The following is a 285,885-nucleotide window of genomic DNA, read 5'->3' as shown; positions in this document are numbered from 1 at the left end:
TTTGTCTTCTTCCACTCATTTGTTCCACAAATATTTACTAGATGTGTGTTCTTATCAGGCACTGTCTGGGGCATCCGGGTACAGAGGGAGACAAAAGAAAGGCAGGCCCTGCCTCCCAGTGCCCACAGTCCAGCTCTGCCTGGCACTGCGTTTCGAATCCTACCCCCAGCCCGTGTTGTTGGTTGGGGCCCTTGACATCGTTTCTGCCTCGGTTACACTTCTGCCTCTGGCTGGGATTCTGCCTCAAAGGAAATGAATGTCCTGAACAGCCTGGCCTGAGCTCTGGCTCCCTCATCTGGGAATCAAGCGGCCTTCTCTTTTCTTCTCACCCCTCCACATGGCTCTCTCCATCTCCATGTGGCCAGCTGACCTCTCCCTGCTCTGGGTCCTGCCTGGTCCTGCCTTCCTCCACCAACTCATCACTTGTTCATCAAGTGCTACTTGTGGCCATTTCTACCTGTCTTGACAGAACAGGAGAATTGAGTCACCCTGGCTGCCTTGGTTATGATCAAGAAGACCTTTATTCAATAAGTCCTTCCAGCCCCTTGTCAGAGATGGCTCACAGCTGAAAACAGGAGCCTTTTAAACAGATGGCTTTATGGCTGATACGGTAAAGGAGCATTAACGGCACTGAAGCGAGAGCTCAGAGCTCCCTACCAAACACTGGCACCTAGAGCTGTACTGTGCAAGGACGGAAGGATGGCAAGTGTCCTGCCAAGACTCATCTTCAGTTTGCTCTTTCTCTGCAGTCTTGCTGCTGCTAGTGCAAAAATAATGCTGGGGACAGGCAAAGCCGGCTTTGCTTGGAAACAGCAACCCAAAGGTTCCTGTTAGCTCTCTGCATTCCCCTCCCACGGCACTCATCCTAGTCGCAGAGCCATCTACAGCACTTAGGTGCCTCTCTGGCTGGAGCTAGGACTTTGCTCTGGAACCTGTAAGGCTTTGCCAACTTAAGAGCAAATCCTCCCTCTTCAGCCTCCTCTAAGCCCAGCATCCCCTATAGCAAGGAGCAGGAAGGCCATGCCCTCCCTTGGAGACCTTTATCCAGAGTCAGCCACCAGCCACATCCCTAACCTGCCAAACATAGTCAGCAAAAGGCCAGTCTCTGTGTTAAGAAAGAAGAGACTTTGAAGCTGCTATTGTTCCCCAGGCCAGGAATTCCAAAGGAAAGTTGCAATGGAAACTGCTATGACCAATGCAGTGGGCTATAAATAACCTCCTAAAGTCATTAATATGTCATCACCTGCTCTCATGTCTTGTCTTTCCATCCCCTCGGTCCCACACCAGAAGGGTCGAAGCTCTCCTCACCACTGAAGGCTACTGCAAAGATACAAGGAATGGGTAGAGAGGTCTTACATAATCACCTCCTTCCAGCTCTCAGAAGACACTGGAAATTGCTCGTCACCCCAGGGCATGCTGGAGAGTGAGGAACACGAGCTGTAACTGCAGCCAAACAGCTCACCAATTGTGCCTCTTTTCAATGTCCCTCCACCACCACTTTGGCAAAGTGAGGGCAGCACTTTACCTGCCTGTTCACGTAAATGACTAAAAGGTGCTTGGAGATCACAGAGATGAGAGCTAAGGCTCACTGAGCACGCCCTGCGCACTTGGTGCCGGCCTGCAGCCTCGCCCACACAGCTGACTCATCTTCACACTTACCCTGCAAATTAGGTGTTATCCCCAATCTTCAAATGAGGAAATTACATTTCAAAGGGGCAGAATTGGCCCTGGGTCACATAATCAGTAGACTGAGCTGGAATTCTAACAGAATCTTGTGACTCCAAAGGCTAATGGCTAAAATGATTCATTCCCCTAAAATATGGTTATGTACATTTATAGATTCCTTTATGCAATAGATAATTCTTGAGTGCCTACTATGTGCCAAATATTTGTGATAAATCCATGAACTAATTAAACCAAATTCCTTGGCCTTATGGTTACACTCCAGTGAGAGGGGTGGCCAGGGAGAAGATACTTTATAGTTCTTGCCTGGAATCCAAAAATGTGCACTGCTATTTGAAAACATGAATAGGGACTATGAAAAACACTGTGTGAAAAATACAATACGCCCAAATTAAGCTTATTGATTACAATGATCAAAGCTAGGAGATTCACGGTTAAGAAACCATATAAGCCAAAAAAACAAAAAAAGGATTTCATTCCTGAGGGCATTTGTTGAAATTCTGTACCATCGGTCAGCTATGGAATGCTGTTCACATCTACAAACTTATGGAAAAGATTAGGTATTTGTTAGCTAATGATTTGTTTTGGCTGTAACCTTCAAAAGTCTACATTTCTACATCCATTTGTAGGTAAGTTAACTCACTTTCCAGGGGATGAGTTGCTCATAGTCGTTCAAAGGTAATTCCTATGACAGCAAAATGCAGTGCTCAGCACAAAATAAAACAACTGATTTATTAGCAGAGGTGTGAGAGAAATTCAACGGATGGTCCAGGACGTGGCCTTGACCATCCATTCTTCAAGAAACGGGCGTCAGCGTCAGTGGCACCTATGGGGAAATTCTATAAAAGTCAGGCTTTCCCTCCTAAGGCCCTGACTTCCCCAACAGAAAAGACCCTCCTGATGGCAGAATTCCTAGAATGTGAGCCGTAGGGTTTCCGCACTGCTCAGCACAGAAAAGACAGACAACTCAGCACCTACCCGTGTGGGATAAAATGAAGCCCTGGCTCCATTACCAGGACCAGAGCTTGGTTTTACTCGAGCATGTGGGGACCTCCAACGCAGCAGGTGACCATTCTGATGACCAGTTCGTCCTGAGATGTTGAGATGAGCGTTTACAGACAAGGGGCACCACAAGTGGTCTATACTCTGACCCTGCCACTTACCAGCTGTGTGATTTGGGCTAAATTACTTAACTTCTGTGTGTGTTGGTCTCCCCGCCTGTAAAGTGGGGATTAAAATGGTGCCTACTTCATAGAGGCACTGTGAGAGTCCGCTGGGTTAATGCAGGACAAGTGTGGAGTCAGTACTCCAGACTGAGAGATGCTACTATTACTTAGGATTGTGTGTCTACATGGGCTAATGAGGTACTAGTCTAACACAACACATTTGTTTGAATTGCAGTTGAAATTCTTTTTTCTTCAGTGATGATTAAGGCCATGTAGAAACAACTTCCTGCCATGCCTGAGAAATCATGGCATCGGCGACAAAGATTCTCGGTCTATCTCCGCAACAAAATCGGAATCAACTGCCACACAGTCCATCAGGTGGCCAAGCACAGACTGAAGTCACTCGCTTCAATGACTGCCTACTGAATTTGCCCTGGCCATTTTGATCTCTTGTCTAGACCTGGTCTAAGAGTGTCTGACATCCCCTCAGGGGGGACCAACCCGCGGCCTGTGGGCCACGTGGGGCCCAGGATGGCTGTGAATGTGGCCCAACTCAAAATCGTAAATTTACTTAAAACCTTTTGCTCATCAGTTTTCATTAGTGTTTGTGTATTTAATGTGTGGCCCAAGACAACTCTTCTTCCAGTGTGGGGCCCAGAGATGCCGAAAGGTTGGATACCCTTTAGACCAATAAGTCCTGAGGCCTCGAAAGGGGCAAAAGAACTGAAAAGCAATGAAAGGAACTCTGTACCGACATGGAAATGACTGATAAAAACTGTTTTCATTCACGTGTGGGGGAAATTTCGTGCCCGAGGTTGAGCTAAGAAAGGGTGTCACACTGACTTGCAATGATCCAGAGCTTCGGTTGGGGAGGAAAGCTGTGATGCAAAACAGTCAGTCCCTTATGGGAGATTACGATCGCTGGCAGCCTTCCGAGGAATTTGTCAAGATGGAGCACGAACCAAAAGATGAACCCAATGAGACTTCACAGCTGTTACAAATGGGGCTTTGCACGTGCACTTGGGCAATAGTGGGGGTGTCCTTGGGGCAAAGAAGGAAACCGATCACTGTTGTGGAAGGTATGTCATTATTGTAAGTCAGCGCCTGGGTTTCAGATAATGACCTTGACCTTCTCCTGCCACAAAGAAGAAGAAAAACCTCTCAAGCACCTTCACTGTGAGCTATAGAATAACACCTTTACCTGGCTCTGAGAAAGAGCATCTCTGTTAGCTTGAGAGCCATGTGGGTAGCTAGTTGACCATGGCACTTTCCTGTAGCCTTAAAACAGGATTCGAACATGAAAGAATAGTTAGGTGGCCCCACCATCTCCACAGGGGGAAAAAAGCAAATTTTTCCTCCCTCAAGTCACCAATGAAGAAGTATCTGCAAGAGGTTATGACCGTCAGTGTCTTATTGGAAGGCTGGCGAAGCAGACTTGGGTCCAGTGGCGGAATTCAGTAGACGACAAAAAGTCCTGTACATGTTATTGTTGACTTAAACATTAAAACCACCTCTTAATTTTAGTGAAACAAATACTTTGTCTTAGTCACCAGAATCCTTCACATCAAAGTACTTTGGAGCCTGTGCGGTCCACAAAATATCCTCAACTAGCATCTCCAATTTGCTAAGAGAGCCTAAAGTGCATAGAAAAATTCCTAAATTTGTATCAACACTTTTTTTGCTGTATATTTGTATACAACTTGCTTGTATACTAAAGAAACATAAATGTCCCTTGTGGTTTTTGGATCAATTTAATAATCCAAAGCACCTATAGATTTTATTAAATGCTTGACTTGATACTATTTGATTATAGCTTTTAAATACAAGGAGTCTGAGTATAATAATTAAAGTTGTTATTGATTACTACTACTAGTAATAACATTACTGGTTGGAAAGCTTCTACATTTATTTAGCCAGGTAGAACTTCCACCCTAAAAACAATGGAACACTGTCCTGAGCGGTGCGGTCCTGTGGTGAGGCATGAGTGGAGTCCACTGCCATCAGCAGCAGGCAAAGCTGAGGGAGGAATGGCAAGACAGGCTGGGAGAACCACCGAGGTGAGCAGGGGTCTAAAAACTGACGTCGGAGCAAAAGGACCCAAACGGCAGGAGTGAGAAATCACGCGAACCTACTCGCAGGTGCTGGAGAGCTCCTCAGTCTGCGGTCACCCCCACACCAGGGGCTTTGTAGAAAGCAGAGTTGGGGTCATGTGCCAGCACAGGTGCATGTTCTGAACCTGACTCTCCGACCCAGGGGCTGAGCCTGGCTGAAGCGAGGCACACACTGGCTGACACTGTCTCAGGAAGTACCTGCTTGTCACCAGGATGACATGTCAAGCCAGTTGGTTTGGCCAAATAACCAGTTAATTAGGTATAAAAATGTCAATTGGTCATTTGAAATTCATAAATCAATCTGCCTGAAGTGAAGAAAACGATAGCCTGTACAAACTATTATAAAGTTTTTAGGTCTAGCAATCTGGGTTAAAAAAAAGCTGTAAAATTCATTGGAAAAGTAACAGAGCATGTACAAATGTCAGATATTACTATTGCATTATTTTCAACACATCCATTATTGGGCTCATGTATGTCAGTATCACACTTCCAGTTTGGGCATGAAAGCTAAATTACTATATTCTAGAAAATGCACATTTTGGTACCCGCGCTGAATTTTTTTTAGCATGCAAATAAAATCATATTAATTGCCCTTGTTGGCAGTCATGGATTTCTTAGGACCTTTTATCTGCAACCAAACTAATTGGCCTTGAATCCATTCTGACAGCATTTTAATTATTCACTAGTTAGTAATTCTTGAAAGCAACTTCAACATTAAAATGTCTCTAAGAGCTTGTACTGAGCTGTTCAGCCCCATATGATAATTTCATACAATATTCATATCACCCTGAGTTTTCTCTGAGATCTTTATACATGTACATATTTTTGTATTCCAAAAACAACTTTCAAATTCTAATGAATGTGTATGCGCATTCTCCAAACACCTTGTATTTCATATAGTTTGAAGCTACATGAAAGCTTATTTCAATTTTTCAGAATCAGTTGAGAAAGCAATAAAAAAAGTTTGGTCCTAATTACATGTAAACTATACTATGATGGGGAGGACAAAAGGGCTGGGACCGTATTCTCCTCGCTCTGTGCAGATCCCTGTGGAAGTGTGTACTAAAACAACTGAACTTAGGAAATTGACTGAAAATAAAAAAGTATGAACAGCCCCAACTACAATGGAACAGGTTTCTGCCTGAGGTCGGGCTCCCCAGATATAGATCCCTGCGGAAGTGAGAGTGACTTGGGGCGAGGAGAGGTGGGGCCAGGAAGGGAAGCCCCACACAAGGAGACTTGAGCTCAGTCTTTAAAAAAAAAAAAATTTATTGTTATTCAATTACAGTTGTCTGCATTTTCTCCCCATCCCTCCACCCCACCCCATCCCATCCAAACCCACCTCCCTCCCCCACCTCCACTCTCCCCCTTGATTTTGTCCATGTGTCCTTTATAGTAGTTCCTGTAAACCCCTTTCCCCACTGTCCCCTCCCCACTCCCTTCTGGCTATTGTTAGATTGTTCTTAACTTCAATGTCTGTGGTTATATTTTGTTTGCTTTTTTCTTTTGTTGATTATGTTCCAGTTAAAGGTGAGATCAAATGGTACTTGTCCCTCACCGCCTGGCTTATTTCACTTAGCATAATGCTCTCCAGTTCCACCCATGCTGTTGCAAAGGGTATAAGCTCCTTCTTTCTCTCTGCTCCGTAGAATTCCATTGTGTAAATGTACCATAGTTTTTGGATCCACTCGTTTGCTGATGGACACTTAGGCTGCTTCCAGTACTTGGCTATTGTAAATTGTGCTATGAACATTGGGGTGCATAGGTTCTTTTGGATTGGTGTTTCAGGGCTCTTAGGATATAATCCCAGCAGTGGAATTGCTGGGTCAAAGGGCAGTTCCATTTTTAGTTTTCTGAGGAAATTCCATACTGTTTTCCATAGTGGCCTCACCAGTCTGCATTCCCACCAACAATGCACTAGGGTTCCCTTTTCTCTGCATTTGGGCTCCGTCTTGCAGGGGAGCTTTGAAGACAGTGTCCGGTCAGGGTCAGGTGCACTCATCCCTCATGTCATAGGTTATGAGTCACTTGGTGGGGGCAGAGGAGGGAGGGAAGGGAGGACTTTTAAGTTTCCAGGTGCTTCTGGCTGTCTGTACTGGCAGGCAAAGTGGGTTACAGCCGCTTGGGAGCAGCCTCCCCACTGAGAGGGGTAGGTGCCAGCTCTGGGAAATGGAAGCCCACCGGTGCATCTTTAGTGGGCACAGTGTGACCCCAGGAACGGCCACGCGTGCTGATGGCATCCAGTGGGGCGCGGACAACATCTGACATCTGCTATGGCTGCGCTGGGCTGTGTGGGGTTAATTGACAAATTAATTATTTTTACAATTGCTGTAGTACATCAAAGAAAGAAGCGATCCCCTGATCACAGTAGCACATGACCAGCTCCCTTTACATAAAGTTTACAGGGACAGGTCTGTCCCTGTTCATTGCCACCTGTGGGTGGAGGTAAGTCCCTCTACTTCTGGAACTCTGCGCAAGGCAGTCACTCGGTCAGAGATGTAAACCACGCTCTACAATAACACAGTATCAGTAGTGGAGGTGATATTTTGATTGCCTGTTTTATCCCTGCATATTTGTTAGTTAGTTCAGTGCTCAGGTGAGGAAATGTGGTAATATTTGTTGGTCCCTCTCAAACTGCAAAAAATAATAAGAGTGCACATTTATCAAGTATGAAGGGCCAGGAACAATTCTAAGCACTTTGCAGAAATGATCTTACTGCACCTTTTCAACAGGCTGACGAAGCAGGCCCAGTTCACACTTGCCAAGTGTGGAAGCTGAGGTACCACGTGGTTAACTAGCTGGCCCAAGGTCGCACTGCCGCAAGTATCGGGGCCAGGATTTGAACCCCAAAATTTAGTCTAGGTACAAAGTCTATGCTTTGAACCCCTAGGTTAAAGACAACTGAAAATATCAAACATTTAAGCCGAAAGTGATGTATGATGGAAAATGTGGGGAGAAGTCCATCTGCAAGAACAGTTCTGATTCAGCAGTTTCCGCTCCCTGAAGAGACATTTAGAGAGGGTCACGGAGAGGAACACACACAGACGCTCACTACTGGTCCACAGGGAAGTGGGGATCCAGTATGTACTGTACGCACACATGACATGCCAGCGGCCATTTGAAGGGGCGGCGCTGCGTGCAGTGATGTGCAAAGCTCTGCAAGATCTACGAAGCGCGAAAGCAAGCTGAAGGCTGGGCAGTCTGCATATTATGGTCACATGTGGGCAAAATAATCAAATAACAAACAAAACTGTGGGGGATGTACGTATACACAGAACGATATTCATCAAAATGTTGACATTTTCCCCCACTAAGTGGACAAATCACGGGGGAAAGAATGAAGGTATTGGCATTTCTGTCCATTATTTTTTTGTATTTTATATTATTTAAATTATTTATAATGAGAATGTGTTTCAATGTCAGTAGTATCATTTTTAAGGCAGTGATTGTAAAAAACAAATACAGCTGATGGAATTCCCTGTACGTAAAAGCAGGCTGGTGTGGAGAGTCCGAATTAATGACACGTGACCCATTTTCGCTCATTTGGGAGGCACTTCAGTGAAATACTTCATAGTACAGAACAGGTTCTTCTGTAAGAAATAAACACGCTCAAATCCTTTCTGTCCCTATGTCAGACACATATTGACACAAAGACCAATTCATTCCCCAGCTGTTTGTTGACTACCGACCTAATTCTAACACTGTTGTAAGTGCGAAGTGCTGACACCTTCTCCACACCCTGTGCAGGTAAAAATATGCATTTTCTCAAACTTTCTGGGTCACCATGCCAGCCTGCAGGACAGCATTGCTCTGCTGCTGTTGCCGACGATGCGTGATTTCAGGCGATTTCAGGTGGGCTGTCCTTCCCCACCCCATGCCCACCTCAGGCTCCAGTTGTCCAGACAGAGTGGAAGGAAGCAGGGTCACAGCGGGCGGGGGCGGGGGGGGGGGGGGTTAGGGTTACCTATGCAAAGGTGCGTGCAGTCTAGCCATCCCATTGGAGCTATAGGAAAGAGCTCCGAACCCTCATCATATCATGAGAGCCACACACTGACTGAGCAGCCACAGCCCTTCTTTTGTGAGCAGAGAGAAACCAGGACAGCGGTTCCATCTCAGGTGTGCGCTATGGAGAGGCAGTGGGAACACAGGCAGCCCAAGCAAACACACACAAAAACAGGCCCCTGGAGGGCACGCATGATTTATGGAAGAACAAAGAATCAATAACAACATCTTCTCTTTAACATATTCAGAATTGTGAAAAGGTACATGGCATCTATAACATAATAAAATGATATAAAGGGGGAGAACATGAAAATTTTTGTCAATATAAGAACTGCAAATAAAATTAAGAAAATCTCTCAGAACAAATAGCAGAGGACAATCTAAATATCTGACTCGATGTCAGACTGTTATGAATCTTAGGGAAAAATGGACAGAGACAATAAAGGGAAGGAAATCTTTAAATGAGCAATCATTTCACGTTTCTGAAGATTAGATTCTTTAGAGGGGAAAAGGCACACCAAGTGCCAGCTCACGTAGTGGGGACAATAAAGCTCTTCATACCTCGCCCCACTGATTGGAAATTTCAGGACACCAAAGACAAAAGAGAGATGCTAAAACCTCCAGAGAAAATAAAACAAGTCGTCTAGAAAAGAAGGAGAATTAGTCAGCCAACGAATTTCTCCGGCCACATGACCTGTTCAAATATTTGTCTTCAAAATAGTTTTTAAACCGAGAGTTCTATACACACACATTATCAAGCATGTGTGACAGCAGAATAAAACATTTTCAAAGATACAAGACTTCATCCCTTCTTAGGGTAGTACGTGATGGTAGACACAGCAAATAGGAGGTAAACTGAGAAAGAGAAGATGGAATCCAGAGAGCCAACCCAGGAAAGCAAGAGGAGAGTTAGATGTCAGCCATGAAGCTGGCCAAAACTGGACCAGTTTAGGAGCCAGGGCTCTGGAAAAAGACACTGTCAAGTAGATCAAATGAGTTAAAGATTGGAAAAACTTGAAGACATGATAAATTATGAGAAAAGGAACAGAAAATTAGCAACTCCAGGAGAAACAGAAAGCTATCCAAGTAAGACATAGATCAAATATTAGACAAACAAAACCATCTTGAAATGATAAGCAACTGATGCAATGTAAGAAAGAATATCCATTTGACCTTGAAGCTAGGAATATTTTGTTTTAATTAGCCCCTGGATCTTACCACCGGACTCCCAGGAAGGTATGTAACCCTAGTCCTCAGCCGAGCACAGAACAGTAACATGAAGCACGTGATGATTTTTAACTTTTAGAATCTACTGCGGACTCAGCACAGAAGACTGGGCTGCAGGACTTTTGCTGTAGGAGCAAAAGTACTTGTTAAAATGTTGACACAATGTAAAAGTATTAGAAAGATCTGGCTAGACAGGAGATTGAATGGGGAGAGGATAAGATAACAGAAGAGATACGAGAAGAAAATACCTTCATTTTATGAAATGGAGAATAAAGTTATGTCAGCTTTATTATGTACAAATAAATAAAAATTTTAGTATATTAGAGAGTCAAGTTTGAAGGTAACCAATAGAAGGGCTAAAAACAATAAAACATTCAAACACTGGTAGGAAGACAAGGGGAGAAAATAGAGTAATGTTAGTGAGTTAAATATTGAACTTCCACATTGAGGAGTCAATAGGTATATGTGGACAACTGAAGAAAAAGGAGTATAAACACATCATTCAGATGTTTGGATGTATCCCAAAAAACTAAACATAGAAACAATTAAAAGAGCTTGCTTCCGGACAACAGCATTGTGGGCAGACAGAAGTAGAGAAGGAGACTCTTGCTTTTTGCCAGAAGTACTTTTGCCTGTTTTTAGGTACAGCAGAGTCTCCATCAATCCCTTTCCCCGTTATCTCCCTTGGCGGAGGGGTCATCTATCTACGAGGTTACCCTCCAACTTTCCTGGTGCCTGACTGCCTTTCCCACACTGCTCCTTCGGACGCTGAGTGAATTTTCCTTCTCCTGTCTCCTCCCTTCTTCATCTCACGAGGTAGCTGGAGTCCAGCTCTAACTCTACTTTCCCACAGGCAGGTACTCTGCCTGCTTAATTAGCCTTTTCCTGCTCCCCTTTGGGTCTGGATCCCCCTCCTCTCGCTCCCACTGGCTGTTCCCCTGCTGGCCTCAATTCCTGCCTGGTTCGTAAGCATCAACCCAACAGAAATATGTACATAGCATTCAGGCAAAGAGAAGAGATGTCAAAAAGCAGGACAAGATTAATGGCCAGAAGCATCGTGCAGCTGGTAATTGCCCTAGGAGTTCGGAGGAAACACCATGTGAGCACGCTAATGAGTCATTTCTTTTCTTCCCCAACAGATCTCTCACGTGACTGTTGTCTATTGAATCACTGAGGTGGTTCTCAAAACGTGGCCCCTGACCAGCAGCATCGGCACCCCCTTGTTCAGAATTGTGAGAAATACCAAAGCTCCGCATTCACCCCAGACCTGCTGAAGTAGAAGCTCTGGCAGTCAAGTCCAACAGCCCGTGGTTTAACAAGCTCTCTGGGTGATTTTATTAAATGCTGAAGTTTGAAAACCATGGGCCTCAAGTTGAAAACTCCAAACTCTGATGGCAAAGAGTGGTTTGAGTTAAAAGAAGGAGCAGTGATTTTTGTGAACTAAAACAGGCAGTAAATTATTTAATAGCTCCCTGCTTCATGATCTATATTTTATAGCTGCCAGAAGCTTATCTCATCCATCACTCAAAACCTACCACTTCCCAAAGGCCTAAAGATGTCCGTTGTTCTTTCTCTTGATACTTGCTACAGGGAATTCCTTTCCCCTAAGTCTAAAAGTTTGAAGACCACATCGAACCCCATGCCAGAGATGTTTGGGACAAAAAACATCAAGACAGAGAGTCTGCCTTGTTCACTCTCGTTTCCTCATTGTCCAGGAGGGCCCATAGCACATAACAAGTGAGAAATACACACTGGTTAAATGAATGAAGTAAATACTAGCCCCAGATGAATGGAAGCTTCCTGACATCTAACAGAGAGCGAGAGAGATGTGAGAAGCACCTGTCCTGATTCTCTTGTCCTTGAATCAGACCATGTTTAAAGAACAGTCATTCTCCGGACCTGAATTTTACTCACATCTCTGTAAGCTCTAGTGAGACCTGGAGAGATTAATGGGAAAGTCCCAAGGGGTTGGTTTTAGGTTGCTCTTTGCACGGGGGAGGCAAGAAACTTTCCTTTGTGACGGATCCGGTGCCATGATCCCCAACTGGCCTTCAGTGCAGAAAAGATACCGGTCACGCCACACCACGCACAGCCATGCGTTCTCCACTGGAGAACTTCGTCAGCCTCAGAGTCGTTGATGGAGTGTTGGACTGACTGGTTCCTCCCACTGGGTCCAATTATAACAATATTTGATAACCAATTAGCTCCAAACCGGGGGAAGCTGATTACTAGAGCCCTATGGCTTCAAGTAGTTCGACTCCAAAATGGTGCATTAAGAATCACTTGGGAACTATAGACTTTTGGGACCTACCACTAGAGATTCAGTAAACCTGCGGTGAATCGGCATTTTTAATAAGCAGCCCCAAGAAATACTGATACACGAGGTCTAAGGGACATGCATGCCAGTGCACACCCCGCCCTGACTTAACATAAAGGAAAACACTAGCTTCCTTCTTTTAAGGATCAAGTTAATTCACAAAGAAAATGTTCACCTATCTTGCGAAAAACTTGTTATTACCTGATACTATGCCTTATGCATCTTTGTTAATATTGTTAACGTTGATATCTTTCATCTCAATAATCATTACTGTTATGAAACACTACTATTTCCATCTTCTGTTTGATGCACCCAAGCACCCTTAATGAAGCAGCTTGATGAGAAACTGAGACTCAGGTGGTCCTAGACTGCTCAGCCAGTAAGGGGCAGAATGTCAACAAATTATTTGAGAACACTGAAATTATTTTCGTGCAGGCCCACTAGTGAACAGGAGTCCACCTCTGGAGTGAATATGACTCAAATGAGGGTCCTCTGTACGTGGTGGGTGCTGCATGCCCCTAGAGCCTTCCAAAGGGAAGCCTGGGGCACACAGTGCATCCTGGGAAAACCAGTCAAGACTGCTCCTCTGCCACACCAGTCGGAGCTCTGGCTCTGCCCACTGCCTCTTTCTTAGCTTCTGTTGATTATGGTCAGAATTGTTCCCACCATTTCCTACCACTTCTATTTACTCTTCAAGCCTTTGGTGGCTCCTGGGTCTGTGTGAGGAGCTGCGGGAACCCTGGTATCACTGTCCCAGCTCCATGAGACATTCGCGTTTTGTCATTCCAAGTGTCCGGGGCAGCCTTCCATCCAGATTTCAGCTTTGTCCCTAGTTCGAAGGGCACCTTTGTCCTACGCAGATGGGAGATATGACAGTCTAGAAAAGTTGAGGATTTTCTTTTCTAAAAAAATTTTTAATAGATTTTTAAAAATTAAAATCTTTAATTTTTTAAAGATTTTATTTATTTTAGATAGAGGAGGAAGGGAGGGAGAAAGAGAGGGAGAGAAACATCAATGTGTGGTTGCCTCTCGTGCACCCCTTGCTGGGGAACTAGCTCTCAACCCAGGCATGTGCCCTCACTGGGAATCGAACTGGCCACCCTTTGGTTTGCAGGCCAGCTCTCAATCCACTGAGCAATACCAGCCAGGGCAAACTGAAAATTTTCTTAATGGGAAACAGAATTTTTACTAGCAGAGAACACAGCTGCCCTGCCTTTCGCACTCACATGCACGGCCCTATGTGTCAGTGTCCCTGGGAAAGTCCTGTTTTATGCCTGCTTTCCCAGCGTAATTATTAATAGCTCCCCTTTCACTCTCGGAAGTGTCTCAGATTGGGCAGTAAATTAGGTGACCATCCTACTCATGTGACATCTCTCCACAGGAATTCAGTTCCTATGTTTTAAAATAACTGCTAGTATTTGGTGCTTCTCAGCATCGGCTAGGAAACATTTACCCAGGGAACTTGTAAAACATTGATTTACAGCCCCTCTACCTCCCCACCCCCACCCCAGACTAAAGAAATAGTGTTCTTGGAGCTGAGCTGGAGAATCTGTATTTTGAGAAAGTTCCCAAGTGATTCTGATCATATTCTTCTATAGACCCAAGTTTGGAGCTTACCCCTCAATTTTATTTCTGCTCTAGCCCTTGGTAGCTACACGACCTTGGACAGATGACTCACTCACCCTAATCTATTTCCAGCGGTGAGGGTGGGAAGATTGCTATGAGGTGCACCCTGAGGATCTCAGTGGCTTGACTCAATACAGGTTTATTTCTCATTCTCCTTGTCGCCCAGTGCGGGTTGGAAGGGGGTTCCGCTGCATGCTGATACTCAAGTCCAGACCCCTTCCATTGGACTCCATTGTCCCCTCAGCGTTCTCTGCTGGATCCTCCTGGCCAGGGTGGCAGATGAGGAAAGGAAGAAGAGAGAGTATGAAGGATCGTGCCAAAAGTTTTATGAGCCAGGCCTGGACAGCATAGATGGTATCCCTCCAAAACTCAGCGACATGGGTGCCCATAAAGGAGGACAGAAAGTGCCATCTAACTGTATGCCCAGGAGGAAAATGAGTGGTTGGATAAGTGATTATTCAGCCTCTGCCGCAGACTCCCATGCTGGTCATCACGTAGCCCTCCATGTAGGCAATCCGCCAGAGACAACCCGAGGGCCCCCGAAGCCCATCCCATCAATCTGCGCACCCAGCTAACATCCAGGATTTCCAAGGGATACATAGCCCTCTCCACTGAGTCCAGACACGGCCCCTTCTAGTGTAGAGATCTGTGGCTCTAGACTGAAAATACAATTTACACTCCCCTGCCCAATACACACTTAGTGCACAGCAAAAGTTTGGGGGTGGAAATTATACTTAGAGGTGACATTTGCCCACAGCTAGGCAAGCATTAAGAAGGCCCCTCCCTGAGGTTGCAGGAGGACTTCCATTTGACTCGAATTTTGTTCTCTGGGGAGACCTCCTTTGCCACTCACTCTCTGCGGCTGCTGACTCTGCCCGTTGCGGTGTTTCTTCCAGTCAATAATCTCTCAGTCCATCTCCCCAGGGGATGCTGGGGCGAATGTCGTCCTCAGAGGCTTCCTGCAAGTCCACTTCCTGCCAAAGCACGTCCAGAAGCACAGTGGTGGTTTGACATCTTGGAAAGTCCAGGCTCCTGATTTCTCTGGCAACACAGTTCTTTCCAATTCTTCATAGGCTAACTGAGTGCCTGCCGCCAGTCAGCAGCCAGTAGCCACACCCAAAGTTCTTTCGCAGATATAATTCCCAAACCCAACTGACTTCTTGCCTTCTTTGCCTCTACCATTCTCATTCCCTGCTCTTCACCCCCCTCCCCCTTTCTCTCTGTCTCACCGTCTCTCTCTCTGGCTCTTTCCTCAATGGTGACCACCTTGAAGTCATCTGAGAGAATATGAAGGAAGGACACTCACCTCACCTGATTTTTGTCAAAGGGCCAAGTTACTTTGTTCAGTTGAGGAATATTACTAGATCTTTGTCAATCAAGGCTTTTGAAAAGCCTTACCTCTGGGGGTTGAGAGAGCGCTCTCTCAAATCCGATGCCCCCGTTCCTGGACTCCTTCTATTCCCTCACACTGTTTGTAGCTTGTAAACTGGCCAGTGGATTCCTGAGTTTTGTCTGTGTGTTTGTCACACCTTGTTAAAGACAACCAGTAACAGTCACACTTTCACTAACCCTTTGATGTTTTCCAACTAGTCCCTGGAGCTACAGTTTCCTTACCCATGTAAATGGCCTCTCAAATTAAGGGAGGTGACAGTGTTACCAAGTGTTTCACCACTGTACAGCATGGGTGGCCACCTTTTTCAGCCTTAGGTGTCAGCTTCCTGGCTCCCCATTACCCAACTGCTAAGCCAATGTCACACATATATAAAAGTATGTGTATATTTTTGGCTGAACCCCACTTCAAGACACCAACTGAAGTACGCTATCTGATCTAAAACAGGATTTCTTTCTCACTTACGTCACTGGGTGTGCTCTGCTCCACACGCTCATTCAGGAGCCCAGGCTCCTCTCATCCAGTGGCTCCAAGATTCCCCCTGAGCCTTGCGGTTCTCTGCTGGATCCCCTGCTTCCATTCAGCAGCAAAGGGGAGAGAGACAGGCCAGAGGACGAGGTGAGAGGTGTTTATGGGCCAATGGTATTTACCCCTTATGCTCACATCCCCCTAGCTATCCCTACCTGCAGGAATGCCTGGGATGTATACTCTAGCTGTACATTCAGACAGAGAAGAGCAGTGGTTTGACCAATAACTAGCTCGTCTTTGGGCGCCTCATCTGTGAAACAGGGAGGATAATAGACTCTGTCTCATAGGGCTGCTGTGGGATCGCATGAAATAATTCATATGAGAAACTCAGACCAGCATCAGATCCACAGAAAATGAGCAACATATACTATTGCCAAAATTGCTATTATACACATTTTCAGTATTGGCTGAAATTAAACATCGTGTGTGAGGTGCTTCTATCTAACTAGAAATAACAAAGCTCTCAACTAGTCAACAGCTCTGTTATGAGAGAAAGGCCACCAGAGGGGAATGCCTGCCTCAGGGATCAGGCTGTGCTGGGGAGCTTACAAACAACAGAGGGGGTCTCACTGGGGAGGACCCTCCTCAGACAGTCATCGTGTGAGAGGAGCCGAAACAACAGGAAACGGACCTCACTGTGGCCCAGCTGCATTTCCTTGAGGAAAGAAGAGAGTCCAGCCATTGATGATACCAGGTAAGACTTCCCTGAATGACTGTGGGTCCTAACGGCGCACGGCAGACCTCAGACCTCCCAGTGCAGTAGTTTCCAGCTGTTCGATCTCTTTACCTGGTGCGTGCGTTCTGCGTGCACACTGTGGAGAAACATGTGCTTGTCCCATGGGGTGTGCTTTTGCGGATTTCTGACCCTAGCTGGTGCAAACGCCTGTGTGACACAACAGTTGGCCTCTCAAACACATAGGGTCTACATACTTAATGAAAACTTAAGGCAGTAATGAAAGACATAAAGCTAAGAGCATCCAACATCAAGATCGTGTGCACATTTTTCTCTCTCCACACTCCCTTCCCTCCCCCGCAACACCTGCAAAAGAATTCGAGCCACTCACTTTACATCTTCCTTCTTGCCTATAATCTCTGTAGATTTGCAGTGTTGCCAATTCTACCTAATTACGACAGGGTTATTGTACTGTAACAGTGTTTCTCTCAAACAACTGCTCAAACGCGTATTATGTAGTTCTCTATTGATGGGGTGGAGATTTTTTTCCCAGTCTGTTTCTGAGCATGCTTCAGTCTCTAGGAACAAATCTTGAGAAATAAATAAACAAGGATTGAAGCACACTGAGAAGTAATGAGGAAAATATGTTAACAGAAATGAGAATGCAACTTAGAACTTGCGGCTGAATTTAAATTTAGCCTGCTGATTAAGGTTTCGTGTCTTTGAGCAGTTTGGACAGACATTTGCTAGGAACACAGGCATGCCAAAAGGCCTTTCAAGTAAATATTGACCACAGTTGACAAAACCTGACATTTCCTCTGGCTTTCCTGACACCAGGAAGGCACTTGCTGCTTAGTAGGTGTGTGAAGGTGGAAGGGTAAACAAGCAAGCAGTGGCTCCAGGGAAAAGATTAACAATCATCCACAGAGGACAGAACTTTTCCCAATGTAATGGTTTCAAACCTAGGGCAGAATTTAGAAAATACACACAGATTCCTGGTCAAGTTCAGATTCAGAAAGTTTGGGGAACGCCCCAGAATCTGTCTATTTTGAGTCCTCTTACAAGCAGGGTTGGGAATTACAGCTCTAAAGGCTCCTAACACAATTCTAACTACTGGCCCAGCACCTAAGACAGCTGGGCTCATAAGAACCAAGACAGACTGAGATGTGAAGGACACGTTAACATTATGTTCTACGGGAAAGGCCCTTCAAGGTGAGAGTTGAAGCAGATGGTCCTGTTTCCATTTCTTGCATAAATAGCAGATTTTATCGTGCAGGCTGCCAATTTGGCCCCCGTTTGAAGCATGAAATTCACTTAGCAAATCAGAAAGGGAGGCTTTTTAAAACACCATTTCGGTTAGGGCAAACTGCACCTGAGAACGTGCCTGTTCTCTTTATTATAGATAGCTGTGATCATTCAAACATAACGTAACAACACCTTGTATGTTCAACATCAAGGATCTAAGGTTCTTTTGAAAACCAGTCAATTAACCATATGCAGGAAGTGCCAACTATAGTCAGAATAATAGAAGAACTGCTGGAGCTTATCAGACGTGGGTTTGAACACCGTTTCTACCCTTTTTGGCCATGACCATGGACCCAACTGCTTAGCCCTGGTTCTTCAGTGCCCTGCTCTGTGCAATGGAGGAACAATAGTACTTACAATATGGGGTTCTCATGAAATCATAGTAACAATACAGGGAAGGCCCCTGTATCCTTGTCTAGCAGTCAAAGGTGTCAGCTATTAGAGTTGTTATGATCATTACTATTATTTCTGACACAGAGCCAATATTCAATAGATGATGACCATGACTATGATGGAGTCAACTGAGATTTTTCCTCCAACCCACCATCTCTATCACCACCCCAGTTCTGGGGGTTTCAATAAAAGTAATTAGACCTGCTATTCTTCTGCGTCGTTTATATAAAATGGGCTGCGAAATAACTCAGGGCAGAGATGAAGCCATCCATTCTCCCCCTGTAAAATAAAGCTGATGAAAGTATTTCACAGAAGAGAGAGTCAAAGTTATTTCACTAAGAAGAATTCTTCCTGCAGACCAAAGAGAGGGAAATCAATCTTTGTGGTGGTGGTGGTTGATTTTAAATACATTCAAGGCAACTGGCCGCTATGGAGAAGGGGTTTTAGAGTTGCCACCTCCCCAAATGTGGGACTGGATCCTGAGAGACATACGAGTACAGGGATGGTTCCCCACGCCACCCCAGTCTCCACCATTGACATTCACTGATGAAGGCTAGAATTTGTTAAGAACTGGGAGGGAACTCAAACTTGCTATTTTCCATAGGGTGGGCACTCTAATGACAGGTGAGGGCACTGGAAGTGGTCAGGAGTGAAAAGGCAAGGGCTCTCAGAAGAGGGAGGTGAAGAGATAGTTTAGGACCAAGAGACATTAGCAAGGCACCGTCACGTTGCCTGTGAGACATCAAGGTCAGCCTTCTAGCAGGTGTAGGCAGCGATACCTTGACCCCTATATGACCAAGAAGGCCCATGAAAATAACCTGGGGAAAATGCCAATTCTTCCTCCATCCTTAAAGGTTCTGGTCACCAATTCCAACACGTGTGTGTGTGAGGTGAGAGTGTTCCCCGCACATTCAAACAATTCTCGGATACCAGCTGGTGTCCTACAATTCAACTCAGTTCTGACACTATCTACCTGGAGGCAGCATCAGATCCACAGGTTAAGGGTTTAGTTCCACATTTTCAGATTCCAAATGCAAGTCCAAGTTGTTACCTCATTTTCTGACCAGGGGTTCCCATAACCTCAAGTTCAATTAATTTGTTAGAGTGACTCACAGAACTCAGCAACACTCGGGTAAGAAAACCATAGACAAAGTATGGGGAAGGGACACCGAGCTTCCATGCCCTCCCCAGGCATTGCCACTCTCTCCAACTCCCACCCTTCCCGGTTTTTATGGAGGCTGCTTACATAGGCTTGGATGACTATATCATCACCCATTGATTCAACCTCCAGTCCTTCTCTGCTCCCCAAGGAGGTGGGACTGAAAATTCCAACTCTCTAATCGGTGGGTGGTTCTTCCTGCAACCAGCTTCAACCTTAGGTGTAGTCCAAAGCCACTCATTAGCATAACCAAAGACACGAGATTTCTTTATAGCTCTAATCACTTAGGAAACCCCAAGGGTTTTAGGAATCTGGGCCAGCAATAGGGACTAAGACCAAACATGTATTTCTTATTATAAGTCACAGTATCACAATTCTTTTCTCCACTCCATGTACCTTTGGAATGATCACCTAAAGCACTTCATTAAAAACGTATCGTGCCTCATTAAGTCCAATGCAGGGTTACTTCAGGGAAAGCCAAGAGGGACGATGTGTTTTGTCACTGGTCCATGGGTGTGACCCCATTGTGGATCACAGGACAGCAAGAAGTAATTAGTCACCGCCTATTGCCCCTCCCTGCCCTGACCCCCCCCCGAAAGGAAAGCTAGAGACACACCGCACCCTATGGACAGGAAGGAGAGGGGCTTATTTACACCAGGAGTTAATCGGTGGCTGTTTTAGATGGTACATATGTAGATGCTACAGAAGAGATGCTATAGGACCTGAGGCAGCATAAACAATGTTACATACAAAGCCTTATCGGGATTCCAGTAACTAAACTTTTTGTTAAAAACAAAATTCAAGGAGTGCATTTGAAGATCTAATGGGCTTTTATTTAGGGATCCATCTAGCCTCCAGAAGGGCGCTCCCAGGGGTGGTACTGAAAGGAAGGTTTTCATAGGCAGGAGGAGGGTGAGGCAAGAAGGCACAATACTAGCAAAAGAAAAGGAAGGAGTGGTTCAGGCCAGGTGTTTTTTGGGGGCACGGTCATGGAAGGAAGTCAGGGGTTCCATGATGCAGCTTACTTCACTACCCTAAATAAGGACACGTCACACTGACTGTGTAAAGTCACATTCCTGAGAAAAACTGAAACCATAATTACATCTTGGTTTACTGTCATGGGAACAAAGGACTCCATTTGGGGCTTGTAAGAGTTTCTTTCCCGACACTTTGAACACGTTACCAGAGCTCACTGAATATTTCACTTCCGGAAAACCTTTTAAATACATACGTTAGTGTGCAGCATAGATGTTAGGCTCGCCTTGACCCAAGAAGCTACACCAGTTGACCCCCCAGGTCTCACAGGTTAAGCTCTCTGGGCTTATATATTACCATCAGGGAAAAAGTGACAATGTCCAGAGTAAGTTCACATGACTATCTCATTTTATGCTCAAACCTCATTACCCTTGGCCAATGAAAAAACCAGGCTTGTCAGAATGGAAGTGATCACGGTCACAAAGCCCCAATAGAAAGTCTGACTCACATCCAAAGCCCCTGACCCTAATCTTATACCTGTCCACTTTGCCAGTCTGAACCCCCATCAGGGAGGGGGCCGCAGGGGTCAAAAGCTGCTTTGTCTCCCAGAGATTCTGGGGGAAAGAGGGCACCATGAACAGCAACTGATCTGTGTGGTCTTAACACACTGGAATTAGAACAAAAATTCTGCTTCTACTGTAAGGGTTCAGAACAAGTCACCCGAACGTGGGCCTCTGTGGAATGAGAATTATTTTGAGCTAAAGGCAACCAAGACCCCGAAGAGAAACTTCTCCCTTGCCTTAATTACCCAGAAGAATCTAAATTAAGGGCCTTACTGGTAACAGGTTACCAGAGATAAACGTTCTGACCTATCTATCTACAGGGCAGGGCAACCTTCTAATTATTGAACATCTGCCCTTCTCATCGTCCTGCAAGGAACCTCCCCCTCTCTGAAGCCCCAAGATGGCTTACCCCATCCTTAGGTCTGACTGCCTTACATTCCTCATTGTAACTCTATCCCCGAACCTCTCAGGCATGTGGGGTTCCCATATGTACGTTCGTGATTAAGTTTGGTTATTTTCTCCTGTTCCTCTGTCTTATGTAGATCTCACTATTAGAACAGCCCAAAGAAACTTGAAAGGTAGAGGAAAGTTTCTTTACCCCGCAATACAGATGACCTTTTACATTTTGTTTTGTTTTGTTCCACTCAAATAGCAACTGAATTCTTCTGTTTGCTCAGCCCTGACCCCCTCCTGTGCGGAGCACTGTGCTGGAAGCTGTGACACAGGGTACAGGCAGGCCAGCGCATGGAGCCGTGGGGGTTTGGCCTTCGAACAAGCACATAAGGCTTGTAGGCCAGAGTTCATTTCAATTGGACTCTCCTTGTGCCTGGACAGAGACAGAAAGTGAGGCTGGACAAGACAGGATTAGTTTGCCCTATGGTCAAAGAGAGAACTCACCTTCGATACTCAAGATAGCTGGGAAGGCCGAGATGTGCCGTACGGGTCCCAGCTGAAGACAGGCAGACCAGACGTGGTCAGCAACGCTGGCTGTAGCCACCAGGGAGGACTGAACCTGTGCTGCTCTGGGCCTGACATGAGACTCCAGCCAGTGACTCTGAGACCCACTTGGTTGAAACGTCTCGTCAAATGGGACCTGTTTTCTCAGCATCAGGCTAGGTTCTTCCCTTACTGGTGGTGGTTCTGCCACCACGTTCTTCTACAGAAGTGTGTTTGGGGTGTGGGGAGTAGGGGAGAAAGGATGACCTTTCCACCGGGGGCCCCAATATCTGCAGTACTTTCAACCCCCGGGCCTGAGAACCGAGTTCAGAGTCCTCAAGTTCAGCCCTGGACCCCGTGGTCTTCCTGAATGTCTCATGCACATTGCAATGTTTAGTCGCATTTAGTTTGGAAGAAACAAAAATAAAAGAATTGTGCGGGAGACTAATGAGAAAGAAGATTGGAAAGATAAGGTTTGGGGCAAATTATGAGGATCCAGAACAGACAGGCCAAGGGAAGATTTCGGGAAACATTGTTACTTTTGTTTTCTTTTAGAAACACATTTTGCCTCTTGTAAACCAAAGATATATGTAGCTGACTACTCTTCAGCCAAAGATTTTTATAGCATTTAAACCCTGACTTTGTACATTTGCCACAATTTATGCAAAGAATGCATCCCCAAAGGTTGTATTAAAGTCACATGTTGTAATTCAAATCATATTTTAAATGTACCAGGGATCTTGCTATTTAAAGAGCCCCTTATAAGCATTTCAACACACATACACACACACCTATGTGTGTGTGAGAGTGTGGATGTATTTATATAGTAAGTTTATTTTGACTTAAAAGTTGAATAAAACTGTGGTTAACTCATCCACCAAATTTACCTTTTATTGAACTCTTAATTTGCTGTCTTTTCCAAGGACTGAGTAGCCTGAGAGTAAAAACCACTGCCCTAAGTCATCTGCCTTATTTTCAGACAAAAAGACACCAATTCATTGCAATTCACTTCACGCCCCAAATAAGCTATCTGCGGTGTGCGAATGTCTAAAGAAAGTGGGTTTTATTTTTAAAGGTTTAAGAGAAGGAGGAAGAATGCTGCCTGGAATCTCCCCCAGATGTCTATGTGGAATATTATTTGTCTGTTTTGAAGGACATGGTGAGCTGGTGAAATGGGGGTGGCGGGGAAGGCAATGACCTTCTGGAGGGAGACAGACATTGCAAAATCCAGCTCGGAGAAACTCCCCAGATCAAAGAACTGTTTTGCTAAAGCTCTGTTCCCAGACCTTTCTGAATTACTCAGCTCAGCCAGGCAAAAATGAGCCTGTTGCTCAGATTCATACCTACAAAACAGACTGACAGCTGCCAGAGGGGAGGGGGGTTGGGGGCTGGGTGAAAAAGGTGACAGGATTAAGCAACAATAACAACAACAACAACAACAACAAACGACTCACAGACAGACAACAGTATGGTGATTACCGGAGGGAAAGGCGGGGGGGGGGGGGGGGGGGGGGGTAGAAGAGAGTAAATGGGGTGTAAATGGTGATGGAAAAGATGTGACTTGGGGTGGTGAACACACAATATAATATACAGATGATGCATTATAGCCTTCTACCCTTAAAACCTATATAATTGTATTAACCAATGTAACCCTAATAAATTCAATAAAATTTTAAAAAGCTTTTAATGAGCCTGTTGCTTGAATCACCCAGCTCGTGGGTCTGGTTTCCCCTTTGATGTGTCAGCGGAAACCTTCCCCACACCTGGCTAAGCAACGCCCCCCCCGCCCACCAGAAGGCAAAATCAACCATACGACTGATTTTGCGACTGGCACAGGCTGGCTGGGACCACCTCTGAATATTTCCTGGTCATCTTGAACTTAAAGAAGCTCCTTCAGTCCCCCATCTCAAGGCTCTTCTGCACAAGACTTTCTGTTCTGGGATGACTTGTCCCAGGGCAGGGATTGGCATTATGCCAGGGAGTTTAAAATGTCACCAAGAGCAGGGGTGGGGCCGGGACACAGCCCACCTGCCTGGCTCCATGTTCACAAGCTCCCCGCTCGGTCATGCCGCATCCCTCTCCACGCACATTCATTATCCCTCACTAACCACGACCAGCTACGGGGACGTGGGTCACTCAGCCCGTACCAGCTGTATAGCTGGAGACTGTTCATCAGCCCAGGAACAAATGAATGCCAAATCTGAGGTTATGTTGATATGATGCTCAAATATGCATTGAATTCATCCCACTGACTAGGAAAGTCCACTAATTATCTAAAATTCTGTCTATGGGGGTTTGACTGCTTTTGCTTTTTGACAAAACCGACTGACACTGACGGCTTAGTGCCGTGTTGACACCTCCTATAAGCAGCTTATCTTTGAAGGGAGGAATTCTGCCTCCCTCCCAAGCCTACCATGCCCTTGGGTAGTTAAGGGAAACCAAGGACAGAACCTCAAGGTCTATGAAAAGAGCAAGTGGGGAGAGGGCAACTTAAAGGATGATTTGTTTATGTTTATTTTTTGCAAATGTGCACTTAGAACTTCCTATGGCAAGAGCAGTGCCATTGTAATAGAAGTGGGGCTCCAAGCTGAAAGCAGGGATAAAGGTAACCAAATTCCTCTCTGTGCTATTCCCATTTCCTTCCAAACATTTACTTCATCCCTGGCATTCGATCAAATAGATCTCTCTATGAGATTTCCATACTTAAAGGCACTTCTATCAATATGGTACAAGAACGGGAGACTGATCTTTTAATAATTTCCACATGATCTCATGTAATTCATAATACCAATGACTACCGTTACTGAACACTCACCCAATGCCAGGCCTTGTGTTAAGAACTTTGCAAACACTGTCTTGTTCAATTAATTTTCAAAGCAACCTTATGTGACCTGTATTTTTATTCCTATTTTCCAGATGAGGTAATCGAAGCTTAATGTAGTAGACATGACTTGTTTTTTGCCTGCCCAACTCTCCTTTCTTTTGAAGGCCACCCTGACCTTCATTCTGTAAACTACTCAGGTTTAAAACCCCAGCTCTGTCCAATTACAGAACCACACAGATACACATGTGACGAAGACAGACCAATGAGAATCTAGCCTGAGAATCTGAACTCTGAGCAGAGAAACATCCAGCAATCAAAAGCAGTTGAAGTGGAGTTGCCAGAGTTGAGTAGCCTAAAGATCCAAGAGGTTTAACAACCCTGCCAAGACCCTGGGGCCTGCCCTGGGTCTTGTCCTTCTCCTTCCCAAAGCCTGGATTGTAGCTACTCCTTAGATTCTGGGAATAACCCCATTCCTTCCCACAAATTCCTTTTGAGAGCACTTATGTTAGCCAGGGCTAGTTTCTATTCCTTGAAACCCAAGAACAGCAACTGATGCACTTAAAAGGTTTTCAGTAATTGCTTCGATCTCAAAGCTACTAAGTGGCAGAGCTGGGATTTCAACTCCGGCCTGTATGACCACACAATTCCACACACAGCCATTGGTTAGGCTGATTCATCTCCCCTGTCTCATTCAGCTCAAAGCTCTTCTAGTTCTTGTAGGAACAGGTTTGGTGATCTTGCTTTTTCACTTAAGACTTTGGCCAGTTTCTCATTAGTACAATACCTCAGCCATTGGCAGGGAGGGTTTGTTTTGTTTCTTAATTTCTGCCAGAGAGCACATTAATAATACTAATCCTGTAAAGTTGGACCAGTTACTTCACTGATCTGGGTATCTACCTCCTCATTCATTTATGACACAAAAGAGGGAAAGTCATGTAAGTACAGGCAGCTATCAAAGGACGAGGGATGCAGTGACGGGAGGGTCCTCTCTTAGCTGAGCAGAGGCAAGGGAAGACAGTCATGTGAGCTTCAAGTGGCTAAGACAGAGCCAGACGGCCCCACAGCCTGAGGAAGACACCCAGGGCCTTGGAGAGAAAGGACAAGTGAGCCCAATATTTTCAGACCAGTTCACACACTCATGTCAGTATTTTCCAGCATATACCTTCTCCCTGATGGGAACGGTGTGTTTGTAAATGATAACCATTTACTACTAAACTGTTCTATCATATTTTAAAATATATGCAAGTGTATTTTAAAGGGTACATTGAAAAACATAAACATAAGTTACAGAATTTTATTTCTATATCTGCATGATTACTGTCTGCACCTCCTAGGGTTCCCACCTTTTGGACACCACCGACTTAGGGTTCTAGACAGAGAGATCCCTGGAACCCATGCAGATAAATTCTTTTGGACCATGATTTTTGGTGAAGGATTTTTAAAGGGCTTCCCCAACCCCTGAGGTCCACATACAAAAACAGTGTTCATATTAATAAATTAGCACTTATGATGTTATACTAGTTATTTTTACATGTATTTCCCCATCAGATTGGGACATTCTTCAGGGCAGCGGCTGTGTCATATTCATGACGTACAGCTCTAACACAGTGAGAGCACGGACAGGGGTCTAAAAAACGGCGGCTTCATTTAACAGAACCCTGACCTTCTGTAACCTCCCTTCCCGAGTTGCCAGCCAGGCGCCCACTCGCCTTCATGTTGGTTAGGACTGGGCCGCCGCCGTTGCTGAGGCCATCTGAGCAGTTGGCCAGGGTCCCGAAGCCCAGCAGCTCAGAGCAACAGCAAATCATCAGCACATTTTAAACACAAATACAGAACTATCAAGAACTTAGCCTTAGGCCTCAAAGCAGGACGTCTATTTAAAATAGCAATATTGTAAAAGCTATCTTTGCCTTGAGATACAAACTCTGTTGGAGGAGTGGACAGTGTCCACTGTGCCACGGAAAAGACAGACTCTCCCACATGTCTGCGGGTGCTCCCCACGGCTGTGATGCAAGAGCCCATGTGGCATCAGGAGCCCTCCGTGGTGAAGTACATTGCTGTAGCTCTTTGGTCTGGAGGGACTCAGGTTTTGCAACCAAGGTCTTTCACTGAGCTCAGCTCAGGAAACTGTGCATATGTTTCTTGCTTTCTCCAATCCCTTGACTCTAAATTCTGCGAGTTTATGGGGGTGTAGGTTACATCTCGCATTTTTGCAAGATGATGCAATTCAGTCTTCCTGGGTGTCCCACAAGAAGCCTGGGAAAACTCACAGCTTCAAGCTGTTCCTTTTCCCAGCAGAGAGAGTGGAATTCCACTCCTTTGTCCTGCTGTCCTGCCCCACAGAGGACAGAGCTGTGCTGGAGAACAGTGGTCCGAGCAAGGCACGGCACTCACACCTCGGGAGGGAGAAACTAATCAGATGTCCAGGGCTGTCCCCACTTCAAGGACTGTTCCCCCCAACATTTTCCAATGATGAAACAGAGGACTATCAGACCACATTCCCTGTCTAGAGAAGGAGCTGGAACAACCCACAGTAGGAAGGAAGACACAACGACAAAGTGAACAGAGAGATGATGAGGAACAAAAAATGTCCATACTGCCACCCCTCATGGAGCAGGCTGGGGATGCACTAAATCTAGAAGGCTCTCTCCTGGAGGTCAGAGCTGTATGAGGCTTGACAAGTCCTCGAACAGGACAGCCCACCCCACGAGAGGGTCTGTGCAAGCCCCCTCTCCTCCAGCCCAAATGCTGCCTTGGCTCTTTGCAGTGGGCGCCTTCAAAGGCACCTGCAATGCAGGTCACTCCATGCTGGTCTCAGTCCTATTCTCCTACTCCCCGGTGCAGGAGGACCGGCTGGAACAGCAATACTACCGCTCCACGGGCAGTGTGGCACGTCTGTGCGCCCACTGCCCTTTAAAAAATAAAAAAGAAAGGAAAAAGTCTTGATAGTGTTTCCCCCTCTGACAGAGCCAATTAGTTATGGGCTTTATTCTGGCTCATTGCTATTCAGTGAAAACCAACCAAATGGAACCCCTAACCCCTCCCCTCTCGGCAGTTCTCTAAGAAACTCACAATGGACCAACCGAGGGAGTGTCTTTCCTGGGCTGGGTTTTTCTCTCTGCATCTGTGCACAAAAATATTACTGTAGTGTTTGTCCTCCGGAGCCCGGAAGAGAAGGAAGTGTTCACCCTAGAACTTTTGGAAACTCTCTCCTTGAGTTTCCACCGTGGCCACGTCGGCAACACGGGATGGAGCGGGCCGCAGGCTGTCAGCACAGCCGCAGGCCCTTTGTGGAGGGTGACAGGCCCTACAAAGAGCGAGGCCTGTTTCAACTGCTCACGCTGGCTGCCGAGGTTGTAGGAAGCAGTGTAACCATTTTCCCACAGGACGTATGCTAATCAAGACAATGCATGTAACACAGCCAGCCAAGTAATCCACCACTTACAGGTAACCACCACTCGCACTCGGTATGTTCATCTTACTCGTCTTGTTTCCATTCCTAAATTTTCGTTTTGACCCCCCCAAAATCAACTGTATATATACTGTTTTAAGTACTGTTTTTTACTAAGTAAGATGTACTGTATATTTTTACGTTAGATATTATTCTGAAAATTCATTTATAAAGTGTTTTATGTAAGTACTTATATGTGCGTATACAGGTATTTTTTTCTTACCTTATGAGTATACCATAATTTACTTAAGCGATCTCCTACTTTGGGAGACATTAGAAATTTTTCCTATTGAAAAAACTCTTTGGATAAAATACGCACTTTGGACATATTTATGATAATTTCGTAAACATCAGTTACTAGCAGAAAAATTGCGATTCCAAAGGTAAACAAATGATAATTCTTTGGACACATCACCAAGTGGTTTTCCAAAAAGATTATACCAATTTACCAGCTACATATAAACTTACTTTTAATCTCTGATATTTTAACAGGTACCCACCAAAATGTGTTACTGTCCTATTACTGTTTTAGTTTGCCTTTAAATAGATATGACATCAAGTGTTTTTTTAAAAATGTGTTGCTCACTGGCAGCGCCTCCTCTGTGAATTCTCTATTCATGAATTTTCCCCAGTCCTCTTTTGGGAACTGAGTATTTTTCATATTGATGTGGAAGGAATCTTATATATCACGCTCTAGAAGGCAATCATCTGTACATTGCAATCTTCTTCCCTCAGTTTGATGTTTGACTTGCAATATTGTTTATTGTGTGGGGCATGTAAAATAACTTTTCCTTTTAATATGTTTACCAAAAAATTTAAAAATACAGAGAAGCAATAAGATAAAATATAATGTCACTACCCGGAGATAATCAAGGCACGCAGAAATTTCTACTTTTAGTATAATTCAAACCAATTGAACATTTTCTTTTATGGTTTCTATCTTTCTTGTTATTCTTAGGAATATCTTCCTTGGTCTATATAATCACCTGCAGGTTCTTCTATTCCTTGATTAACATGTACATCTTTAATTCATCTGGAATAGTTTTGGTGTAAGGTAAGGGTGTAACATTGCATCTTTTCCAATTCTCTTTCTTCTGCCCAGTATACTTCTGTCTATAAAGAATAGATATCCAGTTCTCTTTCTGTATAAGTTTGGAAGCATGAATATTGGAAACTGAGTAAGACACATAGTTCTGGAGAAAGCGAGGAACTCTACTGGTAACAATAAAACTGACCAATGCCAGTGGTCGCACGCAACCACCAGGTCAAAAGGAGGTCCTGTGACAGGCCGTGAAAAGACAATACCTGGAGATGACAAGAGGTGAGCTGGCTGGTTACACTCAATTTCTAGCCCTCTGGCTTTCCCTCAACTACCACCTACTGCCATCCTCTGGAGGGTAAAAAAGAAGCTACTCATGAAGATGCAGTGGTGTTAGGAGTCATGAAACATGGGAACCCAAGTGGCCAATCCAGTGACCAGGCCTTGGTGGCCATGAGGTTAGACAGTTGAGACACCGGGGAGGGTGTCAGACGTTCCTCGGCACCACCTCTGGATGCCGGAGTGAAGAGCTAGGGCTCTTGACATACGGTGTATGGAAGACTGTCAGTGTCTTCAACATTAAACCCCACGCCTGTCACATGGGCGGCCCGGTGTGTGAGTTAGCAGAGACCACGTTCCACCCTTACTCACCACTCACGTTATGTTACTGACAGTGAGGTTTCCGAGGCAGTTAAAATAAAACTTTGAGTTTATTTGCACTGCTGCAGAGGTTGGTAATAGTTTTTTCAAAATGCTTGGTGAAATAAAGTTTTTTCTCCAGTCTTTTGGCTAATTTTTTTTTTTTGGTTTGTTTCAGATGGGTTCATAATTGCTCACTGAAGCATCTTATAATGGCTGCTCTAAAATCTTTGTCAGAAAATTCTAACACCTCTGTCAGCTCACTGTTGGCATGTATCCATTGTCGTTTTTTATTCCATTTGACATCTTCCTAGCTCTGGGTGTGACAAGTGAGTTTCGACGGAGAATTGGACACATCTGGGGCAATGTGTTTGAAGACGCTGGATCTTATTTAAACCCTTTGTTTTAGCTGGCCTCCTCTGACACGGCTGCAACAGGGGAAAGGGGTTGGGGGTGGGAGTCAGGGTCCCCTCCTTGGCCACTGACACTGGAGGGGGGTCAATCCTATTACTGCTGGGCAAGACTGGGTGTTTCAACTCCCTACTAGGCTCCACTGATACCTTCTGGCTGGGAGGCACTGGGGTGCCCCCTAACTACTCACCATGTGGCCTCCAGTGGTGGAGGATGGGGGAACCTTATTATATGTGGGTGGTGGTAAAAGTCCACCCCACTAGGCCTGGTTTGACACCACTGCAGAGGGCGGGGGAGGGTTGTGCAGTACCACCAAGGAGGAACGGAAGTTCTGGCTGGCTTCCTACTGGGCCTTCTCATATAACACCCCCGTTAGACAGGGTGGGGCTCGGAGCACCTCATTACAACCTGGTGGAGGGATACATTTTGCCCTCCTCACTGGGCCTTTGCTGGTGAGGGTGGGGGTGGGGCCACCCTGTTTTCTGTGGTACTGGCAAGAGCGGAGCAATGATTGTCTAACAGGTTTCTGTTTTGCTAGGCCGCCCTTTTCCTGGCTCTTTGACTACAGAGAGCAGGCTTTTGTTGGGGCTTTTTAAATCCACGCCCATGGATGTTTGGGGATGCCAATTTCTTGAGATCTAAATCTGGAAAACATGAAGCAAAAACAAAACTCACCCCTCTGCCATTCCTCGGGTGCCACGGTCCTTAGCCAGTCAGCCCCTTCTCTCTTCTTGTCGGAATTATCTCATGTTCATTATCTTCATGTCCAGGGTTTGTAATCGTACCTAGTAGGAGAAATACCAAAAAGTATGTCTATTCCACCTTTCCTGCTCCTTTCTTTAAGCTTAAAAACAGAAACAAAAGCAGTAATGTAGATATATGAAAATATCTACATCTTTGTCTGTATACCCATATATAAGAAACATATGTTTAAAACACAAACACACACATACATTGGTTCCTACCACTGGAACACCAGACCCCATGCTTTTTTTACCTAGTTTAATCTGTCCCAGGATTTCAGTGAATAGGAATCGCTCATGTTCAGAAAGAGTCTCGTCAGGAAGAGTCGGAATCAGCAGGACGTGGATCATCTGTCTCTTTCAAGATCTAATTAGACTTGTCACTGTGAGTCCTTTCTTGGTTACAAATCATCAGTAGTTCTTATAATGATGTCTTTGTAAGGAAAGGCAGGGCCCTTCTCCCTGATGCCGGCAGTTCAGAGCAACAGAAAGGCAAGACTAAGTTCCCACATGGAACGTACGTTACCCAAGTGTGTGTGCGTGTGATATGCACACATATCTACACCTACAGAGACTTACTGATGGCAAATGCCTAAAGTCATGGGGATATCCTTGGAGTACCATTTAAGAAAGCAGCAAAATTGGTATCTTTATGGGAATAAAATTGAGAAGCAAAATGTGAAGGTGTCTCCCACCAATACACTTTTGGTCAGCAGAGAGCTCACCCAGAAAAGCAAGGTGAATAGAAACCCACTGGCGGCTGGGGGCCGAGATTTGCTATTACAACCATAGTTTAATCAATGTGATTAACCAGGTGTTGGACTGAGCTGCTCTGCTTTGTTCGGTATCCTCGGTCTGGCTTTTTATGTCTCCCAGGACCAGGGGGTGGCGGGGAGGATATGCCAACACGCAGTGACACAGCTAGCAAGTAGAAGATGATATGAGAAAGGAGAAGGAGTCTCAGAGACTGGACCTGGGTCTCCCCATGACAGAATCACCAGATTGGCTGTAGAAGGGTCATCTGCCTCTGAGTTGCAGAGAGCTTCCTCCCACCCACCCGCACTCATCCAGGGACCCAGCCGTAGGAAGGAGTGTGGAAGCAGAGAAGTCTCTCCGCAGCAGTCAACACACATTGTTGAGAATTCGTGGGCAGGCCCTACAGGCAGACCGGCCGGCCAGGCAGACTGAGGGCTACAGAAGATGCACCTGAGGGGCCTCCTAGACCATCGTGCCCAGCGCTGGTGCTCGGTGAGTGCAGGCTGGTGCAGACCCCGTGCTAAGTGCTTTACGTTTATCGGCTCGTGGAAGCCCCATAACACCCCAGATGTGAGGCCAGTGAGAAAAACAGCTGTCAAACATGGCACCAAGATTTTCAGCCTGAGCAAACGGAAGCCAAGAACTTCCAGCTGGACGAGCCCTTAGCGTTTATGCACTTGACCTACTTGTTCAGTTTAGTGAGAAAACTGAGAAGTAGAGTCTGAATGGCTGCCCTGGTCACTGCGGTTTCTTAATCCTAGTCACTGTCCTGATTCTCCTTTCCAATTCTCTTCTGCTCAGGTGACAATATAAAGCTACCTTCCTTGAGTTCATAAAAAGAGACACATGGGGGAGAGAGATGGGCAGGCAGGCCATTTCCTAAATGGAAAGTCAACTAGGGATAAAACGTATTTTAAATAATCCCCCAAAAGAGGTGTGGCATGTACTAACAGTCGAACACACACCACACCCTGCAACGGCTGACCCTAAATTCAGAGGCCTCTCTTTGCTGCCTCCGTCTTCTTCATTAGCTTGATTACTACCTCTGCTATGAATAAATGACTCCACACTGCTCAGGCTAAGGCTTAATGACAGGGGCTATTTAAACATTAAACAGTGCCAGAGAGACACAAGGAGAGATATACAGCTCTAAGCATACAAATTTGAACTTTCTGGTAGATTCTGACCCGCAAACTGAGAACACTGTGGCTGAGAAGAAATGAGCTCATCATTTGTCTGTGGAGCTGGCCCAGGGCAATCATTTGCCCAAGTTCCATCTGCAGCGCCACCATCCCTGAATGACAGACAGGGCTGGCTGCTCCCAGAAACAGGCTGTTGAAGGGGGCTCAAGGATCAGCCTCCAGTGTTCCTCAGAACCTGGTACTCTGTCCTTTTCTCAAAGTAGGACCCATGGAAAACCAACAAGTTTTCTGCCTCGGGGGTCATAGGAAGAGACAGACACAGCTCCAGTGCCTGAGCCAGCAAGTGGGCAACAGAAGTGTGCAAAGGAAATATGTTCCCTCTAATCAAATCATACACCACAGAGACGGGAGGAGAGAGGAGAAGCTGGGTCCAGTGTCCACGTGAGGGGCTGCTCTGTGTCAAAGAGGAAGAGGAGCAGGAAACCCTCCAGGACAAACAATCTTGGTCATCCCTGAAAAGATGGGCAGGTCTGGGGGGCTGGCGGTCCATTCCATGCTGGACTGTCCATTCCAGGCTCCGACAGGGGACAGTGTAGCAGGGGGAGAGATGAGGAGGAACTAGGGAATGAATAGTCCAGACCTGCCTCTCCCCGGGTCCCAGACTGGTATTTCTGAAGAGTGTCTGCTGAGTTAGCTCTCCACCCTCCTCTCTTCCCAATGCATCCCGCCATTCAGACTTTCTAGGTCAGTCCTAATTTCCGACGCTTTCCCCCATGGCCCCACAAATAATCAAAATCGCTGGAAATTCTAACTTTTTATCACACAAACAGCAGCTCTTAGACTATTTCCTGCACCTAGAAATGAATCACAAGCCCTCATTTGTGTTTGCGCCACATCCCTCTGCGACAGAAGGACCAGCAGCAGAGGGGAAGTGTGGAGGGAGTGTCCTTTGCCAGGTGTGTAGGGGTCTCTCACCTCGCTCAGCGGAGACCATTATAGCTGGGTCATTGCTGGGAGTGGACAGGTGGGATGAAGGAAAGCAAATGTTAAGATTCAAAAGGTTCTAGCTTCAGAGCATCCGCATCGCCTACATTGGCACAGTCAACAAAGCATATAAATCGTGAAAATTCTGGAATGGCCTTTCCTTGCCACTTGCCGTGCTCTGAGGTGTTTGGACACATGCTTAGAAAACGCTCAGGGGTAACTTCTGCTTACGCTCAGAGCTCCCATTCCCTTCCCTTCAACCCAATACTTGGCACCACTCACTTCATTAAAAGGCACTTTCTAGGAGCTTGGCAGATATTTCTGTTCTCTCACCCTAGGAAATCCATCTGCTAGGTGCTGTGGCCTTACCCCATGACATTTTCTTAGAGAACGTGTCACTCACATGGAAACCATCAGTCTAACAGACAAAACAAAACCCGCCCACGGCTACAGAGTACCCAGTTACCTTCGGGGTAATCGAAGGGTTAGCTCACCACTCCCTTTTCTCTGCTCTTTGTAGACAAGTTACCCCAATTCCCAGCAGGGATTCAATGCTCGCCTGAGGGTCCCCCGCTGACATGTGCAGCCTTTCCTTCCACTGCTCTCTCCCTGATGGCAAGGGTGGCGCTAAGCTGGCTGCCTCAGCACTTCCTGAGCACGCTCACTTCTTTATGACCACCCACCTTTGTGTACGCAGTTTGCTCCAGCCATCAGAAACGTCTTCCACTCAAGTTCCACCCATGGACATCCTACCTACCCCTGAAAATCCAACTCAAATGCCATTCTATCCACCAGGTCGTCCCTCTCCTGCAGCTCCCAACTCCCCTACTGCGATGCATCCCTTCTCCCACCGCCAGGTCTGTATGCGCAATTATCAGACTTGGCCAGAAGTCATCACCAGTTAACTACAACAAGTATTTCTCTCATTCAAAACATACATTTGAAAGGACTTGAACTTAAGTATTTTTATGATTACAATGGTACCCAGAAAGTCGCCTTGCCTAAAATACTTAGGAAATGTATGTAATGCACTGACAGTAGGTAGGACTGGAGCTCTGGAAATTCTGAGTCTTTGATGAGAAGAGACAGAATGATGTGTATAAAATTCCTGTTTTTCCTTCGGAGCAGCTGACATGGGCTCTGAGAAACAGTAGGGACACTGGACTTTCCTGTGGTTGTCCTGTTGGGGATCATAGATTTAGACCACGCTCTGGTGGGAGGGGGGTAGAACTGAAGAATCCTTAAAAAAATATATCTCAGTTACTTAATGTTGGGAAAGGAGAACAGTTCCGGGTCAGGGAATGAAGAATCAGATGGCAGGAGGGCAAAAGTTTCTCTTTCCGAACCACAGGTGAGTAGGGCTGGGACGTAGAGATGTGGAGATGCCCATAGCAACTCCAGAGGTGGGAGGTGAGCCCACCACGGCCACACGGATGTGAGCTGCATGTGAGGCAGACAGCAGGACCCCCAGACGTTCTGGCTCTGGGTAATGTGGTTATCTCCTCTCCATCATCCCTAAGCTTTAACAAATTCTGATTACCTGTAGCAACCTGCTGTACCACGTGAAATTAGGGGGACAGCCATTCTCACACTCGAGATGAAGAAAAAAGGAGAACAAGGCCTGTGTCCCTGCAGTCAGAGGTATTGTCACCATGGTGGGGACTCAGCATTGGGGTGGTCCTACAGGGCAGAGGGGGAGCTGGAGGAGTGTACATTGACAATCAGATGCTGAAAAGAATGTGATATCAAATATTTCATGTAATGAATCACTTCCTAATTAACAAGTGTGCTGAGACTTTTATATAAGGTGGTCCCAGAATGGTCGATGACTGTAATTTATTCAAGTGACTGGAAACACGTCAGAAGTGAGCACATGTCACGGAGGTGCCATTAAGTGTAACAGAGATTCCCAGAGGTATCCGGCACTTTGCATCAGGGTATATGCTACGTGAAAGGAAGGTATCGCAGAAGTCAATACCAAATCAGAGTTAAAGATCGTTCATTGCAGAATGTGTATAAAAGAACATTTCATATTAATTCCTGAAAATTATATGCCAAGAGATTACACTTTTGGAAATAAAGTCCAGCTTGTTCCATAGTTTAGGCACTATTTTTTTTATTGCTATTGATTTTTTTTAGAGAGAGGGGAAGGGAGGAAGAAAGAGAGAAACATTGATGTGAGAGAGAAATATCAATCGGGCTGCCTCTGGTACGTGCAGGGACCAAACCTGCAACCCAGGCATGTGCCCTGACTGGGAATGAAACTGGTGGCCTTTCCACTTTGCGGGGTGACACCCAACCAACTGAGCCACACTGGTCGGGGCCACAGTTTGGACACTTTTAGTGTTGCTCTCAGCCTTGGGCCATCTCTAAAAGTATCTGTGACATTCAACAAGTTTGAGCAAGAATTTACTGAGTATCTAGTGTGGGCTTGACCACACATTGTGAGACCCCTTAAAGTATTAAAATATAAACCCTTATCTCAAGGAGCTCCTAGTTTAGCGGAGAATCCAGACTCCTCAGCAGATGGTTAGAAAACGATGCAGTGACTGCACAGATTGAGATGTGCCAGGAATACGGGAATACTCCTTTTTTACTGGTTTTTACTGATTTTGCTCTCATCCCAACCAGTAACATACCTGGTTTGTGGCTGGAATATTTTGTATAATTAATTATAGTTTCAAGTATCAAACAGAGGTGCTGAGACAGCTGGGCACTTGCAGAATGGTGGAGTGAGGACCTTGGCAAATTTTCCCTTTAAAAGCACTGATAAAACTAAGAAAATTATCAGAAGCAATGACTTCAGAATTCCAATGATTAACCGAGAGAGGAAAGCTAAATCCCAGAGACCCCAGAAATAGGAGGTTGGGATCACCTAGCAGAGAGATGTCCAGGCAGGTAAGCCATCTGCACCAAGAGGTTTAGCAACAAGTAAGAAAAACCCAGTCATGGGAACTAGGAAAACCAGAGGGGTCCCGATTTCTAGAAGAAATGTGCTTTGGGAAGTGGAGGGCAGGGAAGGACCCTATCCCAGAGGAACTAGGTTACTGGGCAGGTTATAAGGAGCCAGAGCAGCATTCAGATGTTGGGACTGCATGAAGAATATGAACCACTTACTGGAAATGCAGTGAGAGTCGTGAGGTAGGCGCAGGTGAGAACTGGATGGGGATTAGCAGGGAGACTGGCACGGTGCTGACTGTCCAGCATAGTTTGGTTAACACGCAGAGCTCAGAGGACCTGATCAGCAATGCATCTGGCCTTTCCCAAAAGCAGTGTTTATTACCGTTCCCCTAACTTTCAACTCGGCAGAGACTTTCATCTGAGATTCTCCAAGCACCTTAATAACAGTAAGAGGCTGGACATTAACAGAGAAGTGGGGGTTCAAAACTTTTCACAGTTACTCATTCATCCTCCCTACACTTTGTGCTCCTCCTGCCAAGTCCCCCAATTCCTAGTGTCTCTAGCTATGTCCCCACCACAGGTCCTCTCTGCCAACCTCTTAAAACATGCACAAAGTCCCAAGGCCCCCAGGTGACTGACCTCCTGGCATAATGCTCACTGGCCAAGGGGACATCTGTATCTAACCTGACTGTAGGAGACCCTCCCGGTTTCGCTGGAACCTCCATCCTTGTTCCTGCAGAAGCAGGCACAACCTACAGGTGTCTGGAAATTGCTCACGGAAGGACCCAGGGCCACCTGTAGCCAGAAGGGAATGTGCAAGCAGAGTACCTAGTGCCTACCCTACGGTCAGGAAGAGTGTCTGTCCCTGCTCCTCAGACTCCTTTACCTGTGGAACCCGGCCCTTTGGGCTACTGTGACCTTGGAGACATAGCGAAGGCCACTGAGCCTCAGAGCTGCCACACTCTACCTACACTGCCCGTCTTATCTTTTCAGCTTTTCCAGACCTGGGTCCTCCGCATATCTTGTCTGGCATCTCAGGTATCTACTGGCTTTGTCAAAAGCACGGAATCTCCAGACTCCCTGTCTTTGCTGCCTACGTATCACAGCCACGCAACCCGAAGAGGGGAGGGGGATGGAGTGATGGGTGTCTGTTAACCGTCATTGAGAAATGTCCCTTGTCTCCCAGTCAGTTGGGCTGGGCCGAGGGGGACACAGCAGAATGAGTCAGTGTAGGTGAGCGTGCCACAGCTGTAGGTCTAGTCTGAGTCCTAGACTGGCTCCCGCCTGTCCCCGTAGCAGGCTACTTTAGATTCCTATCTGACAGGCTTGTCGCCATCTCTGGAGCCTGTCCTGGCCTGGGTGGGAGGGATTTACATCTTTTCAGCCCAAACAAGAATCAGAATCAATCTCACCCATGCTCACCGCCCCTCCAGCTTTGGGTCCTGAAACTCGGCCATGTTTCCAAGAACCAGGACCACTCATGGGCCAGGTTCTGATGCCTGAGAGCCTGTCTTCTCTGAACCTCAGTCCAGGTCATGTCAGTCTGGGAAAGCCCTGCCACTCTCTGGAGGAGACGTGGAGTGAGCAGGAAGCTTGGAAATCAGCTTGTGTTCTTTAACCCTGACCTTTTCTAAGACTTGGAGACAGGAGAGATAGCCTGAGGAAAGAATTGATAAGCTGGACTCTATTGAAATGAAAAGGTTCTGCTATGCAAAAGATAAAGTCAAAAGAATGAAAAGACAAGCCATAAACTGGGAGAAAATACTTGCAAAAGACACAACGGATAAAGGACTATTGTTCAAAACATACAAAGAACTTTTAAAACTAAAAGTAAATAAATAAATAAGCTACTCGATTAAAAAATCAGCCATAGACCACAGAAGCCGTACAGATGGCAAATAAGCAGATGAAAAGATTTTCCACATCACATGCAATCAGGGAAGAAAAACAAATTAAAACAACAACGGGACACCACTGCACGTCTATTAGAATGGCCCACATGCAACGCACTGACAAGGCCAAGTGCCAAGGAGGATGCGGAGCACCAGGAACTCTCCTTCATTGCTGGTGGGAACGCACAGTGGTGCAGCCACTCTGGTGGCCAGTGTGGCAGTTTCTTACGCAGCCAAACCTCCTCTGACCATATGATCCAGCAATGGCGGTTCCTGGTATTTACCCAAAGGGTTAAAAACTTACATCCATATAAAAACCTACACGTGGATATTTATGGCAGCTTGATTCATGATTGCCAAAACTAGGAAGCAACCGAGATGCCTTTCAGTAGGTAAGTGGATAAACGAACAGTGGCTACATTCAAACAATAGAATATTATTCAGAGCTAGAAAGAAATGAATTGTCAAGCCATGAAGAGATATGAAGGAGGCTTAAATGCACACTGGTTAGTGACAGAAGCCAACCTGAAAAGGCTACATTCTCAATGATTCCAACTCTGTGGCATTCTGGAAAAGGCAAAAATGTGGAGGCAATGAAGAGATCAGCGTTACCAGGGCTGAGTGAGGAGGGAGGGATGAAATGGCAGAGCACAAAGATTTTTAGGGCAGTGGAATTATTCCGTATGATGCTACAATGGTGAACGCATATTATACTCGTACATCTGTCTAAACCGACTGAATCTAAAACCCAGATTGACACCTAATGTAAACTCTGGGTTTACACTCTGGGTAACAATGATGTGGCGGCATAGGTTCACCAATTGTACCACCAAGCGAGGGTTGTTGATAGTGGAAGGAAAGAAGGAAGGAAGGAAGGGGAAAGAAGAGGAAGGGAAGGGACATAGGGGGAAGTGAGGGAGGGAGGAAGGAAATGAGAGAAAGAAAAATGGAAGAAAAAAAGAAGGCAAGCTGGCCAGTCAGGAGCCTGGCAGGGAGTGTGGGGGAGAGGACGGGTGGCATTATAAATCCTTGAGTAATGCGTGCTCCCAGCTGCGTGTGCTTGCTAGCCTCTTTCACAACTGCTGACTAATGCCCTCTTTCAGCCTCATCTTGGAAATGTGATCCCTTTCCTATGCACTCAGTGAGTGCACTAGATATGACCCCTTGATTGGAAGTGCCAATACCTCTGAAAACAACCTAGGGAGAGATGGATGTGGCCAGCCTTGGATAAAGCTGTTTTCTAGTGCTTGCCATTAGCTCTGTCTAAACTGACTCCATGTGGAAGACTTGGCTCCTGCGCTCTAGAGAACGCGCCTCCAGTCTTGCTCCTATTTGATATCTGGGCTCCAGAGTTGCTGGGCCTGGTCCTAACATTTGGTTTGAATTACACACACGTTGCACAGATCTGCCTGAGGGCATTCCAATCTCTCTTTTAGGGTGGCCTTCCTGAGAAGGCAGAGGGAGACAAGATAGGAATTGCTATTTGTACTCAAACATGACATGACCGATTGTAGCTTAGGACCCGGTGACCCGGTCATCTTGGAGTTCGTGAACCAAGGAAGGGAATGCTGGGAACCCTCTGGCAGAAAAGCAGGAGTCAGACCCTCAGAGCAAGATAGGTAGATACCATGGCCCACAATTCTAAAGGGGAGATGGTTAATTGAAGAAAAGTTTCCACACTAATTTTACATATAATTCTAATAATGTCATCCCAAACAATCCCGATGATGATTTCAGTGGGGCTGGCACAAGTACTTTGTGTGCGGGTGTTTTTTTAGCTGAAATTTATTAGATTCGTAATGTGTTCCAGGAACCATGCAAAACCCTTTACTAACACTGTCTCACTCAATCCTAAGACAACTGTGTCTGTTGGGTACTGCTGTTCTGCCCATTCACAGACGAGAACACCAAGGTTCACACGGTTACGTTAATCGGTCAAGGTCATACAATAGGTAAGTTTCCCAAATCTGGATGTGAACCTAGACAGCTTGACTCCAGAGCCAGTGCCCTTAACCCTAACCCCCAGGGAAGAGGGGCAAGGATCTGAAAGGACCCCCTCAGGCGCCTAAAGCCCAAATGCAGATCAAGGTTATGAAAGTACTAACTTTTTAACCAAGGCAGGAAGAGGACCATTGTTTGGAGGCAAACGATAGAGCCCAGGATGGCAGACAGGTTTCAGTTTGCATGACAATTTCAGGTGAGGGGACCTGGAACGTGGGGTTGAAGAGGTTCCTGAGATAATGTCCAGGCTTTATTGGAAAGAGCACTGGGAGTAATGACCCATGTCTGCCATGGGCACAGGGGCTGTGGAGGGGGACACACGTGCTGTTTGTCCTCCCTCACAGAAGCCCACAGATGGCAGAGAGAGAGAGCAGTATGCCTTCAAGGAGACAGGAAGAAGTCAAGCTGGTTGTGTGTCCAGCATCACAGGGCCAACCACGCAAAAGGTATCCACAGGAAGGCAGGCCGCAGGCATCAAGTAAGGTCCCTGCTTGCTCCTCTGAATTAGTGGCCAGGTATCCAATGGTAACTAGTAAAAGTGGGATTTCTTTTCCAAAAGAACAGGATCTTGGAAAGAAATCAGCCAGTGACTCGGTGACTTGATATATGGTCTCAAGGACAAGGCCAGAGCCAGAGGCCTGCTCCCTAGGGCAAGAGTCGGAATGAGGTCAGCAATGTGGCTCAGTGGTGCTGCTCAGCAGAGTTAGGGATCTCAGGTCTGCAAACGCCTCTCCAGGGAGGGTCTGCAGTTGTTCTAGAATACAGAGAGGGTCTGAGCCAGCAACTGGGACTCAAGAGACCCTGGTCATTTGTGAAGCTTAAGAGGACAAGGTAAGCCCTGGCCAGGTAGCTAGTTGGTCAGAGTGTTGTCCCTATATGCCAAGATTGTGGGTTCGATCCCTGGTCAGGGCACACACAAGAATCAACCAATGAATACAGAAATAAGTGGGACAACAAATCAATGTTTCTCTCTCTCTCTCTCCCCTACCTTCCTCTGTCTCTGAAATTAATCAATAATTTTTAAAAACTTTTTAAAAAGGCCAAGGCAAGAAAGCAGTATGTCCGCACACCAATCCCATCAAGAAAGAATGGGGAAGAACTGTTGTGGCGACCAGCCAAGGAAAAAAGGTCTGCAGGCTTCTCGTTGACCACGAAATTAAAGTGAAGCAATAGTTCACGTGGCCTCGACAAAAACGGCCCCAGTTTTAGAAGCATGGCGTCCAGAAGAACTGTGCCAGGCCCGGCTACTCCACCTTCAGAGGTCAGGGACAGACTTCAGAGGGTGGTGAGGGGTTCTGCAAGGCACAGCTGAAGTTGTTTTGTTTTTGTTTTCTGGTCAAGAGAGAACCTTTGAGGAATGTGGAAGCTTTTTTCTAGCCAAGGAGCTAGCATTTGGAGGAAGGATTTGCCTTATTCATTGTAAGTCCAGAAGAAAGAATTAAAAGCAATGAGTGACAGTTACAGGGAGGCTGACTCTAGTCAATAAGTGAAGATGATTCTAACGACTGAGACACCTGCCCAGATTATTTGTCCACGGGTTACTCTCCCATTGGAAGTTACTAGATGCACTTGGGGGAGATTTAGGAATTTCTTGGTTAGACAGAGTAAACAGGTTTCTTCATGGCCGATTCCTGGAACCTTTTAATAGGTTAGTAGCATGCTTAAACCTTCTCCAAGAAGAGCATTTCCCAAACTTAACTTGCCACAGAACCAAACTCTCTTTTATTAATTAGTTTTCATGACTCATCTGTTAACATCTCCTGAAGCAAGTACTCTGTAAGACACACTTGGGAACCTTGGACAAAACTCATCAACAAAGAGGCTGCTTGGGGAAGGAAGTTAGCAGCCTGTCAGTATTCACGCGACACCCCAAACCTCCCCCTGAGCCTAGGGTTGTAGAGGGAATAACTTCATAGAGAAGGAGTTTGCATTGGATGACCCTGGAGGGTGCGGTTCTGTGAGTCCACTGCCTGCTTTAATGCCATATGTCCCACAACAAATGTTTTCAAAGGAGGCTGTATTAATTCCAACCTCAACAGATCTCTCAAACGATATCGAGGTAATCACGTGAAAATATTCAGCTGGTGAGGGCTCCTGAGATGATACAGGTCCAACAAGAGTGTGCTGCTGGCAACTGCACATATAAAGGGGATACTGCCCACACATAGTGCCTTACTGAACTTGTGGAACTTTCCAGAAGTCATCTAGTATCATCTTAAGTTGCTCTCTGGGAGCTTTTATCTGTTTCTAGTTCCTCGGATCTTGCAGTTGCTTTGTCTAAGTTGTATCAGTGACTTCCCTTAAAAATTATTTCACTCATCAAACTTTCACACCAGCTTAAATCCTTTTAGAAAGAGAGGATGAGATATACCAGGTCTGTCCAGAGAGCCTAGCCATTGTAAATATGAAGAGAATGATTTGAGCCACATCAACGTAGCCTGGTAGCCAAGGAGAGTGGACTGGAAGGCGCATGTGTGAACAATGATGACTTCACTGCACTAGTCACTGGGGGGCGGTAGACACCATTGAGTGAGCATGTGTACTGTGTGGCTGTTGCATTAAAAATGACTGAGTAGAACAACGAATCTGCATCAAATTTTGCATTAAGCTTGAAGGCTCCTCCATGGAAACTATTCGGATGATTCAGCAGGCTGCAGCTGTGGGCAACTGGCAGCTTCATCACGACAACGTGCCCACTCATGTATCACGTATTATGCAGAGTTTTTTGGTGAAACATGAAATCACCCAGGTGACTTAGCCCCCTACAGCCTAGATTTGGCACCCTGCAACTTCTGGCTTTTCTCAAAACTAAAAGCACCTTTGAAAGGTAAGAGATTTCAGACCATTGATGAGATTCAGGAAAATACAATGCGGCAGCTGATGGTGACTGGGAGAACTGGATGAGGTCCAAGGTTCCTACTTTGAAGAGGACTGAGGTGTCATTGTCCTGTGTACAATGCTTCTTGTATCTTCTTCAGTAAACATCTCTATTTTTCATATTACATGGCTGGATACCTTCTGGACAGACTTCGTACATTTCATATATATAAGCTGAAGAGTTGTGCGCCTACAACAAGCATAATATACAGTGGTATATACCTAGTTGTAAAGAAGTGGGCCCCATATAAAATTTGACATGCCTGGGTGAGCCAAAAAGACCCCCTCCTTTTCCTTGTAAACAAAGGATGCAACATCTGGTTCTAGGGACTTCCATAAATATCCTGGGCAGCTCATGGTTCATGCTTTGTCCAGCCGGTCAGCAGGCTGGCTCAGCAATGGTCCACTGGGCTTCCCTGTCCAAGGAGGTACTGGCCCTTGGCCTGGCTGACCCCTGCATAAGACACAAAGGCAGCTTTCATGGCCTTCTCATTCCTGCGAGCGCCCGCCACTGAGGAACGAAGAAAGAACAATTCCTATCCCAATTCCTAACCTGGCCGAGGCCCACCCTTCGACCTCACCTCCTACTACTTCCATGACCCTCCACTCTGCCTTCTGGCTATCTTTGAAGCCACCACGCTAGTTCCTGCCTCCAGGCCTTTGCAGTTGCCATTTCTTCTGCAGGGAGTTCTCTTCCCCCAGTCCTTTGCTTCTTTCACACTCTCCCTTCTTTCAGGTCTGTGCTGAAATGTCACCTCCTCAGAGGATTCCTCTCTGATTTCTCCAAACAGGCAGCAATCGTTCACGCACGATCCCCTTCCCTGCTTGTTGGTTTAAGGGCATTTGTCACTACATGAGACTAAATCCCCCGCCCAGTCGTTGTCTTGTTGGCTCTGGGCAGGCCTGAAGCCTACCGCTGCCAGGCGGGCGGTGTGCTTGGGAAATGGACTCAGGGAGACGCAGCTGAAATCCACCCAGCCCTGAAGCAAGCTCTGCAAAAAGGCTGAGCTGTTTCCCAGACACCTGTTTGCGGATGACAGACAGGAAGGTATGAAACCCTCGGGAGGGTGGCGAAAGGTCCAGCTCCTACCACCTTCCATACAGGGGCATCACTGCTGGGGGTCCTCCCAGGGCTGGGAGCCCAGGAAAACGGCACCCCCAACTTGAGACCCATAATGCTCCAGCTCTGCCAAGCTGTCTGTGTGGGGTGAGTGAGTTACATCCCTCACATAAAGGAGAGAACCCAAACTCATTGCCTCTGGCTTTTTGGCATCTTTCCATCCATCCTGTTACCGCCCCACTGGGATAACTGCACAGAATGGAAGCTTCTGTCTGGTTCGCCATGGCATTCCCAGTGCATGAGCAGTGCAGAGCAGGCACTCGATGAATGTTTTTTTGAAACTAAGTAAAAGAGCAGGGAGAAATCCTCTAAGAGTGAGAGGGAGAAAATTGTAAGATCACTCGGGATGAACTGTAGGTCAGCCTGTCCCTCTGGAAGTGTCTCTCACTTTGCGACAGTGGATTATGACTCTGACTAACAGCCTCTTACCAGGATTGGTGGGGTCAATGGGCCCCGTAGGGCATGGACACCCCTGCCTCAACTGGGATTCTTCGGTGATAATAAAAGCCTCTGAAATATGCAAAATTAGAAGACATGCCCTTGTTGCTCAGGATGATGCTAACCCCTTTTCCAGATTTGTTCCCTACAGTCTTGACCACCGGGACTCAGTGTCAACCTATAACTTTGAACTTGTCTCACTGGCTGTAAGCTTTGACCTCAGTCCTCCACTGAGGCTCACACCTGTCCTAGTCCAGCTCTGCTCCTGGGGCTTAGCTCCAGTCAGTCCTCTGAGTTCTTCTTTGTCCCCCACTAACGGGACCCAAAAATGTGTCTCCAGAGATCATACACATCACCTGAGGAAAAGAGACAAAGAGAACTCTAAATGACCAAATCAGTCCTCTGTGTGGAGAATAAGGAGGGACTCCTGCAGAAGCAAGTAATGACCCTGGAGCAGGCTGATCACAGGGAGCTGATGGTTAAAAACAAACATTTGAGAACCGAAGGTGGAGGTGAGGAAGGTGAACTCCAAACACTATCACTTACAGCCCGTTGATCAATCGAGGAAGCAGCAAAGGCTTCTCTTTGCTACCAGTGAGCTTGTTTTCTCAAAGACACCATTTAAAACCACACACCATTAACGATGGTTTGTGTAGGTGGATTACTCTGAGGAAAACACTGCATCTCACGACACCTTCAAGGAAGGATAACGAAGCAAATGGATCAGCCAAGCTGGCTGTTTCGAAAGAAGTCAGCAGAAAGGAGTTTCTAAACCCAAGTGAATTTAAAAATAGAGCTGGAAGAGATGCAAAACGTCCGAGAGCAAAGAATTGCAGTTCCCAGTCTTCCCCACTGCCCTTGCACCTGGAGTTCCCCGGGATCTGAGAGAGCCAGGTACAGTCTGTCCTCCCCCATTTGGGGCCTGTGGTGTGTGTGCTAGGTCTGGAGGGACATCAGAGTCACTTGGTTCTGATCTGCCCCACGGTGGCCTGAAGTCACTGGGCCTATTTCAGAGTGGGATGGTGCCACCTGTCACCCAGCGTGCACGCACACGCACACACACACACACTCTGCAACAGCCAGCGATTCTTTCAAGGGAGGAGACTGCACTAAAATCTCAAGAGGGGAGGGCGTATATGGTTTATAAAAGCATGTTCAATGTGCCTCGGGTTTACTAATAGAATTTACAGGAAGCCAAGCTCCACAGGTATCTTTGTATTGCTGTGCATTAGCAGACAACAGAGTGAGTAGGGATGCTTTGCAGGGAACTACCAGGCTTTTAAACAAATCGCTGAGAACCACCACCTGAGTGTGCCCCTGTCCCTGGTGAGGACAGTGCTTCGGGGCCTCCGTCAGCAAACAGCACATAAGCCTCAGTGTTTGGAGAAAAAAAAAGAATAATCTGACCTCCAAGCAATTGAGGCCACAGGAAAATCTGCTTGCATTAACCAGCTGGTTGCTGGAAACGGTCTCATCTGCCTCGTAGAAATTATTTCACTAACAGATGTCTGATCTCCACCTGAAGGGATTAGTGAGCAAAGAGCAGCTTTGCCTCAAACAGCAGCTTAGTGAGTCATCACTGATGGCAGGCAAGGCACTAGCTGAAACATTCGGGGAAATGTAGTGGGGAGGGGGGGTGTTCTGTGAACGCTGGGAAGGCAGCACCTTGGTGGGCAGACAGAGCCCTGGAACCTGTACGGCGGGGATTCTAATACACTGAGATTTTCTACAAGGGCGACAGAAAGTCAAGGCTCAACTGCGCATCAGAGCACTGGTCCCAGAGCTGAAAAGGGCTCTTCCGCCTGAAAAATTAAGGCAGGGTAATACCCTGTCTTCACTTGGCAGCACCATAATTTTTTTTTTTTAAGTTAAGCTCTCAAGATTGACAGTGACCTTAGAAGGGAGTTTGTCTGAGCAATGAAGAGGTCAATGTCTAGAGTCCCCAAAGAAACGGAATTGGGATAAAAGAGGCTATTCTGTTTAAACATGGAGAAAAAGACCTACTGAACATATTCCAAACCCTCCTAAAAGGTGTAAGTGTGTCTATGTGTGTATGGGCATGCCTACCCCCATGTGCTCACCTGCCTCACATACATGCAACACACACACTTAGACTCTTCCAACCTCCCGTCCACAACAGCCTTGCTGCTCATCAGAATTATCCAGAAAGCTTTCAAACATCCTGACACTCAGTCCATACTGTGCACCAATTAAGATAAATGGCCCTGGGGGTGGAACATCAGCACATTTGAAAATGCCCTTAGCCGATGGCAGTGTGCGGCCAAAGTGAAGAACTGCTGCTTGGGCGAGAGTGGATTCGTTATTCATTCATTCAACAAATATTTGTTGAACATGTAGTTTGCACTGGGCCCTGTACAAGATGCTAGGGATGAAATGGTGACTAAAAAATGTATGGAATCTTTAATCACATGGGATGTTCAGCGTAATGAGGGGAGACTAGCTAATAATGAATGTGTCATTTAGAACTTACTAAGTGTTCTGATTGTAACAAGAGCGTAAGCCTCAGCGGAGTTAACTGGCAAGGACGAACAAAGCTCTTTAACTGTTTCTAAGAAGAGAAGCAACCCGTGCAAAGGTCCTCTGGTGGAGGGAGACTAACGCGTTCAAGGAACTGACGGGAAACATCAGTGTGGGAGACGTAGACAAAGCGATTAGCAAGAGTAACACTGGACCGGTCAGGGAGAGCCCTCTCACCGTGGCCTGCCTGCCACTCTCTTATTCAGGGTCTACACAGGACACTAGAAACCACTGCGAATACTCAGAGAAAAAAGTAATGCAAGGAACTGGTTTCATGGGTGAAGGAAGAGGAGGATGGGGCCACCTGGAAAGGAGCCGCTCGGAGCCCTGGCCTTGGGTGCGAAGGAGGTGGGAACGGGCTCACCTGGGGAAGCTCGAACACCTGTGGGCGCACTCCCATGCTAATGGAGGCCCCAGGCACTCCACAAATGAAGACACTTCCATCTGCCCCCAACAAGCGGACAACCAAGGCCCATCAGTCCGCATCTGCCTCAGGGCCCCAGGCACAGGGTGTCTCCTCCACCAGGTCCAGAGCGGCTCCTGCTGCGAGCAGAGTATGGGCGGTGAAAGGAGGAAATCGTCCAAGTATCTGGAAATTTAACATTTTTCCTTGTCCTGCTCAAAGCTATATTTTTTATCCTGCTCCTCCACAAAAAGCTATCCTAATATAATTTATGGTTAAAAGTTTTCTATGGTTAAATCTCCTTGATCATCATACCTGTAATAAAAACATGCATATTAAGATTTAAATATTTGTTTCATTTCTTGTGACCAAAGGTATTGTTTTTAAAATTTTCATATACCATTATCATTAGGAGGATTATTAACACAACTGATAAAAATACATATTTTTATAAATATTGATTATACTAATAACATGGTAAGACATAAAATTATTTTGGGACCACCTGTCTTAGTGAGGTCAGACTTTCCCTAAATATAGGGATTTGGCCTATAGCTTATAGTTTTCTTTTTTTGCTAGTGAGTTAAAAATAATTTAAACATTTTATAAGATGTCATAAGGAGTTATTGTAACTGAAATAAATATTGAATAATGTAATTTGATAATATAGGTCTTAATGACCAATTCTGAAAAAGAATTCACATAAAAGTTTTCTCTGTGTGTTTTAGCTAATGTACCCTGAAAAAAGCTTCTGGTTCATGTGGAAGAATTACTTTCACTCTCCTCTATTCTTCATAGATGCCTTGCTTTCCAGCTATACAGGAGTAAATAGTACTCTTCTGAAAATAACTTTCAAAAAAGTTTACATTTCATGTCTTAAGAAATCTATTTTACACATTCAACATTTCTTATTGACGGTCTCTGCTTTACTTTCAGAAGACTCTCTCACAATAGTAAAGGAATGAAAGAGGCCAGGTCACTGAGCAAAACTGTCACTTCGCCCACCTCCCCACTCGGTCATAGATCTGGGTCAGCACTTCCCATCACAGAGAAGGCCGCCGTCCACCGTTAACAGAAACACAAACACGACCAGAGAGGACAGGACGCCCAGGGGCTCACGGTGCCTTCGGTCCCCCTCCTTGTCTTGGCACCTGGAGGCTTTTACATCCCGGGCAATGTGCCGGTGGAGCATGTTCTCAGGCGAGCGTTTCTCAAACCATCTTCTGGGTGCACTGAACACTCCGAACGCAAACGTACCGCAAAGTCGTCCGCACGCGGAAACACCCTCCGCTCTCACCCAGCGTGCGTTCCGCTCTCTGCTGTTTCAGCCACCCGGGGTCAACCGGGGGCCAGAAATATTAAATGGAAGATTTCCGAACTAGAAACTGAAGTTTTAAATTGCTTGCAGCTTTGAGTTAGTGTGATGAAATCTCGCGAGCCCTGCGTCTCCACGCCGTACACGCTCCCCGCACGTAAGTCACGTGGCAGTCGTCGTAGTCGTCCGCTGTCCTGGGATCCCAGTGCTTATGTTCAAGTCTCGCTTATTTTAGTTACTGAAGGCGCCGCAGTGCGAGAGCGGTGATGCTGATGCTAGCAATTTGGATGGGACGCAGAGAAGCCATAGGGCACCTCCTTTGAGTGAAAAGATGGAAGTTCTCAATTTAATAGGACGTTTTGTCATCTCACGTCATCACAAGAAGGGTGAGTAGAGCATAAGATACTGAGAGAAAAAAGAGTGCATTTACATAACTTTTATTACAGTATGTGGTTGTGGTGGTTCCATCTTATTATTAGTTATTGTTGTTACTCTCTCACTGTGCCCCATTTGCAAGTTAAACTTTGCCATAGCTATGCATGTGTAGGAGAAAACATAGTGTGTATAGACTCTGGTACATCCACGGATTCAGACACCTACTGGGGGACTTGGCACCCCTGCCCAGTGGATAAGGGAGGCTACCGAACTATGGCCCCCTTTGCAAGTTATTATGTAGCAAACCACGGCTCCTAAGAAGTCCTGGAGTAAGGGAACCATTCCCCTTCATTTAATCCAGCATTTTCCAGACTCGTACAGCACCGCATGCTGTTTTCACGGCATGTATGTTAATAGCCTGCAGGTCAGTGTTTTCCGTAGGTTGGGAAATGTGTCTTAGGCAAAACCGAATAGTTAGGCATCTACATCATGATTCTGCGGGAAATTTGGGGAGAAGCAGGGAGTTGAGGGAGTAGATAGGGTTGCGAGAAAAAATAGTTTGTGGTGTGTAAACCAGAGTGGTCGCTAAGAGTCACAAAGATAAACTTCATTATAGAAAGTTAATTATTGAAGATCAAAGAATTGGATCAACCTGACATTTGGCAGTAGTGAATAACACTTCCTTCTTTAAGCACTAATCCCTTTAAATATTTAAATTATCCCCAAATTCTGTTAGATCTTTGAAGAGTCAGAGTTCCAGAGGACTCTCTGCTTATTTTGAAAGATGACTCGGTAGCCCGCCCAAAACTGGGTGTGACGCGGGTAAACAGTAAAATCCAGGATCTCCGTGGCCAGAGTTCTTTCTAAGACTGCTGCTCATGGCATCTGTGAATTCTTCCCAAGAGCTGAGGCCTCTTCACGTCAGTTGGGGGCCACGCACTTCTTCCCATTGAAAATCCAGAGGCTATTCAACAGGTCTCCTAAACTCCCACCACTCTGCCTTCCCTTCTTCCCACCTGGCAGCCTGTGGAACAAGCTTGCAGGCAGCAGTTAAAAAGCATTTTAGAGACAAAAAAAAAATGTTGGCAAATGACAAAAGTACAGTAAGAAACCTCTTTTGAGTAATAGGTAACTGGTAACAGGCACTTTGCAAATAGCATTGAAGGACAGCAGTTTTTTTAAGTCGCAACTGATAAGTTGTCAGTTCTTAAAATCCAAACTTTGAGGCGCTACAAATAACAGAGACTGAAAATCCTCTGTTGATAGTATAAGGTCCTTCACATAAAAACAGTATAAGCCATAAACAAGAGCATCTGGCCCAGAATGAGTGAACTTGATCAAAGCAAAGTCAAGGCACACAAGAATTTCAATAATTCCTACTATGGAGAAATTTGCGGTTAATTATTTGAACCACAGTAGATAGTATATATAGTTGGTTGTAGATATTACATTTGATTGAGTTTATGGTAAGGCAAACTGTACATATGTAAATTTAGTCATTCAGATTTAATGTTGTCTGTGTGTTTATAAAATCTATACTTGCATAGTCCCTTTGAATATGTGTGTTGACACATGTATCTATATAAACACACTTTTCTTGACAGCTGCAGACCAGGTCTTGGTTTTTAGAATGAAAGACCAGGTTAGCAACACGTCTTACAAGAGGCCACGTTAGCCAGTCTTACCCCTGTCTCATATGCCACGGTCATCCTGCCGTATATTGGTGGTTTGGTTTTCTTCAAATTCCCATGGCCATGTATCAGCTTCAGAAACTCCCAAACTGAGTGTTTGCTGTGTTTTCCTGAAAAGAAACCCTGAAGGCAGCACCATGGGTTTCCTCCGAGACACATTAATAATCTGATCCAGAGAGCGTCAAGGCCATTTTCTCTTCTATTGTCTGGGAGTTCATATTCTCAATATATCACAAGGCTGTTTTGAGTCTGGAAAATGGAGCTGCTTTCAGATGCCCACTCTGCCTCTGAAAAGTGGGGCAATTGATGCATAATAACTTTCCACCTACCCCCAGAGCTGACTGTCACCTTAATGAAATAATCAGTGTTTTTAATACATGAAGTGGTGAGAGGGTGGCCAAGGAGGAAACAGTACCACCAATCATTACGCAAGGGTCTCACCAGGCTGCTGGCCACGTGACCCAGATTTCTCTTAGAGGGGAAAGCTCAGACATAAGGAGGGAATTTCCCAGAGGCACATGACCATTCAGGGGCCTGAGTGTCAGGCAGAAAGTTCTCCCTTCCCGTTACCCACCCCTCTCCCACCTCACCGTTCCACCCTTACAGTCAGGCTTTCTCACACTGTGTTTCTGTCCAGATCGCTCGCATTGCTCAGTGAGTGCAGGGAAAGTACAGTCACCACAATCAAAGCCGCGTTTGTGAGGAGTGATTGCCCCCTCCTGCTCCCAAAGCCTTCTGCTCCATGTGGGCAGAGAAAAAAAACAAACGGACTGATCCACACATCCTCATTGTCCCGAGCTGAGGGGTGGGGACTCCAGGTAAGCTCCAAACTCTGGTCCCCTGTTTTTTTCCTTTCTGGCCGCTGTGGGGCAGGGGAACTGATGACCAACTCCATAGAAAAGCGCCTTGCCTTTTGCCCGTACAGAGCAGTGATGGCTCAAAGAGGAACAGGAATGGATAGAAGCCTTGCTGCCCTGGAGCGCATCCAAAGCAGAAGCATCTCGCCAAGGAGGGGGATTTTTTTACTGTAAGTCTTCCCTCCTACTCTGGAGGAATTTGAACACCCGCATGGGGGCTTAGTCGACATTCTCCTCTGTCCACTCCCATTGAGAGTCACTATATTGCGGAGACACTCTTACTGATGATATTGCTCATATCCCTCAGTTGTGTTGAGTCAACAAAAATGGAACAAGAACCACTTGCTTTAGAGGCTCTTCACTCAACTCAAATAAGCTAAACTTTTTGCTGAAGAAGAAAGCTAAAACCCTGCTGGGAGGGAGGGCTGTGACTAATTAAAAATATGAGTACTCCTCAAGGTCAGGAGCATCTAAAACAGACCGTTGAAGGATATTGAAGGATCTGAATGGCAGGTAGAAGAAGAGCTGGGAGACTGTAGAGCAATGAATAGGCAATGAGGTTAGCACACAAAGAGTGGTCAGGCTCCCTTCTTGGAACCACGTTCAGAGCAAAGGTCAGAGTCGGGAATAGTAATGGCAGACAGTGGCTGAGAGTCTGGGCTCTAGGGGCATTGAGCAGAGCAGAACCAGGGAGCTGGCGCCCGTGGAAACGAGTGTCGTGGATATAAACACCTGGCTGCCTCCGTGGCAAGCGTCGCCCTCCATAAGACCCTCCTGCTTCCTGCAAATGCCGGCCTGAACACATTCACATCTGGGGGCAGCTCTGCTAACAGGTATTATTTGATTGCGCATGGGCCTCAGGTGCCACTCAGCATCCTTAAGACCATTTTACTTGAGGAAAGGAAGGCACACTCTCCCATTGTTTGTCTCTGGTCTTCTATATGAAATAATTGCGAACTGTGTCTTGTTCAGGGACAGTATTTACAGCACAATTTCAGCTGTGCCCTCTGTGGGATTTCCCCGCATGTTTAGGGAATTCTGACTTGTTGGAGTGGAGATGCGTTCATGGCCATAGGTCCATATTAGCGTCTTCCTGGGAACCCCCAGGCAAAAGGCTAGACAGCACACATTTTCTCCCTGCCCCCTCACGCCTCACCTTGTCTTTGGCTTTGTGCAGACATAAATAATGGCCAGACAGGATGCCTGTCCAACAGGCACCTCCAGACAAGCGAGACAGCTGCCACAAACATCAGGTGGCCAGAACTTAGTTATGGTATGTCTAAGGAGTGACAAGGTTCAAGAAGGACTGTTTTGGCTCGTGTTTTGCGATGTTACCATCGGTCTCATGTCCAATTTACATTTCACTCTGCTTAGAAGGCAGATCTGAGATAAGAGCGTCTGACCCAAGGCCTCTTGATGTCTTATCAAGCCACCAGATTTGGACCATTGCTTCTGGGATTCCGTATGTCTTTGAATGCACCTTATCAAGTGAGTTAAATCTAGATCTCCCAAGTCTCTCCAAAAGGAGAAAGTGAGATTCATCTAACTTTCAAATCATCGTGGGTCAAAACCTTAGTCAGAGAAGATAGAGAAAAAATGTGTAAGATTAGATCTAGTTGGTGTGGGGTGTTCTGACAAGATTTCTGCCATGTATCTCTGGCCTTAGCCTTGAGCTGCAAGAGTGAGCACCATTAGTGTCCTTAATGATAATATGTAATAATTAGTGTACGCCAACAAACATGGAGAAACTAGCCCTCTCACTTCCTTTGCTGAACAAAATGTGCTTCTTCATGAAATGGTCAAGATGTCACTTCAGTTTAGTGTTAACTGTAATTAATTTACCATGAGGTAACGTGGTAGATACAATTATTCCCTATTCTTACTATGACTATTATTAAAATAATATACAGTAAGTATGTTTTAACTGGTCAACAGAAAGATTTCATTTGTTTTATATTGAATTATCCTTTTCTAAGTAATTGAAAGAGGATAAAATGTGTACAAAACTTCTGTTGTGTAGAATTTGGCCTTTCTGATGAAAGGTAGTTTAGAATTGTTATCATAAACTTTCATTGAACTGGAGTCAGGTTAAAGTGCCCATTGGAAAGTGTTCCTGATTTCAATTTGTTTTAATACTTCAAATTAAGAATAAAAGTTCAACATCTAGGAATAAAATATATTCATCTCGTTTACAATGGCACCTCAGTCACAGCCTCAACGCAGTCTCTCTCAAATACCTCTAAATGCCTAACAAATATTTTAAAAGGCAAAATCCCACATCACCGCCTAAAACTAGGACTCACAGCCATGCTGTTACAAGAGTCTCAAAGATATTTTCATTAATAATAAATCTGGTGAAATGAAACTTACCATCAGGGGCCTGTGTTTACTTTGCTGCTGAAAACATAGCAAACTCGTCTATCTAAAAGGAGATAGGACAATGCTTTATGACTTTTCTAACTGCTGCCTCTAGTTTGAAGTGGCACATTCTAGAGGGATGAGAGAGTTAGGCAGTGAGACCCAGGGGTGGAAGGTTGGGGTGTTAGTGACATGGTTGGTGAAGTCAGGGCAGTGGCTGACCGGCGTAGTCCACGCAGGAGCTACGTAATGCTCTTTACACACGGTCAGGATTCATTAGAAGTCTCAGGATTTCTGGATTGTGAACACCTGAGAACAGGGATTTTGTTTCTTGTTCACTGTAACATGTCCAGCATCTGGTAGAGTATCAGGCACACAGAACAGGCTAAAAAAAAAATAGGTGAAAGAGAAGAAGGGAAGAAGGGAAAGAGAGAGGGGGGGAGGGAAGAATGGCAGACCTGCTTGTATCCGACAGTAAGATTCTAACACTTCTTGGGGAGATATTTTGTCTAAAATATTTTCTCGTAATTAGAAATAACTCTAAAGTACAAACCTCATTCTAGGGAAATTATTTTGAGACAAACTTCTATTATATCTATGCAATGGCATATCTAACCAGTGGTGTGATGCCAGGTACACACCCACGCTACATATTATACTCATCTGTGGCCCTTCCCCTATGCCATATTATCCTGCTGGGATTCCTGGATGTAATCAAAATAAAATCAGTGGGAAAGGACATTCCAACCTAGTCCTTCCACGCCTGTCTCCTCTTTTTGAGGATAGTTTTATCAGGAATAAACTGAAACCTCCCTGCTCCTCCCCACCTCACTGCATCTGCAACCTGAATTAAAGGGGTTCATGAAATTCAAGATTCCAGGAGATACCATATAGAGCATTGTGCCATTCCCCCCAGAGAGACCAAGTGGAGGTGCCTACAGTTAAAGATGAGGACCTCCGTGATGAAAACACGGTAAATGAACCAGGGCTATTATTTCATAAGAAGTAGGGTCAAAATAACGTAAACTGAGGTCAGTGAAAAAGCCAGAGTAGTTCTTTCTGTGATAGGCTATGGCTTGTCTTGGGTTCTGATCGGCCGGGATGGAAAATAATAATGGAATTGAGGCCATAGAGGCTGAGCATTTGTTCAGGGTTGATAGGTCATTTATCCTGTGTCTGTGACCATCTGAAATAATCTCATACTCTCCCTGTGAGATGCCCCTTCAGATTTCCTACCCATTTGTCAAGAAGAATATGAAGAAAGAGCGCAGCATCAGAGAACTGTGTGTAAAACAGCTCTTCGTTGCTCTTAGTAGCCAAGATTTGGAGTAAGTGGAACCGTAGGGGCCCCTTTTGTAAGGGCACAATAATCTATGCCCCTTTTGATTTTCGGATGGTTGAAACTTTTAGAAAAGGACATAGTTTATTTTTGGTTTTTATGGTTCAACTATTTCTCAGAAGGTCAGTTGGCCTTGGGAAGCTTTATATCCCATATTTAGATAATGAAAGCTATGTTTTAAATAAGACTATTTGGGACTGATCCAAAAATCGAACTTAAATAAAAAAGATTGTAAGATAAGTAGGATTTCCACGGCCAACCCAACCACTTGTGTGGCCTCATTTAGAGGCCTATCACAGAGCCCTCCCTCATGGCAGCGATGGCTCAACTCCAGACGCTGACCCAGTGTCCTCTCCCAGTTCGTCTTTTCTCTCAGCCTTCACCCTGTGCTCACCCTTTGGACTTGACGACAGCGTTTGGCTAACCTAGTGCACGCATCAGGGTTCTTTTGTGATTGCAGGTAACAAGAGTATTGAACTGAAACCGGCCTGAACCAAACAGGAAATGTACTGGCCCGTGTACTGAGAAATAAAGGCACGTCCTGGCACAAGAGCTCAAATGATATCTCCAGCACCTTTTTTTTTTCCGTGCTGTGACTGAGCTTCCTCTGTGCTGACTCCATTCTCAGATAGACCTGCCCCTCATGGTCCCCAAATGGCTGCCGCCTGCTTTGGGAACAGCTTCCTTCTAGGTTCAAATCTGGGAGGAAAGAGGGAGTGTCTTCAACTCAGAATTCTCAAAAAAAAAAAAAAAAAAAAAGAACCCAGCCAGAGATTCACAATGTGGTCTAGATCTCATCCCCCCCACCCCGTGTTCTAAGAGAATATGGTGCACCAGTTGGCTGAGGCCTCAGTCCGAGCCCCATCTAGACCACAAGGAACAAAACAGAGAAGGAATGGATTCCACACCAAATATCTGTTACATCCAGCTTTAATCATTAGTTCTTCCTAAGCTCAGATTGTTCTCCACACTCCAGCCACATGGAGCTGTCCACACCCCTAACTTGCCACGCTGTCTTTCATCTCCGTGCCGTCCTCCGTGCTGGGATACCTGGGATGGAGTCTAGCCTATCACCTGCCTGTCATGAAAGAGAGTAAATGAACTTGCCCTAGGACGAAGATACACAGGGCTCCATCCAACGAGGCAGCCTAGTGACACTGGGGTTGCTCTGGCCCTATGGAAATGAGTGTTGCTGCTTCCAACGTGTATTGATCACATAGACTGAAACACATCCAATTTAAAAACTATTCTAATGTAGGAAGAAGGATGACACAATGTCTGTGTCAGATGGGTAGTTCCCAGAAGCACTTGACGTGGTGGCCAGTAAAACTTGGGAGTGCTTTCATCTCTGTTGTCTTCAAAACATTGAAAGACTTGTCCTCCAAGCAATTAATTCCTTTGAAACTACTAGGCACCTGAGGTGGCCATTCAATCTAGAGAAAAGAAGGCCGACTTCAACTGTAGGAAGGACTGGCAGCCAAGCAGTCAAGGAAAAGAAATAGAGTTATTCTGTGATTTTTTGGTTGGTTTTTGAGCACACAGATAGAGCTAAAAGGAAGTTCAAATAGCACATCTCATTCACCATACACTTATCAAGAGCCCACGAAGTGCCAGAGCCAGGCATATCACACTGCCAGGAAGTAAGTAAGACCCCTGCCCTCAAGGAGCAAATAGCCGAGCAGGAGATGGGTGCTGTGAACCATACACCACGGTAACACACGTGTTAACTGCTGCCTGCAAAGGGGGCCGTGTCTGTGAACTGCACCCTTCCCACTTCCCACATTCCCACCTGGAAAAGGGGAGAGCGGTCCTGGGCTTTCCAACATGCTCCGCCCTCCTTGGCATCTTCCCACTGATGTTTCCTCCTCCCCTACTCTTTTCCTTCCTGTTGAATCCTGCCGCATCAAGACCCGTTTGGCACTTGGCTGCAGCTTCCCTGACTGCTATGAGAGGCCCGTGGACTGGACGGTGCTCACTGAGTAATTGAGAGGCAGCTTCCCCCATGCAGAAGCAATGCTCCAGTTACCTTGGATAGCATCAGGCCACCTAGCTTTCTGCCTGTGCCTGAGACAGGGACACACTGGTGGTGGCTTCGGCTCAAGTAGCCAATGAATCAGCAATGTCAAAAGCTACCCCCCGATTCTCAGAAATTATGGACTTCCCCCCCAAACGGAGGGATGTGATGGAGGAAGAGCTTATTAGATTTGCTGGCCAGCCCCAGGATAGTAAGCCAAGACAACTACCTATGCCGTAACAACACAACCATGATTATTGACAGTTTTTAAAATCAAGCAAGGAAGTTTTATCTACTTCTCCTTGCCGCCGGCAGCCCCTCAGTTATTTCAATAAGCACCTTCACCGGGGGATTCAGAGAAACATAAATCATTAATACATTTGCGTCTAAATATGAACAGAGGTGAGCTTCTTCCTGTGGGCAGAACAACATGCCGAAAGATCTGGAACTCCCCAACAAGATTCGCCTGTTCAAATCCCCAACAAAATTGAGTTCTACGAAAACCTTAAATCATGACTGTACTTGCAGAGTTTCTAGGTGTGACTATTAAAACAGGCTGATTTCGTTGGGGCTCAGCAGTGAGCACCAGCTAAAGCTGGAGGAAGCGTGGAAACTAATCCACGAGACAGCGTCCTCTTTACACCCACCCTGTGAAGGCGGCCCTGAATAGTTTCATCAAGCTCCCGGATTAATTTAGGTAAGCCCCTCCTGATTCATTCCTTACTCACGTGGGGAACCCGCCATGCTAAGCTAGGTTCACTCCAGGACTCAGGCATGTCAAGGCATGTTGAAGGATGGGGTGGAGGGACGCTATTCAACAGGAATGTAGTTATATAAGGGACAGAGGAACCTTCTGGAAAAGATCTCTGCAGGAAAGAGACCTCCAAGGCAAACATGTTTAATAAAGGACAGAGGTCCAGCGTGGAAGGGATAAAAGGGCAAAAAAATATGAGATGGTGGGGGTGGTCTGGGAGGTTGAGGGAGCCCCAGACTGTTTCCATTTTAGGGGCTCCTGAAATATTATAACAGTAAGAAACATCGAAACTGGGTTATAAAAACAGACCCATTTTACAAATTTACATTTAGCATATTAATGTTGTTAACACTAGAATGGAAACACGTTGCAAATAATTGTGCCATCCCGAGATCATAAAGGGATTTCTAAGCACTACTGGTCTGTAATTCAGTGCAGGCAGGACAGTCCCTGATAGAAATACAAGGGAACCATGTAGGGTGAGTCGAACAGCATCTCTGAGATGGTAGGAATGACCTGGTTTGGAGTCATCCCCATGACTGGCCTGCAGGTGGCTGTGTCTGTTTGTCCTCCTGCTCTGTCCTCCCTGGCCCAGCCGGAGTCTGACGCCTGGGTGGCTGCAGAAAAAGAGCCTGTGGAAACCAAGAGAGCTCTTTACCCATCAGTTCTGGGAGACGCTGAGCTTGCAAACCTTTTGGCGCCAAAAGCAACTTCTTCAGCAACTTTGGTGACCTGGGCCACCATGGGATTCGGCTCAGACATCATCACGTCCGCCAGGCATGAGCAGCCTTGGCGCAACCCTGGGAGGGCCTTTGACAGACACCGGCCATGGTGGCATCTTCCAGGCATATTGCCAGCAAACCATCACTGTATAGTATTGATTATAAGAAAGATCATCAACGAGAGCCCGACTACCGATGGCAGGAAAATCAGGAGCCATGGGGTAACTGGGAAGATCTCATCCCATCAATTCATCCTTCCCTGCCCTTGCCCTCGGGGGCCAGCCTTCCCCCAGAGAGGACACACTCTGTTTTTCCATGGCCGATTTTATAGGGACGGACCAACTGGAGAGTCACTATTTGTGACTGCATGGGTGACTCTACTTAATTCTGGGGTTTAGTATTTTTTAAGCCTAGGATAGAAGGTTTATTCTTCAATCAATATAAGCTTTAATCAGAAATTTTTTTTTAATGTTATAACTTTGACTCTATATGCTGGTCCTATTGTCTCATTTCTAGATTGTTTCAGATCTCATGGAAGAGAAGTGCCATTTGTGGAGGTGCTCAGAAACTCACTCACTGTCACCATCACCACCATCACCATCACCACCACCACCACCACCACCACCATCACCACCACCATCACCACCATCATCACCATCACCACCACCACCACCATCACCACCACCATCACCACCACCATCACCATCACCATCACCACCACCACCACCACCACCACCATCACCATCACCACCATCACCACCACCATCACCACCACCATCACTGTATTCTCAGCGCCTGATATGTAGTTTGGCCCCAGAAGACACATAAAAATATATTTGAGGGAATGAATGAAAAAAAATTATGTGCAATCTTCATCCCTGGGCAGTAGCAGAAATATCTGTTTGGAACTGGAAGGGTATGTAATGGAAAGATGACATATCAGGAGAAAAATTGATGCGAGTGACTCAATTTTTTTCCCATTAAGGCTGGTATATCCAGTAAAAATAGCGTACTCACTTACTGGCTTTTACTTTTCAGAAATGTCCTTTGGGCATTTAACATGCGCCAGGCACACAGAAAGAGAATCCCCATGTTTTAGGAGTTCATTCACTAGTTGGGTAGGCAGACCTGGGTGCAAGTAACTGGAATTCAACATGACAAATGGTTTACTAACAACATAAACTAGTTACTGTAGTAGCACAGAGGAGGTGATAGTGAATTCTGCCTGTCAAGCGAGTTACGAAAGTTTTAAAAAGCTGAAGACCATAAAACATCAGCTTAAATCTATGGGTTCACAATCTGGAAAAGAAAACTAAAATGCTTGGGGCATTGAGCAAACGACCAGGTACCCTTCAGTTCTTCTTGAAACCAGAAAATGGAGCAGGCCTTGGATCAAACGAGCTGGTGACCCATTCATTCAGTGAGTATCCACTGAGGGACTACTGTGTGTAAAAACTGCCCCTGGGTCCATGGTAGATGCAGCGGTGACAGAAAAAGGACCCAGGCGCCTGGAGCTCCATGTGCCAGGGGGACGTAGACCTTCTCTGGCTGCCATCTCAGGACTGGGCTCTCAGGCCCTGTGTTTGGCAGTTTCTTCCTTCCTACGGGAATTCCTACAACAGACAGGGATGCGTGTCAAGTAATTTGAGCTTCGACCCCTACTTGAACCATGATCCTGGACATTCTGATGAAGAGGATTAAATCCAGAAAAAGCTCATATCAAACTTTTAACTAATGTTCTGTGTTACAGGCAGTAGAAAATATAATAGAATTATCTTAGGATGAGGATTCCTTTGCTCTGGAAACCTCAGTTATCAAGGAATGGCCATTTTCAATTCTGATACCAATTCCGACATGAATTTTTCCCTGAGCAATTCTCGGACACCAATGGGTGTGTTATAATTCAACTGCATTCTGACACTCCTGGAGAAGCATCAGATTCTGTGCCTCCCCAAGACTTCAGATGTCGGTCGCAAGTCCGTCTGTGCCTCTGACCAACCGGCTATGGTTGGGGGTTCCCACAACCTCCTCTTGTAAGTTCCTTCTATGATATGAAAGCCTTTGGCAAAGTTTTGTTGTTAGTCTGGCCTTGTCTTAGCTGCAGGTAAGGTAAGGATCGGTGTGGAATGGTAAAGGTGCAACAGACTTCCCTCTTCCTAAGGTGAGCTTCATGATAGCAGCGTTGATGGAAGGGAGGCAGAAGGTTCTAGAACTGCAGAAAATGGCCAGCAGGAAAGGGGTTGGTGGCCCATAGCAGAGTGGAGTTCACCCACCTGGAATGGTGTAAAGCAGAGGCACAGGTGTGGTGTGATGGACCTAGGAACCAGCATGAGGCAACCTTCCACCACTCCCCTCCATCCAAGTGAGCTAGAGAGTTAGGACGATGCTGACAGCAGAGATTGGCCCAGTGCTCAGCAGTGTTGTCTCTACAGAGTGCACAGAAGGCGACATCCCCCAGACCCTTTGCCAGACAGAACGTGATACAGGCCCCTTTCAGGCCTGGCCCCTAAAATCTCTGTAATGTCCTCTGCTTGATCTCTCCTTGCTTGTTGGTCAGCTCAGTTCACACAACAGGCAGAGGACTCTAAGATGGCCACAGAGGACAGCAAGCCCTAAAGACAGAGGAGACTGAATCGCTGAATAAGCACGCAGGGGAGCACGGTCGGCCCTGTTTTGAGTTGTGACATGAGCAAAGAATAAACATTTACTGTGTTAAACCACGGAGATCTCAAGGTGTGCTGCTCGCATTAATTCCTCTGACTGATACGACAACACAGAGAGAGGTCTCAAGTCCTGTTACACAGACGGGATTCATCTGTACCGTCAGACAGTCAGGTTACAGAAACATGAATCTGAAGAAGTTTGCAGTCCACAAAGAGGTTTTAGGGGGAAAAGTGACAATAGAAGGAAATCCCTAAACATGGCTTTGCTTCTCTATTGCAGACATTAGTGATGAGGCACAGGGCCGCCAGGAAATGTTTCAGCAAAGAGCCTCAGTGCCATTCCCTTGTGGGACAGCCAGGACTTGGGAGCTTCTTTGACAGTGGTGAAGCCATCGGGATGCTCCCCATTTTCCTCTGTCATCTGCTCGTAGGTGTCTGTTTATAACCTTGATTTATGCATTGTCACAGTTTTATCTTTTACTTCCCTAGGGCCACTAAAACATAAAACCAATTTAAAAATAGTATACCAAGTCAGTTCTTCCCCAACCAAGACTATGCGAACACAATGCCCTTGAAGTAGATAGAACTACACGCCAAAATATGACCAAAACCTTTTTTCTTAAATAGCTGATCCGGCAGCCCCGATGGAAGAGCTCTTCACAGCAGACATATAGGCTTCATTTCCCCAAGTCCTCTTTTGTCATGTCCTTGAGACCTGGATAAGGCACAAAACCGGAGGTTCGCCAGGGCAGTTCGTCCTCTCACGGAGCACCGACTCCAACCAGGTGAAAGGAGACACCCAGCCAGGCGAGGTGGGTCTGCGACTTTTCTCCTCTTTTTTTAAGTTTATTTTTTATGCAGACATAACTTACGATCCATGCGGCAGCATGGATGAAGCTTGAAGCTTGAAAACGTTAAGCTGAGTGAAAGAAGCAGGACCCAAAAGGCCACATTTTGTATACTTCCATTGCGATGAAATGTCCAGAGTGGGCACATCCATAGAGACAGAAAGCAGAGTCGTGGTTGCCAGGGCATGTGCCTGCTGTCTTATGAGGACAGGGTTGCCTTTGGGGACGATGGAAGTGTTCTGGAACTGGATTACGGTGATGACTGCACAATGAAATGAATGTACAGATGCCGCTGAATTATACACGTTAAAATGGTGGTTTTTACATGAATTCCACTTCCATTTAAACATATTTCGACATTTTTTAAAAAGCAACCTAATATTAGCGGTCGCCTCGCTTGCCCCACATGTTCCTGCTGTCTCCTACTCATCCTTCCTGCAGCTAGTGTGTTAACAATGGTAGTGTCAGCAACAGTAGAAATGAACGTTGCTCACTGCAGCCACACTGGCAAAAACACACAACTCAATTTTCAGGCAGTCGACTAGCTGCCAAATCAATAGAAAATCAGAAAGGGGAAGAAGTCCTGTGCTGTTGAGGTGAGTCTCGGGGGACACCGGGCTGCCATGGGAGCGGACACAGACCTCCAGGTTCCTGGATGGGAGATCAGTCAACAAAAAGCAAACACACAGACCTGGGGCCTTTCTGCCTACCTCCCCCAAACGCATGTTGGTGTTGTTTAAAGATGTGGTCATTTAAAAAATCTTCTTACTCCCAGAACTAGCTTTGGCAGCAAACCAGGCTTCAGTGGTGAAGAGCAGAGTACCTGGAGGGCAGAAGAGGAGCTGGGGTCGGATTTCGATCGTCACGCTGATCCCTGCATAGCCACCCTGTCCCTGTCACGGATTCAGGTGGGTAGAAAGGCTAGAGGCTTGAAGAAAATAGACCCAAGCACACTTGCTTTAAATTCCTGCCCTCCCTCCTTGCCTCAGCCTCGTTTCTCTTCTCTGCCAGAGCCCAGAGATAGAGGGCACGTCTGACTGGAGGGTGTGTTGCTTCATGTGGAGGCTCCTATCCTTGACCTGAGCCCCAGGCTTGTCTGTTCGATGGTTTCCAAGCAGTTCAGAATGTAAAGTCAGCAAGACGTCAGCAGACTCTCCCTGGTCCAGCCCCACAGGAAGCAAACACTTGGTGTTTTGGACTGTTGAGTCCTCCACCCAGCCCTGCTTTGAGGATGTGAAGACAATCCAACCAGGTGGCCACAGCCCCTAAGGCAAAACGGGGCTGGAGCTGGCCGGGCTCATGGGAGCCCATTGTTAAATTTTCAGGAATTTTGCAAGCCAGCTCTTCTGAAACAAAAGTGTTATTTACAGAAATTATTTTACAAATATGAGTAGAGCTGAAAGAGCTCCGGGTTTAGCGGTCATGCGGTTGCCCCTGGAACAAGCCTGGTCTGGGTGGCGCGGGTCCACGTCTGTGCAAGTTTTTTTCAATAAATATGGTAAATGTATATTTCTCTTCCTTATGACTTTCTGAATAACATATTTTTAGCTTACTTTATGGTAACAATACATGATATAATACATATAACACAAAGTCTGTGTTAATGGACTGGTATCAGTAAGGCTTCTGGTTAACAGTAGCCAATTAGCAGTTCTTGGAGAGTGGAAAAGTTGTATGCGAATTTTCAACTATATGGGGATTGGCACCTCTAACGCCACGTTGTTCAACAGCCAACTGTAATTTGTACGAGGGTAATAAATAGCAAATAAACTGCAGATTACACAACAGATGCAATTTCTCGGGGAAAAGGTTTAGCAGGTTGGAATGCAACTCTATTTGTCATATCATGGCTGATGTGCAGCTACAGTTTGGCTACATGAATTCAGCAGAAACCAGCAAAGGTGTTTTGTGAGGGTGAGTTGGCTATGTGGAAATTATAATAAGGTGTGTTGTATATTTTATTATTTGCAAATTGTATTCTACACTCCCCTTATATCAATACAATTTGTGATAAACTCAAATTCATTTTTTTTTCAGAGAGCTGGTTGTTAAACATTACCAGCATAGCACCGCCTGAAGGTCAGTCACGCTAGGAGATCAGAGGGGGACATGTGTTCATTTTCCCACCTGTAAAATAAAAGAAAGGAGGAAGGAAAGGATGGAGGAAGAGGAAGGAGGGGAGAGGGAGGGAATGAGGGAGGAGGGAAGGAGTAGGGGTGTCCAACCCTACTCCTTGGCCCGTGGGCTGCATGTGGCCCAGGACAGCCATGAATGTGGCTCAATGCAAAATTGTAAATTTCCTTAAAACCCTTTTTTGCTCATCAGTTTTTGTTAGTGTTTGTGTATTTAACGTGTGGCCCAAGACAACTCTCCTTCTTCCAGTGTGGCCCCGAGACACCAAAAGGCTGGACACCCCCTTGCATTTCAAATCTAAAGTGGTGGAGAAAATCATAGACAGGAAAAATACAGTGTGCTCTCTTTGCACAGGTTGAACAGGTGGCTTCCGACCTGGGATGATCTGAGAGGCACTCCAGAGTGACAGCCCCAGGCGCTCTACTCTGGCTCGCCCAAGCCTGCTGCTTCTTGAAACCCACAGGATTTGAGCATCCTCCCTTTGGGTAAGCATTGCCCCCTATAGTGTTCTCGTGCCTGCAGGGTTGCTCATTAGCACCTTAGCCCACATTTGGGTATAAATAACCACATATGACCTTGAAAAGCACCGAACTTCCTCCCAGGGAAATAAGGCATAATTCAAAGGGCTGATGTGGGGAGGGAGCCAGGAAAAGTCCAGGTGTTGGACTTGCTCCGACATTACAGCCACGGAATGAGGAAGCCCAGACAGCACTGGATACAGGCCCTGAAGGGCCTGTCCGCCCACGTAAGGGCTTCGCAAAGGCAGGTGGGATAAGGAGCTTGGAGTGAACCCTAATGCAAACTCTGGAATCTGGGTGACGTTGATGAAAACGCAGGCTCATCGATTGTCACCAGTGTCCTACTCTGGTGGGCCTTGTTGATGGTGGGGAAGGCTTGCGTCTGTGGGGACAGGCAGTGTATGGGAACCCTCTGTACTTTCTGGTCAGTTTTGCTGTGAACCTAAAACTGCTCTAAGAAACAGTATTTTTAGCAGGGTAGGGACTTAGGACCAGAAGTGTGGATCTTGCTCCGCTCCAGGCTGCAGCCAGCTGCCTTCCCAGGAGCCTTTTTTCCCTGCCCCTCACCATTTAACAGCCCTCCAGCGTCTCCCACCTGGATGGTAGCATAGTCCTTGTAAAGATGTGATTATAACTTAATAAGTCAGCGGGGCTACACATGTGTGTTTACACGTCCAAAGTGGTGGGGAAGGCGAGAGAGAGAGTCGCCCCCCACTGCAGCAATCGAGCCTCATCAATGATGCTCTTAGAGTTGTCCTTCCCCCTCAAGGCCCTCTCCCCTGGCCCTTCAGACTAATTCTTAGGATTTCCCTGTTTTTCAAACATCCCATTTTCTTTTAAAATGTGTATTTTACTTTGTTAATTGTGACTGCCCCGGTTTTCAAACTATATAGTTGAATCTGTTGTCGAAGGTTTCTTTGACTTGACTTCCCGTGACTTCTCCTCTGTTCCAACTGTGGACTCGGATTGCTCTGCAATGCCCGGGGCAGAAAAAAATGGTTTTGATTTGCCTTCCTCTGTTTGAAAGTTTCTGTGAAGACATATTAAACTTCACCTCCCTGTTTTGTGAATGACTTTTCCTGAAATGAATCACCTTTGACCCAGTTGGGACCATTCTAGGAATCCAGAGTGAATGACCCCGATGCCAGTGTCTCCTCTCTGCAGAGATGGGGTCACAGGGGACGTCTCACTTGGCTCCCAGGTTCTCACTGTTTTTCCAAGATGTTGCCTTTGAGAGGCTTCTGCCCGCTCCCTGGTCCAGTCCTGGTGGGAACCTCTTCCCTTAATGCCCCCAGTGTGGCGATGAGACGGATGCAGTGGATGGCTCTGCCTTCCCAGGAGTTAGCTCTCCAGTCGGATGAGCTAACTTATTTCACCAACGTTATAAAGGAAGCAATGCTGTGTAAGCACAGTACCTGGGACCCAAGTTACATTTACGGCACATATTAAAGCTACCTGTACAGCCTATACAGAGGCTAGCAGGGCAGATGAAGACTGAGCGCACTGTTCCTGCTTAGTAAGTAGGAACCAAACACAGGACAACATTAGGATTTCTGCTGCACCAAGTGGCCAGGTGTCTCTGGGACCTTTCCTGGGCGTGTCAGCCCTGCGATTGCCAAACAGAGGAATCCCGATTGCCAAACAGAGGAATCCCGTGGAGCAGGGGCTATGTCCGGGGCTGGTGGGCTCTCCATTCCTCTGGATCTGAAGGAAGGGAGGAGGGAGGCCAGGGAAGGGAAGGCATGCTCAATGGGGCTGGACGTGGCATTGGATGTATGGAAGCCATTTCTCAGCACGAGCTCTTTACTGGGCCTGCTGGAGAAGCTGATTTCCTGTCTGTCGGGCAGCATTCACGGGAGTCACAAGACACAGGCACATGTCCTTGTGGCGGAACTCCCCCTCAGCCAGAGCATCCGAGGACCTGCCTCGCTCACCGGTGATCCTTGCGGAGTCGAGGCTTGTGGGCCGTGGGGAGGGGCTGACAGCAGAAGCTAAACAAGAGAAGAAACGCCCGGACTGGAGACGACTTTGTGGTCCCATTAGCGCCTGGGATACTGTCTCTTTCCTGAGTCCTGCCCTCCCGGTAGAGCCTCCAGACAGCTGAAAAATGATAAGACGAAAAGTAGCAGCTGCTGTTTGCCTCTGTGGCTTTTCTCTCTGCTCCCTCAGAGAGGACTGCTATTAGCAGGGCTCTCAGCCAGGTGGAGGCTGCTCCCGACCACCAGTCATCCCTCCTGCGGGGGGCACCTCCCAGCTGAGAAAGTCCCCGATGAAGAACAGGAAGGGTTACCAGGTTCGTTCCTGTCCTTAGTTCCAAGGCTTCTTGTCTTTGACCTTATTTTCCTAACCCAAACTCAGGGAATGTGGTCTGAAAGTGGGTGTCCGAGCTGCGCCCAGGGCCGTGAGTCATTTGGGAGAACCCTAGTTTAGGAATACAAATGTTGGGATTTGGGGCACATCTAGAGGTAAAGCATAAGAGAGTGACGTGGGAGAACTGTAGTTTGGGAGTCAGGTGGCTGTGATTAAAAATTACATCTCCACTTCTTGCAATAAAAACTGTACAGTGTTGGGCAAGTGTGGCACAGCCTTCTCTCCTGGAAAGTGGAGTCCCAGTACCCGTTTCATAGAGCTGTTCCGCATATCGAGATAATACGTGTGCATTGAGCTGCCACAGTTGCTTTCTGTGGAACAGGGAGCTTCTTCATGGGTCTACTGCTTTTCTTGGCATAGAAACGAGAATTTTGGCTTTCCCGGAATAGTCCAGGAGGGAGTCCTGGGAAGTGGATGAAAGCAGGGAAAGAAGAGAGGGTCCAGTGAGGTGGTGTGAGGCTGTGGAAGGAGGTGCTAAGCTCCTCCTTTAAGAGTTGCCGGACCTGGTTCAAATCCTGCGTCTACCACTTAGAAACTGGAGCTTTGGGTAAGTTATTTGCCTTCACTTTGTTCCGTTTTTGTATCTGGTAAACGGGACCCTAGTATCTCCCTGCTGTCAGAGTTAAGTGGGGTAAGTATTGTGAACTGCCCAGTACCCAGTGCCTGTGGTGGCTCTCATTGTGAGTAACAGTGGGAGTGTGTGGTCTGATCTTCCCAGCGAAGGCCACCTTCGCGAAAGCGCTTGCACGGCTCTGGGCTCCTAGGGAGCTGGGAGCTTCACCCTGTCAGAACAGCAGCGAGGTTCCCTCCCCGATTCTCCTTTCTGGAGCCCACAGCTGCGCTTCACTGATGTTACCACCATCTGCACATTCCCATGGCTCGTAGGGATTTGCTGTAAATCAGAAAAATCAGCAGAATAATTGTTTACAAAAGTTTGAGTGTCCTCAGCCCCTCAGTAAGTAGAGACATGGGTGAAGATTTGTGATCTAGGATGTCCAGTACAATATTACGTATAAAAAATGAAAGTATTGGAAATAATGCAAACTTCTGGTTATGGGTAGGTAGTAGATAAATTATAATACTATGAATACTACGTCACCATTTATAGTTCTATCTTGAAATAATTTTAATGTCATGGTAAAATATTCATGATACAATACTGAGTAAAAACAGTCCACACAAGTATATATAAATATCTTTCAATTAAGTGTCTAAAAATATACACATATATGCATTGAAAAACAGGGAAAAACAAGTTAAAGGGAATATATCAAATGCTGGGATAGAGATTTTCCTACAATATGTCATTATTATCTTTAGAAGAAGAAAAAATTAAGTAAGCAATCCGTCTGTCTCTGGCTTATTAATCAGTACCTGGTGACAAATAAGATAAATAGCTTTTCTCCACCTGTTCTCTTGCTCCATTTAGACTCGACGGCCTTGAGACTACAGACTCTGTCTAGCGTTTTTGGTTCGGCCTTACAGTTCAGGGCTTTCGGGACTCAGAGGCAGTCAACCAGTAAGTCCAAAAAGCAGCAGCAAATACCATCAGGTCTGTGGTCCCTTCTAAAAAGCCCCCGCGGTCCATCTGTTAACCAGAGGACTGCCAGCCCACTGGGTGAGATTCCACAGCAATGGAGGTGCCAAAATTCCCAGTATAAAACCACAGCCAGAAACGAGTAGATAAACTTAGGGTCAAGCACATCTGAGCTCCAACCCCAACTTCACCCCCCAATGGCCAAGTTAAGTTTGACCAGGTTGCCTACTTCTGGGAGGCCCAGTTCGATCACCGATAATAACCAAGTGATGATAAGAATTCAAGGAGGGGCAGCGCCTGGTGCGCTGTTGGTATTTTCCCTTCCCCCTTTGGAAGCATGAATCATGCTGCTAAGAAAAGGGTGCTGTGAATAATTAAAATTGTCATCCACTCCCACAGTTCATTAAACATCTTCTTTGGAAGAACTCAGCAGATTTAAAATGAAATTTCAAATGGAATTGTGTGGACAGAATTCACCCACATCGGGAAAATTCCAAGTGGAATCTTTGTTCCTGTTGCCACCTGGTAGAGTTTTCAGTGTTTCCCTGAAAACCTCTTGCTGTTTCATAAAATCTGATGGGGGGGAACATTTGATTCCCCAGGGCCTGGGGTTAAGCATTAGATGTGAAAATCACTTAGAGACCAGGAGAGATAATATGATGTCTCAGCTCATTTATTTTCAAGGATTTTATGAGGCAGGAGAAGAGGTGGATGGGAGGAGCTTTGAAAGAGTAACCAGATTTATGAGGCAAAAGGATCTCATTTTTATCTTCCAATACTGGGAAGCAGCATTACCTTTGATAAAATGGTTTTCTTGGAATTGGAGTAGCTGCTATTTCTTTTGTGTTTCTCCCTTACAAGTACAAGGACATTATAATGAATGTAATAAAGTCATAATGAAAATTTATTTTTCATCCCACCCCATCTCTGCCTAACTCTCCTTGTGCTGTGACTAGTTAAGCAGTAATTTTCCATATTCTTATTCTTAGTTATTACCATATATTTTTCCTGTATTATCACAACAATGCTATATTCTTTCCTTTTGATTTCTGAAAAAAATGGACCTTTATATTGCTCTTACTTCAAAAGTGGAGGCCATAATTAGCTGGGGCTATTTGTGCATTAAGCAAGCCGGTCATTTCTGCAGAGAAGAGAAATGGATAGCAGTAATGATTGAATTTTGGTGTGCATGAGTCAGCGTTATTTAATATTAATCTGCATACAGCTCCTCTTAAAATGACCCCGTTCCTCACCACACTTCGGGAAACACTGCTTCTGTCCTTGTATCATCTATGTTGTAGAATCCTTGATCCTTATGCTACAAAATCCTTAGTGTAGCTTTTTTTCTCGTGGTCTCCAGATGGCTGCTCTACGTCCTCATTCCAGGTAGGAGGAAGGCGTGAGGACAGCAGAGTGAGTGTGCCAGCCAGTCTGATCTTTCAATGGAAAGCAATAGTTTTTGTAGCATTTTTACCCAGTAGAATGTAGTTTGCACCTCACTCACCAGGATTATGTTACATGTTTATTCCTAACAGCCAAGGAAACCTGGAGGGTCATCCTCCTGAAATGTTTTTCTGGCGCAAATGTGTCACATCTGCCATCAGATCCAGGTTCCTCCTTGGAGACAGCCCTCCTGGTGTGCTGTGTTACCCTTCTCCAGGCCGAGAGGGGGACGCTCCAGGCCTGATGCTCAGCCAGACCCCGGCACACTTCCATTCCCACCGTCCATGGGGTTTCCTTCCTCTTGCTCCTGTGTTAGACCCTGTTTCTTGGATGCTTAGTTCTTACTTTATTCCTTTTTTTAATGGTGCACATCTTCAGTAGCTCTTTGAAAAGGAGAAGTAAATGTTTGAGATCTTACGGGCCTGAAAATAACTTTTGTCTTGATGACTGAGTAGAATTTCTAGATCAATGATAAAATATATTTTATATATATAAATTTTAGATTTAATTCATAAATACACACATTTTTAAATATAAATATTTAACAACATATATTTTCTGGCTTTTGAAGGTATTGCTTCATTGTCATCTAATTTCCAATGGTGTGACTGAGAAGTCTGATGTTCTTATTCCAGAACTTGTCTATATGTTCTGTTTTTCTCTCTGGGAATTTTTGGCGTGTTCTACTGGTGTTCTGAAAGTTGGCTCGGCTCTTTCTGTGTTGCACTGAGCACTCGAGGGCTCTTTAATCTGCAGATGTATGTCCTTTGGGCCTAGGAAACCTTGTCATATTTTTTCCTTGATCATTTCCTTCCCTCCATGGTCTCTGTTCTCTTCTTCTGGAAAAACCATTAATGACACACTGCACTTCTTCGATTGCTCAGTTTGTCTTCTTGTTCCTGTTTTGCCTCATTAACCATTGCTTTTACTTTTCATTCTCCTTTCTCATAGTGTGTTTACACGACATATCTTTTCTCATCACTTCACTTTTAAGCTGTATCTTTCTATTTAAAGTACATCTCTTATGAACAAAGAGAGTAGAACCTTACTCTTTATCCAGCCCGACAGTTTTGTCTTCCATCGGGTTTAGTGCATTTACATGTAATGAACTTACTGACGTGGTTGGGTTTGGGTCTTGCTGTTTGTTTTCTATCTGTCCTGCGTGTTCTTTGTCCTCTCCTAGCCTCCTTCATGCCCTCAGTTGGATTGAGTATTTGTGCTATTCAGTTGTATCAATATTGCCTTTTTGGTTTTACCTTTGTTTATGTGTAAGACACAAAAAAAGTTTCAAAAATATTTGCCCACATACTTATGATTTCCAGTGCCCTTCACTTTCACGTCGGCCAGAACTTCTGATACCATTTCCCTTCTGCCTGCAGAACTTACGGCAACATTTCTTGTAGTGACAGTTTTTTGGTACTGAATTTTCTCAGTTTTTGTTGTTTTGAAAATATCTGTATTTTGCCTTCACTTTTGAAGACAATTTTCTCTTGATATAGACTTCTGCGTTGTTAGTTTATTTTTTCATTTATCATTTTAGAGATGCCATTCAACAGTCATAGGTAGACGTTGAGGAATTTTCTATTATAATCCAGCCCTTAGCTAACTGAAACTATTTGTTGGACCAGGAGAGTTTCAGCAGACAGTGGAAAACAATATGTTGAAGGTGGAAGGCAATTCTTTCAAACTCGAACGGGCGTTGTGCCTCAAAACAGTAGCAGGGGCCCTTTTCTCACAGCGGCAGACAGATCCTCGCGAGTCTGTACTTCTTTGACCTCGAAGGCCTTCACACTCCTCCAGATTCTGCTCTTGCCTTTCTGGAGTTTTAGGAGTCTAGCCCTCCATCGTCTCTCAGGCTAGGAGGGTCCCCCGAAAACCTGTGCTTCCCTTAACATAGCGTGTCTCGCAGATGAAATTACTTGTGTCATGTCTGTTTTCTCCAGTAGGTTACGAACTCCCTGAGGGCAGAGAGCCTGTGGAGCCCTCACCCTGTTCCACAGCAAACTGTTCAGGAAACCACTGTTGCCTTGAGTGGTTCACTGTAGTGAGGAGGGTCCCCACATGATGTCACCGTGTTCGATGTCATTTCATTGTAACGTTGGAGAGATGCTGTAGGGACTTAACTCTGGTCTGTATCAATCAGCCTGTGGTAAATGGGTTGTGTTACCTGTCGTTTCACTTGAAGTCACAGAATCTACCCACGGCAGTAAGTGAGGACTTGCTGTGTATACTTGGAGCATGTTGATGTTTGAGGACACAGTATAGAGAGGCAGGGAGACTGGGTGGGAGCTTAAGTGGGGTCCAGCAGCAGGGTGTTCTTACAGCATCTTTTTTTTTTAATTTATTTTTTATTGTTATTCAATCACAGTTGTATGCCTTTTCTCCCCTTCCCTCCCCCCACCCCGGCTGAACCCACCTCCCTCCCACACCCCCACCATCCCCCCCGATTTTGTCCATGTGTCCTTTATAATAGTTTTTGCAATCCCCTCTTCCCACTGTCCCCACCTCACTCCCCCCTGGCCACTGCTAGACAGTTCCCCCCCTCAATGTCTCTGGTGGTATTTTGTTTGCTTTTTTCTTTTGTTGATTATGTTCCAGTTAAAGGTGAGATCATATGGTATTTGTCCCTCACCGCCTGGCTTATTTCACTTAGCATAATGCTCTCCAGTTTCATCCATGCTGTTGCAAAGGGTATAAGCTCCTTCTTTCTCTCTGCTGCGTAGAATTCCATTGTCTTACAGCATCTTTTTATGTTAAAAACTCCACGCATGGAGGGAGTCAGACAGCAGAGAATTCCATGCTGAGCAGCAAGGCACTCTGTCTGTGAAGTTCCTCCTGTGACCTCTGCTGAGTGAGAGAACAGAAAGGTCAATGTCACAGAGCAACATCTGCTTGTCGGCAGTTGGTACAAACAGGTGGAAACGGAATGTAGTGGAATCCTGGCCATTACCGTTGTCTAGTTTGGCCAGGACCAGAGAAGTCCCTTTAAATGCCCAGTAGTTCCCTGTCGTCTCTGGTGAAAGTCGGGAGGCAGACAAGGGGCCTGTGGCAGGGACAGCATCTTCTTTGCATACTGAGGGGGCAAAAGTATATAGTGCATCTTTAAGTGGGAGAGAACCAAACACAAGAACAAACTTCTTCATTCTAAAAAGAAATTCTTGCCATAAGAGAGAGGATCAAGAAGGGGAAGAAGGAGTGACATTTGGTTGGAAAATCAAATAATTTGTCACAATTGTTCAAAAAATTAGATATACTAGATAGATTGATATAGTTGTGTTTTTCTTTTAGGTAGTGTGTGTGTGTGTGTAAAGAAAGACAAAAATAAAGCATGTGGAAAAATGTTATTAATTGGTGAGTCTAGGTGAAGGATATATATGGGTATTTCTTTTAGTGTTCTGTAATTTTTTTTATATATTTGAAATTGTCTAATTAAAAATACCATCATAATTAATAAAGACGAAGCTTTATATTCTTAGAATATTCTACTTAGCCCATCCAGGGAGTCTGTACAAGTTTCATTACTGACTGCCACACTCCTCTCCCCAAGGTCCTGTCTCCCCACCCACTTAGCATGAGTCAGAATCTCTGCTGGGGGGATGCACCCCAGCAGTCCCCCCTCACCACTCCTCCCGGACGCCCAGCTCGCCCAGCTGAGAGCCACTGCTCTAATGGTAGTGATATCGGAGCCCCTTGCCAAAGCAAGTCATGCACTACCATGTCCCTGGAGAGCTCCACATGCTTTGAAGTTCCAGTTATGATCTCCTTTAGAGGCAGATGGTTGAACCAGAGAAGCCTCCCGAGGTCCTTTTGATTATCAGTGTGACTGAATGCTGAGCGGTGAGGGTGTTGAGTCTCTGGACTAAGTATTACAAGTCCCTTCCTTCTCCCTGGTGATTTGACTACTCAGATTTTTGGAAGCTGGCACATAGCTTCGGTTTTGCTCTGCTTGGTTTGCGTCTCTGTCTCCTGCAAGAGCAATGATCCAGTGTCTGCCTGGCAAAGCTGCTAGTGGTAGCATTCCTGGAAGCTCCCACCTCCAGATGATGTCAGATCCCATGTGACCCACCACCATGAGTGCGGAAGCATTACAACATTCTAGGCTGTGATTCCGTCTGATGCAGAGCTCCCTGTCCTATGCCGGTCTTGCTGCTGTGCCACCATCGTGAGCAACAAGCTGCCACCTCAGGTGGAGGCAGCTTTGCACAGGTCCGCAGTAGAGCGAGGTAGACAGCAGACTCACCTGAAGGTTGTGTTGTCCCATTCCCTCCCCCCCCACACCCCCCCCACACGCCCCCCAGCAAATGCAGTGACTTCTGGGGCAGGCCACACAGCACGGTCAACATGCACAAACATTCCACAGCTGAAGGTCAGAAATAGAAGGAAGGGGGCATTTTCCTGGTGAGGCGCAGCAGCATGTGGTGCATTTTTGGGTGAGTCGGGTGTTTGGTGTTTCGGTCTGTCAGGTTTGGGCTACATGGGCAGAGGCTGGAGTGGATTGTCACATAGGGACTGGAATGGGGTAAGAAGCCTCTAAAGGGGTGTTAGAAGAAGTCAAGGCCTGCTTTAAAGAACTTTGGAATCCATGGTCACCTCAAAATGATTATGGAGGCACAGCCTGGGGGTGGAGGGAGAAGCTGAATACGCAGTACCCATCTGGAAGGGTAATTGTAAGTAGACCAACAGATAGAACAACCATCACTGGTTAGCTCTTACCACGTGCCAGGTGCGGTTACTGCGTGTTAAGCAAACTCGCTATTTTGCCAACAGCATGACCACCGAAGCAAACCGCCCTTTGCCTTACAGTGGTCTTAACCTGGTGTCCTAGTGAGGGGTCCCATCAGGGTCCAATTGACCTTTGTCCCCCCAATAATAATGCTGAGCTCAACGGCATCAGTCACGAGGATCTTAGCTGTCCTGCAGGCATTCGGCCACCATGGCGGGTCCCCCTCTAGGTCACCAGGAGTGTCAATCAAAACAACCTCTGTCTGCATTTATCATCTCTGAGCAGCAAGCCTCCCATTTCTGTGCCGTCTCTACAGCCCCACGTGGCACTCAGCTCATGTACTGCCTCGTCTGGATTCTCTGCCTCCTAGCACTAAGCTCTTCACCAAAGCTTGCTCCTTTCGCTTCCCAACATGCCCTATTTGTACTTGAACTCCACATGTAAAACTAGATGAGGAGTCCAGAAAGTATTTGCTTTTCTGCTTACTCGAGGGCTGGGCTCCTCCCCCTGGCTTCCCCAGTGAGCTGAGGCCCACTGACCACTGCCAGCCCCTCAGCCCCATCTCCTAGCAACCCTCAGCTCTTCAGTTTGGAAGTGGCAGAGGTGAGACTGTGGGGAAGGTTCTTTGTTCCCAGCTCTGCGAAGTAAAGAATGGCTGCTCCACAGTCATTAATATCACAGAAGAAGAGATTCACTTTCCCTGGCCCATCCACGACTCAGCCCTGAGGGGAACACATCACTTGCCAAGGAGGCCAGGGTTGCACTTTGGGGCTAAAAGCAAACATTTCTATTAGAAATATGTTTAATGACTCCCTACCCAGCTTGCCCTAAGAATTGTTGAGAAAACAGTAGGGTTAAATGTGATATTTTTTTGGTACAAAAGCAGTTAGTCAGACCTGCCATTCACAGAGGATGTACTTCCGTTCTTTGAAAGTGATGTCATTTTAGAGCCAGACTGTATCTTGGGACTGTGTCACTCACGTATCACATTTTTTTGTAACCTGGTAAATGGAAGTCAGATTATGCACTTGGGGGTCTCCCAGTAAGGCAAAGATGGAGGTGGCACTAGACCATTATGGCCCAGGGGTCAGACCAGTGCTGCTTCCATTACCCCATGCTCCTTTCCCAAGTCAGTGTAGAGGTGCGCTGGCCCCTCTGGTTCATGCCAGGGTCAAGGTCACGTATGGCACAACAGCTGGATGTTTTTAGTGATAGGTCTTGTTATAGACAGAGCAGAACTAACTGAACCACATGACCTGTGCTCTTGGCCTCACTAGCAACATGTTCGTTCTGGTTGAACCAACCAGGGCAGACAACAGTGAGGGTATAATAGATATATAAAGTCACTATTCACCACTGAGTCTGGTATTGAAAGATGAACTCTTGGCTCGGCCCTTAGTTTAGGGCCAGTGGCAAGGTGATACTACCCTACACCCAGTTTAAACTGTCTCTGTACTAGTCGAAATTCTTCACTGTGACAAAAATCTAACTTGAACTACCCTCAGAGAAAGCAACACAAAGGAACTGATAGGATAAGAGCTGGGCAGCTCCAGGAGTGTGAGAAACCACAGGAGCCAGGGCCGAAGGGCTGGGGTTGGGATGCAGTCCTCCACCCGGCTTTTCTCTCTGGTTCTGTAACTCTCCTCCTTTCCAGGAATGCCTTCTCTGTTTGGGTGGAGAGGTGACCACAGTCATTTAACTTCACCTCCTTCGGCACCCCGAGACAAGACAGCTATTCCTCCAGTTTCCCACTCAGAAATCCCAGGGCAGGACCCTGATAGACCAGCCAGATCTCATACCCTCTCCTGAACCCTCACTGTGTCTGGGAGGAGCCGGAAGCCATGATTAGCCAGACTGGTGTTACTGGTGGGTGCAGTAACCCACCAGTTGGGATGGGGAGGGAGAGGAAGGACACAGAGGAATAAGGGGTAATAGGAAAGCTTGCTTCTCTAACCAGAACACCATAGCTAGACCCAGCACCGCCCACTGCGCCTGTGTCCTGTGGGCGCTGGAACTCAGCACAGCTGTCATTAGCTCATGCTACCCCTCCCTCTGGCCCACGTGCATCCATACAGACCACCAATAAATAAACTTGGGTGATGACATCAGCAGGTCAAGCATTCTTGGCACGTGAATCAGCCTTGTCAAACCTGATCCATATCAGTGGACCCTGCAAGGACCCTCCAAGAACAGGCAGTCAGGGGACTGCATGCTGCCCTGAAGGGTTCTGGAAGAAAAAGCAAGAGGTCTGGGTTTTGTCACTGAGGAACTCTGTAGCCCTAGGCAAGTCCCTTCATCTCTGAGAGTGTTTATAAAACACTCAGGCCCAGGAGACCTCCGAATATCCTGCAGGTGTGTGTCAGGTGCAGCAACAGAGCATGTCGCTGCCCCCTCTAGTGGTTCATTTAAAGCGGGGTGAGCGCTCCAAGTATCCCAGTTTCAAAAAAGAGGAGTAACTTCCTCCACAGAGCCTGACAGGCACATTCCCATGGCACAAGGTTAAAAGGCAGAGTTTTGGGAGCAGAACACCACTGCTTTGTCAATTCAAGCCCCGGAGAGGTGCAAAAATAGAGACCTCCCTCAGCATGGATACACTGTAGCCACCCTGGCATCCACTCATCAGAACACCATGTGTCCGCCCATCCAGCAGAAACAGGAAATGGATAGAAAAAAAAAACAAAAAACCCACGTGTGGGAGAGCATTAAATAGCTCTGTGGACAACAGAGGATGAAAAGGAGAGAAAGGTTAGTGTCCCAAATGCTATTGGTCAAAAGTCATTTATTCCAGAATGCTTATTGAGCATCTACTGTGTCCCAGGCACTGCTTCTGAGCTGTAGCATTGAGGATGAGAGAATTTACAGGTCCATCCCTCCCGGGTTTTGTGTTCTAATAGAGAACACAAACTACCTGAATACAACTAAGTGCCATAAAGTGGGAATCTCGAGTGTTCTCTGAGCTCATCCCAGGGAGCCCAGAGCTTGCCTGTGGCATCAGAGATGGTCTCCCCGAGGAAGAGAGGTTGAAGCTGAGTTCTGACGGCACCAGCATGTCCAGGCAGAGTGTGGGGTAGGTATTCAACAGGCAACAATAAGCAAATTTTTGTGAGAGTTAATTTAAAAGTTGTAACACACTATTTAAATGGTTGCCGCATTCTGTGCTCTTAGGATGCAAAGATGAATAAAATACAGATTTCTTGTCCTCACAGATCACAGTCTGTGGATGAGAGAGGGGAGGGTTTGGAGCCGATAGTAGCTGGGTTTCCAGAGGTCTGTGGTTATAAACTGGGGGTAATTATGGTTTTAGTAGAAATGTAGGGGGTGTAACAGGGAAAATGTGTGTTCGTGATCGCCATACTTTAGGAACTTGACCTTTTCTAGCCGTGCATCTGATGGTTGCCTCCTGGGAGAGCTGAGGAGTGAGACAGCGCGTGTCCCAGACGGCTTGCTGCTGATAAGTGCCGCACCCCCAGCACGGCACGCCCTGCACTCGGTCGGTGACGACTCTGTGAATGAAGTTGCTTCCTTAAGACCCTCCAGCTTAGCCGGTGGCATCCATTCCAGATGCGTGGTGCTCACGGATACGGGGATACGGAGATCCGAGAGAGAGGGCGGAAGCTGGTGTCAGGTCTGTGCTTTGCACAGAGGGGTTTCTGAGTGAGTGTGTAACAAAGGCATGGTTGCATGAGTAAGTGAACAGCTCAGACTGAACTGAGTCAGCATGTTTATCAAAGACAGACGGAGCATATGTTGGAAATGAAATCACTTTGAACACACTAGAGGTCTCACCATTTAAAGGAAGAATGGTTATTCGCAGTGGCCAACGTGCGGAAACAAATGAAGCACCCTTCGATAAGTGGAGAAAGAGGAATGCGGTGCACACATACGATGGGGCACTGCTCAGCCTCAAGAAAAGATGAAATACTGCCATTTGCAGCAATGGGGATGGACCTTGAGAATATTTTGCAACATAAAGAGAGACGATGAGTTTAGTAAAATGGCAGTGATCTTAATGTTTGTGTTCAGAATGCACCTTGGCAATCTATCTTAAGTGAGAAGAATCCCAACAAGGACAGTGAAATCAGATTTAAGGTATGATAAATACATATCTTTGCCTTTGAATGTCTTACACTATTAATGAGCTCACTTATTAAAACATACTTAAAGTGCTCTTTTCATATTCATTACTGACTTCTGTTAAATATTTTATCTACAGATCTATGGCCAATAAGGCTAAATAGTTGAAGTTGTAACATATAAAGCATTCAAAGAGTTTCACTTACTAAGATATTAACGTGCATTAACCAGAACTCCACTCAGCCCTGAAATATTTATTAATACATTAGTGAATTATTTATTCCCTTGTTTTATTCATTGCTTAACATCTCAGCACTTTTGAACATTAATTTCTTTAGGAAAAAATAATCTCAAAATGGATTTTGCCAGGTCTACAGAGCTTCATGTAATACCTTACCAAAAAAATCTGTTCTAAAGGTATGTGTTTTCAGGGAACTGATCGAACTAGAAAGGCTGGGCGTTCCCCAGTCTGCACACGGCGAGTACGCAGTTAGTATGCAAAGGCACGGTGATGATGGGAAAGGAGGGACAGGGACAGAGCAGACAAATGAAAACAGGATACAAATGAATGTCTAAGGATTAACAGTATGTGGCTACATTAGTTAATAAAATGTAAGACGAGATTACTCACACTTATTTTTAAAAAACAAATGTGGGTGGCTCATTTCCGTACAAACTCCGTGTCAATCTCATACCATTATTAACGACTGTAATTTTTAAAATGGACAGTGATTATACATACCACAGAGTCAGCCTTAATGAAGGCTGGTAAATCATTTCCTTATCTCAAAGGCTAAGAAAGGCACTTGGTACATGAGACTCCTAGAGCTATATACAGCATAAACTAAATATAAACATTTCTTGTTTATATTTACTCCCTTCCTGTATAAATCATCACTCTTCAAGCATTTGGTGATAATAGCAAAACTGCTTCATAGCCTCCATCAGGTTTCTATCTGACGAACGCCTACTCGGTCCTCCTGCTCTGAGCTTAGATGGTGCAGGGAGGAAGCCCTCCCCGATCCCCAGTGTGAGGGGCCCCTCTTACGGGCTCCCTGGGGCTTCTCCTACCCGTGCACTTTCCAAATGCAGTTGTATTGCCTGCTTATTAGGTCTGTCACTGGAGTCTATGTCTATTAGCGCAGGTATGTGTTTCTTCTGTGCATTGAGTATGAGGCATGCGTATGCTTTGCTCCCAGTACCTAGTAGGCTTTTAAGAAAATGCATTAAGTGAATGACTAAATGGATGGAGGGCTGTCACACCGGTAAACAGGTCACATCCCTGCCCTTGAGGATATCACCACCTAGTGGGGGAGACAAAAATGTGGATAAAGCACAATCAAGGTGCTAAGTTTTAAAATAGCTATATAGCAAAAAGCTATGGGGGTCCACAGTGGCCAGTTTTGCCTGGGGAAGTCAGGACCCTCTCGAAGGAGGTGATGATTGTTAGAGCTGGGTTTGGAAGGATTTCAAAGGCTGCTGGGTAGAGAAGAGGCACATAGCAGGTGCTCAGTAATTAAGTACTTTAGAGATGCTCCAAGCATACCTCTCTAGGCCTGAACCATCAAAACTTCCAGGTGCCTATCCGGTCCAGAAAGAAAAGAATAGAGTATGGCCACAAACAAGGGGTTTTACTAATTAGGACAGTGGGAAGGACTGTATTTGTACAAATGAATCAAAAAGGCAAGTGTCAAATATAATTAAGTCAGTGGCTGCCAGCAGGACAATTGGAAAGAAACCAAATCAACAAGTGTGAAAGACTTGACTGCCTCATGCCAGTCCATGTAGGAGGAGGAATCAGAGAGCCAGGGAGAGGGCGTGTCCTCTGGAAATGAACAGGGAGGGGCCGTGACTAGGGCATCTGCCCGTCTGTGGACGGAGGAGGAACAGGAGGCCAGCGTTCAGCACGAGCCTAGCCACTCATGGCAGCCGGCAAGCATGTCCCGTGGAGCTGGGTCCCGTTAACACACGGTCACTCCCAACCCACAAAACCTTGTCCCCTCCCTGTGGCCCTTTGGACTGCAAACAAGCTGTGGAAAATGGTATTCATGAGGAAAGTGAACAAAAAAGGAGATTTTTCTCACCTTTATGCAAGTTAAGAAAGAAACTGATGTGTCCTCAGTTTCTGGAGGAAATGAAATGTGAGGAAGTTCACAGTCTCTCAGGTCACCTCTTTGGACTCACCCAATTCCAGCGTCACGCTTCCCATTCTAGAAACAGCAGCTAGTGTTTTCTCTGTGCACACGGGTTATCGCTGCTCTCACGCATGGTGTGATGTTGTTGTTTAAATAATCCTCACCCAAGAATATGTTTATTGATTGGAGAGAGAGGGAGAGAAACATTGATGTGAGAGAGAAACATCGATCAGTTGCCTCCTGTATGTGCCCTGACTGAGGACAGAACCCGCGACTTTTTGGCGCGTGGGACAGCACTCCAGCCAACCAATCCACCCAGCCAGGGCATGATGTTGTTTCTTTGGCCGGGTAACCTTCTGCCCTCTCCCTTCTACCATCATCATCCAGCTAAAATCGGTTCCACTTTGAAGACTCAGTCCAAATACTACCTCCAAAACGCCTTATCTGAACTGTGAGGCTGTATATTTGCCTCTGCTGTTTTTACTTGCTTGTGTCTTGGTAAGTCACCGACTCCACCAGCACTGGGTCTTATTTATACTTATGTTCATAGGGGCTCTGGCCACTCCTGGCACCTAAATGAGCAGCCAGCAAATAGTTTGTAAATGAATGAACAAATTAAAGATTACAGTAAGGTGTTATTGGTAGATTTACTAAGTGACAAGATTGGACCGATGCCTCAGGAAGGCAGCCATGTGGAGGGTGAATGAAGTGGAAAGAAGCAAGCAGAATCAGGGCCCTAAAAAAACAGCCCAGGCAAGTGGTCATGAGGGTCGGGATTACAGAGATTTTGGCCCAAAATAAATATTGGAAAATATATTTTCTTGTATTCATAAAAACACTTAATACTTAGTGAAGTTATCTTTCTAATTGGTAAACGCCAGCAAAAATAAAACTCTGCTGCCCCTCTCTAAAATGTTTCTCCTTTAGCCAGAGCAAAAGGCAAAGCTTGTCATAGCTAGCCTCTGCGGCTGTTTGAGACATAACCTCTTCTGAACAGTAGTTACAGACCGTCTGCCAGGGGAACAGTCTGGCTGATCTGCAAGCTGGGTCATCACCTGAGACCTCCTACCCGCTGTGCGCAGTCACCCGACTAGCCTTCACTCCCTGTCACTTCTCTATGCTTGTCAACACAATACTTCACCTGTTCGTGACACTTTCTTCTCCCTCCCTTGACCTCTGTGACACTGTCCTACTCCATGTGGTTTAGTTCTCTGACTGTTTCCTTCCAATCCCTTTTACTAGCGCTTCCTCCCCAGTCCACACCAAGAACAAACAAACAAAACCCAAGCCACTCCTCCCAGCTGGTCTGTGAAGCGATCCTTCTCTTACTCCGCAGGACCGGTGTCATTTCCGTTCCCACCCTTCAACGTGACCTCTGCCGGTGGCATCATCAGGAGCCTGGCCTCATTAATTCCATATTTCTGAACACTCTTTATAAAAAAAAAAACTTAAAAAAAATCTAGCTGTTCTGTGGGCACTTCAAATTTAACAAATCGAATACTTAATTCATCTTATTCCTGTTTGTCCCCTAGTCCACTCCTCCTCTTGCGTTCTTTATTTTGGTTCTGACGTGGCATGGCCACCTCTCCAGGTCTTTAGATACAAAACTTGGATGCCATCTTGGGTCTCATCTTCCCTCCCACCATCCACACATAATCGTATGTCCGCCGTCCACTGACTCGGCCTCCGGGGTGGCAGTGCCCTTCCATTGCTGTTACTTCCCATTGAGAATGTTGTGACCAGAACCCGAAGTGCCCCCCTGCCTCCAGTGAGGCCACATACTGCTTCCCCGTCATGACCCAACGCTCCTAAAACACAAAAGGAAACAAAAGCCCCTTCATTTGGCTATACCTTGCACACAGAATAAAATTCAGATTTTGAGGGTCTTTGTAACCTGGAACTAATCTGCTCATTGCCTTTCACACCTCTGCCCAGTGAGCCCTTTTCTTCAGGACAAGGTGAGCGATCAAAATTAACGGTCTCCCTTACTTCTCCCACAGCCCTTTGTGAGCACCAAACGTCACCTCGTCGCACGCTGCAGTTGTCAGTCCTCCGTGTCTGTCTGGTTCCCTGGTGTGGTGGCGAGTCTCTGGCAGGCTAGTCCTTACGTCTCCACTGTGCTCCGCATAGCGACTTTACTGTAGTAAGGCAAATGTTACCCACCCTCCGTGGATGTTTGTTGAGTGAAACTAGTTGTTCATAGACCTTGCTTCTGTTCACATTTCAATCCAGACCTCAGGGATGACCCGCGGCCCAGTTATGATGTAAGGCTTCCGAGTCCCACTGTTCTCCTTCTGTTTGCTTAGAGATGCTCAGGGCTTTGAGTTCACTCCTGCCCACGAAAGCCACTTACTGGGATACCTACACAGACCACCCCTCTGGAGCAACTCCGACTCCCGGACCCTTTCCTTCCCAGTTTCTCACCAAAACCTGCGCATTCCGGAGATGAACTTTAGAGTTCTGTTTATCCATATTCTGGATCAAGACAATAAGGTCCAGGAATTGCCCAAGTTCATGTGAGTACATTAGCGGTCTCGCTGAGACAGACCTTCGGTCTCCTGACTCCATGTCCATTGCTTTCTTTCACACTTTGCTGCCATCCTGGATCTCAACATCTTCAGCTCCAGGCTGCTGGTGAAGTCTGGCAAGGACCTGCTGCTAACCCTGCTCAGTAAGCATCTTTCTCTTAGCAACAGTTACCAGTGGATACAACAGTGGATACTGGAGAGAGTTCACATTAGTACCCTCCTGGGATTTTGTTGGTCTCATCGCTTTTCTTAGCTCCTGAATTCACAGCCCATGGAGAGACAGTATCTGTGCCAGGCTGTGTAAAGCCTGCGCATTTCCTGCAATGTGCTTTCTTAGACTGCAGTTAGCGACATCCACTGTCGAACACAGTCCTCCCGCACTCCACAGAAACCATGGCAGCAGAAACCATGGCTCCAGAGGCATCCCCTGCAGCTTTACAACTTCCTGGGGGAAGAGTTCAGTTCATGAATGTGTTGTAATTTCTGTGAAGGGTATCTGAAGTCCTTAAAAGCATTCATGAATGAGCCTTTTGAATACCACTTGGACGGAAGCCAGGAACTTCACCATTGAAACTGAGCGGTAATGAAATTCACTAGCCGCCACACAAGAGATGTATGAATACCCTGGCGCAGAACAAAGGCCAGCTGGATCAGCCAAGGGCAGTCACTTCCACAAAATGCATTTACCTGAATAGGAACTTGAATGGTTTTCAAGCAACGACACTGCTTCCAAGAAGTGTCACGTGCTCTCAATTTATGCCATAGAGCTAAGAGTCTAAACTTAAAATTTACTCTGTGTCAGTATTATGGTCATATTTTGGGGTTTGATCATTGGGACTGGATGATCTGAGGAAGCATGGGATTTTTGAGGGGGGTGGAAAGTGGGAGCACTGAAAGCTTGCCTTTTCTGCAAACTTTGAAGACAGAATTACAAGTCTCTGATGTGTAAGGAACCTCACAGCATCCCTAATGCAAGCATCTATTTTATAGGGGAAGAACTGATCCCTGGTGACCTGATAACATAGGAATTATTGATCCTATTTTGTGGAATTTGTTCTACTCTAAGAACAGGAAGTAATGAAGTGGGAACCTGGGCACTAAATTGTAATTGTTATATTATCAGGACTAATTGTGCACACAGAGCCCTGATAGACATAAAGGCTTTGGCCTTCATCTACATGCCTTCAATTTATTTCCATCCCATTTTCTGCCATACAAAGTGGACGGCCACTTTATGGTTCTTTAGGCAAGTATATGAGTGTCTACATTAACATTAAAATAATTCCTTCTTTGGTTTTTACTTTTTAGAAAATAATTTAAATGAACTTCAAGAGTCTTCTCAAAGACACTTAAATTTCTTTGTTTAAAAATTGGGATAAGACACACTTTCTAGATGACACTGTGACTATCCAGTTGGACAAAGTATAGAAAAATACTTAAAAAATATAAAGTGCTTTGTAAAAGAAGGAGTACTTCTGTTTACTGTATGTACACATCCCATTCCATTTATCCCTTCAGCAAATATTTATTAAGTACTATGTGCCAGGTCCTATGCTAGACAGCTATGGACATACAATGGCATTGAATGACATCCCAGCTTCCAGGAATTTACAACAAAATTTGTACCTGATCCTGGCAACTGTGCACCCCCACCTCCCAATAAAACAAACAAAAAAGTAGGTAAGTTTCCTTGTCAAGTTCTATCATAGCATTTTGTACTTCTTTCCTTCCTTACTATTAGCAGTTAAATAGTTCATGTCAGTTAAATAGTTGAGCAGTTAATTAACTGCTTCTAGAATTTTAGTTCCATGGGAACGAGCATTTAATCTCCCTCATTCTCTGCTTTATACTCCATGCCTCGCCTGTCTGGAATAGAAACGACGAGCAACACATTTGCTGAATGGGTGGATGAGTGAATGAATGGAAAGTCAATGCAGGTCGACAGAGAGCGTTAGTGTCCCACAGTGCGACGCGCGCCGTATTAGGCGTGCGTAGCACCACGGCAATTTGTAGGTGGAGCATTTCAAGCTAACCTTGACGGAGGAGAAATTAATCTTCGCCAACTCGGGCACTTGAATGACACCGTCCCCCACTGGCCTGCCACTGGTTTAACAGGGATTATTTCTGAAATATCAGGACCGTGCCAACAGCAAGGCACCAATAAGATTGGCCAGATGACAAGGGCCGAGGCGGACAACATCCAATGAGACGCTCTTCGGCTAAAAGCGACAGTGAATAAAAGCGCTCGATCCCGGATGGAGGCGCAGAACCGCAACTGAAGCAGCTCGGAGGATTCCACGTCTGCGGCACCCGCGGGCAGCCGCTGGTCACATGACGCGGTTCGCGGCCGCCGGGGCCGTCCTGCGCACGCGCAGTGCTCTGAAGCGGAGGACCCGCGTGCGCTGACAGCTTCCGGTTGGGTTTCCCCGCCCCTCCGTGGCTAAAGCTGTCGGGGCTGGACTGTGGCGGCCGAGGGGTGGCGGGGGGCAGGGCGTGGTCAGGTAAGGTGAGTGCACCAGCAGGGCTCCCCGGAGCCATGGCCTGCTCCATTGTCCAGTTCTGCTACTTCCAGGACCTCCAGGCCGCCCGCGACTTCCTCTTCCCTCACCTGCGGGGGGAGACCCCCATCGGCGCCTTGCGGAGGGACCCCAGTAAGTGCTCCCCAGCTTCGCCGCTCCCTTTCCCGCCGGGTTCGGGTCTCCGTGCGACTCCGCCACCTCTGCCCGGGGGACTCCTACTTCCCCCCACGCCTTCCAGCGATCCTGCCCTGCGCTTCTCATCCTATAGCCCCCTCCGCCCCGGCCGCGTCGGTGTCGCCTTCCTGTCGCCCTAGCTTTCTCTTAAACACCTCACTCTCCGGCCAGAAACTGCGTCCTGCTTCCTCTCGTTGCTGCCCATTCCTGGCTCTGTCCCCGCGTCTCCCTTTCCTTCCCAACCGGTGTTGCCTGTTCCGTGATCGCCTCTCCTCCCCGGGGATTCCTTGCCAGCTGTCTGCGGGCGCTGCACCCTGATGTTGGCCTTTTCCCCCGGCTCCTCCATCCCTGGGTCTGTGGCCTTTGGCTACCCGCCCTTCCCAAAGGGTTTATTGTCGCCCGCAGCTCTCTTCTCCCATTCTCTTCCCCCGCCCCCCCCCCCCTCAGATTTAGAGAGTAAATGACTGATAGGTGAGTGACTCCTAAGGTGGTGAGTTAAGCGGCTCCTAAATCAGGGTAATAACCTGTCAGGAGAGCGAGAATCTACAGCAAGAACTAAGGTGACCCGAAACGTGTCATTTACGTGTAAATTACAGTAACGCGGCCATTGAGGTGAGAAGCCTTCCACCTATTATCATCATCAAAGAGTGCGAATGACGCCTTCGCCCACGGAGTATAAAATCCTGAATCTGGTTTATTAGAGACTGCCTAATTCCTCAGAAATTCCCACACCTCTCCTACCGAAAGGCTGTATTTTGTGTTTGTTTTCTTCCTGTTTCTGCTCCGAAGCACATTTAGCTTTGCAGTGCAGCGCTGTCACTTTGGGCTCTGCTGGACTGGTGAAAAAAGACCCACTACATAAGTTCCTCCCTGTTTCTTAAATTTAGAAGATACCAAATCAAAGCTCTCTGTAAATATTTACTCTAGTGTTACAAATCAAATAAGATTGGAGGTCTCTGCCCTCTACGAACCTATAATTTACTGGGACAACTACATTAGCAGCTACCATGCGATGCGAGTGAGATGCGTACGTATATAAACATGCATACTACATGTATACATACAAATATACACCTGTAAATACAGGTATACTTATGTGAGGCGCAAGGGCACACTTCCCTGGAGTGGTACCACTTAAGCCTACCTTTGGAGTACTAGTGAAATGAATAAGGGAAAGGTAATAACATGTGCAGAGGAAGGGAGGCCTGGACTGGTGTACTACTGAGAAAACTAAGAAAGCCTCAAAGAGAAGAACAGGGAGCTGGGTCATGAGAAGCCTTGGGAAAGTAGTGGGGTGCCTCTGAGACACCCGAAGCCGAGAAACGACACAGTCAGATGGGATCTCAGTGTAGTCAAGTAAAGTTTTTGAATTGCCACTGTGTGGTTTGACAACTGTGTGCAGGAGAGATGAGACGCAGGTAAATGGGGCGGGAAACAATGCCAGTGGTCCATGAGAGAAGGGATGCGAGCTCGAACTAAAATAGCCTGAGCAGGACTTGAGAGGCAGGGCTAGACTAGAGTGCTATTAAGGAGGCAGAACCTGCAGGACCGAGGGGAGACCGGGCGATAGGGGTTAGTTATTGCAGCTGATGAGTGAGAGGCGGTTAAGGACGCCTTTGGGCTTCTGATTTGAGCAAGGGTGTATAAAGAGGGAGAATGAAGCAGATAGGTTTTGGACCTTTTGCATGTTAAATGTTTGTGGCATGTCCAAGTGGCGGGGGGTCCAGTCGAACATCAGATAAAGGGTCTGAAACTTAAGAAGGATTCCTGGGCCAGAGATGTTACTTTGAGAGTTATCAGCATAAGGTGTCAAATCAGTGTGAAGGATTATGTATGCAGTCATGCCCCATGCACTGCTGTGTGAACATCATCGAGGGCGCTTGCACAGACCTGGGTGGTACAGCCTGCTACTGTAATTGTGTGTGCCACATTTTATATGACTGGCAGTGCAGTAGGTTTGTTTACTCAAACTTGGGAGTAATCCATCGTGCTGTGGCATTTAGACTGCCACAGAGTCACTAGGCAATGGGAAGTCTTCGGCTCTGCCACAGTCTTATAGGACCACCATTGTATATGTGGTCTGACGTTGACGGAAACGACGTTTGCGGTGGGTGACTGCATAGTGACAGGAACTGAGTGCTGAAATGTTCAGAGTCGGGTGGAGGTGAATTGGAAGAAGACTGAGAAAGAGTTACAGAGGAAAACCAGGTGAGCATGATGCTCCAGCAGCTGAGGCAGGGGAGACTTTGATGAAAGACAAGAGTGGCCAGCAGTGGCAAATGCAACAGAGGTCAGCTAAGAGGAGGGCAGAAATGTGCTCGTGGGTTGTGGGAAGATGGAGGTGCCTGGGAGCTCAGAACAGTTTCGGTGGAATGGTAGGCGCAAAAAGCACATTTACAGCATTTTGAGGAGTTAATGAAGTTGACCATTTCAAGGATCCAGGTTGTGAAGGATGGTAGATACTGGGCTGTAGACAGGGGATGCAGAGAAAAAGAATACATTTTGTGTGTCTCACGGCCTGATTCCAGGCCACTGTCTGCTCTCCGCTGGCCAGTGGCACCAGTCTTCTTACAGACCTTCCTGCGTCCACTCTTGGTTTCTTGTAACTCGTTCCCAAAAGCAGTCAGAGCGAACTCTTAAAGACCTGTATAGCGTAGATCACAGCATTCCCCTCTTTCTAACTCTCTATGCTTGCAAGGGCCCTTAATATAAAATCCAAAATTCTTGTCTGGCTTAGAAGACTCTTGAGGCCCTGCCTCCTGCCACTTCCGGCACTGCATGCTCCTTTCCCTCATGTCTTATGCTTCAGACGTACTTTGTGTTGTTAAAACCAGCTATGCTCATGTGCACCTGAGGTCTCTGTCCTTGCCCTTGTCTCTGCCGTGGATGCTGTGTGCAAGTCTTTGCACGCCAGCTGCAGCTTGTCATGCAGGTCTCAACGCAAATGCCAGCATCTCAGGGAGGCCTTTTCCACTGTCTGATCCAAAGTAGGCACTCTTGCCTCCTTGGTCTCATCCGTTATTCTCTGTCATATCATCTTACTTATTTTCATCACTGTCTGTGCTGCCCAGTATGACAGTCTCCACCACATCGGGCTGGTGAGCCCTTGACATGCGGCAAATACTGCCGAGGACCTGAATTTTTAATTTTACTTAATTTAAATAGCCAACTGTGGCTGATGGCTACCATATTGTGTGGCACAGTTAAAGGTGCTAAAATTTAGGCACAGACAGATTGAATAGTTGTCCAAGGTCGCACAGTGAACGGGAGCCTTAGGATATGAACTCAATGCAGGCATTGGGATATAATCATACCCCACACATCTAGGCTAATTTGCAATATGCCTGTGAGTTTGCAAGTATTTAATTTATTACTCTTTTAAATCAAGTTCTTAGGTTTATGTTTGTTGGTATTATTGGGGCTACCATCAATTGAGGTAGAAAATAAATAGAGAAAGAACCTCTTAACCAGTGAGCCCCTTTGCCAAGCCTATATTTTACAGTTAAAACAGTGCTTTAATTTACAAATAAAGTCAGTAAAATAGCTTGCCCTACTACAGATAGTTTACTTGGAATTCTAGGAATGTCTAGGGCCATGGAGTTCAGCAATCACTCCAGGCCACCTTTTGCAAAACATCAGGCTTTGTAAAGAGCCGTTTATCAGAATTTGTGGCATTTCTTAATGGATGTGGGTGGGTGTCATTTCCCGATAGTATTCAGAATCCACTGAGTTTAAAAGGATGATATAAATGTATATGAAAATGTCCATGTTCACAGTATATAAGAAGTTACATCTTTTGTGCAGAGGGTCCACACTAGGGAAGAACGCTTTGGGGGATCTGTAAGCAAAAAGTTTGAAGACATTCTTCTACAGGGCTCAGGCATTCCCGGTTTTTTTTTTTTCATCATAGCATACATAAAAAAAATGAGACATGGACCCTGAATAGTGAAAATAATTTTGAAAAACAGTAAAAATGTTGGGAACTCATACTTCCTGATTTCAAAACATATTGCAAACCTACAGTGATCAAACTTGTGTGGTGCTGGCATAAAGACAGACAAATGGACCAGTGGAACAGAATAGGAAGCTCAGAAAGAGACTCTTGCGTATACGGTCAAATGATCTTTCACAAGAATGCCAGACCACTCAGTGGGGGAATCTGCACGTCCGTGTACAAAGGAATGAGGTTGGACCCTTATCTTACACCACGTACAACAATTAACTCGAAATGGTATTCCTTTCCATGGTATGTATGCCAGTGAACCCACGTACTTGCCATCATTTTATGTCATCAGTCTCTTTGGCTTTTTTGCTCTTCTAATACATGAAAAGGTGGTTCTCATGTGGCATTAAGATCACTATCAGACTTTATCTGTATTTTTTTTAAAGCAGCAAGTGATAGCAAGATTAAGCTGGTATTGGAAGAATTTGGTTTAAGGAAAGTTTTCTCATAGGGACAGAATATTAAAATGGATTTAATAAGGAAGGTGTCACATTGGCTTCTTTAGAATAGGCAGACGTCGGCTTCAGCTGGCAGTGTTTACACGCCTTTAGCCGCGCTTCATGGCGGCACACCTCCCCTCACCTTATTAGCTATGCAGCTCTCTTTCTGCTGTTTCGGATATAGTAAATCAGCATAAGAAGTTGTAGGAAGCAATTACAAGAAATGTATAAGTTCTTTGTAATTACACCCTATATTGTTGTTCTTTGAAAACAGAATAGTAAAAGGGAGAATAAGCATATTAAATTTCTTCAAGTCTATATATTATTTTGTTTTATTGTCTTTTGTTGTGTCAGAAGATTTATTAGTTTTTTGGGGGGGAGGGAGCCTCTTTAATGACCCTTTTAGAACAGGAGGATATGCTTAAAGATACTTTCAGTTCTGTCACTTTGTGGATTGCCTGTCAGAAGCTGTGTCCTTATGTGATGGAAGAGGTCACTTCTTTGGCAACACTAATCATTAAAAAGGGACCTTAAAGATCTCGTCTGATTTAATCATGGGAATTTGAAGGAGTGAAACCCCTGCTCTTGAAAATGGGATAGCTTCCTCATTTTAAATTGCCGCATATTTTTAATGTGGTGAAAGGAATATGCTATTTATTTATGAAGTTTATTTTCCCATTTCCATCTCCCTGATAATAGAAGAAGGTTAATAATTCTGAGGCATAGGAAATTAAGCAGCAGATTTTCCATTATTCAGTCTTTTTTTTTTTAACTTGGTACTGCTATGTGATCCTTTTTCTTGCTTTGGCCAAGAAGACCCAACTAAATTTTGTCGGACGCCCTGAATTATTCACAAGTCATAGCTTCTAGAGATTCTTCCTCTTTATAGGAACAAGCACATTATCTCTGTTTTTTTCTTGTCTCAGAAGGAAGGAAATGAATTTGCTTCTGTGCTAATAAGATCTTTTATTCAGCCATGGAGATTAAATTAAGTTTCCCTTTTCCTAACATTTAACGAGTTCAGTTTCTCATTTAGTTCCTGATCTTGACGTGCTCATATTGGAAAAGGCAAATTCTGTCAAATTAATTGCCCACTTCTAGAATTCAATTTCCTTTGTAGCTTCAGGTTCTTGTTAAATGAAAAATATACACTCAGTTTATGAGGATAGACTGTTCGAAAGCAAATCAGAATAATGTATTTTTGGAATTAAACAGAGCTATGGAAAGCAGAAGTTGAACTTCTTATTTAAGTTTTTGTTGGTGGAATAATTCGTTCTTGGAAATAACCCTAAAAAAGACATATGCAACTTTTTTGATGGTTGAACTAAAATGTGTTTTCTCTGTGGTTTGAAGGTTTCCATGAGTATATCATTTATCAAGTGAGATACTGAAATTTTTTTTATATTAATATAATCTAATCTCTTCAGGGAAAAAAATTCTCTCCAGAGGGAGTTGTAGTTACATTTTATATTTTGAAGTCATTTGTTTCATTCATTCAGGCAAAACATTTAACATGGTAAAGTTTAGAACAAGGGTTTGTGCTTATGTTACCAATTATTCTAGACAGTTCAAACTAGTCTTCTTCGGTGATGGGAATAAAAATGTTAACGACTGAATAGTCAAATTATTAGTCAATGAAGAGGTAGTTGCTTTTTATTAAGTTGGTTAGACGCCAGCTTATGAATTTTATTTAGCCGGAGAGCAGGTATGATTCAAGATGTGGTATGACATAAGAAAGGGGGATTTCTGCAAAGGAGGTAGACTAACAAAAAACTTTAAGTGGATGTTCTTCTTGAAGGACTCCAATTGAATCTTCAAGGCAGTCCTTGGTTTTCTGTGAATTTTAAGGAAAGATGGCCAAGAATGTGAAAAGAACAGATTTGAGAGGAAGCTCACCCCTCAAGGATTGCCTCCCACCCAAATTAAAGACTCATAACTAAGGAGAAATACGTAATTACCTGGAAATGCCTTTTTTTTTTTTTTCAGTAGGTTGTGCAGGAAGTGAGGTGGGAAAGCCCAGTTAAAACATGAGCCTTTGAAGGACTCTGCCTCTGTCCAGACACTGTCCTGATGTGATATTGTTGTGAAGCACCAGCTTCTGAAGCAGCATCTGCATGTGAATCGGAGCATGGAAGTCACACCACGAGCTATGTTCTCGCAACCTGTTTTTAGATTCCCCTAATGGCCAATATTCTCTGTTTTTAAGAGGTTTTTTTTGTGTGACCTGTTTTATTCACTGTTGGCAAAAAGAGTATTTGCATAGTAGAGTACAGACACATTTGAAGAATGCTGTGGATGGTCTCCGCCCCACCCCATTTTAAACACCCCTTTAAAATGGTAGAGTGTGGATTTGGGAACTTGGTGTTCTCTGGTTTTTTCTAGCCGACCAAAAAATTAGGTTGTTGAGAATCCCATTTAATTGAGCGATGATTTACATTGAAAAATGGCTACTGATGTCTAATAGCTAAACATAGCTAATAAAGTTGCCATTCATGTAAAGAGTTTTATTCAGTCAGTCTTTCCCTCTGGTAACTTTTCTGTGAAGGATGGTGGTCTTCATTCAATATCACTATTGGTGTTTTTCACTTGGTCATTGGCCAAGGTTGTGGATAAGAAAACAATGAGTTTATAACATACAGGATGTGAGCACACGAAAAACAGAGTTTGCATGGTTTGGAGGCAAAAGAAATAACCTTGGTAAAGTGCTGGCATTCTGACACTTATTAACAGCCAAAAATAGCTGTCAGATAACAGCCTGCAAAACGGCGTCAAATGATGTTTCAACAAGGAGTCAGGAGGCTGCAGAAATTGTATCATTGGCACTGCATAGAAGTAGCCACAGGGTAGTGCAGTTTGCAGATTTTTTTTTAACGTTTCCCGTTTTTAAGATGACTAGATTTTGGAATGCATTTTCTTACAGAATTATAAGGAGATTTTGGATTCCAGACTAAGCTTCAAAGCATTTTTAATGTACCCGAATAATAATTTTAGTTTGCCTTCCTTTAACCTCTGTTTGCACAACACCATGGCTTCTATGGAAAATGTACTCCTGTGGTAGGTAGTGGGAGAGGCCTGATTAAATTCTTTCCTTCTTCTTAACAGAAACTCCCCAGTCAAGGGCATTGAGACAGGGCCAAGCTGTCACCAACACAAATACCTTGTATAAAGAAAGCATTTCTCAAGGTCTTCCTCTTCCTGCCTATTTGGAACTGTGGCATACAGGGAGATTGGGTCTCTGCAGGGGCAGGAAGTCCAAATTGCTGCTGTCTTCGGTCTGATTGTATGAGTCATTTGTGAATTGAGTCAGGTACTTTTTATCCGACATGGAGGAGAAAGAGCACAGTTCTCGTGATTTTGTTTTGTACCGCATTCAAGAGAGGCTCTGGGCACAAACTAAGCTCTTTGAAGGCTTATTTGCTTTGTATCTCCAGCACTTAGCAGAGTGCCCAAGACAGAAAAGATGTATTTTCTTGAATGAATAAATGGATGGATGGATGAATGAATAGCCAACCTTCATGAAGTGCTGTAAATCCCACATGGTTTTCAGAGACTGTGGTGATTTGATAAATGCATTATCCTTACAGCAGTTTTAAAATTGAATCGTGGCTTCTAGAGTGATGAACTTTTCTTTGTACTTGGCTTTCTTGTAGGAGCCCCTGTGTGTTTTCTAAAACTGTAAATGGGATGGCCTATTTGCCATCAGTCCCACAATAAGGCAGCTGTTTGCGGTGCAGTGGAAAAATTAGCAGAAAAAAGAGATTGCCTAACAATTAGATTGCCAAAGAACAAACTGTAATTTTCCAAGTCACCAAAAAAAATTTCCCAATCTCAATAGCAAGGAAATGTTTCATTTTAAAAGAATAAGCATTCTTTCTTTTGACCTTACCTGAGAGGCCCACTGTTTCCTAACTGCGTCCTTCATAAGCTATAGGAGGAATGAGCGTAGCAGACGTGGGCTCTGGAACTCAGGGCACCTGAACTCAAACCCCTCTCCGCCACCTAATCCTCTGTGATCTTGGTCGAGCTATGTGCATTAAGTGATGTTTTCTCACTGTGGAGAGGGGAAGGTAAAGGACCCTTGCCCTGCTCAAGCGAGCGACCGTCTGTGAAGCCCGTGGAACATCGAAGTGCCGCGTGCACAGTAACTGTTAGGTGATCACCCCTTTGTGCGCGTTGCATCTTTTTGCCTCTTTGCCTTTGCTCACGTTGACCTTTTTCTTAAGTGTGTTTGAAAAGTTCCTGGCCACTTTTTAGGGTCTCAGCTTGAGATGATCCCTCACTGTGCTTCCTCATCTCTCTCGCTGCCTCATCTGAGTCCCCAGAGTCGTCGATTACAGTAGTCACCGGGTACCATAATTACATGTTTGTCCCCTACGCTGCACGACACGTTCTTTAAGGAGTAAGTTTGTGTTTCTCTCTGCTCCCGCTGCACGTGGTATTTAACAGAACGCTTGTTAAATGGTTTGATTGACGTGTGTATGGAAGTCTTCTGTAAGTTGTACAGTGTTTTCAAATGATAGTGCTCTTTTAGGACTTAATATTGTGCTTGGTGCGTTAGGAAGTGGTTATTTGGTATTTAAATACCAAAGACGAGAATATTCCCACGGAGCTAACTGAACAACAGTTCCAGATACTAGACTGACATTTTTTTATCATCTATATCTAATTGATTTTAGCAACTTGTAAAACGTGATATGTGTGAAAGATCTATTTCCTTCCTTTCTCCTGTAGGCATCCTAGATATCAGGTTCAGTGCCATCATTTTAATTGATTCTCACACTACCCCGCCAAGATTTTAAAGCTGATTGGTTTAAATACAGTATTTTATTTATATTCTGTAGTGTTTTAATGGCTAAATCATGATGAGCAGCCTGGCAAGCTGATGTGTCAGGCACTGAGGACTTCAGTGTGCTGCTTTACACCCTCTCACAACCCTGCGAGGCGGAGGTGCTGTTGTTCTACACGCTCTTATGGCAAGAGAACTAAAGCTCACAGCTGTGGGGTAACTTGCCGTAGGCCGCAGAGCCGGTGAATGCTGGGTCCAGGCTGTGAACTCGGGTCAGCAGAATCTGGGGCCTACGCTTGCAGTTCATTCAGCTGCCTGCCCTTTTCACATTTCATTTGACCTTTATGGTTTTTTTCTTAACTGAATTTGAGGTGATATATCTAAAGTAGAGAATGTTTGACTCAGAGTAGATAATCAGAAAAATGATCATTTTTATTTCTTCTTTCTGATGTGATACCATAAGAGATACATTCAAAAATATTACATAAAAGCAAGTAACATGACAAGGTAAGAAGGAGTCATACTCTCCAAACCTATACAGACTTTTAACTCTTTGTTACCGTGTTTGTGAACGTCTCATTTTAATCCACAGAGATGCTCTCCTGTGTGAGAAATCACACAGTACCAGAAAGAGGTGCAGAGTAGTAGACCCGTCTTATTTCAATGCTCAGTTTTCTTTTCATTAAGACCTTGTCTTATCAAAAAACAACTCACTTTTTAAGCTGTCTGTGTGAAATTTTAAGTGTTTTTGTCACTATGTATATTTAGTTTGTCTAATGTCTTAACTAACAAATATTTGTCATTTTGAGGTTTTGCAGTTGGATTTAAATGTGGATAAACTTGATGTCCAGTATCTTAAGATCCAAATAACGTGCACAGTTTCACTATGACATAGATTTGGAAAGTCAGGCCAGATGCTTCCTGATTATTATTACATAAGCTATATCCTGATGTAGTATATCTTACCATTATTTTCTTCCTTAACATCAGCATTATATTTATATAATGTTTATTATGTATCAGGGGCTGGCTTGATTATGTTTAGAGAAAACGTTTTAAAATCCTTTAAGCTCCATATTTCATGTAAGTACTTTTTATCTTTTTTAAAAATAGGTAAATCAACGAACTGGGAAGATGATGGCTGGGGAGCATGGGAGACGGAACCCCAAGAACCTGTAAGTCTTTATAAATGTGTGCTTGCTCTTTGGCAGTGGCCTTTTCCTTTTGCAGCGATGGTGACATATTTCGATGTTAGGTCGACATTTAAAGATCTTTGTCAAGGACATTTTTGTGCTTACTGAACAGCACTAAGTAGACACCCGTTATTGCTACTGCTCTCTGTGATTATGAGCAACTCCAAAGGCATAGCCAGGCCCAGAGACATAACAAGAATCCAAGTAAATTTTGGCAGATGCATGAAATGCAGAGGTACATGCTGTAGTCAAGGTAACAGATGTAGCCACCTAATCAGAATAGAAACAGACAGCAAACTCAAGCCTGCTTCCCTGTGAGCTGCTCTGGCAGGTCTTGTGCACACGAAAGGTGAGACCAGTGCTGGAAGAGGTGAAATGTCTCGAAGTCAATTTCTGGTTGTGTTGTTACCAGAAAGGGACCAGGACCGAGGTGGGTCTGCCCCAGCACAGTCTGGGATGTGCGGGTTCTTGCCTTCGTGCAGGAAAGATTTCCTGACATGAGTTCAGATGATGTTGAGAGTAAGTTTATTAAAGCTGGGGACAGTGAGACAAAGGAAGGGCTTAAGATAGAAGAGGCAAGGTCACAGCAACAGCAGTGGGTCTCAGCGGGGCTGCCTTGGCCCTTCCGAAAGAAAGCCACAGAGGCAGGAGAACTGAGCCACGCTGGACCTTGGGGACTCAGGAAGCAAGTTACGGAGGCAAAAGGAGGTGCTTGAAGATGGGTTCAGGGGGTTAGCCTGGGCCGAGCTGCCACTGCCTGCCACTGCCCTGGTTGCAAGTCTCCTGGGAACACTTAGAGCTTAGGAGAAATAGAGCGAAGGTACGTGCTCCAGGAAGGAATCGGGGGAAAGGCACTGGCCTGCTCTAGGGAGAGTGTGCAGTGAGTGGCTTCTTCGTCTTCAGGGTTCTTGTCTATTTTCTAAAGACAGGAATTTTAGGGGGCATCTCACTCTGAATGTTTGTCAGCTTTTTAGGTGTGTCTGTTGATGTGCTGACGCATCCGAATGAGCATAGAGAGGGACAGGGTCATTCCCTGGTCAGTTTCACCTTCAGCACATGTCACCTGAAAGGGCCTGCGACCAGGCCAAGGGCGTCCGCCGCAGCACAGTTGGGAATACCTAGACCATGTGCTCCTCAGTGTCCTTGGTTAGGGGAGATAAGACCTTGCCCTTTATTTCCTGGCTGTAGTTTTCCCCATTTCTTGTCAAGGAAGTCTCCTAGCATCTTCCTTACCTGCCTCAGCGTCAGGGTGCTGCAGCTGTAAAAACAGGGGTGGGTTCTCCACCAGTTCCTGTGGGCTCGTGGTTATTATGACCAGCAGAAGAGAGTAACCATTTCTTTGGTAGCCTGGCTTAGAGGGGTGTCGTGTTTGGGGGTTTTCAGCAGGGCTGCGGTGGTGTAGAGAGGAACCACAGATGGGGGGCAGCTCACTGGCCCTGCCTGCTAACCTGGAGGCCAGCCAGCTGCTGCTGAGTCCAGCAGAAAACTGTACAAACCTCGGGGTGTTTTTTATTCCCATAGTTTGTAGGTTTGGAGTTTTGCTGTAATTTTATTTGACGTGAACTTCTTACAAGTAATGAATTTGTTTTTCAGAATGATGCATGCGTATTACAGAAAATTCAGGTATTAGAGAAAAATAAAGAGTTAAGAGAAAAAAACTACAAGTGTGTACAGGGGCGGGCAAAAGTGGGTTTGACAGCTGTGAACTGAAGCATGGAGTTTTTCCTTGTGTTATGGTCAAATATTGCATTATTTGTCGTCTTCTGTAAACCTACTTTTGCCAGCCCCTGAATAGAGTGTGCTGCCGTTTGTGTCAGAAAGGGGGGGAGGCTGTAAATGGATGTACTTGCGTGAGCAGCAAGTGTCTGGGAATGCACGCCGGGACCCACTGCCTGCACTGTCTCTCCAGGGGACAGCTGGGCAGCTGGCGTACAGGGCCGTGAGAGGCTCTCCAGAGGGGACCTCTGTAGAGCTGCTGATTTTGCTAACCATGGGAATTCACCTTTATAGTGAGCAAATTTCCATTTGAAAAATGCAAAGCCCTTCCGGTCAAGTAAAAAGAAAACAGCGTCAAATTTATCGAATAGTCCACGGATCCCACAGCCATAATCCTCAGACGGATCTTTCTTGCCATCGAGCTGCAGACACCCTGGCCATTTCTCTGGACTAGGGTTTCTACGAAATTATGTAATACTGAACTATTTTGGAGTGATCCCCATGTGATATTCTTTTAATGTCTTTCTAGTTTGTACTTGTTTACGGTAAAACTTTTGCATTGGTATTCACAGCTATTTGTAGTGGATACTTTGTTGGTCATGTTTCATATGTTTTGATAAGGAATATTATTCGGACTTTATAACAGATTTGGGAAAATTTCTTTCCCCCTTTTGCTTTCCCCTCGCAGTTTAAGGCAGACAGGCCGAGTTGACATACTCTCAGTATTTTTGCACGCACAGTCACTGTAGTTTTACCCACAGGAAGAAGAAGGAAGTACTTGCAAGACACAGAAAACTTCCTGGCTTCAAGATTGTGTTTTATCCTTATCTCCAACCAATGATCTAATGGTTATAGCTCGGGAGCAGAAAGCTGTGTTTCTAGTGCGTGAGTATCTGTTGTTTCCCAGTGGCCGTAATTTTAATGCATTGACCAGAACAGAAAATGTATGAGAAGGAAAACAGTGTTATTTATTTCTATTACACGCCTTATATGGTGGCATTCTTTAGTTTATTTTACATGTTGTATAAAATCTGCTTCCTTTTTTGTATTTCTTTCTCTTCTTTTCCTTTTCTGTCTTTTCTTTTCCTTGGCTGCAGATACTCTAGCCATCTCTTTGTGGCCCTTCAGAGACAGTGCTGGACGTTGCCTGAAACTGAGGTTTTGGGTTTACACAGGCCGTGAAAACCTCACTGATTGAAATGAGGTCATATAGTAATGGCTATGGAATGGTCTTGTAAAGAATTTAGCCTCCAGTGGCATAAATCCAACCTATTATAAATAAAATAGGTGGGGTACATAAGAATTAATAATTTTATTATATGGATTAAATTGGAGGAAGGAGAGACTAAGGGTAGAGTTTTATTAAAAATCTTATAAAATTTTAAAACTGTATTTTACATGTAAGACCCAAATCTATAATACAGAACTATTAAATTTTGTGCTCATCATTCTAAAGAGAAAAGAGTCAAATTTATAAATTACTGTTTTAGTATACTAATAGTTAACGTTATTTTATATGAAAACTTAATTTTTTCAGCAAAGTGGAAATATGGTGATAAAGGAAAGGAAGAAATGCAATTTGCTGTTGGTTGGAGTGGCTCTTTGAATGTTGAAGAAGGGTGGGTACCAGTTAATTGTTTCGTCTCTGTGTGTGTTGAACGTGTGTGTGGAAATGCTTGCCTTGTAAGTGAATCTGTTGAGAAGTGACATCTTTTGGAAGGTGAGTGTTCATTGCAAACCTTAATTTTACTCCTCATGTGATTACTTTAAGAAAAAAGCAGCTGTTTGGAGAGGATTTCAAGAAGTGTTCAGAGAGAATATTATAATGTCCTTCCTACATTTTGTCTTTTTCTCTGTTTTCCGTTACTAACTTTATTCAGCCAGAAAGTTAAGGGCAGTAGTTATCTTCTCTGCTTTCATAGCACTGGGCTTGTACTTAAAGAGGACAGTGCTACATTAATTCTTTTTCTATTTGTATTTCTATTTCTACTTTTTATTGAATTTATTGGGGTGACATTGCCTAAGAGAATTATATAGGTTTCAGGTGTATAATTCTATAATGCATCATCTATATATTGTATTGTGGGTTCACCGCCCCAAGGCTACATTAATTCTTGAAACTCATAAATACTTCAGAAATGCAAGTTGGTAAAGCTAGGTTTCCTGCTGACTCAGCAAGAGTTTTCAAATCAGTCTCTAGCGTGGTTACGTGATGAAGCCCAGCCTGGAGCCTGGAGCCAAAAACTGTTTTGAATTAAATTTTTAGGACTTAAACTCTCTGATCAGAATGAATAAGATTTTGCAGACTTCGAATTCAGATAAAAGACTCCTAAGTGCAAGGCCGTAGCACCTGCCTGGCACAACGTAGATATTCAGTGAAATGTCTTCTCTTATCAAAAGTGAACACACTTTGCTTTGTCACTTAGTCTAAAGCCTTTTAAAGACACTGAATTTCTGTCACAAATGCAAAGCAAAAATAATGGTTGAATCACTTTAAGGAAAACAAACAAAAAGACTGTGTTCAGTGATTACCTACTATGATATATGGGGCAAGAATGTTTGTTATTTCTTTCTTTGTTTGTTTTTTAATCATTTCTTGAATAAGCTAGTGATGGTCCTGAAGTTTGACTGCTTCAGTAATAGTCAGTCAAGGAGCTGTTTTAATTTTGAGGCTTGGTCTATGAGCTCCTGACAAATTTCTCAAGTCTACATGTCAGAAAACAAGTCTCTTAGGGAACATCTGGGCTAGCATGAGCTTAGAAACAGGTTCTCAGGGGCAATTTCTGCCAGAGGGGAAGAAGCAGCAGCCCACCAGGGGAAGGACAGTGAGTCCCTAGGACAGTATGCTCTGCAGTAACAGGACAGCCCGAAGTGACGGCTGCCGCTGGCACAGATACTTTCTCAGTTCTGTGTCCGTAATTGGTGCGCGCGGTCAAGTTTGGCTTTCCTTACTTTCATGCCTTTCACGACAGTGCAGAGTGAAAGATACTGTTTCTTTTTTTCCTTAACCTCAAGTAGATGCAACATTACCTTTCTTTCATGGGAATGGATTGTGTGATCAGATGTGTAGGGTGGCGTTTGCGGGTAAATTGACTTGGACGTTGAATCAGACCGGCCCACAGAGCTCACCTTCCACCCCTGCCCGTGGACAGTACGTAGGAGGAGGGAGAGCAATGGGTGCATTCATCGGATGAGCACATGATTTTGTTTCTGTTTTCAGGGAATGTGTAACCAGTGCTCTGTGTATCCCACTAGCAAGCCAGAAGAGGTAAGGGTAAATAAGAGGTGTTGGTTCGCTTTGCTTTGACTTACAAGCTATTATGGTCACGAGTTTTGTCTGTGGCAGGAGTTCCACTGGGCGTCCCGACTGGACCTGCACCGTGCTGGGCTTCACCTCCGGCTCCGTGCGCTTCTACACAGAGGTGAGCTCGGGGCCCAGCCGCGAGAAAGCCCCTGCTGACTGGTCCACCCAGGCTCCCAGCCCCGCTGCACTCACTCGGGACTCACCCCCTGCTGCTGGGGCTGTGTGGGTGACACTGGATGAGGATGGAGGCTGCACAGGGCAGGGGTGGTGGCAGGAAGCTCTGGTAAAAGCTGTGCAGAACAGAAGCTGTGTTCTTCTGAGAGGAGGGGACCTGGCGGCCGTGGAAGACTTGATGGGGAAATGCTGTACCTGATCAGGTGTGACGGTGGGAGAACAAGCAGGCTGTCCTCTGTGCCTCCCCTAGAACGGTGTGCTCCTGCTGGCACAGCTCCTGAACGAGGACCCGGTGCTGCAGCTGAAGTGCAGGACCTATGAAATCCCCCGGCACCCCGGCGTGACCGAGCAGGTAGTGGGCGAGCATGTGTGCAGAGCACGGGGGCTTCACTTCGCAGTAGTCCTTGGCCAGGCAAAGCATTCTGAAATTAATTTCCCATTTGTTTCTACTCTTCCTCTGCCCGACACTGCTCTGTGCATTGGTGCTGACAGCTGTTCAGTCATAGTATTTCTTTATTGTACATTAACCATGGCATTCAGCTCTACTGGGAAAGTGGATGCTCTTATTCAGCAATGATCATGTTCTCTCCTGTTCCTTTGGTAGAATGAAGAGCTGAGTATCTTATATCCAGCTGCCATTGTGACCATCGACGGGTTTAGCCTTTTTCAATCTCTTCGTGCTTGTCGAAATCAGGTAGCAAAAGGTAATTTTTTGGCAAGGAATAGCAAACTTGTGATGATATTTAATTGAACCTACTTAGAGAATTAAATATGCCTTCTAAATTAGAAAGGCCTTCCAAAACTAGATTTAGGCCTTCCAAAAGTAGGTTTAAAGGAGAAACCGAGCTACTATGGAAGTGGGCGGCGTTGTTGGGTAGATTGCTTGGTCGGATAAAGGTGAGGACTGAAACATCTACATCTTGCCCCTGGAGGGTGTGCCCAGCACAGGAGCAGTTCAGCAGTACGTCCTGGCCAGTTAAGAGAGAGATTTGCAACTGTGTTAAAGCTGAGCAACCAGATTTCTCACTGGATCCGCAGCTGTTGGGCCAGTCTTCTGCCAGCGAAAGACACACTGTCAGTTTTACATCCCAGGTTTAAAGATGGTAAAATAGGGGGGAGAAGAGTCTTAGCATCAGTCAGGATACCAGTGTCCATGCCCCACTGGTCAGGGCCGCCGTCTCTCTCGCGGAGAGTGACTGCTCACCCGGCTCCAGTTGCAGTATGGATTGACCTGGATTATTAGTGATAGTCTAGAATTATTAACAGTCTTCTCTAGTTGCTGGCGTGTCCAGAATCTCTCGTGACGGCCAATGGGCCCTTTTTATAAATGTTTATGTTTTATGTGCATTGTCTTGGTGTGACTAGACCTCACTCTATGCCTTGTTTAACATTACTTTGTCTCATTACTATAAATCGAAATGTTAGGATAATAACTTGCTATATTTTTGTAATTTTTTTAAAAATAAAACTTCATTCTGTCCTTTATAGTCAAGTTTGGTTTGTCTAATTTTTATCGCTGACAGCTGCGGCGTCAGGCAACGAGAACATACAGCCACCACCGTTAGCTTATAAGAAGTGGGGTCTGCAAGATATTGACACTATTATTGATCACGCTAGTATTGGTAAGCATCACTAGTTCAATTCTTTTGGAATTTACTTCTTATACTTTTTGATTGAAGTATCTCATTGATTAGAATTGTAGGTTTATTCTCAGGTGAAAAGAAAATTTTTTGCATAGCTTTTAGTGAGACACTTGGAAGTTTGTTCCGACTTACAGATTACCATAGATTTCTGTCTTTAGCAGTTTTAATAATTATGCCCTCAGCAGCAGTAGTGGACCAGTGGTAAGCCACTCGCTATTTGACTTAATTTTTCTGCAGACAAGTTTAGTCCCTATAATTACCATATGGATTAGTCTTTTCAAAATGCAGCCTTTACACCAGCAGACTGCAGGTAAAAGCAGGTTTCTCCGTGGGGGCAGGATTTGAAGGCTCGCTGCGCTGGGCGTCAGGAGCCCAGGGATGGAAAGGCACGCACAGTCCCTGCTCTCAGGAAGCGAGAGTCTCGTTGACAGAAACAGGCAGGGCAGTTGCAGGACTGCAGCCTAACTTGTTGTAGACAGTGGACCGGCTTGCGTGGAGAGTGTAGACAGAAGTGAACGCATTTTGCCCTCGCAGAGAGGTGGACTTTTGTTCAGTGGTCACGGGGAAATAGATATCCTGACTTCATTCTCCGTACCCTCTTTGATCTCCTGGTGGGGCTTCCCAACTGTCTGCACCCAGCTGGAAGTCCGCATAAGCTACACACTGGCCCCGGGAGCGAGCAGGGAGAAAGGGCAGGAGTGTGGATCTGGAGGCCGACAGAAGCTATCTGGCACACAGACCCCCTGGCTGCTGTTGCATAGTATCATGTGGAATACTCTGTATTAAACACCTTGTTGGTGGACTTGACTTTGGTTTACATTGGTTGTCTTTACTTTTTTGCCAGCATACAAATGCTACCGATTCCAAAGTGTTGAGTTCAGTTCAGGGTAGCATCTCTGTTCTGTTAATTAAGCTTTGGAACATTGAAACAGGCTAGCGAGAATGACTGGATAGAAGACATGTCTCTCTTCGTTTATCTCCCAGCCGACAAAATGAACAAAAAGTGCAATGTGAAGTTCTGACTAGTTCATTCAACAAATAAATGAACAAGTGACCACCTGGTATGTCCCAGGAACTAGTATTGGTGCCAGAAATACAGGGCAGACAGGCCCCCCGCCCTGCTGAGGTTCACATTCTGGCGGTGAGGAGACGAACAGTAAGCAGTTACACCGGATGTATAAATATGGTCATATCAGAATGTTAGTACGCACCATGAAAAAAGCAGCAGAGTTATGATACAGGCGGAGGGTGCGTCGGGTGGACCTGGAGGAAAGGCCTCCCCCAGGAAGTGACATTCAGGCCACGCACGAAGGGTGAGAAGGGGCCAGCCCTGGAAGAGGGCAGGAAGGGCGTTCTCGGCAGAGGAAGCCGCAAAGATGGTAGCTCAGAGGAATGATAGACGGCAATTTCAGTCTTAGAAATAGGTTACAGTATTAATTCTGTGGCTTCTAAAAATGGACTTTCCCTGCTAAATAAAACCGAGAAGCGAGCACCTTAGAACAGCGTCGCACGTTCAGTGACCGAACGTGACCGGCGGCGGCAGTGTCGTCGCAGTGCGTTCATCGCGTGTTGTTGTCGCTCTGTCACCAGGTATCATGACGCTGTCCCCTTTTGACCAGATGAAGACGGCCTCCAATATAGGTGGATTCAGCGCAGCCATTAAAAACAGCCCGCCTGCCATGTCTCAGTACGTCACTGTAGGGGCCAACCCGTTCACCGGCTTCTTCTATGCTTTAGAGGTGAGAGTTCCGTCCCTGACCACGAGTAGGGCCGCAGGCTGATTGCTCAGCTCTGTCTACAAAGTGGGCGTGGTGCCTTAGCCTTAGAAAAATTAAGCAGTTTACATATTTTTTTAAGTTTCAATTTAAATGCATATGAATCTCGGCTCAATTTCTTCTAAATTCTTGAAATTAACTGAAAGGGTACTAAAGTCCGTGTAAAACGGACTCTTTGTTTCTGATGCCACGAGTTCTTGGTCTTTTTGGACACTTGGGCTGCCTTCAGAGAGTGGGGCCGTGGTCAGCAGCGCGGGGCTGTGGGTGGCATCTGCTGGGGACGTGCGAGGAGCTATCAGCACAGAGCAGGCTGCCGATGGTTGTCGTCCAGGGGTGAAAACTGCCTCGGAGAACCTGGGGAGAGTTAGGTGTCGATGTGGCAGCTCTTGTTTCTCACTTGAAAAGCAGCCTTCTCAGAATTGCCTGGCCTACCTTTTTACTTTAATAAAAACATATTTTGTTTTAAAAAGAGGGGAGTGGGAAATCCACAGCCCTGCTTCAGTGACGCCATCTTAATGCCCTAGTTTAAAATGTTCAATTAAGTTACAACTTAAAGGGGGAACTCCTGGAGATAAAGTAGACTACCAGTGATTTTCACATTTACACCATACAGTTGAGACTGTTGATGATGCTTGCTGCCTCCTACAATGAAGATTTCCCTGCGCCCTCCGAAAGAAGCTGTAGATTTCTGCTAGTCCAGGCTCTAGAGCATCTCAGGCTTTTCACAGTGGGCCTCGTTTAGAAAGGGCCTGGTTCTTTGTCAGCCCTCACGTTTTCTCCCCACCGCCCTGTTTTCCAGGGAAGCACGCAGCCACTGCTGTCTCACGTGGCTCTAGCAGTCGCCAGCAAACTCACCTCTGCCTTGTTTAACGCCGCCAGGTAACCGCATGGCAATTGCGTTGAAACCCTCTGATTCCTCTCTAGCTCGGTTTGGGCCTCTAATTTGGTGGTCTGTACTTTGACCCTCAGGAAGCCCCAGTTTTATTTCCATGTTCCCCCTTTTCAGTGGTTGGCTTGGCTGGAAGAGCAAGCATGAGGAAGAAGCTGTCCCAAAGCAGAAGCCGAAGGTCGAACCAGCCACCCCGTTAGCTGTCAGGCAAGTCTGCCCCGCTTGTCTGCCTGCGGTGTTCCTGCTGGTAGCAGTGGACTGGGAGGTGGGCGGTCTTTCAGTGCCCGCAGCTCATTCGTGACTCTCGTGGGTTGTTGGAGCCTCTCGGAATCCTGGGTTTGGGACCATTTCCCCTGCGGAATGCGAGTCCCATGCTGACAGTGTAACATTACCAATATAGAATACCACCATGAAGGAAAGTAGGACCTCCCTCCCCTTGTAGATGTCCTTCTCTTAAAGAGATATAACTGTCATCAAAATGAATTGAAGTTTATCTTCTAAGGTTTTTCATCTTATTTTAAAAGGTAAGCTCTTATATAAGTTTTTAAATTCACCCAAGAATGAAGAAATAAGCCAGATGGCCCTATGCATCCCAAATAGATGTAGCAGATTTGAGCACTTCGTCTCAGGGACTTTTGTCATCGTGAGCTCTCCTGGTCCCTTCCCAGCACTTCTTTACTTTTACTTTACTTACAGCTCTAATAAGACTGATCATAGACCAGGAGCAGCTTGGAGAGCCATTTAGAAGAAGGAAAGTTCTCGCTCTAGACTCATACATAGTGCTGGGACCAGGAAGATAGGAAATCTATCAAAGAGAACGGATTAGGAAGAAGAACTTAAATAGGCAAAAGATGCCTGTATAAGAGCAAAGTTTTCTAAAGTTTAGTTCATTGTGAGGGTATTGTTTTCTATGACATAATGCTTGATCAAGGGAAGATATAATATACTTGATGTTCTCTAAACATAGAAGGTTGTGTGTGTTTATAAAGAAGATCTATGAGATAGATGTTTTTATTTTATACTGGAAGACATTCCTGTATATATTATGCAAAAGGTCAGGCATAAGTAATTATTAGTCCATGCAAGGTCCATAGTTCTTTAGATAAAACCAGATTCAGCCTATTTCATTTATGTATTTTGTGCTTGTGGTATATATCTCTAGCTTGGAATACGATTGGAGCTTTTTATTTTCTTGTCAGATTTGGGCTTCCAGACTCGAGACGCCACGGTGAAAGCATATGTGTGTCCCCGTGCAACACGCTGGCAGCAGTAACGGATGATTTTGGCAGAGTCGTTTTGTTGGATGTAGCCCGAGGAATTGCAATACGCATGTGGAAAGGTACTTCCTTACAAAAATCGCGTAATAGTCGAGCAACATTATCATCCTTTCGCTTCTGGTTGATGGCACTGTTTAACCCTCTATCTTTATTCGTTCTTTTTGTAACGTGAACTCATATCAGCAACATTCGACCCAGCAGTCCACCTGGTGTATCTTTAAGTCTGACGAACCCATAGGCATTTCCAACCTCTTTTTTATATTCTTTTCAATTCCTGAACTCAGTTTTTTGCCCCTGCTGCATTCATTCCACCTCACAAGGCCAGGCTTGAGTCAAATGTTCTTCTCCAATCTAGAATGCCAAGTTTTTCAGATTTAGGAGCAAAATCTCTTAAAGTCTGTCTTTGCTGACTTCACCTCTATATCCTATGCTTGGATCAGTTTACTTAGTCTCTTGGTAACTGTGTCAGTTGGGAGTTGCATTTAGCTGCTAATAACAGACTCAACTACAAGGCTGATATGAAATCACCACAATATCCTCAGGAACCCACTGTCCTTCCATGTAGCTTCCCTACACAAGGCTATCTCATGGTGCAAATGGCTGCTGGAGCTCCAGCCTTCTTATCTCTATCCCAGGAAGGAAGAAGGGGAAAGGAAGAACTGCCAGTTGAGTCAGTCTGCTTCGAAGATATTTCCTGAAGTCCCTCCATTCTCCTTCTATAAAACATTAGCCAGGAGTTACTCACTGTAAGGGAGACTTGCAACTGTGAAGGCACATTGTCAACCTGAACAAAATGAAGTGCCTTTGACTAAGGAAGAGGTGGAGAATGCATCGTTTAGGATCATCTGGAATAGTAGCATGTCAGCGCAGGCTGGAAAACACCTTATGGTGCAGTCTGGTCTGTGAGGAATAATGGATTTGAGGACGTTAAATCACTCTGGAGCTGTGGAGTCCACTCTCAGCTTGTCCCCAACGAACTGCAGGGCTTACCTGCTGCAGTTTGAGCGTCTGTGAAGATAGGTTTCAGTGCCGAGTGCTCCGTTTCTGCTTGTGTTTGTCCTCTGAAGCTGCATCAGCCGTGTGTTCTCAGCGGGGCTTTCCCAGACCATAGAAGACGTAGGTGCAGCAGCCGGTCCCAAGCCATGGAGGCGCTCTGATTGCTGGCCTTCTTGTTCACCTCTCAGCCGCTGGTGCAGCCGGTTTTCCTCCCTGTGCCGGGAAGAGAGGCATCAGTTGCCCATGAGCGGGGCACCCCAGGAAGAAAAACGTGCAGGCAGCATCTTCTCACCTGCAGGCACCTCAGTCCGTCGTGCCCGTCTCCCGCCATCAAGGGGACTTGAGTAGCAGGAAATCAATCAGTTTGACCTCTTTCTTGTATTTTAATTGGACTTCTACTTTAAATCCAAACCCGATCACCTCCTCAGAATGCTCTAAAGGGAGAGAGGTTTTTAAAGAGAGGGAGGCAAGGGAATGGGGTCAGGGAACGGTACTCATGAGGCTGCAGCGACACCTGTTTTCTTTATTTTTTAAAAAAGTGATGTAAAGCAAATAGAGCAAAATACTAAGAGATAATAAAACTTCATGATTGATTCTATATTTATTATACTTAAGATTTTGTGTTTATGATATTTCATATTTTAAAAATAACAAAGTTTTATAGTTTTTCTTAAATTCCTCCCCCCTAAATCCCATAGTGCTTGAAAAGGGTACTATTAAACTTTGGTTAATTAACTAATTGACATCCCTTCTGTCTCTAAGGGTATCGGGACGCCCAGATCGGCTGGATCCAAATTGTAGAGGACCTCCACGAGAGAGTCCCCGAAAAGGTGGATTCTTCCCCCTTTGGAAATGCTCAGGGTCCCAGCCGAGTAGCTCAGTTCCTTGTGATCTACGCCCCGAGGCGGGGCATTCTGGAGGTGTGGAGCACGCAGCAGGGGCCCCGAGTGGGGGCCTTCAACGTGGGGAAGCACTGTCGGTAAGCTGCTCGGCCGGCACCCTCCCCGCGACGGAGAGGCACACTCTCTCCATGGAAAGCTTTCATTCAGTCTGCTCATTGGTTCGCACGCTGTTTGAGACGTGAACTGTCCTTTATTGTGGCTTTTTCGGCACATATCTAATAACAAAGAAAGCTTTGAAAAGCCACGATGTGCTCCTGAGTGACAGTTAGCTTTGTTGCTGCCACTTGTCCCCGTCCCTTACGTGGTGGAGGCTCCTGCCATCTCCGTGAGCATTTCAACAGGCAGAGCACTGCCGGGCGAGTCCTGCTTTACTTCTGGCTTTGGTATCGGTTTGTTTATTTGCCATGTGAGTGCTCCTGAATTGCCGATGACGTCGGGGCCCCTAGCTCCAACAGAAGCGCCTTTTGGCATTTGTCCGTTCTCTGATGTTTTTACTTATTGCTGCGTGATTTCCTCAGGCTTCTGTATCCTGGCTACAAAATCATGGGCTTAAATAACGTCACCAGTCAGAGTTGGCAGCCTCAGACGTACCAGATCTGCCTTGTCGACCCCGTGTCCGCAAGTGTGAAAACAGTGACTGTCCCTTTCCACCTGGCACTGAGGTGAGACCGTCGCGCGTCTGCTCGCTGACCTCCCTCCTGTTCTGGGGCCCATGTTTTGCTATTTGTTTTTTTTTCTTGCTGGTTTCTTGTTTTGTTTTGGTTTTTTTCCTATTAGAATGATACCTTTGAAGTGAAGTAGGAAGACTGTACAGGACGGAGAACAGCTGGAGTGTCAGAAGGAGAAAGAAACCAGTTGCACGTTCTGTAAGAACTTGTGTTTATTGTTTCAGCGACAAGAAGAGCGAGCGCGCCAAGGACATGCACTTAGTGAAGCAACTGGCAGACCTGCTGAAGACGGAGTCTCCCGGCCTCGGTAGGTGCCCTTTCAGAAGAGTAAGCCAGCCAGCCACGCCGTTTTCAGGCAGTGTGTTCTAAGTGGAGCAGTCACGGTACTCGAGTGCCTTTATGAGCCAGGGCAGCTCCTTCTCAGAACGAGGTGAGCTGCAGGGGCTGCTCTCCCGCGGACTCGCTCTGTCCGGACAGACTGACATCTGCACTGATGACGTGAGAGCTGACTGGTAGTGCAAATACATGCGTTTTTCTGTCAGAATAAAGTCGGCCTGTAATAAAAATGAAAATTTTACTTTGCTTAATTTTCTCTTTCTAGATTTGGTGGAAAGAGAAATAAAGGAAGTAATTCTCGACATTAAGTACCCTGCAACCAAAAGACAGGTGAGTGTGCACGTGAACGTCCCTGCTGAGCGGCTCTCACGGGCCCCTCCGAGGGACATCTTTATGGTCTTATTTCCCCCCCACGGGACAGGCAGTCTTCTTCTCGTGCTCTTGTTCATGTTCGTCCTTTCTGACGTTCCCATGTGGAACTTCCTGCTGTCCCTTTAGTCCTTTCTCTTTTTTTAAAGTAAGTAATACTACATTTCCATTTGCATGTGTTTCATACACGCCCCCACACATGACATATGTTCACATGAAAGGATAATAGAGTAAACCTGCATGACGACCACCGCCTGAGGAAGTGGCATGTTTCTGGGGGCTCTCAGGAGCCCTGCGTGTCCCTCCCCAGCTGCGGCGCCCCTGCCGTTGCTGTGTTCAGAGTGTGGCTTCTCCGTTGCTCTTCTTCAGCGCCGTATCATTGTCACATGGCGGCTTTAAAGAATATGGGTTCGTCGTCCGCCTTTTCAACTGTCCATAAAGGGAGTCACGCTGCACGGCTTCTGTGCTCTCACTCCTGCCCCTGGGGTCTGGGCCTCGCCCGGCTGATGCCCGCGCCTGCAGCGAGCGATTGGTGGCTGGCGCCCCGACTCCTCTGGGACGCACTGGAGTCCCTCTCCCGTCACAGGCACATAGGTCATGGTCTGCGTGTCTCCTGGGGCCCTCGCACAGGAGGTCATCGAAAACTGGGAAACTTTCGCTCTTCAACATGTGCTGTCTGCTGGGCTCTAATAAGCTCTCATGGCAGTTCTCTAAAAAAGGAGTAAAAAGAACTTCTCCCATATTTATACCTGAAAGGGGAAGTGCGAGGCTCTGAGCATCCTCAGCTGCACTGGGCGATGGTAAATTGCCCTGAGTACCCCATCCCGACTCCTGTTCCCACTCCTGCGCTGTAAGGGGCCCTGCTGCTCCCCGGCCTCGGCTCCATGGTTGTGATACAGTGACTCATGATTTCTTCCACTCCCACTCCTGTTGGTAATGCTGGCGCTATGCAGCCTCGCAGGACACTGCAGTTCCCACGGGCACAGCGAACTCCTCCGCCACTACTCCTCAGAACCAGGCAGCTAATGACTACTTTGTTTCTGGGGATGGTTCCTGGCTGTTAGCCACAGCCCCCCCAAACTTTTCATCTTCCCTGTCTAAGCTCCTTCAAGTGGGGACCTCACCAAATGTGTCATTTTTATGATGCACAAGACCTAAAGTAATGCTAGGTTTGTGGGAGAATTCGGTGAATACTGATTCTTTTTTGTGCCTTTCATTTTACTTTTTAAGCACTTGGTGTGTTTTGTTGTAGAACAGGCAGGCCCCTGAGACTTTCAGTCAAGTTGTCCGTGGCACTGACAGTGCCGAGTGGCCCCCCTGTTCCTCGGGCAGAGGCTCAGGGGTAAGGATGACACTGTGATGACCAGGTGGGTGTCTGGAGAGGCAGCCTAGGGAGTCTGTAGCAGAGAGGGGGACGCCATAACCCAAACGCCTTGTCGTCTTGACCCCATCTCTCTTACATCATGGAGCAACAAAACTGGGAAACTTCTGCCTAGTGCCAACTGTCATGATTTTTTTTTTTTTTACTGTACCACTGAATTGTGTGTGAAGCTATGAATTCTATAAAAAATGTTAGAAAACCTAATAGTGAAAGTTGTGCATTGTTTTTGACACTAAAGGGAGGAAAGAAACCAATTTTGACTTCAGAAGACTGAATAGTAGGGGAGAAGATCAGGCCTGTAGCATCATAGGCAGAGCAGAGGCAGCTGGCATTTTCTGGGCTCTTTGCCTCTCTTGGTCGCTTTCCTTACCTCCTCCAGGGAGTTGCATCATCCGAGGCCTGACCAGCCTCTGGAGCCCCCGCACAGCCTGTTTCTCCCCAACAAACACATCCGGTAGTTGTCTCATGCACATCCTCAGGCATGAACCTTAGCTGCTGCGTCCAACCCCCTGGCACTTCTGATGGTGGTTTCCTTACGCACGAAGAGGTGCTTGGAACTGGCCCTTAAATTTCTGCCGGGGGAAGGAGGGAGCGGGTGGGGTGCGGTGGGGAGCAAATACGGGTAGCCTGGTCTGAAGATTCAGCCCATATGCAGTAATTAAGTTGTCAGCTTTTACACTGATAGGACAGTAACAGCCTCTACTCTTCATTTAATCTTGTATAGTATAGACTTATCCAAACTCATCTCAGTAGTGAGTAGCTTTATCTCTGTTTCTCTTTTGTCCTGGCTGTTCTGTTAAACATCAGTCGTTTTGGGTGCCTCATTCCCAGTCTGGGACTTTTTGTCATTATACCCTGTTCGGCATGACCTGAAATTGATTACGTATTACTCATGATGCAACTTTAATTCACAGGTGTGTACACTAAAGCATCTTAAACATGGAGCTTCCCTTTTGGGGTAGGGAAAGTATAGACATAAATGTCAAATTTTAAACAAAATCATTGCCTTCTAATTACTGGAACTACTCAATATCTTTCTTCCAGGCTTTGGAAAGCATTCTGGGAAGTGAACGCTTACCGTTTTCCTGCCTTAGGGACGTCACCCAGACTCTTGTGGACACTTTGAAAAATCAAGGTAATAGGTTTGTACCGTTGGTCGTCATGGACTCACCTCAGGTCTTACACTCTGATTGTAGAGAGCCGTTCACAGCTTACACGATCCTGCTCCTTTAAGGTGGGAATGATGTCCATAAGGCAAAGTGAAACTTACTTCCTGCCTTTAGGACTTGGGCACTTTGTTATTCCCTGTCCATTGTGTGCGGTTGCTCTTTATCTGAGCTTTCTCTGACTACGCTGACTCAGTTTCTTACTGTAAGTATTTATTTTTAACCCTCCCACCGTGAAGACGTACCAGCAGAGAATGATGAGTGACTGTTCTGATACCGCTGTAGAGCATTTGAGAGCCATGGGCAAGAGGTGAAGTTCTCTGTGCTATGTTCTTATGTAACTTCATGAGAGGGGAGAGATTTTTGAGATGGGAATTCTTTAATGTCGTTTTGATCAAGGTAATGATAAAAAAACATGTATGATTTAATTAAGGTTCTGTTAGTGTCTGGAAGCCACATTTTCCCATCTCTTCCCTCGTGAACCGAGTCAGCACTTCCCAAATCACAGGCTCTGATTCGGTAACTGGCTCTGAGGGTCCTGGTTGTTCACTGTTCAGAATTCATCTGTCTGGTGATGAATGAGATCCGTAGTGGGGGGGCTGTAACTGCAGTTTCTATCCAGCTTAGGGAGCAAAATTCAATGTGTTCTGACTTGACATCAATCAAATGGTAGTGTGCGGGGAACTGACTTCTCTGGTCGTGACTTTTTGCTTGTGGTGTTCATTATTTAAAGCCGTAATTATATTTAAGGTGACTTAGAGCGACTTAATAAACTAATCGTGATACACCCTTTTGGGGTTTGAAGCGTCCTTCTGTTGAGGTTCCTTTTTCGACACACCCGTACAACTGACTTTGGGTACACAGTGGCCCCCTTTAGTGGAGAGAACCTGATAAAAATTCCTCTTTTAAAAAACATAGTGCACTTATAAAGCTCCCCCTCTCCACTGAGCTTTAACAAAATACCAAAATTGATTAAACCAAGAATTATCTTGCACTGGGTTGGGAGTAAACCAAACACCATTGTTGGCGTTTTAGAAAATAATCACTGTTTTCAAGTTCTACCCATAAATGAGAGTCCTAAAAGTTTCGAGGATTTAGAATTCTAAGTTTCGCTGTGGTGCTATCAACTTCGACAGTGTTCCAGGCCACTACATACTGAATAAGAGTTTTAGGGGGTCTTCAGCGTCTGCCTTTTTAAAGAGTAAATACTTGTTTTATATGTAAATACTTAATTTATTACGCAGGAATGTATTATTTAGTGAGTATTTTTTCAGTATTAGTCTTAGGGAAAAAACCCTCACTGATAGAGAGTATTAAGTGGAATTCTACTGTTGCTCTCTTTGCCAAACTTCCTGGAGGACACATCTGTCACCACGCACAGTTTCTGGCTGAACTGTAACGTCTTTGACCAACATCACCGCAGAAAGAGCCGGGCAGCTTGAGTTTTGTCTTTGTTCAGTGTGTGAGCCCGATGCATAGGCAGCCTAGAGTTGGGGGCTAAGAGGGAACATTTTTTCCTTTTTAGTGAATTAATTGGGGTGACACAATTATACAGGTTCCAGGTAACACATCGTCTGTATACACGGTACCGTGTGCTCACCACCCCACGTCAAGTCGCCTCCACCGCCATTCATCCCCCCAGACCCTCCTCCCCTCCCCCGCGCCCCTCCCTGGCAGTCACCACACTGTTGTCCATGAGCGTGAGTTTTTTCCCGTGTTTTTCTTTTTCGCTCAACCCCTCCACCCCCACACTGTCCCCCCCACCTCCCTGACAGCTGTCAGCCCGCTCCTGTATCCGAGTCTGTCTCCATTTTGCTTGTTAGTTGACATTTTCAAAGCGGTTTCCAGACCATCCACTTAAATTTCAGCATTAGACTATGTCTCCTTTCTTTTTTCTTTGGTTATTTTTTTTTACCTCTATTATTAGAGCACCTTATTTCATTTAAAAATTTAGATATTTTGCTATGATAGAAAAATTATCTTTGCCTTATTAATCTGCTGTAGCTTAAGCATCCCAGTATTTGATGAAATAGAACAGGGAATTAAGAGATTTCATGAAGAAAAGCCTTTTATAAATCTGTTACATATATCTCTTTTAATGTTGTTTTTCTTCTACCTTCTAGAACTTGAGTCTGTTGACGAGGGATTGCTCCAGTTTTGTGCCAGTAAACTGAAGTTGCTCCATCTCTACGAGTCTGTCCGTCAGTTAAATTCCCTGGATTTTCACTCCGACACACCCTTCTCTGACCACGTGAGTAATAATCTCTCTATTTCCCATTTTTAAGTTGGTAGTAACGAAGTAGAAAATTAGGAATTTTTATAAAGCATAAAGGTGCATTTTCTTTACAAGACACCCTGCTGGCTGTCTCTGCCTTGCTGTTGAATTTATATGATTTATGCTAGAAAATTAAATTGTATCGTTCATCCATTTACACTACCCTAGAAGCACCTAGTTTTTCTCAACTCGTTTTTTCATTTAAGGTTACTTCTTCTAATACAACTTCTGGACAAGCTTTGCCAGTTAAAATATAGCAGTTTACTGAAGTAGCAAAACTTCAATTTCCTTTAAAGAACAACAACAAAAAGAATCTGCCAAGCAAATGAGAGCACTTTTTCTGTGTTGTCGTTAGCAAACTCATACACACTCCTCTGTGGTGTATTACATAAGGAATGCATTTTTAAAAGATTCTGTCTCACATCCAAGTGTTTACAGTAATTATAGCAAATGTCCTGTGCTTTTACTCTATAAAACATAAAAAAGTGAGAATACCTTGTCATCATTATTCAGGTGCCCTATTGTTCATTTCCGAGAGCTGCTTATAAAAAGTCTTCCTTTCCTACGGAGAACTGAAGTATCTCTAGTGGGGAATAGAGAGAAGTGTGTCCTCTCTCCCCTCAGATTACCGTGTGACCTGGCCGGGTGTCTGGGTCTCCTGCTCCCCTGAAGGAAGGGCTGCTGCCAGGTCGCTGGTGGTACTCTTAAGAAAATTATCTGGTGTCTCTGAAAGTTAGTGGAAGCCTTTTATTCTCAGTACACATACATGAATAAAAATTACTTCAACATAAAGATTAGACAAGCCTTTCTTCCTGTAATGGGAACAGCCTACACATTTTAACATATTGTTTATCTTTAGGATTACAGATGGATCTTATAAAGCACTTTAGTAATAATCTATTCATAATAATCTGTGACGGCTGCCATGATACATGACAAAGCCCCTTTTTTCTGGATCTTTCATTTTGCCGTCTACTTCCTGGATAACGTAAAATTATTTCCAGCAACAGGAAGGTTCAAGTTGATTGTTATGTCTGTAGGATTGCCTACACATTTCGCAGAGTCTTCAATACCTAATACTTTCATAAGCACCCGCCCGGCTGTCTCACACCGCTGCCAAAGAAAGTTCAGTGTGTGGCTTTGCTAACCCCTGTGCAATTCGTTTTCACTCGATCGCCCCGACAGAATGTGCGAAGATAAAAGAATTACAAAATTTTAAAAATCAGTTTTCAGATTATTTTTTTTCTTTTTAAAGCACTTTTTAAGGATTAAAACCATATTTGCCATAGACTTGTTTGGATCCTTTAGAAAATGCACGGTCAGCTTTACGCTGAATGGCTAATTTTGCACATACGAAACTAAAATTCAGCTCTGAATGAACTCATTTTTGCTGTCTCTGGGGCATAGTTCATATGAGCTCGAGTAGCAATGCAGCGTGGCATTGAGTGACTGGCCAGTGTTCAGTAGCATGTCGCCGTTCACTGCTTGGTTGTAAAAACAACCACCTTCAGTGAATAACTAAAACTGCCTTGTTGGAGGATGCAGCTTCCATCACGTTAACGTGAGGGGAAGAAAGTTTTGCTTGCTGTGTCAAATTTATGATCTTCGAAGTTGTGTGTGTGTGTGTGTGTGTGTGCGCGTGTGTACTTTTCCCTAACTTAGAGAGATAATCGTATCAGGAGATACAGGCTTTCTCCTGCACGTAGAGCATGTAAAAGCAGTTTGAAAGGGCGGCAGGTTGTATGTGGGCCTTTCAACCTCTGTGTTGCTGAGAGCCGCGTGGAGGATTTGTGTGTGGACACAGTGAGGCCTGCTTTCCATTGTCTGTACAGTGTCGAGGCTGCTAGTTCTTTGGTGGCCTCAGAAGCTCAAGAGTGGCAGGTGACACCCTGTTAAATCTTTCTCTGATTTCACAGTAATACGCTTAGTAAAATTTGAACATTTTTAAAAAGTCTAATCTCAAGAAACCTGGGTTTACGTTATTTAAATAACCTCCTACTCATGAGTGTGAGTCAAGTTGCAAGCAGAGTAATTCGAGAGCACGGTTTCAAGCAGAGTACATTATAGCGATCACATTCATTAAAACCTGTCTTTGGCCGATGGCCTTGCGTTCATCTCAGAGGCTGGGGTTGACACATACGGCAGATTTGGAGAAGGAGACCTGGTCTATTCAGAATTCTCCCCCCTGTTTTTAAGGACTTGGCTGTCTTACTAAGGCTCGATGAAAACGAACTCCTTAGGCTCCAGGCCTTGTTAGAGAAATACAAGCAGGAGACCACGAGGACTGCGGTTCGATTTTCTGATGAGAAGGACGGCGCATGGCCTGTGAAGACATTTCTGGAATACTTAGAGTGTGAGAAGGACGTGATCAGCGTGAAGAAGATAAGTGAAGAGGAGTACGTGGACTTAGGTAGGTCGAGGGATGAGCCGCTCCGGGAGTCCCTCCCCCTCCAGAACAAAGCCTGGGAGGAGCTGCTAGCATCTCGAGGATGCCGCTCATTGTGAAATTAAATCAACCCAAGAACCGAGTGTATATTTTTCAGTTAACTGAAGATGCTCTGGACAGGCAGGCACCGTGTCGTGAAAGTCGTGTTGTTCTAACAAGTGCACTGACAAGACAGTGTTGAGCTTCTGCTTTACTAAGTCCAGCAAACGGAGCAGCCATTTCTCTCCTCCCCTGTTGTGCTGCTGTTTGGGGGTTTGGGTTGCAGTTCAGGAAGGGTGTCCACATAGCATGTGGTCCCTGGGTAACGCATTTTGTTTTTGTTTCCCAGGCAGTTTCTTTTTTTGGAAGTGTTTGCAAGGCGAGAGCCCCACCGAGGACATGTGCCACACTCTGGAGTCGGCTGGCCTGAGCCCGCAGCTGCTGTTGGTGAGGTTGCTTGTTGCTGGGTGCTATGCTTGCTTGCTCGCATCATCCAGAACTACCCTTTTTATTTTTACCATCGTCTAAAGTGTATCATAGAACACACATGAAAACCTTCCAAAAATGGTCCAAGAAATTCATAGTCCCCGTATTTAATTAATAGTATTTTCTTTCTCCCATCCCCTGTAGATTGTAACAAGCATATTCCATGGTTGGCCTAAAACAAATTTAGCATCTGATCTTCAGTAAAAATGTTCATGTTAGAATGAAGAAAGATGCAGAGAACAGAGTGAGCCTCCCTCACGGCAGGGCAGAATTGTCAGACATTCATTCCCACACTCAGACTGAGCGTGCTGGAACTTGGTCTCTGTGGCATAAGAAATGTAGATGAGAGGGTCATCCTGCAGGTGACCCGCAGCACTCAACGTCTGCTTGTTCCGAAAGGGGCGAGCAGGCGACGCCCCGTCACAGTTCCTCTGCTGCCGCCCCCGCCCCCGTGCACACGGACGCAGCCCTCGCACACAGTGACCAGTTGGGAAGGGTGGGGGGAGAGGGCCTTCTCTAAAAAATAAAAAAAAGAGCCCGGGAATTAGGTAAGACATGAGTGTACAATAAGATGAACTATTAAAAAGAAACCCTGTGGTCACCTCGGTCAGAGGAAATGGCAGCGGACGCCAGCTCTTACGAGCCCTCGGGCCGTGGGAACATGCAGTGCGGGGTTTGTGTTTTCTGAAAATTGTAATTTCATTGGAATTGTGCTCCTGAAGAAATTGGGCACTTACAGCATAGGCTGTATACATTTTTAAATTAGCAAACACTTCTAAATGTGCTGTGTCCGCGAGTTTTCTGAGAGACCTACTCTTTTGCTATAGCGCCTTATACGGGTGAGACGGGGCAAGGTCCAAAGCCAGGGAGCGGCCTCTCTGACCCTGCAGGCCCTCGGATTGCATCCTATTGCTCATTGAGGAGATGCCGTAGGAACTTAACTCGTAGTTATGTGAGTTAGCCTGGGATAGAGCTGGTTTTGTTATATGTTGTTCCGCCTCAAGTCACAGACCCCACTGATGACCTTACGTTGGGACTTACTGTAATATACGCCTACGCAGAGGCTCCAACTGGCAGGCAGTGCTCACACCAAAGCAGAGGTGGGGATGGGGGAAGGGGGATCCTGGCAGATGATGAGGAACCGCTTAGGTAGACGGGACCTTGTTCTGCCCTCACGTCACATGATGTCCCAGCCAGCCACTTGCTTCCCAGCCCAAAAGGCTGAGTCACTTGTACACACGTGTGCTCTCTAGAGAAGTGCAAGAATGCGTTTATGTGAAGGATTTTTGCGACTGAAAAGGATTTAAATTTGATTTCAGTCTCTGCTCCTGAGCGTCTGGCTTTGCAAGGAGAAGGACGTGCTGGAGAAGCCGCAGTGTGTCTGCTCTCTTCACGCGATGCTGTCCCTCCTGAGCAGGATGAAAGGTGAGATGCTGGGACACTGGACCCTGGCGTCCGCGGGAAAGCCAGCGGCTTCTGCGCTGGGAGGCGAAGTTTGGTGTTTGAAATGCCACCAAAGCCGGTGGGGGCGGGGGTGGAGGGTGGGGGTGGGGGCACAGGGCTCCTAACAAAGGAGACTATGGTCCGCCCAGCGTTTCCCTCTGGGGGCTCTTTTATGTTTCCAGAGAAAGCTCTTAGCGCAGTGCAAGTATGCTTTATGAAAGCTGTATTTGTACTCTCATCAAAAACCACGTAATAATGAATAATGCATTTGCTTAATTCGGGTAAATCAAGTGGTCTTGGGTGGAGGTTATTATTTTTCTCATTTCTCTTCTGATGAGAACAATTATCTACTATATTGAAACATTTAATGGTACTTTTCTGCAGCGATGAACTATTCCAAACAGAGATTTAAAGTGGGTTGAGAACAATAAGTAAATGGAATATACATGATCGAGCTAAAATAGACTGAGGATTTTTTCCCAGTTCATTCAGAAATTGGCGAGTACATCACGGGGGAATTGGGTTTTAACAGCATGTTGAATCTGAAAGACTGGACCCCAAATTGAGAGAAACTAAGGGTTCCTTTTGAACTTGGCAGTGGCCATCGACGACTCGTGGGACTCCCAGTCGGTGTCCCCCTGGTGGCAGCAGATGCGCACGGCTTGTATCCAGTCTGAGAACAATGGGGCCGCGCTGCTGTCTGCGCACGTGGGGCACTCTGTCGCAGCGCAGATGTCCAACGGCGGGACCGAGAGGAAGGTCAGTGGGGGGGGTGCTGCAAAGCCTGCAGAGGGGCCGCACTTCCCTTCGTGGGGCCACGTGGTCTTCCCGCTGTGCGGTGTCTGGGATCTGAACTGTGTGTCTGCTGGTTCTTATTTGCCTTTCTTAGGGTTGGGGGACGGGGAGGGATGCTACCCTTAATCTGTTTATTCAGATGACATGCACACTTGAACTTAGCCGTCACCACGTGGCACAGGGGAAAAGTGCTGAACTTGACTGCTCTCTGCCAATGGCTGGGGATTGGTGGTGAGTCCCTTAAAAATGAGTTTCATGGCCTCAGTTTTCTCATGTAAAAGAGGTCAGGGACAGGCTGCATCATTTCTCGGGTTTGTTCTGGTTTCTGAAAATTCAACGATTGTGTTCACACACCCGCCTTTTATAAACAGATTGTTTGGGCCGTGTGGCATTGAATGACCCAAAGAAAGGTGTCCTGTTGACCCTGTGCTTTGTGGTTTTTCCTCATCTCTTGGAGGCTCTTAAAAAAAAAAGTCTAACATCATGTATAGTGTGAGGTAGCCCCAATACTTTTTGTAGGGGGATGTTGCATTCAGCTGGATAAGACACTTGAGCAGGTCTGTGGAGAGACAGGCCACATCATCAGTCAGTAGTTCATGGGTTCAGTTTAATGTTATCAGCCTGAAGTGTCCACAGTCATGCAGAGAGAAATTTGAGACACATTTTTCATGTTGGTGTGTTCTGAAAAGAGACCAGTCTCCTGATACTGATAGAAAAGCTGTGGCCCCGACAACCTGGGGGAGACCCCAGGTCTCCTGGGGATGCCCAGTCTCCACCCTCATTGCCCCTGAGTCTCCCATCCACTCCTGACCCTTGTGTGCCATCCAGGCAAGTAGTAATATTTGCAAACCAGCATCTGTGTGATGTGCCCTGATTATCCATCGGCCTTCAAGTTCAAAGCTCATTCATGTTCATGGGGATTCAGCAGCTTTCCAGGTTCTCACCAGGGCCTTTCCTGTCAGCTTTCCCAAACAGCGGCGGGTGCGGACGCGGAGGCCCTCACGGACTCCTGGGAGGCCCTCTCCCTGGACACCGAGTACTGGAAGCTCCTGCTCAAGCAGCTGGAGGACTGCCTCGTACTACAGACGCTGCTGCACAGCAGGGCCAGCCCGCGCGCCTGCAGGGCGTCCGCGCTGCCCACGGAGCCGCTGCCCAGGCTCTCCGTCAGGAAGCTCCTCGAAGGGGGCAGAGGTAACCTGAAGTCCGCTGGAGCGTTTCTGTCGATATGCCTGTGTTTTGGGGGTGCGGGCTTTTATTTGTTTTTTACAGAAATGACGGAAAGAATAAGGAAAGAGAAATATGCTCAGATTTTAAATAGCCCACCACATACATCTTCTCGATCTTTTCAAAGTCCGCTCTTGCCAGTTCCCTGCTCAGGAACCCCCACCCACACCCTGCAGCCTTACAATGGTCAGAGGGCCTCCACGGTCCCCACTTTCCAACTTTGTGTCTGGGTGAGGCCACATCCTCCCTGTGCACCTCGCCCGGCACAGCAGAGCCCAGGGGATGGGGTGCGGGAGCTCATAGGAGGCTCCAGACCGGGCCAGGCGGAAGAGGGGTTTGCGACATGTAGCGCCCCTTCTCACCAAACACCTTGTTGGCTCTGGGAATTAGTTATTTTCATAAAATATTAGCATGCAGTGGGGTTATTATTTTTATTTTCAAATGAATATATGCAACTTTTTTTTAATATTTCCTCCATTTTAATTTCTCTTACCATAAATATTGATATAGCCCATAAGGTAAAGTTCTTTGGTGCTCTCTCTAATCTTTAAGCATTTAAGGGGCTAAAGCTGAGGCTAAGAAGTTCAGAAACTGCTGGAACTAAGTGTAAATTCCAAAGCTTGCTCTCCAAGAACTGCTGACTTTGAATCCAACCCACTTTTCCATTTCTTCTCACTAGATTTCCATGCCAATTCCCATCTCCAGGTGTGAGCCCGAGCTTGCTCCTCCTCCACTTCCCCATCCTCATTCTGATGTCTTCTCCTGGACCTCTGAATCCCAAAGCCTATGCAGCTCCAGTGCTGCCTCCTCCTTTCGGGGAGCCTCTCTCAAGCCACGGACTGCAGCTTTTCTCCTCTCCCCCCCATTTCCACAGGGCTTGGTTCCTCTTGTCCGATGCACGAGTCCCTACCGTCCTGGTCACCGGGCTCGTGTGCTTCCATCTCGCGGGACCATGGGCGTGTTATGCCTCCAGGGACCTCCTTGGTAGCCCTTTCCTTCCCAGAAGCTCTGTCAGGCGCTGGATGCTGCACTGACGTTTTTCTGGGTTTATAAACACCCAGGTATCCGTAGATGTTTTACTTAGTTTCCTCACTTTTGTGTTCTTTGTAAGAGATGAAATTTTCCGTTATAAACTCACTGCGCCCCATGCTGCCGTGTGGTGAACGGGTGCGGACGCCATTTTCACATTAGTGGGAGCAGCACCGTCAGGGCCTTGACTGTGGACTGAGAATCCGCCGGTGACTTGGAAGCCACGTGTAAGACATTAGGTCGCCCGGCACACGGCTCTCACATATGTTCCTGATTATTGTGGCTTTCCTGAGTCCTCCTTTTTGTGGAAACGTTTACATTTGAGTCAAAAGAGGAGAAAGACTGAGACAAATATCTGGGAAATTACAGAAAATGTATAATTTGTTTTAGATAATAAACAGGACTCTTCACTTTGAATGTGGTCCTGTTTGCATTTGTAATTTTTTGGACTGTGTTGATTGCAACATGGAATATAGCAGCATGTTGTAGAATAACTATGGCTACATTTTGCCCCTGCGTAGACCAGATACACAAGTTAGGTGACTGTTAAAAGTAACACATTGCCCAAAGAAGCCTAAGCAGATGTGCTGATCCATCTGTTTTCACTCGTGTTTAAATGCAAGTGTTTTAAAGATGCACTCGTCCTTCGTTGGTGAGCTGTGAACGTAGGAGGAATGTGGTACCCGGACACATGTGCATCTGCATTTACATGTGCCAGATATCGTAGGCGAGTCGGAAGATGCCCTTGGGTAGCAGGTAGCCCACTTGCCCTCACAGGTGAGGGGGAGGTAGGTAGTAATACGCTGTGAATCTCGTGGGTTTGGGGGTCACTTTCAGGCTGCAAACCGAATGTTGGCGCTTAGGTCTCGTCCTCGGAAATGCCCCCTTCTGCAGTCACTGCAAGTGTTCCTTTTCTCTCTCATCTCCAAACTGTAGGTGGCATTGCAGACAGTGTGGCCAAGTGGGTATTTAAACAGGACTTGAGCCCTGAAGTGTTAAACCTGGCTAATAAAGAAAGAGATGCAGAAAACCCAGACGAACCCAAAGAAGGTACTCACAGGGGTTTATTGGAGGTGTCAGCGGCGGACGTGGACTTGGGAGCCATACCAGGTAACACTAACAGGCGGAGAGACAGGAACTCCGGAGAGGAGGCTGGCGGGGGTCCGGAGGCGGGACTCAGGCTGTGCTGTCTCTGCCTTGCAGACCTGCTGCGGGCCGCCTACGAGCAGTTCCCGTGCAGCCTGGAGCTGGACACACTGCACGCACACTGCTGCTGGGAGTGCGTGGTCCAGTGGAACAAGGACCCAGAGGTGAGACTGCACGCTGCCTGGCCATGGGGTGCACCCTGTCTTCCTGCGCACGACGCGCAGTTACCTAACTCATTAGGGACGTGGGACTTTCCCCTTGGGGCATCTCTCTCCTCGAACTGTGCTAGGCCTTTCGTCCATTATCCCTCACAGTCCCCACACTAAACTCGAGTGTGCGGGAATCATCCTTGTCCTCGCTGTGGAACCAGGGCTCAGAGAAGTGGTGTCCCTGGCCTGCGGCACCCTGCGGAGGCAGTCGTGGGGCTAGGACTGAGCCCAGGTTCCTCTGTGGGCTCTATGGCCAGTGTGGTTTCCTGTTCCTGGGTTGTGCTAAGTGTATTTTTTAATTGCCTTTTGAAGTCCTGCATGAGACAGCACCTACCTAACAGAACATCGTTAGCACGGTCATCATGGTAACCACCAGAGTACCTATCGCCTGATGCCGGCGGAGGGCCTGAAGGTCACGTGTGTCTGGGTCCGCTCACTACGTCTGTCTGTATGTCTCAGGAGAAAAATCAGCGAGGCCAGACTGTGCACAGAGTCGGCCCCAGGGTCCTCTCAGCTCTCTGCTCAGGCATCCTCTTCTACTACTTGTGGTGCCCGCACCCCCCGGCCCGCACAGCCTGGAAGTGGTGTGGGCCTGGGTGGACCCCTCACTGGGTCTCCGACCCTGTGTTTTCTCCCACGGCCCTCTTTCAACGGTGGCGCCGACCCTTCAGGATTGAGGCCAGCAAGCAATAAGACAAAAAAACACACACAATGTCCGTCCCTCCTGGCCGGCACTGTCCTTCAAGCAGGCCTCCTGCATCAGTAGGCGCTGACCCTCCCCTTGAAGCTGGAATTCCTCCTTTCCTGTCCTCAGAACCGGCTGCACTTGTGAAGAAAGATCTCATTAATGAACTAACTCACGGTAGTATGTTAAGGGTGATATGCCTCCTTCCTCAAAAATGGCCTTTAAGATGCAGTCACTTACTTATTCAAGGAAGACATTTCAAAAGTAAGTGCTTTAAATGGAGGTGTGGTCTGGTCAGTGAAACTCTGAACAAAAAGTGATTTGGGGACAGGGGAACTCTGGATGCCCTCAAATCCCCCCTTCCATTGACGCCACTACCTCCTAATCACAGGCCTGCCCCTTAAACGGGATACCTTTCCTATGTGAAAAAAGCATGTTAGGGCTTAAACAAGGACATCATAATTTCCAAAATCTGAAGGAATCCATTCCAGGCTCTGGTCTAAGAAAGTGACATTTAAGAGAAACGCTTGTGCCACAAGCTCTCACTGACCAACCAGAGGACACAGCCGTGTTCGGGCCCCTGCACTGCCAGGGAGCAGCTGCGAGGCCTTCGGGAACGGCTGGAGCCCTTTGCCCTTGGTGTTCTCCTGAAAGCAAATGACCTGACAGTAGCTGTCTCGAAGGCTGTAGCACTTTCTGGAGGAGACCCGCCTAGTGCCTGGCGTGGTGACTGGTGGTGTCGTAGTCTGTTAATTACTACAACTGTGTAGTGTGAAATGAATGAAGCGGCCGCTGTTCTCGCTTGCTCAGGGTGTCCTGTTAGCTGTTTATCTCCTTGCACCATCCAGCCCCGTCCCAGTCCCATTTCACACACACAGCTCTGAGGGGCTCAGAGCGCTTGTCCAGTCTCTGTGCAGGCTCCAGCTTGTTTGGCAAAGGTCTGGGGAGTTTCTGGGTGGTTCCGCTGCTGGATCTGAGTTTCAACGTGTGAGCCACCTTGGTTGGAAAGAGTGGAACTGCAAGCATCCCCTCCAGTTTCCCGGTTTCCCCTCACTGCTACAACGTCTGCTGTTTGGCATTGATCACCCACATCCTGTGTCCTTTACTGATACTTCCGATGTAGCCCCCTCACTGGAATGTACACCCAGGGCAAGGATTTGGGTCTGTTTTGTTCACTTTTTATTCCTGGCGCCTCGGACAGCCCGGTGCATAGTAGGTGCTCAACAAATATTTGTTGAGTAATGAATGATATTTGCAAAGAAGTAAATCCATTGTTTCCATATGTGTGTGAAGTTCAAGTATTTGTTGGAAAGAATGCTGCTCTGATGCACAAGTCCCAGTCAGCTTTGACTCAGATGGCAGCACATATGACCTGGAGGTTCCTGGAAATCAGTCAATTCTATAGGTGACATGAATTTAAGGGAGACATGACAGCATCTTATGAAAAATTACTTCTGACCCAGTACTTCCGTATTCTTATTGCAATGTTCTTATGTAGCTTTACACGGAAATGTATGTAAGAAGTCTGTCTCCACTTGTATTTGAAACCCCTACTGAGTGATACTTTGTTTCTCTTTTCTCCCTGCATGTAAGGAAGCACGGTTTTTTGTGAGGTCTATAGAGCACTTGCAGCACATCGGCAACGCGCATGTTCAGCACGGTAAGTGAGCAGGTGTTAAAAACGCACTGATTCAAAAGGCAAGAATCTTGACATTCCTATCCTCTTACGTTTTCATTCGATGGTCCTAACACACACACACACACACACACACACACACACACACACACACACACACACAGAGAGAGAGAGAGTACCGGCTTGCTTCCCTGCTTGGAAAAATGCTGACCAGCAAAGCGAGCGGGTTTGCAGTAACAGTCACCCGTGTTCCCCGCCACCCTTCCCCAGGCCGACTGCTCCTCCTGGGTGTAAGTAAGGAGACTATTATGCGCGCATGCTTCACTATTTATTTCTTCTCCTGGACCACCTTCGTGTGGGTGGCATGAAGTCAAATTGCAGAAGTTCTAAAATGTCTCCTTTTTCATGAAGAGAACTTGAACACTATTTTACTCATCTTTTTTAGATTATACCTTCTTCCAAGGAAATAAGATTTTAAAGTGACTCACTAGGGAAGTTTGACCTCTAGAACGCTCTATCCTTACCTATCAAACTAAGTTACTGCTGACTTCCGGCCAGTGCTGTACTTCCTCACGTTCGGACTTGGTGCCCAGTTTGCACACCGGCTCCCGGCCCCCTCATGGCCCCTGCAGGCCCGGCCGCTGGACACGGGCAGCTGTGTGGGTGATGCCAGCTGCGTGGGTACGCCAGCTGCAGGCGAAAGGTCCTGCTCGTGCTGCCTGGTTCACAGCTGCTTCAGAAGTCTTCATTCAAATGCCATAGTTTACTAAATGGGAAAGTATAAACCCCATTTTTTAAAAATATATTTTTTGTATTTTGTTTTTTAATATCTTTTTTTACCTACCACTTTATTTGATGGTTCTGTGTGAGATGAATCAGCTGAGGGAAGTTGGGTTTGTTTGCAATGCTTGGCTGTTGTGAACGAAGCCGGTCTCAACACTCTCGCTGGCACCTCTGTGTCCATCTCTGCAGTGGAGCGGCTGGGGTGCGTGGTGGGAGCGTGATGAGCTTTAGTGCATACTGCCAGTTTTCCGGGTGGCTTTACCAGTTGGTTATCCCGTCAGCACTGCAGGAGCCTGGTCTCCAGCTGCTTCCAAATCCTCGGCAGCACTTGGTGGTGTCACTTTTTAAAGCTCAGCCTTTCTGTGGGTTGTGTAATATCTTTTTCATTTTAACTTCTCATCTTTCATAATGATGAGTCTTTTTTATAATTATTGGCCATTTGGATATCCTCTTATGCAGACCAGTTCTGTTTTTTGTTACAGAATAAAGGTTTTTACTAATTTTATAAACACTCCTAAGCAAACAGCCATGTAGTTCTATAAGCTTAGGGAGGACGGTCGTCTGTCCCGCCCACGGAAGGGAAAGGGCGCAGGCCTCCATCTCCGTCATGTCCTTCTCTCGCTCTAGGTGTTGCTCTGATGATGTGGAACACGTTCTTGGTCAAAAGGTTTTCTGCGGCTACGTACTTGATAGATAAGGTAATTTTACCTCTCGTGTGCTGGCTTCTGATTTGCTCCCCTTAATTGATGTTAGAAAGGTTATGTACGCTGGAACTTGTTCATCTTTTTTTTTTTTTTTTTTTTTTGACACATTTGACTCCAGCTCAGTGCGATGTAGGTCCCGTGGCTGGCTCTCTGGTGACTCAAGTAGGAGCCCCAAACCCTCGCCAGAGAGCCTGCCACTGTGAGGACCTCTTCTCCCGAGAGATTGGGACTGGAGGCCGGTCCCCGCAAGGACTGGCACTTTGTTTTAAACTAAAACCTGCAAGTGTACTCTTCCTCCCTGAGCTTGGGATGCAGGGCCAAGATCTGTTCTTGGAAAGGGGTCGATTGTAGCTCTACTGTGGTTTTCCTACGTGAACCTCACCCGTAGTCCATTGCCTGTGAGTTCTCGGTCCTGTTTCTCTTTTGCCTTTTTAAAGATTTTATGTATTTTTAGAGAGGAAGGAAGGGAGGGACAAAGAGGGAGAAAAACTTCCAAGTGTGTTTGCCTCTCATGCACCCCCACTGGGGACGTGGCCCACAACTCAGGCATGTGCCCTGACTGGGAATCGAACCTGCTACCATTTAGTTCGCAGGCCGGCACTCAGTTCACTGAGCCACACCAGCCAGGGCTCAATCCTGTTTCTTTGAAGTTGTGGTGTCATCTTAGTGCATAATCTTTAGATTTTTATAATTTATCCCCTAATTGTTGCAGTTGTTTTCTGTATCTAGTCCAGGAGACCTAGGCGTTAGCTACTCTCCATAAATCTTTATAAAGCATTCAGCGTTATCATATAAACAGCTTCCTCTTTCATCACTCACATTTACTCAGTTGCAGTTACAATTACAGTCTGTACACCCTGTGTAAGTAGGTTTGGAAAGGGTCCGAACATGTAAGCGTGTAACTCGGGTGGTGGGGCAGAGGCTGTCAGCCTGCTGGACAGGCCCCCTGGCCTCAGGCCCCGTGCTGGGGTGGGGAGCCACCTCAGCAAGAGGTGATGAGGCGAGGGTCCTTCGTCCCGGAGTCCCTTCTTCCATGTCACTGCCTCCTGTGAACTGTCCTGTCAAGTAACGCTCCCGAAGGCAGGACTTTGGCCACTGACTCTGCTGCAGTGAGCAGTGCGGTCTTCTCATTTGCCAAACCCAGGCAAACAGCAGACTCTCTGAGCTGCAGGTGCAGCTCGTGCTTCAGATTGTCCCTTCTTTCCAGCCCTCTTACAAGTCATTATGTATCTTTATTGACTAGCAGGATTCTTTGCTGCTCTGTGTTCCTAGCCTGAAAGCCTTAAGTTTGGTTTTGAGTTTTAAGGCAGCCCAGTTATTTGATTATGCAAAGTAAGAACCAGACTTTTGAGTTTTCTACTTCAGTAGTTCAAAAATATTTACTTCTGAGAAGGACTGTTTGTGAGCCCAGGCCGATTTTTTTTTCATAATATGTTTTTACATCCCACCACAAAATTATTTGCCTTATGGTTGGTTGCCACATTTATTTTTAGGTGTACTTACGTCTTTAGAATTTTGTTACTTTTTCCTTCCTGCACCATCGTGATGCCTTTTAATTTGAATTATTAAGTAAATACAGCATTCCGTTTCCGTTTGCCTTAGGTCGGAAAATCACCGAAGGATAGGTTGTGCCGAAGGGTAAGTGAGTCTCCTTATCTAAACGTAGCTATTAATCCTGCACTTGAACTGGAACCTCATTACCTGCAGGGGTGAACTTTGCCTTTTACCATCTCGATAACGTATCAGAAGATAAGAAAAATGGAAAGAGAATTCTGTACTAGGGAAACTGCTCAGGAACTGTGGCCAGTTTGCATGCACCTTTGCAGATGGTCACATAGTGTGTTTCAACGTCCACCAGACGTCCTCAACTTCGGACCGTGGGCAGGCGGGTGACGCGGTGCCGTCGCTCTATATTTTTGCTGCCCTTCAAAGGAGACACATATAATGGGCCATCCACCATCAAATTGAAGTGGATTCGCGGGCGGTGAATTTGATCGACCTCTATGCAATGATCCGGGTAGAGAGAGAGTCGGAAATAACATTCCAGTCCACGAAACTGGCTTCTGCTCAGAACTTTGACATGTTCTTATTACAGATATCCCGAGAAACACTGGGACATACAAACCCAGCTGTCACAGACCCTCAGTCTTGAAAAGTCTCCATGGTTGAAGACTTCTGGTGTGTGCCTCAGAGGGTCTTTCCCACTGTGGTTCATGTAGGCGCATGTCACATGCACTCAGGCTGAATCACTTAGGGACGTGAGGGGTCTATTGGTTGTTGGTTTAAAGAAGATCGTAGGTGAATGCAGTGGCCCCTTGGACGGGCCCTTTAAGGGAGTCAGCAGGCGTGATCTGCTGCCCACAGCAGCATCCGGTGTTCAGAGGGTTCGAGTTCTGTTCAGAGGGCTCAGTTCGGTCCCTAAGGGATGCTCTGAAACCAGACCAGGTGGTTTGCTCAGAACTTTCCATGTCGGACCATGATTATGTGGCTACCGACGGCCTGTCCCCTGTGAGTTCTGGGACAGTGAGCGGCAGTGGAGGGCTGCAGCCTGTGGTGAATGATGACATCATGTCTTCACAATGCTCCCGGGACACTAAGTTTTAAAAGTTGGTAGTACCATGTTTTTTTTAAAGCTTAATTTTAACGTCAGTTGAACCTGAAGAAAGGCATCAAAATATGCTAATGCCTTGACCCTTCTGTCAAGAATTAGCAAGAATATGCTAATTCTTGCCCTTCTGTTCTGTGTAGAAAGGCAGGATTTTTGTTCCCCCACCCCCATAGTAATGGTAGAGTTCTGCTGCAGGAACTAAAGATGCTCCTTTCTGAAAACAGGACGTGGGCATGAGCGACACGGCACTGACCTCCTTCCTCGGCTCCTGCCTGGATCTCCTGCAGACGCTGATGGAGGTCAGCGGGGCGTTTTCCTTCCCAGTGGCCTGCACTGTTACATAGTTTGAAAAACCACTGGACTTAAGAACTACAGATATATTTTCATGTGTTCATTTCAAAGTTTTGACTTAAGTCTAAAAATAGTGATGTTTCTTACTAGAATTTGAGTTTTTAAAATTATAATCGGGGGGGGGGGCGGTATGGGGACAAGTAGGGGCTTGCCCTTTGCTACCAGTAAGCTCATTACTATGTAAGATGTCTGTGAGCCGTGATTCCTCTGATGCTGACCGGTTCTCCGTTCTCACACGCTCAGGCAGATGTGAGCAGGGACGAGATGCAGGCACCTGTCCTGGATACCGAGGACGCCTGGCTCGCTGCCGAGGGACCAGTCTCGATCGTGGAGCTGGCCCTTGAACAGAAGCACACCCACTACCCGCTGGTGGAGCACCACTCCGTCCTCTGCTCCGTCCTGTACGCGGTGATGCGGTTTGCTCTGAAGGCTGTGAAGCCGCTGTCGCTTTTTGACAGCAAGGCAAGTACCTGAGGGCTCCAGAGCCCCGTGGAGCAGGGCGCTCAGCAGGCGTAGGCAGCACAGCTGTCACTGGGGGGCTCCCTGCCCCGTCAGAGCCCCTGGGTGCCAGGTGGACCTGGGACGAGCCGGGGCTCCCACCGCAGAGGCCGGTGCTGTCTGCTCTGTCTCCCATCTGCTTCCCAGGAACTTCAACCCTATTTCTTGACACTCTGCTTTGGCTCCTCGGACACACGTTTAGTCTCAAACAAGGTGGTTTTAAATAGTTCGGTATTTTAAAATGGACTGAGTACATACTATTTATTAGTTATCTTTTACTGCATAACAAATTATCCCAAAACTGAATGGCTGAAAACAAGAGTTTGGACCCATATTTGTGGGTTGAGAACCTGGGTGTCTCTCCTGAGTCTCCGGGCACAGGAGGGAGTGTGAGCGAGCACACAGGGCAGAGGCCACCGTCCTTTTGTGACCTGCTCTTAAAAGTGACCTGCTGTCACCTCTGCCTAATTGTTTGCTAGCAGGGAGTCACCAGCCCACCCATGAGAGGAGGGGCTCCGTGGGGACCACCCACGGAACTCTATAATGGTTAAACAAAGTCCTAAAATGCTCTTGTTCAAGGAGGAAAAACTGAATCATGAGATATTCTTAAGTTATTTTTAATCTCTCTCCTCCCCCCAGTAATAATCCATACTCATGTTTCCTTGGTCTCTTCTCTCTCTTTAGGGGAAAAATGCGTTTTTCAAAGACCTAACTTCAATACAGTTACTGCCTAGTGGAGAAATGGATCCAAACTTTATTTCTATACGACAGCAGGTAAATCAGTTACTAGGTTTTGTGTCTTGGGGAAAAAAATAGTAAAGTAAAAATCTAGCTGGCCTTCAAAGGATGACCATTCCAGAGTGTTCTTGAGAGCTAGTTTACCTTAAAATCATGTGTTCGTTGTGGATAATTAGCCATTTCTAATGGAAAAGCCCTCTAGCAGGAAAACCTTAGACAAGGTTTAAGGAGACATCCTAATATATCATTGCTGTATCTCCTTCTCCCCTTTCAAGTTCTTACTGAAAGTCGTCAGTGCAGCTGTCCAGGCTCAACATTCGGGCGCAAAGGACAAAGACACCTCAGAAGAGGCACCAGCCACTCCTTTTGGGAAAGACCAAGACTGGCCAGCTCTAGCCGTGGACTTGGCCCATCACCTTCAAGTTAGTGAAGACGTTGTGAGAAGGCATTACGTGGGGGAACTCTACAACTATGGAGCCGACCACCTGGGAGAAGAGGTACTCACCGCCCTCGGGAGGGTAACTGTGCCTGACTGGTGTGAACTTGGCAGTGGGAGTCAGGGACCCGTAAGCCTTCTGCTTTTCCTCTGTTAGAACCTCTAGGCACAAAGATAGAGGAATGTTAAAATACAAAACATCCCGTTTGATGCTTAGTAAAGCTCCAGCGTGCCAGGCCTGTTCTCCACAGAGGGGCCTGGCAGTCAACAAAACAGACAACAGCTTGAAAAGGACTGGCACACTCACGCTGAATTGAAAAGTTAGGTGATGGCAGAAGCTGGGAATTTAAATGGTTTGACTTGGGTGATATTTTGGTTGCACAGTTGACCCCTGAACACCACAGGGGTTAGAGGAGCTGACCCCACGCCACTGAAAATCTGTGTATAACTTTTGACTCCCCAGAACCTAACCACTCCTCACCTGCCATTGATCGGGAGCCTTACTGATAACAAACAGTGGATTAACACCTTTTGTATATTGCCTGTGGTGTATGCTGTACTCTTGCAGTACGGTAAGCTAGAGAAAAGGCTGTTATTAAAACCGTAAGAGGAAATACACGTAGAGCATTTACTGGAAAAGTCCGCGTGTAAGCGAGTCACACAGTTCAGTGCCGTGTCATTCAGGGGTCAGCTGTGCGCGCAGCCCCAGGTCAGAGCCGAACCAGAGCTTTCCCGGCGGTGCCTGTCCTAGGGTGCGTCAGCCTCTTAGCTCCCACTCAGAGCTGTCCACCTTCCTCCCCTCAGGCCATCCTCCAGGTTCACGACAAGGAGGTCCTGGCCTCCCAGCTGCTGGTGGTGACGGGGCAGAGGCTGGCGCACGCACTGCTCCGCGCCCAGACGAGAGAGGGCATGGAGCTGCTGGCCAGGCTGCCGCCCACGCTCTGCACGTGGCTGAAGGCGATGGTGAGTGCTGTGGCGTGGGTGACCCCGGAGGTCACTGCATGTTTCCTCAAGTGCACAGTCAACAGCAGCGAAGGAGGGACTGTATTACTGGTTTAATTTACTTCCCTCTGAAGAAAAGCATTTCTGTTAGTGACAGTTACTGTTTCGGTGCATGCAACTGATGGGTCATTTTTGTGTCCTGCTTGTAGGACCCCCAGGATCTTCAAAACACAGAAGTGCCCATTGCAACAACAGCCAAACTAGTCCACAAAGTAATCGAGCTTCTGCCCGAAAACCATGGGCAGTACAGTTTAGCCTTACACCTCTTCGAGGCTGTGGAAGCCATACCCTTCCCTCCCTTAGGGCCTGGTCTATGACCCCGTCTCCCCTGTGTGCCTGGCACACCGATTAGCGCATGGTGTTTTATACAGCGGCAGCTGGGCTTCACGGAGGGAGGGTGTCTTTTTTTTTCTTTTGTAAAATGAATTAAAAAAAATATATATATATATATATATATATTACTTTTAAAAAGTACAGTCCTGGCTAAATTCCACTCCTTTGGTAAAATACAAACAGATATCAATTATACTATTAACTACTCATACAGATGTTTTACTGTTCATTTCTAATTCAAGCACTTAAGTAGCTTTGTTGTTGAATTTTGCTATTTAAAATTGGTTGATTTACAGATTATGTTCTTATTATAAGATTCTATATTTCCTACTCAAATGTTATTGTTCTGAGGAAATTTCAGTGTGGTCATGTAAACACAGTCCCATCAGTAAGGTTAGAGAAACAGCCCACTCCCCCGTCACAACTGTTAGGAAGAGGCTTTTCTCTCCCCGCTCACTCCCCTGCTGGACGGCCCCCTGGAGCGCTGGAAGCTGGCGGGTCCCCTCCCCAGAGGGTATTCGGCACCCTCAGAGGACAGTGACCTTGGAAGGAATGATGTGCTCAAGATCATCACAGTCGTCAGAAGGGACATGTAATAGAACCCTGGACCTGGTACCAAAGTACCTGTCTGTACTTGCCAAAGTTGTGAGCCTGAGATGCGGGCAACACGGCAAAATCAGTCATAACCCAAGGTAAGATTTGGTTTTTGCCAAGGTTCAAAGCTGTATCCACATTAGGTAATTAGTTGTAAAAATGTATTACCTTGTAAAACTTATGTTTTAAAAAAAGCAAAGATGCTAAAAATTTAAGTCTCACTTTATTTTTCCTACAAGTGTTTCGAAACGCCTGCTTCTGAGACTTGCTAGTGGTGTGTATCTGCTCTTGGCAACAGTGTGGGAAATGCGTAGCGACACTACAGCTCTAGCAGACCTACCTCACAGCCGGGTGAGTCGGGAGCACAGACTGCGGCTGCTCTGTGCCCGGCAGCGGCTGGAGCTGCGCGAGCGCAGTGGTCTGACTACACCCGAGTTGACCGGAGCTCTAACGAGCGCCGTGAGCTCCGCAGGCACCAAGTGTTTTCTGCGGTCTGTCTCTGGAGTGTAGCCATGCAGTGCCATTACTGACCCCTGTCCGGGACCGCAGCTGTCACTCGTGATACAGAAGTCTGTTTCTGCACCCCCTCGTGAGAAGTCCACTCTAGCAGTTGTACGAAGTTGAGACAGAAAGGAAAAAATGAGGAGATCCCAGTGTAAATTCTTAGCTAAAAGGTCATATCCAAACAAGGACTTCCCTGTCTAAAGCGGAGTTACTGTTTAATTTAGCATACAGTAAACACGTAGGATGTCCTGGGTCTTTGGGGTGCGGGCCCGTAGTCTGATGGAGGCGCACACGGCACAGGGACAGCCACTGGGCCTCCTCCTGAGTCCCCCGCCCGCTGCCCCACCCAGAGACGCTCACGTGGTTTCCTGTGAACGTGTCTGGCTTCAGATAGTCGGTTGTCATAAATGTCCTAAAAGGTTGGTTCTTTCTGTGATTTTTCTACACATTCTGAAAGTAATTATAAATTTTGGAAGGTGGTTCAAAAACGTGGAATTATAGGCATTTTTAAAGATTAAATCCTACTTTGATTCCATATCACTCAAGGGAGCGGTATCTATTGAACATTTTAGCTGATAAAACTGGTTTAACACACAAGCAGATCTGAGGATTGCGGAGAATAAGCGGAAATAGGGCAGAGAACTGTAGCAAGTCACCGAGTCTCTGTTAAGTACATCGGTAATCCTAAAACTTAGCACTCACAGAATTTTAAATTTGAATTCTGAGTCATAGGGTTAAGAAACAGCTAAATATTTTACTATTCCATCAAGGGCTTTTAAAATAAAACTAGAAATCCGATCGAAGAGAGGCAAATCAACACCTCTGGGCAGGCAGACCTCGCCTTACTGCATTCCAGATGCTGAGGTTTTACAGACTGGAGGCAAGAGCATCAGAGGAAGGATGGCGACCGACTTTAGTTAGCACTCTGCTCGCTTTGTTGCGGTGGTCTGGGCCTGCCCTGGTCGCCGAGGTCTGCCTGCACGCATCCTGAAACGAGGAAGGGCCACAGGTACAGGTTTGATGTCGGGTTTGATGTCCAGTGGCTCGCTCTGAAACAAAGGGCCTGTTACACTTAGCTGCAGTTGCTGCTGGGAGGCCAGCAACCAGGAGCGATTCCCTAGATCCACACCCCCACTCCTGTCCCTCCTTAACAGTGAGACATGGGGCGCCCCTCACATCCCTCACATCGTTTCGCATTGTCTAGTGCAAAACGAAGACAAATGTTCCCTAATCGTAACTTCGACATTACAGGGTGGGTTTAGATGTAGACTCCCAAGAACCAGCATAAATGCACATAAAGAGGAATAGCATCAGGCTTCCAAATGCTTCCTACCTTTGCAAAAAGAAAAATAAGTGGAGAAAAGACTTATTTCACCTCAGTTATAAAAATTCACCTTAGCTCACATTGTTACATTTAAATTGCATTCTTTAAGAGAAAATGATTAATTGCAATTTAAAATCACGGAAATCTCAGATTTAATGATACTAAACTTACATGGATTATAACGTTCAGTTAGAGGTTGCTGGGATTCATTTAATTTTTAAGAGACAAACACTTTTAAAGTGCGGAGAGCCCCAGGGAAAGCCCTCCCTCACCCCGGCGGGAACAGACTTGTTGGACTTACAAAAGTTGGGTTTCTGCCGAGGAGCAGTTGCTGTCCCTAGGAAGATTTTAATCCAATACCGAGTTGTTTATAAAATCCTCTATTATCTAATGTAATGTACTGTAAGTAGTGAAATTCTGTATATACTGTTTTGTGTCTGTTCATTGTTGTGAATTTATGTATATTAGTGAAATAAATTTTCGGCTTTCATCTTGTTTCCTTGACCTTCATAAATGTAAGTACATACATCTGATGTTCCTCCCGCTCTTGTTTGAGAGTAACAGGTTTAGTGGCATGTTCATTCTAATCCAACCGGACGAACTAGCTCTTCTGAGGAGCTGGTGTTCACTGGTCAGGCGGGATGCGGCTACCCTGGTCATCTCTCAGATGTGCTGGCCGTTCCCCTACAGAACCACACTTCCCAACTGCACCAACGGCTTCAGTGATTTTCCAAAACGCCTTTATTTTTGGACATTATAGAACTTAAGTACTGCGTCAAAAGGGCTTATGAAATATAAAACGTTTCCTGCTCCGCCACACCTGACGGTGAGCGCGTTCCGTGTCTGGTCCTGCGTGGGCCCATCGCGGACGGAGCAGCGTCCGTCTGCAGGTATGTGTTTCTGTGTGTACATGTACATATTATGTTCAGCTAGTTACAGGAAAACCTCAGCATTCCTACTCTGACTCTCGTCCCCCACCACGTACTCTCCCACTCATGACCCGAGTCTGGGGTTCCTCCCAGCGTGGCACACAGTCCACTCAAACCGCAGTCGGTATCGCCGGGGTCTGCTTGGAGCAGTGGTTAGCGCCAGAGGGAGGCGCTACGTCCCACCCACAACTTCTGCACACCGGGGACAGAGCGTATCTGAAGACTCGGCTGTGTACTTCCAACAACGAGGGCATTTTTCTTTGGTGGTTGGCGTGACAATTACTTTATACGAAGACTCTTCACGAATATCACCACCTGTGAGTGAAAAACACACATGTATCTGCAGGCGCTGCTTCAAACTCTCTCCTTCCTGCCTGGGCAGAGCTGGTCACATTACCGATGTCACATCGCATACACAGCAAGACCGCGGAACCACACGACAGCAGGGAGTTGAGGAAGCCAAGGCCCGGAGAGATGCACTCATCGCCCAGACTGAGTTCTACGCCTGACTCCGCAGAGCGGGCCCTCCAGCTCGGGATCGAGCCCAGCTCTCCTGAGTATGGAGCTGGAAAGGCAGTGTAGCTCAGGAATTTTGAAAAGAGCCAAATTACAGGACAACAGCGGTGCCTCCACTTAAAACATCGTGGTTTGTACACAAGGAAATAAGACTTTCTCCACTGTTAACACTCTTCGACCTCAGAATGGTAACATGGTAGAGAAAGTGAATTCTTTTCTAGTCACTGCACCAAAATGTTACATTCACCTTTCCGAGAGCACATTAAACCAGGGCAGTCACCACGTGGTCAAGCAGCCAGCCCTGCCACCTCCCACCAGGACCGAAGCTGCCCGGAAAGACAGGCAGCACCACTTTCCCCGGGACCTCTGCATCATTCCCTTCTCTCCCCGAGTCCAGCAGTGAGAATGGGGAGGGTGACAGAAACACCTAAGAGAGGCGCGTTCACAAGAGGCCACTGCAGGGATGAGCTCACACCCCGCCTTTGGGACTCCTCTCTCGGAGTAGCTAAATAACATTTTAATTCGGGCTCTACACAAGACATTTCAGAGTCAAAGCTGGGGAGGGTGGGCAGGCCTGGGCAGGACTAGGACAGTGGGTGTCCCAGGAGAGGGCCACAGAAGCCTAACAGGAGTGGGGGAGGCTGGCTCCACATGCAATGACGACTTCTTCACAGCACGGGAAACCCCTCTTCCAGCCCTAGCACCATGTCCCCAAGATCACTGGGTGGGACACTTTTGAGAGCCGTTTCCACGGAAAGCTGCCGTCAGAGATGACTCGCTGTCCTCACTTGGTTCTCCAGCTAGGCCCTGCCCTCTCACCTCCTCCCTGCTTACCTTCCAGGTTGATTAGGAAGGTCCCTGTGTGCTCGGTGGCGTCCGCAGGCATCACCTGTGGCTCCTGGGGGAGGAGAGTGGTCCGGGAAGCCATCATGAGCTCGCTCAGCTGGGAGGTGCTGGAAGTCTCCTCAGCTTGCAGCATCTGAAATCAGTAGGCACGTGGAAGTTACCACCCAAATTAATTTTCACCGTAAACAGGTTATTGACGGTAAATTCTCGTATCCAGTGAGAAACCCTTTGTACCATTCCCTCCTGATGTACTAACATTAAAACACATCAATTCTTCCTAGTTCACAAGGTTTGAACTGAGAACTTCTAGTCGATGGTATTTATTGAGAATATACTCTGGAAGCTCTTCACTTTGCTGGATGCTAAACACCCGTGACTTCTAATTGCTACGAAACACCTGCATGGTGTTTATTATACCTGCACGGTGTTTATCTCCTTTATAAAGGAGAACCAGGCGCAGAGAGGCTGACCTGCCCAGCTTTCTTGACCACTCCATGGTGCAGCCACCACCCAGCCCAGGGCCTCTGGCTCCAAGGCCCACACTCTGCCTGGATCACGCCTCTGACACTGGTTGAGGGGCTGAGACGCCCTCTCACGGAGACGGCCATCTGAGCAAGGCACATCTGAAGGACGCCGAGCCAGGGTGTTTGATAGGTATGTTCACATTTTTCATTGTCATTCTGATCTTTAAATGAGTGTGTGAGCTCACACAGACACTCCTTTAAAAAAAACAAACTCACGAGAGAGCAGACTCGGAGAGATTAATTTGGTTCTAACAAATCATGCAATTCGTAACTGTCCGAGCCGGGGGTCCACCTGGCAGCTACTTAGTGTGACTCCTCGGGAAGATACATTCCATTTTTAAGAAAGTATTTTCCCCACACGAGCTGCACTCTTTCCAGCTTGTTGCTCAGAGCTTGTGAGGTCACAGGCAACGTGACTCGCTGGGGAACCCGGAGCTGGGCTGCTTGGCGTCAGCGAGGTTGCGGCCCCCATGGTGCGTCTCCTGGCTCGTAAAATGAAGGAGTTGGGACTTCCCAGCTGCAAACTTGAAAATGTTAACATAGTACCAAAATTCTCTTATCTGACTAACTGTCTCATCTACTAGCTATTTCAAGCCTCCAATCTTGATCAATTGTAATATTAAAAATGTAAATAGAGCTTACCCACCAAATAAGATGGTCATTTTGGGGGGAAAATGACACCAGTAAAATGTAAAATATATTTACGGCCAATTCTTTCTAAGCATTAAAATTACAGACCAATCTTGAGTCAGTATGTTAAGCTCTAAGCCCATCTGGCCAATCAACCTCTAAATCCCAAGAAGAAATATTTCATGGAACTGTAGAGAAAAAACAAACGGTGAATACTTTGAGATCACATGATAATCTGCCGGAGCAAATGAATTTTTTCCAGAACTTGGAAAAAAAAATGGAAATCTTGTTTTGGATGTTTCAAATCTGGTCCAGACAGACAAAATTCCCAGAAAACTACACCCTTAACACAAAACTCCCGATTTTTATGTATCCCAATACTGCTCCCATGGACTTACACGCCATCCAAACAGCCCTGAGGCCTTCCACTTCAATGAGAACTTAATTATACCTTCCCTGTCCTGACACACAGATTTTTCGGCAAATTTCCAGTGAGACTGTTGGTACCAACACCCTTTCAAAAGGCACAGATGACTGCCGACCTCTATTATCTCAAAGAGCAGCCCGGGCTCAATGACGATGGTGACCTCGTACTCAGCGGCGTTCCGGCCGGGGATGCTCCCGAGAAACGCATCTCTCATGGCACATGCGCTCTCCACCGCCTCCTCCAGCCCAGGCTTCTTCCAGATGGAACTCGTACTAATCCACCCGGTACGAAAAACACTCCTGGGTTCTTAAAAATAAAAAATAAAACATCCCACTAATTTACATACATTCTAAACTAAATATAAGGCTCTAACTATTAGATATTCACTGTGCATGGGAAGGAACAATTGTCAATTCAGGTAATGGATGAAATATTATGGAGCCACCCTAAATGCTTTCAAACACGTGCGCAAATATTTGGAAATGATGCCAAATTGGTAATACTTCCTCCTCTTTCTAAACTTCCATAGTTTCTGATTTTCTATAAGTTCAGTACAATTAGAGGAAAAACACTATATTAAAAATACTAAAAAGCACTGAACTTTGTTTTAATAAAATTTAATGTATTTCTGACATTTATAAATATTTAAGAAAAAATGCTTTCTCAACACGGCCCAGTTGCTAGCATTTCAGAAAGCACTCGAAGGCTCCCTGAAATCCACCCTCTGCAAACAGGTGCGGAAGGGACCGAGGTGCGTCCCCATAAACCTTTCACTGCAGATGAGAGAGTGCCCCTTATATGAAGAGCATACAATTAGGAGTTGCACCCTCGTCACCTTCCTCACTTAAGAGACAAATCAGCATTCTTACCTTTAGCATAAGGTATGTGCTGGAATACCTCCTCAGCCAAGTGTGGAAGAATGGGCGCAAAGGACCGAACCACTACATCCAAAATTTCAGCCAGGGCCGTCTGACAGGAGCGTCGCTTGGGGTCACTTGCGCTTTCACAGTAAAGCCTGAACGACAACAACTTCTCAGCAGCTGACACCGCTGTGTTCTCATTGCCGCGGCAGGCCCCCTCTCGGGTGGCGCTTATTCTTACAGTGGCTAATTGAATGGGTCTAATCGTCTTCAAATTAAGTAAGATATTCTATCGTAGACCCTCCATTGTTCTTTCCAGGTGTGACACCCCCCCGCACCCCTCTCCCCGCTCCTCAAAAAGCTAATGGAGTCCAGACTACCGGGTCAAAGGACAGTCAAGTTAGTTGACCTTTAAATGTGCCTCCCCCTCAAGCCTTATGAGCTCCCCAAACAAGATTCTGTTCATGACTCATTAGCGGCTGCTATTGGGCACTTCATCAAACACAGCACAGAGCACATTACTGCTACTCTTTTCCTTCCCATAACCACACTGGGGTGGGATTAGCTTTGCCACTTCACGGGTAAAGAAACAGACTGGAGGATGCACTACTCCAAATCGTAAAGCTAGGAAGAGGCAGGGCAAAAACAAGCAGCCTTCACTCCACAATCCAAGTTAGCAACCGCCCAGCTGCCCACCGTGCTCACAGCTGCGTGCCCAGCGTCTGCCAAGCAGAACGGACACTCCGGAAACGCTTGTTAAGTATTTCACCATTCAGCCATACGTACCTATCTTTGATTATGCTGAAATAAAAGTTAGAAAGCTCTCTGGTGTAAAAGGCTCGCAACAGCCGAACAACTTTTCCAAAATCGTATTGCTTGTAGGAGTCGGTTATCTAGGGAACAAAGCCAAACACGTTTGCAAGCTGGGATAAGCAAATGGGAAGGCCAGTCATTAGCAAAACATGTTCCTTCTGAAAATATGTTCCCAAGGCAGACAAATACAAAACAGGTGACGGGCAAAGCGCTTGGGCCGGGGTGGGGGGTGGCGAGGGGGGCACATCTCCCAGACTTGACTCCTGGTTCAAGTTCGACTGCCCTGAGAAAACACTGAACCTGCTGCTCTGGGAACTACAGGAGAACGCTCATCAAAGGAACGGATCCGCTTTTACGTGATGACACCACGCCATTTGAAAGCAGCAAAGAGTGCAGGTCACCGCTGTGGCCTCACTGATGCCTGGAAAGTAAAACTGGCCAAAAATCTGCGCACCTGCTTTGACTTACAGGTACATGGAGCACACACTTCCAACTTTTGAGTAACACAAGTGATCCGTGTTTATATATAAGTGATAAAATACCTTACAAGACACGGAAATACTCAGTTCAGTTATTTCTAGACTTTGAGGGGTATATCTGCAGGTGAGCAAAGTACAACTCCCTTCCGGCTGGAGGCATATTCAATAATAGACCTGACCCCGAGAGAAACTGTGGTCTGAGAAGTCGGGGCCTATTGTTTCCATGAGGTAATCCTCTCGTCTTCCGAGAGACTGGGAAAGAAATCATCAGACTTTAAACCTCAGGTCAGCCTTGGAACGTGTGGAATTTATCGAGTAGAACTCTGCTCAGGGCTGTCGTGAAGTCTGTTCCTGACCTCCTAGTAAAGTCGTCCCACCTGCATGCACATCACATTTCAACATGGAATGGTGCTGGTCTCTCCCTTTTCCAGAAGCTCCCTGCTTCCCACTCACCTTGCCTGCTAAGCCCTGCAGTAAGTGCAGCATGTACTGGTCTATGACGTACATTTTGTTAGCAGGGAGGGAGTCTGTCTCTGGGTTGAAACCAGCCACGTTTCCCAAAAGAAAGCGGAGCGTATTCCTAAGCTATTGGGGAAGGAAAAAAAAAGACAAGCAGTCAAAAAAAATTTACAAGGTTGTAAGTTCTGACAAGATATTTTATTTCTCTACAAGTACGTTTTATATCCAACTCATGTTACTTTCTTAATGGGATACTTTTAAAATAACACTCCTAAAGGAGACTACAAATGCAAAACAAGGAAACAAAACACAATTCATTTTAATAGCCCAGGTTAAGAAACAACCCCTGGACTTTACACGTAAAGAGTGGATTTTCATTCCATTTCTTTCTAAGTGTAAGGCAGTCACCTTTCAGCGCCCGTTTGCTCACCTGTGTAGGTGAAAAGGGTAAATGGAATAAATGTGAGAGGTCGCTGAGTACATAAAAAGTATATAAAATTGTCAAGTGTAAGAGCATAAACAATAAAAAGTAAATCTTAAATATACAAAATCAGTATTTCGCACACTATATGCTTAATTATGCAGTGTTTTTCTTCTCTTTAGTCCTCACGGATACAGAACAGTAACTAAAGTTAACTTCTTAAAAAAAAAAAACCCGACAGTTTGCAGTAGACATTCCTTAAGTATCTGTACTTATCTATCATTACTGATACGTAACATTAATATTGTATCAAAACCTTATGAAAATGAGGGCTGACGTACAGGGTCTGTTTGACTTTTACCCACAGAATGAGTCTGACTCAGAGTGCTTTTCAGCTGACACAGGGAGCGCCAAACACTTTAAGGCAAGTCCATGGGTCTGAATCACTGAAGAACTCTGTCTCTGTGGGAAGCACTATCGATGCGTTAATCCCCGTGGTCGATTTGGAGCCCAGGGTTTTGCAAGGGAGCAGTTCCCCGCCTCGGAAAAGCACTGCATCTGACAGCGACCCTCAGTGCCCTGGGAAGGGGCCTGACCTCTTTGCGCCTGGCAGGTCATCACTTTCCACTTGGCGTGAGGCCTCTCCAAGTGAATGTGAGGAGCTGCTGGCACTTCGAGACTTTCCTCCTTTCCTGTAAAACTCTAGGAGGAGTTACGGGGGCAGGGAAGGGGACGGAATCTTTGAACCTTTTACTTGGCTCATGTTATGACCATGTATGTTTTACGTAAGGGGAAGTCGTATCTTTAAAGTTCATGTCTAGACAAGAGTCAGTTACGAAGAAATCCGCTGCACTGCTGATCACTGCCTCGCGTGGGCACATCTTAACACACTGGGAGGAGAGCGGCTCTGTCCGGGTTCAGTCACACCTGCCGCATTGTCTCGGCAGGTGCTGTTTTTGTTTACAACATTAAAATGTACGTTAGCAAAACACGGTGGATTTTCAAATAAAGTGCAGCTTCCACAAAATGTGTATAATTTCACATATGCTCTTAATGAAATGTAAAAAGAAAGTATATAAAATTATTGTACTGATTTTCAACAAGTAATATGGGATATTTTTAAATGCTTATGTGTAGAACTCATTTTCACTCAGTTTTGTAGTGCCAAACAAAATGTGCCCCTTCTTTAAAAACGGTGGTTCAGTGAACTTTTCGTCCAGAAATAGGAAGGACAACGACTGACCTTGCTAATATCATCTCTGGCCGCATTGAGTACAGACGGACTAATTGTCACCTCAGTGAAGACGTTGGACTCAGCCACCCACCAGCGAAGGACGTCGGCACCGTAAGGAGGCTCTTTGCTTTGATCCTTTTCAGTGAGAGGGAAAAACCAACAACACACACAGACGGATGGCTTTCAATTCCAGTGAGGCGAACAAATCTTTCAGGTGGTCCCACTCAAAAACGTGTGAGCACAATATGAGCATAACAAAATACTGCATCGTAATGAAATAGGGGCTACGATCTCAGAACTCAGGCTGCATCTAAAAAACAACCCTGAAGAAAGAGCACGCGTGCGATCCTGCACGACACCCAACCTCTCCCTGGTCATGTCTGTGCGTCTCTCACAGCTGCTGTGCAGACACACAGCCATGCTCTGCCATCCTGGGGGGGAGGGGCAGGGGCTGCTCTTCCCTTCAACATCCCCTGGCAACTCTGTACACAGAGAAATGGCCATGGACATGAGGAGCGTGGTCAAACACCACAGGAGTAACAGATCAGTGATGTCTTTTGAGAAAACAGCTTCACAATAAACCAAATCATCAGCAACCCCAGACTGCATGTTCATTAAGGGCATGCTTTAAAGGGTACACTTTCCAAGAATAACGAAACGTGCATTTAGAAGTTGCAATCTCATTTTTTTCTCATCCCATTCCTATTTAAATGTAAAATGAGAGTGGGGTAGCATGGTTCAGGACCTATGTAGAGATTCGGACCTGAAATGAGTCACAAGGACCACCCACAATCCCAGCCCTTCCCTTTTTCGTCAAAATCAGGCATTACTTAAGAGTCAAATTTAAGACACGGTAAGGCATTTGCTATTCATATAAGATGTTTGGTTTTTTTAAACATAGAAGTAATTACAGTAAGGGTTTTGGCTGCCAACTTAAAGGGTCGTAGAACCAAAACAAACTGAGTTTTTAGAGAACCACCTACTTGTCCTCCGTTGACGACAACATCGGGATCGATGACATTCCCAAGGGACTTAGACATCTTCTCCCCCTTTTCTCCAAGGGTGAATCCGTGAACGACCACCGTCCTAAGAAGGCAGATCAGCAAGGACAGTAACACAATCATTATGGTCTTTCCGAAGACGGCTTCCAGCTGAAAGCGGGGGTATCTTGGTTTGACGCAAAAATAGGATTTTCCTTGACTGAGTAGGTATGAGAGCTTTTCTTGAAAATCTAATTTGAGCAGCTTTCTACTTATAAACAGAAAGATTTTTGATGTTTACAATCACTAAACAAGTATTTCCTGAGCATCTATTATATGCTGGTTTTGATGATAAAAACTAACCAGGAAAAAGTATGTCTTAAAAAAAGCAGATCATCACCTCCAATCATCTTCAAAAAGACAATTCCAGATGAAAACATCTGCTGTTCTATTGGCTTATAAAAGCATGTTATACAAGAAACAAGCATTTAAATTGTTCTGGGATGGGTTTTCATTGTAAGACACCAAAAATCTTGAGCTCTTTTAAGAATCTTATGGATTAGAACCTCTATCCACATATTTGCATAAGGAAACACAATTACCTACGACCAAGAACCCCAAATTTAACAAAATTCACTAAAGGGATGTTTCAGTTCCCTCGCCACTTCAGGATATTCCTAATACAAGGACGCTGAGCCCACAGGCCCTCTTCAGTCGACCCCGAAGGCCCTCGTCTGCATCCCTCCAAGTGGAGTCCGACCAGGTCTGAGCTCCCTCTTCTCGGAGTTATGACCTGTCTCAGGACAAGCCTTTTCTGTATGGTTACCTCCCCCTCTCTCTTTCTCTTTTTCACCTCAAACTCGCATGAGACCATAGGCTAATAAAAGGCGGTGATTGCCCGTATACACCATTCAGCACAGGGCCGCCACTCGGGCAAGTGCCCAGCGGAAGTGCTCACAGTGCACCGACTGGTGTAGCTCAGGCACGATACTCACTTAAAAGGGGCTTTTTTCCTCGCTGCCACACTCGTTAACAAGGAAGACTGAAACCAACCACCCAGCTGGTCTTTTCCTTCCAAGTATAAATCTGCTGTTTGGTCCGTACCTCGAAAGTAAGTATTAACAAAGACAGACATGTAATTAAACTAGGAAACCAGAAAGGAACACATATTAAAGTACAGAAAGGGTAAAAGCAATTACATTATTTCACGGGTCAGGCTATGCCCAAGTGGGTAGATTGTGTTCACCGGAGTTGTTACCCTCACTGCCGATTTATCAATCAAGATAAAGAAAATAAACCTTGGAGTATGAACTTCCAAACCACAGGTAATTATAACACTATCTAAATTAGGGTTTGATTCATAATTATCAATATCAGTATTACGTTAAATATTTTATGAGAACAAACTATTTTTACCAATTTAACAAATACTTGCTGAGGACCCAATAACTTTCTGTATTAATTCATTGGATTCTCAGAGTGACTCTGTCAGGCAGGTACCCTCACTTCCCCATTTTACAGACGAGGAGCGTGGGCCTCAGAGGGTTTATTGCTCGTCCAAGGTTAGCAGATAAGAAGCGACAGTAGGTATGGAGTGTGAGCCTAGACTGTCTGGAGGGCGTGCGCTTAACCAAGCAATGAAATCAGGAAGCAATGTCTTTATAAAGGGCAAGTTATTAATTTCTAGTTTGACAATGGCCCAGTCAAAAGATGGGCAAATCATAAAAAAGCCACGTGAGCCAGGGGTTGGGGCAGGAGGTGGCTGGGATGAATGGCGTAGCACAGGGGTTTTTAGGGCACTGAGAATGTTCTGAGATCCTGTAATGACAGACAGTTGTCACCATACATCTGCTCAAGGCCCAGAGTGTATGTCACCAAAAGTAACCCTAGGGTCAACTGTGGGCTTTGGGAGATTATGGCGGGTCAGTGTAGGTTCAGCAGCTGTCACAAATGGACCGTCTGGTGTGGGATGTTGACCAGGAGGCTGCGGGGGGAGTGGGGGGGGGGACAAAGCACAGGGGAACTCTGCTTGCCACACCACTTTGCAACGTACCTAAAACTGCTCTACAAAATAAAGTATTTAAAATATAAAAATAATTCGTGGTTTCTTTAGAAATCACTGCAATAATTAATGCCTTTGCTCAATGTTTAAAGAACGTTTTAGAAATACAGGTATGATTTGTTACCTATACGTGATTCACTTAAAAATGCTGTTCCCTTTCAGAAGTTTTCAAGTTTCAATTTCTTAAGTTCTAATAACCTTGAACAATGAATCACGTACTTGACCTGGCGTTAAAATTCATAAGCCAAGTCTCTTTCACTACTATAAAATCTGTCGGCAAAAATTAAAGCCAGTGTATGCTATATAATCACCAAATTCATCTCATTAAATAACAGTAGGTACTGATGAAGTCTGGTAGCTAAAATTAAGTTCAAAATCAAGCTGGTTGTATCTTTCAAGAAATACTCTTGGAAGTAGACAGACATAGACATTACATCACTTCATACTGGACTTGATGCAAACCATTTGAGAAAGAGAAAGAAGTACCATAAACCTTCTCAGGAAAGTAGGTGACTATATTTTGTTTCTTTTTTCTTTTTCTTTTAAGGCAAGTCACCTCTGCTTTATGGCTTTTTAAACTATGAATTCACCTAGTATCTTGACTCTCACTTGTTACTGCCTTTATTTTGAAGCATTCTTTTTAAATCACACACACAAACAATAACAGGGAGGGAAACAGGAAAAAATATTAGCCAATTAATCTAATTTTTACTGATCAATCTCATGAGATTACCTACTTTTTTGAGGAGGAAGAGGAGATCTGAGTGAAAAGCAGAAACTACGGTCTAAAATCAGGCTCACACATTATCTATAAAGGTAGTTTACATTCTGACAGCCCCTCCGCATGCTACACGCATCTTTAAATAACAGATTAACTTTCTTTGAATTAATCAATCCCTAAATGTAACAGGAAAGGAAAGGAGGGTTTGCTGACCAGGGGCACTCTTACCACTAACTTCATTTAGTAAAGTATTTCTGCCACAAATGGTCGGTTGAGAACACGGCAAACTAGGCAGAGAAGGCCCGGTCGCTCTCAGAACCACGGACAGCGGCACGGGGCCTCAAGGGCCCTTTCCGGTCTTCACCTGGTCAGTGGCTCCAACTTGCACGCGCTGCACTTGGTAATATAAAGCCACTTCAGAAATTAAAACCAGGGCCGAAGCAGTTAATGAGCTCTGAAATATCCTATACAAGCACAATTTCACATAATGGCATACTCCTGAAATTCAGGATGTTGCCCCAAATGTGGCAGTAGGTAACTCTTTGTCCTATTTATATTATAACACTTTGTAACTTACCTACCTAATGCAATGCTATTTGCCTACATTTTCAGTGTAATTTGGGAAAACAAAGTACCTAAATTGGCAGTATTTTCTCTTAAATATGGTGAGAGAAACTTACGAAATAATTCTGAAAATACTGCATAAAAATTATAAAAATTTTATTAATATGTAACTTCCCTTTGGACATTATTATTATGTATATTTTAGCTATAACATAAAGTCAACATGGATTTACTTGCATTCTACTTTTCAAACTTCCTAAGCCGGAAGAAAGGCCTAAGCGAAGGAATGCATTTACCTACAGCAGCCACGCCGCTCTCCTCTCCAGAGCGAGGTGTGGGACCAGAGCACCCTAGCTACTAAAACTTGAGGACGGTCCCTTTCGATCCCGCCAACCATGGCTTCTGTACACACAAGGTACTTCCCTCACACCCCCTTGCTCCAGAAAGCAAACGGCTCTCTTGGGCCAAAGCCGGCCCTCATGAGCAGTGCAGGACCTGTCGGGAACTCCCGTGGCTTCCTTGGCACCTCGTCCCCAGCTTGCCCCGCATGGTGATGACCAGCCACGCGCTTTACTTTAACTCTGCACTCAGTATTCTCGAGGGCATTTCTTCCGCAGACTCACCCTGACTGTGAGCAGGTGTAAAATCAGTCAGCTGCTTGTATGGCAGGGGGAGGGGAGTGGTGGGAAAGCAAAGTAGTGGAGGAGAATGAGAACTGAAAATCAGGGTGATTGAGCCCTCGACTCTGACTCTAGGTTCTGTGACCATCGCCTCATTTGCCTCTAATTCAGCCTCAATCCCTCCCCTGAAAAACAATGGTGTTGGACCAGTTCTGTGATGTCCATAGAACTGGTGCCTTGGGACTGCCTGGAGGGCCAGGGGGTGGGAGGGAGGGAGAAAATCCCCATTTTTATCCATCTTATTTGGAAATTTCACTTGGAAAAACAAAAAGTATACAAATCTTTAGATTAAATGATCTCCAAGGATATTTTCAGATCTAAAATTACATTAGAACAGATCTTCCAAATAAAGCAAAAAGAACGGTTGGTTATAGATTTCTTCTAAGCAATGTTTACATGTTCTCAAAACTGCCTGATTGGTACATGAACTATTACTTAAAATTACCTGGGAGGACATAAGACCACGAAGTTCCACTGTCAAACCAGATGTCCAAAATATCCCGACCCGGCACGAACTCCAAGGCATCAGCACCACCAGCCTAGTGAGACAATGGACAAGTGTTTCTGTTACACTAAACAACGTAGACAATATATACCCCAAAACGTCAAAAGAAGATGAAACGCTCCCAACCATTAAACTCACATTTTAAAATAAATTTAAAACATTTAAAAAAATATTTCACAATTTCGTAACTGACTCATTTGCATGTAAAAATGACTATGGCCACTTAATTTACACATTTATTAATGTAAATATAAACTTTTCATTTTTTGCTTTCACGTTTATTTTCTTGAAATCATCCCCGTTTGGATTTTTGGTGTACGGTGCAATGAGTCACCTCTAATTCAGGTCCTACAAAGTCCTGACGTCCCAATGTCAGACACCGTTCTCACAATTGTCGCTACTTAGCCAGGTCAGTTAAAACTCTGGCCCTCGATGAGATAAATAACCCGCACAGCCTACTGCTGCATTAAGTACGAAGCTTCTCTGGCCAAACAAAAATGTCTACTCTCAAAGGGCACTGAATTCTCATTTCTAGTGAATGAACTCAGTCACTTTACGCGATGACGTACCTGCTTTTTTAGCTCCCAAGGACCCCTTCTGTAGTTACTGAGCCCTGCAATACACGCAAGACATCGCGAACGTAAATCACAAACAGAACTTCACCTGCGCTAGGACCTCCTTAGGGAGAAGCTGCTCCGGGGGCAGAGTCCACCAGACGTCACTGCCGTGCTGCTCCACGAGATCAGCGACGTGCTCAATGGTTTGGCTGTTTTAGGGGGACAGGACAGTGTTGTTCAATCAACTGCTGTGACTAATGCCAAACATTTTAAAATTAAAAAAGAGTAATATCTTTTCCTATCTGCAGGAGACTTTCCTATCTTTCCCCCCACACTTCAATTACTTGCTACTTGGCTGTCATCCGAATTCCGCATAAATAATATCAGTATTAACGGTATCTAAGGAATAAAATTAAGTCATACGTATCCCTTTCAAGATGAAAAAAGCCTTTTCCTAATAGCTCTATTTCAGTTACTCATTTCCCTATTTCTATCCAGCCTTTTTCTATTCAAGTACCTATATTCAAAACCTCGTAACTACCCCCCCACACCTAATTTCTGCCCCAAGTAAGTAAAGCAACACGCTTTGCCACTTCCGCCTCTGACACACTACTCAAACTTGTCCTTTGACCTCACTGATACTGAATTAGTCCAGCCCCATAGCCTCAATTCTACTGGAGCTTGGTGCCATGGTCGGGCTTTTCCCCAGTTCTCATCCCTTAGGTTTCATGGTCCATCTCTGAGAAAAATGCATTCCTGAAACCGCTTTTATCACACCGATTATCCCCTCTCAAAATCCTCCAGTGCCCCGCTCGCAGCTTGCAGGACTGAGTCCCAACCCACGCGCACAGGAGCAATGCCACGCTAGAACTTCTCTTCGACAACAGATGGCCGGGCTCCTATCCCGACTCTGCCACTTTTTATATCTATGACTGTGCTCAAGGACTAAAACTTCCTGAAGTCTCTGTTGCGAATAATAAAATTCATTTGTTCAAAAATACTTCCTGAGCACCTCCACGGTCTTGGACGGTGTTCTAGGCACTGGAGAAAACAGCTAACACGGCCCTAATGAACTTACACTCCAGTGACCCTACATACTTCCCGCAGAAGAATGACTGCAAACCGAGGGCGCAGGTCCATGCGAACTGAGCACGGTGCGGAACACACCACAGAAAGCCAACAAATGCACGTTAATGAATACGGACACTGCCCCTATCCTGGGGAAGATACAGAGTTATAAATTATTTGAAAATTAAACTCAGGGGTAAATTTATACTAAATTCTCTCACAGGAACAATGTGCTTTTAATTTATTACCACAGCTTTATGGGCTTTACAACTTCCTCTAGTGCTTTCCGCTCAACCACAGCGCACTTAATGGCCAGCAGCCTGGACCCTGGACCCAGCCGGCGCCGGTGCCCTGGCTCTATCACTTTCTAGTGGTGTGACGCCGGGGGCGGCACTTCACATTTCTGTACCTCCGTTTGTAAAATGCAGATAAAACAGCATCATTAAGCCAGCTATTCTGGACATGAATCAAGCTTATATATAAAATGCCTGGAAGAATGTATGGTACTCATTAGTGAGAATTATATAAGCATTAGCTATTATTCAAACAAATTCTCTGAACTCAGGTAAATTTAGACAGTTAAGTTTGTTAACCAATTACTCACACGCATACCATAATAATATTTAATTAATTAAAATTGACATACTAAAGCCAACTTTTCTATTATCCTCCTTTCTACCACAGTTCATCAACGCAAGTAACCGAGGATTAACCACGAGAGCGGATGAAACGGAAAGAGTGGGAAAGAGAAAGCTCTAAATTCTTCATCTGGCCCTGCTGCTTACTAATCATGACTGTGCAGGGTAAATCATGTAACTCGTCAGATCTCGAATTCACTGATACATGAAGTGATTGTTGAAAAAAATATGGGGAGGAAAATCAAATGGGTAATGTAAATTAAATATGTGCTACACATTGAAATGTGAAAGGCCTTACAGTAGCAAAATACTGCTATGAAGCAAAGTAAGCCATTGAAGATTGAAAAGTATAATGCTACCAGCATCCGTTCTGAAGAAATTATAAATAACAAGAATGTTAAAATGGGCACAAGTCCATATAGCTAATAGGGTCACCCCTTTTTGATGGACTTTTAACAGTAAAGATAAACTTTTGTGATGAGACCATAAAAACTTTGTGCAATAACTATCTAATTACGATGATATTTAGTTACTTATTATTATTTTATGCAGTTTGCACAGAACATGTTATCAGTTAAGAAAATATGAATGCACTATAATAAAAAATCTGAATAAACCTTACAAAGAGAAATAGTAGCAAAGTACATTTATACATACAAAAGTACAGTAGATACACTGTAAAAATGAGTTGTAATTTCAGGTGAACGGTAAAAATAAAATTAAAAAAACCAGTGTTGAACGTGTTGGAAATACACAGATAAAAAAGTAAAGCAAGTGGTTCGAATTTCCTATTCATTTAGAAAATAAGGTAGAAATGCTGGGGACCGAGGTTAGCCTGAATCCAATAAACATGTGCGTGCACGGTGCACACTGTACTTTCCAAAGCCCCGTGTAAGCACTCCGCCTGCCACTGGACTCCCAGAAAAACACTGTGCAGCTCTGTCTGGGGCTGGGTCACAGTCACGAGCCCACGCACGTGACACAGTGAAAGCCAGGCCTCGACAGCCTGTCTCCTAAGTCATGGTCCAGATGTCTGCGCTTCTCCAGTCAGCCTCGGCCAGTGCATCTGCAAGACAACCCCACTGTCTCTGGGGCTTGCTGAGCACAGGCAGAGACTCTTATCAGCCAGGCAGAAGGAAACCGTGGGCCTGAGGTGCAGGCGTGGCCCCAGGAAGTCTCTGGAGACGTGTGTTGACAGAACCAGAGTCCAAAGACCAGGCTCACCCAGCGACTTAGCAGAGGCTGCCAGGAACACATCGGACTCTCTCTCTGAGCTCGTCCTCTGTGGACACTGGGGAGAGCCGTGTAAAACATTTTAATCTTTAAAAACAAGAAAAGGCCTAATATTTTAGCAACTTCCAACTACAGATTCTTCCAGCTCCAGAATAGGTACAGGCACATATTCATTTCAGAATCTCAAAGTCAACTCGAATGCACTGAGTTCTTTTGTATCCCGAAAGAGCAGATAGTTCAATGAAGATTTAATATTATATTTTAAGTATTACTGAACTATACGCAAGTGTCTACCGAGTCTGTAAATAAAAATACCGAATAGAAGTTCCAATTTTGCAGCTTGCATGTTATTGAGAAACTGTAAAACCCCGCCACCTCTCGTCAAAATAAAACTTGTGTTTTAATTCCTACATTTTCTCGGTTATATTTTGAGATCTTAGACAACTATAGTACTTATTTATTTTTAAAACAACAAATTCTAGACAATTCTGGAATCAGACGGTATAAACTGAACAAAATGTCTGATATGTAAGAATGCAGATTTCGAAGACAGAAACATCCTCACATTCCAAACAAATCAAAATTTAAGTGGACAGAATTGGTATCACAGAGTGAAAACTTTCTCTTGATTTGTACTCTGGTGGTCTGAATGATCCCCCCAAATTCTGTCATTGAGTTTTAAAAACAAAACCTGCAATAAAAATAAATACACACATACAATCTACAAACAAGGTTTGCTGGATTGCAAAATAAAAATAAATTTAATGTTCAAACTAAGTCAGAAAAGATAATTTGGGAAAAGAAATACAAGCAAAGGCTGCACAAGTACCCCAAAGATATTCATTTTAGCTCCGCAGCAAAAACCTAGAAACAGCCAAACGTTGGGTGGGCTAAGTTTATATGATTTTCATAAACAGGGAACTAAGCAACCAGTAAGAGCTGAACTACCATTTTTAATGGCTGTGAATTCACTCTTCTGAAATTGACCTAAGTGATCTCTTTTTTATATCATTATGTCCCTTTGTAAACAACTGAATTAGACCTCCTTACGTACACATGTTGTCTTCCTGTAAGACGTGAGTCCTCTTATTTCCCTAGGACACTTAGAAGTGCATGTTTTTATAACAAAATTGAGATCAGGCTTTAAAATGTTTAAAAACATTTTATAGGCATTTCTTAGTGATAACAAATATTCTTCAAAAAAATACAAGGAAGAAGTCAAAATTTATGTTTGAACATTTCAGAATTTCCCCATTCTGTTAATATCCTACACTTAATACGGTTAACTTATAACCCGAAGATCCATGTAAATTACTGCTGACGAGAGGGGGTGAAACCGCTTATCAGTACGTAACCTATATGCTTCCATTTTAATGCTGTATTTCATTAAGCAATGAGTCCACCATAAAACTTTGTACTTTACTCAAGAGCGTTATCTAAACACACGCAGGACGTGTCCCTAGGTTAATCAGCGAAAATCCCTCGGTAGTACGAGCAACTGTAACACCAGCCAATCACCGTGCACTTTGATATCAAGCCGGCTGGAAGCTTATTTAGCCTGTTGCTGGCAATCACGCAGCGCTGGGGTCGCTGGGCGAGGCAGACACTGTTGCTGTCTCCCAGCGCTCCCTGAGTTTCGTCTTCACAGGGGCAGAAATGCGAGGACTCCGCACCTTTCTTCTGCAAGTCACCAGACTAAGGTAAGAGGCCAACTGTTCCATATACTTTTACCAAATTTCATTCGAGAACAACAGTGAAATTTGAGAAGGAAACTATTTTTAACTTAGTGCTACACTTGTGTTTGAAAGGTAACAGGAAACAATTTGAGAGAGACTTTTCTGTATTTAGTCAACATCCTACTTTCATTTTCACCAAAAGATCATTAATGTGAGCAAAAATCTCAGGTAGCTAAAGCTTACACTCAAATGAAACTAGAAAATTCCCTGCCTGTTCCTAGGAAATTTCTCACCATTTCCAGAAATAGGAGCTAAGTTCCTTACACGCATGTTATCTATAGCATTAATATTATTAAATTCATTATAATCATCTGAAATGGTGAAAGAAATTTACCAACTTCTTTTCCTTCCCAGGAAGCCAATATTTCTCTATTTTATCTTTTTTTATGCTAAAACATATTTATTTTGTCTTTATTAACTAGAAATAGATTTCTACCTAAATTATAAGGGCATTAGACTACAGATTAAGAAATGGCCAGTGATGTTAGAAACAGAAATGGAATTATTTGAGAAAATACAAATATGAATATAAAGTACCAATGAGAATATTAGTTCAAATCAAAATTAAGCATCAGAGTTTCAAATACGCCAGTTGCTAAATTCATTTAGAATATGAGTGCATGAAGGCTTTCTTCTGTGAAATAAGTATACTTCAGAGAGTATGTATAGACCTTCATCAAAAAAGCTGAAGGAATCTTGTGACAGACGTAACGGAGTCATCAAGTGTAACAGCAACTCCATGTGGACTGTGTACTGATTTCCAGTGGGGATGCTGTTACTCTTGATGGTTTCCAACTCGCTACAATACCAAAGCACATCTAAGAAGACAGAAAGTCGCCGCCACTGTGCTTCTCATCCAAGTCGAGTCCCCTTGCTCATTCAAGCTGCCACCTGCGCATCTGGAGCGGTCTGCCTCTTCCTTCGGTCTCTCCCTGCCCTCTGCGCAGCAGGTCAAGTCTCGGACTAACAGATGGTGAACAGGAAAATGACCTATGAATTGACAGACTGTGGCTGAGTGTGTCTGTCACTTCTATAGGCCAATATTCTGTACGCCTCTACTGCTTCAGTATCAGAAACCAACTGGGACCATGCAAGCCACACAGGAAAAGGACACATTTACACAACCATGTACGTGTGCTGACTATAAAAACCATAAATGGTATCTAATGAACGCTTGTTTGTTTTGTTCTGATGAGGCTCACATTTATTTTGCTCAGCTTACTGATCGATCAACCTCTGTACCACTTCACTGTCATGATTAAATAATGATCAGATAAACCAGTTTGCCTCACTTCATATGGTCTACCCGCAGTCAACTCGAGGAAATCACATATATACATATGGGCTGCCCCAGTCAATTCACGGATGTCCCCTTGAAAACTTGTTCTGTACATACTGAAAAGAATGAGAAGCAATGACAGTGGCTGATAAACATTCCTTAAAAGGAAACACCCCAGTGTGGACTTTTAAACCCTGGTATACATTTATCTCAACTTTAATTCTTAATAGAGGTAATAAGATATTATCAGTTTACATCTGATCAAGCTCTCAATTTAAAAAAACATAAGCAACAATATTTAGGCCAAAGAGTTTTAGCTCTAATTTTTTAAAAAATTACAATTGTAATAGAATTACAGGAAAAAGCCTTACAATGACTTCCTGCTCTCTAGAACCTAGTGGCTTTTCCTGAAACATCCTCTCACTCCTCATGCCCACTTAAAAGTTTAAATTCCTTCACCTCGTACTCAAGGCTCATTCCAGTCTGCCCCAGCCAACCCTTCCCCACGTCTGTTCCTGAAACGCCCTCACGAACGCTGCCGTCCACTACGGTTCCCATACACCTGCTACGCTCTGGCCCTGCAGCTCCTTAGCTCCTGATGACCCCAGCCTGTCCCCACACTTCCTACCTAATCCGTATGGCCCCACTCAAGCGCCACATCCTTTGGGAATGAAGCAAAGGAGACTTCTGTGGCTCCATGTTTACCCGGGGGTTAGCCTCCGGTTCTGCCCTGGGCCATGATGCCTAGGGTGTCAGACCCCCGGGGACACCTGCAGAAGTGGTACGATGCCTATTTCAAACTGACAAGCTTTCACACCTAACATGTGGCTATAAGCGGTTAAAACAAACAAACAAAAAAATGCTTTAAACAACATTTTAAAAAACTAAAATACACGTTTTCAAAAAAGTGCTACCTAAAGAAACACTGTGAGCATTGACAATGAAAAGGAGAACCTTTGCACGAAGACAGTGGCGAACCCCCACGCAGGGCCGCTCCGCTCTGTGTCCGTGGTCTCCTGCACTCCCAGTCACCCGATGGTCCCCGTGCCCGCAGACCCTCCCCAGACGCTCAGGAAACGCGACCATATTCACCGAACGGGCTCCAACGTTCCCCGCACCTCACAGACTAATTTAGTAAAAATTCCATTAACCAAATTAAATCCAAATCACTCAAAAAAAACCCCTGTAAAAACCTATCCTCAAAAGGAGTGATTAACACTTCCCTCCCCACTTCCGTTGGTGACAGCAACAGTACTGCAAGCCTCCTGAATTTGCCAGAAGGAAAATGAGCCAGGCTACCCTGTCATCACGAGCCGGGAGGCAGGCAGTCTCGCGCGCTGCCTCCCGGGGTCCAGTGTCTGGTCTGGGAAACAACTTCTTTTCACTGTGCAAGCTTATCGGCTCTGAATTATTTACTATGTCCATGTGGTACCTTTCCAAATTATAAAAAGAAAAAAAATTGGGAATGTAATCACTAAAATAAAAGTCATTTGGTACCTCTAACTATATTATAGTTTCTTAAAGTTGAAAGCACCTAAAGCATCATTCCATGACGCCACGCCCACTGAAAGGGAGGGTAGACTCAGTTAGAGGGCGGCTCTAATTCACAAGGAAAAATTACACACCAGGCTCCCCCCAAAACACGACCCATCTTTGGGTTCCTGACAGCTTGCTCCGGCACAATGCCCGGCACACAGGACGATGAATTCTCATGGAAAAAAAGGTCAGAGCCTCTGCTTCTATACATAAACAGTGAAAAACTGCAGTCGTTAAAAGTGCAATTGTAGGAAAGGATCTTTCTTTCTGGAATGTGTATTTTATCCTCCCCCAAAAGATCATTATTTCACAATGTTTTATTTAACATGTATCAGGAATTCTCAACAATCCACTATTTTTCCATTACTGAAGAAAATACAACTCACTTCACAACGGTAGAAAATTTTAGGAGGTCCTACCTGTTGATCAAGAACTCATCTCTCGTCCTGTGATGGAACACGGGGATCGGAACCCCCCAAGCTCTTTGCCTTGATATGCACCAGTAGGGCCGCCTGTCCATCGTGTCCACCATGGCGTTCAGTGCCGATCCGGGAATAAATTTCACCTTTTTTAACAGTTCCTGCAGTCGATTCACAAGTCGAGTCCAGTGAGAGAAAGCAGAAGAAATTTTCTAGGACTGTCGCTATTTATCCTAACACAGTTTTTTACTTTAGATATTTATACTCATTCACATGACCCCCCCAAGATTCCCCCCGTCAAAAACAAACAAACCAACCAACCTAATCTAAAACACTACGGATTTCAGAGCAAATGAGGCAAAGTTAAAACAAAGCCACAAAGCCCTAGTAAATAACATCAAGAGCTGACGTGACCTCTGGAGCATGTGATAAAAGTTTATCCCAATTTCTAAGGACCCTGGGTCAAAACTAGTAATAGCAGGTTTAGTAGAAGTACTAGACTTCATTAAACTACAGTTGCAATCAATTCAAACTTGAATTCAACCAATAAGCTCCAAAAGGCCCAAAATATGTTAACTTCATTTTTTAAATCTTTCTATGCACGAATAAAAGCATCTTTATATTTTCAGTTTCACATTTATAGTTTCCTCACTTACCTGAACTGTCCCCCCCAAAGCCATTTGCAGCACCCCCTACTGGCAGTGGCGGAGAATTAATCAACTCAATTTGATTAATACCTGGTTTAAAAATCCAAGAAATGGGAATACTGATGGATATTTGATTTTGTTAAGGAATAAGTAATACTTTTTTAAGGTGGTAAGAATGGCACTGGAATTATGTTTTAAAGAGTCTGTATCTTTTCAGACTCACATGCTGAAATATTTGTGGAAGAAAGAAGGCCTGAAATTTGCTTCAAAGTAGTCCAAGGGGTAGGGAGTATAAAGTGAGTGGGAGGAGGCGTGTAGGTACAAACAAAATTGGTCCTAAAAAGTGGATAATTATTGAACTTGGGTGAGACAAACATGAATACATCACTCTATTCTGCAAAAAGGGACTGAAAATTGCATACAAAGACATCTTTTTAAAAACTTGGCTTCAGTGTATTGCATCAGACTGAGATTTCTGCAACCAAAATCTGTACAGAGCTGGAAGTTACAAATTTTAACATTTACAGGGAAGGGCTCTGTGGGAAAGTGTATAACAAAACCCAGTCCATGTCCCACGGCCCACTGAATACAAACACAGAAAATGTACATTGCTCCGCAAGGCTTTGCCAAGGGCCCCAAATGCCACACCAGCAGATGAACCAACAAAACACAGGAATATCTTAGATGCAAGCTATAAACCAAAACTTCCAATGTTCCGCCTGGCTAACAAATATATATTTGAGCTCTTTCATTGAGGAGAATCAAGTTTTTTGTGAGACACACACACACACGTGATTGAATGAGAGAGCTCAAATACATATTAATGTTTAGAACATCTGTTCTAAAATATTAACACCAAGCAACAACTTTTCAAATGGACTGAATTTCCATCTTAAGGAGGCAAAGGGCTTTAAGAGCATTTCAGCGAATCCAGGAACCTGTATTCGCTTGCCGCACGAGGCAGGCCTTATTCTCGCCTGTAGGTAGATGAGGAAACTGAGGTTCCGTGAGGCTGAACAGCTTGCCGAATTCCCTTCTGTCCTAATTCTGTGCTACTCTCAGCACTCTGGGCAGGAAATTCGGGCAGAGCCCCTGACCCCTTTCAGCCTGGTTCTCTCTCCTCATGTGGTTAATGAAGGAGTGGAAATCCAAGGTCCTTCCGGATCTGGAATTCTATGATGTTATGAATCCAAGAGCAGTGATCCCCTCTGCTCCCCAAACCCTCCCTCAGCTCCCACGCAGCCCTTTCTTTCTGAGAACATGAAGACCCACCCTTATGGTAGGGCGCCTTCCCTACCTTGGCCGTGGTCTTAAGGTCCGTGATATCGACAAACCACTGCTTGCTGGCACGAATAACCACCGGCTTCTTGGTCCTCCAGTCGTAGGGGTAGCTGTGTACCAGTTTTTCCTCTTCCAACAGATTCTTTGAAGCCTGAAGCATTTTTATAACTTAAAAAAAATCAGTTAATGGATTGCATGAGACATCATTTCAAAGTGCTATGAAAATACTAATAACTCTCTAAACTCCCTGGGCGTTCTAACTCTGAACCAACAGGTGTCGGGAAGAGGGGCCACCCACTGGGGATCAGAGGCATAACCTGGGGCTCTCCTGGCAGAAAACGCAGGGACCACAAAACCTTCGTCAGAATCCAAAGTATGCCATTCCCTTCACTCCAAAGGAAAGATGAACATGCACTTAGGATTCTACATTTGACATTCAGAGTCCCAATCTTTCACACCTTGAAATCGTGCCCATGTATTCCAGAAGAAACCAGGTAGAGTGAGTTGAATTCTGTTCCCACAACAGATATGCTCAAGTCCTAACTCCTAGGACACGTGGATGTGGCCTTATTTGGAAATGGGGTCTTGGTAGATGTACTCAAGCTAAGGTGAAGTCACACTGGATTAGAGCGGGCCCCAAATCCAATGACTGGAGTCACACAGACACACAGGAGCAGAGAAGGATGTGTGACAAGGGAGGCAGAGGCTGGAGTAACACCGAGTGGTTTAAATTCAGGGTTCCCAGGAGCCCCCAGGAAGAAGGAAGCGGCAAGGAAGGGTTCTTCCATGGGGCTCTTGGAGGGAGCCCAGCCCGCGACTCTTGACTTCAGACCTCTAGCCTCCATCACTGTGAGGGATTACACTTGCTCGAAGCCACTAACTTTATGGTTGTATGTCACAGTAGCAACAAATATACCCAAGAAACAAATATACCAGGTCTAATTAGCCTTTGTCTTAGAGTGGGCAAAGGAAGGTTTTCACAGTACCTGGTCCCTGGACCCAGAATCCCGGAAAGGCAGAAAGGCAGCTTCAGACGGGAGGACCCCCAAGATCAGAATACATACACCATGCTAGATGGGTCAGTGACTGAACAAAGGAGTGGCGAGTGTCTGACTCACAGTCCACATCCGGCCCCGAGCCTGTCGCCGGCCTTCCACAAAACTAAGACTGATGCTGCGCACCTGCGGGGTCCTCATCTACCACCACTCCCTGCTCACTGTCCGGATTTGCTCAAACAGAGCAACGTCCAGGCCAGGGATAAGACACTCCCCAACTCCATTTTAAACCACATGGCAAAAGAAGATATAATTTTAGCGTTGGTTATGTTGAAATTGGTTATGTTGGTTAAGATGAAAGCATTTAAGTCAAGGTTACTGCTGGCTACTTTTCAGAAAATGAAGACTTATGGTATTAACACACACAGACTCACCCACATCTGTCCCCTCTTCGAGGACAGCCTTCCTTCGAAGTTCAGGACCCGCAGCGTCTGTGAAAACTCCATCTTCATCCACCAAACAATCCTACAGTGTCATTGTGAACAGTTAAAGTATCAAGACACTTTATAACAGTAGCTGGCAAGACAATATGTATAAAACACCTCTTCCACTACACCAAAAATTTGGGGACTTAAACTCAGTTACTAGGAAATGTAAATTTATACACTTACATGTCCAAAGGCAAGATATCTTATTAAACCAGAGCCCTACAGTTTAGTAACAAAAATACATACTAAAAATCATTTTTAACTTGGTCTCTGTTATTTTATGGATCTATGCCAATGTACGTACACAGTGATGACTTTGAGACCTGCCTTTAAATGGAAACACTGGCTAAGTAACTGATGTGTGTAAAATAAATTTAGGTAGCACTGTTTAATTTAAAAAACAAAACAAAAACATGTTCTTTTCAACTAGTAAAGCACGTAAAATCCATTGCCATTTTTCAGGGACTGAAAGTAATTTGTCTGTGTGACTTCATATTTGAAAGAAAAAGCTGCCCCATTTAATATACATTCTTCAATTTTAACTTTGCGCTGATTTCGTGTGAAGTCTAGGAAATCTTTCTCAATTAGTACGAATTAGTGAAGCTTTAGTGTATGGCACAAATCTCAGCATTTCACAATTAGGATGGCAAAAATGATTGCTTAGTGTCAAAAGATAAAGGGGTTAGCTAGATATACCACCTTAATTCTACAGAAGCAGCAATTAAAAAGGGAAAAAGAGGACTCGTACCATGGACAGGTTGTGCTGGGAAGCCACACTGTAATCTTCCATACCATGAGCGGGGGCTGTGTGAACCAGCCCTGTGCCTTTGGCCATGGTCACGTGATTGGCAGGTAAGAGAGGGGAGACTTTATCGGGAACTAAGGGATGAGCACAAGTACCGTTTTCCAAATCCACACCTGTGGGCAAAGAAAACCACAAGTGAGAATCACCTCCTGCCTCAGTTCTCCCGCCTCTTCAACTAGAGCAGCAATAGAGCCGGCGAGAAGAGTGGACTCTGGGACAAAACTGGCCCCACACCTGGCTTCCCCCTCCGCTTGCTCTGTGAGCTCTCAATGATTAGTAAGAAACAATATAGTTTCCTGCAAAGAAAGCCAACCTAGCCCTTGCAAATGATTCCATTTTAGCTGTTCAACATTCTAACTACAGCCTAGTTTGCCAGGATGAGAAGTACATGCACCCCTCTGGAATGGCGGGGCTCAAAACGGCAACCCAGTAATTCTCCGCACAGTACTCCCTGGAAGCAATTATGCAATCTAGAAAAGTGATCTGAAATTTAACCTTATTACTCTTGAAAACCTCGTGAGAATGCCATTCAGCTTCTGTAACCACATTTAACTTGTCAAGTATACATTCCGCACTTCAAAGGTGGGGCGGGAGGGTAGGGAGTAAAGAATACAGAGGGTCCTCTACCTTATCTATTGTACCAATAAGGACTAAGTGATATTAAATGTTTTTTTGTTTTGTTTTGTTTTTCTCCATGTCCCCCAATTCACAATACAGACCAGGCAAAGGGCCTGGGCTGAGGTGTATATGGGGTGGGTTCACTCTGCCTCCTCTTTCTGTACAGGTAGTGTAAGAACACAGCCTGTGGTAAGCACCGGGAGGCCAAATGATATTAAATGTTAAACAGTCTGTAGTCTTTCCTGCCTTTGACATAAAATCTTTTTTGGTTTTAAGACTGTTTAAACCTCTAATGGGCTTGTATCTGAACTGATACATTTAGATGGCTTCTCTATCAGGCAATCTTTCTATTTCAGGGTATCTCATTCATGTAAAAACTAATTTGTTTTGATGTAAGAAACTCACAGATATATCATCCCTAAGAATCAAAGGTAATTCTAAGCTTCCCTAGACTTCCAGAGCTGTATTTCAAAACCAGTCCCAAACTGTAGTCTATTAAAGGTGCCTCTGATTGAAGCAACACCTTTGGACTCATTTCCAGAATTTATTCAATTTCCTTAGTGAAATCATATACCACAAACAAACACAGTTACTTCCTTCCTTGCTCTTTGGATTACCTAAGATAAAAAGATTTTTAGCAATTTAATTTTGGATATCTGTACCTTCTACAACCTATTAAGGACATTTGTTCAATTTTACATTGGCTATCTGCCAGAAACTTCTTCTAATCTGTTGTGCCTTTGTCAATGTTCATATGTTTCTATATTCCTATCATGTTTAATATATACTCTCCTTCCGTGGAATCACTGAGAATACGTTCTAGAGAGGCAGAGACCATCATCTGTTTGATCCCGCACGAGCAATGTCCAGCAAAGCACTTAACTCGACCCAGTATTCTGATGACTACGGTGGTCAGAATACCTGCAGATCCTCACCTGAAAATGTTGAAATAACCTCAAATGTTGTTTTCAAAGCAGAAGCAACGGATGTGACTTTATCTGCCGCCACTACGTATAGGTCTCCAGATTTGGAACATTTCACAACGGCGTACCTGAAATAAAATTTTAGGATAAATTACTAACAATGAGAAACGAAAAGCCACAGGTAACATTTAAAATGTTTTACATCATTTTAGAAAAACCAACTTCAATATCAAAATGGTGCTATTTCCAAAGGACTTCATCCCTTACATTTGTTTTCCCAAAAAGCTGAAAATAAGACCTTAAAATCTATATGAGTATAGTTAAGTTATAACTCATTAACTTTTAAAGAGGGTAATAAGGATACAATACAAAACAGTGCTAAAGATGGAACGGACCCTTTTTGTGGACAAAACAAACAAAAAATGCAATACTAAACCTACTTTGCATCTGGCATATAACAAATGGCCTGATTGGCTGGAATAGTCCAAGGCTGCGTGGTCCAGACTAAACAACTAACGGGAGCGGAACCATCTGTGTAAATAAAATTTCAAGCACGTTAGCAAGGGTTACAACTCCATAACCTGAATAAACTCGGGCAACGAACACATCGTACCTATGAGAGAGGCCAACTTAGGAGGAGGTTTCGAGAGAGGGAACTTGACATAGATCGAGCGACTGACATGCTCAGGGTTGTATTCCAGCTCCGCTTCAGCCAACGCAGTCCTAGGGTTCAAGGACATTAGACCTGAATTTTTGGAAGCCTCACAAACTTTCTCCATTAACGAGCAAAAACACATAAATACCTTGATGAGGGAGACCAAAACACGGGTTTGTAAGATCGATAAATCAGGCCCTGTAAAAAAAAAGAAGGCAGAGATATAGGAAAGCTGGCATTTTGTAACACAATCTGACCCACGTGAAAGAAGAAAATACTTCATCACCTTGTCATACATCTGGTAGAAAATTCTCAGCTGCTTGGCCTCGTATTTCCCGTCGAAGGTATAGTAGCAGTTGTCCCAATCCGCCATCACTCCCCAACGAATAAACGCCGATCTCTGTTTCTCAATCGCTGCTTCAGCAAATGACCTAGCTAAACAAAATAATAAAAGGAAAAAAAAAGTGAAAACCAGTAAATTCAAATCTTTAAACATGGTTTAGCATGTATCTCTCTAAATGCAGGTATTGTACCCAGGTTAGACTGGAGAGTTTATTTAAAAGGAAAGTTATTTTGAAGGTTCAAGGTGTTCAAACTTTAAAACTCACTAGAATTTCAAAAGTTAAAATTGTTACCATCTTCTCTATTTTCCAGATTTTATACAGTGACCTTGCTTTTAGAAAAAAAATACACTGGTAAAATTATTCTTCAAATTTCTTCATTTAAAGAAAGACCAGAGAATATATTTCATTATGCAAAAAAAAATTAATCACTACTATGTAGTCAATACCAATAAGTTTCACAACGAAGTAAAAAGTTGTCACAATCGTATCCTAATATACAATAGTTTAACATACACAAATACAACATTCCTTGCCGGCCCGATCTACTGAAAAATCCAATAAGAGATTAATTTAAACTATATTTGTAGTTTAGAATTTACTTTTGTCTTATCACCTGAAATAGGTCAACAGCCCTATGCAGGAAAATAAATAAAAACATTGACCAAAATAATAATTTCACAAAATATAACAACTAAAGAATTAAAAAATGTACTTGGAAATGCTAACAAATCTTTCCTTTCATCACTGACCGTAAGTTCTCACAAAGGACAACTTAAAAAAATCTGAATTTTCTGTGACAGAAAGTGGTTTTCAACAGATCTCATTAAAACTACAAAAAAGAAAAAAGAAAAAAATACGAAATACAACAGGTCTCTTTGATAAAGCCCAGACATTTCCAAGGAACTAGTGTTTCCAAATACCATTTTCAAACAGAAACAGATTACTTACCTTTCTCTCTAATTTCCACCGCTGAAAGATTCTGAGCTTTGCCGCCAAGTTCTGATAATACTTTTATTTCAATGGGTAACCCGTGACAATCCCAGCCGGGCACAAAATGTATCCTGGAACCTCTCATCATATGGTATCGATTGGCTATATCTTTCAAAATCTGCAAAGGAAATGCTAGTCATCCTTCATCCATGAAGCAGGTACCCCCAAATTTATATTATTAATATTTTAAAACACTGAGAAAGCCCAATTTTAAAAGGATTTATATAAAGTAACCTAGTAAATGTCCTAATTCAAGTTCTTACATAAATACAAGAATAACTGATATTTGAAGTTTTAAAATGCCTTAACCTCCCAAAGGAAATCAAAGAATATAAGATTTCAAAGGGGAAAACTCTGTGCCTCGAATTACTAATCTGCTTGGCATATGCAAATAAGCAGCCTATCCTACCTGCTTAAGAAATAATTTTCATTTTCGAACCACTACGCTATCCCTGTAACACACGAAGTAATACTGAATGCAAATTGTAATTGGAAAAAAAATTTAAAAAAGAAAGAATTTTAACCTTCTAACATCCAGAGTCCCTTACAAATTTGCTTTAATCTTGTGAAAGACATAATTAACATGAATAATTCAATATTCAGGGGGGGGGGGTTGGCGGGGGGGGGGGGGGGGCGGGCGGAGTAATGCCAAATGAATTTTTTAAAAAAACTCAAGGAGAGTAGTAAAATATGATGATTACTCAGCCTACTATAGGGGAGAAATGTGAATCAGTAATGAAAGGTGAGTTCACAAATAGCTCATAATGAAAACGCTCGTCCCCTGGATAACAGACCATTTAACTACCAGAACCTCAGGGTGCTCGTGAAGCAAACTGCAACCCTTCTTCCCCTTCATGGTAGAAGGCAGAGAGAACACCTTGGTGAGACACAGGAAAGTCAGGTGAATTCTCTGAGAGGAGGACCCACAGTTCTTACTCAATTCATTTACTATTTAAAACCAACATACTAGCCACTCCTCAAAGGTAAAACACCAACCCTGGGCATTGTAGGCTGATGAGCTCTCTCCCCTCCAAATGTCTATTTAATTATCTCCCCCTGAATGTCTCTTCTCATTTCAAAGTTAACATACCCAGGCCCAGACTCCTGATCTTCCTCCCCAAAATGACCCTCCCAAGGTCTTCTCCATCTTAGGCAACAGCTACTCTGTCCTAAGGGCTCAAGACAACACCCTTGGCAGCATCCTCGACTCTTCTCCTTCTCTTTCTCTTACACCCTACATCCAACCCATCAGCGATTGATTGCTGCCGGCACCTCCTGAAAACTACACCTAGCATCTACTTCTCCCACCACTTTCATGGCTGCGACCCTGGTCCAAAATCACCATCCCCTCTCTCCTGAATTATTGCAATAGTCCCCTTTCTGGCCTATTTCCAAACTCCCTCTACAGTCTACTGCCAACACAGCAGCCCAAAGTGATCCTATTAAATCAGAAATCAGGTTGTGAACGCCTCTCCTGGAAGCCCTCCAATGGTTCCCAATTACATTCGGAGTAAAATCGAGGGCTTCGCCAATGGCCTATGAGATCTGGACTCTGCCACCTCTCACCCAATCATCTCCCCTTCCATCACTTCAGATGAGCCACAATTGCCCCCTCAAACCCACATCCAGGTCTCTGCACCTGGCTCCTCTGACCCCAGTGAGCCCCAACCGCCCACCCCCTTGCTGAGGACTTTACACAAATGCCACCTTAACGGTGGGGGAGACACCCTACCTAAACCAAGTTCATAAAATTCTAGTTTGCACACCTGCCCCTGTCCCCCAATTGTTCTTCCCCGTTTTCATTTTCCTCCACAGCATTTACCACTACTGTCTTCACAGTTTGGGGGGCTATACAAGAGAACAACATAGCCTGGGTGGCTGACACAGCAGACATTTGTGTCTCACAGTTTAAGTCAGAGGAGTCCAAGATCAAGGATCTGGCAGAGCAGGCATCTCATGAGGCCTGCTGTTGGGTTCACAGTCCACAGTCTTCTCGCTGCGACCTCATTCAACATAAGGGGATATGGGAGCTCTCTGGGGTCTCTTCTGCTAAGGGCTCTAATCCCACTGATGACCTAATCACTTCCCAAATACCAAATATCACATAATCCAAATACCATCCCATTAGGGATTAGGTTTCAATATATGAATTTGGGAGAAGAAACAAATAGTCTGTAGCAACTCTAACATATTTTATTTATCTGATTATGTCTTCCCTAGGTTCAGACCCTTTGCGGCTAAAGCATAAGCTGCAAAAGGTCAAGGCTTATCTTTCCTTTGTTTGCTGACATTACCAATCTAGAACACCACCTGGCACATGGTAGGTGCTCAATGATCACTTACTGGATAAAATGAAACTTAGTAACGTAAAATAACAAACTCAAAGCAAATGCCAGTGCGCTATTTTTCATGCAGTACTGAAATGGTTTATTGCTGCTTTCTATGCAGACCTTCATTTTATGTGTCAATGCAAACTTACACAGGTGTCATAGTATTAGAATACTCTTTTGTGAAGTGATGTAATAACGATTTCCCCCCAAGGCTTATAAACTTAATTATAATTACCTTATTTAAGGCATGTCCCACGTGAGGGTCACCATTTGCATAAGGAGGTCCATCATGGAGACAAAATTCTGTCTTTACTTGTCTTTCTCTTTGCCATGAATAAAGCTCTGAAAATCCACATTTCTGTTTAAAAAGAGTGAGAATGTCTGAACATTGTATAAACACATACTCCTGAATCTTACCATAAGTAACAGCCAGCAGTTGTTTCTTATCTCGTTTCAATGTACTCAACCGTAAGCACAAATGGTGACGCTTCTGAAATGTGCATGAGAACCTTTTTTAATTTTCATTGAATTTATTGGGGTGATATCGGTCAGTAAAATTATAGAGGTTTCAAGGATACAATTCCATAATACATCATCAGTATATTTTATCTCGTGTTCATAACCCAAAGTCAAGTCTCCCTCCATCGCCATTTATCCCCCCGTTTCTCCTCTTCTAACTCTTCAACCTCCCTGTCCCTCTGGTAATCACCATGCTGTTGTCTGTGTCTATTAGGGTTTTTTAGTTTTGTTTTCTAGGGTTGTTTTTTTTTTTTTTTTTCTTTGCATAATCCCTTCACCTTTTTCATCCAGCCTCCCAAACCCCGCCCCTCAGACAGCTGAGTACTCTTTTTTGAAAACCTTGCAATAGTCTCCCCCTTAGACTTCTGATTAAATCTAAGCTCTGAACAGCACCCACGACCACACAAAGGTTCAGTACCATTAAATTCTTGGACAGGCTTTCAGCACTCCCCACCACTCAGACCTGACACTTTAATGTTCCTTTGATCTAAACACTTGCTACACTCTAAATCCGAAACAACACTCAGTGCAATCTGCCGTGTGACCTTGGCCTGTTTCTGCCTTTGAGCAAATGTTAATAATATCTGTTTGGTGTGAAGATGAAATGAGAGAACATTTGAAACTGTCCCAGTTCCTGGCATACAGATGGTATGGGATAAAACACTTTTAAAAATTAAGATGGCCAAACCAGGTTGATGAGTCTAGAACTCTGATGATCATCATATTTAAGGGCAGCATATTTACTTAACCAATATATCCTGCGTGTCAGGGATTTTAAAGACTCCAGAATTAGGCAAACTGACAAGTGAATCTCTGCCCTTAGAAAATCCAATCTAATACAGGAGGCACGCGCGTGCTCTAGGAAGGGGAGGCAGAGGAAGTAAGTCCCGCTACTTGGTTCTGCAAACGAGTAGGGACCGACTAATACCACGAAGGTGAGCTTCCACTTGTCCTCATAAACAAATTTTTATCGACATGTATACATGTTAATTTCCTTTTTTACAAGTCACTGGAATAGTATCCCCTATTCGACCTGTTTTGCCTAAGCTAAAAATGGGACTTAAATTTGACCCGTGCAGCTATCTGAGCTTCTTAGTTTCCTCTTTAATGTTCCGCTCCTGAACCATGTACCTTTTAGGGACTTACCTCCAGGATCTTCACTTAAGTTTTCAGAGAGTAAAACCTGTGGCAAAGGGATGGTTTCCACTCATCTGGTCACAACACCTCTCCCCCCCCCCCCCCGCCACCCCCGGCAAAGGGGCCTGGAGCCCGCGGCCCTATCCCACCCCGCCCAGGGTGGCTCCAGGGACATCCCGTCTCCCCGACACCCGGCTGGGTCGGGCCTCCCTCCCGAGTCCCGACTGACGCGACGCAGAGGCGGGGCCGCACCTGCTGGATCTCCAACTCCAAGTCGGGCTGCTGGCGGCCCAGCAGTTTCATGGGGAAGTTGGTCTGGGGCAGCAGCACCGTCTCCCGGTACCTGCCATTACTCGAATTCCGCAGCTCGTTACTGGCCCCGGTGACTGATCGCACCAAAAGCCACCTCGCTGTCCCATGCCGCCCGGGACGACAAGGAAGGCAGGGTGGTCCCCAGAGACTCCGGGCGGCGGCCAGGGCCGCTGAGCCCGAGCCGCGAGGGCTCAGCCCCCAACGCATGGCGGGCCGACCCCAGCCTCCCCTCGATCACCGGTATTTTGGCCCCTACCCGGGCTCGAAGAAACAGAGACCACAGAAAAAAAAAAAAAACTCCTCCAGCAGAGTGGGAGTGCGCACGCGCGCGGCGCACGGAAGAGCTAGGAGCGCGACATCCCGAGTCCGGTAGATACAGCCAGTTCCGGGTCTTGGCTGCAGCCACTGAGGGCTGACTGGGTCCGAGGGGCGGGGCCAGATGTGGTTGCCGCAGGGGCTCATAGGGTAATCATGGCTTTGCCTGTTTTATATACATATATTTGTGTGTATATATGTATATGTGTATATATAAATACATATGTATACACATATACATATATACCTATATGACCGTACATATATGTATAGTTGTGTACATGTGTGTGGTTATGTATAGTTATATATACATAACCACACATATACACATATATAACAACCCAATATATACGAGATAGTATCATTTCAACATGTAATTTATAAAGATTATACACAAGATACTTCGCATTCTGTCTCTTCACACGCTGTCTTCGAGACTGGGTCCTTATTGTACACACACGGCACAATCCGTGCTAGTGCCTTAGGGAGCAGCGCTGCTCTAGTGAGTTCAAAGGTCACAGCGATAGTGTAAATCCACCTATTTCTCAGATTCCCTCTATCCCTGTTACCTCCCACTTCTATTCTGCTATTTGGTTGTCCAGGTCATTGTAGTTCACAGTTGTTCCCTCTTGGAAATGGCTTTCCTAATGATAAAACCCAACATCTAGAAGATCTGATATACATGAATTAAGAGACAGAGAAATGAAATGAAAATGTTACATGGAGAAAGACACCCCAGAGTGAGAAGGCAAATAGTAAGCACTCCATCAATGGCAGCCTGTCACCTGGCACTGTCCCCAGCTCTTTACCTGTATCAACTCATTTAATCTTTAAACCCTGTGAAGAGACAACATGCCAGAACAACCCTGTGAGGTGAGGTGGGTACTATGAGTGTTCCTATCTTACAGGTAAGGAGACTGAAGCACCTAGACATAAGTACTTTACCCAAGATCAAAGGAGCACAGCTGGAATTCAGACCCAAACAGCTGGCCTCTGACGCCTGTTCTGCACAACCACTGTGTTACATTGCCTCCCCTACACTTTACAGACATACCTTGGAGAGATTGCGGGTCCAGTTCCAGATCTCTAATAAAGCAAGTTTTACAATACAGTGAGTCATAATCTTTTGACTGGTGGATAGTCTTGCCTTCAGATTGCAAAAAAAGCAACACCTATAACACACAATAAAATGAGGCATGCCATTCTCTTTCCCTCTGCTGGACTTGTAGTAATCATGTTCATCCTTAAACTAATTCATGCCAGCTGCACTTGCTATCGTGAAATAAATGGTCTTAACCCACTGAGTTATTATGAAAATCAAGTCAGATTGTGTAGGTTAAAGCCTTCTCAAGTTAGAACTCCATGGAATGGTAGCCACTTATTGATATTGCTCTCCGGTGAGTCTTTTAAAACAGAAATTGTTTGTTTCTAATTACAAAAGTTTGGGAGTTACAGAGGAACACACAGAAACAAAATCGCTCGCTAACTACTTTTTCCCCAAACCAATGTTTTTTTTAATGCAAAAATAAAGTCTATTACGAAAAGCTGAAAGGTCTGAAGAGCCCAGTAAAGGCATGTCTCTAAAAAACAAAACGAAGTGCTGTTGAGTTGGATGAAGCTAGAACAAGTGTAAAATGGTGGGAAAAACATGTAAAAATGTGTAAGGATTTTGTGCTTGCCTAGAGTTTGCCTAAGTGACTAAACTCCAAAACTACATGGTATATTATGCTCCGCATTTTCCAGAGACGCAAAGCAAGACTGCGGCGACCTAAGGACTTATGCTCTAAGAAAAGGCCTGGACACATTGTATTGTTTGTATTTTATTTTTAACAGTGAGAACATAGTTATGAGCTACTTACTTTTAAAATGTTTAAAAATACAGTAGTACCTTTATTGTGTCAACAAAAGCTTGCTACATGCCACCATTCCAATGCCAACAGGAGTCCCCAATCTTGGGTGCAGAAAAAGGAGAGGCTTTATTCAGGTGAATAGTTTGCCAACCTGGAAAAGGCAGCCTCCAGAGGAAACTGAGAGTGAGCTCCCCTAGGACAAAGGGGGAGGCTTAATTTTATAGAGAAAGTCCCCGTCCTGGTCCTGGTGTGGTCCAATTTCACGCAAAACAGAAATCTAAATTTGCAGTTTGATCTTGCCTTCAATTTATAAAAAACATAACACTCTTGAAGCACAATAAAGCGACGTGCAATATAATGAAGCATACTTGCAAGGGATTTGGTTTTCTAATCAGTTGCAGAATGTATGTTTAAATGGAATTTAAGCAATTTACATTTACTGTTATAACTGCTACGTTTCCTACTGGCTCTGCCACCTTACTTTATGTTACTGGCTATGTTCTAATCGCAGTGCTTTGCACTTTAGTATCGAAAAAAAGTCGTCGGTTATTCGTTCTGCTGTTCTCTTGCACACGCACCCATAACACAAGTAGCACAGAGTATGCTCCTTAAATACACGGTGGATGCCTGTGTGAATAAAAAAAGACAGTTCTTGTTTTTGCTGGTTTTTACTTTGCGCAGTACATCAAGCCAAAAAAAAAATCATTAATATGGTACACCTAGCCAGGAAGAGACCCCCAGGACTCAATCAGCAGGCAAATGCAAAAGGTCTCAGACCCCTTTAAGAATTTGGTGACTGCTTCTGCGAAGACACACCTCCACTATGATTGCAGGTAACTGGAGCCCACCGAGAGCTTGAAGAAAACTCGGAAAACTGGAGTTTTCGGCGGGTCTGGAGTCGGACGGGGTCGGGGTGACGCAGCTGCTCTGGGCCTGCGCCGAATTTGCCGCATGCGCTGTAGCTGAGGAAGGTGGGCCCTAAGTCGAGACGTCTTAGGGACTGGGAGAAAGCGGTACTGGACGTCACGGGGGACCTGTTGCTCAATAACGCGTTTGGGGGCTTATTCCAGGTGTGTTTTTCTCCTAGCTTCGTTCCTGGCCTGTCACCGTAAGTTTCTGCCTTGTGGGGCAAGGCAAGAGCAGATCCTGGACAGATCCAAGTCGTTCGCTGGTCCCTAACTCCACCCCTTTGCACAGATAAGCAGAGATTCAAGGGATTTTATGTTCCAAAAAGGTTACCGTGAATCTGATTGCATCTCCAGATATTCCTATTTCGGACCTAGATCTATGAGCGTCGACATTTTGATTGTGTAGCTGTGATTTTATTTTCGTGCTCCAAGGTCTTTGTGGCTCTACCTTGTGTAAATATTAATAACAAGCCAGACCTAGACTGTGGGTTTATCGCACCCAAATTTGGGGGCTGTCTTACACCTAAAATTAAATGTCATTAAGACATTCTTCTTGTCTTTCCTGCATATTTGTAGGTTTGCTTGATTCATTTACGTTTCCCTGAAAATATACATAATATTTGCTAGTTCAAAACGTGTGCATTTTGCTGTTAATACGATTTTTATAACCCTCCCAAGAGGTTTCACCACTTTACATCCCTTCTAACAGTGCTCAGGACAGTGCGCCCTCACACTTTAACCAGATCTGGGCGCACTTTCTCATTTGCGCCAATCTCGCAAACAAACAATCATTTCTCGTTGTTGTAGTTTGCATTTCTTTCATAATTAGTGAAGTTGAGCGTTTCATGTATTTACCAGCCATTGCTTTGCTTTTTCTAGGAATTACCTGTTCATGTCCTTTGCTGATTTTTCTACTTGGTTATTCATCTTTTACCTATGGATATATAAAAGCCCTTTTACATAACAAAAATGAGCTTGTGTCTAGTTTGTGGCACAAAATTTTTTCCCCTCGTTTTTGTCAATCTTTGCATTGTTTATGGTACTTAGACTATATAGATGTTTAAATTCTCTTTTTTAGTCAAGTGTATCAGTATTTTTTTTTATGGAATCTTGTTTTTTGTCATGTTTATAAGTGCCTTTACCAAATCTATAAAATTGAACCCAAGTTTTATTCCTGTACTTTTATAGTTTCATTCTTTACTTTTAAAATCACACATTGATCTGGAATTTATATAAATATGAAGAATGCAAAAATAACCCAACATTTTTCAAATTATCAATTTCCCCACCATTTAGGCATAATTAACTTTCCCCCATGATTTGAAATACCAGCTTTATTGTGTTTGGATCTGTCTCTGGAATTTATTTGATTCTGTTAATTTGTCACTAATTCTCCACAGGACTAAAATGTTCTGTTGTGTTTTTTTTTAAGATTTTATTTATTTATTTTTAGAGAGAGGGGAAGGGGGAAGAAACAGAGGAAGAGAAACATCGCTGTGCCAGAGAGACATCCATTAGTGGCTGTCTCTCGCACACCCCCAGCTGGGAACCTGGCCTGCAACCCAGGCGTGTGCCCTGACTGAGAATCACCAGCAACCTGGCACTCAGTCCACTGAGCCACACCAGCCAGGGCCAAACTGTTTTAATTACTATAGTTTTATATCATATTTTGGTGACTAGTAAAGAGAGCATCTCTGCTCATTGTTCTTTTTTTCAGAATTTGCTCTGTTATGCTCACAATTTTATATTTCCACATGGCCTTGAACATTGGCATCATTTAGTCAGGTTCCAAAGATACATGATCTCAGTATTTTGATCTTAAACTCATTATTCCACATACGCTCACCACATTCATACTGAATTCAAATGCGTCTCCCAGGCTATGGGAGAAGAAAAAAAGAAAAGGATCTCTGTTTTTATTCTGAACGAGCCATGTTGGTGGCTTTAAAGATTTCTCAAAAGATGGAATGTTAAGCTGATTGCCGGAAGTGTTTTCCAAGCCTTTTTCATACGCACTCTAAGCCCCGAGCCCAGTATATGATTTAAAAGAAGCTCTGCTGTGATTCAGTGTCATTGGTTATCACAATACATCCTCAAGGTCGAAGTGACGTCGCAGAAGCCACGGGAATGTTTTAGCCAGTATCATTCAGGCCTGCCTTGGGTCAGAGGCTGCCGCAGGCGCTCTCCGGGCGCTTCTCGTTGAATCATTATAACGTTTCGCTGTAGGTGCTGTGGTGTAGCTCCATTTTACAGGTTGAGAATTTAAGTGGCTTTCCTGAGATCACACGGCTAGTTTGTGCCGTGACAGAGGCAATTGACTCCAGTGCCTGCCTTTACCTAGTGTGCTGTGTTTTGAGAAAGCTTGCAGGGGGCCGATCAGTTTCCCCCACTTGTGTGGTGGTGGTCCAGCGTTCACCGGTATCCTTTACCTTTGAACCAGTTAAGCAAGAGGTAGTGTTTTAGGACCCAGAGGTGTAAAAATGGTAGAGAAGGAAGTACAGTGAGTTTGATCTGAACTGCTGTAAAGAAGTTAACTTGATGGTGGCTTTTGGCCTTGTTCTGTGTCCACCTGTACCAGCAACAGGTAATTCTACCTTGGGGCCTGGGAAGGGTCACAAAAAGGCCAATAGGAACTTTTTTTCACAGATTTCGCGTTTCAATAATATAGTTAGCTACATTTTCTTTATACAGAGAGTCAAAATTGTATTCATTTGTTTAAAATATGTAAGAAAAGGAGTCGGGCTAGGTGACAGTGATATTTCATTACTGATTCAGTTTGGACCAAAGAAATACTTCAGGGAAAACGGTAAAAATTTTTCTTATTTGCCAACTCAAAATGACTTATAGGATCTCTTTATAAAACATTGTGTGGTTTGCACCAAACTTAATTCTTTACGTTCACATAAAGCTGATGTTAATTAACTTTAAATGGTGGTTCATCAACATAGTATACATTTTATGAAGGGTGTAGTAGAAAGAGAAAGCCGAAAAGCTTTTGTTCGGGAGAATATGCCGTGGGCTTGGCAAACGTAAAGGGAAGTGGTTTAGTCATATAGGAAACCTGACGAGGTTGTAGTGATTGCTCAACCAGCTCAAAGGTAAGTGATACCTGTAAACAGTTAGAACAACACCATAGGGTGAGGGAAACTGACCCGCCGTTCCCAAGTGCCGTCTTTTGTTAGGTCGGGGCCAATGTGCCCAGCAGCACGCTACAATAGCCTTGGTGGTTAAGACTCCTGGATAGTACAGACTCATTGTCTGAAGTCTACATTTTCCACTACAGAGTAAGTCAGATACGTGGCTGGTCACGGACAGAAGGGGGTAGAGGTGAAGCCTACCGTTTTCTGTTTGAGCTGTTTCTGAAATAGTAATTTTCATATCCCATTTCTCCACATGTAATACCTACTATGTCAAGAAAATGAATGTAGCCTGATGATGATGTGGCAAGATAAACAATTCAAATACATTGAAACCCACTTCATTTTCATTTTAATTCCAGAAGGCTGTTGGTCACAGAGTGGCGTTCATTACCTTTCAGTTTGCATTGCAGTTTCGTTTCTGTCTTCCTTCTGAAGGGTTTCAAACACTTGCTTATGGTCTCATTGGTGTTTGTGATCCCAGTGAATAGAATGTGGATGATAGTAAGAAGACGTGAAGAGGCTAAAAGCACATCAGATCAAATACGCGGTCAGAAATTGGTGGTAGAATGGTGAATACTAATGAATGGAGGTCTGTGATGTGTATATCATGTTCCCCTCGGGCACTGAAATAATGCTGACTTGATGGGAATGGAGTGGGGAGACTTTTTGTCCTAGGCTGGTTCCCCATAAATACTCTGAAACAGAGATCAAGTACAGCTTTGTTGGGGAGTGTTCCTGGGCTCACTTGTGGGAGGGAAGGGAAGGAGGTAGGAATGGACAGGGGAGGGGAGACCTTGGGCCATGGTGAGTCCCCCCTAAGGCCTCAGCTGACCACACTGGGCATTGGGAAGCTAGGATGGCCCCTCAGAGCTGGGGCAGCAGCCCAGCTGGAGTAGAGGGCGGCCTTTATATCCCTTTGTTGCCAGTTTCAGGTAAAGTGGCCCTTTGCAGCAGAAATATTACCGCCCCTAAAAAAGGTGGCAGCTAAAGGCCACGCCCTGAGAACCCTCAGCAGCTGAGAAAATAGACCCTTCAGTCCTGGAGGGAGTCTGGGTGGCGCGTCCCAGCATCCAAACAGTCACTAAAATGTCACGGTTTGAATTTGTGTGTTCAGAGATGAACGTATTTGATCCTAGAGGCTGTTCCCTCCATGTTTGTTTTGCTGGGGCTGGGAACTACCCTGACATTCATTACTTTTCTACTTGATGGGTCCTTCCTTCATTTAGTTATCCTGCCTGTTGTCTCTGTTGGGCTGCTGGTGAGGATGGTACCGAATAATCAGATTAAATTTTATTTAATCTCTAAAGGAACATTCATTGATTTTCCATGAATTACTTGTAGTCACACGCAGTCCCTCCCTTTTTTAATTACTCCACACAGCCCCACAGCCCCTCTGCTATTCAGACGTCTCTCGGCACTTAGCAGCTTTATGCCACAGACTTCAGGGTTCGATATCTTACCTCCAAAGCACCAGCATATGAGCTCTTCAAGGCAGATGTCTGTTTCCGGCCCCTGAAGTGCTTTCCACAGTCTTTGCACCTTGCACATCTCACACATACAACTTCTTCACGGTGCTCGTAGGCGTTGGCCAGTTTCCCCCACGCTTCAGAGTGTGCCATCTGCAGAGAAGTAAAACCAAAGAATTTATTGAGAGAGGGAATACTGAAATGGAGGCTTTTCCAAGTCTCCTCAAGAATCTGTGCTGTTACTCGGGGCAGTCCCGAGTAAGCACACGAGAAAGACGCATCGAATTGAATTCAGGTAAATGAAACCAGTAGTTGGCTTTGAAAGTAACAAAACCTTTCCCTCCATTTCCCTTCAGGACTTGTCATGGCTTCCAGCCCCACCTTGCTGATGCGGTTGGTAGCCTCGGCGTACTCTATCGCTCAGAAGGCAGGGACAATAGTCAGACGTGTCATCGCTGAGGGGGACCTGGGCATCGTGGAGAAGGTGCTGAAAATCCCCTCTAACTTCACACCAACTCTGTTTTTGTCCTGGAGGGTGAGCCCTCTGTCCGTGTGGCGCCACATTCTAGCAGAACAGTACTTGGCGTTGAGACAAGCAGCAAACTTCAGGGTGGCATAAAAGAGTTGATTTTCATAATCATTCCTTACTGCGTTACACTACTAAATCCAGTAAAACCCCACTATTTCAGTTAGTACGATCTGTAAATTACCCAACGAGGCATAGGTGCATTACAACTGTCACAATTCTCTGGAAGCAACTAGTGGAGGAGGTTGTGGCTGTTGGCTCCAGGATTTCCCACTGGCTCTCACTACCTCCTGTATGGATGGGGTGCATGCCACAGGCGAGCTCTATGTTAAGTGTTGTGGTTGTTCGTTTTTATGTTTCAGAAGTGGGAATTTATTCTGTACCCCAGGGAGGTGCCTTGAGTTACTAGGAGTTAGGATTACTGAATGAAAGTCGTAGAAGAATGCATATAAGGAATACCTTTCAGGGAACTTACAGATACAGTTTTTTAGCTTTGACTGCCTTGAATAAGTTGTGAATTTCCTATCTCTTAGGCTGTTTAAGCAAGAGAGTGATCCAGAAATCTTATGAAAGCACTTTCTGAACTGTGAAGAAAATGCTCTCGTAATATGAAATCTCCTTTCCAGACTTTCAAGTGTAAATAAATCCCGTGAGAAAAACCAAGCCAAGAAAGTGGCAGACTCACTGGGTGTTGAGGTCCATGGGTCTAAAAACAGGCAGTGTGATTCAGATGACACACACACTCAGGCCTCAGGGGTCAGGGGACGACGGGTCTCACTGGCTGTGCTAACATTTCCTTCTCTGCGGCAGACTTGTGCAACGGACCTGCAGACCAGAGCGGACCGACTGGCACAGCTCAGCATATGTTCCTCACTGGCCCGGAAGTTCCCCAGGCTGACCATCATAGGGGAAGAGGTGAGGCCTGTTTACTGTATGGAGGTGTAATTGCCACTTGAATGATCTACTTACCACTCCTAGGATTTCAAGCCTTATATCCAGTATCTTAACGCACAAGTAATTGTACTCCTTGGACTTGAAGGAAATGTCTAATTATGAAATATTTTGGTCCATTTCTAGGCCAGCTGTCTCAATTCTTGACCATCTAAGATGTGGTTACTGTGATAATATTCAGCATACAAACTACAAGATGGGCAGAGTTCTAGAACTCCGGAATGAAATGGTTATTGTTTCTGGTTTTGTTTTATTTTTTAATTAGGCTTCCTTACACAGGAATGCGAAGAGAGTAACACTGTGAAGGTGAGGACTTGACGTGTCATGTAACTCAGAAGTTACCTGATGTCAGAACCTCTTATTTTGGAAAAGTCTGGGTACTTAAGCATTCTTGTCTTTCTCAGCTGTTCAGGATGGTTGAGTTGGGACTCTCTAGTCAGCTGTGACCTGCCATGTCTGGTGGTGGTCGCAGCTTTACTCGGTTTGCTCTAAAGCCCTGAACAGAAATGGCAGGACTGGTGAAAACTGCGATGCGCACTCCTCTCTCAGTGACACAGGGGTGCTCTGTCAACTGCTCTGTCAACACTCGGCGGCGCCAGTAACCGCGTTCTCTGCCGCAGGATCTGCCGTGTGAGGACGTGGACCAAGAGCTGATTGAGGACGGTCAGTGGGAAGAGGTACTCAGGCAGCCGTGCCCGTCACAGTACAGCACCGTCAAGGAGGAAGACGTACGGCCCATGTGTCTCCTTAAGTCTCTGTTGATCTCTGTGTGTCTGTTGTTGGGGTGTTTTTTTTTGCCATAGTAAAGGAAATAAAAATTTGCCTATAATGATGTAAAGTTGTTAGTTATGAAATAGAGGCAGCCAGGAACTTGAACACCTTCAGAGCCAGCGTAGAGTGTCAGGCAACCACGTGGAATGTGTGACCTGTTAATTTGGAGTTCAGTTTCGCCTGCTGTTGGTGTCTCCTCCACTCTAAAACTGTTATTAACAATCCTTTTAGGGAGAAAACCTAATTTGTTATTTAGTAGATTTGGTAGTAAAACATTCCATAGGCATCTGGGGCTGAAAGGAGATGAAGCAGATTGCTACCTTATATTTTTTGGAAAGCCATGAAAATCAACTTGCTTACTTTTTCTAGTTGCTTAAATCTGTGACCCCAGACAACTACCATAGTTCTTTAATTTCCTAATTATAACCTGTTGGACACACACTCATGGAACACTTGCTGTGGGTAAAGGCACTTCACTCAGGGTGAAGGATACAAAGGCAACGAGACGGGTATCTTTCTTCCGGAGTGTATGCCTTTCTGACAAGTTCATGTCAAGTGTTACAGTCTAGGGGTTCGTGGCCGTCTGTCCTGAACCAGGTTGTGAGTCCTAAGTGGAAGGGACTTCTGTCAGAGTCTGCTGTCAGTTGTGTAAACTGTTCTTACGTGACCTTGCGTTAAATCGGCATTTGCATATAAAGTGAGTCGCAGCCACGCGTTGGTCAGGACGTCTTGGTGGTGCTGAAAGCTTCCCTGTGTCACCACCCAGAGTCCAGCATGTGCGTGGCGCTGTGGTTAGCGTTCAGCTGATGGTAAACTTGTTATCACTGTAGCCGTTCATTTTTATAGTTCTTAAATCAGGCTTTTCTCCAATTTAGGGGGACTTTTTCCACAATCACAAAACAATGAAGTTTTTTGTTTCTTTTTTTTTTTTTTTAACCATCACACAACTGATGATATTGGCTTAAGCCATCCACAGTATAATTTCAAAAGTGAAAGAAAGTAGTTTTAGTTAATCTATTTAAGTCTGTTTTTTATATGTTCTATGCTTAATTTGGGTATTTCCTTTCTTTTTAGCTGGTGGTCTGGGTTGATCCGCTGGATGGTACCAAGGAGTATACTGAAGGTCGGTGTCTCTCTTGTATTTGTGTTTGAAGCTGTAGGACTAGTACGTGATGTTGAGTGTGAACGCCGAATACTCCCTGTGTTGTATGACAAGCCGGGATTGGGTTTTGTGTCTGGGCCCTGAAGCTGCGTCCTCGCTGGCTGTTGTTACATGTCAGTGGTCCCAGGACAGAGGGACAAAATTCATCTACCTGCGGTACCCCCGCACACAGTCTACCATGGTTCTTCCACAGTTCTAATGTCACCTACGTGACAATAACTGACATTAAAGCAGCGTTACCAGACTGAGCCCCAGCTGTGCTGGGGTAGCGGGTAGCACCCCGACGGAAAGCACAGCTGCTCTGCCCTCCTTCCTCCGCCACCCCTGGCCCCTGCCCCCTTCCTACTCTCTGGCCCTTCATCTGTGACCTGCTTTCTCTCTTTGTGGCCTCACCTTTAAAGATGAGTTTGGAAATAGTGCAGTACTTCTCTCTTCTGAAAGTATGGAATATGAGAAAAATAAGAAAGCAGCAAATTAAAATAAAATGGGCATCATTAAAGTGAGAAAGACCAGGCTCAGAGCCAGAGTTTTAGGTATTAGGAGCAGAGTACATAAGCTTTGAGTTGTATGTATGAAATAAAGATCTACGTGTGTTTTTCTTATGTTGGTTCTCAGCTTCATGGCTTGAAAAAAGAAAATGTCTCACTTTACTGGAGGAAACTGTATCCTTGGATGAGACGTGTCCGTAATAAGTGGGTCATGCAGAGTGTGTGTGTGTGTGTGTGCGCGCGCACACACGTGTGCATGCATAGAAAACCTCTGCATTGAGAAACGGACGCTTCTCAGTGCTCTAGACACTTCAGCTAACGTGGAGCACCTGCATACCTTGTCTAGGTCTCCACTCCCCCCACCTCCCGAGAGTCGGACTCCCTGCCTCTGGGAAGGAGCCTGGGAACCTGCATTATACAAGTGACACCAGCTCCATCTAGTGCCACTTGATGGTCCCTGGACCCCACTTAGAGAAACCTTCTTCCTTGAGAGGCTTAAAGTGCAAGTGCAGAGAGTGACCGTGGAGTGGAGAGTGACCGAGCGGGCAGGAGTGCGTTCGGCGGTGGCAGAGGGGCACAGAGGGATGTAATGATAATGGCTGTGGGGTTACGGCCAGTTTATTTAATCAGGTTTCAAATTGGATGCATGAGACCACGATTTGCAATGATTCTCTTAAAATTTGCACATTTTGCCAGAGGTTGAATTGATCAGGGACGAATCATTGCAAATTCCTTACCTTTACTGCAAAGATAAGTTGGAGCGGTTCATGTGTTGATGATGAATCATAACAAAAAAGTTACATGATTGATACTAATTTCTTTTTTATAGGTCTTCTTGACAACGTTACCGTTCTCATTGGAATTGCTTATGAAGGGAAAGCCATAGCAGGCGTTATTAACCAACCGTATTATAACTACCAGGTATCACTATGATTGACACAATTTTTTTTTTTTTAATGCAACAAGGAAAGAGTTTATTTCAAGATGCAGTCTGATGAGGAGACAGGCAGAAAGCCCAACCCCGCCTCCTGAGGCAGAAGAGATGATAGTTTTGAAGGAGTTTGAAAGGGAGCTTTCCGTGCAGAGGGAGAGGAAGCAAACGATTCCACGACCTGGTAAAGGCCGCCGATGATTTGGCGCAGAGGGCGGCGTTCGCAGGGCTCCCGCGCCAACCCCTCCGCCTTGCCACGGTACCCGAGGAGTCATCTCCTGTTCATGAGGACCTTTGGAGTCTGCCGGGTTTTCCTGTGTTATCTTCCCATTCAGTCTTCTGACCCCTGATGTTGCAACGACTAAGCCACGTTCCAGCATCTCGGAACCTCAGTGGTGCTCACATTTCTTTTCCCTCTTGAGTCACTTCTAGTGTGGGGAGCCAGACATCTGCACGTGAGGCCACTCCAGCAGGCCAAGGGGGGTCCCGGTGTCAGGAATGCCGTCTCTGGCTACTAACCCGTGAGGATGGAGGCCTCGCCGTATACCTGGCTGCGCTCTCCTGCTTTCTCATGTGGTCACGGGAGCTTGGCTGAGGCAGCCAGCAAGGAGGTGGTGCCTAGAAATGGCAGCCCCCACTGGCAGGAGGGTGAAGGGGTCAGCACGAACATATTTTCTTAGATAAATAATCACAGTGTTAGATGATTCCTGATATAATCTATTCTAGTGTTTTCTAGCCCGGTCGCACACACATTCATCTTTTCAAAATACAGATTCCCACGTCACACCCGAGACCAGTCGAGTCAGCACTTGTGGGGGCATTGATCCCAGGGACGTGTACGTAATACACTGCGTGTATTACATGTGTTTTTTTATGTATGCCTTATGATTCAAATGCAGAAGTTTGGGAATTACTAATTGTTCTTGATGAGTCTGGTCATTGGGACACCTGATTTACAGGTGGTTCTTGAAGCACATTGAAGAAATGAACCATTTCAACCAAGAAAGATGCTAGCCATGTTGTTCTCCAGGTAACACTACGTAGTGCCTAATACTACATAGTCAGCAGTGGTAGCAGACTAAGTATGCTTTTGCACTGTGTTCTTACTGCTCTTTCTGTTCTACTTTGACCTTCTACTGTACTCCCAAACAGTTGTCCTTAGAAACAGGAGCTTAATGTCATTCCAAAGCAGGAATCTGTCATTAAATCACATTAAACTTTAAAGGGAATTATTGAGAGAACTACTTAAAGTATTTTCATTAGTGTGACCTTGATAGAACTTTGGAGAAGTAACCAGCGTGGGGACTGTTATTTCTGAATTTCCAATTTCAGTTACGAGAGGATTCATCTCTCCTAAGATAAATTTGTTTTATTCTGCTTTTGTATGATGATAACTTTATTTATGATCATGTGCTTCTGAGTATTATTTAGCAAAACTAGTTATGCATTATTGGGAAAGTTTCTCATATTAAATATTCATGAATTCTTTTAATATGACTTTAATGTTTGTATGGTGTTACAGGCAGACAGAAGTTTGTGGCTATTATGTAAACATGAAAATAATAACACTGTTACTTTAAAGAGACATGTAATTCATAGATAACACTGGGATGCATGACACTTTTCATCAAGAAATGATATGAGTGCTTAGAAGTTGTTAATAATTTCCATCACTTCTGAAATCAGAAAAATTGTATTCATTTTTCACAGAGCAATGAAAAGCAGAAGTTAAGGGAATACAGGCACGAAATGAAGGTGAGAAAAAGAGCTAGGGTTTTGGCCCCACTACTTGGGAGCAAAGAGGCAGGAACCCTGTGGTACCAGCTAGTCATTGCCGAGCCCCCGTACCAGTTCCCCCCTCCTGTCTCTCCCCTTCGTCACCTGTCCCTCTACCACGTTCCCTTCTGTACGCTCGCCTTACCCTCTTTCTTCTTCCTCTCTCTTGCTTATGCCTTAAAATATGTGGCAACAAGTAGAAAGTTGCTCAGCTTTGTTGGTAGTATTCAAGGTTGAATATTCAGTTTTAAATCATCGTCGTCATCATCACCATAGTAGCTAAAATTTATCTAGAGCTTACTGTACACTGCCAGACTCAAGGGCTCACATGTGCTATCTCATTTAATCCTCACTGTCATCCTTTTAGGAAACCTTTCCCCTGTTTTAAAGGAAGAGAAATCGAAGCCGGACTTACGCAAGGTCACCCAATTTGTCCATAGCAGATCTGGGGCTCGAACCCCAGTCCAAGCTGCTGCGCATTATTCTGTATTGTTCTTGAGACACTGAAGCTGGCTGGCAACTCAGGGAGACAGTGGGGCTTAGTGCAGAGAAATGTGGTCTATCATTACATTGGAGCTGGCCGCTTAGCCACTAGGAGACCTAGCTAATAACTCAGCAGTAAGATGAGACTGTTACCCTCATTATCCCGGAAAGCCGGTGTGGAGCCTTTGAAGGAGAGAGCCAGTGAGGGAGACCAAGGTCCGGAGCATGGAGGAAGCCAGCTGGCTGCCTCAGGGGATTGCCAGGGGCCACCCCACCAGATGCCAGGTTCCCTGGTCCCACACTCTTGGCCTCCATAATCATTTATGTGACATTTTCAGGACCAGAATACCTGTGTCCACTATTTGTATTGCTTTCCTTTCTTTTTCTGGATAACTGCAAAGCAAAGTAAGTAGGCTTCTTGAGAGCGTGAAGTTAGTCTCATCGATCAATCGGAAGCCTAGTGAGCGTGTATGGAGCCCACATGTGTGTTTCCGGTTCCGGCCCCTCTTGTAGTGCGAACTCGGGAGGGAACAGAACAGAGGGAGCACACGAATGCACACTGAGCACCAGGGCTTGCCCTTTGGGGCTTTGTTGCCCCCTTTGGAGGGAATGGTATCGGCAGACAGCCTCCAGCTGCCAGCTGCTGCAGGGATTCCCTGCCCTGTACAGAGCTGCCTTGCCCGGTGACACGCTCCTTCCCGAGGCAGTCCTGTTCCAGGGACAGCTGATTATTACAGGGGTATGAAGGCCTGGCGTTTCATCCCAACTAGGGACAGACTGCAGGCCCTTTTAGCCCCAGAGCTCCCCACAAGGTTGGTGGGAGCTGTTGGTGGCTCTTCGTCACAGCTCTGTTTCTCCCTCTGCCCACCCGTGACGCCTTCCCTCCCGCTCACGGGTGTGGAGCCCAAGGGCGCTCCTCAGAAAGCATCTACCCGTCTCAGCATCTACTTCCCAAGGAATCCAACCCGCAGCGTAGCCTGCTTCACCGTGACCACGCCAGGGCGCTGCTGTGGGACAGACCCGCTGGTGTGTTGAAAGCACTTCGCAAGCAAACGAGGCAGTCTAGTCCGAACGCGAGGAACATTGGCTTTGAACACGGAGGAGCCTCAGTTTGCTTACGGTCTCCCTAGAGCCCTTGGTCAGGTTACTCGAGAATTCCACTCTCTCTTTTCTCATCTGTAAAATAAGGGTGATAGCACCTACTTCCTGGGGTCGTCTCGGAGATTACATGAGATAATACATGTGCGCTCTCAGTGTGGTGCCTGGTGCATGTTAAGTATTCAGTAAGACACACGTCTGTCTGTAACATATGTCTGTGAGGTTAAGTAATGGTATTTAGATGACTTTGAGTTATTTCATGTATCAGTTTTACTTTCCATAAAACACAGGTTATGTTTTTCTATATGAGGTGCATAGTTGTAACAATATGGTTGAAAATTCTTTGAGAAAATACAGATTCTAAGATTACATTCTCATTGTCATTTTACTACCACAATGGCCAATAAAATCTTTGACCTTGACCCCCATTATCCATGGCTACTCTTCAGTATCAGCTTATTCAGTTGTTCTGTCTCCATAGCAGCAAAATGCATTGTCATTGTTACTATTCCCATGGTAACATGATCCTTATTGTTTCCCAGATACTGAAAAGTAGTAGTCAAATATGTGGTGTTTCATTTCCTGGGGACTTAAGTACCTTTTGCAAACAGGTATTTTATGTACAGTAATGAGATTATTCCATGATTCGGAGACCAACAGGAACTAGCCTATGCTATTTCTTTCCTGAGCCCCCCGGGGAATAACCAAAAGTTCCCCTTCAGTACCTTTGAAACCCAATTATTAACCGAAACAACAAGAATAATTCATTGATCCTCTAGGGAAAATTTTTGTCGATGGTGTTCTTTCTGTACTGTATAATACATTATCATGTATTTGCCGATATAACTGAGGCTAATGTTTTTCTCCCAGTAATCAGCTCTGCTCTTGTTTCACCCGTTACCTAGGCAGGACCAGACGCTGCGCTGGGAAGGACGATCTGGGGCGTTTTAGGGTTAGGTGCCTTTGGGTTTCAGCTGAAAGAAGTGCCTGCGGGGAAACACATTATCACCACCACCCGGTCCCACAGCAACAAGCTGGTCACGGACTGTGTCGCTGCCATGAGCCCTGACCAGGTGCTGCGCGTGGGCGGCGCGGGAAATAAGGTACGAACCCTCCGCCACCCACTCTGAGATGCAGTGGCCTCGCTGGAAGAAATGCTGAGCTTTTAACAAGTGTCGAATAAGAGTCTGGCAGAAGGGATTAAAGATTGTAATTTGCCATTCAAAGCACATTTCAGCAACATTTGAATTTTTAAATGTGACGGTTCAAGTCTCTGTTGACCGAAGATATGTCAGTGAAAGTGTGTCATATGCCATTAGGGTCTGATCCTGTGCCTCCTGCCAGCCCTTGTTTTCTCAGGGACCGTCTTACTCCCAGACCTTTCTCCTGCAGACGTGAAGGGTGGGCCTGCCCAGTCCTCCTGGGTACTTCCCCCAGGGTTCCGTCTAGGCTTCCGTCCTCCTGAGAAGATTGTGACATGGAGCACAATGTGATCTATGTCCCTAACCTTGACCTCTTCTCATCTGGTTGCCGCTAGGTACCATGGTGATGATACCCTTCAGCCTCTCAAATTCAGCCTGCAGAGTGGAGCTCATCTTCTCCCTCCCTGCCCCCGATGTGCTCCTCACCCGTTTCCTTTCTGGTTGGTGGCACCACCATCTCCCAGCTGTCCCAGCTGACGCCTGCAAGTCATCCCAGACCCCTCCCTTCCTCAGTCCTGTGGTCTGGTCCTGGCTGTAGATCCTGATTCTTCCCCACTGTCTCCTGTCCGTGTCCACTGCCAGCGCGCGAGTTGAAACCTATCATCCTCCCTCAGCAGACTTCACAGCAGCTTCCAGAGTGGTCTCCCTGTTTAACCCAGTCTCCACAAAGCCACCAGAGCAATTAAAAATGTGTATGTCACTGTCCTGCCCAAAGTCCTGGATGACTTCCCTTGACAATCATTTCAAGTGTAAGCCTATAAGAACAGAATGTAAATTCCTCTATGTCCTGACCCCCGAGCACCCCAGGCCTCCTCCCCTGCATCTCCCAAGTCACACCCGGGCTCAGCTGATACCGAAGTGCGAGTATCAAGTGTGTATTTCACACTTGAGTGCTTGGCACAGGGAAGGCAAATAATTACTGAACCGAACAGAAATCATGTCTCCTCCCACCTTTTGGAAGCAATAATCAACTACTTTTAAATTTTCTAAAAGCATTTACTGATAAGAGGATGAAAATGGGCCTTTAAAAATAGTAGTATTTTGAAAAAATCAAACATTTCAAAGTGAAAATACACTCCTGGTACTCACTGAAATATGATTGTTCTTTGCCCCTGTTTTTGTAACCACAGAACCCCATTCCCTCTTTTATTCCCAGGGGCACCATTCTGTTGTCCCCCTTCCGGCTCCACTCCCCGCTCCCTCTTGTGGAAAGACTTTGTTAACTTTTTCAGAGTTAGTTCCCTCTGAGAACTAATGGAGGCTACAGCCCTGCTCTCCTCAAAAATATGTCTGGCGTAGTTCCTGGCACATAATAAGATGACACAGATTTGTTACATGGAAGAAAAGCCTTTACTCAAAAGCCTGAGGCAAGGTTTGATCATTGGAAGGTGTTCTTGAACTCCACTGAAAGGAATAATTGGTTACATTGTGTTCACTGACATTTTCCTCATTCTCCCAGTGTGGACATTTGAAATCTGAGCTTTGCAGTACTAATTATTTGACAGTATAACCAAAAGAAAAATCAAGGAACAAATCAAAGTTTGATAAAGCAAGTTACTGTTTTGAGTCATGCAGTTTCTATCAGTGGCCTCAGTTTTATATGAATGTTATAAGAGTTATTAAGATGACTGTCTTAAAAATTCATATTTCGGTAATGCGAATAATAGTGGATACGATTCCAAAGACAAGTAAGTAACCACTGGTTGGACTGACTGGTCAGCATCACACATCTGTTAGGAGTTACTACAATTTATGCATTACTGTACTAGTTGATATTTCCCTATATTTTATGTAATACTGATCAATAGTGTATACGAGATTAAACTGCTTTATTTTTTTCTATAGTAAATATATATTGCTTTTACAGTAAGAAAGATAAACTACTTGGAATAGGAAGATGTTCAGATATCCTTGTAGTTAGTTTATTGACCACTTTTTCCCCCTCTGATGTTATTATGCATGTTTTCTGCATGATGTTCTGTAATGTAAACCAGCTGAAGGCTTTAACCTTTAGCAAGTGGAGTCTAACAGAGGAATTGAAATGTATTTGATAGAAACAAGCAAATTTCTCTTATGTACACCTCAGTTATTTCATGATCGAGGGATAATGATTGTCTAACTTTACAGATTATTCAGCTGATTGAAGGCAAAGCCTCTGCTTATGTTTTTGCAAGTCCTGGCTGTAAGAAGTGGGATACCTGTGCTCCAGAAGTCATTTTACATGCTGTGGGAGGTTAGTCTGTTTTATTGGAGAGGATTACAGATTTCATACAGTTTTCATTTTACTCTAAGACAGTATTTCAGTAATACTATTTTACCTAGACTCATAGGGTTAAAAGCTAGAAAGTTAGAGGGCGTCCAGTCCGACCCCCACATCTCTTGTGAGAGAGAAGATTTTCAGCCAGTTTATTTTTCTTTACTTATAGTTTCTCTCTTTGGACCTTGACGCAGTTAATTTAATCAGACCCTTATTAATTTGTGGCTTTAATGCATTTAGGGTTTTTTCCTTCAAAAGTAGTATATTCATTATTATTATCATCACACCGCCTAATTTCTTTTAAGCCAGTGTTGGTAAATCTCTCTGTACTAGTGCTAAAGGTCATAGAGTTAGGATTTTTAAAATCTTAATGAAAATATATTACAAATATGTATGTAGCAAAGTGATTTTTACAATTTCAAATAAACATCAGGTCACACCTTGATTTGTTTTATTCTGACTCGTTCATCCCCCGTCACATTAATGTATCAGTATGTCGTTCTCGTGCCACATGACGAGGAAGTTAAAGTCATCACAGCCCATTCTCATTGGAATGACAAATGAAACCGTAATATAATAGTTCTGTTTTATGAACATACTTCACTTAAATTCTTCCAAATAATGTGTTACTATTAAACGGTAGACTAAAGAAAATACTCTTGAAAATGGAAACTGTGGTGGTGAAGTATAACCAATAGGAAAAGTAATCAACTCAGGAAGAGAAATGAATTGAGACTGAAAAATATAAATTGAAAATGCCAAATGAAATTATTTTAATCAGAAGAAAAAATAGGCCCTGGTTGGGTAGCTCAGTGAGTTAAGAGTATTGTCCTGATACACCAAAGTTGCGGGTTCGATCCCCAGTCAGGGCACATAGAGGAAGCAACCAATGAATGCATAAATAAGTGGAACAACAAATCAGTGTCTGTCTGTCTGTCTGTCTGTCTCTCTTTCTCTGCACCCCCCTTCCTTTCTCTCTCTCTCAAAAAAAATCAATGAATAAAATTTTTTTAAAAGTAATGTTTTACCCTTTGGTTAGTCAAAATTGTTCTGTAGTCTTAAATTTCAAGTAAATTAACACTTAACCATTATTTTCCTTACTTTATACAGAATTAATTGTATATTATTGCATAGGGAAGCAAGAGGCACTTAAAATAATGAAATACAATCGTAGAATCAGCCATTAACGTTGATTTGGTGTTTTTTCTGCAGGCAAGTTAACCGATATCCACGGAAACGCCCTTCAGTATAACAAGGAAGTGAAGCACATGAACTCCGCCGGGGTCCTGGCCACTCTGAGGAATCACGACTACTATGCAAGTCGAGTTCCCGAATCTGTTAGAAACGCACTTGTTCCTTAGAGGAACTCCGCATTTACTGAGCCGGAGAAGGACAGCTGCGGGAAGGGGCGGGGGGCGGGGGAGGGGGATGACTGTGTTCCTGAGGTCTCAGCCCTGTATCTGGAAATCACCAGAGTTGGTCCTGACACTAAGGAAATGCTGCAGCCCTTGGACTTTTGGCAGTCTGCCCAACCTGCAGGTCACCCAGCCTGCAGTTGGGATGAATTTCAAGACACCACATGGAGCCATTTGAATCTTTCTCCTGTGTGTGATATTATCAATAAACCTTGGGCAACCTAAAAAAATACACTCATGCTTTAAAGGAACATCCCATTTACTTAGCTAGGAGAAGGACTTGGTTCTCAAAATAACATGGTTTAAAACTAATTGGATGGAATTGGAGCTCCCCCTCTACTTTATTCCATGTCGATCACTAATTTACCTTCAGGTGCTTAGGAGTAGAAAATAGATCTTAAAAATGTGAGTAATTAACCAGACGAATTTTGACATCTGGGGAATCTATAGTCTGTCACATTTCTTTTCCTCCTTTTATTTGGAGAAATGAAAGAAAGGTTTAGTTCCAACTGACGATCCTAGTCAATCGTTTAATCAACATTCCTATTGTATAAACCAGATTTCTTTAGGGCACAGAAGCACAAGTTGTTAATCTCATCCTTGTTTTCACAGTAATTTAAAAATTTTTCAAGTTATGAGCACACTGAAATGTCATTATGTAGGTTGATGAAACAGATTTATGGAAAAAGCTTCTTTATAATAAATTATTTCATTCTAGCTGGTCTCTGTCCAGTGCTTTTATTTATTTTATTTTGTTTGAATTTTCTTAAAAAATTAAATTACAGTTGACATACAATTCTATATTAGTTTCAGATGTTCAACACAGTGATTAGACATTTATGTAACTTACAAAGTGATCACCCTATAAGTCTAGTCCCCATCTAACTGTCCAGTGCTTTTAAAGAAACTGTTACTGGATTAAGCAAGTGGCTGAGATTAATCATTCCTAAACCCAGCTGCCTTCAGGATAAAATCCAAGTTCCTTAATAGCAGCATAGAAACCTCTTAATGTTACAGCTTTTTCCTTCTCCAGCATCAGCTCGGATCACTTACATACACTGCAGAACGTTTTCATGGCTCCTATTCGACATTATACTGAAGCCCTAGACAATGAAAGAGATGACATATAACTACCAAACAGAAAAAGTTACCTAGAAAATGTGACCCAAGTAAAAGAAAAAGCACTCTTGGAATGAATAAGAGCGTCCAACGTGACAGTGTGCGCTGCACCTCGCCTTCCCGAAAGCAGCTTCCTGTGTGTGCACCGCAGCACCACGCTCTTAATTTAAAGTCATCTTTGTTGATGCCGCTCATTTGCTTGGTTCCACGCTCTCCAAATCAACAGTGTTGGGTGACAGGTGCACTGAGTGATGGAGATGGAACTAAATGATCTCAAAAGTTAAAAAGTGGCAATGATACTTAGAGTGAGAAAATTAGCTCTATTAAGTCCTCTACGGATCAAGACGAGGGTAAATTGATACATGCAATGTCTCACCTTGGGTAAGGAGAATGGGGAATTCTGGGGATTTTAGTTGTTTACACTCTGAACGTGAGTCAGCAGCTTACTGTGGCTGTAAAGAGCTCATGTGGTGCATGAATAGCATTGTAATGGGCGACATAAGCACTCTGCCCTGATCACACCACACCCGGGGAACATTTCGTTTAGCTCTGAGTATCACATTTTAAAGGGCACATTGGCTAATGGTGTGTTTGGAAAAGGGCAGCTGGAATAGATTAAAACTACCATTTGAAGGTTTGTTGAAAGGACTGGAGACAACTGGCCTAGGGAGCAAAGGCATGGGAGATACAGTGACAGCCTCTGATGTGTGAGAGTGTCAGGTGGAGGCCCCTCGACCCATTCTGAACATTCTCAGAGAAAAGTGACCAGGGGTACAGAGAAGCAGACTGAGGTGCATAGTAACAGGTGTTTAGAAACAGAGGGGTCTGTCTGAAGCAGTATTAAATTCCTCATCGCTGAAGGTGTTCTCAAACAGGTTATTTGGTTATTCACTTGTTGAATAAATGATTCCAGGATCCTCTGTATCCCTAGTGCATTATGTATGGTAGAAGACACTCAGTATGATGTCCAAGGTAAGGTTTTTCAGCAAACAAGAATCTTAAGAATTAGCAGGGTATGCAGAAGAGAAATCACTTAGAACAAAGGGAGGCAGAAAGGCTGTTTGGTGTGCACAGCACCACCTGGAGAACTTCATAAAATGAGATTATGGGCGCCAGCCCTCGAGATTCTGGTAGGAGGGTAGGGGCTGGGGGAGAAGTCTTGCTCTGATGCAGGTGCTTTATCCACTTGGGAGGCCGGCTAAGCCCCTTATTTAAGCAGCACTCTCTAGTAAGGACAGGGATGACGCTAGCAGGCTAAGAGAAAGTGTGGCTGGTGGTGGTGAAGTTGAGATGATGTTTTCAGTCAGTCGTTGGGCCCCTGAGCTTGACTACCAGCCCTTGGAATATGCCTCCAGTGCACCCCAGGGGTGGGGGTCACAGACACAGAGACACTGTCACTGAGAATTAAAGAGCAGGAAGCAGATGACCCTGTAAAAGTCACGCTTAGGCAGTCCGGGCAAACAACGGCAAGACAAATTAGGCTGGGGGCTTTTAGTAGTAATGCCTTTCACCAATAAAGCTTTTCTTTTAAGTGTTTAAAATATTTTTAATTTTTAAATTTTGTTCAACTACAGATTACATTTAATGTTATTTTGTATTAGTTTCAGATGTACAGCACAGTGGTTACACAATCACACACTTTACAAAGTGTGTCCCCTGATATTTCCAGTACCTACCTGGCACCATACATAGTTGTAATATTATTGATTATATTCCTAGGCTGTACTTTACATCCCCGTGACTATTTTGAACTGCCAATTTGTACTTCTTAATCCCGTCGCCTTTTTCACCCAGTCCAATACATCCTTTCTTTTAACCAGTATTTTCACGTGCAAAGAAAACTCCTGAAAAATACACTCTCCTTTTGGAAAAAAAAAAAAAGGGAAGATCCGAGAGACAAGCTTCCCGCCTTCCCAATGTAACCACGGCTGTCGGCTCGGTGTTGCTTCCAGGATTCGGTCTGTTTACACACACACACACAGAGTCCACGACAATAAATAACACTATTTGCGCGTGTCATTGGAGTTTCACGTGAACTTGGTGTTTCCTCGCTTTACGAAATGTCGTAACTGCCGACCGCTTCAGCACCTTTTCCATGGCGACGAGGCAGGCCACGTTGGCCTTTCTATCCCCAGACGCCGAGGGGCGGGTCGACGGACGTAGGCGACGCGCGGCGATGACGTAACTTGTGTGCGCGAGACGCGACAGCCACGGCGCAGGGGCGGGGCGAAGGCTGCGGCAACGTCAGGGAGCGCACACGCTGTAGCTTTTCCTTGCTTGCGTGTTGGGGTTCTATCTGGCAGCCAGGCAGGCGCTCTAGCAGGTGCATCGGCAGGTGGGGATGGCGACGCTGTGTTTGACCGTGAATTCAGGAGACCCTCCCCTGGGTAAGGGGCCGAGGCCGCCGACCCGTTTGGGTTGCATCAGCCGGGAAGGGTGCGGGGCGGGAAGTCGCCGCGCCCTGGCTTTGCGCAGTGGCCGTGACGGCCACGGACATTAGACCTGCCTCTGTCCCCTGACCTTCCTCGGGGTAGGCTCTCCGCCCGTCGCTTTCTATCCCCTGGCTCTTGAAGACAGTGTTTTGGGTCGTGGAAGGAAGCGCGGTGTGAGCCGGACAGCAGGGCGACACTAGGCTCAGCTTCGGACCCTCTTTGAAATGGTTTTCCTTGGAAGACCGAGAGCTGCTCCTAGAAGTAACACTTTAAAACTTAAAATCTCATAATCTCCCCTTTGCCTCTTTTAGAATTTCCCCCTTAAGTCTACTTATCATTTCTCCTTTCTTACCTCCTTTCAGAAAAAACATTCAACCCACTTGCCTTCTATTTTTCCTTGGTTTCAAAGGGAGCAAGGCAGACGGTTCTAGTAGCATTTCAACTTGCAACAGGGGTAGCATTTATTTTTAATCGACGGTGGCAGGGTAATTGCGGGAACACCTGAGCACACTGCGGGCTGTCGGGGTTGCCTTACTACTCGCCCTATAGATGTAGTAAATGTCAGCGAAACGTGGGAGCGCTCATCTTCTTGTTCTGCCTTAAGTTCAGTTTGGAATTGCATTTTCTACGTGGCCAAGGTTATTGTGGATAGATAGCTTAGAATTTCCGCCTTTTTATTACTTTGGAAAAGTTACACGAGAAAGTTTAGTTTATTGATCCCGTGTTTGTTAATGCATTTGTATTAGTATAGACACGCGCATACTCTTGTAATGTTCAAGAAGCCCAAATGCTTAGACACAATTGGCCACATAGGGCTGATGAATTATGTATTCCATTTTCAACTTTGGTGGTGTTCTAAGTGTACTGTAACAAAATCCACAGTTTAATAGCAACTTTAAACATTTTAAAAATACTTATGTTTTAGCACACTGGTTCCAGTAATTATGGGCTGACCTCACAGAAATCAATGAACTCTAAAAGAAATGGGTTTGATTCTTGGGCTGGGAAGCACTAGACAGTGGGGGCTCATGGTTAAGACAAAGGCATTGGTTCCTTGAGACCTGGGTCTGATTCTGTCTTCTACTTACTACTTGTGACATCATGCAAGTCCCTGATTGGCATTACACAGTTTCCTTAGGAGGAGTGATGTCTTCCCCACAGGACTGAGTGCCAGACTTAAGGGACAAAGCATTAATGCATCAATTTAGTAAACTTTAATATGTGTTGAGAGGCAGTGCTGCGTTTTAGATTTTGAATTCTGGACTGCCCTAGACCTGCATTCAAATCCTGGCTGCCACATATTTAGTCAAGTCCTTTCGTCTAGAACCCTTCCAAGCCTCAGTTTCTTCTCCTGTAAAATGGACATAAAAGTGTCTGCCTCTCCATATGACTACAAAGATTAAAAATTGTAATGACTGCAAAGCATCCAGCACAGTGCCTACCGCAGAGTAATCACTTTAATCGTATTAACAATAGCTTTTCTAATTTCCTCGTGTCTCCTGGGGGAGAAGATTAATTTCAGAGTCCCTAACTGAAAGCTGAGCATCTTCAAAAGCAGTTGGGCTGTGCCAGTAAATGGTTTCTGATTTGTTACTTTCCAAGATCAGAAGATTCTAGTACTTTCTGTTTACAGACTACTGAGCAAAAAAGCTTACCCTTTGCAGGACTTTATATTGGTTTGTTGAGTCATCCTGATTGCTTTATGATTCAAGTTTTAAATGCTAGTGTTTATAAAGAGAAATCTTTTCATATTATTTTTAGGTGCTTTGCTGGCAGTAGAACACGTGAAAAACAATGTCAACATTTCTGTTGAAGAAGGGAAAGAGAATATTCTTCATGTCTCTGAGTAAGTGCTTTTATATCTTTTAAAATAATTTTTACAAAACTGTTTTGATGGGGTTTGATCTTCTATCTTTAACTAGAGGTTGATAAAACTGGCTTCTCCATGACAGTATATCCTTGGCTTTGTTGCTTTGATTTATTTTAAACCAGTTAATCTTAATATCCCAATTACATTTTCATGTTTTCACCACTGAATCGATATGTAGGAACTAATAGTTAGGAGGATGATACATCATACAGATAATCTACTCTGGAGTCAGTTATTGAATTGAGCTGAACATTTCAGAACAGACTGGAGTGTGATAGAAACAGTGAAGAACAAATTACTTTTATTTTTTGCTGTAGTAGAAAATACATGGTCAGCAGAAGAGTTCTGTTTTCACGTTTCTTCCTAAGTCTCATGAATCAACGGATTTGCTAGAGCTACAGCGATATTTTGTCTCATGCTTATATTCTAGAAATGTGATGTTCACAGACGTGAATTCCATACTTCGCTACTTGGCTAGAGTTGCCACTTCCGCTGGGCTCTACGGCTCTAACCTCCTGGAACACACTGAGGTACGCAGTGCATGTTTTCGTGGCTGTGATGTGTTTTGTTTTATGCTTCTGCTCTTTTGGGAACTTCATTTTATAGTAGGCTTATGTGCCATTATTCTATTTAAGGATATTAACAGAGTTAAAGAATTGGTCTGTGACAAATCCTGTTTTTATTTTCAGGAAAAAAACCCTTGGCTCCTAACTTTGAACTTTTAATCCTATTTCACTTACCCTGTTGGGTTATTGAATGCTGTCTTCCTCTTTCTAGAATTTCGTGGCTGGATGTGACCATATCGATTGTCTTACACAATCCCCTTACTTTGCAGATGAGGCAACAGGCCTGGAGAAGTTAAAGATACGAAGTATACCCAGGGTCCCATGCATAGGTCGGGCCCCATTTTCCTTCTGAGGTATAGACCTTATTAGTTACAGCAGTAGTAGGTTCACTTTCAGTACTGCACCTTATGGGCCCTTTTTATTTTTGCTGTTTGCATCCAGCTCCAGCTTTCCTTATTCTTATAAAACTCAGAATACAAAAAATAGATTCCAAGTGTTTACTTTTCAGTTCTGCAAGTGGGTGAATCTGTCGGGCTCGGTCAGGTTGGTTATTCTTGCTGCCAGTTCGCCTAACTTTTATCTTCTTCCCTGGACGCGCCCCTCAATGCCCCTGCAAAAAAAGAAAGCATAGAAAAGTGAAAACAAAATGTGTTTATGGGAGGGCCATTTTAGATCCCAGGCAGTTAGAATTAAATGCATACAGTGGTGAATTCTATCATCGTTGTAGGAAAGGCATGATTCTATCTGAGGTTGTTTGTTTTTATTTAAACCTAAACTCTGGGCGCATTTCTTTTCTCTGTTCTGTTCACAGATTGACCACTGGTTGGAGTTCAGCACTGCAAAGTTGTCTTCGTGCAGTCTGTTTACTTCTGCGATCAGCGAGCTCAATCATTGCCTGTCTCTGAGAACGTACTTGGTTGGAAACTCCTTGAGCCTAGCAGATTTGTGTGTTTGGGCCACCCTGAAAGGTATCAGTAATTCCTTTTGATAATGTTGTGCTTTAATTATTTAATGTTTTGCTGGGTAAGAAGTGCACATGCTTCTATGTATATGAGCGATCATCCATTTATCTACCTATTTGTCGGCAGTTGCTTAGGATTTTCTTGTAAAGAAAAGATGAACCCAGCTGTTTCATTCCTAGCCAGTTACAGGAGTCGTGTATCCTCTGTGTCCCTGGAAGTCGTCTCTCTCTCACTGCCGCAGACCCCCTCTTGCCTTTGGAGTTGGCCGTGTTCCTGCCAAAGAAGCCCTTGTCCCGTTTAGGGTAGACCTGCCCTGGCTCAGCCATTACTTTACCCCAGGCACTGGTGTCTCTGATTGCTCAGTAGGAGTGGGAGTTGAGCGGGTGGTGAGCTGGAGTTGTCCCTCTGGGAGGTCACTTCTTTTCCATCTCCTGTGACTAGTTTGCAAGAGGTAAGCATATCCGATTGAGGGGGGGTGCAGAGGGGACTTGAATTTTACTAATTTATTTTCTATAACAACACATCTGAAGGAAATATGCCATAATATTTTATTCTTTAAATCTGGGTTAGGTGGGGTTTTAAAAATATTTTCTATACTTTTTTGCGGCATCAAATTTTCTCCAAATTAAATTGCTGTAATGATAACCAACATAAACGGGAGCCTTTTCTAGTCCCAGCTATTCACCTGTAGGCTTCACGACATTTTTGTCTCTTGGTTTTCAACTTGATGTTCACGAAAGAAAGATAATATCTTCAGGATACAGCTTCATGGTGTTAAAGTTGAATACACTTCTGTCAGTACCTATTTTAGACATCACTTCTAAAGAAGGGAGCTGCTTCCTGATCCTACTTTCTGTGTTGTTCTCTGGCCATCTCATTCAGGCTTCCCATAATCATGAAATGTAGCATTGGCCTTGCAGGGCGAGTGTGGCGGTGCTGAGGGCAGGACTGAGCGTTCATTTCCGTGAATCCAACTGAAAAAACGATTTCTAATGAACTTCGGTGAACTCTGTCACGTACACTAAGATTTGGGGAACATTTCAGTGTATACCCAGATTTCACTCGTTATGGAAACACAGCTTTAAGCTGTCTCCTTTACTGAAGGGAGCCTCGACTGGAACTTTGCTTTTGAAGTTGCAGGTTTATCGATGGTTTGAAATTGTGTTTGCTAATAGGAAATGAGGCCTGGCAGGAACACCTGAAGGAGAACAAAGCGCCTGTTCACGTAAAGCGCTGGTTTGGCTTCCTGGAAGCCCAGCAGGCCTTCCGGTCCGTAGGCACCAAGTGGGACGTTTCAGCAACCAAAGCTAAGGTGGTAAGCCTTGTTAGTTTTCTCCTAACACCGAAGTCTTCGTCTGTCTGAGACCCCAGATTGGAAGAGAAGACTCTTCCTAGTCATAGTTGTTTTTTTTCCATGAATAGAAAAGGCTCTTCTTGGATGAATCTGCTATTGCAAGTCTTGGCTTGCCTTTGCTGCTGTTTAACTACATCAAGCCTTAATCTACATAATTATATGTTAAAAGATCATAATCATATAGTGTGTGTCCCTTAGGAAGCCCAAACTCCAAGTACCTAAAATCTTACTGTTTTTTTAGCTTTACCATCTTTTCTTCCTCCCTGATCTCCTTTTCTTTGGCTTTTGCACCACTGACCATTGAGTGCTGGGCTTCTGCCTTTTGGTCAATTCTGTGGGAGTATTAGTTAAATACATTCTTAAACATTTTACCAATTAACGATTTTGTTGTTTCTTATTTTCAGGCGCCTCAGAAAAGGCAAGATGTTGGGAAATTTGTGGAGCTTCCGGGTGCAGAGATGGGAAAGGTTACTGTCAGATTTCCTCCGGAGGCTAGTGGGTAAGAAAAGGAAAGTTAACATTATGATTAAATATATTTAGTGGGAAATCTTCAGATATAAAATATTGTTAGTAGGTAAATAAAGAAGAAAAGATTTTAATTGTGGGAGTGAAAATTTTAATGTCTTGATCCTTTCTTAATTATTGACAATTAATATATTAAATTTGTAGTTTTAATTTATTAATTCAGTGGGAGAGACAGCATTTGTATTTTACCCCAGACAGAATTTTAATTATAATTGAAAAATATACATAATCAGAAAGACTTGTCTTCTTTACATTTTGAGATTTTTAGGCTTTCATTTAACAAGGAGATATATTTGTACCCTGAGTAATTTTCGCATTAGCAGTAGAAGTCGTGGTGGAATTATTTTAAGGTGTTTTTTTTTTTGTTTGGGTTTTTTTTTGCAAATGAAGGGGAGTTCTGAAAATTATGGCAGTGTTCCCCACCCCTGTCACTGCTGGCACCCACAGAAAATAATGACAGTCTCATAGCCCACTGGGGAAACACTGTGTGGCTGGGGGTTGGCAGCTGGGGGCTGCTTCCAGCCTCGCCCGGCGCCCACCTCCACCCCACTGGCTGCGGGGGGGCCTGGCCTTCGCACAGCCGTCAGCCCCTTTGAAGCACAGGAGACGGGCTTGGATGAGAGCCTCTCCCTCGGTGACAGGGTCATGAAGTGCCTCTTACCGAGCGTCAGCCTCAGGCCCTTAGCCGTGAGGGAGGAATTGTACCGTATTTTGTAGATGAGGTGGTGGTTTGCCGCATTTCCTTTAATCTCAGGTTTTGTGTTGGATAGCCCAGTTCTCACCCACCTGTGGAGAATGGAGTGCACGGACAATGGGAAGTGGCCGCTGAGCTGTTTTATTTTAGCTGTCTTAGTAGTTCTTCATCTACTATTCCTGCCACAAGTGCCGGGAGCAGTGGTAGCAAGGGCGGTTTTAGAGTTCCACGTTCTCTCTGCTTTTCTGTGTTTGCTGACGCAGGTGGTGAAAAGAAGGATGGGTAGAGGAGATGAAAGGGAAGTAATGCTTCTGGAACACTCCCAGACTGAGTCATTAGATGAGTGATTGGTAGTTGACTGACACAGTCAGTCATAAGTAACACGGATCTGACATGGCTTGGTGCCCACGTACATCTTGGGTCCCTGCTGCCCAGTGTTTTGTCCTGTGTCCTTGGTGAGAGAGGGCCTGGTTGTCGTGCTGGGCAGTGACTTCAGTGGCTCGCCGAAAGCCGCCGCCTTAGCAGTGGTTGTGTGTAGCGGTGTCATTTGAACATTTGTCCTTTTTCAGTCTTTCTGTATTTTCTGTCACTTGTCGGGATTGTGAGTTCCTCATTTGTTCTACATATGTCAATTTCAGAGACCATGCTTTTGGCCAAATACAGATTTGGGAATTGGAATATAAATCAATGTTCCGTTTTTTTGTATTTTTGGTCATATTTCTTTTATTGCTAAGGAATTCTTTAATTTTTTAAATAATTTCTTTTCTGTCTTGCATGAAAGGCCAGAAGTCTCAACCTTTGCCTTCTACTCTTACTCTCAGCCAACATGTATATATACCTTTTTTGTGCAAATACTACCAAGCACTTTACTTATAGTAACTTCGTTAACCCTAACAGCCCTGTGAGGAAGTCACTGCCATTATCTCCATTTCACAAATGGTTTCGGAAACACAGCGTTAGTAACTTGCCCACTCAAACCTACGCTGTCGGGCTCTTGGGTCCACACTACTGAAAATTGTGTGTGTCCGTGTCTGTTACGTGCGGCACAAGCCCAGCTCAGCGCCAGTGCTAACGAAAGCAGAAAGCGGCACGAGTCTTCCTTTCTTTAGCTGTTCTAAAACAGGTTGTCTCTTGAGCCGATTATCTTAGTTATCTTGTGAATGAGTATTTTATGGTTCTCTTAGCTTTCTCGAGGTTTTGAATTGTTAGAACTGCACACATTACTTCAGATTCATACTCATCTTTCAGTGTAAGATAATGGTTTGCTTTTATCACCTCTCTTAAATGAATTCGCGAGTGTAAAGCCTCGCATGTTTACTGCCAGGTGGCGGGTGGTCAGTGATGGTTGGTCTCTTCCTAACAATGGGGGTGGCGCGTTCCGGCTGTAACACTTTCAGTGAAAACTGCACACAGTATTCTGTTCCTTTCTTGAAACTCAGTTCTCTGTTTTATTTTTAATAAACTTTTATTTTAGGATAGTTTTACATTCCCAGGAACAGTTCAGCAGTCATACAGAAAGCTCCCGTATACCCTGCCCTCAGTTTTCCCCTGGCGGGAACGTCTTATAGTGCTGTGACACCTTCGTCACAGTGAATGAATGAACCCACACTGATGCGTCATTATCACTGTCATCATCTAAACTCTGTAGCTTTTGTGGATTTTAGTAGCGTTTCCTAATGTCCTTTCTCTGTTCTAGCATCTCATCTGGGATGCCACCCCGGCCCTTTATTTTATGCAGAAAGTTTTGAATAACCCTAAATGTGTTGCATCAGACTTGTCTGCGTTAACCTGTGCCTATAAACTCTTCCTAAAATGCAATCATTGATCTGGAACGCTGACTGAATTTCTAAAAAAGGAAGTGGCTTTAGAGGACATAAGGTGCTGCATTTTTCCTCCCCTGTTGATGTCAGCCGAGATCAGAGGTGTGTGTGTGACACTAGGTGACTGTCTCTTAGAACGGTGTGACTGCAGCTGCCATTACCGATTGGAAGTAGTGGGAATTCGTGAGAACCATGAAACCACCCTGCCTCACGCGTGTTCGCTGCCGGTAGGTTGCATTTTCAGCAGCGGTGGTGGAGGGTGCGCCTCTCTACCCACTGCAGCGGCAGAGGGGGATGTCCACGTGTGCAGCATCGCCAGCATTGCCTCCGATCATTTGGTTCCTTACGGTTGTCAGCCGCCCATGGGAACGGAGTCGTGTTTCCATAGGTTGTGGTTCATGGAGTGAGGCCTTGGTACTGGGCGAGGCCTTCAAGATCACGTAGTTAAAATGCTTTTATTTAGGCCTCAGAGAAAATGGAAGTAGCTGTCTGGGGCTTCCTGGTTCCCCTGTGCTCTTTCGCTTAGTTACCACGGCAACAGAGGCAGTCTCAGGTGCTCGTCCCTAGTGTGACCTGTGGGTGCCCGTTGTGAGCAGCATCAGGGCTTAGTAAGACACTGCCGTGTCGCACCGACAGTTTTGGGAGTAGTTTTCCACGGAACGACCATTGACCCCTCTGTAAAAAGAAAAGAACAAGAAGATTCTTGTTACGGTCGTAATGTTTGTAAATAACTTGTGTCTTTGTTAGATTTTACATATGGGATCATTTCGTAACAACCTTTTATAAATGTGGCAGTCTTCTCGTCCTGCTGTCACGGTGGGATTTTGCGCCGCAGTAGTTTCCGTTAGGAAATGCAATGCGGCTGGAGTACCAGCTGGAAGGGGTTGTGTTCAGTCCTCACCTCAGAGGGGGAAGGTCAAGGCTGCCGCTCTGACGAGCGTCTCTGCGAACTGTGTCTGCCGCAGCTACCTGCACATTGGGCACGCCAAAGCCGCGCTCCTGAACCAGCACTACCAGGTGAACTTCAGAGGGAAGCTGATCATGAGATTCGACGACACGAACCCTGAAAAAGAAAAGGAAGATTTTGAGAAGGTAATTGGAGGGGTAGTGATAGTGACCTGATACCTGCATGGTGGATGAAGTCAATAGAAATGTAATTCACGAAAATCACTTTTGTTCTCATAGACGCTTTTCCCCCTTCATCTGCATATCCTGTGCCCGAGACCTAAGCCAGGAAGTACCGAACTCCCCTTCATACCAGAAACTTCAGTTTATTTTCTTCCTCAACTGTTGTAGGGTTTTCCCAACTGCTATAAGTACCCGTTTCTTAAATGAATTGGTAACTGGAGGCAGGCTTATCATTTTAGGTTTATGACTGAAACAAACACTAATCAGATCTTGGAAAATGTTCGGGTTTCGTAGCCTCTTTTCTTTGTTCTGAAGCACTGCAGTGTATTCAGAGAGGGTGAGTGAATGGTCCTCAGTGTGTTCAATGATAACCAACTTCCCCTCATCAGCAGGAAGCTCTACAAGATCAGCTTTCTCAGCTGAAAATCTGGAGGCTAGTATAATGAATTTCTTTTTCTTTTCTGATCTAGTGTCATACAAATTCCACGAGCATTCCCAGGCTAAGTAAGACTGATGGTGTATTACTATGTTTGCCCAAATGCAGTATCAAGGATTAGAACTACACGAGGAAATGGGAAAGATACACTGGTGGTGATGTTGGCTTTTTATTGCAGGTTATCCTGGAAGATGTCGCAATGCTGCACATCAAACCAGATCAGTTTACTTACACCTCGGATCATTTTGAAACAATAATGAAGTACGCGGAGAAGCTAATCCGGGAAGGGAAGGCTTACGTGGATGATACTCCTGCGGAACAGATGAAGGCCGAGCGTGAGCAGAGGATAGAATCCAGACACAGAACAAACTGTAAGGCAGCGTTCAGCGTTTTACATTTTAATCAGAGTTCTTGTTCCTCTAGTGGAACATGATTTCTTTTTTATGAAAGACACTGGTTTGAAATCCTTTTGGGGTTATGATTTATATGTTAGTTCATCTCTTAGAAATCTTTTTCCTTTCTCTGTCATCTTTATCCTGTTACTTTTTTAGCATCACAAACGCGTGGGAGCCGCACGTGCCTTCAGCGTGTCTCTGTCTCTCTCACACGTGCCTTCAGCGTGTCTCTCACGACATGCAGTCTTTGGTGTTGCATGCATTGCACCTGAGTGATGCCTTCTGCAGCTTTTCTGTGTTTTTCTCAATTTAAGTACTTAGCTTTTCTAAAAGGTTTGATGATAATATTATTCATGCCTAAGTCTTCCTTTCAGCATATGGGTAACTGTGAATATAATATTGAAGCTTGGTATTATCCTATGTCTCTGAAATATCATTTGACAAAAAAGCATGTCTTCCTTATTCATTACTTGTCCCTGAGCTTCAGAAATGGGTTGTTTTTATTATGGAATTATGTTGCCAGAACTTACACACTATTATATTTAAATCTTGAGTGTCACATTTGAGAAATACAGTAATATCAAATTGTCCTGAAGCCCTTTTTTTTAAAGTTTTTCTATATTGCTCAGTTACCAACTGGACTTTTACACATGACCCTTTGAGAGTGGTGATGTGTCCATCTCGGTAGTTTCCACAGCGAGTCGTTGTCTGGCAAGACTTTCTCACCCACATGGGGCAGGTTTTCTATGTTCTGGTATAGTAGGGCCACAACCCCTTGGGAGACGGCGCCCTTTCTCTGGGATGAAACTGTACTGCTTTGTGCTCTCCATCATCTCCTGTTTCTCGGACCCACACATGTCCCGAGTTCCACTGGAATGACAGCAGGGGCTTTTGGGGGCCCCCGGGCTCAGGCTCTCAGCCCGAGCTGTGTTCTCCAGGCAGGCACGGGCTGCAGTGCTGAGTGACGCCTGTGGGCCCCATGGCCAGGCCAGCTTGTCCCCGGGCGCCAGCTGCAAAGGGACAGAGAGCCTCTGATCCTGAGGCATGGGGGTCGGTTGCCGGGGCCGGCCAGCTGGGTCACGGTGGAAAATGGGAAACGTGGGAGGAGAGAAACCTTCAGGCCTCAGACTCCCTCTCTCAGCCTTCGTCAGTACTATGTGTGGAGTCCGTGTTATTATTATGGACTCGACCTCTGCTGAAACACTTAAGAGGGCATTTTCTAAGTGTTCTGTGAGACCTCTGCCTAGAAGTCCATGTGTTTACTCTTGGTACCAGATACTGGAACTGATACAGTGCTTTTAAACTAGTGGAGCGTGCTGGTAATATAACACCAGAATGTGAACATTTATATCATGTTACAGGACTATTAAAATAATTTGAATTCAACCCATTAGTAATACGTTGGATAAACTAACACAACCATCATTTTATAGCTGTTGAGAAGAATCTGCAAATGTGGGAAGAAATGAAAAAAGGGAGCCAGTTTGGTCAGGCCTGTTGTTTGCGAGCAAAAATTGACATGAGCAGTAACAATGGGTGCTTGAGGGACCCGACGCTGTACCGCTGCAAAATCCAGCCTCACCCGAGAACCGGAAGTACATACAAGTAAGGCCATCTCTTGCCACTATGCTCATCAGCCTGCCAGCCGCTCTGCTGCTGTCAGTTCACTGTGGGTGATGAACTCGCTTTCCTACAGCATGCAGCCTCTGGGGCGGTTTCTCACCTGTCCGTTAAGGTTATGCTACCTTATTCCTCAGGTCAGCTGTATCTGTAGAAGTTCCTTTATAAGGAGTTCATTATTAGGTATACTGTGGTGTGTGTCTTTAGATGAAGGTATTTGTCTTCCTGTTGGAAACTTTGATTCTGCCACGCAGAATTAACTCATAAATGTGATACAACTGAAAATTTATAGAAATAGGAACAGTAAAGGGAAGTGCCGTGTGTTTTTTCTAGTTTTGATTGGTTTCGTGTGTGCGTTTACAGGTTAATAGATTTTTTTCTTTAAATGGTCCGTCCTTCATTAATTTACTTGGTAGAAAGTAACCATCAAACGTGTTGCTTGTACTTTGAAGAAACCTACTACACACACGTACTGAGTTGCAACTTCTGAAGAGATTGGTGAATGTGACAATCACCTGATGAGCCGGTGTGACTTTCTTTAAACTGAGGGTGCTGACGTGGGTGCCTGCAGACAAACACTCAAACACGTGGGTGTGGTTACATGTGTATGTTTATACGTCCTTCAATTTTAACAGGGTGATTGCTCCTTGTTTTTCTAACCAAGTACTTTGAGTACATTTGGGAAAGTGAATTTGCATCCACATTTTCAATGTCACGTAATTGCAAAGCCTCATGCAGTAGCCTCTTAATGAAATTGTATCTTAGGAATTAGAAGTCATACTGCAGTAATATATTTAAAAAAATTTAAATTAAAACTGCTTATGTGTTGTATACGTTTTTTAGGCAGAAATTGTTTTAGGAGTATTCCATCTTAAATGGATTTTTTTTTTTTTACCTAATTTCTTCTCTTGTTATGTGCTTGAATGCAGTTAATTACAAAAGTAATTCAATTAACTTGAGTGTGAGATTAAGATACTGAGAAGCTACATTCCCTCAAAAGTATCATGCAGATTGCTTCCTGTCACGATGTACATCAGTCATTACAGAAATGTGGGTGTCGGGTTTGCTGTGCCGACACCCAGCTGTCGATTAAATTGCAGAGTTGCTTTTTTGTTTGGATAGTGAGTGGGTAACTGATTCATTTTCTGAAACTCTGATAATGTTTTGGTATATTTTTATTATTACGAGTCATAAAACACATTGGTCTTTAAGAAACTGCTAACTAGAGAGAATTATATTTTAAATTAGTATCACTGCCTATAATGCCTCATCCAAGATGGACAGGGTCACATGCTCCACATTGATTTTTTTCTAGTGTTTATCCGACATACGATTTCGCCTGCCCCATCGTGGACAGCATCGAAGGCGTCACGCACGCCCTGAGGACCACGGAGTACCATGACAGAGACGAGCAGTTCTACTGGATCATTGAAGCTTTGGGCATCCGGAAACCATATATTTGGGAGTATAGTCGGCTAAATCTGAACAACACGGTGCTGTCCAAAAGAAAACTCACCTGGTTCGTGAATGAAGGACTAGTAGATGGATGGTACGTTTCCTGTTGCCCAGAATTGAGAGGCACGGTCTGGGCATGGTCTGCCAGTGGCTTTTCACCTGCTCTGAGGGGTGGGGAGGGTGAGGGGAGGAGCGGCACTGTGGGCCTGCAGGGTTCTGGGTCCATGTTTTCAGTCGTCCCTCGGCATCTGTCCCTGTCCCCTTTGTTTCGACACTGCACATGTGCAGTGCATTGTGGGCCTCGGCGCGTGGGAGTGAAAGACACCAGGGCACATCTCTGCATGGGTCACGGTTAATAGGGAAGTGTGCGTGCGCCTCTGGTCCTTCACGGACCTGGTCTCATGTAGAATCGGGGGCTTTGAATGTTGGTTAAGTAAAAAGCAACTCATATTTTAACGCCTGGATTTTGTGTATTTGAAGAGGTCACCCACGTGTCTCTCCTGAAAGGTGCTTTTACCGTTTCCAGTAGTGCACTTGCTTTCCTGAGCAATATTTGACTAGTGAGCAGTTTTCCTTGTCCATGAACTTGGGCTCTCTGGTGCTGTGATCTACCCAGTTACAACCGGCTCTGAATCCAAATATTGAACAAGCTGAATATATATTATTGCTTAAAGTATTGTATACCCTCTGCGTTGGCACGTTAAAGAGATCGCCTTGGTACTTACACATGTCCCTGCTCCCCAGGGATGACCCGAGATTCCCCACGGTGCGCGGGGTGCTGAGAAGAGGGATGACTGTGGAAGGACTGAAACAGTTCATTGCTGCTCAGGTGAGTGAGGGTTCCAGTTTTCACATGTCTCGTAATGTCCCCTTTGTCTCCACTATTTCTGTCGTCCTTTCTCTTCCTTCTTTGATCTTTTTGATGCGAGGGCAGAATGGTTTTTAAAAGGAGTGTGTGTAGCATTGTTTGTAACGCTGGAGAGCTGAGAACGGCCTAAACTCCTCAGTGCGGGTAGGACAGAGGCAGCTGTTGTCAGCGTACCCAGCGCGGCGTGTGACTGTCGCCTCTAACTGGGGAAGGGAGCCAAAGTGGCTTGTGCCTCATAATTCTGTGTTCCAGCGGGAATAAACTCGCAAGTAATTATTGGGCTTGTTTTTTGAACACCTTTAAGTCAATTTTTTATTGTTTTTCTAGGGCTCCTCACGTTCGGTTGTGAACATGGAATGGGACAAAATTTGGGCATTTAACAAAAAGGTACACATTCTGACTCTTAATCCTCTTTTCTCATGCCTAACTCCTACATGTAGATTTCATGAATCTACTCACAGTACAGCAGATTTTGTGAGGAATATTACCATTTTATAGACTTCCAGGAAAATGGAATGTTTTCCTTTTTTAAACATATAAAGAGCAATAAGTCTATTAACTCTGCCAAATAAGTAACAATTATTCAAACAAGCAAACTTGGAGTTACGGGGAAAATTAACAGTTTTTTCCTTAAATCTTTTACGAACACTCTGCATTTCATTTTTCTGCTTTCAAGCTGCGAGCTCTCTGTAAGAAGGTATTACTTAATGCTTTTATTTGCCTTACTTCGCACGTAGCTTCTAGCACACTACCTGTTACAACCTGAGCTGTCACACGGCTTTGAAGCACAATCACGTTTCTATACCAGACTTCCTTCTGCAAACCCGTTGGGAATGCTCTATTCCTAGTTTTAAAAAAACGCCCTCTGGTTTTCTTAGTGGCAAAGGGAAGATTTGGCTGACTCCACCCTGCTGTCCCTTGTATGCCGAGAGAACAGAGTTTCAAGTTACGCATTCCATTGAGTTGCGTTAAAGGTTCATTAACTATGATTCCTGTGGCTTGCTGAGTCTAGCTTTTTGAAAAGCGTTTCTTAAGTGGACGTCTGATGACACTGTTAACATGATCAATTGGAAGCAGGGGCTCAGACACTATAATAAGGCAAATCCTTCCCGTGCCATGTTTGAAACGCCGTTTCTGTGATTGTGTACTGTGAGCTCCTTTCGTTTTGCTGCTCGATCGTGCTGATGCCTTTGCCTCGAGAAGTAGTTGCTTGTCTTGCATGTGTCTTGAATTATTTTGCTGTCTTGTGTGTTTAGTCAGTTTTTCGGTACTTACAGGGATTATTAATTGGTTTTTTCTGTTGCTGCACTTACTAATAATAAATACAAGTAACATTTACAGGCAAAGGTAAATTGGTGTACTTTTTATTCATAATCCAAAATGTAAAGGTTTTAAGTTTTCATAAAGTTACAGATGTGTACTTAGTTCAGATACATGGAATACGTTTCAGTATAGATAGTTCTGTAGGTCTGCTAAGATGAACAGCACATTCCCCTGTCTTCTTTCCTTTCATCTTCTCTCCCTAGGTGAATAACTTCCAGCTCCTTTAGATAATTCTCTTGGTATCTGTTGCCCCCTTCTCTAAATGACGTGTGTTGCTGCGTCCTGGTTTTTTTAGGTTTAGGCAGTATCAGTTGACTTCCCACAAAGGAAGTTGAGGTCTCTGAACTTTCTCTCACAGCTTGCTGGTTTTCTTGGGGTTGATTGTTTGGGTCTCCCCTCCCCCCCCCCATGTTTGTTTAGTGTTCTAATCCATCTCAAACTCTGCACAAATTGTCTTGTCTTCCCTACGAAAGGGTTCTGTTCATGTGCCTCAGTTACTCCTTCAATGTCACCCTGGGGACATCTGTGCTGCTGTGACCTCACCTGGGCTGGCGGCCACTTCCCTCGTGAGCAGCACAGCTGTCTTCCAGTTCCCCCTTCCTTGTCTGCATGGAGCGCCCTTTGCTGCGGTGCTGGGGCGGCTCCTCTGGTCCGTGGATCTTCCTTCTTTTGTTACCACCTCCGGCTTCGCTGGGCTGCACCCTCAGGGAGCGCCCTGGTGAAGGCGTTTCGGGGCCTCGTGTAGGCCGTTTTCCCATTGAAATGGAGTGACGGGTGTTGGGGTCCGTAGTCTTCCGTTTCCACTGGGAGGGCGTGGGCCTTCCATCTGTAAACCCGTTCCTCGAATTCTGGGAAATCTTCTTTGTTTTTCTTGTTTGCTTATTTTTTCTCTACATGTTTTCTTCCTTCCCTCTGGAACTTTTTTGAGGAAACACTGGGCCTCCTGTACAGGCCTCTAATTTTACATTCTCTCCCTTTTTGAGTGTATTTTCTGGTTGATCTGCTCAACTACCCTTCTTTTGAGTTCTTCATTAGTGCTGTCATATTTCCAGGATTTCTCTTCAGTTCTCTGAATTGTAAAAATAATTTTCTCTTCCTGTTCCATGCTCATAATATTTATTAATAGTATTTTTTTTCTTATAATACTTCTTTCCTCCAGGTAGTACATTTTGGTTTTCCTTTGACACTAAAGGCATTCTTCAGAGGTCTGGCGAGCACTGGCTACCTGCCCAGGTTCACCCCGGGGACTGTCGAGTGGTTGGAGGCTCACAGAGCGAGAGTGGGGCTCGTCGGCTGAGCCTCACTGCAGCGTGGTCTAGCCAGGCCAGCCAGCTGCAGGGTCTTCCTGTCGCTGCCTTTATATCTTACTTCTCAGCCTGGGCTGTTTCCCCAGAGGTTTTTCTTTCAGTCACCTGCCTGAAGTGTGATGGGCTTCGCGGCCAGATGGGGGCAGAGTGCTGAGGGCCTTTACGTCTACTGCCAGAGAGTCCCCGAGTCCCCTCCCCTCCGCCGGGGGCTGGGGTCTGCCAGCATCCGGCACCTCTTCCTCACGGACTGAACTCCATACTGTTGTTGAACTGGGGGAGAGGCAGTTACCTGGTTGTGTGGAGCCCGCAGGGGATGCTTCCCGGTGTTCCTTAGCTTCCAGGATTTTGATGCTGCTGTAATCTCTGGTCCTGTTCTGCTAATACTTGCAGATTGTGTCTTTTAAAGGAAACAAAACACTTCGTGTCTTCTTGGTGGAGGTGTGGGAGGGAGTAAAAGTAGATGAGTGTTTTTCCATCTGCTTTGTTTATCCTTAAATCGGTGGGGTCTTACAATCATTAAGCACCACCTTAAAAACAGCACAGTTACCAAGTATGTGAAGTACAGCGTAGGGAAAATAGCAATATTGTAATAACTGTGTGTGGTGACTTGTCGGGGGGAACACTGTGTAAATGACATAAATGTCGAATCAGTGTGCTGTACACTGAAACGAACATAAAAGAATATTGATTGGTAGTAAAAAAGAAGGCATTCTGTTCATGCACCTTTTGTTTCTCCTGCTGGCCTTCACAACAGCTTCCTGCGTTCCTGTGCTGTCCCATTCCTTGTGGCCTTATTCAGGGTTCCTGTCCCAGTCAGTCTCTAATTACTGCTCTGAAATCTTGTAGCTTGCTCCGTCTTTCCTTCCAAGCTCTGCAGGTAAAATTTACATGAAGCATCAGTGCACTGAACTTAACGCCAGGATGTTGGGAAGTGAGCACGCAGGGCAGAGCTAACCCATCTTAGTAACTCGGCAGTTTTTAAAGCATCTTCTGCTAAAAGCCACGGGCATTGACTGCAGGTGAGCTGGAGCTCTGTATACGCTGCTTTGGAGGAAGAGCTGTACTTGCAGAGTACATTCACCTGGTAAAGAAGAGGAGGGGGAGTGGGTGAGGGGCACAGTGAGATGCGGGGGTTCATGACCCACTCACTCTCTGAAAATACTGTGCTCCTTGTTTTCTTAGGCTGATACTTCATCTTGCCCAGAAACTAGTACCTAATTTTTCTGTATCATAATTAAATGAAATATAGCTACATAGTTTAATTTTTTTAAAAATCTACCTTGATACCAGCAGGAGACATTCTGGTGCCTTACTCTGCATTAGCCTCACTAATTCTCTTCTTGGTTTTACGTAAGTGTTAAGATTTAAACTCTTCAGTCAAGGCAGAGAGTCATGGCTTTAAGGTGTTCATTTCAAGAGCTGCAGTTGGCCTCCCTCAGCCTTTCCTCACTGCTTTCACTTAAAAATCATGTTAGTGTTTCGGGGGTATGATAATACCACATTTTCCCCCGGGTCTCATCCCAACCCCCTGGCCTCTGCCCCCAGCTGATCCGTAACGTGTGTGGAGACGTCTTTCCCCACCCCCAGGTGAGGAATGTCTTCCTGAGTGAGAAGCTGTTGAGTAGATCGCAGGGAATAGGAGTGTAGCTGTCGTGGGGGAGTGTGTGTTGGGGGTGGCTTTAGTCCTGTCCTTGTCCTTCTGTCTGTCCGGGCAGCCCCTTGGAATCCTTAGGACTCGGTGGGGTAATTTGAAAACTACGAAGCCAGAGATTTTTAGAGTTGGCTGAAGAAAACTTAAATCTTTTAACCCAAGGTTTCCCAAACTTGTCCTATCCTAACTGTCCTGTGGATGCTTGTGAAGAATCGATTTCTTTACTTTCTAGGATGTCCAACCTTTCGGTGTCTCTAGGCCCTACTGGAAGAGGAGGGGTTGTCTTGGGCCACTCATTAAATACACCGCGACATGCAATCACAAAAAAATCTAATGTTTTACGTAAATTTGTGGGTTTATGTTGGGCCACATTCATAGCCATCCTGGGATGCATGCAGCCTCAGGGCCACAGGCTGGACACCCCTGCCATAATCGTTTAGGGTCAAGTGGCCTGAAAATCTGTGCCAGCCAGTGCCCTTAGTTATTGTTAGCTGGTTAGGTGTGAGACGCAGTCTTCGACCCTTTGCCAGCCGAGGAGATGGAGCTGCAGTGGAGGGAGGGAGTTTCTCAGGCTGGTTGTCTCCTTTTAGCTTCTGTAAAGCGCTCGTGTCTTACTGTCTTCAACACTGAGCCGAGTGGTCACAAACGAAGTCTTTGATTATAAAAGAACCCTTAACTAGTAAGAATGATCTTTAAGTCACGAGGAAGAAACGGATGAAGCAGTAAGCTTAGATAGACTGGTGCCGATTCAGATACCATGAAAGACAAGCAGGTGAGTAGCGGACAAGGGTCAGTCAGCTTTCTGTACTTTTATGAATGATCCTCTGAGGGTGGTATCTTCTCTGAGTTTATTCAGAATTTCCACAATGTCATTTTTTGCAAAAGGTGAAAAATACTGTCAGAACAAGCAAAAAATAAAAACAAAAAGCCCTGACAAACAACGGGGGAAAACGTACAAAACGAAACACAGGCAGGTTTAAATAGCTGCACCACTACCTGCATCCATCTAATGGGAAAAGTAACTTGATACTTCACTCAGATACATTTGCTTCTCCCTACCTTTCTCTTCCACGTGCTTTCTGTAGCGTTCGAACGCCACCGTTGTGGTTGGTCATCACGGATGACTGGAGGGAGAGCGGGTTAGAGCACAGTGGGTAGGACAGGCCACTCTGTTCCTCTGCAGGTGCTTACTGGTTACGTGTGTGCGCCGGGCCCTCGCTAGGTGCTGGGAGTGCAGCGGTCCCTGAATATGCAGCATGCTGACCAGTGGAGCCATTTGTTTACAGCCTCAATCTACAGAATTGCCTTATTATAGTGACCTAGTGCTGTTCTGCTCTTTGTGGTGGCGTGTTGCCTAAAAACGATTGTAGGAAATTATACTGAAACACATATCTATCTGTATTCCTGAAAAATGGACTTTTCCAACAACGCAAAACTAAGTTTCATATTTACCTGTAGGATTAATACATAATCCCACAGGAGTCTTCCTTACTCTCTAATCCCAGAGTTAAACATTATTTTCTGAAATGCTCTAATACTACTCTCTAACCCACTGGTTTCCTTTCACCTGTCAGTACTCCTCCTTGGAAAGGAGCTCTCAGCCCTTCATGTAGTCTTCACTTACGATGTTTCTATTCTGCTGCACGGCTGAAATGCTGGAGAAGAGTTAGGAGATAAGTAAAAAAATCGGTAAATGCAGTAACAAAGAAAGCCAGTTGGTACTCCTGTGCCGTTGTATTTATTTTACTCATGAAACTTAAAAGCCTGTCCGGATGTTTTAACGACGAGGACGCATCTGTTGCAGGTTATTGACCCGGTGGCGCCGAGGTATGTCGCGTTACTGAAGAAGGAGGTGGTCCCCGTGAACATCCCGGAGGCTCAGGAGGAGATGAGAGAAGTAGCCAAGCACCCAAAGGTGTCCCTGCAGACTTGCCGCGCTGTTCTCTCTAACAGAAGGGGCAGGACCACGGGGGGGCATGTGCTTTGGTGGCCGGAGGGTGGCTTTGGGACCATTTTCTGTCCAGTGTTCTTTGTCAGGATGATACTCACTGGAGAGAGTATTGTGTAGATTTCTTTCTAAAGCAGTTTAGTCTGGTAAAACCCTAGCGCGTCACATAGAGCCGTTCCACTCAGTTGGAGGCGCTCAGGTCAGTGCATTGTGAAGAGCTGTAAATACTCTAAGTTGTAGCCGTCTGTGGTTGCCTTTCCGTGCACGACGTTAGCTATTTTTTAACCTCAGAGAATTGAGCTATTTTAAGGGAGCCCTGATACTGTGGTGGACGGGGGAGAGAGACCGCGCTGCGTTTGCCTTTCTGTTGCATCTGATTGTTCACCTAGGTGAGCAGTGGTGGCTGACGGATCACGTCGCCTGCTGCAGTTCGCTTGAGTGTGGCGTTTACTGAATGTTTTCAGATGTCAGGGGTGAGAATAAAACTTTTTAGTGGTGCTTATTTGGTAAAGTGGCTGTGGTAGCGGGCTCACATAAATGAAATAATTGCTCTCTGTTGGACAACAGTTAACTGATAAGGGAAAGCACTGTAAACGATGACGGGCTCACCCCGTCGGTCCGTGGCGTTTCCTTCGCCATCATCTCCCCACCGTGTCCCACGTTCAGCCTGTCGTGTTCGGCTCTGAGCCCGGCCTGATGTGAGTTGTCACAGCACCCCGGGAGTTCGCCGGTGTGGCGGCCCCGTGTCCGGCGGTTATTAAACACGCCGTCCAACGTTTATTTCAAAGGACCTTCGTACATTTTTCCTTTTGAATTCTCTCAAACAAAAACTGAAATTTTACAAATATATTATCATTTTATTCTCCAGATCTCTTTATCTTCTTTATGTAATATATTCTGAAAAGGCAGAAAATTTATTTATCCATATATAGTTCTTTCTGTCTTTAAAATTTACCCTCTGAAACATGAAAGGCCCACAGTTTCCTGCGAAGGTGTGGCCTGTGTCTTCCTGTAATCTTGCTGGTCAGGAGTGGCTTTACTTTCTCCTTTGCTGCAACAGCAGGGAGGCTCTGAGGGTAAAGCAGGTTCTGGACGCAGGGACATCGAGCAGCAACCGGTGCTGGCGTAGGTCTGAAAACAGAGTGCTGTAGGCTGGGCGCCCTCTCGGGCGGGCCGCCTGCCCCAGCTCCACTGGCATCACCGGTCAGGGCTGGGACCCCGGCTGACCCAGATAGCTCCCGCGGGCCAAAGCAGAAGGTGGAAGAGCGCGTGCATGCCCGCAGCGGGTCGGTCAGTCGTCGTCTTAACCAGCACTCCCTCCTTCGTCACTCAGAACCCCGACGTCGGCCTGAAGCCCGTGTGGTACGGCCCCCGGGTTTTCGTTGAAGGTGCTGATGCAGAGACGTTTTCGGAGGGCGAGACGGTGACGTTTATAAATTGGGGCAACATCAACATCACCAAGATACACAAGTGAGAACTTTTTGTTTGTTTTCAAGTAAATACGGCAAAAAAGTGTTTCGTGTGTATTCACTCGTTAAATGTTACTGGGCTCAGATACATTCATGGGGCTGAGTAGTGAAGCTGCCCGGGCATAAATACTGCACATTCTGGATTTACGTTTTTCAGTTTTTCCCGTGTGCTGTATTTTGCCATGTATAACGTGCACCCGTGGTTTTGTGCTCATTATATGCCGGATTATTGTGCTTGTGGTATATAAACATTATACCCACGTATAACATGAGTCCTTATTTGTCCCTCAAAGATTTGGGTGAAAAGTGCTCATTACACACTGCAAAATACGGTGTGTTCCAGTTTACTCATAGGGCATCGGGGAAGCTCTTGCTTGTGATGCTGAAAGTTACTTCATCTAGATGCATCTGTATGAAAAGTAGTTCCAGTGCTTGGGGTCCTCTCTTATCATCTAGTTCTCCTTATAGTTGGCTGGTGGAGGGATTCTTGGGGCGGAATTTGTGTGTGCAACATATTTTTTGTCCTGTGATCTGCTTTGAAATTACTTGTTTAATGATGAATGCGGACTTGCCAGTGATTACAGTGTGCCACACTGTAATTTGACTTGAAGATCACATCAATGAAGCATACTGTACTAAGATTAATTTATGTAAACTTTGACATCTTAATTGTCCAGTAATTGCATATGATTTTAAGTAGTTGCTAAATACTTTTAAATACGTTATTTTAGATTTTTTAATGCTTAGTGCAGGCGACTTTAAAGTTTGTGAATATGTGCATGCTGTTCCTCAGATGGATGTGGGTCTGTTGTCCAGTGGATTATTAGCGTCTGGACGGCAGGGATTGTATTTTATTCATCTCTTATCCAGGATATGCCTGACACAGGTTAAGGACTCCGATGTCTGATTTGAAAGTTTTGCAAAGAAAGCTCCTTACCCATTTCTTACAGATGCTGTTTTGGCAGCTAGGGTTTATGTTTTTCACCACACTTTTCAATCTCACATCCAGAGACTCAAATGGAAAGATTGTATCTCTTGATGCGAAACTGAATTTGGAGAACAAAGACTACAAGAAGACCACCAAGATCACTTGGCTGGCGGAGACGGCCCGAGCCCTGCCCATCCCGGCAGTCTGTGTCACCTACGACCACTTGATCACAAAGCCGGTGCTCGGGAAAGACGAGGACTTTAAGCAGTATGTCAACAAGAACAGTAAGGTAACCTGGAAGAAACGCACTCTGTCTTTCCCTGGTATTTTAAGACCTTGGTTTCTCAAATAAAATGGAAAAGGTTTGTTAGAGTTTTACTCAAATAAAAAGGTGTGAAAGAGTAATGTTCCCATTGTGCAGATGATAGAAAGTGAGGCACAGTGAGGGTCAGGAACCTGCCCCGGACAGACAGTAGACGGTGGAGCAGGGATTCAAACCCAGGCATCCCAGCTCCAGAGCCCTTCCGCCTCTGTGCTCCGTCTGCCAGCACTTCCTGCGTCGCAGTGCGTGTTTGGGGGGGGGGGGGGCTCATTTGCATCTGCAGGGACACCGAAGGAGTTAGTGTTGAGGTCTCCTGAAGCCAGTCAGTTTATAAATGTTAACTTTAAAAATTACAGTAAATGTGGTTATTTATTTTAATACGTCTGTTATTTTATGTGTACTTAAATAGTAAGGTTTTTAACATGTTTGTTTAAAAGAACCTTCCAGCTACCAGAAAAGCTGTTGCATGTGAGAGGTGAGTTTAGTGCCCTGGTTTTGAGGACGTGTGTTTTCGTCTTATGCTTTCTCTGCAGCACGAGGAACTGATGCTGGGGGATCCCTGCCTGAAGGACTTGAAAAAGGGCGACATCATCCAGCTGCAGAGAAGAGGCTTCTTCATATGCGACCTGCCTTATGAGCCCGTTAGGTAAACAGATGGAGCTGAGCCGCCGCATGAGAACGCTGACAGTTCTTGCAGTCATAACATTTTAGAAACCAAACGTCCCCTAAAATACTGACAGTTCTCTATTCAGTTTGATTTGCTCTTCTCTCTTTAGTATTTCAGACTTTAATAAGTGATATCTTTGCAATAGCGTAGTGTTAACAAGTTCACTTCTAAAACTAAACCGTCTTGTAGTTCATAAAGAAAAGAATTTCTCCAGAGCAGATACACAAATGGTCAGTCCGCACACAGGAAGCTGCATAAGGCCATCAGCTCCTGGGGGGGTGCATGTCAGGACCGCAGTGCGGCGGGGGTACCCGTGAGGACGTCTCATTGGAGCCTGTGTACACTCATCATTTGTGAGTGTAAATGGAAAGTGGAAGCGTAAAATGACGTAGACAGTACTTCAGAAAGTTCAAGTCACAGAGTTACTCTTTTACCCAGTAGTTCTACTCCTAAGTGTGTACTTCAGAAAAATAATAATGTGTTCATACAAAAACTCGTACACAGATGCTCATAGCAACATTATTCATAAGGCCAGCGGGTGCAGACAGCCCCGGTGTTCCTTGGCTAACCCACGGCAAAGTGTTCGTCCATACAAGGGCATGTTACTCAGCCGCAGAAAGCAGTGAGGTGCGGACTTACGCTACAACATGCGCGAACCTCGTGAACACTTGCTAAGTAAAAGAAGCTAGTCAGCACAGACCACGTATTTATATGAAGTGTCCAGAATAGACAATCCACAGAAATAAAGTAGCTTAGCGGCCGTCAGGGTCGGGTCTGGGAAGTGATAAAAGGGTTCAAGATTTCTTTCTGGGGTAACAAAAGTGTTCCAAAATTAAATAGTGGTGGTAGTTATATACTTTATATAATCTTCGAATTGTGTACTTTCAAAGGGTGACATTTTGGTATATAAATTATATTTCAAAGCTATTACTAAAAAATATGGAAGATGTGTAGATCCTTTTATTAGTACATTCTTTCCGTCTTTATTTTTACTTTAGCTTTTACCACAAAATTTAAAGAAATTCTTGGCTTGTGAAGTCTTAGAGCAGTGGATTTTACTAATAACCCTACCCTTAAGAAATGAGAAATTCATATAAAATGAATGGCTTTTAGGAATTAACTCTGCTCATAAGCAGACTGGGTGGGATTTGTCAATGGCTTACCTTTTCAGTCAAGGTGAGGCCATCAGCACCCACTTCCGCCCTCTCTGGTCCAGGTGACACAGGTGACGCGGGCTCAGGTGCACTTCTGTCCTGGGGTTGTGTGTGCACACCTGTGGACGTTCACAAATTGCAAGTTCATAATTAGCATGGTCAACTGTTACTAATGTATTTACTGTTTCCAGACTGCTCTGAAGAACCTCGGATTCGAATAGTAAGGGAAGGGACTATTTATTTATACTTCGAGAGCACTGACTTAACCTGGGCATTCCGTTTTAGTTGCTCTGGGTAATTTGGTTCAAGTAAACATGCCTGGCCCCCTGTGTGTGCTTCAGTCCCCACAGTTGCAGAGACGCGCCCTGTGTCCTGATATACGTCCCTGACGGGCACACGAAGGAGATGCCCACGTCCGGGTCGAAGGAGAAGACCAAAGTGGAAACAGTAAGGAGTGAGGTGAATGTTGGCTTTTTAGTCATTGAGCTTTCTTATGCTGGGGTTCAGAATCTGTTTTTTCACGGATGGTTGTCTGTCTTACTGTGGAGACTGAAGAAGACGACAGCTCTTACTGTGGGGGGTTTTGTTGTCCTTTCATGTAAGATTCTAAAATACCTTGCAAAAAAAGATTTGTAAAATTTAATTTTCTGTGGAAAAGTCAGCGACTAGATTAAAAGGATATTTTTAGCAAGGTTTTATTTTTCCTTTATAGAGCCTTAGTAGATCCTTTCCTCTTTGACAGCCAGTCCGCTTTAGTCAGGGGCTTTGTGGGGGGCTCAGGGGCGTGTCGAGGACCACCTCTTCTTAGCTGCTCATTTTATACGTGAAAAGGAGCGGGGGGAAGCCTTGCCCAAGATAATGACATTGGTTATCCCAGCCTGGACTGTGGCCTGGCTTTCTGGTTTCCTGTGTGTGCGTTTCTGTCGAACTCCAGTGCTCGGAGGAAGCTGCCGGCAGGCCGGGAGGCATGTGGAGGTGACGCTTCCTCTCTGCCTTCGGGGGCGGCGTTAGGAAGCTGTGCGGCCGTCAGGGTCTGGAGGATGTGCCACCTGCGGTTGCAGCTTCTGTCCTCGTCATGCAGGACGTGGACTTGAGTGGTGGCGACCTGTCTGGAGAGTCCGAGTTCACTGCCTGGGCCGGGGTCCCCACGCTCCTTCAGTTCACAGTACCCGTGGTCCCTCTGTCATTCTTCCATGGCCCCTTGGCTGCAGGACATTTTTGACAGCTCTCCTTTTTAAGTGGTGTAGTCCAGACAGCTAGATACAGACATGCATCCCAATAACTTAGTGGCTATTTGAGGAACTAACACATACAAGTTGAAAGAAAAGAAACTTGAATTTTATTTTTAAAATATTTTGTTCTTAAGTGTTAAATATTTTAACTTTATTCCTATTACATTTCACTTTTTCAGTGATACAATTGAAAGAAAATTCATAATTTCCTTTCTCCCTTAAACCCTGGACTCAGATGGGACCCAGCCATTTCCTGGCTGCAGTGACTTTCCGTGACACTTGATCCATGACACAGCAGCTGTGAAAAGGCAGCTCTGCGGAAGGGTGGTGTCACGGAACGGGACGTGGCATGCCCCAGTGTCACAGCTGCCTCACCCTGAGCTCGGGGCACACGTGGTGTTTGACAGCTGTTGGGTGTGCTGCCTTGTTCGCCCCCGGCGGGTTGGAGGGCCCCGTGGCAGCTTGTGGGTTTGCGGGGCACCTGGTGCACCTCGGTGCACAGTTGGGATCCACGGGTGTCGTAGCTGGGCAGTCACGGAAGGTGGGGCATCAGTGACGAAGATGGTGTGAGGGTGGGTTGGATGCAGGGAGAGGAGGTGTTGTAAGTGGTCGGAGGGTGAGCATGGAGGATGTCGAGTAGGACGTGAACCCAGGAAGCAGGGTTGGTAAGACAGGAGCCTCTGGTTTTGTTTTGGTCGACTAGGTAAGTAAGTGGTAAGTAACCTGCGCTGGGGAAGGCAGAGGCATGGAAGTTTACTAGGATGTGAGTTTGAAACTGTTTACAGGAGGGATGTCGTGACTTGAGCTTGTAATTTACACAGATGAAAAACTGTGGTTTCTGGTTCAGAAATTCTGTTTTACCTTGGAACATGATACAACGATCAGTTTGATTTAATTTTGTGGGGAGACATTTAACATGAATTAATTATTTTACTTTTGGTTTCCTGCCTTCATAGACAAAGACTCCTATTAAGAACAGACCAGCACCCCCTTCGACTAATACTTGCGCTGCGACATCCGAGGGTTCCTTGGCCCTTTACAATAGAGTGGCTGCTCAGGGGGACGCGGTTCGAGAATTAAAAGCCAAGAAGGCAGCAAAGGAAGATGTAGATGCAGCTGTGAAACAGCTTTTGGCTTTGAAAGCTGAATATAAGGAGAAAACGGGCCAGGAATACAAGCCTGGAAGTCCTCCGGCTGTAACCGGCCAGAACATCTCTTCCAAATCCCCAGGAGGCACCGCGGACAGTAAATCTCTGTATGAGGAGGTTGCTGCGCAAGGGGAGGTCGTTCGCAAACTGAAAGCTGAGAAGGCCCCAAAGGTCAGTGTGCTGAGAGTGGCCCAAAGGTCAGTGTGCTGGGAGGGGCCCAGAGCGCCTTGTATGGAGGCCTGTGGCGCCCAGCTGCCAGGGCGGACCTGTCTTCCCATAGCGCGTGTCCGTGGGCCGTGTGCTGGAACGCCGGGGCATAGGGGTCGGCATTCACTGACACCTGCCGTGTGCTGAGTTCTGGAGACACTAACGTGAAGCTGCGCACCATCGAGGGGTGGGAGGAGAGGCAGGGGCGGGGACATGCTGCTGCCATTACCTGTGTCACGCAGCTGTGGCCGTGCCAGTTGCTCTGAGAGATTTGGGGGCACTAAGTGTCAGGGAAGGAGGAAACTCCATCAATCAAGGCCAGTGGTTCCCCATACGTCTCTGTTCAGACACATGCCTAGTTTTACGATTTTATTCTATTCCTGCCGTTTTTAGAATGCCTCATTCAGTAATGAAGTGGCTTGCCCATCTACGGGTTCCCCGTTGTGTTTCAGGTTGTAATCTCGCCGAGCAAAGGTTTTGTTTCGTTGCTGGGTGTTCTCCCTGTGCGAAATTAACCTCTAGTAACTCCTTGTGTGAAGGGGAACTTCTTTCAGACAGGCCTCTTTTTGTAGAAATGGTTGCAGGAAAGCCCCTTAACTTTTCCCCATTTTTTTTGCCTTATAACTGATGGAAATTTCTGTTTTTCTTGATTCTTGTATGTCTGATTAGCTATGTCCTTTTCCCTAGGATCAGGTAGGTTTTGCTCTGCAAGTGCTCTTAGTTCTAAAGACAGCGTAAACCAGAGACAGGTCAGGAGTACGAATCAGACCAGCCGCCCTCTTCTCCAAGTGCAGTCCCTCCTGTCACCTGCCCTCCCTCCACGTGGCACCCGCTGTGGCCCACTCTAGGTCTGTGGGCAGCAAAGCACTATCATAAAGAAGCTGCACTAGGAAGTGGGACCGCTGTCCCACAGACACCTAGCTGCTGAGGGTATACCAGACGTCCCTGTGCTCCCTGCATTCCTCTGACCCCACATTACTCTCCTGGCTTCCGGCGCGGGGCTCCTGGCGCCCTGGGGTGACGTGGCAGTAGAACTTGGGTGGGCAGCTGTGTGCAGGCACTTCCTCTGTCGTGCCGATGCCTTGGCCTCCCGGTGGGGTACTGGTGTGCGCTTAGACGGCACCGCCCTTCAGGTCAGACGTCTGGCGTGCGCCCTCCACCCGCGTGGCCGGCTTCTGTGCTGGGGTCACCAGTGCCTCCGGCTGCTCCACTCTTTTTCACTATGATTACAGTGACATAGCAGAGGATGGCGTATGCAGGTGAGTGTACAAAACCTCAGCCTACCTTCCCATTTCGTTGTGATTTTTTAAAAGCCTGATGTAACTATTCTGTAGTTGGGCCCAGACTGTGTGGGTTTTTTAGTGTTGCATTTACTGTGTGTTTAGAAATTAAGAAAAATAAGGTTTGTACGGCAAAGCCATTGAGGTGATCTGTGCCCAAGTTTAGAAGTTTTGACTCTTCTACTTACAGAGCCAGGGCTGGGACGCTCACAGTTTGCTTGGGTGCTCTGTGATTTGTGTGTTTACGTAAGATGGAAAGTCACTCTGTTAAATGTATGTGGGTGTTTATGTTTATTCTGATGATTTGTATATAGTGTTACAGTGTGATTCACATTTTTAACTTTAGTTTTCATCTGTTATTTTAGGCTGATGATTTGATTCCCTTGTGCTTGGGCTTCTCCACGATGGTTATTTACAAGAATGCTATAGTGATATAACTGAGTTTCGAATAATCACTGGAATTTGCAGAAAGTATTAAATATTTCTTTTTTTCTCTTTTAACTCAGGCTAAAGTAAATGAAGCTGTAGAGTGCTTGCTTGCTCTGAAAGCTCAGTATAAAGAAAAAACCGGGAAGGAATACGTTCCTGGTCAGCCCCCATCATCTGCAAGTTTAGATTCAAGCCCAGCCAGGAGCTCTGAGTCTTGTGGTCCAGAAACACCAGAAGCCAAAGTACTTTTTGACAGAGTAGCTTCTCAAGGAGAGGTTGTTCGAAAACTTAAAGCTGAAAAAGCCTCTAAGGTTAGTGTGGGATCTTGCTTGTATTTTTGTTTTGCGCATTGCCCGCTGTTTTCTTTGCCCCGTGAAATCTGGCTAACTGCTACTCACATAGTTCAGTTTTCAGCTGTCTCATCCTGCCAGCTATAGAAAACTTCACTGATCTTCCCCCCCGACTCGATTTGATTGGACCTTCTCATGCAGCACTGCCTTTCTCTGACAGGACCCTCACATGCCCTGTTTTGGAGTGGTCTGGTTCTGTCTGGTCTGTAAGGTCCTTGAGAAGAGGGACTCAGACCCCAGCAGCAGCTGGCTCATGGAAGGGCCCCGGGTACAGTCCGTACTCTTTATTTGACTCATTCTTCTGAAGCTCTTTCATCTGAAACGGCAGATTTTATTTTGAACCATGGTGCAGTTTGCACTGGTTGTATTGTGTTCGATACAAGTAGGACTTTTTGTACTTTGTACAGATTCATTTGAGCAGAAAACAATGAGTCATTAGGGGTTTTGAATCTAACCATTCGTATAGAGGCTCGCTGCTGCCAGTGGTGCTGCTGGCCGTGTGATGGAAGGGCCCTTCGCTCAGCCGTGCTGCTGGCCGTGTGATGGAAGGGCCCTTCGCTCAGCCGTGCTGCTGGCCGTGTGATGGAAGGGCCCTTCGCTCAGCCGTGCTGCTGGCCGTGTGATGGAAGGGCCCTTCGCTCAGCCGTGCTGCTGGCCGTGTGATGGAAGGGCCCTTCGCTCAGCCGTGCTGCTGGCCGTGTGATGGAAGGGCCCTTCGCTCAGCCGTGCTGCTGGCCGTGTGATGGAAGGGCCCTTTGCTCAGCCGTGCTGCTGGCCGTGTGATGGAAGGGCCCTTAGCTCAGCTGTGCTGCTGGCCGTGTGATGGAAGGGCCCTTCGCTCAGCCGTGCTGCTGGCCGTGTGATGGAAGGGCCCTTTGCTCAGCCGTGTTGCTGGCCGTGTGATGGAAGGGCCCTTTGCTCAGCCGTGCTGCTGGCTGTGTGATGGAAGGGCCCTTCGCTCAGCCGTGCTGCTGGCCGTGTGATGGAAGGGCCCTTCGCTCAGCCGTGCTGCTGGCCGTGTGATGGAAGGGCCCTTAGCTCAGCTGTGCTGCTGGCCGTGTGATGGAAGGGCCCTTAGCTCAGCTGTGCTGCTGGCCGTGTGATGGAAGGGCCCTTCGCTGGAACGGCAGTGCAGTGCACGCTGCACACTAGTGCTGCCTCAGGGCGGTTTGCGAGATGGACGTGTTCGGGGACAGTTCTGGCCAGTGGGGACAGTTCTGTCCAGTGCGGCCACATGGGGCTGCAGCGCCCTGGAGATGTGGCCGTTGTGACTGAGGGCTGACCTTTTAATTACGTTTACTAGAGACTAGTGTAAGTATAAAGAGTCACGTGTGGCCGATGACTACTTTTTGGACAGGGCGGTTCGAGTGCTGTTTTTTAGTCACTCTTTTGTACAGTTCTGTCCCCGTTTACCATAGTCTTTTATTTTCAGAAGTTAGCACATGTAACATTCTCCACTGCTGCCTCATCCCCCGCTGCCTTCAGCTGTGTTTTCGGGGCTGCTGACAAAGCTCCGGCGCTGGTGCTCCGGCAGGGTGTGAGCTGACTATGACCTTGTTCTCTTCCTCTGTTGAACCGCAGGATCAGGTGGACGCCGCCGTGCAGGAACTGCTCCAGCTGAAGGCGCAGTACAGGACTCTGACTGGCGTTGAGTACAAGCCTGTCTCTGCCACTGGGGCCGAAGACAAAGATAAGAAGAAGAAAGAAAAAGAAAATAAATCCGAAAAGCAGAATAAGCCTCAGAAACCAAATGATGGCTCAAAGAAAGACCCCTCTAAAAGCCAAGGTGGTGGGCCGCCACCCGGTGGAGCAGGAGAGGGCCAGGGGCCCCGGAAGCAGACCAGGTGACGAGGCTCGGAGCGGAGACCCCACTCCCGTGACGCAGGGTTTTGAATGCCTCAGTTCTTATATTTAAAATACTTTTTTGGTTAGTTTGACTCTCGCATTAAATCAGAGAATGCTGAAGCTGTAGGGCCAGCAGATAGCTCTTGTTAGTCCCCTGTCCGTTTGTTGGAATGGGCCGCACATTCGCTCTCTCGGTTCGGGAGTCTCAGAACAGAGGAGGCCCCCTGCAGTCTCAGTGCTGTGCGGTCTTCCATCTCCCTGTCCCTCCCACCGCTGTGATGGGCTGGGCCCCACTGCTGGAGCGGTTTTCACTTGACCGCGTGAGCACAGACCAACATACACGTTCCGTCCCCTCCCTCTCAGCACAGTTGGTACCTAACTGTACACATTGTTTTGCACCTTAAACAGATTTTTCGAATGAAATTCTTTTTGTCAGGACTCGATGAGAACTTCGTTTTCATTAGGACTTTAAAGTGGGTTTGGTTGCATGTCAAACAAAGCTGGTTTAAAAACAGCAGCAGTGGGATGGCTGGTGCTTCTGTCCTTTCCAGTCGGTGTAAATAGTGGGGTTCCCCGTCGGTAACCCCCCATCCCCTAATTAGAGCGGACCCTGTGCTTGGTTCCTTTAGTGGCTTAACAGGAAGGAAAGGCTGTTGCTAGCAGCTTATATTTGGAGAGACTGTGTTTCCGATTTATTAGCTGCATTTCAGATTTTGCCTCTCATCACTCACGTCATCCACACGGTCTCTCCTTAAATGAGAATACAACAGTTGTTTCTCCTTGCCTGTTGACGGGGTCATCAGTTGTACAAATAGTGGAAGAAAAACTAGAACCTCCCACCTTTTACCTTCTGACTGCACGTGAAAGGGCAGGGGCTAATACGAGCATTTTTTGAGATGTGTCAAAGGGAGACAATGAAGAATTCAAGTATAAAAACATTAAGATTTTAAGCCAGGAAAGCTGTGTTTATACACTGTGAAAAGATTTCCTTTTTAAAAAACAGAACTCATGGGTTGATTTTTCTATGTGAGCCATAAGACCACAGTTCCTAATTATCATTGGTGTTTCAAGAAAAGGGTTCTTGTCTCGAATGGTGTCATTGCAGATTTAATTAATTTTGGAAGCATCTATCTCTGCAACTTTTACTTACTGCAGTTGAAAGAAAAGCGCGTAGACTAAGGAATTACAGACCTGTATGTGCCCGCGGGAGTCCACGTAGAGCCGTTGTTTTTAGTACTTTCTACGTGTTGCTTTCAGGGAGACTCTCATCTTACTAACTGTGACTTGGCCTGGATTCAGGTTGGCAAAAGATGCTTCCTATGTGTCAGTACGAGAAAGCTGCGTGAGCAGGTGACGTGCAAGTGACGTCATACTACCTTGTGATGACTTTGCGAATGAGGCAGCTGCGTCATAGTTGTTGGGTTTAGCTTTCATGTTTCGTGGGCAGCGTCTCACCACCTTTTAAGAGATGACTGTTCTGTTTTCTAGATTTAAAACAGTATCTTGGGAATGAATATAGAAGAAGTGTAGAAGTAACTCATGCTAAAGAAAAACGAGTCTACTTTGAAGTTTAGAGTTTATTTCCCTTCAACCTAGAAGCATTTGCTCAATGAAGGAATTTATATTTTACTTTTCATATCTGCAGGTTGGGCCTTGAGGCAAAAAAAGAAGAAAATCTTGCAGATTGGTATTCTCAAGTGAGTATGCATTCATTGATTTTTATGTGTTAAATTGCTCAGAGGGACTCTATACCTAGGTTCTGAAGTCCAGACACAAAGTGACAATGTGTGATGCCTTCAGTAGTACCTAGGATAGTCATTTAGCATGTCACAGTTACCAGAGCTTGTTCACAGAAAGTGTTCAATCAAGTAGCCCAGTGCCATAGTTAGTACTTGATTTTTTTTTTTATGGTGAGGTAAAGAGATTAGTCCAAAGTCACAAAGATAGTAACAGCAGAAACAAGATTGGAATTGAAGTCTGCTTAAGAGTGAGGGCCCTGGCGTGTCTGAGTTCAGAAAGGCTTGTTTTACATGCCCGGAAGGCGGGTGTCCTGGGGGCCTGTGGGGGGGCGGGACTCCCAGCTGGAGGCTTGGCAGTCAGCCTCTCGGCACCTGCACCGCCACGCTGGCTCAGTGTCGGCCTCAGAGACTGTGCTTGTCTTTTTAAAAGGTCATCACAAAGTCAGAAATGATTGAATACTACGATGTAAGTGGCTGCTACATTCTCCGCCCCTGGGCGTATTCCATCTGGGAGTCCATCAAGGACTTCTTCGATACTGAGATCAAGAAGCTTGGTGTTGAAAACTGCTATTTCCCCATGTTTGTGTCTCAAGGCGCCTTAGAGAAAGAGAAGACTCATGTTGCAGACTTCGCCCCTGAGGTGAGGTTGCTTTGTTTATTTTTGTAGTTTTTTTTCCTTAAACTTGAAAGTGTATTTCCCATTCACACTTCAATAGTAGTTTAAAAGGAAAGTTATAGTAGCCGATTCAGAGGAGTTTAAAAAAATTTAAAGCCATTTAAAAAATTGTATTTCTACCTTCAGCATAGGTTATGATTCTGTTTGTTACATTAAGTCATTAACTGGCTTTTACTTCTCTCTCCACGTTTGTAAGGACAGTCAATAGCTACCTTTTCTCACCGTGAACAGCAGGAAATAACTTGCCCCAATTGGTATAGCAAAAGTTGAATTCACAACTTGCTGGCATTTGTGCTGTTTCTTTAAATGCTGTTTACACGCTGTGTGAAAAATTACTTATCTTACTAGGTGGCGTGGGTCACAAGGTCTGGCAAAACAGAGTTGGCGGAACCCATCGCCGTTCGTCCCACCAGTGAGACAGGTGAGCACGGCCTCGGAGCAGGGGAAGCCCACGGACACGTTGGGGACAGGCCTAGAGGGGGTCTCAGCTTCCGTGCTGTGACTTGTATGATCCTTGTTGACAGTGTTATGAAGCATATCAAGATGCATGCAAACTGAAGTTGTATAGAATTTCATTCTCTGTACAGTGTGTATTACAGAGCCCTTTAGCAATAGGAGAAGGGGTTTTTTTTAAAAAAAAAGTTTCATCATTTCATATTCATGCTATAATTTCCCCAAACTATTCAAGGAATTGTATGCTTGGAATAATTTTATTCTTGGAATTATAAAACTGCCAACACTAATGTTTTGTCATATTTATAAATTTTGTTACTTATGTTGATGGTACATTTACATTCATGTAGGTTTTTTATATAGGTTACTGAGTGGTTTTATTTACATCCTGTACTATTCTTACAACAGTGTAGTGAGGAAGGGTGGGGCAGCTGTGGTTATTCCCATTTTGCAGGTAAAAAAAGTCTCTGAAAGGTGAAGGACTTTCCTAAAATGACAAAGCGAGTGGGAGGGTCTCACGGAAAGTTCGAGCCTCTGGGCTTGTCCGTGTGTCCAGAGTGTTACCCGGTTTGGCGAAGGATGACTTGCTCTCTGTTGTTTCTGGTGCTGCCGTGTGCTCGAACAGCGATGCAGTATTGAAATCATGACGGCGCCATTCCTTTTGTGTCACTAAGGGCAGCTAGTCACGAGACTGTGAGGAGGCAGGCACCTTCACTTAAGTGAGCAGTTCGAGGCAAGAGCTTTCAGACGACAGGCAGATGTGACCTGCGTTCTGGTTCTCACACGTTGCTGTGCTGGGTTCAGCAGGTTCTGTAACGTCTCTAGTCTCGGTTTCCGTGTCTGTAATACCGAGAGATTCCAGTAGCTACTTTGTGGGTTGAGTGTGAGAACTCAGCAGGATGAAGAATGCAAAGAACTTAACATAGAACATGGTATGTACTATGCATTCTTCACTTAGTGTTTTCAAACCAAAACAGCAGAAAGGCAGCCGAAGTGTCAACCTCACTGCCAAGAACGCAAAGTGCAGTCGGGTTTAGGTAGTTTACTTCCTTGACTGATTTCTTGATGACATACATAACAATGCCATCCGCTGACATCACAAGCGCTGGACACACTGTTGCACAAATGTGGCGTTCTGGTCCCTGCTCGCCGTGTGCAGCGCAGCTCTGCTCAGCCCTCGGGGAGAAGCGGGCCCCACGGAGGCTCAGCGGCCTGTGCTCGTGTCTTCGCAGTCATGTACCCTGCCTACGCGAAGTGGGTGCAGTCGCACAGGGACCTGCCCATCAGGCTCAACCAGTGGTGCAACGTGGTGGTAGGTGCCCTCCCTCTGTCCTGCTGGTGCTCCTGCCCGCCGGGTCACGGGAGCCATTGCGTCTCCCCTGGTTTGCATAGTCGGGGGGCTGGGGGTGTGGGAGCGTTTTTGGAGTGCCGTGGATCACAGTTGTGCTTTCTGATGGCTTACACACACAATGGCAACAGACACCGAAAAGCGCTCTCGGATGACCCTGTTGTCTCCCTGCCCCTTCCAGCGCTGGGAGTTCAAGCACCCTCAGCCTTTCCTGCGGACGCGAGAGTTCCTCTGGCAGGAAGGACACAGTGCCTTTGCCACGTTCGAGGAAGCCGCAGAAGAGGTATGGAACGTGGGCATCCTTGTTCGGGTCTGTGTTGCATCTGTGCCTGTGTCCCTGCCGCGCTTCTCTGGTTCTCCAGCTGTCAGTAGTGCGGTGCTGTCTGTTCATAGCAGTCGTTCAGCAGGTAGCTCTGAGCCGAACCTCGGTCCGATCTCAACGTAGCATTAAAAGAATTTCTTGGTGTAACTTACTTTGTCACTTAAAATCATATGTAATGTTCAGAGAAAAAAGGAGCGCATTCAGATGTGTGTGGGCCTAAGAAACTGCGTATTGAAATTATACTAGAAAAGGTGGCTTTATTTTTTTAATTTTAAAAAATTTGTACTTACTGATTTTGAAGGAGAGAGAGGGAAGCATCAATTTGTAGTTCCACTTCTTCATGCATTCATGAGTTGATTCTTGTATGTGCTTTGACTGGGGATCAAACCCACAGCCCTGGTGTATCGGGACAGCACTCTAACCAACTGAGCTACCCGGCCAGGGCCGTTTTAAATTTCCAGATGAAAGCACCTTTGGACCTCAGTGTATAGCAGGAATTATAATCACATGGATAAAAATAATTATTCTTTGGGAGGTTTTTGCCCTTGTCACTGTATATCTTCCAGAAGCTTTAGTTTTCTCTTATATTCTAAATTTATGTAGGTTTTATAAAGCTCTTCAACTTCTTTTCACGCTGCTTTGTTGGAATGTCTTCCTTAGTAAATTCACACTGGCTGCTTTAGCCTTTCCATAGAAAAGGTTTTCGTTGTGTGGCTGCTCCTCCCACCACAACTGGTTTTAAGTAGTACAGGGTGAGAGATCTATAATAGATGAGCACACCATGAACTTGGACACTTCCACACTTGAACTGTTGTTGCAGGTCCTGCAGATACTCGACTTGTACGCTCGGGTGTATGAAGAACTGCTGGCGGTCCCGGTGGTACAGGGGAGAAAGACGGAGAAGGAGAAGTTTGCGGGAGGGGACTACACGACCACGGTGGAGGCGTTTGTCTCCGCCAGCGGCAGGGCCATCCAGGTGCCGGCTGCTGCCTGGGTTGCGTGGGTGACTCTCGGAAGCAGGGCGGGTGGGCGGACCCAACACATCTCTTCTGCCATCAGGGAAGGGGGCTCTCAAAATCAGCAGTTCATGTGCTTTCTAGGCCACATTCTTATTTCAGGCATCTCTGTCCCATTTTTGTAAGTCTCCACGGTCAGCCAAGTCAAGGCTGTGTCCTCACCTACCAGAGCGTGGGATCCTTTTTAACTCCCATAGCGCATGCCACTCCTGGGGAAGGGGCTGTCCACAGCAGTGCCCTTCGACACTGCTGTTCGATTAAAGTGTACCAGTGGTACCAGTGTGCCAGCTGTGCTTGAAAAATGTACTGAATATTAAAAAACTCAAGGAAGATTAACTAGGTTTAGGGTCACGTTAAGGCACGTGGCCTTACAATCATTTTCAAAGGCATGATAGGTTATTAAAATAAAGCTCCTATTTCTCTTTATTTCAGGGAGCAACTTCACATCATTTAGGGCAGAATTTTTCCAGAATGTTTGAGATCATTTTTGAAGATCCAAAGACACCAGGAGAGAAGCAGTTCGCCTATCAGAACTCCTGGGGCCTGACGACTCGGACGATTGGAGTCATGACCATGGTTCATGGGGACAACATGGGCCTAGTGTTGCCGCCACGGGTGGCCTGTGTTCAGGTGAGGAAGGTCCTCTGTTCTCAGCCCTGTTCGGAAATGCAGGTCACATTGACGAGTGGACATTGCTGAGCGCCATGCAGGTGTATTTCGCTGATAGGGAAACAACACAGAACACAGTCTAGACCTTGGTATTACGTAACTATGTGTATCATTTGTGTTCTTGTTGTTTGCTCTGTTAATTTCTAGCTGCTTCATATAAAACTTCTTTAGAAACCATTTTCTGAAACGACTTAAAATAGGTCAGATGAAATATAGCAGGTCGAACGAAAATGCGTGTGGCAGGGACAAGCAGCGTGCAGCTGGCGGGTGGGCGCCCTGTGTGGGTGAGAAACCACACCGACACGTCGAGTAGTGCCAAGGGTTGAAGGCCTTTCTGTTTCCTCCTGTGACCGTGTGACACTGTGCTGGGTCCCAGGTGGTGGTCATTCCCTGTGGCATTACGAATGCCCTTTCTGAAGAAGACAGAGATGCTCTGATTGCCAAGTGCAATGACTATCGAAGGCGGTTGCTCAGCGCAAATATTCGCGTCAGAGCTGATCTGCGAGATAACTACTCACCAGGGTGGAAGTTCAACCACTGGGAGCTCAAGGTGAGTTCTTCAGTTGTGTGTGTTCCTCCCAGTTTGGAGTCAGATTTTCTTTATTTGTATCTGTATAAAATGTAAGTGTGTCTCTAGTTTGATAGTTGCGGGTTCCACACTGACATTAAGTGTTGAGCACGTTAGCTAAATTAAAAAGTGTTTTCGAGGAAGGTTATTTTATGTTAGAATGAAAAGTGATCTTGAAGACCTTGAGGAACTGCCAGGCAGTAGTTTTTTCTTAGGTTTATGCCTTATTGGAACAGGTCTCTGTAACAGCTCAGGAACATCACCGGCTTTTTCCTACTGTTTGTGCAGGCCTTGTTTTCTGTATTTTTGTGACTTATTGTCAATAAAGCCATGAAATAGTCTATGTATGGGGTGGGCAAAAGTAGGTTTGCATTCGTAGTATAAATGGTGCAGTAATTAAGACCAGTAACACAAGAAAGAACTCTGTGTCTCACACTCACAACTGTAAGCCTGCCCTTGCCCACGCCGTGTTCAGCCGGAGTCACGCGTGTACCATCCTCACTGCCGCCTTTGCTTCCCAGGGAGTTCCCATCAGACTGGAGGTGGGGCCCCGCGACATGAAGAGCTGTCAGTTCGTAGCTGTCCGACGGGATACCGGAGAAAAGCTGACGGTTGCGGAGAATGAGGCCGAGACTAAACTTCGAGCTATTTTGGAAGACATCCACCTTAACCTTTTCAGAAAGTCAGTTCCTTAGGACGGCTCGGTTCTCTCATCTTCAAACCCTCCTCCCTCTGTGAGGTCCAGACGAGGGATCCTTAGTCGGGACCTCACGGAGGGTCCAGACGAGGGTCCCAGCTGGAAGTCCTCCCTCCCTCTGAATGCGCATGGTTCTCTTTCACCTTTCTCTTCTTGTCTTGACTTGTATTATGATTGCGTTTCTGAGTGCTTTCTGCTCCCTCGTAGGTTTGCAGCAATGGACTGTCTGTCTGTCCCATGGACTAATTTGGGTTAATTTTAGATCCCAGCTTTTATGACATATAAACTTGAGGAATTAAGGCATTGATTCTCACCTTTTGGATTCACATTAGCAGCCCTGGTGAAGCTTTACAAACTTCCAGCGCCTGGCCCCTCCACAGCGATGTTGATGTGATCAGTCCAGAGCGGGCCCGGCACCTATAGTGTGAAAAGTGGTTATGATGTACAACCAAGGGGTAAGGGGAGGGCTCAGGGCTGCCCTGACCTATGGAGAGGGGTCTTTTAGAATCACAGATCTCAAGGCAGAGGCACTTGAAGATTGGTGGCCTGTGTGTGGCACCTTATTTTCTTTCCTGCTTACCGGAAGCAGACAGGACAGCTCAGTGCTACTGGGGACAGAGGCTCAGCGTGGGGGAGCGCCTGCCTCTTACTCCTTCATCCTCTAGCACCTTGCACCTACCTCATACTGGGCCTCAATACTTCTTGCATTTAAGGAGCAAACTAATTTTAGCCTTGGCTTTGGTGCTTGCTTAGGCATTTTTAGGCAAGGCAAGTGATTTTGCTGTTCTTGGCTTGCTTGCCATAAAATGGGAATAAGGGGTTACTTCAAGGATTTGTTTGGCCTACCAGTGAGCACTGCATTTGAAGTTCCTCTGGACCCAGAACAGTGCTGTTGTCAGAGATGAAAGAGCGGGAAGCTGCGTGCTGTCCACATAGTGCACCCAGCATGTGGTTCTTTGCCAGGGACACTCTCCAGTCACCTGGGAGCTTTGAACAAAAACACCTGAGCCTCACACTGGAGGTCTGATTTCTGAGCTTTATTTTTAATTTTAAATTTTTAAAAAAGATTTTATTTATTTATTTTTTAAAGAGAGGAGAAGGGAAGAAGAAAGAGAGGGAGAGAAACATCAATGTGTGGTTGCCTCTTGCATGCCCCCTACCAGCGACCTGGCCCACAGCCCAGGCATGTGCCCTAACTGGGAATCAAACCAGCAACTCTGGTTCACAGGCTGGCATGCAGTCCACTGAGTCACACCAGCCAGGGCTGATCTCTGAGCTTTAAAGTAGGTTCTGGTCATCTGTGGTGTTAAGATGCTCCCCGGTGATGCAGATGCACCCCCTGGTTGAAAAACCAATGCCTTAGTGACTAAAAAGCAATGTTTTTGCTGACATTTTTACTCAGTAAGTTTGTTAATATAAGTCGCATAAAGGTTCATTTTTTCCTACCTAAGGCTTAAGGAAGTCTGGAATCTGGCATATTCCTTTCTCTGGATCTTATTGGCTAAAACTTAGTCACATGGGCCCTTCTCACTACAAAAAAGTTGGACAAAGGAGAAACAGGTTTGGGGGACAGCGAGCAGTTGCTGGCAGAGGTCACGTGGTCTTAGCCCTGAGATCCAGAAAAGAAAAATACCCCTTCTCGTCTTCGGGCACCACCGTGCGTGGTCTTCAGGTGATGCATGACTTTGAATGTGGAGTGGAATAATACTTCCTTCCCTTTCTAAGAGAGTTGCATAGAGTGTGGAGGGAGGTAGAAGAGGGTAAAGGGGGATGAATGGTGACAGAAGGAGACGTACTTGGGGTGGTGAACACACAATACAGTGTACACTTGATGTGTTACAGAGTCGTGCCCCTTAAGTCTGTATGATCTTATTAACCAATGTCACCCCAATAAATTCAACTGAAAGAAGTTGTGTGTGAAAGTAGCTGGAATAAGGGATATTGGGGATATTGGTGATCTTTCCTTTTCAAAACACTTGTGTGCCTTGTGATTCTCACAACAATCCTGTATGGTAGGTAGAGTTGCTTGAGCGGTTTCCACTTCCATAGGAAGGAACCTAGGAAACTAAGAGCACAGAGGTTCAAAAAGTAACCCAGACTCTCACAGGAAGTCAGTGGTGTAGCCAGGGATGGAACGTCAGCCAGTCGAGATTTAACGGCCAAGATGACAGCAGCGATCGCCTGCTGTGTGCTTGGCGTGTTCCCCGTCATTTAACGTCCTCAGTAACACGGCGGCGCGCCAGCTGAGGGACACTGCTGGTGCCAGGTTGAGGCCCAGGGCAGCTCTTCTCGCTCCCAGGCTGTTGCTCTTTCATTACATTATGCTTATTTAAAACCAACGTCACATTAGTAAGACAAGTTATGTGTTCTTTTCTAATTGTTTTTTTGAAAGGGCTTCTGAAGACCTTAAGACTCACATGGTGGTGGCGAATTCCATGGAAGACTTTCAGAAGATGCTGGATTCCGGAAAGGTAAGAGACTTCTGAAAAGTTTTTAATATGAAGGTATTTCAGTAAACGGTCTTTTGAGACTCACTGACCTTAAGAATTAAAACATATTAATCCCTTTTTCAAAGTCAGTCACACACAAAAGATGACAAATTACTCACCATTTTAGACTGTTTTCCCACTGGCTTTCCTAGAGCTCTACACCAGTGTATTGTTTTTGGATAACCCTGGGCACTGATTTTGTAAAAGCTTTTTCTTACACTTGATGTGCTGGCTAAACAGCATTTGTTCTGTATCGCCCCTGGTGTTTTGTAATTGAAACCTTCATTTTACTTTCAGCTTGATGTGAGTTCCCGAAGCAGATCTTGTTCTAGCTTTAGAAGTGTCATGTGCAGATTCCTGAAAGGTTGAAAATCTGTTTCTCTCAACTCTGTGACCATATAGTACATAGCTATTAATGGATCGAAGGCTCTGAGTAATGGGGGAAGCATCACTCGTGTCCAAGCCTGGATTTCAGAATGAGTGGGTCCTTCTGCCTCCTTAAAATAGCATGGGTTTTCTAATGAGGTCGTAAATGTCCTTTAAGATTTCATCAGCTAAAAAAAAAAAAAAAAAAAAAAGATTTCATCAGCTTTCTGTGTTGTGTATGCATACGTTTCCAGCCAGACTTTGAATTTTCATGAAGAAGAGGTCTCGATTTGCAAAAGTATTAATTGCTGAAGTGAATCACTTGTGAACCTTGCTATTCTGGGATACATGTTTGATTATACAACCAGTGCTGTGTCCCCTCGTTATAAATGAGAAAACCACGGGCCAGGGGCTAAATGAATTGCCCGGCACTGGAATTGAAGCCTCTCTACTGACTCGGGAAGGCACAGTTTTAATTGGTTATGATCAAACCCTCTACATATGTCTCTTACTCCATGAGCTGGGAAAATGTTAATCTCGCTGGCTCTCGGTTTACTAACTTGTAAAATGAGTATGAAATAGGTCATCTCCAAATGCCCTTTAGATCCATAATTGTCAGTGTTTAACTTTCTCTCATTCTTGGAATGTTGCTTCCGAAACCTCCTGTCTTTTGGTTTCCATGATTTGTCACTCGACTCAAATGACGTCCTTGGAAGGGAAGGCTAGACAATGGATAGCCAGCCGTCTGATGCCGTGCATGTGTGTCCTTCCACCGTAATCTGTGATCTCTGTAGCTCGGTTCCGTTAATTACTGAATTGTACAACGGCCTGTTTGCGCAGGCGTGGCGGCCACGGTTGCAGCAAGGTCTGTGAAGGCATTGCACAAGAGTTGATGAATCAGTAGTGCAAACACCAGTTAGCCCATTGCTTTCAAGGAAAGGGCTCTCAGCAGATGTGAGTGGAATCATGGATTTCAACCTCTATTCTAAAGCAGAATACAGTATTTTAGCTGTATGTCCAAAGAACACAGAGAGACCAAAGCAGATTTTGTTACTTGAATTCAGTGGTCGTGTCCATCCCCCATCTCGCCCTATGTTGGTCAGCTCAGATGTGTTGACTGGCCACCCAGCAACCTGTGAAGTTACTGTAAATAAAATTGTATTAACCAGGAGAGGAGAAGGTGGAAGGGATCTTTGGAACTTGAATGCAGGTGAAAGTTTGATTTTCTACTTCCCCTGTTGGTATAAAGAAAAAAAATTATGTGTGGAACTTGATTTTAGTACATTTTCCAAGGGGGTGGTTTTAAATTAAAAATAAGTGTCATTTATATATAATATTTACTTTTTACTGTTGACATACATTACTAATCTATTAATCACCAAAATGTTTGATTATTGTTATTTTTGTTATTAACATTTTCTGCTACAGAATGCAAGCTACTGTGTATTGCAAGAGATTGTATCTTTTAAAAACACAGATATAGAAATAAAAAATAAAAATTCAGAACCTTCCATGGCCGAATAAATAGCCTAAAAATGTATACTGTCCTTTCATATTAATAAATTATATGCATAGATAGAAATTTCAGATCTTATCTATAATTAACTTTGCAGATAGAAGGAATTAAAACATGGGGGTTTTTTTACAAAATTATCATTTATGAGACCAAGTACATTTAGTAACAACTTCAGTTGAATTTTTCACATGATACACTGTTTTAAATTTTAAAAATTATTTTAGACATCTTCTCAAGGCAAAGTAATTTTTTCTTAAGAGAAAAAGAAAAGACTACTGTAAGTTTTGTTGAAGTTATCAAAAAATATAGCTGTGTTATGAGTCAGTAAAAGTAAAATTCTATTACCCAAAGACATTCTTTTTAATTAAGTCTTAATATTTTTATCATTGCTTAAATAGCAACAGTGATTAAAGTTGCCCCCCATTCTGTCTTTTGTAGTGAATTTTAAATAATACTTTTATGAGTGCACATTTTTTTATGCTTTCTGATTGTAGAAATGCTAGTGATTTACCAAGTTTCAATGCAGGGAAGTCACTGGATGTGATTTCAGCTCTTACATCCACATTGGTCTTTGCTGCAGTTTGTGTTGCATAATTTCTGTGTTAAAGTTTCTCAAAATATTTGTTGATACCAACCCTTCCACTTTCCCTTTACCCACTTGTTCCTTCCCTCCAGGATTTGCCTAGAAATTTATCAGCTCTTCATAAGGGCAGATGGTTAAGGTTAACAGTGTACCACGTTTGGAAATCAGGCTACTGGATTTCACTGAATGAATGTAAGAGAAGTAGATAACTAAGTTTTCCTTACTCTTCTTTAATGTTCTCCTGGTGAGTTACTCAGGTTTTTTTTTAGAGAAAAAGATTATTTATTTATTTTTAGAGAGGAAGAAAGAGAGGGAGAGAAACATCAATGTGTGGTTGCCTCTCACATGCCCCCTACTGAGGACCTGGCCTGCAACCCAGGCATGTGCCCTGACTGGGAATCGAACCAGTGACCCTTTGGTTTGCAGGCCGGAACTCGGTCCACTGAGCCACACCAGCCGGGGCAAATTACTCAGTTTTTAAAATAATTTCTTCATCTGTATTTCACTTTATTCTTAGAGAGGCCTTTTGCAACATGTTTTAACCAAGTCCCAAGTGCAAGGAGGAGTTTGCAGGGGGAGCTCAATCTGAGCCTGGGGCGTGTGGTTGCAAATAGTGGATCAGAAGTTGAGGAGGAAGTCGGATAACTTTCCAGTGGCTTTGAACTCACGTTTCCAGTGTATTGCGTTACCCATACCTTTGCTTTCCCACTGCGAACGTGGACCTTCAGGAATTTTTTATAGGACTATTACAAAAATGTTATTGCAGACAAACCTCATTTTGAAGTGGACATGCTGTGAAAAATTCAGGATTCACAACTGAGAGAAATCTTGATTCTTGTCCAACATCCACATTTTAAGAAAGAAAACTCAGAGCTAGAGATTTTCAGATAGGCAGTGAATTTCAAAGTTAGGAGAAAATCCCCAGTTCTCTTGATTCTTCTCATTATTCTGAGTGGTCTATGAAAAAAATTTTGAGAGGTGTTTTTTTTTTTGGACACAGAGTGAGTCTTAACTTTCAAAACCCTTGGCCTTTGAAAGATGATTCACTGACCTGTGGCATATTAAACCAGTGGGTCATGAAGTGCCGTTTACCTGACTGTTCGTCGTTACCCTGAAAGCACTTTAAAAATCAGGTCACTATTTGTCGGCTCCCTGCCGTCCTCCGCTAACCCTTCAGGCAGAGCTGGTGGTGGTCCTCGTGTGAAAGGAGGGCGTGTGGCTGCGTCCCCATCCAGGTCTCCTCACTCCATGTTCCTTCTCTCAGGCTCTGTGTTGTTGCCCCTCCATTTGGGTACTTAACCGTGCGCAGCAGAGGGGTCTTTGTGTGTCTTGGTGCTCTGCGGGGTGTGGGTTTTGGAGAATGGGAAAACACGCTTTAGCGTCTTTCCCAGCACGGCTGCTAGCAGGTCTGCAAGGGTACCAGGGCCCGAAAAGGGCTGGGGGAGCACTCCTTTATGCTTGTCGGTTTAATAGAGAAGCCGGCTGTTCTTTCCATGGCATGGAAGGGTTGCAAACACCAAATACTGTTCTTACTAGATCGCGCAGATCCCGTTCTGCGGGGAGACGGACTGTGAGGACTGGATCAAGAAGACCACTGCCAGGTAACGGGGATTGACAGATTGGACGGGAGGGGTGGCAGTGAAGAAGAGACAAAGGCACAGCTCTAACGGACGGAATTCTTATTTGTTTTTAATTTCAGAGATCAAGACCTTGAACCTGGTGCTCCATCCATGGGGGCGAAAAGCCTTTGCATCCCCTTCAAGCCGCTCTGTGAGCTGCAGCCTGGAGCCCGATGCGTCTGCGGCAAGAACCCCGCCAAGTACTACACCTTGTTTGGTCGCAGTTACTGAGGATGAACCTGCGCCCCAACCTCCACCCCCTCACTTTGAAAAAACTTGATACTAATATCTTCCCAGATAGAATTTTATGATTTTTTAAAATAAAAGCTCAAAAAGAAGGTCACATGAAATAAATATCTATTCTTATGCCTAAAGTAACTGTGGAAATAGGCTTTTCTGCAGACAGCCCCAGTAATAAATATCATGAACTAACAGCGTTTTATGTATTCATTTGTTTCCGAAATCCAAGGTGCTACTGGGAAATTCCTACGAAGAGATTTTTCTGTTCATAGGAAAGAGATTCTTTCCTATAAACAGAAAAGAACTTACCTTCGTAGGCATTTCCTGAAGCTTCAGATGAGTGGAGCTAACCGCAGAGAAGCTCAAAGCTACCTGCTTCAAAGGAGTTCATTATTTACAGGGACCCCACGGTAAGTAAGTGTGCTCAGGAAGGAAGCTTTCACCCAAGTCTACATGTGGTAGACTTCTTTCTTAAATTGAGATTCAACTAAAATACACCTGAAAAGTGGCGGTGTTTTTCAAGAAGGTGCCTGACCTGAGTCCAAGCAATGTCCTTGAAGAAATGTCGCACTTGCAGGTGACAGCCATCAACTGTGATGGTTACGTGACTGATGGTTACAAGTGCCTAATGTTCACGGCGGCAAAGAGAACGAATAGGTCAAGGGGTGTTTTCTAGAGTTGGACAACAGCAAGTTCCTGTAAGGGGAGACAGATGATTAGCAAGTAAATCCTGAAACCTAGGTGAGCTGGTGGACTGAGGACAGCAGGTGGCCCTCCCCAGGGTGGGTGGGCCTGTTTAGTTGGTCAAAGGACTGAGCAGCCCCTCCTGACGACTCCTGCTGACTGTCTTCTGTCCCGGGGAGGCTTTGAGTCCTGAGATTGGCAGCAGAAGACACCCCATGGGACAGGTGAAGGGCGGGCATTTTGACCAGAGAGCCTGGACATCCCACTCTACCTGTGTCTGTACTCAGTAATCATGAGTCATCTCTCATATGACTGTGTTCGGGGGTTGTCAGTGGCTGCCAAAGTAGCTCCCTCTGTTGTCTTTAAACTCATCTTTGGCCCTTTGCTTGTCACTTTTACCAGGCTGAGAAGATGCTAGCCCTTTATTTAATAAATGTATTTAGTAAACTTACATAAATGCTCCGTGCAAAGTGCCAGAGCAGAGAGGAGTAAGTAAAAGCAAACATGATGTTCCTTCCTTGAAGTAGTCCTATTTCAGATGCAAAGTCAAGTGATGATGTAGACAAAGAGGTGGGGCGATGAATTGGGCTGAGCATTGGTAGTAGGGGCTTTGCCTCGCTCACCCTCCCTGACCCACGATGATGTCATCCCCACTGAGAGCGCACGCTGAGAACTGTTCCGTACTTGAGGGGATACCTGGGAAATTCACACTGTTCTGTCCCACCATCCGGCTTAAAGTCACAGACAAACTATTCTTGTGGTTCAGTAGGTGATGTTAAACCAATGTATTTGCTCATCTTTACTGGAAGGTTTTAAGAGTTTAGACCATCAATAGAACTGAAATAATATAAAAAGATTTTAATCATCAGGTAATGGGAATCTTTCAAAATACATTGTAAGTAGGCCACCCAAACCAGATTTTGTGATTAAGAAATACCTGCTGAGTGAGTGAGTTTCTTGCCTCCTTCAGGTCTTTACTCAAGAAACATCTCAGGGGATTCTTCCCTGACCACTTTACTTAAAATTACAGCTCCACCCACCTGCCAACACTCTGCCCTCCTCCTCTGCTTCCTCTGTCTCCATTCTTAGTACCATGTGACATCTAACCCATTTTACGGCTGACTGTGAGGCCGCATGAAGGCAGGGGGTTTGTCTTTCATTCATTGCCATCTCCCCCAGAGCCCAGAGCCCAGAGCCATGTCTGACATGCAGGAACTTGGACAATGTTTGCTGCAGGAGGGGATGAGTGAGGTCGTCTCAGGGCAGTTAGGTACACAGCCAGGCTGTACGAGTGGTCTGTTACTGTCAGCTGAACTGGAGATTGCGTACGGGGTGCTAGGGAAATGACTGGGGCTACGTTTAAGTTGCAAGGATTTAATCACAGTGTATTAGTGTTTTCCAGATTAAAAGAACCGATAGGAAGAATGCGTTTATTTATTTATTTATTCTTTTTACGGAGAGGGGAAGGGAGAGAGAGAGAGGGAGAGAAACACTGACTGAGAGAGAAACACTGATCTGTTGCCTCTCGTTTGCGCCCAGACCGGGGACCAAACCAGCAGCCCAGGTGTGTGCCCTGACTGGTAACCGAGCCTGTGACCTTTTGCTTTGCAGGATGATGCCCAGCCAACTGAGCCACATCGGTCAGGGCTCTAAATAGAGATTTTTTTTTTTTTTTTAGTAAAAAATGGCAGTTATGGAGGCTGAGAATTCCCGAGATCTGCAGGGCCAGTCAGCAAAGCAGGAAACTTAGGAGAACCGGTGGTATAGTTGCAGTCTGACGGCCCATGGGCTCGAAACCCAGAAAGAGCTAACCCTTCAGTTTAAGCCTGAAGGCAGGACAGGGCGCATCCCAGCTTGAGGGCAGCGAGCAGGCAGAGTCAGGAGGGTCTCTTCATGTCTTCCACTGATTGGGTGAGGCCCACCACACTGGGGAGGGCAGTCTGCTTTATTCATCCAACACGCCCTCACAGGGCCCCTCAGCAGGGCAGGGGAGGCAGGCCAGACCAGTGCCCATGTGCAGGCCTTGGTGTCCTGGTCACACTGCTTAGCAGGTGAGGTGCCAGGTGACCCCTATGGCATACTGTAGCACCAAGTTGAGAGCTCTAGAGTGGCCCCTGCTGGCTGCCTGCAGCCCTGCAGCCCTGGGGCTTCCTCAGGATACTCAAGCCAGTGAAGAGGTGATTTAGGATTAGGGCTGATCTGAACTATGGAAGAAAAGACACTTTCCCTTCCATCCAGCACCAGATCCTTACTGTCAAGCTAAATTCACTTTCTGTCCAGCTGGCTCACCTATCCCCATTGTGAAGGGTCACAATGTCATTGAAGCCTTTCGGTGCCAAGCCCCAGTACAGGAGTTTACATATGGAGACCTCCTGGGACACTTGACAATTATGCATGATGCCGTTGGATGGGTGCAAGGGGACTGCAACTGGCCAGAACTACACAGTGGGATGGTAGGAGCTTCTCCAACTGCGAAAATGCACATTTCCCCAGCTCCGACCTGAAATGAAGGCCCATTCTGGTGTAGTCAAGGAGCCGCCTGCCTTTTGGAAGGAACTGATGATACCGGAAGAAAAATGGGACGTTAGTTCAAGTAGCAACCATATCAGGAAGCACATTTAACAAAATGGCCAAGTGGTTAAAAAAGGACAATGCAATGGATTTGTTATGAGACCTGGACCATCCAAGTCAGCCCAGAAAGGGGGGTGGGGCGCGGAGACATGGTTTGAATCCTACAACTGTTCCGAATTTGTGTCAAAGACCTCTAAGAGGTTGTCTGAACTTGGAGCAGAGTTCAAGAAGATAGAAACCAACTACACAAGAATGGTTCTTTACAGTGGAGAACCTACTTACCTGGGGACCAACAGGAAACAAGACTCTTGCTTTAGCCATAAAAAAATTTCATTGCCCCTTCAAACCACGTTTGTCAACTAAAGAATTTCTGTTGAGTCTCTTGAAAGTTTTTCATGCAGCAATTATACACACAGTTCTCTTTGTTTTATAAAACTGAATATTGATTTTTGCCTATAAAATTCCATTTTATTAAAATACCAGGAAGAAATCCCTTTACGTAACATAAACAAAATAATCTCTGGTTTATAAAACTTTTATTCCACTGCTTTTTTTCTCTCCTACCATCAGCATATCAGTTTTTCATGGAGTGGTTTTGAATTTGTGTAATTTTTAGGTCTTTTTTTCCTTGGGGCAGAAAGGTAAAATGCACAGGGGCAGAACTGCTGCATCATAATACCAGTATTTTTTGAGTGTGGGCTGCAAACCAAAGGGTCGCCAGTTCAATTCCCAATCCGGGCACATGGGTTGTGGGCCAGGTCCCCAGAGGGGGCCATGTGAGAGGCAACCACACAGTGATGTTTCTTTCCCTCTCTTTTTCCCTTCCCCTCTCTCTAAAAATAAAATCTTTTTTTAAGAAGTTAATGAAAGAAAAATAATATCTATTTTTTTGGAAAGAAGTCAAAACTCATGGAGTGTTGGCCAAAGTGAGCATGTTACATGATCTTGATTTCAATCACCTACCCTTTATTAATATGAATTAAATTTTGTACTAATTCATATTAATAAATTACAGCTTATACTGTATAGAACTACAGTTTATATCAGCTACAGAGGCTCCTTAGACCCAACGTTTTGAATCTGTGAATATGGTGGACCAAGATTTTAAAGTTACCCTCAGTGATATTGTCATGGTAGGAGCTACTTTTTTTCTGGTGTGGTAGTTAACAGTTTTTCATTTATGTACTTTTTGGTGGTTTAGACTGACTTGACAGTTTACAACTTTTGGAACTGCTCTATTAGTTTGAGTTTGCTCTGTTCACCTAACCTTAGTTAAATATGGTGAGGAGAGCCCAAGCGGTTGGCTAGTATTTTAGAACTAGCTAGTAACTGGCATTGTGTGACTTAAGCATCTTGGCATCTTCGAACCTGAGTCTCCTTATCTCTGAAATGATTCACCTGTCAGGACTGCTGTAAAGACGGAAGCCATGTATGTTTGGCGTAGTAACGTCACGATAAATGGTAGCTGTAATGATTCATCAACTAGGAAAAAGAAAAACACCCTCACAGAAACCCCTCAGAACAATGTCTGGGCGCCTGGTGACCCAGTCAAATTGACTCAGAAAATTAACCCTCACAGTCTCTCCCTTCAGAAAAGATTGGGTAGAGTGATTTCAGTCTCTCCTTCTGGAAAGGACTGAGTGTCGGCAGGCTGCTCAGAGCGATAGAGGCCGCTGTTGTCTCACCTGATCAACAGGAACTAGTAAACCTGTAAGGATTGTAAGTGATAGGTGATAAGATTAAAAACAAAAATATTTGTTAAGTCATTATAGTTTGGCTTTACTCCCGAAACTGACCGGAGTTATGTCTCCAGCTTCTCCAGTTTAAAGACGTTTTCTCGTTCCTAAGCATGAAGATTTATTTTTATTTATTTGTTTATTTTTGCCTGATTGTGGAGAATGTTTGGAAGTAGGGTGCTTGTGTATTCCGGATCAGTGGGCCAGGCAGTAGAAAACTCACCCTTGCTTCATCTTCGGCTTTCCCTTGCTGTATCCCTGATCTCGAATATTCCCTGTTCCATGCAGTGAACAGCATTCAAAACTATTTACACACAGGTAGGCAGGATAGGATGGCCTTTGTCAAAGGACTTGTCTCACCAGTTGCTGTGGGAGGGCTGAAGCCACAGGTGTGCCACTGCATCATTCAAGGACCCACGGAGACTGGACTTCTGTGATTTAAACACACACACAAACAGAAGAATTACCTCCAGTCTCTGTCCAAAGTGGTGACTTCCATTTTCACAGACCCAGGTCACATGACATCTCTCCTTTAATTGCCCTTTAAACTGCTTTATGGCTTTACAGCAGCTTATAAAAGCTGATTTCCAAATCTGACAAGGCTAGAGAGGAGAGGTTTCCAGGAGTCGTAACACCAAATCCAGAGCTGCTCCCCTGCGTGCCCAGCCTTCTCGGGGAGCACGCAGGCCAGCCCGGCGCCATGGGGCGATACTCCGGCAGGACCTTCCGCCTGGTCTTCATGTGCGTGGTGAGCATCCTCCTCTTCGTCATGGAGCTGGCAGTCGCCTACATCGGCAACTCCCTCTCCTTGGCCTCGGACGCTTTCTCCGTCCTCTCCAACGTCCTGTCCGTGATCATAGGCCTGTTCGGCCTCAGGGCCAGCCACATCACGCAGCACAGGAGGAGCACCTTCGGCTTCCTGCGGGCGGACGTCCTGGGGGCCTTTGGCAACTCCATTTTTCTGGTGGCCCTGATGTTCAGCATCCTGATTGAAGCCATCAAAAGGTACATCGATCCGCAGAAGACAGAGGCGGCGCTGCTGGTTCTCAGTGCTGGAATTATCGGGCTCTTCTTCAATGTGCTCAACTATGTCATCTTGGACTGCTGCTACTGCTCCGCACACGGACCCCAGGGAGACGCCGGCATAGGTAAAGGGCTGCGCAGGTGTGGCAGCCACAGTCCTGGTGGCTGCAGTCCTGGGGGGCCTCCTCAGGGGGCTCTGGAGAGGGGCCCGATTCCCCGGGCCGGCCCCTTGTCCTCGTGACTTTGCCAAAGTGTCGCCCCCAGTCCCAAGTTCCTTCGGAGGTGGGCGGCAGCAGGCTGTGGCCAACTTGAGGGTCTTTCACTTTGGGTGGCAGGGAATGAAAACATGTCCAGGCAGGTAGAGAGGGAGGAGAGGTGCTGTCCCCAGAGCCACTGAGGGAGCAATGGGAAGGACAGCAAATGTGGCACTGAAGCCAGTCTCTTTCACTTAGTTGCTTTTGGTCACCTGGCTGTGGCATGGCTCTCTTTGACTTAAAAAATAGTATTTTAGTGTCCACATAAAAGATGTTCAAAAAATACTGGGCTATTTAACCAGCTCATGTCAAGCAAAATACTAACAATTGGCCAGGATGATAAAACTCTTAGGAATCTATTCAAGGAATTTTAAATAAAATGGAGTGTGAGGGGGAAGGAAATGAACTAGTAAACAGTTCTTTTTTGGGTGGAAATATTTGTGTGCATTTATTATAGAAATCTGTTCTATTTGAGAAAAAGGAAAAAAACTGTGAATACATGAATCTTTGGGGAGGTCTTAAGAATGGGCCCCAAACTTACTGAATCATCTCTCCAAAGATGGAATTTTAACTCTTGGAAGAGAACATTAAATCTAAAACAATCAATCCACAAGGTAAATTATTAGATAGAACCATGGTTTTTTATTTGCCATTCGAGAAATTCTTTTAAAAATATATTAAAAGCTCTGGCAGAAGAGGAAGTTGCTGGCGGGAGCAGACTGGGCTCCAATCTGGGCTCCCCCTCGGGGCAGTGGTGGGGTTTCCTGACTCACCTGTGTGCTCACCTGTCCCGTGGGGGTCCAGGTCACAGGACTAAATGGGATCCTGAGTGCTGAGCACTTAATAGGCACTTGGTAAAGAATAACTGTTGTTTTTCTAAATATCACAATGCACACCTTGGAATTATGTGATAATCTAGGATCGTTGAGTTCTCATGGCTCACCCGGGTTTTACGAAATCTCAAGTACTTTCCTCATTTGATGCTGATCAGTTTTCTCTCCCTACTAGGGGCATTTTACTTGCCTGGGGAGCCTGAGGCCACATTTGTATTTTTTACTGTGTTCCTCCTGACTTTGCTGCTACTGTAGATGCCAGCTGTCTCGTCTAAGTGTTCCCATTGGTGCAATGCATGTGTACCTGTGGTGTGGGTTAGGTACAGAAAGGAACAAAGAAATGAGAGTCTCTATGTTTAATCAAGCTAAGGAACCAATTAGGGCCTCATCTTTTCAAAAAGACCACAGTTAGTTAACGGGAGACCCTATGCCTTGTTTCCATCAGTCATCATCGATACTGCTTGAGGTTCCACGTCATAAAATTCAGATACACATCTAGACATACATATAGGTATGTATTTGTGGCTAACTGTAAACTTAAGGTAAGAAAGCTGACATCAACCAAGTGCTGTGTGTAGACAATGGCAGTGTCCTCCTTACTAATGTCGCCATTATGGTTTTAGTTCTAATTTTGTCTTTATTCTTTACATATTTTCCTGCATATAACAAAAGCGATTGTGGGGAAGGGTTTGACTCTCTGGCCAGCAGGAAAATCGCTAGACAACCATAGCTCTATTTTTATGAATTGGGTTATTACTGGACAGGTCTAAGTTTGGCTCTTCTTTGTGGCCAGCAAAGGTAACAACAAGAGGCTGAAGACAGATATTTCACCCTGAACATGTGGTTTTCTAGTGTCTTAATTCCCAAGTATCTGTCTTCTGTTGAAGCGTTTGATGCTGCATAGTATTCTACTTTAAATAACTAAGTGTAATAAGTACTAGGTACCTATGACTAGTGCTTTAGGGCCCATGTTCTATGTTAACATTATTATTTTGGTAGCTTAGGTATTGTTGAGTTTTTCTATTAGGAATTTTAGAGTGTGTAAACCCTCCAAGTAATTTTAGGATGGCTTCTTAGCATTTATATCTTGAATTATATGTTTATCACTTTTACTAAAACATACATTTTGATATTCTTCCCCTCACCAAATAAGCTTAAAGTAAAGTGTGAATATTTGGGTTATATGGATCTGAAAAACTGACATTAACCCAGTTTCAATTGTCTTTTACTCCAAGATGAAATGTAATTAATCCATACCTATTGATTTATACTAGAAAGTTTAAAATATGAGGGACAAATGATCCTTGGCTTCAAAAGAGTGAAGCTACACTTAGGGTAAAGAACTATGTGTCTAGAATCCTAGCTCGAAGCATTTTCAAGTGCCTCTCAGCTAAAGCACCGTGGTACCTCCTGGTTTAGTGATCAGAAGCTGGTAATCATCGCTTCTGTGAAATCTCTGGCCAGAGAGAGTTTTTGACCTGGCAAGCCTTCCGTCTGCCCTGGTTCCGTGGGTCTTTTACTTGTTCTGCTTTATCCATCTGGTGCAGGAATTGATGATACCAGTTATATTTTGTGTTTGAGATCCTAGAAAAGTAAAAAAATAAGACCCTGAATTTTAAATATTAACAACATGGACTGTATATACAGTTAGGACTTGAAACATCCCTGGGGAATCATGGAGTAAGATATGTTGGCGAATCAGACAGACAAGGCAGAAATTTAAAACACGCACTTACTCACGCTCACACACACACACGCCTGGGAGAAAAGAACATTTGGAAGATTTACTCGGCTGAGACTCGGGAGCCTGGAGGCCTTAGGTCAACATCTAGCCAGGGAGGGTTTTCCCCAACACGAAAAAGTGATGCTGCAGCAGGTTTGGGGCTTAAAGTAAAGGCAAAATGAGAAAACCAAACAGTACAAGCATGAAAGGAAAAAAAAAACAAACAAAATAGATTTAAAGTCCAAAATCTGGGTGGCTGTATGTGAGTGTGTTTGGGAAGGGAAGAGGGGGGACAACATTCCTGGGGTTCAGATCCTGGGAACTACATGGCCTCGCTATTTTCTTTTTCTGGGTTTAGGGAGCAGATTTGCTTCGTTTTCATGTTTTTGTCCCCCCTGTTTACTTTATTTGATTTTCCTTGACGTTCACATTATCTTTAATGTTTGTATATATTTTTGATAATTTTTCAGCCTTGAGTTTTCTTTAAAATGTCACTAATAGATCTCTCTATGCACTTGACTTGTACTGGAACAGATACTTTGCTGTGTGTGCAGCTCTGTCGCGGATACATCGGTCTTTCTATTTACCTATTTTATTAGTGACAAATTTACATCTGAACTTTCTTCTTCTCCTTCTCCTCCTTCTCCTTCTCATTCCTCTTCCTCCCTCCCCCTCCCCTCCTTCTTTCTTCCAAATGCCTTTCCTTCCATTTTATTTAAATTATTTTTGTTTTGATTCCAATTACGCTCGCATCCAGTAAACACATCACATCCTTTACCAGGGAGTGACATTTACAATATTCCTGCCTAGCACAGAGTTTAGAAATTTCTATGACATTCTAGACTCCAGATTTTTTTTTCTTTTCTTTTTTTTTTTTTTGTGGCACTTTCACTGAACTGCTTAGGCCTGTGAATCCTGCTCCCTAAGGAGATTTCTCTATCACTCTGACTTGCTTTCTGCCTGAGGGTCAGCCTCAGCAGGTGTCTGAGCCTGTGAGCTTTGGAATGTTGGGAGCTTGTCCTGGGGTCCTGCACCTGCCTTACATTCCTCTGGAGACGGTTTTCCCACAGCTTCCGTGTGCTGTGGGCCTTGGAGAGCACACGCTCCTGCTCAACCTCCTTTTGTGGGGAAGTTTGTGAGAAGCTTTGGTGTTTTGCTTCCTTGGTGTTCTTCTCCCAGGAAGGCTCAGTTGAATTGTTAATGTTTAATGGTTTAATCAGGTTCTTAAAGTTGCTCCCTTCTCTACCACATGGACGGCTGGCGTTGTTGTTGGACTTTTTCCCTTTGACTTTGCCATTGTTTTCGGTGTCAGACATTTGTTTTTCCAACATAGATTGTTTTTTATCATCACAGCGAGAAAAATGAAGTCAGAGTTTTCCGGGTCTGCCAAAAGCAGCCTTTGTCCAAACAAATCTTGTCGACTCTCACCTCTGAGTTGGCCCATCTCACCCGAAAGGCATTTTCCAGCTAAACCAAAAGTCAAACTGTTATATTCTTTCCTCGACCCCCTTTGGGGCATCTCATTCCCCCTGCGCCCATCCTGGGGCCCTCATTCTGTGTTTGCACCTGTTCCCACAGGACACAGGCAGCCCCTGCACCCACGATAATGGTTTTGCTTTGAAGCTAATCTAGTAGTTAATACCCTAAATGCCCATGGTGACCTTCCTAGGCTTATTCTCTCAATAGGTCCAGATTCTATGGGAGCTGTGTGTAGCTGTGCCAGCCTTCCATGGTAATTGCTGGTTCTGGCTGCTGCCTGACAAACCCTCATGAGTCTCGTGGTGTCAAACAGCAACTGTGTTATGACATCTGGGATGCTGTGGGCCTGAACTTGGCGAGGGCACAGGGGGCAGCCTGTTTGCTCCACGGCATCGAGGGCCTGCCCTGGGAAGACCCAGGGGATGGGACTTGGTGGTGGGGGTGGGGTGGAGATGGGGGTGGGTTGCCTCCCCAGAAGGCTCATTCACTCAGGTCTGGCTCCCGGGCTGCAAGGTCTCCCACGTCCAGGACTGCTGACGGGACCACCCCCACGAGACCTCTCCGTGTGGCTTGGCTTCCTCACACTCGAGTGGCCTCAGGACACCATGCACGATGGCTTAGAGTTTCCAACAAGAGTGTTTGTTCATTCCAACAAGGTGGGCGCTTCAGCACCCCTTCTGGCCCAACCTCTGAGTCTCTGGATTACAAGCAAGTGACAAGAGGGAAGGAGTGTCAAGCCCAGAGGCCCCACTTTTGGGTGGAAGGATCATCAAGGCCACCCTGTGGGAGACCCTGAGGGTTAAGAGGCGTGGCCGCGGCCATGGAGTGGCTAATGGACAGAGAACAGCCCCCTCCTTACTCCGTTCCCATCTTGGGAACGAGCAGTCTGCGCTGTCTGCCCTCCCGCCCCAGTTCATGTCCCTTCCCTGTCCAAAGCCATGCCCTGCATCCCAAGACCCCCAAAGTCTCGTCCCCTGGGCACCAGCTTCTCAGGCAGGATCTTGTCCTCTTCCTCGGAGTCAGGGCCAGAGAGGCTCCTCCGCGGAGGTCTGTGAGCTGAAGGAACGAAGCGCCTGCCGTCCACAGCCAGCTGCTGCGGTGGGATGGAGGGCGAAAGCTGCTGTGTTCCCAGGGGCTTTTATTTTGGAGAGTAGTCACAGCTTTGAGGGGACGACTTTCAGTAGGTCCCTGGTGTATTCTAGATCTCAGTCAGCTATTGGACATCTTGCCTTTCTGTCTCTGATACTGTCTCTGTATCCCAGCCCCTAATCTAATCTCCTCTCATCTTATCTCATCTCCCCTTTACAGAAGATTCAGGCAAGGGTGCATTTTCTTCCTTTCTCCTATCTATCTATCTAGCCTCAGGAAAACTGTCTCTTCCCTGGCTCAATCAGTCTGTTGTTTCTTTTTTAAAGATTTTATTTATTTCTTTTCAGAGAGAGGGGAAGGGAGGGAGACGTAGAGGGAGAGAATGAGAAAGGGAAGTGTGTGGTTGCCTTTTGCATTCCCCCTGCTGGGCTCTTGGTCCACAACCCAGGCTTGTTCCCCAACTGGGAATTGAACCCGTTACCCTTTGGTTTGCAGGCTGGCACTCAATCCACTGAGCTACACCAGCCAGGGGGCATGCCTGTTGTTTCTGACTGCAAACTACTCTCCTTATTTTCTTTGCCCAGTAAAGACTGAAACACAGAGTAAAATCTGGTCTTAAAAACTCACACTCACAAAGATCTCCACCACCACCCATCCTCTGCCGGCCCTACAGAGGAATCTCCCACTCCGAGCCGCCAAGGTCAGAACACTGCCTGGTTCGCGCTTCCTGCAGCCTTAGAACCGACAGCTCGAGTCCTGGTCTTACCAGGAGCCTCACTTTCCTTGTGTGACTTCGTCCTCTTGCCACTCACTTTTATTCTTCTCAAGGTTCCTGCCAACTCACGGGTCTGTAGGGCTGTCCAGACTCATAAACAATGCAGGGTGGGGCCAAAGTAGGTTTACAGTTGTTCGCCTTGGAAATAATGCAATAATGAATAAATAATAACACAAGGATAAACTCCGTATTTCGCGTACTCACAGCTGTAAACCTACCCTGGCCCCACCCTGCAGTCCTTTCTTACTCTCCTGAGTTTGGAAGCGACTGATAGGTAAGATATAGATAGTGGTTGAATGAAATATCAATTTTACTATAGACATGGAAGGCTATGGCTTAGGTGCATAGCAGCAAAGAGGTTTTTAAGAGTTTATCCCAGATTAAACTCACTCAGAGTCAGACCTCCCAGGCCTAATCATTCACACTGTCAGAAGTCAAGAAGCTTAGCTCCCCTCCAGAACTCATTAATATTCAACGCGGCCCACCTTGTATGATGATGATCTGCTGTTTTTGTGAAAGCTTTTTGTAAATCATGAAATGACATAGGGCTTAACTTAAAGCTAAAACTTTGACTAGGTTTAGAGCTACCATCAAAGGGGAGTTTCCCTATTTCTTGTAACTTCGAGTGCATTTTTGCTTGCATTTGAATTGGAAATGGTCCAAAACTGACTTTTATTTTCTCTTGTTCACCGAGCAGGAGGAGCCCCACCCCAAATGCTATCAGTAAGTGGTGAGAAATTTTGGACGATAAATGTTTCTTGAATTCCCAATTCTGCCTCGAATCCTTTCCCTGCTTCCTCCTAATAGCCCCATTCCCTTTCATTGACTTGTTCTCACCTTCTCCCCGCTCCCTCCCGTAACCTCATACACAGGGTTTCCCTGCGACTGGACATCTGGGTGTGCGTGTGCGTTTGTCATCCGGGGACCGTAGGAAGCTTGCAGACCAGACCCCACATAACATGTCATCGGTTGGTACGGTCAAACCATCAAACAGCCCAAACCCATCAGCTCTGGTGCCATATAAAAATCGATGTCATTTTTCTTCCACTGTGCATTCAACAGCTGGCTACTTGGACTCCTATACTTCACATACACTGAAGCATCATAATTCACTCTCTGCTTCCTATCTTAGTCTGTCTGGGCTGATGTAACAAAATACCACAGACTGCGTGGCTTATAAACAGAGTTTATTTCTCACAGTTCTGGAGGCTGGACGTCCCAGATCAGGGTGCTGACGTGGTCGGGTGAGGGCTCTTTTCTGGGTTCATAGCCAGAGCCCCCTCATTGCGTCCTCACATGGCAGAAGGGGTGTGGGGAGCTCTGAGGGTTCCCTTTTACAGGAGCACAAAGTCCATTCATGAGGACTCCACTTTCACGACCTAATCACCCCTGAAGGTCCCACCTCCTAACACTACCATCTGTGGGGGTTAGGGTGTCAACACAGGAGTTTCAGAGGGATGCAAACATTCAGACTACAGCACTTCCCTTCTAGTTGCAGGAACTCCGAAGTATCTTAGGGCTGTGAAAGTTTCACTGCTCCTTAAATTAAGTTGCAAACTTCGGGATGGGGGAGAAACTTTCTTCTACCCTCAAGGTTCTTTTGGCTGCCCTGGTAGAGGCAGATTAGCGAGAGAAAATGACCAAATTGAATTATGTACATATGGGAACTCCAGGTACATCAGAGAATCAGAGACCCCACATGGGAGAGAAGCTCAGAGACAGAGCAGGGCCCTGACCAGTGTGGCTCAGTTGGTTGAGCACCGTCCTGCAAAATGGAAGGCCGCCAGTTTGAATCTCGGGCAGGGAACAGCCTGGGTTGCAGGTTCGGTCTTGCCGGAGAACGCATGGGAGGCAACTGATGGATGTTTTCTGATGTCCCTCCCCCTCTCACTCTCTAAAAAAAAAAAAAAAAAGACAGAAAGCAGAAAATGAACTGATACGACATTCCAAGCTTCAGAGGGGAAGAGGGTCACCGCAGGACTGTAAGAAGAACAGATGTTCAGTGATTAGGAGTGTGTCCCACCCTATCGATAGGTCAGAAAAGGTTATGTCTGATAAAGTCTTCTAATGAGCAACGTCCCTAAAACAAATCCCTCTAGATAGTAAAAGGCGGGGCAGAAGTTTCTCTGAGCCTGTCGGATCTCTGTTGCCTTTAGCTTGAAACAATCCACACGCCACAGAGACACATTTCAGGGGTGATTCATTCTGAACCCAAACAAGACAAATCCCCTTAAAGGAGTATTTTTCTCTAAAAGTAACCATATGTGAATCCTTTGGTGAAGAGGAATATTTCCCACTTCCTAAACTTGGATTTAAAATCAAAGTGGTGGTTACTTTTTGTCTACCCTGATTGAGTCTTTCTTGAGAACCTGGCACTACAGGAAGCACAATGTATGTAATTTCCCCGCTGAAGTCTCACGACAGCCCCGTGAGACACATGCTATTGTCCTCCTTAGTTCACAGACGAGGAAAGAGGAGGGGAAGGGGCTCGCCTGGGTCACATAGCCGGTGTAGAGCAGAGCTATGATTTGGTTCCTTGTCTGTCTGACTCCAAATTATTAACTGCTCAGCTCCTCCGCTTTTCGAGTTTTCCTAAAGCAAATGCAAAAGTAAAATGACCCAGAATCGGGTCTTTTCTTAAGAAGCAAGTTGTATTAATAGATGCTCGGTGGGGCTGGTGCCAGGAGCAGACATACTAAGCACACGTGGCATTTTGGAGAAATTATGGAGCTGCCACTCAGCAGGCGGATGGGCACCGCTCTGAACTCATGTGAGAGCTGCCTCCTCCTGCCTGGGCTGCCACTCACAGCACTGCTGAGTATCTCTCCCTGTGGACAGCCCACCCGAAGTGGTCTTTTTTAAAAATGTAATCTTCATTGTATTTTTCCCATTACTATTTAGTCCCCTTATACCCTCCTCCCCCCCAGCAATCACCACACTGTTATCCAAGTCCATGAGTCCTTTTTCCTTTTTGTTCAATCCCTCCACCCCTCAACTGTTACCCCCCCAACAAGTTGTCATCTGCTCTCCATCTATGAGTCTGTCTGTTTTGCTTGCTAGTTCATTGTGTTCATTAGATTCTACATATGAGTGAAATCATATGGTATTTGTCTTTCTCTGACTGGCTTATCTCACTTAGCATAACATTCTCCAGGTCCATCCATGCTGTCGAAAAGGGTAAAATTTTCTTTTCTCTTTTCTTTTCCTTTCTTTTTACAGCTGAGTAGTATTCCATTGTGTACGTGTCCCATAGTTGTTTTATCCACTCATCTACTGACGGACACTTGGGCTGCTTCCATATCCTGGTGATTGTAAATAACGCTGCAATGAAGGGGGCTTCTGTTCTTTCCAATTAGTGTTTTGGGTTCCTTCAGATATATTCCCAGAAGGGGGGTCACTGGGTCAAAAGGCAGACCCATTTTTAATTTTTTGAGGTTTCTCCATACTGCTTTCCACAGTAGCTGTACCAGTCTGCATTCCCACCAGCAGAGCAAATGGGATCCCCTTTCTCCACACCCTCGCCAGCACCTGTTTGTTGATGTATTGAAGACGGCCATTTTGATTGGTGTGAGATGATGTCTCATTGTGGTTTGAACTCGCATCTCTCTAATGACTAGTGACGTTGACCATCTTTTCATATATCTATGGGTCCTCTGTGTGTCCTCTGTGGAGCAGTGTCCAGTCAGGTCCTCTGTCCATTTTGTAAGTGGAGTGTTTGTTTATTTCAAAGTAGCCTTGACCATGACCTCACCTTTCCTTTTCACTTGTCGTGCCTCTATCATGGAAGGTAAGAATCTCCTAAAGTTAATGGATTCTAAAAAGGTTCGAGGGGCAAAATGCTTCCTTTTGGCTACAAAAAGAGCCTTTGTGTTACACATTATATAAATTCATCAAATCATATATATACACATATAAATATTTATATAGTGTATATACACTTACATATAAATATCTATAGTTCTATAAAATATAAAAGAGTAAGATAAATATGTATGTATCATTTTATATTTTATATATAAAATCAGAGTTAGTTGAAACATCTTTTTTAAATTGATTTTTATCAAATCTATTGGGGCGACATTGGTTAATAAAATTATACAAGTTTCAGGTGTACAATTCCATGATACTCATACACCATCTGTATATTGCATTGTGCACCCCAAGTCATGTCTCCTTCCATCACCGTTTATCCCCCCTTTATCCTCTCCTACCTGCCCCTACCCCCCTTCCTGCTGGTAATCACTGTTGTCTGTGTCTAGGAGTCATTTTTTATTTATTTAACCTTCACTTTTCTTACCCAGCCCCCTTACCTCCTCCCCTTTGACAGCTGTCAGCCTGTTCTCCATATCTATGAGTCTGTTTCTGTTTTGTTCGTTTATTTTGTCCATTAGATGACACACATAAGTAAAATCATATGGTATTTACCTGACTGGCCTATCTCACTTAGCATTATGACCTAGCTATTCTACTTCTGGGAACATAGCTGAAGAAGCCCGAAACACTAATTGGAAAGAACTTAAGCTCCCCTCTGTTCATGGCAACATTGTTTACAGTCCCCAAGATCTGGAAGCAGCCCAAGTGCCCATCGGCAGATGAGTGGATGAAAAAGCTGTGGTTCATTTGGACAATGGAATACTACTTGGCCACAAAAACGAAGGAAATCTTACCTTTTGTGACAACGTGCACAGACGTCAAAACATTTTTCCTCAGTGCATTTTGCTGACACCCTTGGCCATTCTTCAAGTCAGGAGCAAGCCCTGGGCCACTTCCAGCTTCCTCCTGAGCTCGCCTCCACTGCCCTCCTGGGGCAATGACATGAGTCTCATTCTCTGCCAAGATACAGTTCTGCTGACCTGGGGCTTTTCTTCCCGTTGTGAATGACAAGGAAGTTCAATCAGCAGGAATACCTTAGCCCCGCAGGCAAGTCCGGCCCCAGAGGCCTTCCTCTCTTGCTTGACTGCTTTGCCAGCTGTCCCGCTGCAGGTCTCAGAGGTTTCTTAGTCTGAAGACGGCATCCGCCAGAGCCGGGTAAGGAGCAGTGCCTGGCTCACCTGTTCATGTATTAATTAAGGAGTGTCACCTGTGATTCAATGGCAATTCTGTTACACATATTCTGTAATAATACTAACAAGCCAATGATAACGCAGGGACCTCTGGACCTTCTTCCTCCTCACCCTGCACTTTTATTTTCTTCCTGTCAGGTCAGCTTTCTCTGGTTAAATAAGCAGCTGACATTTATTGAGTGTCTCCGACGTGCCTATTAATCCATTTAATCCTTGCTATTATTTACTCTCTTTTAATAGCTATTCACACACTTGAGGTTATCTTGTGCTAGGCTACACATCTTCTAAACTTTCATCTCCTTACTTTTTAAAAATTATTGATCGTTTGAATACTGATTCTCTGAGAATGATCAGTTTCCTCAAGTTCACCGTGCAGGGCTATTTTCCCGGAGGTAGGAAGGAAGGGATGTTTCCCAGGCTCGCTGAGTGTGGACGCTTACCTGGGGAACAGTGGTGTCCTCAGATCAAGGATGGGTTTGCACAGAGAGAGAGTTGAGAGACAAGACTATGTTTTACAAGGCTAAGGCAATAAATGGGGCTGGAATTAGAATGTTCTGCTAATGGATTCTGTGCTTTCTTCGAGTGAGACATTTGGGGTCATTTCCAAGCCCAAAAGCAATGTGTTTTTGCAGGAATGGTGAACGTTCAGGGGTTAGGAATGGGGAGAGAGAATAGAAATCGCCAGATTTCACCTTCAGATCCTTTTTGGAGTGAGACAAGTTTATACAAAACCAAACCAACAAAGGAACCTGAAGCCTGCTCCCTGATCTGACCAAGAGCAAACACCCTTCTCCAAAACCCCCCTTCGTGGGCCTCTCCCACAGTTCTGATTCGATTCTGCTTTGGATAACTTTTCCTTGGAACAGATCCTCTGTCAACACCAAAGACTCCATTTGGAATAAACCTTCATGGGGGGTCAGTCGATTGACCGGAGTATCAGGTCACGCTGAGTGGCTCACAGGGGTTGGCAGAATATTCTCCCCAGTGCAGAACAATGCAGACACAGAACAGGCCTGCCCCCGCTTCTCTGGTGGCCAGGGGACTTGTGTGTCCCACAGAGAACTGCATTTCTGGGTGCTGGGTGGCAGTAGCCATGCTCCCAGTACTGTGAGCCGTGCCTTCCTCCCGGCTGTCTGTAGTGCACTTGGGAGAGGAGGCTTTGTGAATGAAGATCCTAAAAGGGGGGTGGGGGCAGGGATGACACTGCTGAGAGGGAGTGACAGAAATGATAACGTGTGCTTTACGAAGGTTCTGAGCAAGCGCAGGATAAACAGTTACTCCACAGTGGTCGTGGAGTGGGAGCGCTGAGTGAGGGATCAGCTCCAACCTCGGGAAGTGCAAAGTAGAAGTGCCTAAGGGCAGGGTTGGCCAGGTGAGGACACCCAGGCCTTACCAGGTAATGAGTACTGTCTAATGCAAGCAGCATCTGGGCACGTAGGCAAAGGTGTGCACGTCTGCTATGGTGATCACACCCACGGCCCCGCCAAGGTCCTTATCTCTAAGGGTGGGGTCGGCAGGTTTTTGGGGCTGGAGGGGGCTGGAGAAGGGAGTGAGGCTTTGGGTGGATCATTTGGCTTGGGGGTAGGAGGGAGGGGTCTTTGAGAAATGACATCCAGACACACTCCCTCTTCTCAGCAACTCCCTGCTGTGCCCAGTTCTGTCCTAGAAGGATAGCCATTGGCTCTTGGCTGCCTGCCAAGAGAGGCTTGGGACTCGAGGGAGGGGAGGAGGCCACCGGCAGAGGCTGTAAGGTCGGTGTAGATACGGCTGCCCGGCCCAGTCCTTTAGACTCTGGCCGTGCAGGGACTGGGCCCTCTGCCTCCGCCTTATAAAGAGCGCCAGAGGCGGGTACCGGGCTCCGCGGAGTCGGGGGGCGCCACCTGTCGCGACGGCTCGGCCAGCGCACGTACTGTGGAGCCATGGGCCGCTACTCGGGCAAGACGTGTCGCTTAATCTTTATGCTTGTGCTCACGGTCATCTTTTTCGTGGCCGAGCTGGTGTCGGGCTACCTGGGCAACTCGATTGCGCTGCTCTCCGACTCGTTCAACATGCTGTCGGACCTGATCTCGCTGTGTGTGGGGCTGAGCACCGGCTACATCGCGCGCCGAGCCCCGGGGGGCCTCCGGGCCACCTACGGCTACCGGCGTGCCGAGGTGGTGGGCGCGCTCAGCAACGCCGTCTTCCTCACGGCGCTCTGCTTCACCATCTTCGTGGAGGCGGTGCTGCGCCTGGTGCGGCCAGAGCGCATTGACGATCCGGAGCTGGTGCTCATCGTGGGCGCCCTGGGGCTGGCGGTCAACGTGGTGGGGCTGCTCGTCTTCCAGGACTGCGCCACCTGGCTCGCCTGCCTTCGCCGCCGCCGCCGCCCGCAGCAGGTGGCCGAGGGCAGCGCTGACCGCGCTTTCGCAGGACCGCAGGCCGCCCGCCCAGACTCTGCCGTGACCCTTCGTGTGGCCTCGCTGGGAAAGACCGCGGGGAAGGGGGCGATCGTGTTGGCCAACATAGCAGGTGCCTTTCGGGTGCATCCTCTGGACCGCTTTGTCCTTCCCTCCTCCCGCCTCTCGCGGTCCCCTCCTCCTCTTCCCACGCCCTTTCCCCCACTCTCTGCTAAAAAAAAAAAAAAAAAAAGTAAAAATCCATTTCCTCTGCACTCCCGCTTTAATCCTCCTCTGCTAACTCAATATATTTCCCATGATTTCTTTTATTATCCACGATTTTTTTCTCTCTCTCCTGGATCCTCGGGTCCCCTTTGCGTGTATTCCCTTCCCCCTATTCTTTCTGTACAGAAGTATTGATTTCCTTGGAAATCAGTTATGATTGGGCAACAGGTAGCGCCCCCTCACTCCTCCCCCCTTCTTCAGAGGCTATCCGCACTTTTTTTTCTCCCTCCCCCTTTGTCCATCTTTCTGTCCCTTTGGGAGTTAGGGGTTCGGGGGGTGCCGCTTGCCTCTTTTGGTTAGAACTGTATGAGATTTGTGAATGAAGTCCAAAGGTGGGCCACAAGGCTAATGGCAAGGCCAGCATGGACCGTCCCTGGCTCTGTGTGTGAATGTGCATGTAGGTAGGGGGTCTGATAAGCTAGGAGAAATTTGAAATAACAAACCTTTTTTTGAGACCATTGGTTCTTTTTGTTTGTAGAACTTATACACAACACAAGGTTTCTTCTTTGAATGCAGGTGGTCCCCTGAACGCCCAGAATGAGCCAGAAGAGACGACGAAAAAGGAGAAGAAGTCAGAAGCCCTGAACATCAGAGGTAGGGTTGACTTTGGTCAACTGGAAATCCCTTCCGGCGATCCAAACGGGCTGTGCTGCGCTCTGCACTCTCTGTTTGCCCTCGACGGAGGTGTGTTAGAAAGCAGGCAGGTTCCACACGTAGACTCTGACCCTGCCTCTTGCATCACCGTGGCATTGACTCTGAGGGAGACACTCACGGCTAATGGCTGACCCTTGCTCCACTCAGACCCACGCTCACGCTGCCTGCTCCAGAGCCCCCCAGCTCAGTGCCCTGTCCCCATTTCACTCGATTTTGCCCACACGTGGATATTGCTAACATAAAAGGCAACCTGTTCTAACTGGATATCATTTTGGTAAAGGTAGGAAGTGAGTAGGTGGTCTGCTATCCAAGGCAGCATTTCCGAAAGACCCTCATGGTCTTGGTTATTTCTGCCAAAAGTCTGCTTTCCTGATGGGTCTCTTGGCAGACTTGAATCGCCACTTCCAAGGGAAAGTGGGAATTCTGGGGAGGCATGGGGAAGGCACATCCCTAGCCTTCCTCTACCAAGTCCTCGAGGTCAGAGCCCTGGGCAAAGGCCAGCCCAGGGAGTCCAGAGGCACAGTTCTCACCGGGCACCAATGCTGTGTCCGACATCTCTCCTTTCCCATTTTTGGGGCACTGATGTTGCTTTGCTTTGGGTCAATCCCCAACCTTGGCTTTGAGAATTTCAACAAGGACTCTGCTACCCTTCACTTTCAGCTGGTTTGGGGGAGACTGTAGTGGGCTTAGATGGAAATAATATAAAGAAAAGCTAATAATCCAGGAGACACCTTTATTTTTGAGTCTCACATTTGTTTTACAAAGTGCTACCTGGGATGGATCTATAGAGAAAATCAAAACATAACAGTAATACATGAGCTCCTAAAAATTCTGAATGAATTAGTTTCTTAGAACTATAACTGCAGTGGGGGAATTTCTTGTTTTGTATTTAATTATTTAGTTTTTATTGTATTAAGTATGGCGATTATGAAATCAACTAAGGGAAAGCTTTTAGAGTAAAACAAGACTATATAGACATTTCTAAATAATGAATTAACATCAGTAAGCTATATAGTCTTATTATCCCTAGAACAACCAATGCTAATGAAAGCATTGAGCCTACTTAATACTTTGGGCATTTTAAATGAGATGTGACTTTAGTGACACTATTTTTGTTCTGTGATATGTGATGATCTGCTCTTCTCAGGGGTTGGGAAAGTTTCCTCTAAGAGCTTTGGTTCCTCACCCATTATTTTTATTATTTAATTTATTTTTTATTTTTTCAAGTACAGTTTATATTCGATATGAGTTTCTATCGGTTTCAGCATAGAGGTTAGATAGAGGTTAGATAATCATGTACTTTACAACAACAGGGAGTTTCTGAAGAGCTCGGTGGTGAATCTTTCTGGAAAGGGAAAGTGTAATAAAAAACCCCCACTATCCTTTATCTCTCTTTTTTTAGGTTCAGTTTAAGGAATGTATATTGTAGGTTTTTAAGATTGAGTTCACCATCCTATCGCTTTACCTTTTCAAAGCACATTCTGTTAATGAGCCATTCTGATGTTACAGAGAAAGAGAACAGGTACATGGAAAGAGGCAAAGAAGAATTAAGAACAGGTACCAATAGACAGTGTGACCTAGTTTGGGAAGTATAATGTAGGGAAACATGTAATCTTGCTAATTTTCAGTCCAAAGCCATCAGCGTTCCTGGGTGGAAAAACGTCAGGGGTGAAATGCCTTTCTGCCCCTGGCGGAGTGGCTGGAAGACGGGGGTGTGGGCTCAGGCTGCCTGAGTTTGGGTCCTGGCTCTGCCAGGTAAGGCTCTGCCAGGTAAGGCTCTGTGACCTCCTCTCTAAACCTCTAATGGCCTCCTCTTTAAAACGAGGATAATAATGTCTACGTCCTGGGGGGGGGGGGGGGGTGTGAGACAAAGTATGCACAGTGCTCAGGCCCACAGGAAGAAAAGCAGCTGAGATTTTTATGGTGGGCTTGCTCCGCACCAGGCCCCAGTGGCAAATGAGTCACCTAGGGTTTGCAGCAGTCTCACCAGGAGGACAGGTTGGCATCCAGGTGGTGAGTGGAATTGCTGGGCTCATAGCTAGGCCGCCTTGGTCAGGCTGAGCTCAGCGCCCATGCTTTGGCCAGCGGGAGCCACCCCATATTTTGGGCCAAGTGGGAGGCTGGCCTCCCGTTGAGTCCAGTGCCCTTGTCTTGGAGCCATGATTCAGAGAAAGACCGTAGAATGTTAGGGCTGGGAAGGCCTTCGGGGGAAAAAGAACTCCCCCCTTTCCCCTTTACAGATGAGCAAACAGGGTCCAGAGAGTCTGCCGCCTTTCAGAGTCAGCCTTAAAATATGTTGCAAGAGAACATCAGAAAGACAATGAGCCCTTTGCATTTCAGTATAACTGTAAATAAATGAAGAGCACTGCCAATACCATTTGCGAATAAATCTCCTTCGGTGAGGTGTTTCATTCTAATTCTCTTTTTTCTCCCCAACGAGAAAGATCTCGCCTTTCTTCCATAACCACTTGCCAATGCATAGAGCTGATGAGCTGCATTTCCAGCTCTACATCCAATTCAACAGCACAGGTGGCTTTTCCAAGTGCTGGGGCTTGCACCAAATTTCAGCTGATGTCCAATTGCTGACTCATGATATATGCCAGCTTTTTGTTTTTTGAGTTTTGTTTTTATCTAGAGACAGCAAGCGAAGATCAAGCATTGGGGGTGTCCTGTCTTTGCAAAGCTACCTTGTGAGCCTTTTGACTAATCAGGTGATTGCGTTGTCTACCAAGTTGAGATCTTTGTCTCTCAGAGTCTGCTCAGAAACCTTTACTGCATCCAGCGTAAGGTCCCTTTGTTTTGCTGGGTGCGTGCGTGCTAGGATGTAAAATATGGTTCTTACTGTGGATGGTGGAAAAAATAAGTTTGGAAGGTCCTTTATAACACTGGTCCTTAGGGGCTAATCGTGAGATTTCTCAGAAGGAAAACCTGCAATTAGAATTGAGGACTCAGCTGCATGACGGCTCTCTGGTCAGGCTACCCTGAGTTATCTCTCCAACACTTTCTAGCTGTGTGATTTTGGATAAGTAGCTTAGCCACTCTGTGCCTCAGTTTCCTCATTTGTAAAATAGAAAGCACAACCACCCCAGAGAGTCCTTACGATGTTGCTTTCTATAAAAAAAAATAATTCTTGGTGTTGATTTTGTATCATCCCTCTCATAAGATTGTCACTTAATTCATTACATCGCAGTTACTCTAACAAATGGTTGGGCATTCAGACCTTCTTTGCCGGGATCGGATGTTTCCCATATCACAAAGGAACTGAAGGGAAGCCTCTAGAAACTGCCTCCTTCATTTAAGGCATCCGCAAGTTTTATTATCTGTAGAATTTTAATTTTCTTTCACTGATTCTTTATGCAGTGGGAACATTGTTGGAGTCCCTGTTCTTGAGGACTTCTGAAACCAAATGTGGTTTAGGCCCTGGTCAGGTAGCTCAGTGGGTTAGAGTTTCATCCTAATGTTCCAAGGTTGCAGGTTCGATCTCCACTCAGGGCACATACAAGAATCAACCAATGAGTGCATCAATAAGTGGAACAACAAATCGATATTTCTCTCTCTCTCTCTCTTCCCTCCTCTCTCCCCTCCTTCCTCTCTCTCAAATCAATACATTTAAAAAATGCAATTTAAATTACCATGGGCTGAGTGAGAAGGTGGCAAAGGCACATAGGGGAGGGGCAAAGGGGCCCAGGTAGAGGGAAGACAAAGCACATAAAAGACATATCCTATTCCCTCTCCTCTTAAAAATGTTTAAACCAATCAAAAGTACAGGCTGAAAGAAAAAGAAATCATTTGTGCAGCCTCTGTTCTCCAGCTTGGTGTCCTCTGAAGGGTGCCGGGTGGCAGCGATGAGTCATGGTGACCTGGCCCAGTCCCTCTTCCTGCAGGTGACCGCAGCTCAGAATTGTCCCAGGCTTGTCCCCGCTCCCAGTTCTTAGAGGCCTGGGGTTCTGTTTTCTGCAAAACAGTTGCCATTTTTTAAAAAGAAATTGGAATCCATCTTGCTGTTCCAACCCAAAAGAAAACAAATAGCACTAAGCCTTCACAGACTTGGGCCCCGTAGTCCCCGCGGGCCCCAGGGCTCCCAAATGTGGGTCTGCGCGCTAGCGGTCTTGCTTTCTCCCCGGCAGGTGTGCTGCTGCATGTGATGGGAGACGCGCTGGGGTCCGTGGTGGTGGTCATCACGGCCATCATATTCTATGCGCTGCCCCTGAGAGAGGAGGACCCGTGTAACTGGCAGTGCTACATCGACCCCGGCCTGACCGTCCTCATGGTCATCATCATTCTGTCATCTGCCTTCCCACTCATCAAGGAGACCGCCATCATTCTGCTGCAGATGGTCCCCCAAGGGGTCAACATGGAAGAGCTGAGTGAGTCAGATGAGTCTGATCTAGAACCCCTGCCCACTTCCCGTCCTTTAGGCCGACAGGCCCGCGTTACTGGAGAGCAGTTTGCTTCAGGCCTCCTGAACTAGTCACCCCCCCCCAGGAAGTGGACACCCCCATTACCTGTTCTGGAGCTTAGTAGGATGACCCACGGCTCCAAGAGCCAAAGGTCCTTCGCACTGCATGATTCTGTGACTTGACCGCACGTGTTTGGAGAACGTAGTGCTAAGGCAGTACCTGTTCCTGGCCACTTACCTTCCTGTCAGGGATTCATTTTCTCTCCAGTAAGGCCGCTCTGCTGAGAACTTGATTGTTAGTCTCCTCATTCTCAAACCACAGCTGCTGGAATTCTAGATCCTGCTTTCTAGTTCATTGATGTTTAGGGGCACATAACTCACTGTGTCTCTTACGGCACTGTAACAAGGACAGCGTTTAAATTCAGATCATTCACGACCTCATTCTATAATGAAATCTGGTGCTTTTTGTTTGTTTGTTTTCTGCTCTCTTCCGACAGAGGATCAAACTCTCACTTGAGTTATGTGCATCTGAGGGTAAACGTTTTGGAGACTTTGTGGCATTTCTGAACGGGCGCTATCCAGATGTTGGAGAGAAACTGGGTGTGCAACTTTCTTTCTAGTGTTTCTAAGTGCAGAGGATGTTTCTACAGAAAAAACCTTTCATGCAGATGTGCTATCGTTCTGTCTACCACGGAGCCAGTGGACATGAAATAGAGCCACGGTCCACTACGAAGCTATGTGGCTGGGAGTTGGAAGAACTTATTTCAGGAAAAATACCTGGAATTAGATATAAATGGGTCTCAATACATTGTGTGGCTATGGCTAGGTGGTCACCTGTGAAGGCCGTGACTGTTCTGTGAAGGTCATAGCCCAGTGGCCCTCTGTTGACAGCAGCATTGGGACCAGTCGGTCCAGCCATTGCCCTCAACTTCGACTCCCCCTACGATCTTTGCCCTGCATGTTCTTCTTCCTTTTGGTTGTTGTTGTTGGTCTCTTCGTGGCAGTGTTGGTGAGTTGACTCTCTCTCTGAGAGGCGATGGGTGTGGTCAGCTCTCTGGCTGCCTCCAGGGACAGAGCTGAGACAATCAGCCTCCGTTCCCTGCACCCACTCTGAGCTCAGTGGTGCGGGCAGAGTGGGAGACGGAGACACCGAGGAGCCGATACATACACATATGGAAAAAGAGACAGTAATGCCAACAGCAACACTTTTATGGCGCTTGCTAGAGGCTAGGTATTCTAAATGCTTTCCTTAAGTTAACTCATTTTAATCCTTAAACCCACCCTGTGAGATACTATCTGTAGCATTCCTATGGACAGATAAGGAAACTCAGGCACAGAGGGTGGGGCTAGGTAAGTGGACCAAGGTCCTGCAGGTAGTGCGTGAGGGTCACGACCCCGCTGGGATTCAGACTCCGGCTGGCTGCAGGGCCTGTGCCTGTAATCACTGTTCACGCCCATCTCTCTGCATCTGAACTCTATTGTGGGAAAAGTGGGAGAGCCTAAATACGAGAACTCTCCCCTAACCCTGCTGCCCGGAAATGACCTCTCTCAATATTTTTGTATCAATCATTCAAAAAAACAGGCCTGTATCTGCTTAAAAATATTTTTTTGGTGTATGTACACTGATGTTTTATTTAAAAAAAAAAAGAAAGATCATGCCATATGTATAGTTTAGCTATTTGCTTGTTTCTCATATCCTTAAATATGCGACTTATTTTTTCAAACTGTATCGTATTCTATTATAGAAGGGATTTAACTATTCCCTCATTGTTCCCCTTTTTTAATTTATACAAAGAGCATTGCCCAAACCACTGTTGTAAGTGAGTATTGGCGACTTGCTGTGGGTTAAATTCCTAGTGTTAGAATTGCTGGCAAAGGACTTAGGTCCGCATGACCCAATTATCCCCTTTGCTAAAGGCTTCCTGCTTTCTATTCCCACGGGCTGTCCACTAGTGTGCCTGTTCCTTCGTGAACCCGGCAACCCCGGGCATTTGTTGCTCTTGTTGTTAAACGTATTCTCTCGCATTGCCTTTTATGGGCTAACAATGTTTGGTAGAGGAATTCAGAGAGGAGAAAGAAGGTGATGGGGCAATGGACTCGTACATGTGAGGCTATTTTTCTTCCTGTTATTCTTAGTACATCCATCGTTTCGGTGAGAATGCTTCAAAGGGACCCCGAAGTGGTGCCACGTTTCCGTTCTAGCTCTCACCCGGGCTGTCGTCTGCTTCTCCCTGTTCCAGTGTGTAAACTCTCCGCCGTGCCGGGCCTTAGCAGCGTTCACGAAGTGCACGTCTGGGAACTTGTCAGTGGGAAGATCATCGCCACGCTGCACATCAAGTGTCAGAAGGACAGGGGCTATCAGGAGGTCAGCATGAAAATCCGAGAGATCTTCCACCACGCGGGAATCCACAACGTGACCATCCAGTTTGAGAACCTGGACATGCAGGAGCCCCCGGAGCAGAAGGACATGCTGTCGCTCTGCGGCGCACCCTGCATCTCGAAGGGCTGTGCCAAGCATCTGTGCTGCCCGCCCCCGGCACTGCCCCTGGTCCATGTCAATGGCTTTGCTGAGCACAACGGCTGTCCCCCGCTAGACGTGTCCCAGAGTGAAGGCCTCGGTAGAGGAGAAGTGACAGACACGGTTATTGAAGTGTCTTTGGATGGCTGTGTGAGTGATCACGGACAACAAGCTTTTACCAAAGCCCAGGAGGACCAGTGTTGTGTTGACAGCACACATTTTTAACCTGGGACCCATGTACACAGACTGGACAGATGAGGCGCTTTCAAGCCACTGGCGTGGCTTGTGGAAAGAGCTGGGTGTGTTGCAGGTGCTGACCAAACGCACGATGTGCCCTGTCTGGGGTCAGTGAGGGGTTGGCTCTTCGGGATGTTCATTGATTGTCTGTTAATTTTTACGTGACTGATAAGGTGACCCTATCCATGATCTTGGGTGGCTCACGCTGCTCGTCAACAGTTCGAGTTTGCTCGTTTATTTTCTGCAGCAAACTGCACTCGTGTATATATATATATACATATATATACCAGGGACATCGAAGGCTGGAACTCAGTGACTGTGGACAGAGGACTCAAAGAACTGTTTGTTTTAAACTGATTAGAACGTACGCTGACTCTCAGGTGAGCTCATTGCCAAGTACACGGCAGAAGCTTAGGAACCCATAATGGCTAATTTTTCTCCATTCCACTGGAGGATTATAAAAGAGGAAAAAATAGTCTCATCACTGCAGCCATTTTCTCTTCAACTCATTTTTAAAATAATGTAAAATGGATACCCATTCAGATAGAAAATAATCTCAGAACAGTAGAGGAAGTAGAGTTTATTGGGGGTTGGAGAGGCTAGGAAGAAAATGCTTTTTGACCATTTCATTTTGTGAAGTGGAAAAAAAAAAAGAATGTTTACTTTCTGCTATGAACTGGGTGTTTCAAATGTTTAAATGTATAAGATATTTTTCTTCTTTTCACTTGGCAGTGTAAGAATATTTGTATTAAGTGGGATGCAAGGACTTCTACACTGTCTTTCAGAGTCAGTCCATTGGGACTCTATTTTCATTGATTGCTTAGTAACAACTTACTCATTTGTCCAGATTTCCTTTGAGTCTTTTTTTTTTTAGATGACCACATTAACCTATGTAGCATTTACCAAGAGAAAACGAGCATTTCTGGGATAGACAAATATATGCCATTGAATACTCATTCCCGCCCCCAAATGAAGCTAGACTGATTTTTCTTTAAGTAGACCTATTTGAAAGTATCTATTACAGTTGCCAACTAGTCACTTAGTGGGAAAGTATATGTAAGAGGGAGAAATGAGGAGGAATTTCATCGCTGACTTTACTGTGTTTTGAGGAGCTGACACTTTTATGTCTCTGACCCATGTTACCAAATTCAAACCTGGTTTGACTTTTTAACCATCACTGACCTATATTGGTATTGGAGAAACATCTGTTGTGTATTTAAAAGCTAGTACAGACAGTAATATTTTAATTGGAACAGTCTCAAAATAGGTGTGAGAAAATGGGAGGTACCTCGCTGGCAAGAGGACTGAAGTTTTCTTTGATGGGTTGCAAAGTGGATGGAAAACGATGCCCCCTAGGCCCTAAGCTTTGGGTCCTGCTCAGTATCCATCAGAAGTGCTGGGTTGGTAACAGAAAAAGCACCCACACTTCCCAGCAAAACACCATTTACAAAAACATGGCTTAGCCTTCAGCCCCAAGGCTAAAAGACGCAAGGCGCTGCTGTCAACAGGATAGGGATTTTTTTATTTCTTGAAAAAGCTATTGTCCGAGTTTGAGTTGGTTACGACTTATGTAAGTAGAAAAATCCCTAAATATGCTTTATCTCTAGGGGTTTATTGGATTAGGCTATATATGCTTTATTGGCAAAAAAGGGGGAGATATGTGACATTTTATTTTTAATATTAAAAGTGTGGCATATATTCACACAAAAACAGGGGATTCTCTGTGCAACTCATCGCCGTGATGTATGGACCAAGTTCCCCCACAGGAATGTTGTCTGAAATATCCTTCTGGAGCCAAAGAAGAAATTGACCTCTTACTTCCAAATTTGAAGGTGTAATTTGATTTCACGTTATTCTGCATTTATTAAAAGGGGAAAATGATACTTGTATAACTTTTGTGCAACTGGCTACAGGAATGCACATTCATTTACATCTAAAGAACATTCTTTAATCTCTAAAGTGTTTTTTTTTTTTCTGGAAAGGAAGGGAAAGGCACTTAATGCCCATATAATGAAATCTAACCTCAGAAAAGTTATCTTGATGGACACTTACGAACATACCAAATTATGGAGTAGAGCCCATGTGAAATAATACCGTTTTCAGACACTCTGAGTGCATTGAATAATGTCCGAACAGGCTAAGGAAATGCAATATTTTTGTGTCGGGTTTGGCGCTTCACCTGCCATCGCGGGCACTGTGACGCCTGCTGTGGAGTATTTTTATTTTGACCTGGGTTTCCCTAGCCCTTTACCGGTCCTGCACTTTAATTTTCCTAAGGGGACGTGAAGGTTGTCCCTCTCCCTTCAAACCAACTCCGCTTGGTCGCAGTAGCAGCGGAGAAGCAGTGCATTTCAAGAACACTGTTTTTCTCTGAGATTAAAAAAACCCAACCGTCTTTCAGTTTAGTGTTCCTGTGTGCTTACCTAATGCCCGAAAATTCTCTCTCTCTCTCAAACTGAAAATACTTTTAAAAAGTCTAAGGCATCGTCTGTGTGTCGGGTCAGGTCCGGCCAGCCTGCCGTCCTGCATGCTACCCTGGAGGACGTGAGGCGACACCCAGCATCGGTCTTCTGTCCCTGTTAGTTCTCCAAAAAGAGTCCTTTCCACAGTATTTCAGGACAGCTGTAGGAAGTACTATACCCACTTTTATTTACCAGCTTCAATAGGTTTTTGAAAATAGAGGTTAATTTTTTTTTCATGTTAATTGGCCATTATGAATATCTGTTGGCCTACCAGGCTCCACTGTTGAAGGGAAAAATTTCTTATGCCTCTCATTTTTTGGATAAAATATCAATAAAATAGGGAAACATTGTTTGAAGAGGAATTTAAAATATTCTCCATCTTTAGTTACTTTTCTTTTTTGGCCACATGCTAACTGAACTCTAGCGGGGGGGTAAATCGGGAACTTCAGTAGGAAGGGGTGCTTTGAACTTCAAAGAATTTACTGAGGAAGATTGTGGATTGTAATAAAGCAGCCCCGCTGTGAGAGAGTTAGAGCTTTGCTATGCTTTCTCAATCTCAGCATTACTGACGTTTTTAACTGGGTAATTCCTGTTCTATGCGACTGTCCTGTGCATTGTGGGATTTCAGCAGCTTCCTGGCCTCTACCCATGAGGTGCCAGTAGCAGCCCCCCAAGTCGTGGCAACCAAAAATGTCTCCTGACATGGCATCCCGTCCCCTGGGGGACAGAATGCCCCTGGTTCTGAACTGCTCACGTAACCTAAGGGTAATTGAAGGATATCGTCGACGGTTCTGCCAGGGCGAATAATCCTTTCATTATAATCGATTCTGCAGAATTTGCTCTTTCATTTTTATATTTTTAATTTTTATTCTTATTTTTATATGACCTTTATGATATTTCTCCATTACCATTTAGTCCCCTTGTGTCCCCCACCCCCCAGCAATCACCTCACTGTTGTCTGTGTCCATGAGTCCTTTTTCCTTTATGCTCCATCCCTCCGCCCCCTAACTTCCCCTCCCCCCCACTAGCTGACATCTGTTCTCCATCTATGAGTTCTTTCGCTCTTTTAAAAAATATTTTAAAAGATGAGATCAAAGTAGTTATAAACATTATAGCTTATAAAAATTATAGTCACATCATCTCTACATAAGAACTTTAGATATTTAAAGAAAAACTATACTTTGTAAAAAAGCCCTTACAAATTGGATTATATAGATGAGTCATTATATCACTGAATGAAATGAAGAAAAAGGCGTTTGCTCTCACTATTCTGTGCTATCTCTTCAACTCGTGCATATTCTCAGTGTGATGAGCCCACTGCAAAGTTGGAGCAGATACCATCTGACCAACTGATTCCTGGGGTTAAGGTACCTAATTTGCCACCAGTTTCAAACGTAATGATGTTTCCTGGTTTGGGCCCCTGGCAAGCAGCTCATTTTACTGCTGGAGGCAGTTCAGATGCTGAGGGAGAGTCTATCGTTTGTGGCTGACTTACCCATTGCCCAGTCATATCCATCCCCCCGCCCCCCAAGAGGACAGAATGCATCTTCTGCTTTGAAATCCTGCTTTTCAATGGACCTCCACACTTTTGCAATTGAAGGCTGAAAAAAAAGACTGGTTTGGAAAAAAAAAAAAAATGAGGAACCACGACCTGATCTGTGTTTCGAATTCAGGCTGAGTAGCAATCACTGATGGACTGCCTGTTCCACAGCTGTCCTGTACCTGATACATTGTCACCAATCTGTACTTCCGAGTGTGAGTAGCTGCACGTGAGTAGCCCCAGGAATGGAGTAAGAATGAAGTTACCGAATCAAGAAATTAGTTGCTCGAATGGAATTTGCCTTGTAATCCTCACTGTAATCTAAATGTTCTTATGAATTGGGAGTTTCCCTAATGCAGATGTGTCTTTTTCTGAAGCTTCCCTTTCCCAGTGTTTTATTCTGGACCTTTTTGTTTACATGGAACATTCCTGAAATGGATCAACTGTCTCCGCTTGGTACAAAGCCAGGCAGAGACCCGGGACCTGCTTTGCATTCTAATGGGAATCAACCAGCAAGCACACTGATTTTCAAAAGAGAGTGACCCCTCCTGGCGGTCTGAACTTATGTTACATACAGTACTGTGGAGTTCTGTTGCTTCAAGTCTTCCTTCTGTCCTCACAAGCAGTGTGTGCCAAAGTGTAATTGTCGCATTTGAGGGAATTATTAAAAGTCTATCGGGGGTGTCCAACCTGCGGCCTGCCAGGATGGCTATGAATGCGGCCCAACACAAAACCATAAATTCACTTAAAACGATGAGATTTTTTTGTGATCACGTGTCACAATATATTTCATGTGTGACCCAAGACATCCGTCCAGTGTGGCGCAGGGACGCCAAAAGGTTGGACACCCCTGGAAGCTCTAAAGTTTAAATAACTCAGTGCCGATTGTATATGCAGTCCCCCAGTAAGGTGCGCACATAGGCACACCTTTAACAGCGAAAGATGCTCGGTGGTGTTGTAAATAAAAAATTGAAAAGGTAAACACATGGCTGAGATGTCTGTGGAAATTCAACAGGTAACGTGAAGTCACTGAAGTCATTTTGTCTTTGTCCCTCTATTCTCTTTTATTATCTTCCACTTTCAATCTGGCATTCCCATTCTGCTTGTTCTTGTCCTGCCTCCTCTCGTCTCTGTAAGTCCCTTTTGTCAATGAAACACCCTCTGAGGCTGCATGACACAATCTAGTGGTGCAGCTGACATGGGAGGAGTGAAGAGGAAAGAATGAAGGGTCCCGGGCGGCTTCACAACGCGCTGGGCATTGAACCTGGCCTTGGACCAGTGCAGCGAGTGCAGGAGGGGGAAAGGGCAATTCGACTTATTGTGGGCACAAAGGGTGGTGGACTGTCACGCTTTCACTGCGTGGTCACAAATGTGTCCTTGCCACACTACTGAGCTCCAGTACTGAGCCAGAATGTGTTTTAGCCCCGGAGATGCAAGATTTGAATTTGCATGGGATTTATGACCACAAGGCTGGTGACATTTGGCCTGCCTTTTATCAGGGAAGGCAGGACGGGGAGGAGAAAGTTCTCTGAGTGGCCTGGGCTGATAAAGGCTTGCAGTGCGGACAATAAACAGGGCCCTTATCTGCCTCAGAAAGCCCGGAGCCCAAGACAGTCATTCACGCTGGTGCACTGTGAGTCTGTGGCTGTAATCTGATACAACAGCCTGCAGAAAAAGCTAACACGATATTTGTTTGGAAGGAGTGGGGCCTGATGCTGGCCTTTTGCTTTTGTTTTCCGGTGTTAAAACCCACTACTGCTGTGGCTTGGGCAGGTCCGTTGATTACAGCATTTCCCCAATATGCCAGGGTTGTGGGTTTGATCCCTGGTCAGGGCACATACAAAATCAACCAATGAGTGCATCAATAAGCAGAACAACAAATAGATGTTTCTGTCTCTCTCCCCACCGCCCCCTTCTTCTCTATCTCTAAAACATCAATTAAAAAACCAAAACCTGTGCTACAGAGCACTCCCTAAGTGGGGAGACATGATTTGGCCCATGACGTGACCAAGCGTAGGTTACAGAAAAGTGCTTTACAGAGAGAGTTTATTGTAAACATTTGCATATTGTAGCTTAAAGTTTGCGTGTTCTGGTCCTACTGTCAAACTCCTGCTCTACCACAGGTTAGCCACTTGACCTCAGGAAGAACACTGTCCACGAATAAAAAAAAAGTTTCCCGGGCCTCGTTTTTGCCTCTGTAGCAAGGGAGCAAGTCAGAACGCTGCCTCCTGAGACTGTTGTGGGGGTAAAGGAGAGAAACTCAGCACAGGGCTGAGTTCTGTGAGTGCTTGAGGAATGCTGAATGTTCCTTACGGTGCCAATTTCAAAAAGTAAGATTTCAGCCAGATTTATTCCTATTTACGACCCACAGTGGAGATGCCAACACGTATAGGGTGGACCAAACTGAGTGCCAGTACCCAAGGAGATTTAGTTTTTTTAATTTTAATTTTTGATTTTAGAGACAGGAGAAGGGAGAGAGAAAGAGTGGGAGAGAAACATCAATGTGTGAGAGAAACACCAATTGGGTGCCTTCCGTATAAGCCCTGACCGGGGACCAAACTTGCAACCCAGTCATGTGCCCCGACCAGGAATCAAACCAGTGACTCTTTGGTTTGAGGGATGTTGCCCAACCAACTGAGTCACACCGACTGGGTCCCAGTTAGATTTTAAACTCCTTGAGGGTGGAAGCCATATTCCACAACTTTGTAGAAGAACACTCTAGACCTATTCACATGACCCCCCCCCACCCCCCGCCCCAAAATCTTAAGGCACCTTATTCCTAGGAAAACAAAACAGAGTCAAGGCTGAAATACTTCAACCAAATACCAGAGCTCAGTTCAGCAGGACCTTACTTTGCGGCTACAGTGGAGCTTTCCACAGGAATGTTATTGCCCGAGGGTCACTGGGTCCAGGGTTCTGGTTGGAGGCAGTGAGGGCTCCACCTGAATCCGGGTGAACCTCCATCCCTGTCACTGCCCCCCAGCTAAAGACCACCAGGGACACACCTATGGCTGAACAAGTGGGGTCCAATGCTTAATGCAAGGGACAGACTGCACACCATGGGGGCTGAGGACTTATTATAGCATTCGGGCTTGTGTTAGGTGATTTTGGGGAAGACTGGAGAAATATTTGAGGAAAATGGGGCTTTCCCCTGGATTGGCTGGCACCAGCTAGTGGGGATAATGCTATGACTGGGCATCTTCTTTGTTTACTTATTTTTAGAGATGGGAAGGGAGGAAGAAAAGCAGGGAGAGAAGCATCAGTGTGTGGTTGGCTCTCGCATGCCCCCTACTGGGGACCTGGCCTGCAACCCAGGCATGTGCCCTATACCAGGAATGGAACTGACTACCTTTTTGGTTTGCAGGCCAGCACTCAATCCACTGAGCCATAGCGGCCAGGGCTGGGCAGCTTTGTTTTTATTGAGGTGTAACTGACATATAATGTTATATTAGTTTCAGGGGGACAATATAGTGATTCAATACTTGTATGTATTGCGAAAGGATCACCACAATAAATCTAGTTGACATTTGTTACCTTTTATGGCTACAAATTTTTTTTCTTGTGATGAGAACTTTTAAGATCTACTCTCTTAGCAACTTTCAAACAGGCAATATAGTATTATTAACCTTAGTCACCATGCTGTACATGGCATCCCTCTGACTTATTTACTTTATAACTGGAAGTTTGGACCTCGTGAACCCTTTCACTGACCTCATTCCCCCGCCCCCATTCTCTGAATAGATGAGACATAACTTAATAAGTCTGATCTAGTAAGTGGGAGGAATGAAGCAAGTTTCAAACTTGACCTGGTAAAGAAGCAGTAGTTGGCCCTGGCTGGTGTAGCTCAGTGGGTTGCATGCGGGTTCAATTCCCAGTCAGGGCACATGCCTGGGTTGCAGGCCAGGTCCCCAGTAGGTAGGGGGCATGTGAGAGGCAACCACACATTGATGCTTCTCTCTCTCTTTTCCTCCTTCCCTTCCCCTCTCTAAAAATAAATAAAATCTTAAAAAAAAATAGAAGAAGCAGTCGTTGCTCATATTATCCAGGACGAGGGGTGGCTGTATTTTGGGGGTTTACAGAATGTTCTGGGTCTTGTCTATGCTTAGACAAGAATACAGAGTGCCTTTTTGTATGGTTCTGGTGTTTTGAGAAATTGTGTCCAACGGGAGAATGAATACCCCAGCCTAGCTCTGAGCGCCAGGCCAGCCGAGCAACACCAAGCCCGAGGCGTGTCAGTTTTCTAATGTCAGGGGGCCTGCTTGTCTCTTTCTTAGATTTTGGTACTTAATGTATTTATTGGGGCATTTTAATGAAGCAGGTTATAAGCATTTAAACCCCAGTTGGAAGGCTACTGAAGAGCAGTGTGACTCTGGGCAAGTTACTGGGAGCGTCGATACCCCTCACATTTTCTATGGGAGGTGCAGTATCTGTTTCCAGGGTGCTGTGAAAATTCAACTAGATCATACACGTTCCTGGCAGAGTCAGCGATTTAAAACGACAGCAGTTTTCAAAGGGAAGAAGGACTCATGGACATGGACAATAGCGTGGTGATTGCGGGGGGAGGGGAGTGTCAGGGGACTCAGGGGTAATGAAGAAAATATAATAAAATTATTAAATAAGAACTAATAATAAAAATAAAAAATAAATAAAAATACAGTGGATAGCCCCCCAAAATCGACAGCTGTTTTGCTGAGTCCCTCTGTATGCATCTGCCCCCATGACTGCATAAATCAAATGTACTCTCTTATTAGACTCATTTTTATTTCCTTCCATCATGGGAGTAGTAAAAACAATAACACCTTTAAATATCATGCTTAGAAGACCTGCCAGATGCCTAAGGTTATTTATTCCTTTGTACCACGTGTAGGGAACACTCTTGTGTCACTGCATCCATCACCACCACTGTCACCTCTATGAGGATGTCGAATAATGTGGCCTGGACAGAGTCTGGCTCACATGTGTGTGTCCTAGTTGGGACTCCCCGGTCAGGTGGCCTGTGAGTGGCCAGACCTATCCAAGTACCCGGGTCTGTCAGTCCTCAATACATGTTGAATACTTGAATGAATGAATGAATGAGTGAATGAATGAATGAACTAGAAAACAATGAAGTGTAGTACCCCTCTCGCTTCACTTTCTATCAAGCGGGTGTTTTCTTTAACCAACATTCAAGTGGGCTCCATTGTTACAAGTCACGCTCAACACTTCAGTGCAAGGATGGCCTCAGCGAGACATCTGTGATTTCGAAGAAGAGTCCACAGTGTGTTGGGGGAGCACCTTGCCTGTGTCCTCTTTACAGAGCCCGCCTTAGGCGTCCACACCCACACTGGTCTCTGGCCTGCACCTTTGAAACAGATGTTTAAGCCCCATTTGATAAGATAGTGTGCTTTGTTACTCAGGCGACTGTGAAGTCTCTTGCTCCTCCTCCTTCCTCACCTCTCTTTATATATTTTTTGTTTTCCTTAGAACATTTTATTTTAGAGGAGTCTATGCCTTTATTGGCTCCACGAGGAGGAAGAAGCGGGAGGAGTGGGTGGCCGGATGCGTGCGGCTGTGCTTCCCTGTCCTGTAGGTGTTGGAGAACTCTCCCAGGTAGTGGCTGATCCTCTCAGTTTGACTTCCACCTGGTGGGAGGTCTGGCCGTTGTAGATGCCTGCGGGGGTGTCCACCAACTCGGGCAGAAGGGTCAATGCCCGCAGGTGCGTCTTCACCACCTGGGGTTGCTCCCTGGGCGGAGCCTCCTTCCTGGGCGGGGCCTCCCTCGTGCCTGGCCTTTGCGCAGGCGCTTCAGCAGTGAGTGCTGCTGTCTCTCTGGCCAGGTGCAGACGTCACCGCGGACCTCGGGCACTGAACAGGTGCCCCACCTGCTCTAGGAGGAGTCCAGCAGCTGGTCAAGGCCACCCCCTCCCGCCCCCGGTAGGTGACCTTGCGGACGGCCTGCTTCACCTTCTGCTCGACCTGTACCGGGTTGTTCAGGAAGGACCACCCATCCCTACGAACATTTTTTGACTACGTGGTATTATAACGAAAGGGTACAAACGTGTGTAAAGTGTTTGAGATAATTCCAAATCTCAGAGGAAAGCATGCCTAAGAAAATAACTATTTCCACACGATATATCTTGGACTTCAACTTGCTTTCTTATTTTTTTTTATTAAAAAAAATTATCCATTACTGTTGACACTCAGTGTAATATTAGTTTCAGATGTACAGACTCGTGGTTAGATATTTATATAACTTATGAAGTGATTCCCCCCAGAAGCCGATGACCCACCTGGCAGCATAGCTAGTTATTGCAATATTATTGACGATATTCCCTACGCTGTATTTGATATTATCCCTGTGACCGGGAACTGCCAGTCTGTACTTCTTAATCCCATTGCCTTTTTCATCCAGCCCCCCAACCCCCCTCTCATCCGGAAACCATCAGTTTTCAACTTACTTGTTAAAATAATATATTCTGGCTATCTTTCCAAGTTAGGACGTGAAGACCTATTTTTATTATACAGCTATATAATATTTCATTGTATAGCTGTGTTAACGGAAATATCTACTCCCCTGCTGCGGAATTTTACTTCCTTTAGAAAATCAGGTGGACTTTAGGTGCCACTGACATTACTCTTAACACTTTTCGGGCCCTGTGTGTGCATGGCTTTGGAATTAACATCATTAGAATGTTTATTCTTTGTACTTTTTGCACCCAATTTTCTATAGTGAGTTAGTGATACTTTTATAAGATCATAAAAAGTTATTTAAAAATGGTATTTGTTTTATAAATGTTTTTCTCAGTTCTGAATTTCAGCGGTATTTATTGCTATTCCTACAGCACCTAGTATTTGTATGCCATCTCATCAAATAAATAGTTTGTCCCTTGAGAACACGAATTGTGTCTTAATAACAACATGGACTCAGCACCTCTACGTGCCAGGCACTTGATACGTATATGTGATCTCATTTAACTCTCATAAAACTCCTGTGAAGTTGGTTCCCTCTTGTAGCAACAAGGAAAATAAAGCTTAGAACCTGTCAGTGATTTGCTTAGCTCAGGTGCAGTGGGGGCGGGATTAGAACCCAGGTTTTTTTCTACTTCAGCCCTTTCCCACCCTTTTCCCTGCCTCGGGCTGGGCCCTGCTCTGGAATCCACAGCAGCATCTAGCCCAGGGATGGGCACACAATATATGTGTAATTACACCTTGTTGATTGACTCTGATGAGGACAGTGTTTCCTGGAAAGGCATATCCTAGCTGGCACACCCAAGCCAATCTCCTCCAAGACCAAGTCTATAGGACCTGCTCTGACCCCATGGGTCTCCACTAACACGTTCTCTCTTCACAGTATTAGCAACTGAATTTTCTCCAGCCTGTTGGTTGGACTTGCGACATCACAACATGGAGAAAAAGCAACTGGGGAGAAGGTAAAGTGGTTTCTGAAACCGGAAATATTCGCCGGATGACAGAGGGTAGAGCTCAGTGGATGAGAGCCAATGGCTGCTCCGGAGCCCTGGTTGTTGACATTGAAATGTGGGGATGCCTGTTAGTTAACCCTCTCATCTAACAGCTGCCCCTTAGCATTCCTGATTCCCTTGCTGTAAAACAGGGCAGGCATTGGGAACTGCTGGGAAAGCAAAAACTCTGGACTTCTTGGTGTTTTTGAACAAGCCATTCATGGGAAAAGGCCACACCTCACGGTGATATCATCCAGGCCACAAGTCTTGTCTTGCAGTCGAGTCCTGGTCTTCCCCCGCCCCCCCCCGGGGTGTTCTTTTCGAGCATCTCTCATTGTGTTAGGTATGTAGTCACCTATCCTTAACTACAAGTTCTTATTTCATTAAATTCTAACATCAGAACGTTTATTTCTGCATGCCTTTCAAGGTCTGGGAGAATTTGGATTCTGGAGTGTACACAATGCATGTCAGCTCCTGTGGGGGTAACAGGGAAAAGAGGGAGTGAAAAAAGGGAGAAAAGAAACAGTAGACAGCAGAATTAGAGCTGTTTGCAGGGACTTCTTAGGAAAGGTAAAAGCCAATGAGGGGAATTTAACCTTGGCTTTGAGGTTGCTTGTGCACTGGTGTGTGTGTGAGGAGCCAGGATACCATGAGGGCAGTGGCTGTGGAATGAATGACCAGAGGGCAGAGGTGATAGATAGAAGTCTGGATCTTGGGGGCAGGTTTGGGAACTATTTACACAATGGATCACAGGTCCCCGGGTTACCCAAGGCTTCCTTACATTTCTATTTCAAATCCCAAAGGTGCTTTGAACCCCTGATCTCCAGGGAGCTTGGGCAAGACAGAGGGGAGGAGCCCCTAGCCCTGGGGAGGCAGTGGTGAGATGACTTCGAGTCTTCACTTTTAGCTCAGGGGGAAAGAAGTGCCTTGCAGTGTGCAGATAATCTGCTTGAGAAAAACAAACAAACAAAACTCAACGTGAGCGAACAGCTGGTTTTCGAAACTGGGGAGATCATCAACATTTCTGAGAAGGCGAGTGATTGAGGTGGGGGAGGGAAAATTCTGGGATGGCTTTCGGGTTTTTTTGACCAAATAAAGAGACATAAACTGTCACTTTCCTTCCTCCCTTCTTTTTTACTTGAACACAGGTTGGATGCACAGAGCAGAGACAACCATACTGTGACCCCAAACAGGAAAGTTCCCTTCCTGCCCCACCCAACCACCAAAAAAAGAGAAAAGAAAAAGAAAAAAAAGCCATATAGGGATTCAGGTCTTGACATCATTGGGCTCCTGAACCAAACTCAGTAGCTGCTGATGTCATAGGTTTCTTTTTCATAGGAGAAGAATAAACCTGTGTTCCTCTAAAGATCTTGATAGTTTTCTGTTGCTTGAAGCTCGGAGCATTCCTAGCTGGTGCATAGCTTCCTAATTTCCTTATTTAGCCACGGACAAACCCTAGCCTATGTGGAATAGATAGTAATGGTTGATAGTACCTGTGGGGACTGTACATTGTTTCTGCTTTGTCTTGCATTCTCATGCATTGCCAAGTCATATTTGCAAGAATCATAATCTTTTCGATTGATTTTCACACTCTAGGCTGTTCTGTCTATCTGAAAGTGTGTCTCAGTGTCTGATATTCAAAAGAGCAAAGCTATTGTGTGAAAGCTAGGGAAAATGTCATGTCAAGAGTTTTCGTAGCCTTAGTAATAATTGGGGCTGAACACTTTCAGGAGAAATCCTCATCTCATCCTAAAACTCCCCGGTTGAGCCCTGTGGTAGCCAGTGAAAGGACCAGGTCCTGGGACATACAGTCTAGACCAGAGGTCCCCATCCCCGGGGCCGAAGACCGGTACTGGACCGCAGCCTATTAAGAACCAGGCCTTGAGTGAAGCTCACCTGAGCTCCACCTCCTTATCCCACAACCCCACCACCCAGTTTCCACGAAACTGGTCCCTGGTGCCAAACAGTTTGGGGACCACTGATCTAGACCGTCAGCCACAGGAATGGATGAACGCGAGCATGTCTGTGGTCCTGGAGCCCGCAGGGCTGTTGTACAGTGAGCTTGGGGAAGAAAGATGTTACGTTGTTTCCAAAGAATTTACACTGGCGATAGATACAGGGATGGGAAAAAGCGAAGAGGGGACGTTTCCAGGGCAAGTGCCTTGTTTGTGAGGAGGAAATATTTACCACCTCTTGAAGGGCTGTGGGCAAGGGTCTGCAGAGTTCGTGCACGTGCAGAATGCTGTGGCCTCTGTGGGCAGCTACTTTTTTATATTCAAAGTTTGCAGGAACTTGCAGGAATGCGAGGAGTCTCTGGTCAGTTTGAGCCCGTAGCTATTAACCGAGTACTTGAGCGGTTCCTTTCTCCTGCTCTGCGGCCTGATGTCGTTTCATGCAGGGCATGGCGGAATTTTCCCCTTGTCAAGCTGGATCCGTGGAAGTAGTAGTCCTGCAAAATATGCTTTAAAAATGGGTTTTTCCTTTTTTTTTTTTTTTTTTGACTAAATGGTTTTGGCATCTGCTCCATTCTATTCCATTTCTACCTGTTAGTTTTCTTACGTTTATCTTATTTTCCACACGTCTGGTAAGCTTAAAACTACTTCTTGCATGATTACTTTTAAGTGTTAAATGCTCAGTTTCCTATATTCTCTTTATGGGGAGCAAGCAACCTGGTTTGGGGACACATTTCCAAACTAGGACCTAGGTATGGGAAATAGTTTTAGGTGGCACATGCACCAACAATTTTATTTAAATAGTATTTGTTTGTTTTGTCTTATAATTTGTTTTCAATTACAGTTGACATTCAATATCATTTCATATTAATTTCAGGTGTAGAGCTTAGTGGGTAGACAACCATATGCTTTACAAAGTGTTCCCCCCCAATATTTCTAGTACCCAAGTGGTACCATACATAGTTATTAAAATGAAATATTATGCATTTGTTTTAATGTTTACTGAAATGTAGCTGTCCCATCAAATTTATACTGTCACAGTTGTGCTATAAAAATCTTGTTTTTTAAATAGATCTCCTTAAGGAGCAACGGCCTGATTTAAAGAAAATTCTAAAATTATACTAGTTAACTTTGAGCACTTACTATAGTGGTTTAACATGTATTAATTTATTTAATAACCCAACCCAACTTTAAAAGACTTTATTTATTTATTTTCAGAGAGAGGGGAAGAGAGGGAGAGAAACACTGATGTGAGAGAGAAACATCAGTTGGCTGCCTCTCACACCCCCCTAACTGGGGTCCAAGCCCACAACCCAGGCATGTGCCCTGACTGGGAATTGAACCAGCGAGTTTTCAGTTCACAGGCTGGTGCTCGATCCTCTGAGCTACACCAGCAAGGGCACCCACCCCAACTTTAAACATGAGGAAAGAAGCACACGCTGAGTCAGTTAAGGCAGTTGTCCAGAGTCACAAAGCAGTAAGAGGAAGCACGGGGAGTGGAACTTGGTGGCTTGACTTCAGAACTGTGCTCTAACCACTTAGATACACTGCCTCTAAGAAAATAATAGAGTACATGGTACAAGATTTTGGCAAAAGTCAGAGGCGTAGCCTAAGTGCTCTGAATGAATGAGGCTTGGGAAGCATGTGGTCTTTGTAGGTAGACGAACCTCAAATGCCAGACTGGCTATTGATCCCTTGTGTCTGTCTGGGCACCTCGCCTAAGCTCTATTCAAAGGATGGAGAACATGTAAAATGCTCACGATATCCTGAGTTCGAGGTCATATTAATCCCTTCTCTGTGAGTCTCAGGTTTTTTTATTCGCAGAACATCAGGATCAGTGAATGAGGTTAGACAAAGTCGTACCTATGAGTGTGTAGTGAGAGTCTACAAACAATACACATTAATGGCTTCCAGTTTCCTGGCCCCTGCTATTGACATTTTGACATTTACTGTCACCAAGTGCCTTAAGAAAAGGCCCCTCTCTCCCGCTCCCTGTCGGTGACCCACATAGGGTCAGCATGGTGGATTTCACTGATGCCAGGCTCCCCACAAGGAGAACGAAGTACGGGGTAACTGGGGCCAGGAAGAGCGTACAGTCCATGTCGGGAGCTGGACGGATAAAAAAGGGTCCTACTTCCATCAGAAGAGATGGGAGCAGGCAATGAAGATGGAGATAATCTCCAGGAGTCCTGGGGGTTTGTATACCGGTAGCTTCAGAATTTGTTTGTTTGCTACATGCTTCATCATAAAATGAGGCTCTTAATCTGTAAGATGTAGAAGGACCAGCTCAGGTTCAAAATGGTAAATGCCTATGGCAGCATTCTCGAGGTAAAATATTTCCAGATTTTACAACTTTGAACCCATTATCCCATAAGGAATAATAGAAATGGCTCCAGACTGTTTACTCAAGTGATTATGGCGGCATTTGGTGAAGATAGGGCCACTTTATTCTTCACAAATGATTAAGCCTCTATGACTAATGCTAGGGCAATTGCATTTTCAGGAAAAAGTTTGATTTGCTAAGCATGTTGAAAATAGCCAGGTGTCCTCATATAATAGCTGAACATGGAATTTCATGCACTTCGATGCAAAGGCTATCATTTTCAACATGTGCCTAAAAAAATATTTCAAGTCCATGCTCTTCCAGTTAAGACAGTTGCATGACCTTGGGGAATTCCTGAATCGGTCTGGACCTGAATTTATCAATAAAGTGGGGCTGGGAGATGATAGAATCCCTGCACTGCCTGCCTTCTAGGGTTAAGGTGGGGGCGTCATGTAAGGTGATATACGTGTGAACGTGTTTTGAAAACTGTGAAATACCGTGTAATGGAAGATATCATTATTCCTTGTGTCTTCTAATCAGACACCAGGGCATTTCCCCCTTCCAAGTTTCTGGTGTCTTTCCTTACCTCCCTAAATCTTAACTCTGAAATGGTACAGGAGTCGGAGACTGGGATTCTGCTGCCCAACCTAAGCCTTGATGGCTACGGAAGAATAGTCTTTAGGTTTATTTTTGTTTTTGTTGTTTTTGCAAACACAAAATGAAATCTCGTTAATTCGGGAGAGAACCAGGGACATTTTTAGGAAGAAAAAGAAGGAGTAATTCAAAATGGCAACATACTATTTCATTATGGTTTCCCATCCATGACAAGGCTTTGAAGCACCTACCACATGTGCTCACTGATCCTGGGTGAGAGGCGGAAGAAACCTTCGATGGAGCTTTAGTCTGGTGTGTGTGTGTGTGTGTTCTGAACACATAAGGAAAAAGCAGAGCAGACACTCCTACCTGGGGGGGCTCATGGGCTTCTTAAGGGCTCTACAGATGAGTTTCAGAGGGTCTTTGAAATCCTGTGCCACACTTTGCACCCGTGTGCACGTGTAAGCTTTCTGCAAGGAGACTCCATAGCTTTCATTGGGCCCCCAAAAATCTGTGATTAAAAAAAAAATCTTGTGGACTGAGAACATGGGTAATTTATAGACAGTTGGACTAAAGTGAAGATTCACTGCACACAGATTATTATGTGGTGAGCTTAGTTTGAAA

At 45.3% G+C, this 285,885-nt stretch overlaps 5 protein-coding genes, 1 long non-coding RNA gene, 2 other non-coding genes and 1 pseudogene across 19 annotated transcripts; 6 read left to right on the top strand and 3 right to left on the bottom strand.

Annotated features, from left to right (window-relative positions):
* Positions 1-78,632: 78,632 nt before the first annotated feature.
* LOC123478261 (uncharacterized) lies at positions 78,633-85,455 on the bottom strand. Of its 2 annotated transcripts, none has more exons than XR_006653426.2 (3): positions 82,032-85,455; positions 79,660-79,821; positions 78,633-79,523 (listed from the first exon to the last, which is right to left on the bottom strand). It is a non-coding gene; the product is annotated as an uncharacterized lncRNA (long non-coding RNA). The 2 variants fall into 2 exon arrangements; XR_008425422.1 differs by having other exon boundaries at positions 78,636-79,821; positions 82,032-83,890; positions 84,107-85,455.
* A 1,235-nt stretch (positions 85,456-86,690) lies between these two features.
* On the top strand, positions 86,691-138,039 carry RAB3GAP2 (RAB3 GTPase activating non-catalytic protein subunit 2). Its single transcript, XM_024576126.4, has 35 exons — positions 86,691-87,261; positions 97,646-97,707; positions 100,203-100,326; positions 100,979-101,060; positions 102,662-102,709; positions 102,788-102,863; positions 103,170-103,271; positions 103,524-103,623; positions 104,443-104,541; positions 106,153-106,301; positions 107,137-107,216; positions 107,344-107,433; positions 108,426-108,565; positions 110,262-110,478; positions 110,920-111,063; positions 111,294-111,376; positions 111,671-111,735; positions 114,200-114,290; positions 116,445-116,572; positions 118,793-119,006; positions 119,371-119,468; positions 120,827-120,932; positions 121,549-121,709; positions 122,708-122,936; positions 124,935-125,108; positions 125,202-125,308; positions 127,632-127,698; positions 129,085-129,155; positions 130,764-130,799; positions 131,994-132,068; positions 132,364-132,582; positions 133,303-133,392; positions 133,632-133,853; positions 134,597-134,755; positions 134,944-138,039. The coding sequence occupies exons 1-35, from the start codon at positions 87,147-87,149 to the stop codon at positions 135,109-135,111; spliced, it is 4,191 nt and encodes a 1,396-aa protein (XP_024431894.2). The 5' UTR covers positions 86,691-87,146; the 3' UTR covers positions 135,112-138,039.
* Positions 105,424-105,555, top strand: LOC112318939 (small nucleolar RNA SNORA36 family). The gene has a single exon (XR_002976272.2). It is a non-coding gene; the product is annotated as a small nucleolar RNA SNORA36 family (small nucleolar RNA).
* Positions 138,040-138,272: 233 nt separating the features above from the next.
* Positions 138,273-172,020, bottom strand: IARS2 (isoleucyl-tRNA synthetase 2, mitochondrial). The gene is made up of 23 exons (XM_024576127.4): positions 171,650-172,020; positions 169,977-170,099; positions 167,370-167,529; positions 166,364-166,512; positions 166,226-166,275; positions 166,036-166,145; positions 165,863-165,953; positions 165,435-165,550; positions 163,825-163,994; positions 163,023-163,113; positions 161,610-161,761; positions 159,666-159,826; positions 151,863-151,965; positions 151,140-151,233; positions 147,663-147,771; positions 146,671-146,773; positions 145,697-145,822; positions 144,027-144,158; positions 143,068-143,174; positions 142,291-142,436; positions 141,537-141,727; positions 139,829-139,973; positions 138,273-138,793 (listed from the first exon to the last, which is right to left on the bottom strand). The coding sequence occupies exons 1-23, from the start codon at positions 171,914-171,916 to the stop codon at positions 138,651-138,653; spliced, it is 3,039 nt and encodes a 1,012-aa protein (XP_024431895.2). The 5' UTR covers positions 171,917-172,020; the 3' UTR covers positions 138,273-138,650.
* Positions 156,244-193,165, top strand: BPNT1 (3'(2'), 5'-bisphosphate nucleotidase 1). Of its 5 annotated transcripts, none has more exons than XM_053912645.1 (9): positions 156,244-156,395; positions 179,745-179,872; positions 180,725-180,829; positions 181,486-181,593; positions 182,711-182,759; positions 184,116-184,207; positions 188,480-188,677; positions 190,904-191,009; positions 192,246-193,165. In XM_053912645.1, the coding sequence occupies exons 2-9, from the start codon at positions 179,753-179,755 to the stop codon at positions 192,392-192,394; spliced, it is 927 nt and encodes a 308-aa protein (XP_053768620.1). In that variant the 5' UTR covers positions 156,244-156,395; positions 179,745-179,752; the 3' UTR covers positions 192,395-193,165. The 5 variants fall into 5 exon arrangements, with proteins under 5 accessions (XP_053768620.1, XP_053768618.1, XP_053768619.1 ...); XM_053912643.1 differs by lacking the exon at positions 156,244-156,395 and adding an exon at positions 174,792-174,944; XM_053912644.2 differs by lacking the exon at positions 156,244-156,395 and adding an exon at positions 174,854-174,982.
* Positions 164,574-164,705, bottom strand: LOC112318942 (small nucleolar RNA SNORA51). The gene has a single exon (XR_002976274.1). It is a non-coding gene; the product is annotated as a small nucleolar RNA SNORA51 (small nucleolar RNA).
* A 2,610-nt stretch (positions 193,166-195,775) lies between the features above and the next one.
* EPRS1 (glutamyl-prolyl-tRNA synthetase 1) lies at positions 195,776-241,447 on the top strand. 5 transcript variants are annotated; one of them, XM_053912642.2, is made up of 33 exons: positions 195,776-195,954; positions 197,761-197,845; positions 198,300-198,399; positions 199,247-199,403; positions 200,573-200,709; positions 201,156-201,250; positions 204,756-204,882; positions 205,533-205,725; positions 207,183-207,354; positions 208,685-208,918; positions 209,569-209,653; positions 210,020-210,079; positions 210,369-210,389; positions 215,778-215,888; positions 217,255-217,391; positions 218,400-218,607; positions 219,174-219,286; positions 220,803-220,920; positions 222,650-223,012; positions 224,835-225,068; positions 226,689-226,951; positions 228,598-228,649; positions 229,122-229,331; positions 229,716-229,788; positions 231,053-231,132; positions 231,350-231,451; positions 232,311-232,466; positions 232,939-233,136; positions 233,552-233,725; positions 234,265-234,425; positions 236,833-236,911; positions 240,931-240,995; positions 241,094-241,447. In XM_053912642.2, exons 1-33 carry the CDS (start codon positions 195,909-195,911, stop codon positions 241,242-241,244), a joined length of 4,560 nt encoding a protein of 1,519 aa, XP_053768617.1. In that variant the 5' UTR covers positions 195,776-195,908; the 3' UTR covers positions 241,245-241,447. The 5 variants fall into 5 exon arrangements, with proteins under 5 accessions (XP_053768617.1, XP_045040367.2, XP_045040366.2 ...); XM_045184432.3 differs by having other exon boundaries at positions 200,573-200,712; positions 220,803-220,908; XM_045184431.3 differs by having other exon boundaries at positions 200,573-200,712.
* A 368-nt stretch (positions 241,448-241,815) lies between these two features.
* On the top strand, positions 241,816-245,039 carry LOC112318785 (bis(monoacylglycero)phosphate synthase CLN5 pseudogene; annotated as a pseudogene).
* Positions 245,040-246,854: 1,815 nt separating this feature from the next.
* Positions 246,855-272,237, top strand: SLC30A10 (solute carrier family 30 member 10). 3 transcript variants are annotated; one of them, XM_045184583.3, is made up of 4 exons: positions 246,855-247,392; positions 261,660-261,737; positions 265,925-266,164; positions 268,437-272,236. In XM_045184583.3, exons 1-4 carry the CDS (start codon positions 246,945-246,947, stop codon positions 268,937-268,939), a joined length of 1,269 nt encoding a protein of 422 aa, XP_045040518.2. In that variant the 5' UTR covers positions 246,855-246,944; the 3' UTR covers positions 268,940-272,236. The 3 variants fall into 3 exon arrangements, with proteins under 3 accessions (XP_045040518.2, XP_024431717.2, XP_053769308.2); XM_024575949.4 differs by lacking the exon at positions 246,855-247,392 and adding an exon at positions 260,248-260,991 and having other exon boundaries at positions 268,437-272,237; XM_053913333.2 differs by lacking the exon at positions 246,855-247,392 and adding an exon at positions 261,427-261,540.
* The last annotated feature ends 13,648 nt before the right edge of the window (positions 272,238-285,885 follow it).

Source organism: Desmodus rotundus, chromosome 10 (assembly GCF_022682495.2).
Source record: "Desmodus rotundus isolate HL8 chromosome 10, HLdesRot8A.1, whole genome shotgun sequence".
NCBI lineage: Eukaryota > Metazoa > Chordata > Mammalia > Chiroptera > Phyllostomidae > Desmodus > Desmodus rotundus.
The sequence above is the reverse complement of the archived record's forward strand: the minus strand, read 5'-3'. Positions and strand labels throughout refer to the sequence as shown.

What these genes read in the sequence shown, in the direction of transcription:
- IARS2 (XM_024576127.4), bottom strand. Translation starts at nt 171,916, where the DNA reads ATGCGTTGGGGGCTGAGCCCTCGCGGCTCGGGCTCAGCGGCCCTGGCC. An exon ending in GGTTATTTCAACATTTTCAG is followed by an intron (nt 163,995 to 165,434) that starts GTGAGGATCTGC and finishes CTTTGCCCACAG; the next exon opens with GTGTGGATTTGGAAAACGGT. An exon ending in GATGAGTTCTTGATCAACAG is followed by an intron (nt 151,966 to 159,665) that starts GTAGGACCTCCT and finishes CCCCTAAAACAG; the next exon opens with CCAAACCATTGAGCACGTCG.
- EPRS1 (XM_045184431.3), top strand. Translation starts at nt 195,909, where the DNA reads ATGGCGACGCTGTGTTTGACCGTGAATTCAGGAGACCCTCCCCTGG. An exon ending in AATATTCTTCATGTCTCTGA is followed by an intron (nt 197,846 to 198,299) that starts GTAAGTGCTTTT and finishes CTTATATTCTAG; the next exon opens with AAATGTGATGTTCACAGACG. An exon ending in TGTTTGGGCCACCCTGAAAG is followed by an intron (nt 199,404 to 200,572) that starts GTATCAGTAATT and finishes GTTTGCTAATAG; the next exon opens with GAAATGAGGCCTGGCAGGAA.
- RAB3GAP2 (XM_024576126.4), top strand. Translation starts at nt 87,147, where the DNA reads ATGGCCTGCTCCATTGTCCAGTTCTGCTACTTCCAGGACCTCCAGGCC. An exon ending in ACCCTGCAACCAAAAGACAG is followed by an intron (nt 111,736 to 114,199) that starts GTGAGTGTGCAC and finishes TCTTTCTTCCAG; the next exon opens with GCTTTGGAAAGCATTCTGGG. An exon ending in TCCTGCAGACGCTGATGGAG is followed by an intron (nt 132,069 to 132,363) that starts GTCAGCGGGGCG and finishes TCACACGCTCAG; the next exon opens with GCAGATGTGAGCAGGGACGA.
- BPNT1 (XM_053912645.1), top strand. Translation starts at nt 179,753, where the DNA reads ATGGCTTCCAGCCCCACCTTGCTGATGCGGTTGGTAGCCTCGGCGTAC. An exon ending in GCACCGTCAAGGAGGAAGAC is followed by an intron (nt 181,594 to 182,710) that starts GTACGGCCCATG and finishes CTTTCTTTTTAG; the next exon opens with CTGGTGGTCTGGGTTGATCC. An exon ending in TGGGCGGCGCGGGAAATAAG is followed by an intron (nt 188,678 to 190,903) that starts GTACGAACCCTC and finishes CTAACTTTACAG; the next exon opens with ATTATTCAGCTGATTGAAGG.
- SLC30A10 (XM_024575949.4), top strand. Translation starts at nt 260,403, where the DNA reads ATGGGCCGCTACTCGGGCAAGACGTGTCGCTTAATCTTTATGCTTGTG. An exon ending in AGAAGCCCTGAACATCAGAG is followed by an intron (nt 261,738 to 265,924) that starts GTAGGGTTGACT and finishes TCTCCCCGGCAG; the next exon opens with GTGTGCTGCTGCATGTGATG. An exon ending in GGTCAACATGGAAGAGCTGA is followed by an intron (nt 266,165 to 268,436) that starts GTGAGTCAGATG and finishes TCCCTGTTCCAG; the next exon opens with TGTGTAAACTCTCCGCCGTG.